Below are 288,358 nucleotides of genomic sequence, written 5' to 3'. Positions count from 1 at the left end.
CTCCTTCTCTTTTTTCCCCTCCAGCAATGCATATTAAATGTTAACATGTTATCCTCCACCTTTTCAATCCACAAAGATGAAAATCCAATTCCCTGGGGCAGGACTGAAGGCAATAGGGTCTTTGAAGAAAATGCCATTGGCAAAATGTTTGTCTCTTTCTCTCTCTCTCTCTCTCTCTCTCTCTCTGTGTGTGTGTGTGTGTGTGTGTGTGAGAGAGAGAGAGAGAGAGAGAGAGAGAGAGAGAGTTTCATGCACCTGTTGAACAGAGCTCACTCACTGAAGATTTCGAAGGACAATGAGACCACTGCCATTTTCCTAGCTAGACAGAACCGGGTTTGGCCAAGGATGAGAAGACTCAGTTTAAATGCTGATTGATACTTTCAAGGGGCTAGATCAATCAGAACCCACCGCTTTGATCCCACCCAGAAGGGGTGAGAATAAAAGAGAGGCCCCTGCTGCATACAAGAAGCCCTCGCCCAGGTTCACAAGTCCAACTGCTGGGATGACATCTCACATAAGGGGCTTTGCTCACCAAAATGGATGGTTCAGATTTTAAAGTGATGGGCTGTTTCAAATCACAGGCCCTGATTTCTCGCACCATGCCAAAACACAAGATATAGCCAACTCATTTTGACATATATTACCTTGGTGGACTTCATTCCAGCTTCTTAAAACATAGAATCATAGGGTTGGAAGGGACCTTGGAGGTCTTCTAGTCCAGCCCCCTGCTCAAGCAGGAGACCCTATACCATTTCAGACAAGTGGCTGCCCAACCTCTTCTTAAAAACCTGCAATTCTTAAAATAGGATGCACAATCTCTCAACTTGGCGTCAAAGCTTGTTGGGACAGAATTGTGTTGAAGTGCTTCTGAGATATCACCCATGCTGGACCACATGCGTTTATAGAATACAATACAGAACAACAGAGTTAGAACCAAGCTCAAAGAACACCAAGCACCTCGCAGTCATCCTCCTCCTCCACTCCATAAACCCCACTCCCTTCTAACACTGATGACGTTACATGGTTGCGTCATGAAATGTCTGCAAGAAAACAACCAAATTTAGAGAGCACCAAGGACTCCATAGTCGCCCTCCTCCTCCTCCTCCTCCTCCTCCTCCTCCTCCTCCTCCTCCTCTTCTTCTTCTTCTTCTTCTTCTTCTTCTTCTTCTTCTTCTTCTTCTTCTTCTTCTTCTTCTTCTTCTTCCTTCTTCTTCCTCCTCCCTCCTCCTCCTCCTCCTCCTCCTCCTCATCTGAAGCTCTGATGATGTTACCTAGTTGCATCATGAAACGTCTGCAAGTAAACAACCAAACTCAGAGAGCATTATGGACTCCATAGTCATCCTCCTCCTCCTTTTCCTCTTCTCCTCCTCTTTCTTTGTAAACTCCCCTCACTTGTAGCCCTGATGATGTTACCTAGTTGGGTCATGAAACATCTGCAAGAAAACAACCCACTCAGACAGCACCAAAGGACCCCACAGAAGAACATTTCTTAAAGAACACCATTCAACTCATTACAATGTCATGCAGACCTTAATGAAGAAGGACCAACAAGGAGCCTTTGGGGTCAATAGATATATTGTAATTTATTCCCTAAGACCTGATGAAAAGAAGGCAAGAAAGGAACATGTGAATCCTGATTTCTCCACTGGCCCATTTCATGCTGTTGGAAGAAATATCCTTCTGGATTCAGTTCCAAGTGGGGAGCAAAAAAAAAACACTGGAAACATGGAAAGATGGTTTAATGGTGGACAGGACCACATGCCTTGGAGCTCTTGGGCAAAGAAAAAGGGGAGAGATGCTGAGAGTCCCCGGGTTTTATACCCTCACTGGGCTTTGAACTTCCTGGGTCACAGGAAGAGTATCCTGATTGGTTGCTGTCAGAGGTCACAACTAGCTTTGTAGGTTGTCCATGTGCTAAGTTTGGTTGAAACTTGGTGGGTGGAGCAATGAAGGGCAATTCAATGGCTCTGCCTGAAGGAGGTAAACCTTTGTTATGTAGAATAGGCCTTAATGGCCCTTTAGCAGGGAGGAAGGGCTGAGTTTCTGCCTCTCTACTTCTCTTTTAGGGGAAATATTCTGCCTTTTTAGTATATCCTAAACATATTTCATTTTTCTAGGGAGGGGGGTGGGTTTTAACTTCCAACAGTACCATCCACAACAAAGTCATCAAGCAGGTCACATCCAAGCGGAGAAAGCAGGTGGCCAGGTGTATTGTTGGGGTTAAAGTTCTTTTTTTCTTTTTTTTAAGAGCAGTCCTCTCATTCGTCTCGTGGGAGACAGCGATGAGCAGGGAAGAGAGTTCTAAGCTTCAGAAAAACTCAATCATCTCCTTTAAGTCCAGCCTCTCTTGAAGAGACTTGGCAGCAAAAACATTAATAGCATCAAAATCTTATATCCTCTTTGTTAGCCTCCTATATCACATCCAGGAGTTATTATTCTCTCCTTCCCTTAACTCACTGCCAGCATAAACTGCATATTGTCTCAATAACTCCAGGTGATTCTCCTAATCCAGCCCGATCGTATTTATTTCCCTTTCTAGCCTCTTGAGGTTACCCACTTCCCTACCTCCCTGATTAATTATCACGCATCTCTCACGAAGCCGCTCACCAGAAAATTGCGCAGCTTTTTAAAATAAAAAATAAAAAAATACAGGGCTTCTGCTGTGGCCGTCATATTAATTGAGAACTTGTGTCTCTTTGGATTATAGAGTCATATAATCAGTATATCTAGGATGGGAGAGATCTGGGTGAGGGATGAATGCAGTGGGTGGGGGAAGAATCTTGGAATCGTAATTGGCTACAGCACATTATAGGAGGAAAGCAACCATTTCATTATATTCTGCACTGGTCAGACCCCACTTTGTAACTGGGATCACTTCTGGGCACGTAATGCTTTTGGATGGATGGATGGATGGATGGATGGATGGATGGATAAAGAGATGGAAGAGAAGGAGGGGAAAGGAGATATAGAGAAAGGAAGGGAGGAAAAAGGAAGGAAGGAGAAAATAAAGGAGAAAGGATTAAAGGAAGGAAGGAAGGAAGGAAGGAAGGAAGGAAGGAAGGAAGGAAGGAAGGAAGGAAGGAAGGAAGGAAAGAGGGAGTTAAAGGAGAAATAGTGAGAAGCAAGGAGAGTGGTGTAGGAGAAGGAAGGAAGGAAGGAAGGAAGGAAGGAAGGAAGGAAGGAAGGAAGGAAGGGAAGGAAGGAAGGAAGGAAGGAAGGAAGGAAGGAAGGAAGGAAAGAGGGAGTTAAAGGAGAAATAGTGAGAAGGAAGGAGAGTGGTGTAGGAAAAGGAAAGGAAGGAACGAAGGAAAAGGAAAAGAGAGGGAATTAAAGGAGAAATAGTGAGAAGGAAGGAGAGTGGTGTAGGAAAAGGAAGGAAGGAAGGAAGGAAGGAAGATATAAAAGAAATAGGTAAAAGGAGAAGTAAGGGGAATGGGAGGGGAAAGGAAGGAAGGAGAGGAGAGGAATGTAGAAAAAGGAAGGAAGGAAGGAAGGAAGGAAGGAAGGAAGGAAGGAAGGAGAAGAAGAAGAAGAAGAAGAAGAAGAAGAAGAAGAAGAAGAAGAAGAAGAAGAAGAAGAAGAAGAAGAAGAAGAAGAAGAAGAAGAAGAAGAAGAAGAAAGAAAGAAAGAAAGAAAGAAAGAAAGAAAGAAAGAAAGAAAGAAAGAAAGAAAGAAAGAAAGAAAGAAAGAAAGAAAGATGATAGAGAGGCAGACAAATGGACAGATAGATTTGACATTGAAATCCTTCCAATTGAAACATATAAAGAACGGTTGCTAGAATTGGGTATGTCTGGTTTAATGAAGAGAAGGACTAAGGGTGACATGATAGCAGTCTTCCAAGATCTCAGGGGCTGCCCCAAAGAAGAAGGGGTCAAGCTATTCTCCAAAGCACCTGAAGGCAAGATGAGAAATAAAGAATGGAAACTCATCAAGGACACAACCAATAGTAGTCCTCAGTAGTCCTACTCCTGTTAATGCTCTCTGTTATTTATTTGCTGTTGTTTATTTGCAGACATTTCATGGCCTAACTAGGTAACATCATCAGTGCTAGAAGGGAGTAGAGTTTGTGGAGAGGAGGAGGAGGAGGAGGAGGAGGAGGAGGAGGAGGACAACTGTGGGGTCAGTGGTCTCTGAGCTTAGTTGTTTTTTGGCAGCTATTTTCTGACCCAATTGGGTAACATCATCAATACTAGAAGCCTCATGTTAGAAGGCTAACTTCCGTAAGCACGGATGTTATTCCCTAGTTGGGAATAACAGAGTTAATTAAGTTAAACTCTGCAAGAAAGCAACCAAGCTTGGAGAGTACCAAAGGCCTCACATGCCAAACAGAGCAAGCTTTGAGTTGGGCACGTTTGTGCCTGGGGCCATTGTGCAAACTCGGTTTGGTGACTTCATGTATTCTGTGACTCTAGAAAGCAACCAGATCCCCTAATTTGAGGAAATATCTTAACTGTATGGGGATTGTCTCTAGGCACACACAGACAGAGCTGATCTCTGCAAACAAGTGAAAGGAGTATTGAATATGTGGGGTTCTGCTGCCTTCTAGAGTCCAAACTAAGCAAATATCCACCCACCTGAATGTGTTGAAAAATTTGGGGAGTGGGAGGGAGAGAGAGAGACAGAGAGACAAAACTGCTCCATTAATTATGTGCTGTAGATTAAATCAGGTCCCCCCCCCGATTCAAACTGGAACAGCAGCCCAGGACAAGTGGAGAGGTTTAGCTTTACGGAGTAGCTGAGAGGGGGCCAGAGATCTTCAGAATCCCCCTTCAGGCAGCATCTATTAAGGGAAATGGGAGGGGGACGGTGAATTGGTCTGATCGAGCCTGCCGGGGCTGGTCTTCTGATGCAACATCGCCATCCTGAGTTCAGAACTTGGAAGTGGTCAAGAGGAAGAATTGCTTCCTACCAGAATAAAACTGGATTTTTGCACTTGAGAATGAAGGCGTTGTAAGGAGTAAAGCAGCAGACAGAATTATTGGATAACAGCATTGGAAAGGAGCTTGGAGGTCTTCTAGTCTAACCCCCTGCTCAAGCAGGAGCCCCTACACCATTCCAGACAAATGGTTGTCCAATCTCCTCTTAGAGACAGATAATCACAGATTAACAGAGTGGGAAGGGACTTTATAGGTCATCCAGTCCAACCCCCTGCCCAAGCAGGAGACCCTACACCATTTCTGACAGAGGGCAGTCCAGTCTCTTCTTGAAAGCTTCCAGGGATGAAGCTCCCACAACTTCTGAAGGCAACTTCTATTCCATGGGTTGTTTGTTCTCACTGTCAGAAAATTTCTTCTTATTTCCACATTGAATCTCTCCTTCTTCAGTTTTTGTCCATTATTCCTTGTCTGGCCTTCAGGTGCTTTGAGAAATAGCTTGACCCCCTCCTCTTTGTGGCAGTTCCCCAAATACCGTGTTTCCCTGAAAATAAAACCTTGTTCTATTTATTTATTTTTTGCCACCAAAAAATAGGCACTAGGTCTTATTTTCGGGGGTGTCATCCACTGACTAGCCTCACCTGCATGCGTTGCCCATGGCATCCATTTCACTGTCAGAGGCCTTCGGGGGCTTCTTCTGTGGCCGGCAAGGCTTTCCTGAAGGCCTCTGCAGCCAATAACAGAACTCCAGATTGATCCAGAGCTTTGTAATCAACTACAGCAGTGGCCCCCAACCTTTTTTGTACCACGGGCTGGTACAAAATGTAAAAAATGATCCACGGACCGGTACCACACACATGACCAAGGCAAGGCGAGCCGAGCGACCGCCAGCCAGCCGTCCCCCGCTTCTCCCGCCACCTTCAACTCCTCCTTTGTACCTTCTCGGTCAATGGGCTTTTCGGCTCTTTCTTAATCTCCTCCTGAGTAACGCGAGACTCCACCGCCATCGGGACGGTTCTTCGCTTTAAGCCTCCCCTCTTCGACAAAACGAAGGATTTCGAGGATTCCTTCAGCACCCAAACGCCGTTTTCCAACCGACGACCGACAAGCTCACCCGGAAGCACTTTCAAGTGCCATCGAAACAAGATGGCGGCGCCCAAGCAAAATAGGTGGCCCGGTACAAAATGATCCATGGACCGGTACTGGTCCGGGCCCGGTGGTTGGGGACCCCTGAACTACAGAGGCCTTCAGGAGAGTCTTGCCAGCCTTGCCAGCTGCAGAAGAAATGGGCCGGCAAGGCAGGTGTCGGGATGTGCGAGGCCTGGCTACACCTGTCCAAAGGTAAGTAGTAGGGCAGCACCACCCCGTCATCCTCACCCTAGCTTAATTTTTACCCGTCTACTCTGGAGCGGGTAGGATCTTAAGTAGGGCTTATTTTGGGGTTAGGGCTTATATTGGGTGCACAGGTAAAAAAAATCAAGCTAGGGCTTACTTTTAGGGTAGGATGTATTTTTGGGGAAACAGCATATTGGAAGACTGCGCTCATTTCTCCCCTGATCCTTCTCTTCACTAGACTAGCCAGGCCCAGTTCCTGCAACCATCCATCGTATCTTTAAGTCTCCAGTCCCCTCATCATCCTAATTGCTCTTCTCTGCACTCTTTCTAGAGTCTCAACATCTTTTTTATAGTATGGTGACCAAAACTGAATGCAGTATTCTAGGTGTGGTCTTACTAAGGCTTTTTAGACTGTCAAGGCCTCCAGACAACCCACAGAAACCATGTTTACAGAATATATTGAGCTTTATGGTTGACTTCTCCTATTTTCAGGGCTCACAGCCTACATGTAACATGCCAAACAGACTGAGTTTTGCAGAGGACATGAAAAAATAAGCCAGGTTCAGAGTCAGCTGTTTTCTTCGCAGTTTGCACAAAGGCAGCTGCTGTAATACCAGAAGTGACAAAACAGGCCTGCAAAGCCTGCAGAGGCTTTTTTTTTTTCAAGCCTATGGGAGGCCGAAAAAGGCCTCAAACCAGCTGAAAAATCAGCTGTGAGGTGCAGTGCATGTAAGGGGGTAGCAGAGGGGGACTGCGCACGCATGCGCAGGGGGCAGGGGGCATGCGCCTTGCCTTCTGGGTGCGCACAATTTTTGGCACAGGAGCCCGATAAAGGTTAGCCACCACTGGTATATACCATCTCTCCTTCAAAACGTCCAGTGATGGACATGGAGATTCTTCAGCCCTCCAGGTCATGGTTGTCCCGAAGGCAACTGGACTTTCTGGGTTTTTCTTTGAAGACGTTTCGCTTCTCATCCAAGAAGCTCCTTCAGCTCTGAGTGGATGATGGGGAATGGAAGCTGAAGAAGCTTCTTGGATGAGAAGCGAAACGTCTTCAAAGAAAAACCAGAAAGCCCAGTTGCCTCTTGAAAAAAAAGCACCTTTGGGACCTCCTGTGTTGGAGCACTCACAACTTCTGCAGGCAAATCATTCCACTGATTAATTGTTCTCATTGTCAGGAAAGTTCTGGGTTGCTTCTCTCCTTGATGAGTTTCCACCCATTGCTTCTTGTCCTGTCTTCAGGTGCTTTGGAGAATAGCTTGACTCCCTCTTCTTTGGGGCAGCCCCTGAGATATTGGAAGACTGCTATCATGTCACCCCAAGTCCTTCTTTTCACTAAACCAGACATATCCAATTCCTGCAACATTCTTCATATGATTTAGCCTTCAGCCCCTTAATCATCTTTTTTGGTCTTCTCTGCTTTCTTTCTAGAGCCTCAGTATCTTTTTATTTTTTCCAATATCGTGGCAAACCAAGTACTATTTCAAGTACAACCTTACCAAAGGAGTATAAAGCATACTAAGACTTGTTTTCTTCAAAGTATTCCTCTGTTGTTGCAGCCTAGGAGTGCCTTGGCTTTTTTTTTTGGCATCAGTGTCTGCTAAGACAGATGTTTAAACATCAGCATCTCCTTCTGAAAGTTGCATACCAAGAGGGAGCATTTCAAGAAAAAGAACCAGGGCTATGAATATTTAAAAAGTCATCACGGAGAAAATTTCTGCCATGAAACCAGTCACCGGGGAGGTTTGCACGCTAAAAATTCTTCAGGGAGAATTTAAGTTGACAAGTTCAGTACTTTGAGGACAGAAGCGCATAAAAGCACCATATGTTAGGGAAAGTTGCACAGATGAGAGCAGGTGGGTGCAAGTGAAAAAAATCTGTAAGGAAAACCATGAGTTTATCTCCTGTTCTACCCTGTTTCCCCAAACAATACGACCTACCCTGAAAGTAAGTCCTAGCTTGATTTTTACATGTGCACCCAATATAAGCCCTACCCCCCTAAAATAAGCCCTAATTAAGATCCCGCCCACTCCAGAGTGGACAGGTAAAAATTAAGCTAGGGTGGGGATGAGGAGGTGGAGCTGCCCTATTACTTACCTTTGGACAGGTGTAGCCAGGCCTCGCACACCCCAACACCTGCCTTGCCGGCCCATTTCTTCTGCAGCCAGCAAGGCTTTCCTGAAGGCTTCTGGAGCTGAGAAGAAAGCTCTGGATCGATCCTGAAGGCTGCAGAGGCCTTCAGGAAAGCCTTGCCGGCTGCAGAAGAAGAAGTTCCTGAAGGCCTCGGACAGTGAAAAGGAGGCTGGGGGTGACACATGCAAGTGAGGTTAGTCAGTGGATGACATCCCCCGAAAATAAGACCTGGTGCCTTTTTTTGGTGGCCAAATATATATATATATAAGACAGGGTCTTATTTTCGGGAAAACACAGTAGCACCGTTTCTTCACTTGCGGCTTCCTGAAAGTTTCAGCATGTCCTCAAGTTATGACCGTAGTCGAGCCTGCCAATTACGGTTGAAAGTTGTGATGGTCAGGTGATGGAGTTTAGCAGAGATGGCTAAATGGACTGCTTTTATCAAAGAGAAAAAAACACAATTATATTTTTTTCCTGCTTGGAAAGTCCATTTCTGGACTTTGTGCTTGCGGTCGGGGGGTGGGGGGGGCGGAACTGATGAAATTACTAGGTGCTATTTTTGAGTCCGGAACAGTCCTCGACTTACGATGCTAACAAAGCTCCAAATTTCCACTGCTAAGCAAGATAGTTGTTAAGTGAGTTTTGCCCCATGTTCTTTGCCACAGCTATTACATGAATCCCAGCAGTTGTTAAATTAGTCACCCGGTTGTTAAGTGCATCTGGCTTTCCCCACTGGCTTTGCTCCTCAGAAGGTTGTGACCATCATAAATACGAGCCAGTTGCCAAGCGTCTGGATTTTGATCACGTGACCGTGGGAATGCCGCAATGGTTGTGTGAAAAAGAGTCATCATTCTTCTTTCTTTTTTTTTAGCGCTGTTGAATGATCACTGAACAAATGGTTGTAAGTCAAGGACTACCTGTAGTGTAAATATACAATCATCATCTTCATTTAATGATCCCATAATCCCTTCAGGGGTGGAGTCTGGGCAACTGAATGGAGTTGAGTGTTTACTGGCCGGATGCCTTTCCTGTCGCCAATGCGGAGTTTTGTTCAGCAGATACAGTATATTCTCATTGTGCCCAGAGAGAAAAATATCTGCCTCTACCTAGGATTGAACTCACAGCCTCCCGATTGTGAGGTGAGAGCTCCTCCTCTAGGCCACAGGCACTACGCCGTGTAAATATACAATGAAATAATAATCATAATCATAATACATCACATTTTGTGGTTGCATGCAGGAAACAAAAGCTTTACTTCTTTATATCTTTTTCTTGCTATCCAATATGGGACACACACTGACATTTGATTCTAGGCAATAATTAACTTCTGACAGAAAAAAGATTGAGGAAACAGCACAGATAATTTGCTCGCCAGAGATCCCCATTTAATCTTTGCCAAGGTACATGAATAAGTTATTCAGCTTGGGCCAAACAGGAGGGATGTTTAACCCTCAGAAGGTATTGATTAGCAATATCCTATCCTTTGACAAGCCAAAGGCAGCCCCCATCCCTCCATATTAAGGTAAGAAAATAATTAACAGATTAACAGAGTTGGAAGGGACCATGGAGGTCATCTAGTCCAACCCCCCCCCCCACCCAAGCAAGAGACCCTACACCATTTCTGACAGAGGGCAGTCCAGTCTCTTTTTGAAAGCCTCCAGTGATGAAGGTCCCACAAGTTCTGAAGGCAACTTTCCAGTAAAAAGAAATAAGAAAAGAGGGGAAAATCAGGAGGGGCTATGTTCACACAACAGGCTAACTCCAAAATTTGGGTTAACAAAAATCGCTATCGTCTTAAGAATATTAGTGCTGCCTGCCTCTCTCCTAAGAGAGGTCAAGTAACCAGAGATTTTGGCTGGTTATTTATTCCATTTCTGTGCCGTCGAATCAATTGCAAATTCAGGAGCGCAAATTCCTCAGCTAATTTGAAGGCGAATAGACTTCAACTCCCAGAATTCCTCAGCCAACATGCTTGAATTTCTCAGGCCCTTTTGAAGTTTCATGCTGGTTGGGGGCATTCTGGGAGTTGAAGTCCACACATCTTCAAATGCCCAAGGTTGAGAAAATGGAAGTGGATGACCATTTAATTCTAAGGGAAGATCCTTCCACAGAGCTATGGAACAATCGCCCTGAGCAAAGGAGTCTGCAAGGTATGGTCAAAATTGTTCTGACCTAGGCTTCCGAAGTTCATGAAGCAGTGTAACCCTAACCCTAATCCTTTTATTTAGGTTAAAGTGAATTCCTCGCTAGCAAAGTCTCGCCCAGCCAGCTTTCATGCCTAATCTGGAACTAGAACACATTTCTCCTGGCCCAAAGTCACCCAGCTCCCTTGCATGCCTCCGGCGAAACTAGAACTCTCAGTTTCTATCCTTGTTCCATCACCACTAGATCAAAGTAGTTTTAATGTCTTTTTGGAAAAAAAAAACGATGACTGTCTTTTTTTGGAGAGCAATTGGAAAGCAAGGTCAGCCCATTAGTAGCACCGGTTTTATTGCAGTTTTTATTAGTAGCTTTTTGCATCGTGTCTAATGGTCTTTAACTGCTTAGAATGTTTGTAAAAAAATTTATGGCTGCGCCGACTGTGTTCCTTGTAAGCGGCCTAGAATTGCAAAAAGGGCAGCCAAGAAATAATTAAAAAGTAATCAAAGCATAAACTTCCTCCTGATCCTACGAAGAATAAAGGAAAGAGGTGGAGAAGGAGGTGAAGCAGAAGAAGCGAATTAAAACAGCTGTCATAAGGACCTTCGGTTTCTCCAGAAATGCATGACAAGGGAGAAAAACGAGGCATCCGGTTTGGAGTGAGTGCCAGAAGAGGGCGTAGTTAGCCTGCTATTTCCTTCACACAACTTTGCAAATAGCTGCAGAAAATCCAACCAAAATGAGAACATAGAATCATAGGAATTTGGAAAGGACCTCGGAGGTCTTCTAGTCCAACCCACCCACCCACCCACTCAAGAAGGAGACCCTATACTATTCCAGACAAATGGCTGTCCAATCTTTTCTTGAGAATTTCCAGTGATGGACCACCCACAACTTCTGAAGGCAAGTTGTTCCAATGATTAGGTTGGATCTCTCCTCAATTATTTATTTTATTTTATTTTGTCAAGCATGCATTTGATTATATATATATATATATACAGACGGACACAATACAGAAGCCTGATGATGGCAGATGAGATTCTGCTGAAACGTTGCTACAACCTTAAAAGAACAACTACAATGACGTGGGAAAATACCCGAACCAAGCCGAACACCATACATGTAAGTACCCGCGAAAACTTAAGAAAAATATATATATATATATATATATATATATATATATATATATATATATATATATATATATATATATACACACACACACACACACACACATATATATATATATATATATATATATATATATATATATATATATATATATATATATATATACATATATATACATATAACATACATACATACATACATACATACATACATACATACACATATATATATTTTCTTAAGTTTTCACGGGTACTTACATGTATGGTATTCAGCTTTGTTCGGGTATTTTCCCACGTCATTGTAGTTGTGCTTTTAAAGTTGTAGCAACGTTTGGCAGAATCTCATCTGCCATCATCAGGCTTCTGTATTGTGACTCACAGACGGACACAATACAGAAGCCTGATGATGGCAGATGAGATTCTGCCGAAATGTTGCTACAACTTTAAAAGCACAACTACAATGACATGGGAAAATACCCGAACAAAGCTGAATACCATATATATATATATGTGTGTGTGTGTGTGTGTGTGTGTGTGTTTGTGTAAACATGATTATTAATATATGAAATAGGTGCAAATAAATGGGGACAATTGGACAGGGACGGTAGGCACGTGGGTGCGCTTATGCATGCCCCCTACAGACCTCTTAGGAAAGGGGTGAGGTCAACAGTAGACAATCTAAGGTTAAAGTGTTTGGGGTTAGTGGAAGAAACCACAGAGTCAGGTAGAGTATTCCAGGCATTGACCACTCTGTTGCTGAAGTCGTATTTCCTGCCATAGAGTTTTGTGAGGTTAACACTGAGTTTGTATCTATTGTGTGCTCGTGTGTTGTTGAGGCTGAAGCTGAATTAGTCATTGACGGGTAGGACACTGCGATGGATCGTTTTATGTACGACGCTTAGGTTGGACTGAAGGCAGCGTAGTTCTAAGTTATCTAAGCCTACAATTTCAAGCCGGGTGGCATAGGGTATTCTGTTGCAAGGAGTGAAGGAGTGGAGGTCTCTTCTCGTGAAATATTTCTGGACTCTCTTGATTGTGTTAATGTCCGATATGCAGTGAGGATTCCAGACACACGAGCTGTATTCAAGAATTGGTCTAAAGAATTGGATGAAAATTAGTTTTCATCCATTGTTTCTCTTCTTGCCTTTTGGTACTTTGGAGAATAAGTTAAGACCCTCTTCTTTGGGGCAGTACCTCAAGTATTGGAAGACGGCTATCATGTCACTCCTGGTTCTTCTCTGCATCAGACTAAGCATAGCTAGTTCTTTTAGTAGTTGATAATGATGGTATTAACAGAATGACAGAGTTGGACGGGATCTTGGAGGTCTTCTAGGCCAACCCCCTATAACATTCCAGACAAATGGCTCTCCAATCTCCTCTTAAAAATTTCCAGGGATGGAGCATTTACAACTTCTGAAGTCAAGCCATTCCATTGACTGATTATTGTCACTGTCAGGAAATTGTACCTTAGTTCTAGGTTGCTTCTCTCCTTGATTAGTTTCCATGCATGGCTTCTCGTCCTGCCTTCATGTGCTTTGGAAAATAGGTTGATCCCTTCTTCTTTGTGGCAATCCCTGAGATATGGAAAGAAAAAGAGAGGAAGGAAGGAAGGAAGGAAGGAAGGAAGGAAGGAAGGAAGGAAGGAAGGAAGGAAGGAAGGAAGGAAGGAAGGGAAAGAAGGAAGAAAGGAAGGAAAGAAGAGGAAGGAAGGAAGGAAGGAAGGAAGGAAGGAAGGAAGGAAGGAAGAAGGAAGGAAGGAAGGAAGGAAGGAAGGAAGGAAGGAAGGAAAGGGAAGGAGGAATAAAGAAAAGAAAGAAAGAAAATAAGAGAGAGAGAGAGAGGAAGAAAGGAAGAAAGAAAGAGAGAGGTGGTAGGAAAGGAAGAAGAAAGAAAGGAAGGAAGGAAGGAAGGAGACAAACGAATTAAAACCAAAGAACAAAATACACAAAACAAACCTCTAAATTGCAAAATGCTGTAGCGCACCCTGTGCAAAAATCCGTGCGCTCACCAAACCAGGTGGTCGGCTGCCCAGAATCACACATTTAAACCATCTTTCCAAACAGCCTCCATGTTTCCAGTGCCTTTCTCCAGAGGTGGGCTGCTACTGGTTCTCCCCAGTTTGGGTAAACCCATAGCTAATGTTATGGCTGATTCAGTGAACTGGCAAATCCCATCCTTGACTGGCCCCTCCCACCCTGCCTTGCCTCTCCTAGGAGTCTCCACACGGCCCGGTTTGGATGCAAGGTTCAGGAAGGGCAAAAAATGGGCCTCCCGGAGGCTCCAGAAGGCCAGAAACAGCCCCGCTTCTGGCCTCCAGAGGGCCTCTGGAGCCTGGAGAAGGCCGTTTTTGCCCCCCTGAGCGCTTGAGGCAAGCCTCCGGAGCCTGGGGAGGGCAAAAGCAGGCCTCTCAGAAGTTCCAAAGATTAGAAACAGGCCCATTTCCAGCCTCCAGAGGGCCTCTGGAGCCCGGAGAAGACCATTTTGCCCTCCTGAGCGCTTGAGGAAAGCCTCCGGAGCCTGGGGAGGGCAAAAAGCAGGCCTCACAGAAGTTCTGGAAGGTTAGAAACAGGCCCATTTCCCACCTCCAGAGGGCCTCTGGAGCCCGGAGAAGACCATTTTTGCCCTCCTGAGCGCTTGAGGAAAGCCTCCGGAGCCTGGGGAGGGCAAAAAGCAGGCCTCACAGAAGTTCTGGAAGGTTAGAAACAGGCCCATTTCCCACCTCCAGAGGGCCTCTGGAGCCCGGAGAAGACCATTTTTGCCCTCCTGAGCGTTTGAGGCAAGCCTCCGGAGCCTGAGGAGGGCAAAAAGCAGGCCTCCCAGAAGTTCCAGAAGATTAGAAACAGGCCCATTTCCCGCCTCCAGACGGCCTCTGGAGCCCGGTGAAGGCTGTTTTGCCCTCCTGAATGCTTGAGGCAAGCCTCCGGAGCCTGGGGAGGGCAAAAAACAGGCCTCACAGAAGTTCTGGAAGGTTAGAAACAGGCCCATTTCCCACCTCCAGAGGGCCTCTGGAGCCCGGGGAAGGCCGTTTTTGCCCTCCTGAATGCTTGAGGCAAGCCTCCGGAGCCTGGGGAGGGCAAAAAACAGGCCTCACAGAAGTTCTGGAAGGTTAGAAACAGGCCCATTTCCCACCTCCAGAGGGCCTCTGGAGCCCGGAGAAGGCCGTTTTTTGCCCTCCTGAGCGCTTGAGGCAAGCCTCCGGAGCCTGGGGAGGGCAAAAGCAGGCCTCACAGAAGTTCTGGAAGGTTAGAAACAGGCCCATTTCCCACCTCCAGAGGGCCTCTGGAGCCCGGAGAAGGCCATTTTTGCCCTCCTGAACGCTTGAGGCAAGCCTCCGAGCCTGGGGAGGGCAAAAGCAGGCCTCCCAGAAGTTCTGGAAGGTTGGAAACAGGCCCATTTCCCACCTCCAGAGGGCCTCTGGAGCCTGGGGAAGGCCGTTTTGCCCTCCTGAATGCTTGAGGCAAGCCTCCGGAGCCTGGGGAGGGCAAAAACAGGCCTCACAGAAGTTCTGGAAGGTTAGAAACAGGCCCATTTCCCACCTCCAGAGGGCCTCTGGAGCCCGGAGAAGGCCGTTTTGCCCTCCTGAGCGCTTGAGGCAAGCCTCCGGAGCCTGGGAGGGCAAAAACAGGCCTCACAGAAGTTCTGGAAGGTTAGAAACAGGCCCATTTCCCACCTCCAGAGGGCCTCTGGAGCCCGGAGAAGGCCATTTTTGCCCTCCTGAGCGCTTGAGGAAAGCCTCCGGAGCCTGGGGAGGGCAAAAAGCAGGCCTCACAGAAGTTCTGGAAGGTTAGAAACAGGCCCATTTCCCACCTCCAGAGGGCCTCTGGAGCCCGGAGAAGGCCGTTTTTGCCCTCCTGAACGCTTGAGGCAAGCCTCCGGAGCCTGGGGAGGGCAAAAAGCAGGCCTCCCAGAAGTTCTGGAAGGTTGGAAACAGGCCCATTTCCCACCTCCAGAGGGCCTCTGGAGCCCGGGAAGGCCATTTTTGCCCTCCTGAACGCTTGAGGCAAGCCTCCGGAGCCTGGGGAGGGCAAAAACAGGCCTCACAGAAGTTCTGGAAGGTTGGAAACAGGCCCATTTCCCACCTCCAGAGGGCCTCTGGAGCCGGGGGAAGGCCGTTTTTGCCCTCCTGAGCGCTTGAGGAAAGCCTCCGGAGCCTGAGGAGGGCGAAAACACCCACACCCACACACCGTGGTGCAGGAGGCCACCATAGCCACACCCACCCAGCAACCAGGCAGAGAACCGGTTTGAAGCCCGTCCCTGTCTTTCTCCCCGCTTGGAACTGAACCCAGATGGACATTTCTCCCAACCCCAGGAAGGCTCTCTTCTTCTAACTCTCCTTTTTCCATCCATGGAATCAGCCAGCATCCATTCGCTTTCCCCACCCGGTCTCATGAATCACAGGACCAAAATGGCTTTTTCTTTCTTTTTTTTTAGGGGAGGGGGTTTCTAGATAAGCAGCGGTATTGACAGGAAAGAGATTAGGGGGTTTTCCAGCCCACCCTCCTAATCTCAGCAGCAACTGCAGGTCGCTTAGCTATAAACAGAAGCAAACCGCATTCCATTCTCACCAATTTTTATTTTTTTTAAGGGAAACGCAATGTTTTTGGAAGGGTGGAAATGGAACCGTGGACGCTAAGTCGTTTCTGGTTTCTCATGGATATTAGAGGGTTCCCACCCACCCACCCTTTTTTTTTCCCACCGTGGAAAGAGAATTTTGGCAAACAGGATTGTGCCTCGCTGACTTACATCCCAGAGTAAAATCTTATCGGTCGTGCTGATTTGTCAACCGGGAACATTGGCTTATTTCTCTCCACTTGAGTGCTTCGGTGTCCATCCAGCTATGTTGAGGTGAACGAAATAGAAGATTTAAGAGGGTCTTTGCTGTTGATCAGCTGATTGGGAGCCATCAAGTTGGTGTTGATTCTTAGGGATCGGATAAATAGATCTTCCCCAGAATGATCTGTTCCCAACCTATTTTTCCAGAACCCCAGAAGGCAGGACAAGAAGCAATGGATGGAAACTAATCGAGAGAAGCAACTTAGAAGCAACTTAGATTGACCAAAGATAGATTTTACACTATAAGGCAAAAGAGGATAGGATAAACCTATAGCAGTGATATATAGATATATGTAAAGATTAGGTGTATGTATATGGCATAAATTAAGGGTTATGGGGGGAAAAAAAGAGATCTTACAAACTGTGGAAGATGAGAATGTTTTTAATTGCTTTCTATTCTTTCTGTCTATTTTCTTTTCTTTCTTTTACTTTTTTTTCTTTCTTTTCTTTCATTTGTTTATGTGTTGTTGATTTGTCTTAATTGTAAAATTAATAAAATTTATTTATAAAAAAAAAAAGAAGAAGTAAGGAGAAATTTCCTGACAGTGAGAAAAATGAATCCGTGGAACAGCTTGCCTCCAAAAGTGGAAAATAGAATAACAGAGTTGGAAGGGACCCTTGAGGTCTTCTAGTCCAACCCCCTGCTTAGACAGAAAACCCTATGCCACTTCAGACAAATGGTTATCCAGACAAACTTGTGGGTGCTCCAATACTGGAAGTTTTCAACAAAGGACTGGACAGCCACTTGTCTCAAATTGTATAGGGTTTCCTGCCTAGGCAGGGGGTTGGGCTAGAAGACCTCCAGGGTCCCTTCCAACTCTGTTATTCTATGTTCAACCTCCAGGTCTCCCAAAGGTGCCCTGATCACCTCCGTAGCTGAGCCCACCCTTCTTTCTACTGGTTGTCTTCTTCTCTTTCTTTCCCCCTTATTGACTTCTCAACAATTACTTAAATAGGAGCCAGCCTTGTGCTACTACTGCCAAAAAAAGCCAACACAGTTCTAGGCTACCTTAAGGAGTCAAGATCATGTAAAGTGTTAATACCACTTTATAATGCTTGGTAAGGCCACGCTTGGAATACGGTATCCAGTTTTGGCTGCCATGATATAAGAAAGATGTGGAGACTCTAGGAAGAGTGCTGAGAAGAGCAATGAAGAGGATTAGGGGACTGGAGGCCAAAAACATGTTAAGAACAGTTGCTGGAATTGGGTATGTCTAGTCTAATGAAAAGAAGGACCAGGGGAGACATGATAGCAGTCTTCCAACATCTCAGGGGCTGCCCCAAAGAAGAGGGGGTGAATCTATTCTCCAAAGGACCTGAAGGCAGGAGAAGAAGCAATGGGTGGAAACTAATGCAGGAAAGAAGCAACCTAGAATTAAGGAGAAAATTCCTGATTGTGAGAAAAAAATTAATCAGTGGAACAACTTGCCACTGTTGTAAATGTTCCAACACTGGAAGATTTTAAGAAGAGATTGGACAACCATTTTGTCTGAAATGGGATAGAATAGGGTTTCCTGCCTGGGTTGGGCTAGAAGACCTCCAAGGTCCCTTCCAATTCTGTTATTCTGTTAAGTTCTCTTTTTGTTCTATTCCTCTACGCTTCACTGCTTGCTTCTCCTGGCTCAAGCCCTCAAATTAAGTTTCTGTTCCCTGCAGTAAATGGAGTCCCTTCCACGCCCAGGGTATAATTTCCCACCCAAGGGGAAATAACTTTCTGATTTAGAAATGTTGGAAGCAAGAAGCGAGACAAAGCAAGGAAGGAAGGAACATGACTTTGAAAACCCTCAGATCAACAGACCTAAAATAGTCCTGAATTGAGACCGTGACAATTGAGAGAAACCAGATTGTTTGCATGGTGGTGTTTTCTTGGGGGGCCCCGTTGACCAAATTTTGGAACTTCTTTTCATAGATGAAGAAAAGGAAATACTGCACAGGGCAGTCCTCGGCTTACAGCCACAGTTGAACTCAAAATTTCTGTCGCTAAGCGAGACCGTTGTGTTAAGCAAGTTTTGCCCCATTTTACGACCATTCTGGCCACCGTTGTTAAGAGAATCACTGCAGCTGTTCAGTTAGTAACCCGGTTGTGAAGTGAATCTGGCTTCCCCCTGGACTTCGCTTGTCAGAAGGTCGCAAAAGGGGATCGTGGGACTCCAGGATACGGCAACCGTCATAAATATGGATCGATTGTCAAGCATCACTGTTTTTTAAGAAGAGAATGGACAGTCACTTGTATGAAATGATATAGAGTCTCCTGCTTTAGCAGGGGGTTGGACTAAAAGACCTCCAAGGTCACTTCCAATATGTTATTCATTGTTGCTCAACCTTTGACATTTTAAGATATCTGGACTTCATTTCCCAGAATTCCCCAGTCAAAACTGGGAATTGAAGTCCAGATGTCTTAAAGGGGCCAACGTTGGGAAACACTGCCCTAACTGGACAAAGGGGTAAAGTTATATTCAGGCTATTAAAAATATCTAACCTAGCATTGTCTTCTTCAAACTTGGATGCCTTCCAAATGCAAATTCCAAATTCAACTCTCACCCGTGTCAACAATGGCTGTGTTGCCTAGACAATAGTAGGAGGTGATCCACTCTTGATGTACACATGAAATGGAAAATATGCTTTATTTTTAGCTTGGGAGAAAATAGTCTCACTCAAAACATTCCATCCGCAGGTCTCGTGGGAGATACGTTCTAGTGGGACAAACCAAAAACAGGTATACAGCCTTAGGAAGGGGGAAAAAAGGAATATGTGCATTGAGGTAATTTTGCCTGCAGCTCGCGTACCTGCACAAAAGACTCTGCATGCCACCTGTGGCACGTGTGCCATAGGTTCGCCATCACAGGTGTAGGGTCTCCTGCTCAGGCAGGGGGTTGGACTAGATGACCTACAAGGTCCCTTCCAACTCTGATTCTCTGTTCTGTTTAACCAGCAAAGTCAAAGCCAGATTCACTTCACAACCCTGTGACTAACTTAACCACTGCGGTTGTAAAATTAATTAATTAATTAACTAACTAATCAAGGAGAGAACCAATCTGGAACTACGGCAAAACTTCCTAACAGTGAGGACAATTTAACCAGTGGAAAAGCTTGCCACCAGAAATTGTAGGTGCTCCAACGCTGGAAGTTTTTTAAGAAAAGACTGAGCAGTCTAAAATGGCATAGGGCCGTGATGGCGAACCTATGGCATGCATGCCACAGGTGGCACACGGAGCCATTTTATTTATTTATTTATTTATTTTATTTGTCAAGCAAGTATTAGATAACAGGTAGAAGTATAAGGATGGTTATGAATACATGAAATGGATACGAGTAAAAAAGAAACCATCGGACAGGGACTCACAGCTGATTTTCGGCTGGTTTGAGGCCTCCTGTTTTTTTCAAAAATACCGGAAATGACTAAACAGGCCTAGTTTTCGGCCTGCAAAGCCTGCAGAAGCCTTCCTCAAGCCTCTGGGAGGCCGAAAAAGGCCTCAAACCGGCCGAAAATCAGCTGTGAGGTGCAGTGTAGGTAAGGGGGCGGCGGGGGGTGGTTGGGGATTGCATGTGCATACGTAGGGGATGTGGTGGGGCACGCATTGCCTTCTGGGTGCTGGCACGCAAGCGTGAGCATCCAAGCGTGCACACAGTTTTTGGCACAGGAGCCCAAAAAGGTTAGCCACCACTGGTATAGAGTCTCCTGTTTGAGCAGGGGGCTGGACTAGAAGACCTCCAAGGTCCCTTCAACCTCTATTCTGATTGATTGATTGATTCACTTAACGGATGCAGCAAGGAAAGTCATAAAATGGGGCAAAACTTACTCAACCAATTTCTCACTTAGCAACATAAATTTCTGGGCTCAACTGTGGTTGTAAGACGAGGACTACCTGCATTAAAAAAAAATTTTTTTTTAAAGCAAAGCAGAGGATAACGTGAAGGAGGCTCCTGGCTGTTTTTAAAAACTGCTCCTATTTATAGGAATTTCTTAGAGGTGTTGAGGATGTGTGACCCGGGAAAGTAGTAATCTCCTAATCCAAGAAGCCATTAAAATTCCGGATAAGCAAAGTCACTGTTTCAAAAAAGATATTCTGGGTGATGACGTATCTGTGCCTAAAAATATGAGAATTAGGATCCACATGTGGTTGGAAAAAATGACAAAAAAAACATATAGATTTGAAACCAGAGATATTTTTATTGGGAATTTTACCTGATACATATAGCGAAGATTTGAAATACCTGATTGTAAATGTATTAACAGCGGCTAGGATTGTATTTGCTAAAAACTGGAAAAATGAGAAAATACCATCGCAGGAGGAAATCATTAAGAAAATATTGGAATGTGCTGAAATGAGTAGATTGACATTTGAAATTAGAGAACAAGAGGATAAACAATTTTATAAAATTTGGGACCTTTTCTATCAATGGTTAGATAATAAAATATAATAATGAAATACGTAGATTGTTAGAAAATAATAAATATATAAAGATATACTTCTTTTTTTATTATATCTACAAAATGTTTTTTGGATAGATTTGGGAGGATTATATGAATTGTTATAAAATAAACTAAGTAAATTATGGTTATCTCATAAAATATGAACGAATAAAACTATAGTCAAATGATTGATTAATAATGATACTAGGGTATTCAATTTTTGATTGATAATATGAGCTATTATGCAATGTAACTGTAACTGAAGACTACGAAATGGATGCACAAAAAAAGTTTGTAAACCAACCGGCACACTGCTTGTATATCTATGGAAGAAAGTTTGATGTTTTTATGTTTTGTTTGTTTATGTTTGTTTTTAAAAACCAATAAAATTTACAAAAAAAAAAGATGAGAATTAGGCAAGCCGTGTTAAAAGTTTGAGAAAAACGATAGTTGGATTTTGAACACGTGTCTACAGAGATTCTCCAGTCATCCAGGTCCTGGTTGTCCCAAAGGTGTGTTTTTTTTTCAAAAGGCAACTGGACTTTCTTTGTTTTTCCTTGAAGTCATTTCACTTCTCCTCCAAGAAGTTTCTTCCAGGGGTTGGTATTCTACCGGTTTGGACTGGTTCCATAGAAGCGGTTGTTATGATTCTGCACACTTTTGGAGAACTGGCAAATCGTGCCCCTGGCTGGCCCCGCCCTTCTCCGCCCACCCCTCTCCTCCCCACCCAGTCAGTCCTTACCGTGCATGCACGACATCGCTGACTGCATTCTTCCCCCACCCAGTCATTCCTTAAGGTATTTCTTTTCTTTTTCCCTCCTGATGATCAGCTGTTCTGATGATCAGCGGTGCCAGGATCCCCCTCAATGTCTTACTGCTTCACCCAAGGAAAAAAAAATGGGGGGGTTGCTGCAAAAAAAAGAAGAAGAAGAAGCCACGCCCACCCAGTCACATGGACACACCCATCTAGCTACGCCCACCTTGCCACACCCACAAAACCAGCTGTTCCCAGAGAAGCAGATATAAACACTCTCGATGACTATAGGCCCATAGCGTTAATCAGCTCCATTAGGAAGGTTTTTTTTATTGATTTTTAAAAACAAACATAAACAAACAACACATAAAACATAAAAACATAAAACATCTTTTTTGAAAGCAGCTTGATCCCGGGTTACATCTCTTCGTACAGACACAAATTCAAATTCATGTTCATTTTATATACCATTCCATAACTTGTTACCATTCTATATTTTCCATATAGCTTCTCCCCTCTTTTAAATTTCTTAATTTTATTTTATTTATTTCATCTCAGTTCAGATCATTATACTTATATTCTTTGTCTGTCCTGTTTCCAGCTGTCTATTATCTTTTCTCATTAAACAAAATTTCTCCTGTAATCACTGATTGGAGTATGATGCCTTTATATCTTTCCCCTAAATTTATAACATTTAATATGATACATAACTTCCACTCGGATTCTGCTTAGTACTTTCTAAAATTACACACTATATTTTAAAAAGAGTAAAACTTGTAAATATATAATATAATTAAAACCACAAATCCATGTCAATTCAACTCTATTGTTAATATTAGTATTCATTTAAATCTTAAACATTTTACACATTACTTTTCATATAAGTATCATACTTCTATGGGAACACTTATAAACTTTCCATAGTTGCTTATTTTAAAACATTATATCATTGAGGTGTTCCCATTCCTCATTAGGAAGGTTTTTGAGTGACTAGTTTCACAGCACATCAGAGACTGCCTCCCGCCCTCCTTTGATCAACATCAGTGTGCTTATAGAGCAAATCAATCTACAGAGGATGCTGTGGCCATCACACTTCCTAGAGCACTGAGTCATCTGGAGAACAAACAGAGCTAGGTGAGGATGCTCTTTGTGGACTACAGCTCTGCGTTTAACACTATCATCCCAGATATACTAGTAACCAAACTGTATAATCTGCAGGTCCCCACCCCCACGTGCTCCTGGATTAAGAACTTTTTGACAAACAGACCACAGTCTGTTAGACTTGGCCCCCACCTTTCTTCCACTATTACACTCAGTACTGGTTCCCCCCAGGGTTGTGTCTTGAGCCCCCTGCTATATGCCTTGTACACCTTTGACTGCTCACCAAGCCACACAACAAACACCATCATAAAGTTTGCGGACGACACAACCGTGATTGGTCTCATCTCCGGAGAGGTTGAGACAGCATATAGGGCAGAAGTAGAGAACCTGTCTATCTGGTGTTCACAGAACAATCTGTCACTGAATGTCCATAAAACCAAAGAACTGATTATGGACTTCAGGAAACATGGACAGGACCACGCCCCACTCATCATCGACGGAGAACGAGTGGAAACTGTCCCTACGATCAGATTCCTTGGCATCCATATTTCAGCTGATATCTCCTGGTCTCCTAACACCAAGGCCATAGTGAAGAAGGCTCAGCAGCGGATGCACTTCCTGCGGGTTCTCAGGAAGAACAATCTGGATAAGAAGCTGTTGCTGGCTTTCTATAAAGCCTCTGTGGAGAGCACTCTGACATATTGTCTGCGTGTGTGGTGTGCAGGCTCCACAGTTGAGGACAGGAAAACTGTACACAGGGTGATAAACACAGCTCAAAAGATCATTGGTTGCCCTCTGCCCTCCCTGGAAGACTAAGCCAGGTCCCGCTGCCAAAGCAGAATCAAGGCCATTATAGAAGACCCCTGTTAGGAATATGAGTCACCTAACAGCTATTTGGGTTAGAAATATATAAACCAGGATAAACATTTTAAAACTGTATCTTTAAGAAAATGCAAAACTGTAGTTGGGTGTGGTTTCTCAAACGGCCATAAGATGGAGCCAGAAACCTGGTTTATCTTAGGCCTTAGTCTCAGAAGAGAGTGTGAGTGTATCTCTGTTTCCTTCTGTTGGAAAGTATTGCCCTTGCTCCATTTCTTCTAATTGACTGATATTACTGGATTTAATGTAAGTCTGATACTGAACTGTTTTTGACACTGGACTTTGATATTTGGATTATCCCTGGATTGAAAACTGACTGGTTTTACCTGTGAATGACTTTGGACTGCCTATTTTGGACTTTGCTTAACGTTTCTGGAAGTAAAAACCTACATTTACTGTACAGTGTATCTGTGTGCTGTATGTGTATTATTCAAACACTCCTCTCAAATACGTCTCCCTGTATGCGCTCATTCTCCTAACGGGGAATTACCTCAACAACCCCTCACACCCTGGCAATCATCTTTTTGACCTGCTGCCGTCTGGATGGCGTTTTAGGTCAATAAAATCCCACACCACTAGACTAACAAATAGTTTCTTTCCCTGGGCCATCTGAACCGCAAATAAACACAAAGTCACTACCTTATTAAGATGTGAAAAGATGTGAAATCGCAATACCTCATTCAGATGTATAATAACATATTACAGTACAATCCATCTCTTGTGTATTATACTCGGCTAAGCGTCACAGTCAGTGTTGGATGTATATTTTGTGTATATTCGTAGATATTGAACTCTCAAATGGCAAATGGAAACGTGGGTACTCTATTTTTCTTATCTTCAGTTGGTTTTATTGTATTGCGAACAGTTGCTGGGGTGCATCCCCAGTTCCGTTGTACTTGTACAATGACAATAAAGTTCTTCTAATTCTAATTCTAATTCTAATAATTCTAATTAATTCTAATTCTAATTCTAATTCTAATTCTAAAAGAAATCGCTTCCAAGGCTGATATCAGGATTGCAGTGATTGCCCTAATTAATTATTTTCTAGGGCAGTGGTCACCAACTGGTGATCTGTGGACCACTGGTGGTTCACCGATAAAATTTTGGTGGTCCGCAGAAAAATTATTTGCATTTTTTATATTGCACTAAATCAGGGATCCTCAAACAATGGGCCCTGGGATGGATTACATGCAACGAACATTTGTGTTGCTTCAGAGAGTTTCCCCCCTTGGAGTCTTTTTGTGCAGGTCTGAAGGGGGGCAGAAATTCCGACTTGGGGTCTGGTTCAGCCCCTGGTGCTCTGGGCGAAGGCTGGAGGGAAGGGACGCTGGTGGCGAAGAGCCCGAGGGCCTCGTTCCGGTAGGACTGCATCATGGCCTGGAACTGGCTGACCATCTTAGCCTGTTAAGCCTGCAGGCACTGGGACCTGGCCTTGCACTCCTGCAGGTCCTCCCTCTGCTTGGAAAGCCTATGCTCCTAGTCCTCAGTGAGGTGCTTCTGCTGAGACTCCTTCTTACAGAACCAATTTGAACGGAGCCAGCTGTTTTGCCAACTCTTTCTTGTGGGGGCTGCTTCGGTCCAACAACTGTTTCCTGTTGGGGCCCTAAGAAGCCCAGGCGGGCAGATGAGGAGTGGCTAGGAGGGGAGGGGTGAGTAGAAGCTGGCGAGGCGCCCCTCGATGTGAGTGACATTGAGTCGGCCACGCCCGCCCAGTCACATGACCACCTAGCCACACCCACCCAGTCGCTCATTAGGCAGATCATATTAGTGGTCTGCAGGATTTAAAATTATGAATTTAGCGGTCCCTGAGGTCTGAAAGATTGGTGGCCCCTGCTCTAGGGACTAGAGCAGTGGTTGCCAACCTGTGGGCCAGAGGCTACTGGTGGTCCACGAGGAAATTTGGATGGTCCGCAGAGAAATACCATCTCCAAAGCACCCCCCAAAAGCAATTAATCCAGGCTGCACAGGAACACAAGGCTGTGCCGCCCACATGGCCCGCGGAAACACAAGGCTTATGTCACTTACATTGCAAATAACATGAGGTAGTGAGGGGAGGGGGGAAAGGGTGGAGGGGGGGGGGAAACTTGCCCCACTCGCCCTAGGTGCCTCGCCTGGCCACCGGGCTGCTTCTTTCCGCTTCTTTCTTCTGCTTCTGGCTGCACGCAAGGAAAGCAGCAAAAGTCTTTCTTTCTCTCCCTCAAACTCCACCAGAAATGAGTCTTTGGTACCCCGCAAGGCCTCCTGCTCCAAGAGGCTGCAAAGACTCATTTCTGGCGGAGTTTGGGGGGAGAGAAAGAAAGACTTCTGCTGCTTCTGCTGCTTTCCTTGCATGAAGCCAAAAGTCTCTCTCTCTCTCTCCCCCCCACCCCTGAGAACGGAGCTGGAGATGGTATCCTGCGCTCCCAAATAAAAAATGATCAATCGGTAGGAAAACGGGGTGGGGAATTTACCTGCAGACTTTTGGGGGGATTTTCCCATGGTCTCTGGTCCACGGGATTTAAAATGATGAGTTTGGTGGTCCCTGAGGTCCAAATGGTTGGTGACCCCTGGACTAGAGGATAAAACATATGAAGAACAGTTGCAACACATTCGGCCTCCCAATTATCCTCCAAGCAAACCTCTCCCTTAGGCAGAGCTAAAGGGAAGCTGCGCAGAGGGATGACTGGATTGGAAAAACGGAAGAGCAGCAGGAACGGCACTCGGCTCCGGCTGCAGTATTTTTAAATCACCCACTTGCTTTCTTCCTGCGGCCCATTCATCACCGAAATGGCAGCTGTGTGTCAGGAGGACCTGCCACTGGGTGGCGGACAATATGATTGCGGCGCATAAATTCTCCGGCTGTGTCCCAGATCTGAGAAGCCAGCTTGTGCAAGTTGTCAGCAGCACAAAATAGGCTGCCAAGGTATTGATTTATTATGATTCAAACCATCCTGGCCTCCACAGAACCAGAGCGGGACACAAAGACGGGTTCATCTTCATAACAGTGCAGGTCATCCTCCACTTACGACCAGAGATGGGCTGCTGTTGGTTAGCACCAATTTGAGTGAACTGGTAGTTAAGATTATGCACAATTCGGTGAACCAGCAAATCCCACCACTGGCTGACCCTTCCCCCACTTGTTTTACAGCCTGCTTTCTGGGCCATTTTCCAGACCATTTTGGGGGCATTTTCAGGGTGGTTTTTTGGGCCATTTTCAGGCTGTTTAGGGGCTGAAAAATGGACTGAAAATGGGCCTAAAATGTCCTGAAAACGCCCCCAAAACATCCTGAAAATGGGCCAAAAATTGGCCCCAAAATAGGCCAAAAATGGGTGGGGGCAGGGCCAGCTAGTGGTGGGATTAGCCCCAATTACTGAATCTTTGAGCCGAGTAGCCGGGAGGCAGGGATGGGTGTGATGAGTGACATCACCCACCCAGTCACATGACCAACCGGCCACGCCTACCTAGACAGAATTAAGTTATTCCAATCCCACCACTCCTTACGACCATAATCAAGATTTCAGTTGCTAAGCAAGGCGGTAAGTTAAGTGAATTTTGACCCCTTTTACGATCCATCTTGCCAGGTCAGTGAAGGGAATCGCCACGGTCGTTCCATTGGTCACACAGTTGTTAAGTGAATCCGGCTCCCTCGTGGACTTTGCCTGTCGGAAGGTCGCAAAAGTCGATTTTGGAAAAGGAACAAAGGCGGGCTGTAAATAAGTAAAATAAATATATAAAATATAAAATAAACGAGACAGAGCCATCCAGACCCTGGACCAAATGCTTAACTTTGCAACATGCATGGGGTAGGAATATGCACCACTCTGAGGGATCACTAGCAGAGGTGGTTTTTCAGCCGGTTCAGACCGGTTCTTGAGAACCGGTAGCGGAAATTTTGACTAGCTCTGAGAACCAGCAAATACCACTTCTGACTGCCCCCGCCCACCTACCTCTGCTGTTACTTCTCCTATATTCCCTTGTTTTTTTTTTTAGCTCAGCTGATGCGTGTAGCAGCTGAGCTAAAAAACAGCACCGCTCACAAGCGTTGATAGAAAGGCCAGTCTTTGAGTCCTGCCCAAAGCACGCTCTCAGAACCAGTTGGAAAAAATGTGGAAACCCATGACTGATCACTAGAGGGCGGTAAAGCAAGACAGAATGCCTTGTCGGTGCCCTCTAATGGCCAGTCGGATTGCTGCAAGGCAACCATTGTCCTTTCGCCAAGGATCCAGGCATGAAACTCTCTGGTTGGGGGTTTTGGTCTCAGCTAGGGGAAGAAGGCCCCACTCCGTCGATGGCAGCTGTACGCCAGCTTGTTTTCCCTCCCAACAATTTTTGCAGGAATGAAATCTAATCAGCTGCAGATAAAGAGGCTAGCGCAGCAGCCTGGGAGAAAGGATGCCTCCCCCAGTTTGCTGAGTTAAGAGGAAATATTTTTCTAAGAGAAACAGGCTTATGGGATTTCTCAATCAGGCAGCTCTGAGAGGGCGTGGGAACCAATCGGTTCTTGTTGGCATCCCAGTGGGAGAATGTCTGTTAAGGGTCACCCAATCGTCGACTCCAGGGTCGGGGGTGGCAACAACTTGATTCCAGCCCCATTTTCTTTCTGGGAACTGGGGAATAATCCGTTTAACACAGTGTTTTTTAACCCTGATGACTTAAAAACCCGTGGACTTCGATTCCCAGAATCCTCCAAATTCGTGCCAGCTGCCCAGCAGCTGAATTTTGATCACATGCTCATGGCAGATGCTGTAATGGTCATAAGGGTGAGGACTGGTGCTAATGTTAGCCTTGGAAGCAATATTTGACTTGGAAACTTCGAGGCTGTCACATTTAGTGCCTGGGAATTTTGGAGGGGGATTTCATAGAGAGGTGGAAGATTAGACTCAACAACATTCTTTCTCAGAGAGTCAAGGACGTGTTGCCCTGAACCTAGAGGGGAGTGACTAGAGGGATGTATCCAGTTGGGGCAAAGATTTGATTGGGACATGTGATGGGATGTGGGTGTAGGGCAGTGGTGGGATTCAATTTTTTTTACTACTGGTTCTGTGGACGTGGTTTGGTGCACGTGGCAGGGGAAGGATACTGTAAAATCTCCAGTCAGAAGTGGTATTTTCCGGTTCTCCAAACTACTCAAAATTTCCCCTACCGGTTCTCAAGAACTGGTCAGAACCTGCTGAATACCACCTCTGGTGTAGGGGATGGGTCTTTTATTTCTCTTTTGGGAAGGGAAAACCAGGAACTCAAATTTGGGTTTTCCCAGATGTGCCAACATGACAACTCTAATAAAATGGAACTTTACGGAATTATAACGGCTGCTAGAATTTCTTTCACCCAAAACTGGAAACAGGCGATGATCCCCTCAGAAACCACAATAATCAATAAGATATTTGAATGTGCTGAAACGGACAGATTGACGATGTTATAGAAAAACAAGGAAGAAGGAGAGTATTACAAAGTATGGGATGTTTGGTACAAATGGCTAAGGAAAAGACGCAAAGGCATCCAATGATAGTGTAAGAGAAAATATAGAGTAATTTTGAGGTGGCAGCCAGGATCAACGCAGCATGGGGCAAATGGAAGTCCGTCACGGGCGTCCTCTGTGACAAGAAGATGCCGATGCGCCTGAAGGCGAAAATCTATAACTCTATGGTGCGTCCCATGGCCATATACGGCGCAGAGTGCTGGCCGACGACCAAAGAAGTTGAAAGCAGACTCCAGACAATGGAGATGCGAATGCTCCGATGGTCGGTAGGCCTCACCCTACTTGATCGCGTCAGGAACGAAGAAGTGCGTAGACGGTTCAACGTCGTGCCCATCCCAACGGTCATGAGGCAGTCCCGGCTACGATGGTTCGGCCATGTGAGTCGCACTAAGGAAGAATCCATCATCAAATCTGCGATGAAGGTGACTGTCGGAGGAGCGAGACCGCGTGGTAGACCTAAGCAACGCTGGATGGACACGATCAAGGCCGATCTAGAGATCGCGAAGGCAGACCCGACATACGTGGCAGACAGAGAGGCGTGGAAGCAATACTCAAGGACGTTAGCGGACCTCGCCAGAGCGCGAGACAAACGCTGAAGAAAAAGAAGAAGAAGAAGATATGTACAAGAATGCTTAAAGAGAGAAAGAATCTAATACAGCTAGGGATAATACAGTTATAGATATTATTAACCAATGCAAACTGTTACAGTATCGTTGAAAAATGTGGAAGCCTGTTTTTAATGGTTGAAGCGATGAATAAATAATGTTATTTAAATTAAAAATTAAAAAATGGAACTTCGAGGAAATGCTTGTCTCAGAGTTTATTGGGTTGGAGTTGGTGAGTTGGAAGGCTGACAGCTAAGTCCTTACAAATCCTGGGCATTTGGCACTAGACATGATCACATCATATCATATGCAGGTAGTCCTCCAGATGCAACAGCTCATTTTGTGACCTTTTGAAGTGATAATGACGCTGGAAAAAAAGTGACTTATGACCATTTTTCATTTTTACATTCCCAGGATCAAAATTCAGCCACTTGGCAACAGACTTGTGTTTATAACGGACGCAGTGTCCCAGGGTCACACGATCAGCTTTTGCAAGCTTCTGGCCAGCAAAGTCGACGGGGAAGCCGGATCCGCTTAATGACCGTGTGACTACAGGGATTCACTTAACAACGGTGGCAAGAAAGGTCATCACGTGGGGTAAAAGCCACTGAACCAGGGTCCCGCTTAGCAGCAAAAAATGTTGGAGTCAATTGTGGTCGTAGGTAGAGAACTTACCTGTATGACACACCATCATTGGGCAAGGGACACGTCGTATGTGACATCGTGATGCAAGTGGGGTCATTTCCTCCTCTCCCTTCCAGAAGAACCATGTAGCAGGCTGGAAAAGGTGAATTTAGCAGGCATAGGACAGCATATTTGCTTGTAACAGACTTATCTGGCTTTTACGGAAGAGATTGGACAACCATTTGTCTGAAATCATTAGAATAGAATAGAATAGAATAGAATAGAATAGAATAGAATAGAATAGAATAGAATAGAATAGAATAGAATAGAATAGTTGGGAGGGACCTTGGAGGTCTTCTAGTCCAGCCCCCTGCCTAGGCAGGAAACCCTCTACCATTTCAGACAAATAGTTGTCCAGTCTCTTCTTAAAAACTTCCAGTGTTGGAGAATTCACAATGTCTAGAGGCAAGTTGTTCCACTGGTTAATTCTTCTCACTGTGAGGAAAGTATTCCTTGGTTCTAAGTTGCTTCTCCCCTTGATTAGCTTCCACCCATTGCTTCGTGTCCTGCCTTCAGGTGCTTTGGAGTATAGCTTGACTCCCTCTCTGGGGCAGCCCCTCAAATATTGGAAGACTGCTATCATGCCTCACCTGGTCCTTCTTTTCATTAAAGTAGACATACCCAGTCCCTGCAATCGTTCCTTCATATGTTTTAGCCTCCAGTCCCCTAATCCTCTTTGTTGCTCTTGTCTGCACACTTTCTAGAGTTCTCAACATCTTTTTTACATCGTGGCAACCAAAACTGGATGCCGTATTCCAAACCAAGGCGTTATAAAGCGGTACTGACACTTCATGTGATCTTGATTCTATCCCTCTGTATATGCTTGAGCAGGGGGGGGGGTTGGACTAGAAGACCTCCAGGGTCCCTTCCAACTCTGTGATTCTGCTGCCTGCTATCTGCTTCTAATCACACAAGGTTTCGGTCTCAGGAGGAATTTTATTTGGGAACAGCAAGGCCCGTGTGGTTTGCGATGTCTCAACTCACTTGCACCCCCAGTGCTCTGAATAATAATTCAAATATGTCTCGATGTGGATTGTTTATTTATTTATCATGGTTTGAAATTTACATGCTGCTCCCCGCAGGCTGATTCTGAGAAGCTCACACATTCCCAAAGAGAGTGATTTGATTAAGACCAGCAAGATAGTACGAATCGATAAATAAAAACCTTCGGCACGTCTATTGGTGCGGAAATACAAATTCCGTATGCCAAGCCTCCTTCGGGAATTGAAAGGATAACAAGGTGAAAAGTAAAATGAATTTGCAAACACGCCTCTTTCCACACCGCGCCTTTAACTGAGCTTCACCTGGATGTCTGTTGGAAAATCAAATATTTATATTAAACAATTGGTACGAAATGCCCAGGAAAAACAAAAGATGTTTTTAAGGAATCCTACATGACTTTGCTTCCGGTCAGCTTAAGTGTAAATTTAGGACACTGGAGACAAAAGGATTGATTGCAGAATTGTCCTTCAAAATTTCAACAAAAAAACACCCCTTTTTAAAATAGGTAGTCCTCACCTTATAACCACAAATGGGACCAGAATTGTAACTTTGAATGTTCACTAAATGAATGGTTATCAGTGGAAAATTACTGTAGAGAATAGAATAGAATAGAATAGAATAGAATAGAATAGAATAGAATAGAATAGAATAGAATAGAATAGAATATTCCTCAATACAAAATGTTCTCTCCATACCCCACATACGCGAACTGCAGCTAAAGGGAAGCATCAGGGCAGTGTTTTTCTATGCCTGAGCCTGATTGTGCATAATGGAAGTGAGGACAACAATGTGTCTGTTTTGTGAGATGCACTCACAACGTGACAATCTGTGCCAGGCGTAAGCCAAAAGGCCCAAGAGGGTGACTAACTCAGCGCCTGGCCAACGAGAGCTCAACTGGAGAGGGAGAATGACAGGTGATTCTGATTTCTGTTTTTTATTTGTTTACGTACATTATTTCTCATGTTAAAACAGTGGCGGGCTGCAAATTTTTTAACAACCGGTTCTCTGGCTGGGTAAAGCGTGGCCGGTTGGTCATGTGACTGGGTGGGTGACGTCACTCATCACACCCATACTCACCTCTCGGCCACTTGCCTCAAAGGCAGAGGTAGGATTCAGCCGGTTGGGGCTAATCCCACCACTGGCTGCCCTGCCCAGACCGTTTTTTGGCCTGTTTTGGGCTGTTTCTTAGGACGTTTTCAGGCTGGTTTGGGGGCATTTTAGGCCATTTTCAAGCAGTTTTCAGGAAGTTTTCATGCTGTTTTTCAGGCTGTTTTTCCAGTCATTTCCCAACCATTTTTTTTCAGGCTGTTTTTCACCCAGAAAATGTCCAAAAATGGCCCCAAAACAGTCCAAAAATGGGCAGTGGCAGGATTTGCCAGTTCACCGAACTGCACCTAATCTTAATTACCAGTTCATCAGAACCGGTGCCAACCGGCAGCAGTTCACTTCTGCTTATGTAACCAGCTCTACTACTTGGTCACACTGGCTGGGTGTGGGAGATGAACAAATCCTCCTTAAATATCTAAAACGGTGTTTCTCAACCTTGGTGATTTTAAGACATGTGGATTTCAACTCCCAGAATTCCCCAGCCACCTCTTAAACAGAGAAAGGAAAGACTGACGGGGACATGATATTAATCTTTCAGTATTTGTGGGGCTGCCACAAAGAGGAGGAGGTCAATTTATTTTCCAAAGCACCAAAAGGCAGGACAAGAAGCAATGGGTGGAAACTAATCAAGGAGAGAAGCAACTTAGAACTAAGGAGAAATTTCCTAACACTTAATCAGTGTTTTTTTAAGAAGAGACTGGATAACAATTTGTCTGAAATGGCACAGGGTTTCATGCTTGAGCAGGGAGGGAGGGTTGGACTAGATGACCTCCAAGGTCCCTTCCAACTCTGTTATTCTGTTAAAGCTAGAAAAGCTAAAAACAAAAACAAAACCCTGGACATTTTTAAGGAGCTCTTCAAATCTGATCCTGAAGTTGTTCTCCTGGTTAGACAGCCGTGACTGTGTTTTGACACAACCGAATAAACACAACGGCATTTTTAAACAGAATCTCTTGGGAGAGAATTCTAGCATATGTCAAGGAGACACTTTTTTTTTTTCAGACTGAGTTGTTTTCATCCAAAAAAATAGAATAAAAAGAAAAGCCAAATAGGATCAGGGCAGAGAAATAGGGTACATTGCAAAAGAAATCAATGTACTTGAATTTAATTTAAACCAATCCATCCATCCATCATATCTATCTATCTATCTATCTATCTATCTATCTATCTATCTATCTATCTATCTATCTACCGGTATCTATCTATCTATCTATCTATTGTAACTATCTATCTACCGGTATCTATCTATCTATCTATCTATCTATCTATCTATCTATCTATCTATCTATCTATCTATCTATCTATCTATCTATCTATCTATCTATCTATCTATCTATCTATCTATCTATCTATCTATCTATCTATCTATCTATCTATCTATATCTATCTCTATCTATCTATCTATTGTAACTATCATTCTATCTATCTCTATCTATCTATCTATCTATCTATCTATCTATCTATCTATCTATCTATTGTAACTATCATTCTATCTATCTATCTCTATCTATCTATCTATCTATCTATCTATCTATCTATCTATCTATTTTAACTATCATTCTATCTATCTATCTATCATGTGACCACCAGAATGCTGCAGCAGTCGTAAGATCGTAAGTCCCTTTTTCCAGTGCTGTTGTAACTTGGAACGGTCACTGAATGAACGGTCGTAAGTCGAAGATTAATTGTACTGGAGGTAAGACTTCCCACAGCTTGACGAATTAAAGACCGAAGCTACTTCTCCACAGTTCGGGCCCTCTTTCCCAATCTCCCTGACCTCCGTTGCCGCTCCAGGGTGTGAGGGTGCCGAGCCTTGCTGGGATAAGAAGCTATCTGGGCTGGTGGATATCATGCTCAACTTATGAGGTTCCCAGGATCAGTGAGCAGGCGGAAGTGCAACGATTTATGGAGTGCCATGAGAGATTTTCAGAGTGGCTCCATTAAGGAGATGCTCTCACATTCATGAGGAACAAAGTTATCAGCCAAGGCTGGTTATTTTATTTTATTTATTTATTCTATTTATTTATTTTTGTCAATCGCTTACAAGATAAAAGGTATAAGTAAAAACATAGTTATGAATACATGGATACATAAAAGAAAAAGAAAAATATATAAAAGAAACAATAGGACAGGGACGGTAGGCACGTTGGTGCGCTTATGCACGCCCCCTACAGGCCTCTTAGGAAAGGGGTGAGGTCAATAGTAGACAGTCTAAGGTTAAAGAGTTATCAGGAGCTGTTTCTTCCCTGTCGGTCACAGAGGAGCATTGAAATGCCCACATTCAAATACCACGTTTCCCCGAAAATAAGACCCTGGTGGCACACAGAGCCATTTGTGCCGGCACACGAGCCACAGGCAAACTTACACTGCACATGCGTGTGCCTCACACCTGATTTTTGGATGGTTTGGGGCCTTTTTCGGCCTCCCAGAGGCTTGAAAAAAAGCCTCTGCAGGCTTTGCAGGACGAATAATAGGCCCGTTTCATCACTTCCTGTATTTCCGGAAATACTGGAAGTGATGAAACGGGCCTATTATTCGTCCTGCAAAGCCTGCAGAGGCTTTTTTTCAAGCCTCTGGGAGGCCGAAAATCAGCTGTGAGGCACAGTGCAGGTAAGGGGGTGGCGAGGGGACATGGGAGGGTGTGTGCATTGCCTTCTGGGTGCTTGGCACAGGAGCCCCAAAAAGATTAGCCACCACTGGACTAGACAAACCCAAAGCCTGCAACCATTCTTCATAAGTTTTAGTCTCCAAGCAGTTGATCATCCTAGTTGTTCTTCACTGGACTTTTTCCAAAGCCTCAACATCTTTTTTTTTTTTTTTGTAAAATGGTGGGGGGTGGGGAACCAAAAACTGCATGCCGTATTCCAGGTGTGGTGGCCTTACTAAGGTTTTATTTTTATTTTATACTGGACTTGATTTTGATTTTTGGACTGGGTTTCGTTTTTCTCCAGCCCGCCTCTTCTTCTTCTGCCGCCCTTTGGAACGGAATGTTTTCTCTTCTTCTCTCATCCTAAGAGCAGAGAAAATCCACTTCAGAGAGCAATTTGATATGCCAGCAATGCAAAGAATTTCACCTTTTAGGACTCGGTTCCTGGTACCTGAGCCGTTCTTCTTTGCGGATCTGGCTTGCCTCCTCCTCCTGTGCCAGGCCCAAGTGGGATTCCTGACAGTTGTTTTGATCTCTAAAGTTATATTCTGCAGGGCCCTTGCAAATCCAAAGCTGTTTTTTGGACCTCCCAACTCTCCAAAAGGCGAGGATTATTTTCAACGGGGGCCTGGATCCCACGAGAAAAATCACTGCATACAGACGATGAATCCACATACAGACAGGAGGTTGAACAACTTGCCTCGTGGTGCAACCGGAACAATCTGGAACTGAACACTCTCAAAGCTGTAGAAATGGTGGTAGACTTTAGAAGAAACCCTCCCATACTACCACCTCTTACAATACTAGACAGCACAGTATCAACAGTAGAGACCTTCAAATTTCTGGGTTCTATCATATCTCAAGACCTCAAAAACATCATCAAAAAAGCACAACAAAGAATGTTCTTTCTGAGCCAACTCAGAAAGCTCAAAGTGCCCAAGGATCTGCTGATCTAGTTCTACAGAGGAATGATTGAGTCTGTCATCTGCATCTCTTTAACTGTCTGGTTTGGCTCTGCAACCCAACAAGACAGGCACAGATTTCAGAGGATTATTAGGACTGCAGAAAAAAACAATGGCTACCAACCTGCCTTCCTTGGAGGACCTGTATACTGCACAAGTCAAAAAGAGGGCTGTGAAAATATCTACAGACCCCTCACATCCCAGACATAAACTGTTTCAACTTCTACCCTCAAAAATGACGCTATAGAGCACTGCACACCAGAACAACAAGACACAAGGACAGTTTTTTTCCAAATGCCATCCATCTGCTAAACAACTAAGTCCTACAACACCGTCAAATTAACTACTAAGACTGTATTACTATTATTCTTCTCATCCTTCCTATTACCTATCTCTTCCCACTTATGGCTATATTCATGTTTCTTGTATCTTTAAATCTTTTTCTTCCCCAAACCCCAAAAACTTTAACCTTAGACTTTCTACTATTGACCTCACCCCTTTCCTAAGTGGTCTGTACATAAGTGCACCAACGTGCCTACCGTCCCTGTCCTATTGTTTGTTTTATTTTTCTTATATGTATCCATGTATTTGTAACTATGTTTTTACTTATACCTATTATCTTGTAAGCAATTGACAAAACAAATAAAATAAATAAAAATAAACTTATATTGTTTTGATTATTCCCTAGTATGATTTGATTGCTTATTACTATCCTATGACGATCACTAAGTATCACAAAACAAATTAAATAAATAAAAATAAACTTATATTGTTTTGATTATTCCCTAGTATGATTTGATTGCTTATTAGTATCCTATGACGATCACTAAGTGTTGTATCTTATGATTCTTGATGAATATATTTTATTTTTTCTTTATGTACATTGAGATCTTATGCACAAAGACAAATTCCTCATGTGTCCAACACACTTGGCCAATAAAGAATTCTATTCTATTCTATTCTACTCTACTCTACTCTACTCTACTCTACTCTACTCTACTCTACTCTACTCTACTCTACTCTACTCTACTCTACTCTATTCTGTTCTATATTAGCTTGCACTAATTTTCCTTTGCTGATTTTCCAGGTTCCTTGTTTTTCTTCTTTTTTCCCCTTACAGGTACTCCTTGACTTACGACTAAAATTGTGCCCCAAAATTCTGTTCTTAAGTGAGACACCTGTTAAGTGAATTTTTCCCCCATGTTACAACCTTGGTTGCCACCATTGTTCAATGAGTGACCACAGTCGATAAGTTAGTCTCCAGCATAGCTGGCTGGAGAATTCTGGGAGTTGAAGTCCACAAATCTTAAAGCTGCTAAGTTTGGAAACCTCTGAGTTAGTAACATGTTTGTTAAGTGAATCTGGCTTCCCCATTGACTTGAATTGTCAGAAGGCCGCAAATATTAATATTAGCAGATTAACAGAGTGGGAAAGGACCTTGTGGGTCATCTAGTCCAACCCCGCCCCACACCCAAGCTGGAGACCAGACACCGTTTCTGACAGATCACATGATCCCCGTCGTACATAGGAACCAGAGTCTGAGTTTTTGATCATAGGATCCCGGGAAATGCTGCAATGGTCATAAGTGTGAAAAAGCAGTGGTGGGATTCAGCCAGTTCGAACCAGTTCGGTTGTTAATTTTCTGAGCAGTTTGGTGAACTGGTTGTTGGAAGAAATCATTAGGGCAGAGAAATTTGGTTGTTAAATTATTTGAATCCCACCACTCGTCCTAAGTCACTTTTTTTCAGGGCTGTCATAACTTCAGTTGCTAGATGAACTTTGTAAGTTGAGGACTCCCTTTGTGATAATAAAACCTGTTTTATTGACTTTGCTTGTGGGAAGGTCACAATAGGGGATCGCGTGACCTTGGGGCACAGCAACGGTCATAAGTATGAACCGAGCATCCGTATTTTGTTCACATGAGCATGGGAATGCTATAAAAGGTCGTAAGTGTGAAAAATGCTCATATTTTATTTATTTATTTATTTTATTTATTTGATTTGCCAATTGTTTACAAGATAATAAGTATAAGTGTATACATAGTTGTGAATACATGAAATGGGTACATATAAGAAAAATAAAAGAAGAATAAGAGAAACAATAGGACAGGGACGGTAGGCACATTGGTGCGCTTATGCACGCCCCCTACAGACCTCTTAGGAAAGGGGTGAGGTCAATAGTAGACAGTCTAAGGTTAAAGTTTTTGGGGTTTGGGGAAGAAACCACAGAGTCGGGTAGAGTATTCCAGACATTGACCACTCTATTGCTGAAGTCGTATTTCTTGCAATCAAGTTTGGTGCAGTTTACCTTGAGTTTGTATCTATTGTGTGCTCTTGTGTTGTTATGGTTGAAGCTGAAGTATTCATTGACAGGTAGGACATTGCAATGTATGATTTTATATACCATGCTTAAATCAGACCGAAGACGGCGTAATTCAAGGTTTTCTAGGTTCTAGAATTTCAAGTCTGGTGGCATAAAGTATTCTACAACAGGTAGAGGATGGAGAACTCTTCTTGTGAAATATTTCTGGACTTTCTCAATTGTGGTAATATCAGATATGTAATGTGGGTTCCAGACTGATGAACTGTATTCGAGTATTGGTCTAGCAAATGTTTTGTATGCTCTGGTTAGTAGTGTGATATTACCAGAGAAAAAGCTACGTAGGATTAGGTTAACAACTCTTAATGCCTTTTTGGCTATGTAGTTGCAGTGGGCTCTAGCACTTAGATCATTAGAGGTGAGTATTCCAAGGTCCTTTACAGAGCTTGGGTCATCAACAAGATCTTGACTATTCAGCTTGTATTTTATTTTCTGATTTTTTTTGCCAATATGTAAGACAGAGCATTTATTTGTTGAGATTTGAAGTTGCCATTTGTTTGACCATTCTGATACATAGTCAAGATCTTTTTGTAGGGTAGCAGTATTGTCTGTGGTATTGAACAGCTTTACATCATCAGCCACTTTTTTCAGTGCCGTTGTAACTTTCAACGGTCACTAAATGAATTGTTATGTCAAAAACTACCCAGGTTTTAAAAAGCAAAGAACACTTTTAAGTTTACAAACTAAGTAGAATTCTTTATAGAATAGAATTCTTTATTGGCCAAGGGTGATTGGACACACAAGAATTTGTCTTGGTGCAAATACTCTCAGTATACATAAAAGAAAAGATACATTCGTCAAGCGTCAAGAGGTACAACACTTAGTGATAGTCATAGGGTACAATAAGAATAGAATAGAATAGAATAGAATAGAATAGAATAGAGTAGAGTAGAGTAGAGTAGAGTAGAGTAGAGTAGAGTAGAGTAGAAGAGAAGAGAAGAGAAGAGAAGAGAAGAGAAGAGAAGAGAAGAATAGAATAGAATAGAATAGAATAGAATAGAATAGAATAGAATAGAATAGAATAGAATAGAATAGAATAGAATAGAATAGAATAGAATAGAATAGAATAGAATAGAATAGAATTCTTTATTGGCCAAGTGTGATTGGACACTCCGTTTGTCAACTCATAAAACTTTGCAACCCTAAATTCTATATCTGCATTCAATTTGTTTTGCTTTATATAGGTCACCTTCAAGAAGTGAGAGGAGCCGAATGTCAACTCATAAAACATTCCTATGCCTGTTTTAGTAGTTGCCAAAAAAGTGTGTGTGTGTGTGTGTGTGTGTGTAAGGAAATCTGGAAAGCAGTTGAAAGAGCAGTTGAAAGTACATTCCAAGTCTTATCTTTAAAAGATTATAACTAAAATACCAGAGTTTTTGCCCACGAATATATTTTATTGGAGAACGTGATTGATGACACCCAGCCTATGAAGGTGCTCAATTGGAGAATCTGGTTTATGAGACACCCAGGGGGGAGGGGGGAACCAGGGTCACAGGTGACTGTAAATTACATATGCCACAGTTGGCTTCATACAGGGCAGTGCCAGTATGTCGCCTCTAATGAGTCCTTTGATGTTTTGTGAAGTTTGGCTCAAGAATCATGATTTAATTACGGCGATGGCTGTAATCCTGACACCATTCTCCTGTGCAGGGCAACCAAAGAAGACCCAGCCGATCAGCTGGGACTCTGGAGGCAGACAATAGTTGGGAGCGGGGCCAGTCACAGGTGGGATTGCCCAGTTCTCCCAACTACTCAAAATTTCCACTTCCGGTTCTCCAGAACTGGTCCGAACCTACTGAATACCACCTCTGTGTTTGCTTAACCTTAGAAGCACCAAGATTTTTTGTTTTCTTTTAATTTACTCCTGTCTTCAATATAGGTAGTCCTCAATTTACAACAGCTCCTTTAGTGACCATTTGAAGTTACAACAGCACAGAAAAAGTGCCTTATGACCGTCTTTCACACTGACGACCGTTACAGCATCCTATTGATCACATGATCCAAATTAGGATGCTTGGCAACTGGCATGTACTTATGACTGTTGCAGTGTCCCAGTGTTATGTGATTTATTTATTTATTTATTTATTTGATTTGATTTGCCAATTGTTTACAAGATAATAAGTATAAGTGTATACATAGTTGTGAATACATGAAATGGGTACATATAAGAAAAATAAAAGAATAAGAGAAACAATAGGACAGGGACGGTAGGCACGTTGGTGCGCTTTATGCACGCCCCTACAGACCTCTTAGGAAAGGGGTGAGGTCAATAGTAGACAGTCTAAGGTTAAAGTTTTTGGGGTTTGGGGAAGAGACTACAGAGTCGGGTAGAGTATTCCAGACATTGACCACTCTATTGCTGAAGTCGTATTTCCTGCAATCAAGTTTGGTGCGGTTTACTTTGAGTTTGTATCTATTGTGTGCTCTTGTGTTGTTATGGTTGAAGCTGAAGTATTCATTGACAGGTAGGACATTGCAATGTATGATTTTATAGACCATGCTTAAGTCAGACCGAAGACGGCGTAATTCAAGGTTTTCTAGTTCTAGAATTTCAAGTCTGGTGGCATAAGGTATTCTACAACGAGTAGAAGAGTGGAGAACTCTTCTTGTGAAATATTTCTGGACTTTCTCAATTGTGCTACCTATATTGAAATCAGATACGTGTGACTACCTATATTGAAATCAGATACGTAATGAGGGTTCCAGACTGATGAACTGTATTCGAGTATTGGTCTAGCAAATGTTTTGTATGCTCTGGTTAGTAGTGTGATATTACCAGAGAAAAAACTACGTAGGATTAGGTTAACAACTCTTAATGCCTTTTGGCTATGTAGTTGCAGTGGGCTCTAGCACTTAGATCATTAGAGGTGAGTATTCCAAGGTCCTTTACAGAGCTTGGGTCATCAACAAGATCTTGACTATTCAGCTTGTATTTTATTTTCTGATTTTTTTGCCAATATGTAAGACAGAGCATTTATTTGTTGAGATTTGAAGTTGCCATTTGTTTGACCATTCAGATACATAGTCAAGATCTTTTTGTAGGGTAGCAGTATTGTCTGTGGTATTGAACAGCTTTACATCATCAGCGAAGAGAACGCAATTGCTCTTAATATGATCACAGAGGTCGTTTATGTAGAGTATGAAGAGAGTTGGTCCTAGAACACTGCCCTGGGGGACACCACTATTGACAGGTACTGGATTTGATAGGGCGCTCCCAATTTTGACCATTTGTTGTCTGTTTGACAGGAATGCTTCTATCCAGTTATTCAGTTGTCCAGAGATACCATAGGATCCCTTCTGTAACCTTCTGACAAGCAAAGCCAATGGGGAAAGCCGGGTTCCACTTAACAACCAGGTTACTAACTTAGCCAGTGTTGGGATTCACTTAGCAATGGTGGCAGCAAAGGTCATAAAATGGGATCAAACTCACTTCACAACAGTCTCATTTAGCAACCGAAATGTTGTGCTTAATTGTGGTCATTAAGTCAAAAACTACCTGTATATCTTTACGTTTCGCTTAATGTTAGAAGCACAAAGTTGGTTGCCTTCAATATTCAAAAGAGTTTATCATTTGCAAAGATCACAAAAAGAACAGCCGTGCTAATCAAGCTCTTCTGTTTAATTACACACTAATTAAGCATTCCAGCCTGCAACATTTCTGAAAGGTTATCAATATCATTTTGACACATAAAGGAAATTAAGAGAGCCTCATAGAAACTGCTAAAGCTGGCTTGCGAAATTGGCAACGATGCCATGAAAATGTAGCTGGGGATTATTATTATTTTTGAGCTGAATTTATTTTCCAGTTCAAAGAAACATTTCATTTTGTTTATCTCAACAACGTAACGTTTCCACATATGCTTAATTCCTGTTGAGAAAAACGGCAATGGCACATACTTATCAAACACCCCATTTAAGTTATTTTGCTATTCTTTACATTTATAACAGACACTGCAATCTGCCAGGAATTTATGAATTTGGCCAGCCTTGCAATGTGTTTGTTGTTATTATTTGCCAGAACAGAAATATGCCAAGTCAGTCAATGAAATATTTTCTCACGTGTCTGCGATATTATTTCTTTTTCTCCTTTTGTGAAGTGATAGGACCTCTGCCCATGCTCAGGGGGCAAGTGGACATATCATTTAAAAGACCGCTTGCTTCATAGCGGATAATTGATCACCATATTATTAAAAAAAAGATGTTGAGACTCTGGAAAGAGTGCAGAAAACAGCAACCAAGGTGATTAGAGAGCTGGAGGCTGAAACATATGAAGAACAGTTTCAGGAACTGGATATGTCTAGTCTAATGAAAAGAAGGACTAGGGGAGACATGATAGCAGTGCTCCAATATCTCAGGGGCTGCCCCAAAGAAGAGGGAGTCAAGCTATTCTCCAAAGCCCCTGAAGGCAGGACAAGAAGCAATGGGTGGAAACTAATCAAGGAGAGAAGCAACCTAGAACTAAGGAGAAAATTTCCTTAAAAGTGAGAAGATTAACCAGTGGAACAGCTTGCCTTCAGAAACTGTGGGTGCTCCATCACTGGGGTTTTTTTAAAGACAAGATTGGATAGCCATTTGTCTGAAATGGTGTAGGGTCTCCTGCTTGAGCAGGGGGTTGGACTAGAAGACCTCCAAGGTCCCTTCCAGCTTGAACATAGAAGAATGTAATGTAATTGTTGTTGTTATGGTAAGGAAATTGTATTAACCACAAATATTATGCACAAGATATATGTACCCAGATGACACACGTGCAAAGAAAAGATGGAATGTTTGTTAAATTAAATAAAAAGTTTATTTTAAAAAAGGTCCCTTCCAACTTCTATTCTATTCTATTCTATTCTATTCTATTCTATTCTATTCTATTCTATTCTATTCTATTCTATTCTATTCTATTCTATTCTATTCTATTCTATTCTATTCTCAATATTCTCTTCTCTTCTATTCCATTGGTAGTTCTCCATTTACAACCATTCATCTAGTGAACATTCAAAGTTTCAATTCTGGTCCCATTTGTGGTTATAAGGTGAGGACTACCTATTTTTAAAAGTTTTGGTTATAAGGTGAGGACTACCTATTTTAAAAAGTTTTTTTTAAAAAGTTTTTCCCTCTCAGACTCTGTTCTAGTCTGTGGTCTGGGTAACATCCACGGACTAAAAATGCACGAACCTCATCTCCAAGCCCATTTTGGAAAACGATTATCCGGCATTTCGCTTTGCTCGGGTTTTCCTCCTAAGCATCTCTTCCTCCTCGGCGCAGGTGGCCCTTCTGCTCTTCCAGGATGACCCCAGGGCTCTCCTCACCCATTCGGATATTTTCTTTTAATTATCCAGAGAGCCCAAAGCGCTTCTCCAAATGTTATGCTGGCTGGGTGGCTGGCAGGCTGGCAGGCCGGCCTTCGCCTTTCACCAAGCAGCCAGGCTGGATGTGATTCATCGGTTCACTTAATTAGTCCCCAGGCACAGAAACAACAAGGGACGTTCTGCGTCCAGCTTGTGTCCAGCTGTAGCCGGAGAGACCCCTTTCTGCCGACTTCAGCAAGACTTTGAGTGCACTGTGGACTTGCGCTCAGCAAAATTAAGTGCTTGTTGAAGCAAAGGAGAGGGGAAGCTAGCTAGGTGTGGAACCGAAGAGGAGGCCCCAACATTGTCGGTCAGGGAGATGCATTAGCATATGGACGTCGGTTTATTGTATGATTTGATTTGATATTATTCCTTTGTCCAACATGTACAAGATAACAAGTGTAGGTATGAATATAATCAGGAACAAAAAGGAAGGAAATGCAGATAAATCGGGACAGTTAAGACAGGGACGGTGGGCACGCTCAGTGATGGGATTGAAAAATAAATGTACGACCGGTTCCGTGGGTGCGGCTTGGTGGGTGTGGCAGGGGAAGGATAGTGTAAAATCCCCATTCCCTCCCCACCCCAGGGGGAAGGTTACTGCAAAATCTCCATTCCTTCCTCACCCCACTAAACTGCTTTCCAGTTACGTTCTCCTGTGCGGGGCAACAAAAGAAGACCTAGCCGATCAGCTGGAATTTGGGCAGTGGTGGGATTCAAAAATGTTTTACTTCCGGTTCTATGGGCGTGGCTTGGTGGGCGTGGCTGGGGAAGGCTACTGTAAACTCTCCATTCTCTCCCCACCTCCACTAACCTGCTTTCCAGCTCTGTTCTCCTGTGCAGGGCAACCAAAGGAGACCCAGCCAATCAGCTGGGACTCAGGAGGCGGAGAAGAGATGGGGGTGGGGCCAGTCAGAGGTGGAGTTTGCCGCTTCTCCGAACTACTCAAAATTTCCACTACTGGTTCTCTAGAACGGTTCAGAACCTGCTGAAGACCCCCTCTGAAATAGAAAATATTCTCAATAAAGATCCCACAATAAAATTGGAGAATTCCGGAGAGAGAGAGAAGTTCCCTGCGGAGGGGCTCCAGCACGAGTCCAAATATTTGGAAGAGTACATCTTTGGTCCCGGTGACCGTCCCAGATTGGATCCTGCAACAGTTTTTTTTCTTTCCCTTGTGCCATCACTCTGCAGAGCACCTTATTTTTACAGTACTGTCTTATGTCTAAATATATTTACCCATGTTGTATGGCTGTAGTATTGTAATTATCCTTCCTATCTTCTTTATTACTCCCTTTTATTGGTGTCATTATTGTGATTATTATTACTCTGTTGCTTCGAATGTAGACTGAGAGTTTCTGCACCGGAGACAAATTCCTTGTGTGTCTAATCACACAAGTAAAATATTCTATTCTATTCTATTCTATTCTATTCTATTCTATTCTATTCTATTCTATTCTATTCTATTCTACTCTACTCTACTCTATTCCTTATTCTATTCTATTCTCAAAAAAGATTCTATTCTCCTCTGCTCTGCTCTGCTCTACTCTACTCTACTCTACTCTACTCTACTCTACTCTACTCTACTCTACTCTACTCTCTATTTATTCTATTCTATTCTATTCTATTCTATTCTATTCTATTCTATTCTACTCTACTCTACCTCTATTCCTTATTCTATTCTATTCTCAATAAAAATTATATTCTACTCTACTCTACTCTACTCTACTCTACTCTATTCCTTATTCTATTCTTTCAATAAAGATTCTATTCTACTCTACTCTACTCTATTCCTTATTCTATTCTATTCTCAATAAAGATTCTATTCTACTCTACTCTACTTTACTCTACTCTACTCTATTCCTTATTCTATTCTATTCTCAATAAAGATTCTATTCTATTCTACTCTACTGTACTCTACTGTACTCTACCCTATCCTATCCTATCCTATCCTATCCTATTCTATTCTATTATTCTATTAAATATGAAAATGATCTTCATTTTAGGAGATGAGGAACATTTAAAAACCAAAACGTGCACACTTGAAATGCAATAACAGAATAGCTAAATTCCCACAGTGTACTAGACTGAAAAACTGGGGAATTCTGGGAGAAAGAATTCTCTTTCTCTCTCTCTCTCTCCCTCCCTCCCTCCCTCTCTCTGTCTCTGTCTCTGTCTCTCTCTCCTCCCTCTCTCCTCTAAAGTATTAGTCATTCCTACCAGCTGTGTGTCCTCCGAAAACTTGATAAGCATTGCCTAGACTCCCTGCTGAAGATTTAGCCCCATCAGCTATTTTCTTAATAACTGTTCCTTGTTTATTATTCGTTGCAAAGGGCTTTGTCTGGGACGCTGTCAATTTTCCAAAACCTGGGCCTGTGGCAGGGGTGGGGAGGAGAAATACCCTTATCAAACTACTTCAAGAAAGCAAATACCACCCAGCCTCATAGCACCTGCCAAAGGGGTGTCAGTTTTTTCAACAACCCCTCTTTTCCCAGGGCAGCCAATATATCTCAAAGGAAACCTTTAAAAAAAAAAAAAACCAACCCTCTCCACAATCGTGAGAGCGCAGAACCAGGCGGCTTCTGTTGTTGAGGCCGCATTTATATTCTCTCCAAGTAAGAGTTGAGGCTTCGTTCATCTGGAATCTAATTTGCTCGCGTCCAGTTCAAATCACCCATACTTGCAGGAAGGGAGAAACGAATGTCACAGGAAATAAATAACATGGCAAACTGACATTTTGGGCAATCATGAATAGAGCCAGCTGAGCGTAAATGTCGTGTCTTTTTTAATTGTCCCAAAGGTGTTTTTTTCAGGAGGCAACTAGACTTCCTTGGTGTTTTTTTTTTTAACTTTTGAAGACATTTTGCTTCTCATCCAAGAGGCTTCTTCAGCTCTGACAGGACGGTGGGGAGTGGAAGAGCTGAAGAAGCTTCTTGGATGAGAAGCAAAATGTCTTCAAAAGAAAAAAACACAGAAAGTCCAGTTGCTTCCTGAAAAAAGCACCTTTGGGACAACCATAATCTGGATGGCTGAAAATCTCTACAGACTTTTACAGTTTAGGATGGACACCCTTCGAATGGTGTGGGACTAGGAATGGAGGGGAAAAAATGCAGACTACAGGAACCATTCGCAGTACTCAGGTGACCCTGAGGACACAGATAAACCTCCAAGTGGCCTCAATGACCCTCTAAAAGGATGCAAACGACCAGCTGTCTGCAAGGAATATAAATCCTTCCATTCCCCACTGTTCAGTCAGAGCTGAAGAAGCTTCTTGGATGAGAAGTGAAACGTCTTCAAAAGAAAAACCAGAAAGTCCAGTTGCCTCATTTATAAAAGCACCTTTGGGCCAACCATGGCCTGGATGACTGAGAATCTCTACATACTTTTTTACTGATTCACAACAAGATAGTGGAATCAAGAATAGGCTGTTTCGTTGATTATGGGTATTCATCGACTTACAATTTATTCATTTAGCGACCGTTTGGAGTTACCATGGCGCTGAAAAAAGTGACTGATGACTCTCACAGAATCTGCACGGTCCCATGATCAAAATTTGGGTGCTTGGCAACAGGCGTGTATTCATGACAGTTGCCGCATCGCGAGGTCTTTTGTGGCCTTCCAAGTCAGCCTTGACCAGCAATGGGCAAAGGTAGATTCACTTAATGACTGCATGAATCGCTTAACAGCTTCACGGTTCATTTGGACAACCATGACAAAAACGAGGTCATGAAATTGGATGCGACTCACTTCAACAGCTGCCTTGCTTAACAACAGAAATTCTGGTCCTAATTGTGGTCGTAAGTTGAGCACTGCCTGCTGAAATGTCTAAAAAAAAATCTAATTCCAGAGATAATATAATTGTCAGGGCTCCAAAAAATCCCCCTTATTCAAAGCGAAAGTCTCTAGCCGTATCTCAGAAAAAGTAAATTGGTTTATTAGAAAATTGATGCTAAATCACAGACATGCTTAATCGCTCAACAATAACAATGACCAGATGGACAAGGAAAGAAGCTTTTTTCCCCCCCATGATTCTGAAATCAGTCTGAAAATGCAATTCATAAGGTCATCAACAGATTTGGTGAAGCATGTTGGGGAAGCAAGCCGACATTTCATGAAGCAATGGGAGAAACATGGCGGAAGGATTCTCTATTCGAAGAGAAACAGATGCACAAAATGGCTTCCTTCTTTTTCACAAGGTGCCCAGAAAGTCACAGCAGGCAAGGAATGCCAAGAACAAATTGTAAGGAGGTACAAAACGAAATGTCCCATGCATGGAATGTTCAAGATTTCTCCGGAATGTTCCTCTGTTCTCCAAAACATTCTAGGGCTCTTCAGAATGTTCCAGTGTTTTCCAGAACATTCCTTTCCCTTTTTTCACATTCCTCTTATTTTAATATTCCCTGATTTAAAAAGCTAGAGAAAGGATGGACCTACATCACCAATCCTAGTTGCCAAAGGTTGTTGCAATACCAGAAGTGAGTCAAAGTTCCCAGTTAAAGTTCTCATACATATCTGTTCCAATCACTAACAATATAAATCCCATCAAAAATGGAGAGAGAGAGAGAAAAAAAAAACACTTGCTTGCAAAGGATGGCAAAAGCAGGAGGAAGAAGAAAAATAACTCACTTTTGCAAAGCTTCTGAGAGAAATATTTCAAATATGCTAGGGAGTAAAGGGAGATGTTCGTTGTTTTTTTTAATAGGCAATTCAGGACTATTTGTCCTTGTCTGGAATCCAAATTTCTGCACTTGTTGAACAATTTAAAAATATCATGGACCCAATTAGTTCATGGCTCGGTGTTCCCACATCCCAATTTCCATTCAGTTTCATTTTGAAGGTTCACCCAGAGTTGCTCCATTTTAGATGAAATTTAAGGGTTTTAGAAGTAGTAAAAAAAAACCTTCAGGTTGAGTAGTTATCCGTAGCCCATTCATTCATGCATAGAATAGAATATAGAATAACAGAGTTGGAAAGGATTTTGGCGGACTTCTAGTCCAACCCACTCAGTGGTGGTATTCAAATTTTTTTATTATCGGTTCTGTAGGTGTGACTTGCTGGGCGTGGTATGGTTTGGTGGGTGTGGCGTGGCGTGGCTTGGTGGGCTTGGCTTGGTGGCAGGAGAAGGTTACGGCAAAATCCCCATTTCCACCCCACTAACCTGCTTTTCAGATCCATTCTCCTGTGCAGGGCAACCAAAGAAGAGCCAGCCGATCAGCTGGGACTTGGGAGGCAGAGAAGAGATGGGGTTGGCAGGAGTCAGAGGTGGGATTGACCGGTTCTTGGAACTACTCAACATTTCCGCTACCAGTTCTGCAGAACTGGTCAGAACCCACTGTTCAAGCACGACACCCTATAGCTTTTCAGGCAAAGTGAACCAGTCCCATGAACCAGACTGAACTGGCTGAATCTCTTTTTGAAAGCTTCCAATGATGGAGAACCCATAACTTCCGAAGCTTAGTCGTTCCCTGATTAATTGTTCTCACAAATAATTTAATTAATTAATTAAAGCCAAAAACCCATTTCATGTATTCACAACTATGTATACACTTATACTTATTATCTTGTAAACAATTGGCAAATCAAATAAATAAATAAATAAATTTCTCTACTTAATTCTAGGTTGGATCTCTAATAAGTTTCCATCTGTAACTTCTTGTCCTGTCCCCAGGTATTTTGGAGAATAAACTGATACCTGCAATAAATGAGGTCCCCATTATCTCTGACCGCGTTGAGAGGCCATCAAGATTTCTGATAGCTGTGAATTTTACAGCTTCCTGATGTATGAGCCCCAAATATCCCCAATCATTTAATTAATGCATTTAATTAACATAAGTTTAGGAGGAGGAAAAATCTCCCTGCATTTCTGATCCTGTGCATACTTTTAATATAGCTCTTTAAGGTTTTCACACATCCTGCCTCCTTTCTAAGATATCTAATATTATAGTTGTTTCTATACCACCAGTTAGAGAGAGAAGAAATGCATTTCTGTAGACTTTAGAAGGAAGACTACATAGTATGATTTAGAAAAGGACAGATGTATGATGGATCACCTACAGCTTCTGGAAGCAAACCATAAACCAGGGGTGTCCAACCTTGGCAACTTTAAGACTTCTGGACTTCAACTCCCAGAATTCCTCAGCCAGCAAAGTCCACAAGTCTTAAAGTTGCCAAGGTTGGACACCCCTGCCATAAACCATTCCACTGATTAATTGTTCTGACTCTCAAGAACATTCTCATGTCTAGATTGCTTCTCTCCTTAATTAATTCCCATCCATTGCTTCTTATCCAGCCTTCAGATCCTTTGGAAAATAGCTTGACCCCTTCATCCTCTCTGTGGACACCCCTCAAATATTGGAACACTGCTATCATGTCACCCCTAGTCCTTCACCTCATTAGACTAGACCTGTGATGGTGAACCCATGGCGCACATGCCACAGGTGGCATGCAGAGCCAGTTGTGAGGGCATGCAAGCCCCAGACAAACTTACCTCACTGCGCACGTGCGTGCCTCTCAGCTGATTTTCAGGGCATTTGAGGCCTTTTGGGGCCTCCCAGGAGCTCAAGGGAAGCCTCTGCAGCCTTTGGAGGCCGAAATCCAGGCCCGTTTCGTCACTTCCAGTATTTCCAGAAATACAGGAAGTGACGAAATGGGCCTGGTTTTCGGCCTCCAAAGGCTGTAGAGGCTTCCCTTGAGCCTCTAGGAGGCACCAAAAGGCCTCAAATGGGCCGAAAATCACCTGAGAGGTGCAGTGTGGGTAAGGGGGAGGGTGGAATCGTGTGTTCATGTGCAGGGGGTGTAGTGGGGGCGCGTGCATTGCCTTCTGGGTGCTGATATGTAAGCGCGCGACCGTGCACAATTTTTGGCACAGGGGCTCAAAAAGTTTAGCCACCACTGGACTAGACATAGAATTGATTTAACGGTTTGCAGGGAGCCCCCATAACCAATGGTGGGATTCAACCGGTGTAACGACCAGTTTGGTGAGCGTGCGCTTTGCAACTACCACTTCCCATAAACCAGTCTGAACCGGCTGAATCCCACTCCTTTCCATAACCGTTTACAACAATGTACAACAGTGCATAACTGGCTTTTTCTCTCTGTGCAAATAAAATAAAATTTCAGTTTTGCTCAGCTAAAACCTCACAGCCCACGATCAAGGAGTGGCAAAAAAAAAAAAAAAAGGAAAACATTTAAAAAATGAATGGAGCACCTCTGAATCATGCATACCAAATAAACAGAGACAAATCTCACTCACTCAGCCACCTACCCGAGCTTTCAAAAGCTTGCCTATTATGGTCAAGTCAACCCCAAACCTTAACCAAGAATGACATGGGAACGAAGAGATCCTTTGAAACTTCAGGCCAAGAGAATTTTAGTACCTGGAATTTTAGTACTCATCAACATCTCAAAAGCTTTTCCTTCCCGTTCTGTAAGGTTTCAATAAAGGAGAATATTTGTAGCTCAGGACTGAAATGAGGGGTCTTTGGTGCTGTCTGGTTGTTTTCTTTCAGACGTTTCATGGCCCAAACTGTGCAATAACATTGGTCCTCGTAAGCAAATTACACTCCTTACTCTTTGCTCCTAGTAAGCAAATTCCATAGAAGATTTTACAGAGCCATCTCTGCGGACACACAAGCCATCGCCCCTGCTCAGCTCCACCACGGATGCATGCACACTTCCTGCTGGCCAACTGGTCTTTAGGTCTCTGCTGCACATGCACGAGGGGGCGGAGCACAGACAGGGGACGTACGTGCATGCGGTGAGGCGGGCTACATTCAGGGGGCCATATGCGCATGCATGGGGGTAGGGCGCATGCACAGGGGGTTGTGTGCGCACACATGTATGCGTGAATGCACATGCTTTGGGCACTCGGTGCCCGAAAGGTTAGCCATCACTGATCTAGGGTCTGCTGCTAGAGCAGGGGGTTAGGCTAGAAGACCTCCAAGGTCCCTTCCAATTCTGTTATTTGAGCTGCCAAGGTTAGGGAAAAGCTAGTCCATCGGCAAGGCAGAGAATCTAATTGTCCTTTTCTTCACCTCCCTTGCCTTCTGCATTTCCTTCTTCTTCTTTTAATTATTTTTTTATATATATACAATAAATCCATTCCATTTCAACCGTGTGTCGATTAGGTACATATTTCATGTGCTTACAGATTGTGATTAATACCCTTCTTAGCAATATACCAATATAACAATAATCACATTTTTGTATAAGTAATGTCCAATGTATCTATTTTACAATCTTCTCTTTTTTTTTTCAAAAAAAGTTTTTTTTAATTTATTTTAACAAGAAATATTAACAAATACAAACATGAAACATCATCTAAAACCATCTTTCCATTGCACATTGTCGGTTGGTACATATCTTTTATGCACAATATCAACAGTCTTTCCTTTCTACATTTAAATTACAATTAATATTACATATATCAGCTATACATATCATATATTATATATATTATATTATATTATATATATTATATTATATATATATTATATTATATTATATTATATTATATTATATTATATTATATTATATTATATTATATTATATTATATTATATTATATTATATTATATTATATTATATTATATTATATTATATTATATTATATTATATTATATTATATTATATTATATTATTATATTATATTATTATATTATATTATTATATTATATTATTATTGTTAACTCCTTATTAGACTTTAATTGTAACTTCACATCATCCTTTTACAGTCTTCTCTTATAGCTTTACATATACATCTGTATATGTACCTGTACATTGACTACCATGCTGACTGTATCAAAAGTAAGCCACGCAACCCAATACTCAGCTTTTACCCTCAACCACAACCCTACCTCAACCGATCCACCATCACCCAAGACTAGGCACGCACGCCCCAACTACCTCAATTCCAACTACTGCCGGCCTTAAATGCAAACTACTCAATGCAAGAAGCCTCGTGAATAAAATACCTGAATTTCTCATCCTCCTAAATATGGCTAACTTCGACATTATATTTGTCTGTGAAACATGGCTCAATGCATCTCTCCCGACTCCATTACCACAGTAAGAGTCTATCATGTTTACCGATCAGATCGTGAAAATCGTCGAGGAGGTGGTGTTGCTATCTTCTATAAAAATCCTTACATCTAAAAAATATCCAAGTTACCCAGGAGCTTGCACTTCCTGAGACCATCATCTGTGAACTATCCTTAAATATCACAATTCGATTCTTACTATGTTACAGAGCACCTGATTATGACATCGAACATGTAAACAAGCTAAATACATTACTAACATGGGCTGCATCCTGCCCATACCCTTTTATCTTTCTTGGTGATTTCAATCTACCTCATATTGACTGGACCCTAAATGATTGTACAACTGAAATCATACACACAACCTTCTACAATGCTATTACAAATCTGGGACTGGAACAACTAGTAACCAACAACACTAGACTAAACAACTGCCTCGATCTCATCTTCTGCAATAGTTTGAATTTAATTTACGGAATACAAACTAAAGAACCCTTTTCCAGTAGTGACCACAATATGATTGACTTTTGTCTCAACATACGTCCACACAAAAATCACCACAATGATGTAATCCCCAATTGTAACTTCAAAAAGGCAACTATGATCTTATACACAACGATCTCTCATTCCTTGATTGGCAATCTCTATTCACTGGATGCAATACTGTTGAAGACCATTATAACATATTTTACTTGAAGTCAAAAGAGTCATCAAACTATATGTACCAACAACAACTCCCAAAACAAAACAAAAAAGCAGATTACCCATATCAATAAGGAAACTTCAATCCAAAAAGAGATCACTCTGGTGGAAAAACAAATCTGGTCACGTTGCCAATTTCAAAACCGATACAAAAATTTATGCCACCAGATAAAGACCGAATGCACCAATTATCACATTAAACAAGAGGAAAACCTTCTAAGCACCAATTCCACCCGTGCTTTTTACAATTTTGTAAACAACAAACTAAAAGACTCAAGGTCCATCCCTCCCTTGGTAGGACCTGATGGTAAAGACTGCAACGACGACACCATTAAAGCCAACATCTTTAACACATTCTTCGCTCAGTATTTGTAAACAGCAATGGATCATGCCCAGTATTTCCTAGCCGTACCACAGATAACAACAATGATCTAATACATATCGATTTCACAGAAGACAATGTTGAAAAAGCACTACGCAATCTAAAACCATCTCTATCTATTGGACCGGATGGAATATGTGCCTACTTCTTAAAAAGCTATCCACTGCCATAGCCAAACCTCTAATCATAATCTTTGAAAAATCTTTCAGAACCAGCTCCTTGCCTAACCTATGGTCACAAGCCACAGTCATCCCCATCTTCAAAAAGGGAGACCCAAGCCTAGTTGAAAATTACAGGCCAATCTCCTTATGCTGCGTCACCTGTAAAGTCATGGAATCAATTATTAACCAATCCATCATCCTCCACTTAGAGACAAATAACCTACTCTCCAATAAACAATTTGGTTTCAGAAAAAACTATCCTGTAATCTGCAACTCTTACACTGCAAAAACATATGGACGACACAACTCGACCAGGGCAAAGCAATAGACGCAATCTATATAGACTTCTGTAAAGCCTTTGATTCAGTGGTACACGACAAACTACTCCTAAAAATAAAATCCTATGGTATCTCTGGACAACTGAATAACTGGGTAGAAGCATTCCTGTCAAACAGACAACAAATGGTCAAAATCGGGAGCGTCCTATCAAATCCAGTACCTGCCAATAGTGGTGTTCCCCAAGGCAGTGTTCTAGGACCAACTCTCTTCATACTCTACATAAACGACCTCTGTGATCATATTAAGAGCAATTGCGTTCTCTTCGCTGATGATGTAAAGCTGTTCAATACCACAGACAATACTGCTACCCTACAAAAGATCTTGACTATGTATCAGAATGGTCAAACAAATGGCAACTTCAAATCTCAACAAATAAATGCTCTGTCTTACATATTGTCAAAAAAATCAGAAAATAAAATACAAGCTGAATAGTCAAGATCTTGTTGATGACCCAAGCTCTGTAAAGGACCTTGGAATACTCACCTCTAATGATCTAAGTGCTAGAGCCCACTGCAACTACATAGCCAAAAAGGCATTAAGAGTTGTTAACCTAATCCTACGTAGCTTTTTCTCTGGTAATATCACACTACTAACCAGAGCATACAAAACATTTGCTAGACCAATACTCGAATACAGTTCATCAGTCTGGAACCCACATTACGTATCTGATATTAGCACAATTGAGAAAGTCCAGAAATATTTCACAAGAAGAGTTCTCCACTCCTCTACTCGTTGTAGAATACCTTATGTCACCAGACTTGAAATTCTAGAACTAGAAAACCTTGAATTACGCTGTCTTCAGTCTGACTTAAGCATGGTATATAAAATCATACATTGCAATGTCCTACCTGTCAATGAATACTTCAGCTTCAACCATAACAACACAAGAGCACACAATAGATACAAACTCAATGTTAACCGCACCAAACTTGATTGCAGGAAATATGACTTCAGCAATAGAGTGGTCAATGTCTGGAATACTCTACCCGACTCTGTAGTTTCTTCCCCAAACCCCAAAAACTTTAACCTTAGACTGTCTACTATTGACCTCACCCCTTTCCTAAGAGGTCTGTAGGGGGCGTGCATAAGCGCACCAACGTGCCTACTGTCCCTGTCCTATTGTTTCTCTTATTCTTTTATTTTTCTTATATGTACCCATTTCATGTATTCACAACTATGTATACACTTATACTTATTATCTTGTAAACAATTGGCAAATCAAATAAATAAATAATAAATCTAATCTATTTTAATTTGTTTTATTTTCTAACCATTGATCAAATAAATCCCATGCCCTGTAATATTCAGATTCTTCTTTTCCTTTAATTTCCAATGTTAATCTATTCATTTCTGCACATTCAAATATATTTTTTTCAATTACTTTTCCCTCTATTGGTATCTTACCACTTTTCTAATTCTGAGCAAATACAATTCTAGCTGCTGTTAATACATGTATAATTAAATCTGTTTTTTCTTTTTCTTTACTGTAACCTTCAGGTACCATTCCTAATAAAAATATTTCAGGTTTCAAATCTATAAGTTGTTTAACCATTTTTCCCAGCCATGTGTGAATTTTTGTCCAATATCTTTTAGCTTCTATGCAAGGCCACCACATATGGTGATATGTTCCTGGTGTTTGATGACACCTTCTGCTTCTCTGATATTCAGCTCAAAGGCAGTTCAGGGGCATCCAAAGTACCACACAACACTTCACACAATGAACAGCATTTCTCACTCTGCAGGGAGTACCAACTTCCCAGTCACTATAATTTATGCACGCCTGGTTCTCTTAAACAGGGCTCCGCTTGGTTCCAGTTCCCATGTGATAAGGATTTGGGGAGAGGGCAACTCCGCTCCTTGAAAGGCGGGTAATTGCTCTCCATCCTCCCATTCACATTCTTTCCGGGTGCTTCAGCTAGAAGCAAGAAAGACCTCGTAGCCTTCAGATGCAGAAGTGACTTTCTGGATTGCAAGCCGCCTTGTTCCTAAGGGCAGGGGCCAGGTTCTCCCATGTAGCTCCCACTGCAAAAAGTGTTTTAACCGTTTTTATGAAATCTCCCATTTTCTGCCTTTTTGGGGGGTGTTTTTTTTTCTTTGCTGCTACTTCAAGTAGTTGTTAGAATTATGTCAGCAGGGGTACCTTATTTCCTTCCTTCCTTCCCTCCCTCCTTCCTTCTTTCCTTTCTCTGCCTCTCCCTTCTTCTCCCTCTCCCTTCCTCACCCTTCCTTCCTTCCTTCCTTCCTTCCTTCCTTCCTTCTTTCTTTCCCTTTCTCCCTCTCCCTTCCTCCCCTTCCATCCTTCCTTCCTCTCCCTTCTTCCTTCCTTCTTTCCTTTCTCTGCCTCTCCCTTCTTCTCCCTTCCTCACCCTTCCTTCCTTCCTTCCTTCCTTCCTTCCTTCCTTCCTTCCTTCCTTCCTTCCTTCCTTCCTCCTTCCTTCTTTCTTTCCCTTTCTCCCTCTCCCTTCCTCCCCTTCCATCCTTCCTTCCTCTCCCTTCTTCCTTCCTTCTTTCCTTTCTCTGCCTCTCCCTTCTTCTCCCTCTCCCTTCCTCACCCTTCCTTCCTTCCTTCCTTCCTTCCTTCCTTCCTTCCTTCCTTCCTTCCTTCCTTCCTTCCTTCCTTCCTTCCTTCCTTCCTCCTTCCTTCTTTCCTTTCTCTGCCTCTCCCTTCCTCCCCCTTCCTTCCTTCCTTCTTTCCTCTCCTTTCTTTCTTCCTTCTTTCCTTTCTCTGCCTCTCCCTCTTCTCCCTTTCTCTTCCTCCCCTTCCTTCCTCCCTCCCTCTGACTCTTGGTTCCTTCCTTCCTTCTCCTACTTCTCCTCTTCTCCCTCCTTCCTTCCTCTTCCTTCCTTCCTCTTCCTTCCTTCCTCCCTCTGCCTCTGCCTCTGCCTCTCTCTTTCCCTTCCTCCCCCTCCCTCCCTCCCTTGCTAAGTTACCTTCTAAGTTACCTTCTTATCTGTATTGTGGCACCTTTTTTCCGGCTATTCTTACAGATTTTTCTCTTATTATTATACAACTCAGCTTGAAGGCCATTCTGTGATTGTTTATTTTAGACCCATGTTGTGTACTGTGGCCACCTGATTGGAATTTGATCATTACAGGTAATCCTCGACTTACAATCACAAATGAGCCCAAAGTGGCTAAGTTAGATATTTGTTAAGTGAGTTTTGTCCCATTCGATGGCATTTCTTGCCATCGGCGTTAAGTGAATCACTGCAGTTGTAAAGTTAGTAACACAGTTGTTAAATGAATCCGGCTTTCCCCATTGACTTTGCTCATCCAAAGGTTGCAAAAGGGGATCACAACCGCCATAAGTACGAGTCACGGTCGCCAAGCGTTTAAGTTCTGTTCACGTGACTAAGACGATGCTGCAAGGGGCGTATGTGTGAAACATGGTCCTAAGTCACTTTTTCCCCTGCTGGTGTTATTTCAAATGGTCACGAAATGAACCGTTGTAATCCGAGGATGACTTGCGCAAGCCAATGAGGGCCATTCTCGGCTGTGAAAGGTAGGAATCAAAATCCGCAGAATAAATGGATGGACTCCTCTTTGAAAGCCTTGTTTTTGTCCCATCTCCTGGAACCTTCCCAGCAGATGCATCCAATCTTCTCTTGCCGCCCATTTTTCATTTGTTGCCTGCAAATTTTGGTTCTGATCCTTCTGTGCCAAGCTGGCATGGAGAGTCCAGGGGCAAAAAGGAAGGTGGCTGGACTTCTCCACTCTCTTTTTATATATATATTCATATTCCAGGGAAATATTCTCATATTGGCCTGGTTACGGGAGGGATCACCATTTTCCTGTACAAAGTCAATGGGGGAGGCTGGATTTGCTTAACAACCAGGGATGGATTCCATTAAACAACTACAGGGAATGGTTTAACAACTCTGGCAAAAAAAAAAAAAAAAAGGTCATAAAACCAGGTGTGAATCCCAATCTTCTTCTAGGTGCTGGATTTCCACAATATGTATATGAATCTTTCTCCTCCTCCTCCTCCTCCTCCTCCTCCTCCTCCTCCTCCTCCTCCTCCTCCTCCTTCTCCTTCTCCTTCTCCTTCCTGCTCCTCCCCTTCTTCTTCTCCTCTTCCTCTTTCTCCACCTCCTCCTCCTTCCTCCTCCTCCCCCTTCTACTCCTCCTCTTTCTCCTCCTCCTCCTTCCTCCTCCTCCTCCCACTTCTCCTCCTCCTCCTCCTCTTCCTCCTCCTTCTTCTTATCCTTCTCTTACTTCTTCTTTCTTCCTTCTCCCCCTTCTTCTTATCCGCCTTCTCCTCCTCCTTCTTTTTATCCTTCTATTTCTTCTTCCTTCTTCCTTCTCCTCCTCTTTCTCCTCCTCCTTCCTCCTCCTCCCCCTTCTCCTCCTCCTTTTCTCCTCCTCCTCCTTCCTCCTCCTCCCTCTTCTTCTCCTCCTCCTCCTCTTCCTCCTCTTCCTCCTCCTTCTTCTTATCCTTCTTTTCTTCCTTCTCCTCCTCCTCCTTCTCCTCCTCTTCCTCCTCCTCCTTCTTATCCTCTTTCTTCTTTCTTCTTCCTTCTCCTCCTCTTTCTCCTCCTCCTCCTCTTCTTCTCCTTTTCCATCTTTTCTTCCTTCTCCTCTTCTTTCTTCTTCTCCTTCTTCTCCTTCTCTGCCTCCTTTCTTCCTCCTCTTTCTCCCCTCCTTCTTCTTCCTTCCTTCCTTCTCCTTTTCCTCCTTCTCCTCTTCCTCCTCCACCTCTTTCTCCTCCTCCTCTTCTTCTTCTTTTCTCCTTCTCCTTCTCCTCCTCTTCCTCCCCTTCCTCTTCTTCTTCCTCCAATATTTTTCTTTTATTTATAAATAAATAAATATCTAAAAGACTGCCTGTAACTCATTGCATTGGACCACTGGGAGGGGGGGGGAAACACACCCATTGGCGGAAGGAACGTTTCAGGAGGCACGCCTTAATTTCTTCATGGCTTTTGACACTTGTTTTCCCAAACTTACAATGCTCTAAAAGGCTCAACATTCAGGTTCCTTGTGTGCATGTGAAAAAAAAAAAACACCACTTCCTTTGAAGTCAGGATTATTTGATATCTCTCCTGACCATCAGATCGTTTCAATTCCCAGAACGGTACGGAGGAAATCCAACGTTTCCTGGGAATACGGGACTATGAGAGATTCACGAAATAATGGCGTCGCTTAAGTTTGTGTTAATTGCATTCTAACTGTCAGGAAATGTCTCCTTAGTTCTAGGCTGCTTCTTTCCATGATAAGAGGTAGAGTAGAGATCCTTCTTCGGAGCTCTCATTGAGCTGGCCCTTTCTTATGAAGCCGGTTGAAAATAGAAGAGAAACAGAATAGCATTCTTCCAAGTTGAATAGTCAAGATCTTGTTGATGACCCAAGCTCTGTAAAGGACCTTGGAATACTCACCTCTAATGATCTAAGTGCTAGAGCCCACTGCAACTACATAGCCAAAAAGGCATTAAGAGTTGTTAACCTAATCCTACGTAGCTTTTTCTCTGGTAATATCACACTACTAACCAGAGCATACAAAACATTTGCTAGACCAATACTTGAATACAGTTCATCAGTCTGGAACCCACATTACGTATCTGATATTAGCACAATTGAGAAAGTCCAGAAATATTTCACAAGAAGAGTTCTCCACTCCTCTACTCGTTGTAGAATACCTTATGCCACCAGACTTGAAATTCTAGAACTAGAAAACCTTGAATTACGCCGTCTTCGGTCTGATTTAAGCATGGTATATAAAATCATACATTGCAATGTCCTACCTGTCAATGAATACTTCAGCTTCAACCATAACAACACAAGAGCACACAATAGATGCAAACTCAAAGTTAACCGCACCAAACTTGATTGCAGGAAATACGACTTCAGCAATAGAGTGGTCAATGTCTGGAATACTCTACCCGACTCTGTGGTTTCTTCCCCAAACCCCAAAAACTTTAACCTTAGACTGTCTACTATTGACCTCACCCCTTTCCTAAGAGGTCTGTAGGGGGCGTGCATAAGCGCACCAACGTGCCTACCGTCCCTGTCCTATTGTTTCTCTTATTCTTCTTTTATTTTTCTTATATGTACCCATTTCATGTATTCACAACTATGTATACACTTATACTTATTATCTTGTAAACAATTGACAAATCAAATAAATAAAATAAATAAAAATAAACATCTTAGCGGGGGCTGCCACAAAGAAGAGGGGGTCTGTTCTATATTAACATTCCCCAAACCTCAAAATCCGATTGGTCCACATGGGCCACAATCTGATTGGTCAACTAAGCGGCCATGATTGGTGCGCTGAGAACCTTCCGCAATTGGCCGAGCCGATTGCGGGAGATTCAAAGCCCTGTCATTGGCCGCCGAGCCGCCGGCCGGCTCTATAAGAAAAGCCGCGCTGAGCGCAGGTCCTGGACTGAACTGTATATTCAATCAAGAGCTGAATGTGCACTTTGAGTCTCGTGTCTCTATGCAACCCGATCTACCCGGGACCGATCTCCCAGACTTAACAGGGTCAACATATGAAGACCTACAAAGAACAGTTGCAGGAATCAGGTATGTCTAGTCTAGTCTAATGACAAGAAAGAATAGGGATGACATGATAGCAGTCTTCCAATATCTCAGGGGCTGCCCCAAAGAAGAGGAAGGGGTCAAGCTGTTCTCCAAAGCACCTGAAGGCAGGACAGGAAGCAATAAGGATGGAAACTCATCCAGGAGAGAAGCAACCTAGGAGGAGAAACTTCCCTAACAGTGAGGACAATTCACCCATGGAACAGCTTGCCACCAGAAGTTGTGAGTGCTTCATCACTGGAGACTGGACAGTCACTTGTCTGGAATGGTATAGGATCTATTGCTTGAGAAAGGGGCTTGGACTAGAAGGCCTCCAATATCCTTTCCAATTTGGTTATTCTGTTCTGTTATTCCATATTTGCTTTGGGAATAGCTCATATATAAGGTAAAGGTTCCCCTCGCACCTATGTGCTAGTCGTTTCCGGCTCTAGGGGGCACGGTGCTCATCTCCGTTAGAAAGCGGAAGAGCCAACGCTGTCCGAAGACACGTCTCCGTGGTCATGTGGCCGGCATGACTAAACGCCAGAAGCCGCACGGAGTGTTGTTACCTTCCCACCAAAGGTGGTCCCTATTTTTCTACCCTGTTTCTCCAACAATACGGCCTCCCCCAATAGGAAGTCCCAGCATGTTTTATAGGCATGAAATGAAATTAAGCCCCTCCCCCCAAAATTAAGGCCTATATTAAAACATGTGAAATGGGGGGGGGAATGGTGGGGGGGCTTGCCGTTAGGAAGTACTTTTGTTGCACACCTGGATATGGTGCTGCCTGCGTTGACCCCGATACGAAGTGCCCCACCAATGCCGAAGTCAACATCCAAGCCGTCGCTGCCCGCCCGCCTGATGATACAAGGGGGGGGGGAATTAAGTCACCCCCGAAAAGATGGCCTAGCCATTTTTTCAGGGCTAAAAAAAAAATAAGACCTGGCCTTATTATATGAGAAACATGGTACTTGCATTTTTTTTACATGCTTTCCAACTGCTAGGTTGGCAGAAGCTGGGAGAAGTATTTTTATTGATTGATTTATTGATTTGATTTGATTGATTTGATTTGTCAATCACTTACAAGATAATAGGTATAAGTATAAACATGAGTAAGAATACAGGAAATAGGTACGAATAAATGGGGACAGTAGGACAGGGACAGTAGGCATGATTGTGCACTTATGCACACCCCTTACAGACCTCTTAAGAATGGGTATTCTCTCCCTTCCTTTCTCTCCTCACTCCATTCTTTTCTATCCTTCTTTCCCTCCTTCCTCCTTCCCTTCCTGTTCTGCTTCTTCCTTCTTCCCTTCCTTGTTCTGCTTCCTTCCCCTTCCTTCCTTCCTTCCTTCCTTCCTTCCTTCCTTCCTTCCTTCCTTCCTTCCTTCCTTCCTTGTTCTGCTTCCTTCCCCCTTCCTTCCTTCCTTCCTTCCTTCCTTCTTTTATTTTATATTTGATTTATTTGATTTGTCAATGACTTACAAGATAATAGGTATAAGTATAAACATGAGTAAGAATACAGGAAATAGGTACGAATAAATGGGGACAATAGGACAGGGACAGTAGGCACGATGGTGCACTCATGCACGCCCCCTTACAGTCCTCTTAGGAATGGGGTGAGATCAATAGTGGACAGTTTGATGTTAAAGGAGTGGGGGTTAGAGGATGTAACAACAGAGTCAGCGAGTGCATTCCAGGCATTGACCACCCTGTTGCTGAAGTCATACTTTCTGCAATCAAGTTTGGAGCAGTTTACCTTGAGTTTGTATCTGTCGTGTGCTCTCGTATTGTTGTGGTTGAAGCTGAAGTAGTCATTGACTGCTGGGACATTGTAGCAGATAATTTTGTGTGCTAACGGGAGCTCACTCCCTTACGCAGAGCTAGGGATTTGAACCGCCGACCTGCTGACCCTTCTGATCGACAAGTCTTAGCCCCTGAGCCACCGTGTCCATAGCTCATGTATACAGTAGCACAAAAAAACGCTCCATTCTGAACAGGCGTTAAAAGGACTTCACTTCAAAACACCTCCCTGAACCCTATTTCGCTTTTGAATCTCACCCAGGTTTAGAAATTTCAGTCCTCTTCACTCTATGATGACTGTGAACTTATTTATGTTTGTTGATTTTTTTTCCCCCAGCACATATCAAGCTGAGCCAACAAACCTGGAACTTAAAATAACTCAACTTTCATTTATCAATAGTAGTAGAGGAAACACCTTGTGGGAGTTTTCAGGCCAAAAAAAAAAAAAAATATATGATGTGGCTAAAGAGACGTTGGGTGGGTGAGGCAGATCCTGAACCCGTGGCTCTTATCCAAAAAAATATATATATGAAAAATAAGAAAATAAATAAAATAAACCAAAGGTCTGGCTAGAATTCTTCTGTGCAACTTCTGGGCCAAGAAACCTCACAGAATGAAACAGAAGTCCAATGACTGCAGGGCGTCTATACAAATTTAAAACCACACAGCTAACAACAGTTTCGTTGTGTCACCGTTCAAAGTTACAACGGCATGGGAAAAATGTGACTTACGACCATTTTTCACACATATGACCGTTGCGGTGTTCCTATGGCCACTGTCAGGGCTCCAGTAGTTACCCCCATTTAAATCATGGGACACATTCATAGCCAAGAGTCATCAATCATACTTTCCAGTTATAATTTAGTGCAGAAGAAACTTCAGTGGCCTAGAAATTATCTATGAAAACATTTATGGAATGCACTGCTTCCCACCACCAACACTCGCTTTCTGCTGGCAACTCTAAAAAGACCAGAAAATTATTTTATGAGTTGACAGCCACGTGATCAAAATTCAAATGCTTGGCAACGGGTTTGTATTTATGACGGTTGATCCACTTTTGCGACCTTCTGACAAGCACAGGCAGTAGGGAAGGCCGATTTACTGAACAACCAGGTTACTAACTTAACCATGGCAGTGATTCACTGCAGTGAGAAAGTTCGTAAACTGAGGCAAATCTCAGTTATCCACCGTCTCGCTTAGCAACAGAAATTTGGGACTCGGTTGTGGTTGTAAGTCGAGGACAAGTAAGACCACACCTAGAGTACTGCATCCAGTTTTGGTCACCACACTATAAAAACGATGTTGAGACTCTAGAAAAAGTGCAGAGAAGAGCAACCAGGATGATGAGGGGACTGGAGGCTAAAACATATTAAGAACGGTTGCAGGAACTGGGCCTGGCTGGTCTAGGGAAGAGAAGGACCAGGGGAGACAGGATAGCAGTCTTCCAATATTTGAGGGGCTGCCCCAGAGAGGAGAAAGGGGTCAAGCTATTCTCCAAAGTACCTGAAGGCCAGACAAGAAACAATGGATGGAAACTGAACAAGGAGAGATTCAACCTGGAAATAAGGAGAAACTTTGTGACAGTGAGAACAATCAACCCATGGAACAGAAGTTGCCCTCGGAAGTTGTGGGAACTTCATCCCTGGAGGCTTTCAAGAAGAGATTGGACTCCCATCTGTCAGAAATGGTGTAGGGTCTCCCGCTTGGGCAGTGGGTTGGACTAGATGACCTATAAGGTCCCTTCCAACTCTGATTATGTGTTGTACAACCTGGGAATTGGTTCACCATAGAGATTTATTCTCAGGTAACTGGAATGTGTGAGTAAGTCATCAAATACCAAACATTTTGCGTATCGGTTCCTAGTTTACCACAAACTCAGTGCTTTCCAAGCGGGAGTCAAATCAAACAATAGTGGTTTAAGAGAACCTCACCCACTGACCACAAACCACTTAGATTGTCTAGCGACAGTGCTATTGAAGCTTTAACTCAATCAGAATAGAGCTGGCATGAATAAAATGAATAAAAATAATAGAGAGAGTAGAGGTTCATACCTGTTTTTTTCTCTTTTTTTATGCAAGTTCAAATAATGCAATGTGGTTCACTTAAACTGGATAAATGTGATAGACATTATTAACATCATTAGCTGCAACGGATAAATATGAATGAGACTCAGAACTAACTTTGTGTATACACAATAAAGTGTATTATTAACAATGTTAGTGTGAATTGGACCAATATGAATGATACCCAGTTAAATTTCTCCATATATAATAGAGAAATGTTTAAATTGAACAAGAAAGATATAGATGAAGATAGAGACTAAGATGGGGAGTTGGAGGCATTTTTGTTTGCTTATGTCTGAATAGTATAATGAGGATTACTTAAATTGGATGGTTGTGATGGAGATCACTAATACTGTTGTTGTGAATTGAGTTAATGTGAATGTTGCTCGGAACCAGTTAGTTCACACACAATATGGATGTATATCTATCTATCTATCTATCTATCTATCTATCTATCTATCTATCTATCTATCTATCTATATGTATATATATATATATGTATATATGTATATATGTATATATGTATATATGTATATATGTATATATGTATATATGTATATGTGTGTGTGTGTGTGTGTGTGTGTGTATGTGTATATGTATATGTATATGTATATGTATATGTATATGTATATATATAAATAACTCAATCAGAATAGAGCTGGAAGGGACCTTGGAGGTCTTCTAGTCCAGCCCCCTGCTCAAGCAGTAGACCCTATACTGCATGCGATCTTGGAGGTCTGAGATCGCTGCCGATATCTTTGCTCCTGGACGGTCCAAACGGATCTAAACCGTCCCGAAGAGACGGTGAATGTAAAGACCGCATCCTGTCGATCCCAGGGACACCGCAAAGTCCCTGGTAGATCCAGGAGAAGCTCTTCTTGCCAGCGGCAAAAAGGCAGCCATTAAAGCTGCTGAAGTTGGGACAGCTCCGAAATGGAAGAGAACGGAAAGAGAAAGTGTGCCGGTTTGGTGAGAATTTTGTCTTTGCTTTAAGATTTGAAAGGACACCCTGAGGAAAAGAAAGAATCTGTAAAATCTTAGACAGAAGTGATTAAGCGGTGATTTTAAACAGGAAGTCAAATTAAAAATTTTTTTTTCTTTGCTGGACTTTTTATATATGATCTTATCTTTTGAAACTGGACTGGTTTTTCTTTTTCTACCTATTTTTTCTCTTTTGTCTTCTCTCCTTTCTGACTCTATGCTATTTTAGGCTGGAGACTCCCTTTTAGTCACCTTTTTTAATATATGTTTCCCTTTTTAATTAATTTTTATGGTATCTTGTTTGGAAAAGGAGGGGGGAAGTGAAATTAGAGGAAGCTTTGTAACTCTGCCTACTAGAGGCTTGGAAATATTGTATCTCTGTTTTTGGTTTTTCTTCTGGTGCTTTGGAGAATAAATTGACCCCTTCTCCTTTGTGGCAGCCTCTCAAATACTAGAAGACTGCAATCATGTTCCCCTCTAATCCTTCTTTTCTCTAAAGCCAAATCCTGCACTTTTTCCAAAGTCTCAACATCTTTTTTTGTAAGGCGATGACCCAAACTGGATGCCGGATTCCAGGTGTGGCCTTACTAAAGCTTTATAAAGCAGTACTAATACTTCACGTTCTTTTTTTTTGCTTTTTTTTAACTGTTGCATTCAAACTACTAATACTTTGGTTCTTTCAAGTAATGAACAGAAGAACTCAAGAAGTCCAAACAGAAGTGGGGGGAAAGGAAGTCTACACTCATTTTTTTGTCTTTACACCCAAAGATACCCCATTCCCCCTTATTGCTTACAATTGTTGTTTCTGGCTTCAGTTAATGATTCCAGATTAACAGAGTTGGAAGGGACCTTGTAAGTCATCTACTCCAACCCCCTGCCCAAGCAGGAGACCCTACACCATTTCTGACAAATGGCAGTCCAATTTCTTTTTGAAAGCTTCCAGGGATGAAGCTCCCACAACTTTTGAAGACAACTTCTGTTCCATGGGTTGCTTGTTCTCACTGTCAGAAAATTTCTCCTTATTTCCAGGTTGAATCTCTCCTTGTTCAGTTTCCAGCCATGATTCCTTCGGGTGCCTTGGAAAACAGCTTGACCCCTTCCTTCTCTCTGTGGCAGCCCCTCAAATATTGGAAGACTGCTATCCTGTCTCCCCTGGTCCTTCTCTTCCCTAGACTAGCCAGGCCCAGTTCCTGTAACCGTTCTTCATATGTTTTAGCCTCCAGTCCTCTCATCATCCTGGTTGCTCTTCTCTGTACTTTTGCTAGAGTCTCAACCTCTTTTTTTATAGTGTGGTGACCAAAACTGGATGCAGTATTTTTCTAGGTGTGGTTTGTGTCCAAAGCCACGAGATCTCCACCGTAAAACACCTGGCTGTCTTGAAGTGATCAACTCCAGGCTGTCCTTTTGCACAATTCCCACGGAAATGGTGAAAAATAAAACACAGGCTCTTGTGTTAGGTTGCCAACTGCACGTCACAAAAAAAAAAAAACCCCACAACCGATGCCTTTGCGGATTAATCCGGGTCAGTCAACTGTTACATTTTTGACAGCAAGGATGGCACTTTCTGCTTTGCTCATCCTTCAGCCTTGAAAGTGGTGGTTAAAAGGTTGGCCTGTCAACTCACCCCTATTGGGTTGCCTTCTTTTATGCCCTCTGCCATGTGAATGCTAGAATTGTTGGCATAATTGTTGGCTAAGGGATGATGTAATTAGGCAAAAATTTAAACTGGATGTGAGAAAGGAATGGCATGTAACCACTTTGAGGAGGGTTATAGAAAATGATGATCCAGGAGAGAAAAGAGGGTGTCGTGTGAAAATTTGGCAACAGGGTTTCTGATTATTGTTGGTTTTGGGTTAAATGCACACAAACAAAGGTGGAGGGTGGGGGGAATCTCCTCCTCCCCTTCTCAAAACCCCCATGGCTCTTTCCTGGCTTCATTCCCAATTAAATGCTGACTCAACCTTCCCTTTTTCCAAAAGCGAGCTACTGTACGTTGGTTGCATTCGCACAACTGACTTAACCTCTCCACAGAATTAACCTACTTTCTGGATTTGCCCACCATGATAAATCATAAACTTGACTGAGGGGTTGACTTTAGGCCACGCACGATGCTGGAGGAAAGGAAAACTGAGTTCAGAATGAGCCAAGCTTAGCGGGTTGTGGGAATGCAAACACTAGTCTTTCTCGGGTCTGGTTTAGTGCACTGTGTGAATGCAATCCATTCCGAAGAAGGTCCTGCCTCTCTAACCTCTTGCATGCCTGGAGATCTTCTGCCTTCCTAATCTTGTCAGCCCAGCCCTTGTGTCTTGATCTGTGTCACTCACCATCCCACTAGGATTAAAATGCCAATGGCTCAATGAAGCAACATTTGGAGTTGGCGGTGTGTGGGTGTGCGCGGGTGGCGGTGTCTGAATGTGGATGGCTTTATCTGCTCCGCTGTCACTTTCCTGCTGGTGGAAACCTCTAGGGGAGATGCAATGGTGCATTGCCCCCAAAGTGGCTTCATTTCTTTCAATAGGCAATTGGACTTGGTTTTTTTTTCCCTTTGAAAATGTTTCACTTCTCCAGGGTCATTTCCAACTCTGTTATTCTAGGCTATAATATTCTATATTAATATACTAAATTTGCAGATGATACTAAACTGGCAGGAATAGCCAACGCCCAAGAATATAGGCTCAAGATCCTGATGGATCTCGACAGACTTGAACACTGGGCCATATCTAACAAAATGAAATTCAAGGTAGAGAAAAGGAAAGTCCTACACTGAGGCAGCTCTGTTATTCTGTTATTATTAAAGAACATTTCCAAAGGAAAAAAAAAAAAACCTAAGAAAATCCAAAGATGGAAAAGCACCTTTGGGATAGCCATGCTCTGAATAATTGAGGCTTTCTATCGGCAACGGCTTGCCTGGAGAGGAGACAATGTGTTGGGATGCTGGAATAACAACGTGGGAAGAAAAAAGACACTCATGTTTTATGCCTGTCGCTGTATCAGTGCAGTGCAGTGCAGTGCAGTCAGTCGCTGTATCTCTTTCTTTCTCTCTCTCTCTCCCTCTCCTTCTCTTTCCCTCTCTCTTTCTCTCTTTTCTTTTACTCTCTCTCTCTCTCTTTCTCTCCCTCTCTTTCTCCTCTCTCTTCTCTCTCTCTCTTTCTTTCTCTCTCTCTCTCTCTCTTCTTTCTTTCTCTCTCTTCTCTCTTTCTCTTCTCTCCTTCTCTTTCTTTCTCTCTCTCTCCCCTCTCTCTCCTTCCCTCTCTTTTCTTTCTCTCTTTCTCTCTCTCTTGCTCCCCTCTCTCTTTCTCTCTCTTTTCTTTCTTTCTTTCTCTCTCCTCTCTCTCCCTCCCCCTCTCTTTCTCTCTCCCTTTCTTTCTCTCTCTTTCTCTCTCTCTCTCTCTTTTCTTTCTTTTCTCTTTCTCTCTCTCTTTCTCCTCTCTCTTTCTCTTTCTTTCTTTCTTTCTTTCTTTCTTTCTTTCTTTCTTTCTTTCTTTCTTTCTTTCTTTCTTTCTTTCTTTCTTTCTTTCTTTCTTTCTTTCTTTCTCTCTTTCTTTCTCTCTCTCTCTCTCTCTCTCTCTCTCTCTCTCTCTCTCTCTCCCCCCCTCCAGGGCAGGCAAGCTGAAGAAGAAACAAGGCCTCCTTTGATGCCTAAGTGGAGAATGTATAGTTGCCATGGAGGCAAATAATGGGATGGGATGGGGGTGAAGGCAAACACAAAGATCTGGACAGCATCATTGTAAACACAGCCCTTATTTCCACCAACAGCATCCCCGGGCGCGAAGGACATGGCCACAGGCACACACAAAACCAGCCACACCTTCCATAAATCACACCAAGCAACTGCAGGAGAAACCTGCTAATGGGCGACCACCCTGCTCTCTTTTGGGGGGGTGGCAGCCATCTCGGTTTAAACCAGGGTGGATTCCAACGGCGGATGAGAGATCCCAATTTTGCAGGTTGCTTCGAATGAAATGTTTGTATTTATCTGTTCATTTATTTCGTCCTGTTTACGTCGTGCATGCTGGAGGCGACGACCCTTTGGGAGGGGTACACAGCGAAATTTCATGATTAGTGTACAATAAAGTTTAGTTGTGACTCTAAGTTGCTAACTTGATCACTGTGGCAATTCGCTTAACAACAATGGCAAGACAGTTGTAGGGATGGAGGGGGGGCAAGATCCACTTGACAGTTGTCTCGCTTAGCAATCGAAAGGTTGATCTCGTAAGTCGAGGACTACACCTACAATATGGGTCACCACGCTATAGAAAAGGTGTTGAGGCTCTGGAAAGAGTGCAGAGAAGAGCAACCAGGATGATTAAGGGACTGGAGGCTAAAACATGAAGAACAGTTGCAGGAACTGGACCTGGCTAGTCTAGTAAAGAGAAGGACCAGGGGAGACATGATAGCGGTCTTCCAATATTTGAGGGGCTGCCACAGGGAGGAGAAAGGGGGTCAAGCTATTTTCCAAGGCACCTGAAGACCAGACAAGGAATAATGGATGGAAACTGAACAAGGAGAGATTCAACCTAGAAATAAGGAAGAATTCTCTGACAGTAAGAACAATCAACCCATGGAACAGAAGTTGCCTTCAGAAGTTGTGGGAGCTTCATCCCTGGAGGCTTTCAAGAAGAGATTGGACTGCCATCTGTCAGAAATGGTGTAAGGTCTCCTGCTTGGGCGGGGGGTTGGATTGGATGACCTACAAGATCCCTTCCAACTCTGTTAAACTGACTTTAATTTGACTTTAATGAACAAAAGGACCAGGGGAGACAGGATAGCAGTCTTCCAATATTTGAGGGGCTGCCCCAGAGAGGAGAAAGGGGGTCAAGCTATTCTCCAAAGCACCTGAAGGCCAGACAAGGAATAATGGATGGAAACTGAACAAGGAGAGATTCAACCTGGAAATAAGGAGAAACTTTCTGACAGTGAGAAGAATCAACCAATGGAACAGAAGTTGCCCTCAGAAGTTGTGGGAGCTTCATCCCTGGAGGCTTTCAAGAAGAGATTGGACTGCCATCTGTCAGAAATGGTGTAGGGTCTCCTGCTTAGGGGGTTGGACTAGATGACCACACAAGGTCCATTCCAACTCTGTTCATCTGTACCTCCTAGATTTTCCCACAGAAGAGCTGAAAGGATCAATTGATCAGCTTCAGCAGATCCTAACCCTGCCGCCTTTTCAGTAACTGCTTTTTTAATCCGCCCAAGAATTTTGAATTGTTCTGATAGTTTGAATGTATTACAGGCAGTCCTCAAATTACAGCAGTTCATGTAGTGACCATTCAAAGTTACAGCGGCACTGGAAAAAAATGACTTAGGACCGTTTTTCACACTTACGACCGTTGCAGCATCCTCGTGGTCACATGATCAAAATTCAGACCCTTGGCAACTGACTCATAGTTATGACGGTGGTAGCATTCCGGAGCCAAACGATCCCTTCTTGTGGCCATCTGACAAGCAGAGTCAGTGGGGAAGCCAGATTCACTTAACAACCGTGTCATTAAATTAACAACTGCAGGGATTCACTTAACGACTGTGGCAAGCAAGGTCATAAAACAAGGCACAATTCACTTAACAAACATCTTGCTTAGCCACAGAAATGTGTGGTTATAAGTCGAGGACAACCTGTACTTCAGTTCTCACAGAATTCAGAAGGGAGGTCACAAAATGTAACGGTTTGACTGGCCTGGATTAACCTGCCATGGAGCATTTAGCTGCTCGCGATTGGTTTCAGATTTGGGTAGAATAGAATCATGGGGTCGGAAGGGACCTTGGAGGTCTTCTAGTCCAACCCCTGGCTCAAGCAGAAGACCCTATGCTACTCCAGACGAATGGCTGTCCAATCTCTTCTTAAAAGCCCCCCGGTGATGGAGAACCCACAACTACGGTTTCACTGGTTAATTATGCTTAGGGGTGGGCTTCAAAATTTTTAACATGGTGAGCGTGGCCTAGTCGACCTCCTGCACCACGGGGGGGGGGGTTTCCCTCCCCAGACTCCGGAGGCTTCCCTCAAGCCATTGGGAGGACAAAAATGGCCTCCCCGGGCTCTGGAGGCTGTCCAGAAGCCAGAAACGGGCCCATTTCCGGCCTTCCCGAACTTCTGGGAGGCCCGTTTTTCACCCTTCGCAAGCCTCCCCATGCGCCTGCACTTACCTGCATCCAAAATGGGCCGCGTGGGGACCACTGGGAGGGGCGAGGTGGGGTGGGTGGGGCCAGCCAGGAGTGGGATTTGGGGGTTCCCCAAACTGCACAGAATCTGAGCTTAGGGGCTCTCCCGAACCCCTGCGAACCCCCCAGCAGCCCAGCCCTGATTATTCTCCATGTCAGGAAATTTCTAAGTTCTAGGTTGGATTCCTCTCCGACAGGACAATAAGTCAACTCCTCCTCTCTGTGGCAGCCCCTCACGTACCGAAAGACAGCTACTACATCCCCCCTAATCCTTTTCTTCGTTTTATCCTCCAGGCCAGAGGTTGCCAACCAGGGGTCTGCGGACCCCTGGTGGTCCGCGAGAAACCTTTGGTGGTCCGCAGCACACCCGTGTCTGCAACAGGGATGATTCTGGCGACGGATGGACTGATGCGCGTGGGAGATCGCGGCTTCGAGGCCCTTCCCGGGTGTCCCCTGTCCTGCGAGGCGATGGGGGGAAAGGAACCTCTGAACTGGTGTGGCGTCCTCCCTCCACGCATCGCCTCGAGGAGGCCAAGCAGCTGCCAGCAATGCCCTCAGGTAAAGATGTTATGAGGGGGAGGGTCTCTTCCTCCTCGCCAGAAGCACTCACACACCCAGTGGGAAAGAGGTGGCTTGGCGGCTGCCAGAGGGGTGGTGAGCGCTTTGGGGCTCCTGAGGGGAGGGGTCGAGCCACCCCCTCACAACATCTTCACCTGAGGGCATTGCTGGCTCCAATGCTGCGATCTCCCACGCGCATCAGTCCATCGGTCGCCGGTATCACCCCGGTTGCCTAACTCTCCCCGCCAGCCAGCAGGTCTTCAGCCTATGGCTCGTCGGCCTCCAGACATCAGATTCCCACCCCCAGGGACAGAGGGTGAGGGGAAGAGAAAGAAAGAGAGGGAGAAAGGGAGAAAGAGAGAGGGTGGAAAAGAAAGTGAGAAAGAAAAGGGAGAAAGGGAGAAAAGAATGGGGTAAAGAAAGAGAGAGAAGAGAAAGGAGAAAGAGGAGAAGAGAGGGAGAAAAAAGAGGGGAAAGGAAAAGAGGGGAGAAAGAGAGAGAGAAAGGGAGAAAGAGAGGGGAGAAGAAAGGGAGAAAGAGGGGAGAAAGAGAGAAAGAGAGGGGTAAAGAGAGAGAAAAGAGAAAGGGAGAAAGAAAAAGGGGGAAGAAAAAGAGAAAAGGAGAAAGGAGAAAGAAAGGGGAAGAAAGAGAGAGAGAAGAGGGAGAAAGAGAAAGAGAGGGGAAAGAGAAGAGGGAGAAAGAGGGAAGAAAGAGGAGAAAGAAAGAAAGAGAGGAGAAAGAAAGAGAGAGAAAGAGGAGAAAGAAAGAAAGAGAGGGGAAAGAAAGAGAAGAGGGAGAAAGGGAAAGAGAGAGAGAGGGGAAAGGGAGAAGAGAGGGGGAAGAAAGAAAGAGAGAGAGGGAGAAGGAGAAAGAGAAAGAAAGAGAGAGAGAGAGGGAGAAAGGAGAGGGGAAAGAAGAGAGAAGAGAGAAAGAGAAAGAGAGAAGAAGAGAGAAAGAGAAAGAGGGAGAAAGGGAGAGAAAGAGAGGGGGAAGAAAGAGGAGAAAAGAGAGGAGAAAAGAGGGAAAAGAAAGGGAGAAAGGGAGAAAGAGAGAAAGAAGGAGAAAGGAGAGAAAGAGAAAGGGAGAAAGGGAGAAAGAGAGGGGGAAGAGAAGAGAGAGAAAAGGGAGAAAGGAGAAAGAGAGAGGAGAAAGAGAGAGAAAGAGGGAGAAAGGGAGAAAGAGAGGGGGAAAGAAGAGAGAGAAAGAGGGAGAAAGGGAGAGGGGAAGAAAGAGAGAAAGAGGGAGAAAGGGAGAAAGAGAGGGAGAAAGGGAGAAAGAGGAGAAGGGAGAGAGGGGGGAAAGAAAGAGAAAGAGGAGAAAGGGATAAAGGGGGAAAGAAAGAGAGAAGAGAGAAAGAAAGAGAGGAGAAAGAGAGAGAAAGAGGAGAAAGGGAGGGAGAAAAGAAAAGAAGAGAAAGAAAGAGAAAGAGGGAGAAAGGGAGAAAGAGGGGGAAAGAAAAGAGAGAAAGAGGGAGAAAGGGAGAAAGAGAGGGGGAAGGAGAAAGAGAGAAGAGGGAGAAAGGGAGAAAGAGAGAGGGAAGAAAGAGAGGGAAGAAAGAGAGAGAGAAGAGAGAGGAGAAGAGGAGAGAGAAGGGTGGGAGGGAGGAGAGAGAGAGGGAAGGGGGGAAGAAAGAGAGAGAAAGAGAAAGAGGGAGAAAGGGAGAAAGAGAGAGGGGAAAGAAAGAGAAAGAGAAAGAGGGAGAAAGAGAGAAGGGGTGGGGAGGGAGGGAGGGAAGGAGGGAGAGAGGGAGGGAGAGAGAAGGAGAGAGAGATGAGAGATCCCAGTCTTTTGTTTTCTGTGGGAAACGGGTCCAAATGACTCTTTGAGTATTTAAGGTTGCAGAAACAGGCAGCCAAGCTAAGTGCCTGAAGGACCCTATCTCTTCCATGGGAGTCCAGGTGCTTCAGCGAGCGACATGCTGGATTCGTATTGGTAGTGCACAGGGTTTAAAATTATGAGTTTGGTGGTCCCTGAGGTCCAAAAGGTTGGCGACTCCCGTTCCAGACTGTTCTGTACGATCCATTAACATACTTGTAAATACCGCGCTGTGATTGGTCAGAGCGCACGCGGCGACCTGATTGGCGGCGAGCTGCACTGATTGGCCCGCCGCGAATCCCGCGATTGGTGGAAACTAATTGCGGGAGATTCAAAGTGGTGCCATTAGCGCGCGCCGCCGCGGCCAGGAATAAAAGCCGCCCGCCCGATCTCCTAGAGCCGAGCCGATCTCGGGACTTAATCAAGAGCTGAACTAAGTCACTGGCTCCCGAGTCTCCTTTCCCAGCGACGGACTTAACACAGACCACCTTATCCTTTTCGTTGCTCTTCTCTGCATTCTTGGCTGAGGATATCTGGAGAGGGTCTCCATCATCCAGGTCTTGGTTGTCCCAAAGGTGCTTTTTTTTTTCAGGAGGAAACTGGACTTTCTTTCTTGTTCTTTTCTTTGAAGATGTTTCACTTCTCATCCAAGAAGCTTCTTCAACTCTGACTGAATGAGGAGAAGGGAAGGACTGCAAAAGATATCAATCCTTCCATTTCCCCACCAACCAAGTCAGAGCTGAAGAAGCTTCTAGGATGAGAAGTGAAATGTCTTCAAAGAAAAAACTCAATGAAGTCTAGTTGCCTTGTGAAAAAGAAAAGAAAAAAAAGCACCCTTGGGACCGTCTTGGCTGGGGAATGCTGGGAGATGTAGTCCGTTCACCTGCAAGCTGCCAAGGCTGAAAAACACTGAGGTTGTGTCCATACAACATGCTAACCTTGACTTGGATGTTCGCTTTACTTTGTTATTTAGTCATGTGGCTTCTTAAAACCTTGTGGCTCATTGTCAGCCTTCCAACTAACTAACCAACTCCAAACCAATAAACTCCAAGACAAACAATTCCTCAAAGTTCCATTTTATTAGGGTTGTCCTATTGGCACATCTGGGAAAACCCCAATCTAAGAGTTCCAGGTTTTTCCCTTCCCAAAAGAGAAGTCAAAGATCCATCCTCTGCGCCCATCAGTCCATCACATGGTGTTGTGGTTCGCCGGGAGCAGGTGCGGATGGCTGAGGTCTCGGAGAGCGAGGACTCAGATGAGGGGCCTGCGTGTGATGCAGGGATGGGGCCAGGACCATCAGGGAGTGGAGATTGTGGAGCCTGGCAGCAGTGAGGAAGAGGTCCCCGAGGAGCCTGTGCACAGTGCGTGTGCACACAGGGCTGCTCGAAGGAAAGAGCAGATGCAGCAGCACGGGCGACTCGGGAGTAAGGCTGCAAAGTGATGGCCCCTCCCTTAAGGGATAAAAGCCAGCTGAGAAACTGGAGTTCTTTGCAGGAAGCAAAGAAATGTTTGTACTCAAACCTTATTCGGAATATCTTGGTTGGTGTTTGGAGATTCTTTGTGTTTGAAATCTTTCTTACTAACTTTATCTAGTGTTCTAGGCAGCCTTGAACAACCTTGGCAAGGCTCATTCTTATCAGAGACAGTTAGTTTGAAACAGCCTTTTAACCGGGAAGGAACAGAATTCGTAAAGAATCATTAAAAGGTTTTGCTGTTACCTCTGTTTCGTGTTTGTTTCCTTGGAACAAGGTTTGGGTCAGAACACATGGCCCATTCAAATCTTTGTCCCTACTGGAGACATCCCTCCAGTCACTCCCCTCCAGGTGCAGGGCAACATGTCCTTGACTCTCTGAGAAAGGATGTTGTTGTGTCTAGTCCTCTACCCGGGGGTGGGATTCAGCCAGTTTGGGCCAGTTTGCATGAACCGGAGGTTAAATTTACATCTCGTTCGCCGAACTGGTAGTTGAACCAACTCGCCCACTCCACCCCACCCCGCCCCTCCTAGGAGTCTCCACATGGGCCATTTTAGATGCAGGTAAGTGCAAGGTCTGTGCAGAGCTCTGGGAGGGCAAAAAACGCCCCCCTGCCTGGAAGTTCCGGAAGTCCAGAAACGGGCCTATTTCTGGCTTCCAGAGGGCCTCCAGAGCCCAGGATAGGCCATTTTCACCCTCCCAGAGTCCTGAGGGAAGCCTCCAGACTGTGGGGAAGGCAAAAAAACAACAGCCTTCCCAGAAGTTCCGGTAGGCCACGCCCACCCCACACTTCTACCCCACTATGAAATCCCCCCTCCCAAATTCCCAGGCAGCCTCAAAGCTTCCGAGAAAAGAAACGGCTTCCAAGGCTGACACTCGTTTGGTGAATAATGTAATAACTTCCATAAGCGGGTTAAAAGGATTGTGTGAATGTGCCAGGGCCAAGAAGGAGCATGGTGGAGCCTCTGCCCATAACAAGGGCTCACATTCATCGTTCTTTCTTGAAGAGCAAAAGTAGCCATCCAGAGAGACCATTGAGGAAATGCAATATGACAAACCTATTTATTAAAAAAAAAAAATAGGGGGGAGGAGAATCAACGGAAATTGCAGGAAATCAAAGATGACTTTGGAATAGTTGTTAAGCATTGCGTTTAATACACTCACAATGCCATCTGCTAAAGACTCGGCGGTTCAAAGGAAACACGTCTTATGTAGCTACATTGTGCAACTCAACAATGTAAAGGCTGCTTTGAACACCCTACTTGAAATGGACTCGGGAAAGGTATCTTTGGCTTGGTCCCTTAATTGAGCTTTTCCCTAACTTTGAGGCACCTAAAAAAAAAATTCCAATAATTTTTATGGTTATTTTCCAGCTTTAAAACATGTTAATCTTAATTTTAACAGTACCGTGTCATCATTATTATGCACACTGTTATACAGACTAATCTCATTATTATACAAATCGTTATTCGAACCAATCTCATGTAAATATCTCCATTTATATATCTTTATATACATTTATATATTTTTATCTGTAACTTCCTTGTTTCCTTTTATCTTTGTTTCTTTTACTCAACCAATTGTGCCAATTATCCCAAATTTCATAATATGCTGACTCCTCTTTCTCTTTTGGTTTTAAGGTCAATTTATCCATTTTAGCACAATCTAGAATTGTTCGAATTATGAATTCCACCTAAATTTTGAGAGGACAATAATTACCATATCTTGCTCCCTGAAGCTTCAAATCATGCCTTGCTCTCTGAAATGACCACAGACCTATTCTTACCTTCTTCTGTCTGGCGGATCTAAAATGAATGCTGTCAGTCATCTTTTCTTATTTACCTATGCACCGATTAAAATACTCTTTATTCTTAATATTAAAAGAGGCAGGGGAGACTATTTCCCCAAAGGAAGAAATAGAGAAAACGTGTTCTTAAAGGCAGGAAGCAGCCCCAGTCTTCCTTAATAGCCTGCAGCAGATGCCTGAAGTCTTCAGAGATGGATATCAGAGATGGATATTTTGTGCCCTTTAAGAAAGGCTGGGCCAATCTATTCACACGCAAAACACCTTCAGCTCCAGCTGATGGGATTAAGAAGGACAGGACAGGACCTTTAGGACATTACAGTTTAACAGAGTTGGAAGGGACCTTGTAGGTCATCTAGTCCAACTTCCCACCCAAGCAGAAGACCCTACACTATTTCTAACAAATGGCGGTCCAATCTCCCCTTGAAAGCCTCCTGTGATGAAGCTCCCACAACTTACAAAGGCAACTTCTATTCCATGGGTTGATTGTTCTCACTGTCAGAAAATTTCTCCATAATAGGATTAACCCACCACCATTGAAATAGCAAAAGACACAAGGCTCACTACATTGCACAACCCTCTGGAGCATCTCAAACACAAAATCCCAGAAACTTATCAAATTTCCATCCCACTCATTCAGCCATTTGGTCAGCTGTCCCAGAACTGCATGCTCTTGTTAGTTCTGCTCATCAATAAATTTTATTTCTTAAACAACCTTCATTTTATTCCTGGCTTGGAACTGGGCCTGATTTTTCTTCCTATACCTACTTCCTCCCATTTTTCCTCATGAGATTCAAAGCATATCCATGTTCTTCTTTCCTTGAACTTGTTCCAGTTAGTCTGGAACCTGGAACTGCAGCTCCTAATACATAAAAACACACACAGGAATTACATAGAAACTAATCAAGGAGAGAAGCCACCTGGAACTAAGGAGAAACTTCCTAATGGTGAGGAAAATTAACCCATGGAACAGCTTGCCACCAGAAGTTGTGGGTGCTTCATCAGAGGTCTCCAAACTTGGCAACTTGAAGACTTGTGGACTTCAACTCCCAGAATTCCTCCTCCAGTCATGTTAGCTCAGGAATTCTGGGAGTTGAAGTCCACAAGTCTTAAAGTTGCCAAGTTTGAAGACCCTTGATCTATTCTATCTATCTATCTATCTATCTATCTATCTATCTATCTATCTATCTACCTACCTACCTACCTATCTATCCTATCTCTATCTATTCTACCTCTCTTTCTCCTCTCTCCCTCTATCCTGTCTTTCTCTCTCTCTCCCTCTCTCTATTCTATCTCTCTTTCTCTCTATCTATCTATTCTACCTCTCTTTATCTATTCCAGGGTCTTCAAACTTGAAGACTTGTGGACTTCAACTCCCAGAATTCCTCCTCCAGTCATGTTAGCTCAGGAATTCTGGGAGTTGAAGATCCAAAGTCTTAAACTGCCAAGTTTGAAGACCCTTGATCTATTCTGTCTGTCTGTCTGTCTGTCTGTCTATCTATCTATCTATCTATCTATCTATCTATCTATCTATCTATCTATCTATCTATCTATCCTATCTCTATCTATTCTACCTCTCTTTCTCCTCTCTCTCTCTATCCTGTCTTTCTCTCTCCCTCCCTCTCTCTATTCTATCTCTCTTTCTCTCTATCTATCTATTCTACCTCTCTTTATCTATTCCAGGGGTCTTCAAACTTGAAGACTTGTGGACTTCAACTCCCAGAATTCCTCCTCCAGTCATGTTAGCTCAGGAATTCTGGGAGTTGAAGTCCACAAGTCTTCAAGTTGCCAAGTTTGGGGACCTCTGGTATAGGGTCTCCTGCTTGAACAGAGGGTTGGACTAGAAGACCTCCAAGCTCCCTTCCAGCTCTATACTGAATTTAATCTTTTCTTCCAGAGACCTTCCAGTTTTGCAAATCAGTTTTTTTCCATGGCAGCTAGGCTCTGTTTCATTTGCAAGCCGTGCCCTTCCCTTCTACCAAGATGCGTTCTTGCCAACCGAGCTAATGGAGAGTGAAATTGGGGCGGAATGTCAGGGAAGTCTGCAGCTTTTTTATCTTTAAAACAACCAGCTGCATTCCTCTGGGCCTCTGGCAAGATTAAAGAATGAGCTAACTAAAGCCTAGAATTTGGAGGGTTACCGGGACAACCTCCTGGCATTTCTCAAACCAGCCCACCAGGAAGGAATTGAATGAATTGGGCTGCAAACTTTCCTTCAATGGGTTGGGTAGCTTTGGAAGAAACCTTGGAGGTTGGTGAAGGCAGATTTCTTCACCTGTCAAGGCTTGGCTTCTCCCTCCCACCTCCTAGCATTGTTGGAAAGCTCATAGATCCTTCTTAAAATGCAGTGGATTTAATGAAATTCAATGGTGAAAAAAGTAAGATTCTAAAAATCAAATGAACAGGGATAGTATAGGCGGTGCCTAGCTGAATAGTAGTAACTGTGAGATGGATCTTGGAGTCCTACTGGACAACCATTTAAATGTGAGCCAGTAGTGTGCAGCAGCTGCCAAAAAAGCCAACACAGTTCTAGGCTGCATCAACAGAGGGATAGAATCAAGATCATGTGAAGTGTTCGTAATACCACTTGGTAAGGCCTTTGTAAGGCCACACTTGGAATCCTGCATTCAGTTTTGGTCGCCATGATGTAAAAAAGATGTTGAGACTCTAGAAAGAGTGCAGAGAAGAGCAACAAAGAGGATTAGGAGACTGGAACATATGAAGAACGGTTGCAGGAACTGGATATGTCTAGTCTAATGAAAAGAAGGACTAGGGGAGATATGATAGCAGTCTTCCAATATCTCAGGGGCTGCCCCAAAGAAGAGGAAGTCAAGCTATTCTCCAAAGCACCTGAAGGCCGGACAAGAAGCAATGGATGGAAACTCATCAAGGAGAGAAGCAACCTAGAACTTTCCTGACAATGAGAACAATTAATCAGTGGAACAACTTGCCTCCAGAAGTTGTGAATGCTCCAACACTGGAAGATTTTTAAAAGATGTTCGACAGCCATTTGTCTGAAGTGGTGTAGATATCCTGCCTAGGCAGGGGGTTGGACTAGAAGACCTCCAAGGTCCCTTCCAACTCTTCTATCCTATCCTATCCTATCCTATTCTATTCTAAAAGTTTTTAACAAGGAGAATAGATGAGAATGATACTACAGCATCCGGATTTCTCCAGGGTTTAGTGCCACGGAGGGAACAAAACACAGGAAGTCCTCGACTTACAATCACAACGGAGCCTAGCATTTCTACTGCTAAGCTAGACAGTGGTTAAATGAGCTTAGAATAGAATGGAATGGAATGGAATGGAATGGAATGGAATAGAATAGAATAGAATAGAATAGAATAGAATAGAATAGAATAGAATAGAATAGAATAGAATAGAATAGAATAGAATAAAATAGAATATGGAATGGAGAATAGAATAAGAATAAAATGGAATGGAATGAAATAGAATAGAACAGAATAGAATAGATTATGGAATGGAATGGAATAGAATAGAACAGAACAGAACGGAACAGAACAGAACAGAACAGAACAGAACAGAACAGAATAGAATAGAATAGAATAGAATATGAAATGGAGAATAGAATAAGAATAAAATGGAATGGAATGGAACAGAACAGAATGGAACAGAACAGAACATAATAGAATAGAATAGAATATGGAATGGAGAATAGAATAAGTATAAAATGGAATGGAATGGAATGGAATAGAATAGAACAGAATAGAATAGATTATGGAATGGAATGGGATAGAATAGAACAGAACAGAATGGAACAGAACAGAACAGAACAGAACAGAACAGAATAGAATAGAATAGAATAGAATAGAATAGAATAGAATAGAATAGAATAGAATAGAATATGGAATGGAGAATAGAATAAGAATAAAATGGAATGGAACGGAACAGAACAGAATGGAACGGAACAGAATAGAACAGAACAGAATAGAATATGGAATGGAGAATAGAATAAGAATAAAATGGAATAGAATAGAATGGAATAGAATAGAATAGAATAGAATAGAATAGAATAGAATAGAATAGAACAGAACAGAACAGAACAGAACAGAATAGGGTAGAATAGAATAGAATAGAATAGAATAGAATACAATACAATACAATACAATACAATACAATACAATACAATACAATACAATACAATAGAATTCTTTATTGGCCAAGTGTGATTGGACGCACAAAAATTTGTCTTGGTGCAAATGCTCTCAGTGTACATAAAAGAAAAGATACATTCGTCAAGAATCATAAGGTACATCACTTAATAATAGTCATAGGGTACAATAAGCAATCAAATCATACTAGGAAACAGTCAATGAAAATCGTTAGGATACAAGCAACAAGGTTACAGTCATACAGTTATAAACGGGAGGAGATGGATGAAAGGAAGGATGAGAGAATTAATAGTAATAGTAATTGTAATGCAGACTTAGGAAATAGTTGGAAAGTGTAGAGGAAATTATTTGTTTAGCAGAGTGATTTGGTATTTGGGGAAAAACTGTCCTTGTGTCTAATTGTTCTGATGTGCAGTGCTCTATAGGGTCATTTTGAGGGAAGGAGTTGAAACAGTTTATGTCCGGGATGTGAGGGGTCTGTAGATATTTTCACAGCCCTCTTTTGGACTCGTGCAGGATACAGGTCCTCCATGGAAGGCAGGTTGGTAGTAATTGCTTTTTCTGCGGTCCTAATTATCCTCTGAAGTCTGTGTCTGTTTTGTGGGGTTGCAGAACCAACCCAGACAGTTATAGAGGTGCAGATGACAGACTCCATCATTCCTCTGTAGAACTGGATCAGCAGCTCCTTGGGAAGTTTGAGCTTTCTGAGTTGGCGTAGAAAGAGCATTCTTTGTTGTGCTTTTTGATAACTTTTTGATGTTAAGTGTCCATTTTACGACCTTTCTTTGGCTTTATTGGAACATTCTTTCCTTCCAGACAGCCTGTTCAAGTGAGGATTTTACTCTAACAAGGGACTGTAGAAACTTAAGGTAACTTAACCCAATATAGTATCAAATGGATCTACCTTCAGGTATTTCCACAACCAGAATATTTTTCAGACGAGGTGGTATTCAGCCAGTTCTGACCAGTTCTAGAGAACCGGTAGCGGAAATTTTGAGTAGTTCAGAGAACCAGAAAATCCCACCTCTGACTGGCCCCGCCCCATCTATTCTCCGCCTCCCATTGAGTCCCAGCTGATTGGCTGGGTCTTCTTTGGTTGCCCTGAAAGAGGAGAATGGAGCTGCAAAGCAGGTTAGTGGGGTGGGGAGGAAATGGGATTTTGCAGTATCCTTCCCCTGCCATGCCCATCAAGCCACACCTAGCAAGCCATGCCCACCAAACCGGTAGTAAAAAATTTTTGAATCCCACCACTTATGGTGGTTTGACATTGAAATGAGACACAGGGAACTGTCTCTGAGAAAATGCCAACCCTGAGAGAACTCAGGTAGCAGTATTTATTGAGAAAAAACACAAGCAAAATATACAGTATGCATATTCAGAAAACAATGACCTCAACAGGAGATTACTTCACCAGCATGAGAACACACAATCTTGGAAAATCCCAGATGTTACCTTGCTAGGATGAGATCATACAGCCACGGAAAGTCTCATGGGAAAGTTTGGAAAGTCCCATGAGAAAGCACAACTGTGTATCTTGTACCTTGAACTTTCACCCATTTTCCTATTCCTTCTAAACTGGCAGAATCAAAACAGAATGAGGCACTCTGAGCAAAGATACTCCTACCCCCACCAAGAATGCCCACATCTTCCTAGACTTACTGCTAGTTATACAAAGGCCTTACAGAAAATGATAAAATGATCAATAGGTTATATTACCACATTCCCTCCTTTTTTATTTATTCAAAGATAGGGGGTGTTTTAGTGGCATAGTACACAGTTCCCTCATGACCTGATCCCTCACGCCGGAAGACTGAGGTACACATTTGTAATAGATTAGGAATACATTGAATAAAACAACATAATAAAATACATATAGCAATAATAATAACAACCCCTTGCAATAAGGAGCGAAACCATGATCCATCAGGAAGCCAGGACCATAGACTGTCCCAGAATGATGCATTAAACCCATCAGCTCCAGATTGATGCTGAGCAATACGATCTTCCATGTCCTGAACAGTCTTTGTAATGTTTGGCTCATAATTATGTATAAAAACACAACAATGTGAATGAATTAAAGCACAAACTCCTCCTTGAGCAGCTAACATAATATCTAAAGCATATCGATTTTGCAAAGTAACTGTACGAATTTCAGACATTTCTACATTAATCATCTTAATATTCTTTATAGTATCATTAAACATAGCAACAGTAAAATTATTTAAAATATGAATATCCCTATAGTTCATAGCAATTCCCAAAGGCGGGATAAGACCTCGAGAAATTTGTGTCCATAGATTACCTCCCATGGTTAGGATCTGGAATTGCTCTGTTGTAGCACAAGACAACTGTTTTCTCCAGGTTGCATTCTTTATTAAATCTTTTTCCTCAAAAGGCACTCCATGCAATGTTAGTCCTTCTCCCACTCTCCCAGGAAGGTGCATACACAACCAACAATTGGTGATGTTCAAGTTTTTGGCAGTTGTGCGCAAATCTTTAATGTAATTATTATCTGTCCACAAATCATCGCCCAAATCTCCGGCACGCTGAACATGTTGTCGCTGCTCTCTCCGCACCCGAGCAGCCCAGGACAGATTAGGCAGAATCAACAGGATCAGGAACCACAGATGCGCCATCCTGCTCCTCCGAAACTTCCTTCACAGGTGCCTGCGAATGATCAGGCCGAACACACCGACCAGGAACCCAACGAATTTGACCAAGATGTTCAACTGCTGCATAACCACGTCCCCACGTTATCAGCTCAGCAGGAACCCATGCTGGATCTGGAAGGAACCGCACCAACACCCGAGGTCTCACTGCATCTGTAGAAGGAGAACCGCGCCGCAGGGGGTTACCAGACAAATTTAAAAAATTTAAAGTATATATATAAAGCTAGATTTAATTGATCTTGAATCGCCGGAAGCCCCAGGAGCTTCCCTCCTTTTTTATTTAATTTAGTTAACATGGTCTTGAGCGTGGAGTTCCACAGACCATTGTTTGCAAAACTGATCAAAACCGGTGCTCCGATAAGCCGCACCATTATCAGTTTTTAAAGTTTTAGGTGTACCAGCAACTGAAAAAGTCTTAATGCAATGATTGATGACATGTTTAACCATCTCACCTCTTTGAGGGGTAGCCATTAAAAATCCTGAGTAAGTATCCACAGTCACATGTATATATTTCCAGGGCGCAAATGGCGGATATTGAGTAACATCCATTTGCCAAATCATTGAAGGTTTCAACCCTCTGGGGTTAACTCCCATAGGTATAGTCGTGCCCTGCTTTGAACAAGTTGGACATTGTTGAATTATGGCAGCAGCTTCTGCAGTAGTAAGTTTGAATTGCTGTGCCAATGCTTTAGCGTTTTGATGAAAATAACTATGACTATCCCATGGCTGGACAGTGAGGACTGAAGTTACAGCACTGTCAGCTTTGGCATTACCTTGTGATAAAATTCCAGGCAAATTACTATGACTACGAATATGAGCAACAAAACACACATTCACACGCTGCTCCAAACATCCTTGTAAAAGCAAAAGCAATCTTAAAATATCAGGTGATATTCCAGGAGACAAATAAGAACCTGCTACAAAGGGTAACAAATTATACACATACAATGAATCCACTATTAAATTAAAATCCTGATTGTGAAAATTTTGAAAAGCCAAAACTACAGCAGCAAGTTCTGCCTGCTGGGCAGACTTCTGCTCTGAAGTCACTTTTGTATGCCAAATTCCAGATTTATCTTTCCAAACACAAGCACCAAAAACTTTCCCTCCATCAGTAAAAACTGTAGGAGCATCTGATATGCCCAATGGTATCCTTTCTTACATTTCGGGCACACTGATTTAGGACGAACACCCTGTCCCATTGATCTCTTATTCTGCTGACTTTGACCTCCTCCAGGAGCCCGACATTGCGCTTTAAAATGTCCAGGCTTCCCACAATTGAAACAATTCCCCTTTTGAGCATGTCCTGTTTGTAAAGCCAGAGCTAAAGTTTCCATGTTAAAAGACTGACTCCCAACCTTCCTACATGCATTAATCAAATCTGCGATTTCTCTCTCCCCACTTGCTATAAGTGGATTTAAAATCTTTTTGCAATCTGTGTTAGCTTGTTCTACTGCTAACTTAAAAGCAACTCTTTCTGGGCGAATTGATTATCAATTTGTCTTTCAATAGCCAATTTCAGTCTGCTAATGAAATTTTCATAGGGTTCATTGTTCCCTTGTTTGATGTTAGTAAAGGTCTTCTCACCACCTTCGCCGTCAGGGAGAGACCCTATGGCTTGAAAAATTATTTGTGGGAGAAAAGCGAACCCTTCCTCAGGCATACCATCTCTCTGTTGTTCCACTGTTGTAAAATTACCAGCTCCGTAAAAGCTGATCTGGGGTAACATTTGCTGTTCCCCTCTGGACTGCCAGCTGTCTCCATTTCTGATCTAACACCAAATATTGAGCTGGAGTTAAAATCATATTCAACAGAGCTTTCCAGTCAGCCGGAATCATTTTATTTCCATAACCAACTGCTTCTAACAATGCCTGAGTATATGGCGTTCTAACACCATATTCTTTTGCTGCTTGCTTAATTTCCCTCAAAATTCTGAGCTGTAAAGGCTTCCACTCCCGCTGCGGATTTAATGCAGCATCCATGACAATTTCTACTGGATTAAGTTGAACTTCTACTCCAAACTCCACCAAATCATCTCCTGATAGTTCCCCTCTATTCTTTGCTTCTTGAATAGCTGCAGTAACAGCATCCACCTGAACCCTTAAAGGTAAACTCTTATCCTCTGACAAAGTATTTCTAGCGCCAGACAGTCCCCCAGCTTTATCTGGAGGGTGCCGTCGGCGGCAACAAACGTACCGCATGGTAAAGCGGCAAACCTTCTTCGGGGGTGATAGGAGCGGTTGTTCATAAGTAGCTAATGCATCCATAATCACTCTCCAGGTTAACAAAATTGAAGAAGGGGCACGAGGTTCCTCGTGCAAAAATTTCCTATCTTTTTCCAGGACTCTACTTTAATACTACCTCCCTCCGGATATGACTTAATATTTTTCCAAACATACTGTAGTAAGTCCTCAATTTCTTTCTTTCCTACAGCACAACCCCTACTGCCAATTCCAAACCCAAAACTATTCCCAATGATCCCTCTCAATTCCCTGATGTGCTCTTTCTGAGCCTTCGAGAGATCTCCCCATACTCACGAAAGAATCTATCTTCGTCCAGCGAAGAAGATGAGGGCCCAGTCGACGTCCGCGACGATGAGTATAGGATGCGGGAAACGATAGCTTTCCAAGCTATCACGTCGGGGTCACCATTTATGGTGGTTTGACATTGAAATGAGACACAGGGAACTGTCTCTGAGAAAATGCCAACCCTGAGAGAACTCAGGTAGCAGTATTTATTGAGAAAAACACAAGCAAAATATACAGTATGCATATTCAGAAAACAATGACCTCAACAGGAGATTACTTCACCAGCATGAGAACACACAATCTTGGAAAATCCCAGATGTTACCTTGCTAGGATGAGATCATACAGCCACGGAAAGTCTCATGGGAAAGTTTGGAAAGTCCCATGAGAAAGCACAACTGTGTATCTTGTACCTTGAACTTTCACCCATTTTCCTATTCCTTCTAAACTGGCAGAATCAAAACAGAATGAGGCACTCTGAGCAAAGATACTCCTACCCCCACCAAGAATGCCCACATCTTCCTAGACTTACTGCTAGTTATACAAAGGCCTTACAGAAAATGATAAAATGATCAATAGGTTATATTACCACACCACTGATCCAGCCGGTGGTCATGGGCCATTTTTCCCCCAATCCAATTTACTTCACAGGGATCTTTTGAGGGGATAAAACAGAAGAATGATGTTCTCATTGCCAAGAAATTCCTCCTTCATTCTAGGTTGCTTCTCTCCTTGATTTAGTTTCCATCTGTTGCTTCTCCTCTTGCCTTCAGGGCTTCAAAATATTTAGCGACCGCTTCTCTGCCCGGTTGCTAGGTGGGCGTGGCCATGATGGGCGTGGCCTAGTCGGCCTCCTGTACCATGGCAGGGGGGGCATTCTCATCCTTCCCGGGCTCCAGAGGCTTTCCTCAAGCCTCCGGGAGGTGAAAATGGCCTCCCCGGAATCCGGAGGCACTCTAGAAGTTCTGGAACTTTCTTTTTTGCCCTCCCTGAGCCTCCACACGGGCACTACACTTACTTGGGATCCAAAACGGGCCATGTGGTGACTCCTGGGAAGGGAGGGGTGGGGTAGGACTCTTCTTTGTGGCAGCCCACTAGATATTGTAAGACTTCTATCATGTCTCCCCTGGTCCTTCTCTTCCCTAGACTAGCCAGGCCCAGTTCCTGCAACCGTTCTTCATGTGTTTGAGCCTTCAGTCCCCTAACCATCTTCGTTGCTCTTCTCTGTCTCAACATCTGTTTTATATAACGGCGACTAAAACTGGATGCAATATTTCTAGGGCGGCCTTCCCAAGGCATTATAAAGTGGTACAACAATGTTTTACCATTGGCATTTACCCCTCAGCAAGATTGGCTAAGATGTTCCCTAATAGCCCAGCAAGTTGTTGGAAATGTAATTATAAACAGGGAACTTATTTCCACACGTGGTGGACATGCCCTCAAGCTAAAGATTATTGGTTTAAAATTAGGTAATGGCTGGAGGAAATTACAAAACAGAAAACTGAATTGAGACCAGAGACATTCCTATTGGGTATATTAAGAGATAAAATAAGTAAGAAACTCCAATATATTATATTACATGGAATAACTGCAGCAAGAATAGCCTTTGCCCAGAATTGGAAAAGTGACAGCAGTCCCTCTGATATCATGATAATAAAAAAGGTTTTAAAATGTGCAGAAATGGATAGGCTTTCAATGGAAATGAAGGAGAGAGAAGAGACAGAGTACCATGAAATTTGGAATTTATGGTATAATCGGTTGCAAGGTCAACACAAATAGAGAGGTGAATGAAAGGTTTTGGTGAGATGAAATAATATGGTATGAATAAGCATAACTAAGTATAAATATGTAAATATGTAAATATATGAAAATATGACATAAATCAAATGTAAAATAATTATAATATTTAGTAATATTCTATATACTTAAGAATATATCAAAGTGAGCAAACATTACTACAAATATGCTTCAATGAATGGAATATGTTTTTTTAATTGTTTTTTAATTGTAGAATTTGTTTAATAAAGTTTTTTTAATAAAAAAAATGCCTTCATTAATGCAAAAAAATAAAAATAAAGTGGTACAACATGTGATCTTGATTCAATCCCTCTATTAATGCAGCCTAGGATTGCATTGGCTCTTTTAGTTACACTGCTGGCTGAAGCAAGATGAAAATTTCATTAATTTTTAATTAACAATATTAAAATTCATTAAAATTAAATTTTCCTGGCGGAAATTTCCTGGCTGAAATTCATTAAAATCAGGTAAAATTTCCTGGCTGAAATATAGAAGCTGTATTGCTGAAAGATAACTGCCATAATTTCACGGTTCTTATGCATCACCTATTCTACATGTAGCGGAGTGTCTGGTGGACAGCCTGGGGCCCCTGCAGAGATGGTCGATCCATACAAATTGCTTCTGGCTGTCAAAGTAAAAAATTTACTCCCTTGGGGTCAAGAGACAGGCCCTGGAGAAGCCGAGGGAGAGAGGAATATCTGTGAGCTGTCTTCCACCCAGGGGACCAGGCTGTGCCAGGCTCAGAACAACAGCTTTATAATGCAATGGAGAAGGAGCATGTCTGGGAAGAAGGCGTAATTCCGAGAACAGAGTGGTTTGGTTCAGGGAGGTTAAAAAAAAACAACACTCTACATTTTGGAGCAACCTCACCTGAACTTATGGAAATCCCCTCTCCTCTCTTGTTCTCTGACAGTGAGAATAATCAACCAGTGGAACAGAGGTTGCCTTCAGAAGTTGCGGTTGCTTCGTCACTGGAGGCTTTCGAGAAGAGACTGGAGAGCAGCCACTTGTTAGAAATGGTGCCGCGTCTCTTGCCTGAGCAGGGGGTTGGATTAGATGACCTACAAGGTCCCTTCCAATTCTGTATTCTTTCCTTCTCTTCCCTTTCCTTCCCTTCCCTTCCGTACTCTTCCCTTCTTCCTTCTTCCTTCTTTCCTTTTTCCTTTTCTTTTTCTTTCTTTCTTTCCTTTCTTTCTTTCCTCCCTCCCTCCCTCCCTTCCTTCCCCTCCCTCCCTCCCTCCCTCCTTCCTTCCTTCCTTCCTTCCTTCCTTCCTTCCTTCCTTCCTTCCTTCCTTCCTTCCTTCCTTCCTTCCTTCCTTCCTTCCTTCCTTCCTTCCTTCCTTCCCCACATTCTCTTACATTTTTATTTTGGCAACCTGAGAAAATTAAACATTCCAGGAATTGAAATTTAGGTTTAAAGGAGAAAAGTGTGCTCAGAGAGCACATTGGAGAGAGAAGAGATGGAGGGAGTGGGGAGGGGAAGGGACTGGAGAGGAAGAAAGGAGGGGAGAAAGGAGAGGAGGGGAAGGCAAGAGGAGAGGAGAGAAGAGATAGAAGGGAAGGGAAGGGGAGAGGAGAGGAGAGAGTGGGGAGAGGGGAGGGGAGGGGAGGAAAGAGGAGAGGAGAGAAGAGAAGAGAAGAGAAGAGAAGAGAAGAGAAGAGAAGAGAAGAGAAGAGAAGAGAAGAGAAGGGGAGAGAAGAGAAGGGAAGGAAGAGAAGAGAGAGTGGAGAGTGAAGGGAAGAAGAGAGGAGAGGAGAGGGAGAGGAGAGAAGGGAGGAAGAAGAAAGAGAAGAGAAGAGAAGAGAAGAGAAGAGAAGAGAAGAGAAGAGAAGAGAAGAGAAGAGAAGAGATGGAAGAGGAGAGGAGAGGAGAGGAGAGGAGAGAGAGAAGAGAAGAGAGAGAGAGAGAGAGAGAAGAGAAGGGGAAAGAAGAGAAGGGAAGGAAGAGAAGAGAAGAGAAGAGAGAGTGGAGAGTGAAGGGAAGAAGAGAGGAGAGGAGAGGAGAGGAGAGAAGGGAAGAGAAGAGAAGAGAAGAGAAGAGAAGAGAAGAGAAGAGAAGAGAAGGGAGGGGAGAGAAGAGAAGAGAAGAGAAGAGAAGAGAAGAGAAGAGAAGAGAAGAGAAGAGAAGAGATGGAAGGGAAGGGAAGAGGAGAGGAAAGAAGAGATAGAAGGGAAGGGAAGGGAAGGGAAGAGGAGAGGAAAGGAGAGGAGAGAGCGGGGAGAGAAGAGAAGAGAGGAGGGAAGGGAAGGGAAGAGAAGATTAGAGATGAAAGAGAAGGGAAGGGAAGAGGAGAGGAAAGAAGGAGGAAATCGCTTTATTGGTCTGTGTTTTGTTTCTACTTTGTTCATGGAGCTGATCCAAAATCAGCCTGGGGGGTGGATACGCCTACATTTCTCTCATCCTCGCCCGCCCTTCCTTTGCACCTCTCCTGGACTAGAAACGGCCATAAGTTGGGTTTTTTCAGTGCCATTGTCATGCTGAACAGTCATGAAACAAACTGTCATAAGTTGAGGACGACCTGCATATCAATCTAAAAGCCCAAATAAATAACCAGCAGGCCTGTTGTTTACTCTCACAATTTTCTCCATCAATGCACAATTAGCTGCAGGGGTTTTGAAGAGCAACCTCAATGACTCAAACACTCCCTGGCCACTCCCTGCTTTTTCCAAAAACCCGCTCTTTTGTGCCAAAAGAAACAAGACCTATTTTATTTGATCCCTGGCTCAGCTCAAGGTCAGGGCCGACAGGTGACAACGGCGCAGGTAGCTTTAATTAAAAGGCAGGACTGGATTTCTGCTTGCAAAATCGGCGAGCCGTTCAGTGACTCGATGACAGAATGACCGAGTTGGAAGGGACCTTGGAGGCCAACTAGTCCAACCCCCTGCTTAATCAGGAAACCAGTGGGGGCAAACCTTTTTGTTGTGGTGTGCCGAAAGCACGTGCGTGCCGGCACCCACAATGCAATCCGCGCCCCCCCGCCCCCTGCACACGCACGTGCAACACCCTCACTCCACCCCTTACCTGCACTGCACATGCACACGCCTCCCAGCTGATTTTCGGCCCGTTTGAGACAGTTTTCGCCCTTCCGGAGGCTCGAGGGAAGCTTCTGCAGCCTCAGGAGGCCGAAAAATGGGCCTTCCGGAAATACAGGAAGTGCCCATTTTCAGCCTCTTGGGGGCCTCTGGAGCCTGGGGGAGGCCTTTTTCACCCTCTCGGAGGCTTGAAGGAAGCCTCTGCAGCCTCGGGAGGTCGCGGGCCTTCCGGAAATACCAGAAGTGCCGAAACAGGCTTGTTTTTCGGCCTCCCGAGGCTGCAGAGGCTTCCTTCAAGCCTCCGAGAGGGCGAAAAAGGCCTCCCCCAGGCTCCAGAGGCCCCCCAAGAGGCTGAAAATGGGCACTTCCTGTATTTCCGGAAGGCCCATTTTTCGGCCTCCAAGAGGGCGAAAAGAGCCTCACACAGGCCAAAAATCATTTGGGCGGCACGCACACATAGCTCTGCATGCCACCTGTGGCACGCAGACCATAGGTTTGCCATCACTGCCCTAGACCAGTGGTCTCCAACCGGTGGGCCGCGGCCCACTGGTGATCTGTGAGAACATTTTGGTGGTCCGCAGAGAAATGTCACCCTCAGAGCAACCCCCAAAGCAATTAATCCAGGCTGCGCAGGAACACAAGGTTGCGTATGTATACACACACACACACGGGTGGTGCAGTGACCAAGAGGTGGAGCTCTGGCCTCACAATCAGGAGGCTGTGAGTTCAATCCTAGGTAGAGGCAGATATTTCTCTCTCTTTATTCATGATGAGAATATATCTGCCGAACAAAACTCCTCATTGGCAACAGGAAGAGTATCTGGCCATTAAAACACTTTGCTAGCTCCATCCAGTTGCCCAGACTCCACCCCGCAAGGGATTGTGTGGTTGTTAAAAGATGATGGTATGTTGGTATGTATATACATGTATGGGTGTATGTATGTATATACGTGTGTGTGCGTGTTTTTTGTGTGTACAGGTAGTCCTCAATTTACAACAGTTTGTTTAGTGAGCATTCGAAGTTACAACAGCACTGAAAATTGTGACTCATGAGTTTTTCCACAGTTGTGAACTTTTCAACATCCCCACGACCACGTGGTCAAAATTCAGATCTATCTATCTTTCCTATAGTCTAGCTCTCAATTAATATGCTGACTCTTTCCTTGGTCTCTGCAAATGCTTATTGCTATCCAGTCCTTTTAATTTATTAACTCTACCAAATTATTTATGAAGTGCTTTTCATCTGGATGACATTTGAAAGGATGTCTTCTTCTCTATATAAAAGGGGACTTCCGAGCCATCTAATCACAGATTCACAGAAACCAATCAGAAATAAAAAATAAAATAAGAACGGCTTCTAAAACTGTAGGAGAAATAGGATTTTTACTTGGTGGCAACATAATTTATGGCTTTGTTCAGCGGAGTTGAACCAAAGCCTTACAGCCTAGTCATCTGAGCCATAAAAATCTGGAATATTTTGATTGCATTTGACACAGTAAAGCTGCTTCCTATCCCAAGTTTTCCATCAACTATTTATTTCTATTTCATCCTCGTGTTTTTTTTTACGATCATTACAATCATGTCATGATAAGGATAATGACAGGTCCATTGATTATTGGATATTTATGATACCCCAAATAATCACACTCTTGTAAACAAGATCTCTCTTTCCCTTCCAAGTTGCACCCCAAACAAGGCAAATTATCCTGGTTAAGTTTCCGGAATGATCATAGCTTCCGACATAATCTTTCTGTTTTATTATTAATCTACCTTGCGTTTTGCAATACAGGTAGTCCTCGACTTATGGCCACTGCTGAGTCCAAAATGTCTGTTGCTAAGGGAGACAGATATTGTGAGTTTTGCCCCCAATTTTACAATGTTTCTTGCCACAGTTGCTAGGTGAATCAATCACCCCAGAAGAGGATCACACAGTGGTAGGATTCAGCCAGTTCGTTTGGAAGAACCGGTTGTTAACTTTCTGAGCAGTTTGGACAACTGATTGTTGGAAGAAATCATTAGGGCAGAGAACTGGTTGTTAAATTATTTGAATCCCACCACTGAGATCTCATCACCCCGGGACACTGCAACCGTCATAAATACGAGCCAATTGCCAAGCATCCAAATGATCGGCCAAGAGACTTCAATCCCTTAAGTTTTGTCGTTGTTATCAATACTGTCCTTAGGCATGTCAGCTCACGTGGGGGGCGGTGGCAGGGAGGGGAACCACACCCTCCCTGAATTCAGCAGGGAGTTTCCGTTTTTGTTTTGTTTTTTAAATTTTTTATTGGTTTTTAAGACAAACATAGACAAACAAAACATAAAAACATCAAGTCATCTTCCATATATATACATACAGTGTGTCGGTTGGTTTACGAATTGTTTTGTGCTTCCATTTCATAGTCTTCAATTACAATTACATTGTATGTATTCTCATATTTTCAATCAAATATTAAATACATTAATATCACTGTTCATCAATCATTTGACTATACTTTTATTCATTCATGTTTTACAAAATAATCCATATTTTACTTAATTTGTTTTATGACAGTTCATATTATCATCTCAAATCTATCCTACAATCATTTTGTAGATATAATAAGAAAAGAATACATCTTTATATATTTATTATTTTCTAAGAATCTACATATTTCATTACCATGTTTTATTGTCTAACCATTGATAGAATAGATCCCAAATTTTATAAAATTGTTTATCATCTTGTTCTCTGATATCAAATGTCAATCTACTCATTTCAGCACATTCCAATATTTTCTTAATGATTTCCTCCTGTAATGGTAATGGTAATATTCTCATTTTTCCAGTTTTTGGCAAATACAATCCTAGCCGCTGTTAATACATTTACGATCAGGTATTTCAATTCTTTACTATATATTTCCGGTAAAATTCCCAATAAAAATATCTCTGGTTTCAAGTCTATATGCTTTTTTGTCATTTTTTCCAACCACGTGTGGATTTTAGTCCAATATTTTTTAGCATCCGCACATGTCCACCACATATGGTAATATGAGCCAGCAGGATTTATTTTGATTGTAGCCTAGATTGATAACAGCAATAAAAACACCATATTTTGCATCCGCAATAAACCACGTTTAAGCTAATATTTATTATGTTGATGTCCTTGTGTTTTTTTAATCTTGTTTTTTAATTGGTTGTAAATCAGTTGCAGTTGTCAGATAGATAGATAGATAGATAGATAGATAGATAGATGATAGATAGATAGATAGATAGATACAGATGAGAGCGAGAATGAGAAGATAGATGATAGATAGCTAGACAGAAGATAGATAGCTAGATAGATGATAGACATGATAGCTAGATAGATAGCTAGATAGATGATAGCTAGATAGATAGCTAGATAGATGATAGACATGATAGCTAGATAGATAGCTAGATAGATGATAGACATGATAGCTAGATAGATGATAGACATGATAGCTAGATAGATAGATAGATGATAGACATGATAGCTAGGTAGCTAGATAGCTAGATGATAGACTACCGTAGATAGCTAGACAGCTAGATAGATAGATAGCTAGAGATGAGAGAGAGTAGATGATAGCTAGACAGAAAATAGCTAGATAGTTAGATAGATGATAGACATAGACATGATAAATATAGATTAGGTAGGTAGGTAGGTAGGTAGATAGATAGATAGGTAGATAGATGAGAGGGAGAGAGAAGATAGAAGATAGATAGACCGACAGACCGACAGACAGAAAGATAGAAGAGAGAGAGAGAGAGATGATAGAGATTGATAGACGATACAGATAGAGATACAGGGAGAGAGAGAAAGAGAGAGTCCGATAGACAGAAAGACAAGCAAGCAGATAGCGGGGGGCGGGGGGGATGTTTGTCTCCGGAGATGCCAAGAAAGATAAATAACAGGGGCTGACTGAAGACCCACATTGTCCCCTTCCCACGATACTTCTACTCGGCTTGGGGTGGCATCCCCTGGCAGCATCCCCTCATCCAAAGTCCACCTGGCTTCTTGGCTGGAGGGCTGAGCCAAACCTGCCCCTTTGGATCCCTCCTAGCCAGGGGGGAAAAAACACACACCACGCATCGATCCTACCAGGCGGGTTAAGCGGGTCGTGAGAACGCAGCTTCCCTCCCCCCAACTCCACTTGGCCCCGCCCACCGGGGTGGGGGGGTGGGCGGGGACCCCCATCCAGGCGACAGCCGCGCCGCCCAATCGGGGCACGGTCAAACCCTCCAGCCACTCCGAGAACCGGCCGGACCTTTGAAAAGCCAATCGGCTCGCCGGCTGGCCCCGGCGGCCCCGCCCCCTGAATTCGCCGAGCCGCAGCGTACCTGGCCAGCCGCGCGGCGAAGTTCTGTCGGGCTCCAGGCAGCCGCGAGGACGGACGTGGGGCTGCGCGGCGGGGCGAAGCGAGGGGAGCGCCGACGAGGAGGAGCGGGCTCAGGGAGGCGGAGGAGCCGGTCGCGCCGCTTTTGCAGACTTTCTCCCAGCCGGGAGCGAAGAGCAGGCAAGCAAACTCCGGACGCCCATCTCTCCGGCTGGCCGCTACCTCGCCCGGCGTCCGGTCCGGACCGGGAGACGCTCTTGCTATGCTCAGAGGGGATCCTGCCGCCGCCATGCGCCGGCCGCTGCGGTGGCTGCTGCTGCTGGCGGGGCTGCTGGGCTCGCCGCCCTGCGGAGGTAAGGACCGCAACGGGCGGGGGGCGCCTCCGGGAGCCTCCGCTGCGGCGAAAGGGAGGAAAGAAGCAAGGATGGAACCGCGAGACCCATCGTTCGGTTGCAGCAGAGGATGATGGGCTTGACGGGGGTGTCCCTTGTTCGGAGGAAATCAAGAGTAGGGGGCTCCGGGGGGAGGGGTCGTTTCGTTTCCCTCTCTTCCAGACCGGCAGGTGAGGAAAGAATCCGGGTTGGGGAAATCTGTTGGCTGGGTTCACACGAACGCTTTAATAACCCCGATGGGATTGAATGCGGGTTGAATCTCTTCCGTGGGTTTGACACGCCGTGCGGACTAGCCTGGGTTGTTTTTACGGGCTCTGGGTCTGGTGGGAACCCAGAGAAAAGTGGGGTGGGGTGGAATTAAGGCAAGGGAGTTAAGGGTATTGTGTGAATGCAGAATCCCTGGGACTTTTGGGGAGTCCCTTGAAAATCCAGAGGTTTGCAAAGTGCTTCCAAGCCGGGTTGGAAGAGGCACCCTTGGGGTTGGGGATGCCCTGGTTGATCAGAGCCGAAGCAAAATATGATATTAAAAGTGTAAGTTTTAGACAAGGTATTGGAAGTCGTGGTAAGCAAAACCTTGTCTAGTGAGTTTCTGGTTGAGTATTGATTTTGCCAAAAGTGACACATCTGCGAACAAGGATTAAATTCCCACTCGGGTAGAAGCTTTCCTGGGCTTTTTTTTTTGCTCCACTCTTCTTTTCTAGAAAAATAATCCAGTGACTAGCTTCTTTCTAGAACGGGTGCTCAACGGGGGCTGGGAAACGATATTCCAGGGGAAGGCGAAAGCTTGAGTTTTAGAAGTTTCAAAATTATAGTGCATATGTATAATTATATGCATATAATTATTATTTTTAAAGGGGTATGAGAATATATTATTCTAGGGGTGTGGGGCATAGAAAAGGTTGGGGGCTGCTGTTCTAAAACATCTCAATTCCTACCTGGACACTTTAACCTGGCTATTCTCCAGATCATTCATATAGTAGAATAGAATAGAATAGAATAGAATAGAATTCTTTATTGGCCAAGTGTGATTGGACACACAAGGAATTTGTCTTTGGTACATAAAGTGTACATAAAGAAAAAATAAAATACATTCCTCAAGAATCGTAAGATATATCACTTAGTGATAGTCGTAGGTTACTAATAAGCAATCAAATCATACCAGGGAATAATAAAACAATATAATTTATAAAGATACAAGTAACACGGTTATTATAGTCATAAGTTGGAAGAGATAGGTAATAGGAAGGATAAGAAGAATAGCAATACAGTCCCACTAAATAGTTTGACAGTGTTATGGGAATCAGTTGTTTAGCAGAGTGATCGCATTTGGGGGGAAAAACTGTTCTATCTCTATCCATCTACTCAAAATGCATATTTTCCCCCTTCTCTCTCCAATGTTAACCGATTCTGTTGTTAACCGATCGAGAGTATCCAACGTTGGCAACTTTCAGGCTTGTGGACTTCAATTCCCACCATTCATGCTGGCTAGGGAATTCTGGGACTTGCAGTCCATAAATCTTTAAAAGTTGCCAACGTTGCATACAGCTGACTTAGTGGATTGGGAAAAAAAGCACCACCTCGACAGTTAACCTATGTTAAAAGAGCAGTTTGTTTCGTGTCAAATTTTGATTGTGTCATCATCGGTGGCCTGTTAGGGTTTAACATTTGTGGCAATATTGTGGGAGGCTGGCATCCAGCAGATTGTTGGTTTGGATAGGATGTTAGGTGAATGACGGCTGTTTTTATTATTTGTTGACCCGGGTTTTGTGTGTTGTGTGAAACCCGCTTATTCTTAGGTTGGAAGATCTGGGTTGAAAGGGAATGGAGGTAGGGTAACAGCCCCCAAAATCTGCAAAACTGACTGAAATGGTTCAAGCAAATAAGAAGGACGAACACATGGTTTAATTCTTGGCAGGATGTAATCCTCATCTGATTTAATGTCAAATGCTAATGGTGCTGGGCGATAAGTCTATGCCGTTTTCTTGGTGGCGCTCAAAAGTGACCTTAGATGGTGCCACGATGTAAAAAAAGATGTTGAGATTCTAGAAAGAGTGCAGAGAAGAGCAACAAAGATGATTAGGGGACTGGAGGCTAAAACATAGGAAGAACGGTTGCAGGAACTGGGTATCTTTAGTCTGATGAAAAGGAGGACCAGGAGAGACATGATAGCAGCCTTCCAATATCTCAGGGGCTGCCCCAAAGAAGAGGGAGTCAAGCTATTCTCCAAAGCACCTGAGGGCAGGACAAGAAGCAATGGATGGAAACTAATCAAAGAGAGAAGCAACTTAGAACTAAGGAGAAATTTCCTGACATTGGGAACAATTAATCAGTGGAACAACTTGCCACCAGATGTTGTGAATGCTCCAACGTTGGAAGTTTTTAAAAAGATGTTGGACAGCCATTTGTCTGAAGTGGTTTAGGTATCCTGCCTAGGCAGGGGGTTGAACTAGAAGACCTCCAAGGTCCCTTCCAACTCTGCTATTCTATTCTATTCTAGATTCCTGGCTTCCAAAATCACCCAAAGTCTGCTTTGTGCTGAAGTCAGTCCCCCAAACATAATGTCCTTGCGAAGCTTGTGTATTGTAATAATGCTAGTTTAGTGATACGCCTGTTGAAAGTTTGATGGAAATTGGTCAAATAGGGAGGGGCACAGAAAGGACACCGCTAGCAGCTTTGAACCTGAAGACAACCAGAGTTGATATTGTGGAGAAAATAGCCAGGACAAATTGAATTATTGCTTGTCTAAATTTATAAGGTTGGATGTTATCATTTTGTTTGCTTATTTGTATCCCACCTTTATTTTTATTTTTTTACAAATAACTCAGTGTGGTGAATATATCTTACACACTTTCCTCTTCCTATTTTCCATACAACAACACCCCTGTGAGGTAGTTTGGGCTGAGAGTGACTAGCCCAAAGTCAGCCTGATGGCTTTTGTGCCTAAAGTGGGACTAGAATTCACCGTCTCCTGGTGATTGGCCCAAAGTCACCCAGCTGGCTTTCATGGCTAAGCTGGGACTAGAACTCACCATCTCCTGCTTTCTAGCCTGGTGCCTTAACCACTAGACCAAACTCCTCTTTCTGTTTATGACTGCAGACACTTTCTGTGCTTAGAATATGGGGTGCCTTGCCCCCAATAAATCTTCCAATTGAAAAGCCAGCCCGTCTAGATTTTTACTACTATGACTAACAACATCCCTTGCCCTCGTGTGCCAACCCTAGATGAAAAGTCACACCATGCAAAAGTTGTTCCTTGTGTAAGTGTGGTTGTGTGTGCTATTTATTTGACTAGCAGTCCGTGTCATTTGACTTTGTGAATTGGATCACAACTAGGAATCCTGGCTGTGGTTGGAAGCCTTTGAGAGAGATTGAACATAGAATAACAGAGTTGGAAGGGACCTTAGAGGTCTTCTAGTCCAACCCCCTGCCCAGGCAGGAAACTCTACTGTTTCAGACAAATGGTTGCCCAATCTCTTCTTTAAAACCTCCAGTGTTGGAGCACCCACAACTTCTGGTGGCAAGCAGTTCCATTGATTAATTGTCCTCACTGTGAGGAAGTTTCTCCTGAATTCCAGGTTGCTTCTCTTCTTGATTAGTTTCCATCCATTGCTTCCTGTCCTGCCTTTGGGTGCTTTGGTGAATAAGTTGACCCCCTCTTCTCTGTGGCAGCCCCTCAAGTAATTGAGCCCAGAATTGCAATTGAAAATCATTGCAATTGTAAGTTGAGGACTTATATGATCGGACACAATTTTTCAACATTTTTTTTGTGTGTGTGGTGAAATGGTCTGAACAGAATCCATTTTGACCCATGGAATATTTTGGGGCACAAAATGGTGGCCTTGGAAGATGAGGTGAACCTTGTGATCTTCCGTGTGTGGGGGGGTTTGCTGGATGGCGGCATTCAGTTGGTCTGCTTTAACCATGTTTGGAAGAATCTGTGGACTTTGGCTGGGCGTGGCAAGTCTGAAACCAGGCTACTATATTTGGTCAATTTAGGTTTCCACAAACTGACAAAACCCTGAAACCAATTTTCCACCTATTCCATTCAGAAGCAGACATAAATCCAGTTTAACTTTCATGGAGCTCAAACAGAATGATCATCCTTCAGCAATTTGGAGGGTCATTTTAGAAGATTTTGGGTTCACTAAATCTGTACATTTATTCATCAAATCCATATGCCACTTGTCTCGTGGTATGAGGTGATACTAAATGTGTGCCTAAAATTGTATTTATTATATTAAATGATCGGGGTTAGGAATATGGGGAGCTCCAGAAATTTTTAGGCTCCGGTACCCATTACCTAGCCAAATAGCCAGTGGTGGGGGGTGATGGGAGTTGTAGTCCACCGACATCTGCCCAATCCAGCCATAGACGAGAATCTATTTATTTCCTTAGAAAATACAGCAGACGCTTTTTGTGAATGGCTTCTCCTTTCTCCCTCCTGGCTTTCCGTAAATTTGAAGGCCGTTCAAGGTTCATAGAGTAGATGATTATTAAGCCCGTGTGCCTAAATTTTATTATTTATTTTTTTTACTCATTGTTTAGTTGGCTTCCTATACCGCTTCAAATTAGCCCAAAAGAAAGGGGGCATAAAAATGAGGGCAATGTATTAAAGAAAGGGAACTTTCAGAGAACCGCACCTTGCTGATTCTATCCTGTTTCCCTGAAAAATACAACCTACCTTGAAAGTAAGTCCTAGCTTGATTTTTACACGTGTCCAATATAAGCCCTGCCCCCCAAAATAAGCCCTAGTTAAGATCCCACCCACTCCAGAGTGGACGGGTAAAAATTAGGGTAGGGTTGGGGAGTGGAGCTGCCCTACTGCTTACCTTTGGACAGGTGTAGCCAGGCCTTGCACACCCCGACACCTGCCCTGTTGGCCCATTTCTTCTGCAGCTGACAAGGCTGGCAAGGCTTTTTCCTGAAGGCCTCTGGAGCTGATAAACAAAGCTTTGGATTGATCCAGAGCTCCATTATCGGCTGCAGAAGCCTTCAGGAAAGCCTTGCCGGCTGCAGAAGAAGATGTTCCTGAAGGCCTCTGACAGCAAAAAGGAGGCCGGGGGAAACACGGTAGCCATAAGAAAGATTCTTCTGGTTGTAAATTTCTTCCTTTAAAAACAAAGCAGCACCTATTCACCCATCCATCCACTAACCCATTTCAACCCAGCATAGCTTTTCCCAATCAGCCAGAGTTGGCTAGCTGCTGCCCTTCCTTAAAGCAGATTTTTGTCTCAAGAAGAGGCTTTGGAAGCGGTGGGAAAAAAAATATCTGTGAAAAGCAAGAAAGCTTGGAAGATTTGCCTTCGCTCCGTTGCTGTTTATGGCTTCTGGGGGGGGAGGCCAAGCAGCAAGGAAGAGTTTGGAATTACAACTTGATCCTTGACTTACGACCATAATGGAGCTCAGCAATTCCGTCGCTAAGTGAGACAGCGGTTGAGTGGGTTTTGCCCCGTTTTATGACCTTCCTTGCCACAGTCGTTAAGTCAGGGCAATTAAGTTAGTAACCTTGGTTGTTAAGTGAATCTGGCTTCTCCATTGATTTTGCATGTCAGAAAGTCGCAAAAGGAGATCGCCTGACCCCGAGGCACTGCAACCGTCATAAATACAGGTAGTCCTCAACTTACAACCACAAGTGAGCCCAGAATTTATGCTGATAAGTGAAAAACTTCTTAAGTGAGTTATGCCCCATTTTACGACTTTTCCTGCCACATTTTGTTAAGTGAGTTGCTGTGGTTGTTAAATTAGTAACCTGGCTGTTAAGTGAAACTGGCTTCTCCATTGACTTCTGACAAGCCAAGTCAACAGGGTAAGTCAGATATACTTAACCATGTTAATAACCAAAGAACTGTAGGGATTCACTTTATGACTGCGGCAAGAAAGACTGTGTCATGCCCCTGTTGGAGTCTGAATCCGAGGAGGAAGCTGAATAGCTGACAGGGAGTGGGAGTGTGGCTCCGTTGGCTGTGGAGGAGCCTGGGGAAGGGCAAAGTCCGGCTGGGCAGAGCAGGGAAGAGGTAGAACAAAGGAGAGGGAATTCGGAGGAAGATCCAGGCCCACCCTCTCTTCATCCTAGGACATGCAGGGAGGAACTGAGAAGAGAGCAAAGTGGGTTGCATGGCTTATGGGGGAGGAAAGGGCCCTGATTCCCTTCATTAGCTACAGCTGGGAATGAGAGTTTAAAACAGTTGCAAGCTGAGTGTGGCGTCTGCTGGGAGCAAACATGACTTTATCCTGTGTTGTGGTTGCTTATCTGTGTCCCTGGAGTCTTCCCAACTGTGTGGAGTTATTGCTGTGCCTTCACGTTTGGAATTCTTGCTCCTGGCCTGACGGACTAATTAGCTCATTTTGCCTTGATTGGACTTATAATTACAGTTTTTGTTGACCACATTTTGGACTTGATTCTCTGCAGCCAAAGGCTGTGCCTGGGAGCGTTTTTCTCCAGCCAGGACATTGGGGGAAAAGTTGGAGATAATAAAGGGACTTCTACTGATTATCTGACTGTGTTACAGGCTGTAAAATGGGGCAAACTTCACTTCACAGCTATCTCACCTAGCAACAGAAAATTTGGGCTCAATTGTGGTCGTAAATCGAGCATCACCTGTATTTCAGACATACTTTGACCACATGCTGGTGTTCAATCGGCCTTCCATCCTTCCGAGATTGATAAAGTGAGAACCTTGATTTTTAGGGGGCAGATGCTGTCTGTGTAAAGCACTGTGAAGCGGTATATAAGTCTATTGCTTTTTTGCTATTCTCCAGAAACTTTCCAGTGGCAGCGGGTTGATCTAGATGACCTTTGAGTTCCTTGTCTTTGAAATTCTGGGAGTGGCACCTGAAACCTTAGCCACTCACCTGAACAGGTGCTCCCAACACTCAAAGATAATTTGGGGGCGATGCGAGTGGTAACAATAGTGCTTTTCATCTCCCTCTGAACAATCTGGGTTGCGATATGAGAATGTGAGGAAGGATAGCTTGAGATCTTACACAAGTGGATTTTTTTTTAAATTTTCTGATTTCCAGCCCCCTCTCTGAGCTGCAGTTGTGACCTTGACAAGTCATTTCATTCCTGCTGCTGCTGCAGGGGCTGTGTGTTTGTATACGGTGGTGTGCTGTGCAGGCATTTGGACTACAGTATCCAGACACCACATCCAGCCTTAGCCAGGAAACGGGGATTATGGAAGCTGCAGTCCGATATATCTGCAGGCAGGGTGGATTTGATTGAAATCAAGTTAAAAGCCAATGCAATCCTAAATTGCATTAACAGAGGGATACAATCCAGATCAAGGGAGGCACTAATACTGTAAAGCCTTAGTAAGGCCACGCCTAGAGTACTGCATCCAGTTTTGGTCACCACATTATAAAAAAAGAGGTTGAGACTCTAGAAAAAGTACAGAAAAGAGCAACCAGGATGATGAGGGGACTGGAGGCTCAAACATACAATGAACGGTTGCAGGAACTGGGCCTGGCTAGTCTAGTGAAGAGAAGGACCAGGGGAGACGGGATAGTTGTCTTCCAATATTTGAGGGGCTGCCACAGAGAGGAGGAGGGGGGTCAAGCTATTTTCTAAAACACCTGAAGGCCAGAGAAGGAATAATGGATGGAAACTGAACAATGAGAGATTCAACCTGGAAATGAGGAATTTTCTGACAGTGAGAACAATCAACCCATGGAACAGAAGTTGCCTTCAGAAGTTGCCGGAGCGTCATCACTGGAGGCTTTCAAGAAGAGATTGGACTGCCATTTGTCAGAAATGGTGTAGGACAAGGGCCTTCAAACTTCCCAAGTTCAAGACTTGTGGACTTCAACTCCCAGAATTCCTGAGCCAACAACATGACTGGAGGAGGAATTCTGGGAGTTGAAGTTCACAAGTCTTAAAGCTGTCAAGTTTGAAGACCCCCTAGTGTAGGGTATCCTGCTTGGCTGGCGGGTTGGACTAGATGACCTACAAGGCCCCTTCCAACTCTGATTATCTGTAAGTCGATTTAAATCACTAGTAAAAAGGTTTGATTTAAATCAACTTGATTTTTAAAGGGCCATTGTCAACTCTGTCCTGCAGCGGCTCCTCCTCTGACCCACTGTTGACTCACCGACAGTCCCATTCAATTTAATGGGACGTCTTTTGATGCGGCAGGGACACAACCAGGTGAGGGATGTGGCAGGCAGCAGGTGAGTGGATGCCTGTGAACAGGCACTGCCATGATGGGTCTGAAATGACAGGTGCCCTTTATATTGATAAGCTGCTTTGAAGGTTTCGCTTTCATTTTTAACTGCTTGCCTTTCCTCCTTACCCTTAATGCCTGGTGGCACAGATGCTTTTCTCTCCAAATGATCGTACAGTTTGTAGTGTGTATAGATTTGCAAAACAATGGGATGAAGGGATATTCCTGAACTTCGTTTTATGATTTATTCTCTCATGGTGACTGTGAAATGCATCAATGTGTGAATGCATCCCTGCAGGGCACATTATCTCAGCTTGCAGAGCTTGGATTCATGGAATGAACTTACCCAAAATGTACATATTCCAGAATATTACAGCCTCCTCATGCTACATAACTAAGCTCCCTTTCAGGCTGAATAAACTAAATTATTAATGGATCTTAAATAGAAAACTATCTTTAGATAGATTTTTCACTCCAAAAGCATTTTATTAAAATAAATTTGATAACAATAAAAAAAATCTGATTTAAATAAAATAAAATAAAAATAGTACCCATCGATTTTTATCCACCCTGTCTGCAGGGCTCATTGCAGGTGATTTACTAGAGAAATAATTAATGGCCAATCTTTAATTTAAAAAAATCCATATTTTCTATTAGATCCTAATAGGCTTGGTTTGCAAAGGGTGCTGGCCTTTTCTACATTTCCATATTACATCAAACCTAAATTAACCAAACAGGCTGAGTCATGCTCAGGCATCCAAACTCTCATCGGATTTCATAGGTTTTGTGTGAATGAAGCAGTGGTGGGATTCACAGGTTTTTTTTACTACCGGTTCTGTGGGCATGGCTTGGTGGGCATGGCAGGGGAAGGATACTGCAAACTCCCATTCACTCCCCACTCCAGGGGAAGGATGCTGCAAAATGCTGTAACTTCGTTGCTTGCATCCTTATGATTTATATTGACTGTTTCCTAGTATGATTTGATTGCTTATTGCATCCTATGACTATTATTAAGTGTTGTATCTTATGATTCTTGGATGGATGTATTTTATTTTTCTTTATGTGCACTGAGAGCTTATGCACCAAGACAAATTCCTTGTGTGTCTAATCACACTTGGTCAATAAAAGAATTCTATTCTATTCTATTCTGTTCTATTCTATTCATCCCCCTCCCCACTCCACTAACCTGCTTTCCAGCTCCATTCTCCTGTGTAGGACAACCAAAGAAGACCCAGTTGATCAGCTGGGACTTGGAAGGCAGGGAATAGATGGGGGTGGGGCTAGTCAGAGGTGGGATTGGCTGGTTCTCTGAACTACTCAAAATTTCCCCTACCGGTTCTCCAGAACCAGTCAGAACCTGCTGCATACCACCTCTGGAATGAAGGCCGTGGAAACGGGTTGTAAAAATGTTAGGTGTCATTTTTCTCTTGGATGGCTTAACTCATTGAGTAAACAGAGACCCTGTTTCAATAGTCTGGGGAAAATGTCAATAAATGAGAGCGTTCTTGTATCTAAAGGTAAGTCCTCAACTTACAACAGTTCATTTAGTGACCGTTCAAAGTTGTGAAAATGTGACTTACAACAGTTTTTCATAGTTACGACCTTTGCAGCATTCCCATGATTACGTGATCGAAATTCAGAAGCTTGGCAACTGGCATGTACTTATGACGGTTGCAGTGTCCCAAGGTCATGTGATTCCCTTTTGCAGCCTTCAGGCAAGGAAAGTCGATGGGGAACTCCAGATTCATTGAACAACCGGCTTACTCATTTAACAGCTGCAGCTCATTTAACAAATGAGTCCGTAAAAATTCATAAAAAAATATTAAGACTGTGCAGAAATGGACAGATTGACATTAAAAAGAAAAGAAAAAGAAGACGCAGAATATTTTCAAACATGGGATTTGTTTTACAATAGAGGTAGAAATCGGGAACTGCAAAAGGATTATTATGTAAGCAAATTGATCCAGGTAAAAAGCTGTTCCACAAAGCAATTATGTATGTAAAGAGAAAATCTATGTATATAAAAGCGAAATACCACTCACGCATCATCACAAAAACTCCGGAACTGTAAAGCCTACAAACTTGAAATTTAACACGTATTTTCCTCTTGGCTTCTAGGGGCTCACTAAGAAAGGATTTTTTGAAATGATGATCAGAGCATTAATATTTCCTATATTATTATCATTAACATGCTCTGATGCTAAGGAACTCTACTCCCCCTCTCCACCTGAAAAGAAATCTCTTCCAAATGCAAAACAAAAGCAGAGGAGAGGAGTTGCAGTTTTAGTTTCATAGCACCAAGCAGCTTTAGTACAGAACAGTTGAGCTAAGTCCTGCCCAGGCTCCTTGCTGTCTCCTTGCTCACACAGCAAATACTGTTTCAATTTCCAAACAGCCCTCCACTCTCTCACACACTGACAAGATGCTAGCCAGATAAATACCGATGGATGCTGGTAGGCAGAGGCAGAATTTTTTTTCTCTTTATTTTCCTCCCCAAAAACTAAGCCCAACCACATAGTTTCATAGCAAAGCACGGGTATAGAGCTAGTTATATAGTCCCTTTGTCATAACCCACTGTCAATATACCCAACAAAAAATATTTCTGGTTTTAGATCTATAAGTTGCTTCATCGTCTTTTCCCAACCAAGTATGTACTGTATTTTCATCCAATATTTCCTTGCTATATTGGGAAAATTGAATCTGTATGCACCAAGTTATCCTTGCCATTAGCTAAGCTGGTATTTTCCCGGGGAAGGAACATTGGGCTGGGCAAAATCTTGTTCTCCAAAGGTTAAAAGCCTTTGAGATCAAAGGATGTTTGGTGCCGAGCAATTCTTTTTAAGATCGCTCAGCTGTTTATTCATTTCTATTGGGCAAATCAGATAAGTTTCTCTTGGAGGCCGGGATCGGAAGGGTGTTTCCCCGTCCAGTCTAAAACGCAGGAAGATCACAAAACGCCTCTCCCCTTGGAGACACGAAACGGGGAAGTTGATAAATTGAAATAAAATGACCCTCAGATCGTGCTGTTTATTGTGATTGGGTTTCTTCTCCCCCCACCCCCTCAAAGGCTCCAGAAAATATTTTCAGCCGCCTCCGAAAAATAAATAATGAGGGTGTGCAAGTGTCAAACGGGTGATGAATATGAATTGGTCATTTAGGGGTAGAGAGGGGTCTTCTGTTTAACTAAACCTTTACACGGAGGAGTAAATGCAGGGTTTGCCATCCTTGCAGCACCTGTCTATCCAGGAGAATCAGACAATTCATGGACAGCTTTGAGGAAACGCTGAGTTACGGTTGCATCACCTATAACAAGGATTTTCCAAGGGTGATACAAACGTGAACTCTGATTAATTAATTAAATTTGCATGCTACCCAGTTGACGGTGGGCGGCTGACACCACTCCAAACAAAAATATCACAACATTAATAATGAGAGAGATGACAAAATGACTGATGTTATGCATCTCATCATCATCACCTTTTAACGGCTCCATATAATCCCTTGCGGGGTGGAGTCTAGGCCCCTGAACGGAGCTGAGTGTTTCCTGGCCGGATGCCCTTCCTGTCACCGATGTGGAGTTATATTCAGCAGATATATTCTCAACGTGCTCAGAGAGAGAAATATCTGCCGCTACCTAGGATCAAACTCACAGCCTCCTGATTGTGAGGTGAGAGCTCCGCCTCTAGGCCACCGCACCGTGTTATGCATCTCATCCTGTGTAAATTTTCATTTTGGGGGTATTTGTGCTTTATGATGTACATAATTCATTTGTGCACTAATAGATACAAGTAGTCCTCGGCTTACAATTGTTTGTTTAGTGACCGTTTGAAGTTACAACAGCATTGAAAAAAAAGTTACTTATAACTAGTCCTCACGCTTACGACTGTTATAGCAATCCCTATGGCCATAATGATTAAAACTACCCTTCGGTAGTCGGCATGCATGCATGATGGGATTCTGAAAAATGGTTTGCCCTTGAAGCAAGAGGCATACCCAAAATATGATAAGGGTGATTGGCCCAAACCCAACCAGTCGGCTTCATGCCTAAGGCAGGACTAGAACTCACTGTCTCCTGGTGATTGGTCCAAACGCACCCTGATGACTTCATGCCTAAGGTGGAACTAGAATTCACCATCTCCTGGTGGTTGGCCCAATATCACCCAGCCAGCTTTCATACCAAAGGCGGTACTAGAACTCACAGTGCCTGATAATGGGCTCAAATCACTGAGCCAGCTTTCATTCTTAGGCAGGACTAGAACTCACTATCACCTGGTTTTTAGGTCAGCATCTTTACACTACACCAAACTGCCCCTCATAAATGATTACAATCACTGAGCCAACAGTCAAAAAAGCCAATGCAATCCTAAGTTTGCACTAACAGGGGGATACAATCAAGATCAAGTGAAATAGTAATTCCACTCTATAAAGCTTTAGTAAGAACACACCTAGAGTACTGCATCCAGTTTTGGTCACCACACTATAAAAAAGGTGTTGAGACTCTAGAAAGAGTGCTGAGAAGAGCAACCAGGAGGATGAGGGGACTGGAGGCTAAAACATTCGATGAACGGTTGCAGGAACTGGGCCTGGATAGTTTAGGGAAGAGAAGGACCAGGGGAGACAGGATAGCAGTCTTCCAGTATTTGAGGGGCTGCCACAGAGAAGAAGGGGTCAAGCTATTTTTCAAAGCACCTTTGAAGGCCAGACAAGGAATAATGGATGGAAACTGAACAAGGAGAGATTTAACCTGGAAATAAGGAGAAACTTTCTGACAGTGAGAACAATGAACCCATGGAACAGAAGTTGCCTTCAGAAGTTGTGGGGGCTTCATCCCTGGAGGCTTTCAAGAAGGGACTGGACTGCCCTCTGTCAAAAATGGTGTAGGGTCTCCTACTTGGGCGGGGGGTTGGACTGGATGACCTACAAGGTCCCTTCCAACTCTGTTATTCTGCCATCTGTCAGTTGGGAAGTGCCCCAGTCAGACTGAGTGTCCTCCAGGTATCTAACTATCAATTCCCAGAATTCCCCAGCTGGCAGGGCCATAGCTGAGAATCCTGGGAGAGGAAGTCCTGAAGATGTTCTGATTGGCCTGTTTTTAGATCTGTTTATTTTTCTGGCCCTTATTAGCTTTTGGAACCATCCTAGTCCAAAGCCACATCCTCTCTGCTAAGTTTCTGCATCTGATTGAGCCCCAAAATATTTAATTTGCACGCTTGATTCAAATGAATATCCTGCCAGATAGCTCACCAAAACGCTAAACCGGGAGCATAGTTAAGACAGAGACGTAGTGATAATGTGACGGAGTAAATTACCTCCATCCACTCTTTTAAATTTTGAATTTCTTTTAAATCTGAGATGTTTCCGTAACTGTCTACAGTTACTCCTTGACTTACAACCATTCATTGGGCTGCCACAAATTTACCACCGTTCATTGGGCTGCCACAAAGAAGACTGGGGGGTTGTAAAATTATTCTACAAAGCACCAGAGGGCAGGACAAGAAATAACGGATGGAAACTAGTCAAAGAGAGAAGCAACTTGGAATTAAGGAGAAACTTCCTCGCAGTGAGGACAATTAACCAGTGGAACAGCTTGCCACAAGAAGTTGTGGCTGCTTCATCACTGGAGGTTTTTAAGAAGAGACTGGCTAGTCACTTGTCTGAAATGATATAGGGTCTCCTGTTTGAGAAGGGGGTTGGACTAGAAGACCTTCAAAGTCCCTTCCAGATTCTATTCTATTCTTATTATTTTATTCCTATTTATTTTATTCCTATTCTATTTTATTCCTTATTCTATTCTATTCTATTCTATTCCATTCTATTCTATACTATTCTATTCTATTCTATTCTATTCTCAATATTCTATTCTATTCTACTCAATAAAGATTCTATTCTATTATTATTGTTTTATTCCTATTCTGTTTTATTCCTCATTCTATTCTATTCTATTCTATTCTATTCTATTCTCAATAAAGATTCTATTCTTATTATTGTTTATTCCTATTCTATTTTATTCCTTATTCTATTCTGTTCTATTCTATTCTATTCTATTCTATTCTATTCTATTCTATTCTATTCCTTATTCTATTCTCAATAAAGATTCTATTCTATTCTATTTTATTCTCAATATTCTATTCTATTCAATAAAGATTCTATTCTATTATTATTGTTTTATTCCTATTCTATTCTGTGACCACTTGAAGTTACAGAAGCCCTGAAAAAAAAGTGACCTATGACCATTTTTCACACTTGACGACCCTTGGACATTGGAAAAGACAGTCCACGCAGACTGGGCACCAGCCTGCTCGGTATCTTCTAGGATGCTGTCCTAAGAGGGCTCGCTCGGATGACCTTCCGAGCCCCTCATCTTTGTCCTCTTCTGCTGACAGCCCTGGGAACGGGCTCCACGATGGAGGAAGAGGGCGATAGGCAGAGAAGGAAGGCGAGTGTTTGGAGAAGATCCAGCTTGGCCCCGTGGGGTTCCTCTGGACCTGGGGCATGGCCTCGAACTCCAGGCCAGGCTGCCAGGAAATGGGCATGGCGGCCGAATCCAACACAGGAGGCGGCAGTCCGAGAGGAAGGCGAGGTCCCCAGGGTGTTCCAGGGAGCCAGGAATCTCGGTAGAGAGACAATCGTGCCAAGGTCAGAGGACCGGGGGGCAGGGGGGTCCTCGCTTGACAATGCAGATGGCCTTGGGAGGGCAACGGCGCATTGGATTGTTTGCAAGAAATAATAAATTAGGACTGCAGAAAAAACAATGGCTACCAACCTGCCTTCTATTGAGGGACCTGTATCCTTCATGAGTCCAAAAGAGGGCTGCGAAAATATCTACAGACCCCTCACATCCCAGACATAAATTGTTTCAACTCCTACCCTCAAAATGACTATAGGGCAGTGATGGCTAACCTTTGGGGCTCCTGTTGTGCGCTCCCCTGCGCATGCATGTGCAACCCTCCCTCCCACCACCGCCTTGTCTGCACTGCACCTCACAGTTGATTTTTCGGCTGGTTTGAGGCCTTTTTCAGTCTATCAGAGGCTTGGAAAAAGCCTCTGCAAGGCTTTTCAGGATGAATTATAGGCCCGTTTCATCACTTCCGGTATTACAGGAAGTGACGAAATGGGCCTATCGTCCTGAAAAGCCTTGCAGAGGCTTCTTCCAAGCCTCTGGGAGGCCGAAAAAGGCCTCAAACCAACTGGAAAAAAATCAGCTGTGAGGCGCGCGCATGCGCAGTGAGGTAAGTTTGCGGCTCGCGTGCCAGAACAAATGGCTCTGCGTGCCACTTGTGGCACGTGTGCCATAGGTTCGCCATCACGGCTGTAGGGCACTGCACACCAGAACAACTAAGACACAAGGACAGTTTTTTCCTGAACGCCATCACTCTGCTAAACAAATAATTCCCTCAACACTGTCCAACTATTTAGTAAGACTGTATTACTATTACTCTTCTAACCCTTCCTATTACCTGTCTCACTGATGGCTAACCTTTTTGGGCTCTGGTGCCGAAAATTTCTTGCACGCTTGTGCATGCGCTCGCGTGCCAGCACCCAGAAGGCAATGCGCACGAGCCCCCCCCCACCTGCGCATGCACACGCGATCCCCCGCCTGTCCCTTATCTGCACTGCACATGCGCATGCCTCCCAGCTGACTTTCAGCCCATTGGAAGCCTCTGCAGCCTTTGGAGGTCGAAAAATGGGCCCATTTAGTCACTTCTGGTATTTCCGGAAAGGCCTCAAACGTGCCAAAAATCAGCTGGGAGGGTACCTACATGCGCAGTGCAAGTAAGTTTGGCTGGGGCTCGCGTGCCCACACAAATGGCTCTGCATGCCCCCTGTGGCAGGCATGCCATAGGTTCGCCCTCACGGACCTGTCTCTTCCCACTTATAACTATAACCATGTTGCTTGTATCTTTACAAATTATATTGTTTTATTTGTTTCCTAGTATGATTTGATTGCTTATTAGTAACCACTGACTATCACTAAGTGTTATATCTTATGATTCTTGATGAGTATATTTCATTTTTTTTCTTTTATGTACACTGAGAGTTTATGCACCAAAGACAAATTCCTTGTCTATCCAATCACACTTGGCCAATAAAATTATTCTATTCTATTCTTGGCCCATGAGCAAGAATTATTGGGAGCACAAAAGAGACAAAAGTCATAGAAAAGGAAGAAGTTAAATTGCTCTGGGACTTTAGAATTCAAACAGTTTCTTAACTTTAACATTGTAAGGTGGGTGGACTTCATCTTCTGGATTCTGGGAGTTGAAGCCCGCCCCATCTTAAAATTTGCAGAGTTTGGGAACCGCTCCTCTAGATCAAGCCATCATCTCAAGCCATCGTAGGCTGCCGTTGCTTGGTGTGCACCGTGCCATAAGAAGACAATGGCTGTGTTTTGCCCACTTGAGGTTGAAAAGTTTTGTCTACCCTTGAGTGGAAAGGGAACTGCGGGGCCAAAGGTCCAGCTGTCCAGCTCTGGGTTGGTAGCCAAAGCAACAACAACAAAAAAGGAAATGCCACAGGAAGTCAGGAGAGTCATTAGCAATTTGATTCCAGGTCAGTGAGCCAGAATAGGCTTGGAAGAAGGGCAAGTGCTTTACGACATCATTGTTGTACAAAGGGCCTCATTGACCCCAATCGGACAATGACATGACTCATAGGAGGTAGCCATGTGTTCTTTGAGATCCTATGAAAGGAAAGGCCTCAGGATTTTCAATTACAGTTATATTCCCCGAAAATAAGCCTGGTTCTTCTATTAATTTTTGCTCCAAAAATTAGGCATTAGGGCTTATTTTCTGGTTAGGTCTTACTTTGGGGAAATATGATATTAAATGTGCGTGGCTAATTATCTTAACTGGGTCTTATTTTGGGGGTAGGGGTTATATTAGGAGCATCCTGGAAAAATCATGCTAGGGCTTATTTTCTGGTTGAGTCTTATTTTGGAAAAATACGGTATTAAATGCATCTGGCGGATGACCTTTACTGGGGCTTATTTTGGGGGTAGGGCTTATATTATGAACATCCTGGGAAATCATGCTAGGGCTTATTTTCTGGTTGGGTCTTATTTTGGAAAAATACGGTATTAAATGCATCTGGCTGATGACCTTTACCGGGGCTTATTTTGGGGGTAGGGCTTATATTATGAACATCCTGGAAAAATCATGCTAGGGCTTATTTTCCAGGTGGGTCTTATTTTGGGGGAGGGGGAATACGGTATTGTGGTTGATATGCCGTTATTTGATTTGGATCAACATCTCCACCAGCTTTCTCATTGTTGGAGTCCTCAGCTTATGACCGCCCTTGAGCACAGAATTTCTCTTGCTCAGTGAGACCGTTGTTAAGTGGGTTTTGTCCCATTTTAATGACCTTTCTTGCCGCCGTTAAGCGAATCCCTGCAGTTGTTAAGTGAGTAACAATGGTTGTTCAATGAATCTCATTTTCCCATTGACTTTGCTCGTCAGAAGGACGCAAAAGGGGGGGGGGTGTCGTGTGACCCCGGCACACTGCAACTGTCATAAATATGAATCGGTTGCCAAGCATCTGAATTTTGATCACATGATTGTGAGGATGCTATTCTTCCAAAGCACCAAAGGCAAGACAAGAAACAATGGATGGAAACTAACTGAGGAAAGAGAAGCAACCTAGAACTGAGAAATCTTAACGGTGAGAGCAATTAACTTGCCTTCAGAAGCTGTGGGTGCTCCAACTCTGAAGGCTTTCAAAAAGAGACTGGAGAATGGTATAGGCCAGTCTCGAGCAGTGGGGCAGACTAGAAGACCTTCAAGGTCCTTTCTATGTTCTTTCTAGAGGTGAAATCCATGGGAAGGAACTGATCGCCGTGAGTTCATCCTCCTTTCCCAGTCTGAGTCTACCCCACGGAGAGAGGAGGTGAAAAGTCAAGAGGCTGCCTTGATCCCACAGTCAAAGCCCCTTCCTATTGTTCATGGGAGGCCCATAAAGGCAGCTGATGTGTTAAGGAAACAGACCTGCATTCGAGCTAAGTCAGAGCTTAGGCCCCACAGCGCCCGCTCACTGGACTTTCTCAATGCCTCTTTCATTCAGAGGCAGCTGGCTTGTTGCAAAGTCTGAGGAACCATTTGGGGCACCCACAAAAGTCCAACTGGCCATTTGGGGGCGACTACGGTTTATTTTTACATTTTATTTTATTATTAGTTCATTTCATTTTAATATTTCATTGTATTGTATTGTTATGTTATTGTAATTTTATTTCCTTTTTATTGTATTGTATTGTGCTGTTATTTTGTTTTATCCTGGGTTTATTATTTTTATAACGAACTGATGGCGGCAAACATACATAATACTCCTTCCTCCTCCTGTTTTCCTCAGAACAACAACCCTGTGAGGTGGGTTGAGCTGTGAGGGAAGGAGGGGCCCAAAATTACTTAGCCAATTATCACGCCTAAGGTGGGACTAGAACTGACCGTCTCCTGGTGATTGGCCCAAAGTTACCCAACCAGCTTTCATGCCTATGGCAGGACTAGAACTCCCCGCCTCCTGGTGATTGGTCCAAAGTCACCCAACAGCTTTCATGCCTAAGGCAGGACTAGAACTCCCAGTCTCTGATGATTGGCCCAAAGTCACCCAACCAGCTTTCATGCCTATGACGGGACTAGAATTCCCGCCTCCTGGTGATTGGCCCAAAGTCACCCAACCAGCTTTCATGCCTACGGCGGGACTAGAACTCCCCGCCTCCTGGTGATTGGTCCAAAGTCACCCAACCAGCTTTCATGCCTACGGCGGGACTAGAACTCCCAGTCTCCTGATGATTGGCCCAAAGTCACCCAACCAGCTTTCATGCCTATGACGGGACTAGAATTCCCCGCCTCCTGGTGATTGGCCCAAAGTCACCCAACCAGCTTTCATGCCTATGACGGGACTAGAATTCCCCGCCTCCTGGTGATTGGTCCAAAGTCACCCAACCAGCTTTCATGCCTACGGCGGGACTAGAACTCCTGTCTCCTGATGATTGGCCCAAAGTCACCCAACCAGCTTTCATGCCTACGACGGGACTAGAACTCCCGCCTCCTGGTGATTGGCCCAAAGTCACCCAACCAGCTTTCATGCCTACGGCAGGACTAGAACTCACCATCTCCTGGTTTCCAAACTAGTGCTGTAACCCCTGGACCATACCAGCTCTTCCTGCCAACATCCCAGCTCGTTCTTCCCTTTTGACCCACCTGTAGGCCCTTCCTCTAAGTTCAGATCCCGTATTATTCTCTGAGAAGAATTAATCCTGAAGCCAAATCCATGTTGTCCTCACAAACAGCGTTTATTTCTTTCACCGTTAGCCCATCCATATGTGGAGGCGACTGGTGCTCTGCAGCCCAGGGAACAACGTAAATAAAATAAGTTTCTCATCCTGCACCACGAATGATAAAAACCGTGTTTTCTTTGTAGGATTTGCTCCTCTTCTCTGAGAAGAACACACATAAAGCCCAAACGCACATAAAGTTGGCCAAATTTACAGGGAAAACAGTGTCTTTTCGAGCGGGACGATTGTGTCCCATTGTTTTTTTTTTGTTTTCCCTCCAAGCAAACACACCTGAAACGTGAAATAATCTGAGGATACAAAGAGCTCATTAGTACACAAAAGCTTCACCAGCTCCTGTTCTCTGGGCAGGAGCTGATAAGTGGGGAATATAAACGGCTGAGTCACCAGAAGCCCTTGTTAATTTGGGTGCCTGGTTCTCTGTGCATAGAAGGAGATAAGGCCCTTCAAAGGGCCTTTGCCCTAATCTTCTGCCAAGCCACCAGGGCAGGGTGTTTCTTTCTTTTTTTCTCTTTTTTCTTTAAAAAAAACTTTTGTTTGAATAGCCAGATGGTCATCTGTCTCGCCTCTCAGCCAGCCCAAGGACCAGACGGGAAATTGGCTTTGGGGTGACTGAGCCACAAGTTCTGTGTTTTTCTGAGAGAAGGGAATATCCGTAGCTCAGGGTTGAACTGTGGGGTTCTTGGTGCTCTCCGAGGTTGGTGGTTTTCTTGCAGACATTTCATGTCCCAACTAGGTAACGTCATCAGTGCTGGAAGGGAATAGGGTTTGTGAGCGGAGGAGGAGAAGGAGGAGGAGGAAGGGAAGGAGGATTGTGGGGCCTTGGTGCTCTCAGAGCAGACGTCTCATGACCCAACTAGGTAACATCAGTGCTGGGAAATAGGGTTTGTGGGTGGAGGAGGAGGAGGAGGAAGAAGGAGGAGGACTGTGGGGTCCTTGGTGCTCTCCGAGCTTGGTGGTTTTCTTGCAGACGTCTCATGACCCAACTAGGTAACGTCATCAGTGCTGGAAGGGAATAGGGTTTGTGAAGCGGAGGAGGAGGAGGAGGAGGAGGAGGAGGAAGGAGGAGGACTGTGGGGTCCTTGGTGCTCTCTGAGCTTGGTGGTTTTCTTGCAGACGTTTCATGACCCAACTAGGTAACGTCATCAGTGCTGGAAGGAAATAGGGTTTGTGGAGTGGAGGAGGAGGAGGAGGAGAGAAGGAGAAGGAGGACTGTGGGGTCCTTGGTGCTCTCAGAGCTTGGTGGTTTTCTTGCAGACGTCTCATGACCCAACTAGGTAACGTCATCAGTGCTGGAAGGGAATAGGGTTTGTGGAGTGGAGGAGGAGGAGGAGGAAGAAGGAGGAGGACTGTGGGGTCCTTGGTGCTCTCCGAGCTTGGTGGTTTTCTTGCAGACGTTTCATGACCCAACTAGGTAACGTCATCAGTGCTGGAAGGGAATAGGGTTTGTGAAGCGGAGGAGGAGAAGGAGGAGGAAGAGAAGGAGAAGGAGGATTGTGGGGGCCTTGGTGCTCTCAGAACTTGGTGGTTTTCTTGCAGACATCTCATGACCCAACTAGGTAACGTCATCAGTGCTGGAAGGGAATAGGGTTTGTGGAGTGGAGGAGGAGGAGGAAGAGAAGGAGAAGGAGGACTGTGGGGTCCTTGGTGCTCTCAGAACTTGGTGGTTTTCTTGCAGATGTCTCATGACCCAATTAGGCAACGTCATCAGTGCTAGAACAAGTGGGGTTTGGGGATGAGGAGGAGGAAGAGAGGAGGACTAATCTACAGTCCTTGGTGCTACCTGTGTCCTGTCTGAGGGAAAGTGTGTGCCATTTCTCCCATTGTCAGTTGTCGTTCCTCAATTTCTAGCGTTGATCCTCTTTCTAGACGAGAGGAAATGGAGCGTGGTGTCCACACACCGACCTGCTCTTCCTCCTCGTTGATTGTGGAAAAATCTCGGGTGACCTTCGGAGAGGCTTTTTGGCCGATCCCCGCTCGTGCCCCACAGATATTTATGATAGACATTTCCTGGCATCTTTAGGTCAACTCGAAGTTTGGCAGGAGATTGTCTCTCCCATTCTTTGAAGGGTTGCAAGCTTCCGAAAAGGCCATTCACCCCCACTTTCATTCAAAGCTATTTCAAGGCCCTCTGTGTGACTTATGTGACAATGGATGCAGTGGGGTTGCATAAGACGTCGCCGGTTGTATTGTTCCTTCGCCGGCCAATTTCCACAATTCAGGGTTGTTGTTGTTTTTTGAAGACAACACAATGGACGCCATGTTAAAGGGTAACAAGGGTGAGGGCTTATGGGTGGAGGTGATCCAAAGTCAGATTCTTCCCAGAGGCCAGAAAAAGTCCCAAAGTCCTTTAGCACAGGGGTTTCCAACCTTGACAACGTTAAGACTTGCTGCGGACTTCAACTCCCAGAATTCCTCAGCCAGCTGGAGAAAGATTGTGGGTTCGCTTCCCAGGCGCCCCACAGGTTCTCAAAATGTCCTCTCTTTTTTTGTTGTTGGGTGTGTGCGAGAGAAACCATCTGCTTTGGACCTTTAAGGCTCCATCCATGCAGAAGATGGGAGCATCAGGGACCTGCTGAAAATTTGGATTATGACCCATGTTCTTTTTTCTTTTTCTCTTTTATTCGTTAACAAATAATTCCCTCAACACTGTCCAACTATTTCAAAGTCTGCACTACTATTACTATTCATCTTCTCATCACTCCTGATCACCCCTCCCCTCCCACTTGTGACTGTATGACTGTAACTTTGTCACTTATATCCTTACAATTTATACTGACTACTTCCTAGTATGATTTGATTGCTTATTGTACCCTATGACTATCATTAAGTGTTGTACTTTATGATTCTTGATGAATGTATCTTTCCTTTTATGTACACTGAGAGCATTTGCACCAAAGACAAATTCCTGTGTGTCCAATCACATTTGGCCACTAAAGAATTCTATTCTACTCTACTCTACTCTACTCCTACTCTACTCTACTCTACTCTACTCTACTCTATTCTATTCATGTACCCTATGTCTATTATTAAGTGTTGTACTTTATGATTCTTGATTCTTGACGAATGTCTCTCCTTTTATGTACACTGACAGCATTTGCACCAAGACAAATTCCTTGTGTGTCCAATCACACTTGTCCAATAAAAGAATTCTATAACAAGTGTAGGTATGAACAAAGGATGTAAATACAAATAAATGGGGACAGTAAGACAGGGACGGTAGGCACATTGGTGTGCTTATGCGCGCCCCCTTTAAGGACCTCTTAGGAATGGGGTGAGGTCCGCGGTAGACAATTTGAGGTTGAAGCTGTGAGGGGTTGAGGCTGTAACCACGGAGTCGGGTAGGGCGTTCCAGGCATTGACCACTCTGTGGCTGAAGTCGTATTTTCTGCCATCGACTTTGGAGCAGTTTACCTTGAGTTTGTATCGGTTGTTTGCCCGTACGTTATTGTGGTTGAGGCTGAAGGAGTTGTTGACGGGGAAGATGTTACAGCAGACAATTTTGTGTACTATGCTTAGATCGGACCGCAGGCGGCACAGTTCCAGATTGTCCAGGCCCAAAATTTCAAGCCTGCAGGCTGAGGGAATTCTATTATGAATGGAGGAATGGAGGATTCTTCTCAAGAAATAACTCTGAACCTGCTCAATCGTGTTAATGTCCGATATACGGTGTGGGTTCTAAACAGATGAGCTGTATTCCAGAATTGGTCTGGCAAAGGTTTTGTATGCCCCAGGCCAGTGGTGGCTAACCTTTTTTTTTTGGCTCCTGTGCCAAAAATTGTGCACACGCACTCACACGCACATGCCAGCACCCAGAAGGCAATGCGTGCGCACCCCCCATGCCCCCTGCGTACACACGTACAATTCCCCCACCCCACCCCCTTACCTGCACTGTGCCTCCCAGCTCATTTTCAGTCCATTTGAGGTCTTTTTGGGCCTCCCAGAGGCTTGAGGACAGCTTCTGCAGCCTTTGCAGGCCGAAAAATAGGCCTGTTTTGTCACTTCCAGTATTACAGGAGGTGATGAAACAGGCCTATTTTTCGGCCTGCAAAGGCTGCAGAAGCTGTCCTCAAGCCTCTGGGAGGCCGAAAATCAGCCGTGAGGCGCGCGCATGCGCAGTGAGATAAGTTTGCCCGCAGCTCGCGTGCTGGCACTAATGGCTTTGTGTGCCACCCGTGGCCATAGGTTCGTCATCACGGCCCTAGGCCTAGTCAACAATTCAATGTTGCTGGAGAAGAAGCTTCGCAAAATAAGGTTAATGTGAGCTCTTAAGTGAGCTCTGGGGCTTAGATCGTTTGAAATTGAGTACTTCTAGGTCCTACAACACAGACTAAGGATTGTCTACAACAGGGGTCTTCAACCTTGGCAACTTTTAAGACTTGTGGACTTCAACTCCCAGAATTCCTGGCTGAGGAATTCCTGGGAGTTGAAGTCCGCAACTCTTAAAAGTTGCCAAGGTTGGAGACCCCTGGTCTTACGAGATCGTTTCTGCCCAACTTGTATTTGGTGTTCTGATTTTTATGGCCAATGTGTAGGACAGAGCATTTGTTCGTTTCCTGTCCGGCAGTTTCTGCGCCAAGCTGCATCCCTCTCTCACCCTCGAAACGCTTGTGCGTATTTTCCAGGCCTGGCCGGAAATCTGTTTCTTTTTCTTTTCTTTTCTTTTTTTTTTTAAGCCGGAGCGGAGCAGAAAACTTTGGTGTGTTTTGTTGGCCTTCTCCTATCTTGCAAATGGGTTGAGAAGTTGGCCAGCTTTGACTTTTTCCTTGTTGCATCAGCTCCATTCTCCATGGGAGGGTCCACTTGGACTCAGCTCAAGGAGCAGGAGAAGGGTGGGTCCTTCCTTTCCTTCCCACCCACCCCCCCAGCTCCCCACCCCACCCAGTTCACACAGGATGGAACACAGCAGTGTGTGTGTGTGTGTGTGTGTGTGTGTGAGCAATGCAACACCTGCCCCAGTGATTTTTCTCACCAAGGTGCAAGGGAATGGCAGGCCTCGCCACATCTCCAAACTTCAAAGCTTTGGAAAAAGAGGCTGTTGGATGGGCAGGGGGGCTTCTCTGAGACCCCCTAGCCCTTTTTAGGGGGGGTGGACCTGTTTGAAATGAGGGAGGGGTTAACTCTTCCCCAAACCCCAAAAACTTTAACCTTAGACTGTCTACTATTGACCTTACCCCTTTCCTAAGAGGTCTGTAGGGGGCGTGCATAAGCGCACCAACGTGCCTACCGTCCCTGTCCTATTGTTTCTCTTATTCTTTTATTTTTTTTATTTTTCTTATATGTACCCATTTCATGTATTCACAACTATGTATATGCTTATACTTATTATCTTGTAAACAATTGGCAAATCAAATAAATAAAATAAAAATAAATAAAATAAATAAATAAATAAATAAAATAAACTGAGGAGGAGGAGGAGGAGGAGGAGGAGGAGGAGGAGGAGGAGGAGAAACTGGATTCGCTTAATGTCCACTGAACAAACTGCAGTGGACAACTCGTGACATTGGGTACAATCCACTTACCAAACGTCGTACTTAACGACGGTAATTCTGATCCTCGTTCTGGTTATAAGTTGAAACTACCTTTTGCTCTCTTGGTCCACCGTAATTTTTTTTTTCTTTTACTTGTGCGGATGGAAACTCGGGAAAGGGTCGTCCGTCTGCGTCTTAAGCTGCCAAACTTTTGTATCCCACCTTTTCCTATGTATCCGACACAGCTTCCTCTTCCTCCTCCTCCTTCTTTTCGCCACAACAACCACCCTGTGAGGTGGGCTGGGCAGAGAGAGAATGACTAGCCCAAGGTCACCCAGCCTCTTTTCATTGCCTAAACCGGGACTAGAACTCGTAATCTCCTGGTGATTGGCTCAGAGTCACACAGTTGGCTTTCGTGCCTAAAACAGGACTAGAATTCACCATCCCCTAGTGATTGGCCCAAGGTCACCCAGTGGCATTTCATACCTAAGGCAGAACTAGAACTCACTGTCTCTTGGGGATTGGCCCAAAGTCATCCAGCCGGCTTTCATGCGTAAGGCGGGATTAGAACTCAACGTCTCCTGGTGATTGGTTCAAAGTCACCCAACCAGCTGTCATGCCTAAGGCGGGGCTAGGACTCACTGTCTCCTGGTGATTGGTTCAAAGTCATCCAGCCAGCTTTCATGCGTAAGGCGGGATTAGAACTCACCGTCTCGTGGTGATTGGTTCAAAGTCACCCAACCAGCTGTCATGCCTAAGGCGGGGCTAGGACTCACTGTCTCCTGGTGATTGGTTCAAAGTCACCCAGCCGGCTTTGATGCCTAAGGCAGAGCTAGAACTCACCATCTCCTGGTGATTGGGCCAAAGTCACCCAGCCGGCTTTGATGCCTAAGGCAGAGCTAGAACTCACCATCTCCTGGTGATTGGTTCAAAGTCACCCAGCCGGCTTTGATGCCTAAGGCAGAGCTAGAACTCACCATCTCCTGGTGATTGGGCCAAAGTCACCCAGCCGGCTTTGATGCCTAAGGCAGAACTAGAACTCAGCGTCTCCTGGTGATTGGTTCAAAGTCACCCAGCCGGCTTTGATGCCTAAGGCAGAACTAGAACTCAACGTCTCCTGGTGATTGGTTCAAAGTCACCCAACCAGCTGTCATGCCTAAGGCGGGGCTAGGACTCACTGTCTCCTGGTGATTGGCCCAAAGTCATCCAGCCGGCTTTCATGCGTAAGGCGGATTAGAACTCAACGCCTCCTGGTGATTGGTTCAAAGTCACCCAACCAGCTGTCATGCCTAAGGCGGGGCTAGGACTCACCGCCTCCTGGTGATTGGCCCAAAGTCACCCAGCCGGCTTTGATGCCTAAGGCAGAACTAGAACTCAACGTCTCCTGGTGATTGGTTCAAAGTCACCCAACCAGCTGTCATGCCTAAGGCGGGCTAGGACTCACTGTCTCCTGGTGATTGGTTCAAAGTCACCCAGCCGGCTTTGATGCCTAAGGCAGAGCTAGAACTCACCATCTCCTGGTGATTGGGCCAAAGTCACCCAGCCGGCTTTGATGCCTAAGGCAGAGCTAGAACTCACCATCTCCTGGTGATTGGTTCAAAGTCACCCAGCCGGCTTTGATGCCTAAGGCAGAGCTAGAACTCACCATCTCCTGGTGATTGGGCCAAAGTCACCCAGCCGGCTTTGATGCCTAAGGCAGAACTAGAACTCAGCGTCTCCTGGTGATTGGTTCAAAGTCACCCAGCCGGCTTTGATGCCTAAGGCAGAACTAGAACTCAACGTCTCCTGGTGATTGGTTCAAAGTCACCCAACCAGCTGTCATGCCTAAGGCGGGGCTAGGACTCACTGTCTCCTGGTGATTGGTTCAAAGTCACCCAGCCGGCTTTGATGCCTAAGGCAGAGCTAGAACTCACCATCTCCTGGTGATTGGGCCAAAGTCACCCAGCCGGCTTTGATGCCTAAGGCAGAGCTAGAACTCACCATCTCCTGGTGATTGGTTCAAAGTCACCCAGCCGGCTTTGATGCCTAAGGCAGAGCTAGAACTCACCATCTCCTGGTGATTGGGCCAAAGTCACCCAGCCGGCTTTGATGCCTAAGGCAGAACTAGAACTCAGCGTCTCCTGGTGATTGGTTCAAAGTCACCCAGCCGGCTTTGATGCCTAAGGCAGAACTAGAACTCAGCGTCTCCTGGTGATTGGCCAACAGTCACCCAGCCGGCTTCGATGCCTAAGGCAGAGCTAGAACTCAGCTTCTCCGGCTTTCTAGGCTGGTGCCTTAACCACTAGGCCAAACTACCTTTCTCAGCCTCCCCCTTTCGGGACCAGCCCTTCTCTTGCTATTTCTGCCCTTCGGCTTTGCCATTCTCTCCCCTGCTATTAATAGAGCCTTGTCACCGATGGAGGAAGGGTCCGGGTGGGAAATACTTGGGGACGGGCGGAGGCCGCGACCACAGGAAGACTGGCGGCTGGGCAGGAAGTGTGTCCCCCTCCCCCTCTTGGTGTTTCCATCCCGCTCATCCTGAAATAGCCAAAAGTGGGTCTTGAACCCTCCACACACACACACACACACACCCATTACTCGCAGGGTTTTCTTTGCATTCTGCACATACTTCCCGGTTCTCCTCTTCTTCGACCAGCGACATTCCCAGCTTCTTGGGTCCAGGAACACGGTGCCAGCCGTGTTAGATGGGGGATTCACCTTTCCTGTCACTGGATTTTGGCAAACCAGGAGGGAAACAATGGATGGTTGTTCCGATTGGGAGCTTGTGAGGCACTAAAAAAAAAAAAAAAATGAAGAACCTGCAAGGGGGGAAAAAAATTGGAGGGGGAGGAGCTTGGCCTGAATTTCGGACCAAGGGGAGAATTGTAGGTAGTCCTCGACTTAATTTGGCAATTGAGGCCAAAATTCTCCTTGCTAAGCCAGATATTTGTAAAAAGTGAGTTTTGGCCTCATTTTATGACCTTCCTTGCCACCGTTGTTAAGCGAACTGTTGCAGTTTTCAGTGACACGGTTGATAAGGGATTCACCGCAGTCGTTAGGTTAGTCCAGTGGTCACCAGCCAATGGGCCGGGGATCACTGGTGGTCCGTGAGAAAATTTTGGTGGTCCGCAGAGAAATGTCACCCCCCAAGCAATTAATGTGGAGTGTGAAGGAAGTGTGTTTGTGTTTATTTTCATGGTCATGTTGTCCACTGAAGATGGTGTTTGATTTCGTTGTACGAGGTGCAAGGACAATAAAGTAAATTAACTAATTAATCCAGGCTGCGCGGGAACACAAGGCTGCGCCGCCCCCATGGCCCACGGGAACACAAGGCTTGCGTCGCTTGCATTGTGAACAACACGAGGTAGTGAGGGGAGGGGGGGGAAGGGTGGAGGGGGGGAACTTGCCCCACGCGCCCCACGCACCTGGCCTGGCCACTGGGCTGCTTCTTTCCGCTTCTTTCTTCTTCTGCTGCTTTTGGCTGCGCGCAAGGAAAGCAGCAAAAGTCTTTCTTTCTCTCCCCCAAACTCCACCAGAAATGAGTCTTTGGGACCCTGCAAGGCCTCCTGCTCCAAGAGGCTGCGCCATTCTGGTGGAGTTTGGAGGAGAGAAAGAAAGACTTCTGCAGCATGTTTTCCATGCATGAAGCCAAAAGTCAGTCAGTCAGTCTCTCTCTCTCTCTCTCTCTCTCCCTCTTTCTCTCTCTCCCTCTTTTTCTCTCTCTCTCTCTCTCTCTCTCTCTCCCTCTCTCTCTCTCTCCCCTCTCTCTCTCCCTCTTTCTCTCTCCCTCTTTCTTTCTCTCTCACCCCTATCTCTCTCTCTCTCTCTCTCTCCTCTTTCTCTCCTCTCCCTCTCTCTCTCCCTCTTTCTCTCTCTCTCCCTCTTTCTTTCTCTCTCACCCTATTTCTCTCTCTCTCTCTCTTTCTCTTTCTCTTCTTTCTTTCTCTCTCTCCTCTCTTCTCTCTCTCTCCCTCTCTCTCTCTTCTCTCTCTCTCTCTCTCCCCCTTTCTCTCTCTCTCTCTCTCTCTCTCTCTCCTCTTTCTCTCTCTCTCCCCTATTTCTCTTTTCTCTCTCTCTCTCTCTCTCCCTCTTTCTCTCTCTCTCTCTTTCTCTCCTCTTTTCTCTCTCTCTCTCTTTCTCTCTCTCCCTCTTTCTCTTTCTCTCTCTCCCTCTTTCTCTCTCCCCCCTATTTCTCTCTCTCCCCTGAGAACGGAACTGGAGATGGTAACCTGCCATCCCAAATAAAGAATGATCGATTGGTAGGAAAACGGGGTGGGGGATTTTCCTACGGACTGTTTTTGGGATTTTCCCAGCGTCTCTGGTCCACGGGATTTAAAATGATGAGTTTGGTGGTCCCTGAGCTCCAAAAGGTTGGTGACCCCCTGGGTTAGCCGCGTGGCTGTTAAGTGAATCTGGCTCTGACTTGGCTTGTGAGATGGTCGCAAAAGGGGATCATGTGACCCCCCGGGACACTGCAAACCATCATAAATACGAGTCGGTTGTCCAGAACCCTGAATTTTGATCGTGTGACCACATGGGGATGCTGCAACAGTCAAAAGTGTGAAAATGGTCATCAGTCTTTTTTTTTTTTTTCCAATGCCATTGTAACTCCCAATGTTCACTAAACGAACTGTTGTAAGTCAAGGACTATTGGTATACGCTGCTCTGGGTGGGTTTTCTATAGCGGGCCCCAAAGTTTGTAAAGAAACAAAAATAAATGATGACTTGCCACCGTAGCTTCTTCCTGCTTTGGCATGGTACAGGTAATCCTCACTTAGCGGCCATTTGCTTAACGACGGTTCAAGTTACGTTGTAGGGAAAGCTGCTTGGGCCGTGAGCCTCCACTTCAAACTCTAGTAGCTGCTAAGAAAGGAGAATATTTGTAGCTCAGGGTTGACATGATGGGTCCATCGTGCCCTCTGAGCTTGGTTGTTTTCTTGTAGATGTTTCATGACCCAACTAGGTTACATCATCAGTGCTAGGACGGAGTGGGAGGAGGAGGAGGAGGAGGAGGAGGGCGGCAGTTGTGGGCTGATTGGTGCTCTCTGAGCTATTGTTTTCTTCAAGACATTTCATTACCTAAGTAGGTAACATCATCAGTGCTAGGAGGGAGTGGGTTTATGGAGAGGAGGGGGGAGGACTGTGGGGTCTTTGGTGCTCTCTGAGCATGCTTGTTTTCTTGTAGATGTCTCATGACCCAACTAGGTAACATCATCAGTCCTAGAAGGGAGTAGTGGGGTTTTAAAGAAGAGGTTGGACAGCCATTTCCTGTTTGGGCAGGGGGCTGGACTAGAAGACCTCCGAGATCCCTCCCTGTTATTCTATTCTCTTGTTCATGGGTCTGGGGACCGGGGGTTGGGCTGGGCTGCATGTGGGAAAGCCGTGGCCTCTTTCTAACTCGGGACTCTCTCCTGTCTGGGGCCTTCTTAGGAGTTGCCGCTGATCCTTCACCGACTCCTCCAGCCAACCTGACTGTCGCCATCATTTCCCCTCCCAACGTAACATCGCACCCCGTGACCACTTCGAATCTCACCTCAGCACTGGGGGGGCCAACTAGCACACCTGCAGCCTTGCCAACCTCCCCCACTTCTCCAGTTGCGGTGGTACCATCCAAGGCACCCACAACGGGGGCTACAGTCAAAACCACCGCCCCTTCTTTGCCCACGAAGCCTGGAGACACTACCACCCCCGTCGCTGTCATCGCTGCAAACACAACGGCCTCACGGACGCCAACGTTGCCTCCGGCATTGCCTACCACCCATCCCACTTCTTCGGGGGGGATTGCTAAGAAAGACTTCACCTCCACCAGCGGGCTGACAACGGTGACCCTTTCTCCCTCCCCACCTTCCTCCACAAGGCCGGTTGGATCCGGATCCACAGGTACGTTGCCAGTCTCTGGATTATAATTCCCCTAATCCAAGGGTCTTGAAATTCGGGAACTTAAAAGTCTTGTAGACTTCAACTCCCAGAATTCCCCAGCCAGCCATGGCAGCAACTTTAAGATTTCAGGACTTCAACTCCCAGAATTCCCCAGGCAGCCATGGCAGCAACTTTAAGACTTGTAAACTTCAACTCCCAGAATTCCCCAGCCAGCCATGGCAGCAGCTTTAAGATTTCTGGACTTCAACTCCCAAAGTTCCCCAGCCAGCCATGGCAGCAACTTTAAGACTTGTGGACTTCAACTCCCAGAATTCCCCAGCCAGCCATGGCAGCAACTTTAAGACTTGTGGACTTCAACTCCCAAAGTTCCCCCAGCCAGAATGGGGAATTCTGGGAGTTGAAGTCCGCAAGTCTTAAAGTTGCTGCCATGGCTGGCTGAGAAATTTAAATAAAATGCCCAGATGTGCTTTTAAGACTCTGTTTTACAACATGGTCAAAAGAATCACAATGGCTTCTCCGCCGCCTTAGATCCTTCCCAAGACAAACCCCTGATGGGCAGCTCCATCAGGGAGCCAGAAAGAATTCCACAAGCTGAGTTACGCAGGTTGGGTTTAGGACAACACGCAGTGGCCAACTCACCACGGGAAAACTCACCGTGGACAATTCCCCCTGTGGGCTAACTCAAGAAGATAAATTTTATCCGCCGCTGTTTTTGGGGACATTATTTTCATTGGACAAAAATGGAAATAATATTGAGGAAAACAGGAGCAGGTAACATTTGTCGCATCGAGTTATTCTGCATGGGATTGTCCGTGGCCAGGTGACCAATGGCGGTTTGGCCACGGCGAAAGGCCCATGATGATTTTGGCTGTGGCAAACTGCCCCATTCTGACATAAAATTATTGCCATAAGGTAAAGGCGCATCCATGCTAGCCGTTTGTGGCTCTAGGGGGCGGTGCTCCTCTCCGTTACAAAGCCGAAGAGCCAGCGCTGTCCGAAGATGTCTCTGTGGTGATGCGGCCGGCATGACTAAACGCCGAAGGCGCATGGAGCGCTGTTACCTTCCCACCAAAGTGGCCCCTATTTTTCTACTTGCATTTTTTACATGCTTTTGAACTGCTAGGTTGGCAGAAGCTGGGACAAGGAACGGGAGCTCACTCCGTGACGTGGCGCTAGGGATTCGAACTGCTGAACTGCCGACCTTTCTGATCGACAAGCTCTTAGCCACTGAGCCACCGCGTCCCTGTGTTGTTGTTATTGCCATGTTTAAATAGAAGCATGTCTTTGTCCACACACACAGGGGCAACAAATCATTTCGTGACTGTTCAAAGTTACATCACAAAAAGTGGCCCATTTTCACACTTAGGACCATTGTAGCATCCCCCTAGTCACCTGATCAAAATTCTGACCCTGGTCAATTGTCTCGTACTTATGACCTTTGCAGTGTCCCAAGGTCACGTGATCCCCGTTTTGTGGCCTTCCAACTAGCAAAGTCAAAAGGGAAAATCCCGATTCACTTAACATAACCGTGCTACTAACTTAACATCTGTGGCGATTAACTTAACAACGGTGGCAAGAAAGATCGTAAAATGGGACAACATTCACTTAATAAATGTCCCACTCAGCAACATTTGACTGCACGACTCAAAAAGAGGACTGGGAAAATATTTACAGACCCCTCACAACCTGGACATAAACTGTTTCAAACCCCACCCTCAAAACGACACTACAGAGCACTGCACACCAGAACAACTAGACACAAGGACAGTTTTTTCCCTAACGCCATCCCTCTGCTAAACAAATAATTCCCTCAACACTGTCCAACTATTTCTAAAGTCTGCACTACTATTACTGTTAATCTTCTCATCACTCCTTATCGCCCTCCCCTCCCACTTGTGATTGTAATTTTGTTGCTTGTATCCTTACAATTTATATGGACTGTTTCTGAGAATGATTAGATTGCTTATTGTACCCTATGACTGTCATTAAGTGTTGTACCTGATGATTCTTGACTCTTGACGAATGTCTCTTTTCTTTTATGTACACTGAGAGCATTTGCACCAAAGACAAATTCCTTGTGTGTCCAATCACTTGGCCAATAAAAGAATTCTATTCTATTCTCGTTAAGATTCTATTCTATTCTATTCTATTCTATTCTATTCTATTCTATTCTATTCTATTCTATTCTATTCTATTCTATTCTATTCTATTCCTGTTGTAATTCTGTTCTGTTCTATTCTGTTTCATTTCTAGTCTATCCTATTCCTATTCCATTCTAATTCTAATTCTAATTCTAATTTATATTCTATTCTATAACTTTGGGGCACAATTGTGGTTGTAAGTCGAAGTCTACCTCTCCTTGTTTTCTTTTCTCTCAACAGCGAAAAGCCTGGGGCCTCCCCTGATTCCAGCAAAAACTTCGGCCGTGCCTCGGATTGTCAGTGGCCCTATAATCTTAGCAACTGTCACAACTGCAAAAAATGGGACGAGCAAAGATACATTTTGGTTGTCGCTCACCTCGCCCAAAACATTGATGACAACCACGATGCCCAAACCGGCAGGCTCTCCCAGAAACTCCACGGTTCATTCCTCAAGTAGCGGCTTTTCGACTCACCCCGCATTGAAGACGACGTCTTTGTCCCCGGGGACCACAGCTCCTCAGGAGCCTGACGTCCCCTCTTCTTCCAGCCAGACGAACCTGAGTTTGGTGCAGGGCCAGACTAAGGTAGGCAGATGGTCCGGGTACCACTTGGTGAGACTTCAAAAAGTCTCCCAAAATGGCACCTGAATGTCGGTCGGTTGCTAAACGAGAGCCAGTTTGGTCTAGTGGTGAAGGCTCCCAAGCTTGAAACAAAAAAATAATAATAATCTTCCCATTTTCCAAGGAGATATTGGTGAGCCAATGGTGTACTGCAGCTGCCAAAAAAAGCCAATACAGTCCTAAGCTGCATGAACAGGATAGATAGAATCATGATCACGTTTTCTGATTTCTGGACATTTTGGTTCCATGAATAACATTTCTCCTTTTTTTCCTATCCTAAAATTAAAAAAAAAAAATAGCAATACCTGGTGTTCTTTACTAATCTTGTTATTTTGTCACCATAGGAATATAATGCAGTTCATGTATGATTGCTCATAAAATCATTTTAATATAACATTAATATTGATTAACCAATTTGAAAGTGTGCTTGGGTATTTTGGAAACAAACTATGAGATTAGAAATCAGTTATAGTTTATCTAGAAAATGCATCGATGTGGTCAATGAAAGGGTTAATATTCTGACTTCAAAACCCTTGTATTTCTATTAAAAATAGTGGGTTTTTTTTTTTTTAAAAAAAAAGAATCAAGATCACATGAAATGTTAATACCACTTTTTAATGCCTCGGTAAGGCCACATTTGGAACCCTGCATTCCGTTTTGGTCGCCACGATGTAAAAAAGATGTTGAGACTCTAGAAAGAGTGCAGAAGAGGATTAGGGGATTGGAAGATAAAACATATGAAGAACAGTTGCAGGAACTGGGTATCTTTAGTCTGATGAAAAGAAGGACCAGGGGAGACATGATAGCAGCCTTCCAATATCTGAGGGGCTGCCCCAAAGAAGAGGGAGTCAAGCTATTCTCCAAAGCACCAGAGGGCAGGACAAGATGCAATGGATGGAAACTAATCAAAGAGAGAAGCAACTTAGAACTAAGGAGAAATTTCCTGACATTGGGAACAATTAATCAGTGGAACAACTTGCCACCAGATGTTGTGAATGCTCCAACGCTGGAAGTTTTTAAAAAGATGTTGGACAGCCATTTGTTTGAAGTGGTTTAGGTATCCTGCCTAGGCAGGGGGTTGGAGTAGAAGACCTCCAAATTCCCTTCCCACTTTGTTATTCTATTCTATTCTAAACCAGAGTTTTGCTTTGCTTTTGTTGTGGCCCAGCCGAATACGTACTCACACCCCTCTGCCTTATTTTTTTCTCCCTAGATTGTTTGCCAGAATAAAATGCCCCCGAAGGAGAAGGCGATAATACTATCCTTAAATGAATCACGGCCTTGTGTAAGTATCTCCTCAAAGCACTTGGATTATAGCTAATCTTCTATGAAAGCTCCTGGGCCATCTGCACTTATTTTCACCAGCACAACTAAGTGTGCAGCTTACACCATTTCTCCTAGGTCAGCATTATTTTATAAATCGGGGCATGCATGATCCTGAATGTGGTGTAGTTTGTGCAATGGGCATACTATAGGGAGCAAACCCAGAGTACCTTCTTATGCACCAGGGTTCTTCCTACCCCCATCTGACTTTTTTTTAAAATGGAAAATATTAAAGTTGGCAGCCTACACCGCGTGTTAGTTTGGGATAATGGTTTGGAGTTTCTTTACAATAGTTTTGTCGAGATTACACTATATAGAAGGAAGATGGTTAAATTGGTTGTTTGATTCAAAGGGGAGGATATATTTTATTATGTTTTTGATTTGGATATCACTTCCAGATTTTGGTCTTGTGATGAAAACAAATGAAACTTCGACTTTGGATTTGCCGGTTAGATAGATTTGTTGTTATAAGAAATAAGTAGTTATATACTTAATGTGTAAAAGTAAAAAGCTTAGGTTGTAATATTGTTATCTTGCACTGGCGCTAAAAAGAGTCAGAAGTCAATGTTTTTTTCTTTTCTTTCTTCCCTTGTACATATTTTCTTGCCCCCTCTCTTTCTCCTTCCCTTCCCTTCCTCTCCTATTTTTAATTTTTCTTTGTATTTGATATGTTGACAAAACAATAAAAGTCATATTTGCAAAAGAGGTTACACTATGTAGATCAAACCAATACAAGTATACCACCAGATTTGAGATTCTAGGCTTAGACAACCTTGAACTACACCGGCTAAGATTGGACTTAAGCATAGTACATAAAATCATGTTACAATGTCTTACCACTTAATGAATATTTCAGCTTCAATCTCAACAACACAACAGCACACAACAGATATAAACTTAATGTAAACCACTCCAAACTTGACTGCAGGAACTACGATTTCAGCAACAGAGTGGTCAATGTCTGGAACTCACTACCTGATTCTTGTTATCACCTGCTCAAACCCCGACTCCTTTACCCTCAAACTAACCTCTATCGACCTCACCCCATTTCTAAGAGGTCTGTAAGGAGGAGTGCATAAGGGCACCATCATGCCTACTGTCCCTGTCCTATTGTCCCCAATTGTTCGTTCCTATTTCATGTATTTAAACTTATGTTTATTCTTATTTCTATTATATTGTGAGCATTTGACAAAATAAAATAAATAAAGCAAATAAAGTACATATGATAGGAATACATTAAGGAAAAGAAGAGGAGACCAGAACATGTTAAAAGTGCATGCAAAAAAATAATAATGGAAAAAATACACTTTTATTTTAAGAAAATGTCAATTCTTCGGTGCTCAGCCTTCCTTATGGTCCAATTCTCACAGCCATACATTCCTGTTAGGAATTTGACTTTATGGGTTTTTACCGGCAAGGTGATATCTCTGCTTTTTAATATGCCGTCTTGGTTTGCCATCGGTTTCCTCCTGAGAAGCCGGTTGTTCTGACCCAAGCTTCGTTCAAATTAGGAAAACGTACACTGTGTGTAAAAGCAAACCTTTTTTAACGCGATGCTGGGAATTATCTGCATTCCCAGCCAAAACTCATTAAACACAATTGTCTGAGATAAGAGCATGCCTTTCAGGGTTGCACAAGGCTGCCAACAAACAGACAACAAACATCCACTTAATTAGCAGATAAACCGACAGAAATTCCAGCAAAGACAAACCAGAGTCCGAATTAGAATCTAATGAATTTCTTTGCGTCCTGCAAAGAGCGCATCACCGAGGGCTGGCTTTTATCCCTTATGGGAGGGGCAATCACCTCCCAGCCTTACTCCCGAGTCGCCCTTGCTGATTCAGCTGCTCTCTCTCCTTCTAGCAGCTCTGCGCACACGCGCACTGGGAACAGGCTCCCCGGGGTCTTCTGCCTCGCTGCTTCCAGACTCCAAAGGCCCCAAAGGCAGCACCCCACTCCCAGATGGTCTTGGCCCCATCCCTGCATCGGATGCAAGACCCTCGTCCAAGTCCTCGCCAGACTCCCTGACCGGTTCCCTTTTGTCCTCACCCGTCCGATATCTCTACCGGCTGCTGGCGAACCACAACACTGGTGTCTTTCCATTTCGTGGCTGCATTTGCCGATCTTGGAGCCCCGTCACTGCTTCCATATCTTCTCCTTCTATTTGCCAGGAAGTTAACGGGACCAGATGTCATGATCTTACTGTTTTTTTAATGTTGAGTTTCAAGCCAACTTTTGCCCGCGTCTCTTTCAACTATCATCAAGAAGGTCTTTAGTTAGCTATGTCTTATTTGGGTATTTTAAACTAGACATTGGGTATGTCTAGTTTAATGAAAAGAAGTACTAGGGGGGACGTGATAGCAGTGCTCCAATAATTGAGGGGCTGCCCCAAAGAAGAGGGAGTCAGGCTATTCTCCAAAACACCTGAGGGCAGGACAAGAAGCAACGGATGGAAACTAACCAAAGAGAGAAGCAACTTAGAACTAAGGAGAAATTTCCTGACATTGGGAACAATTAACCAGTGGAACAACTTGCCTCCAGAAGTTGCTCCATCACTGGTGGTTTTTAAGAAGAGATTGGATAACTATTTGTCTGAAATGATATAGTCTCTTGTTTGAGCAGGGGGTTGGACTAGAAAGCCTTCAAGGGTCCCTTCCAATGTTGTTATTCTGTTAGTTCCTTTTCATTTTCTGTCATTTCTTCCTATTAACCAGCAACAGTCCAATAAGAAGTAATAACGTAACTTTTGCAAACTGCATTTGAATCCTTCCTATTATATTTATACCGTCATTTCTATTTAAGCATATTCCCTCTTTTCCTTCTCTTCATATAAGCAATTCTTAAGACATCATTGTTGAGTCAGTCCAAAAAACAACAACAACCCCACTGCATTTTATAAAAAAATAGCAACCCATTATTTTAACCATTCTTCTTTCTCCTTATGATCCATAAATTCCTTTTTAAAAATTCTGTCTCTTTTCTCACGCTCTCTGTGTCTCTTCTTCTCAAAATTCCCGGTATCTTTGTCAAGACTCTTTTCTTATCCCATTGTGGCTTATTTCAGGAAATCTCTTTTGTACTTCCAGTGTTAAAAATAAACTGGCCACATCAGTTTTCTGGTTTATTATTTGCACGTCTTTTTTAATTATTAAATCCTCATCCAGTGCCATTTGTAAAGTCCTTATTTCCATCCCTTTTCTTGGAACTCATTTTTGAAACCACACCCTCCAGTCAATTTCAATTTTTTTTCAGTCGAGCTTGTTTCTGTTCTGTATAGCTGTCTGACTCTTCTTCAAATAGCATTTAATACTTCCTCTCCTTTTAAGGTAGCTCTCTGGTGCCCCCTAGTGTCAACCTTCAAAGTCGTCTTATCAGTTGATTCACAGTACAAACAAATATTTTCCCACGAGAAAGGATCTTTTCAATTAACTTCAAAGTCTTACATCAAATCCATCTGAGCCCTTAATCCGTTTAAAACCAATGTTAATCTTCCTTTTGCTGTATATGCCATTGTTGTTACAAATCTTTAAACTTGCATTTAAACTTCTTTTTTTTAAAAAAAAAAGGATTAAAAAAAGACTCATCGGATGATTTGAATAGAACTTCCCCATTTCAAGATTGTCATTTAAAAAATAAAAAAAAACAGGGGGAAATATTAAACCTAAAATGATTAGGAGGTGAAGCTCAGTTGAAATGTAGAGACTCAACCTAAAGTGACATTAGCAGCTACCATGTTTCCCCCAAAATATGACCCGAAATGGCCAAGCAAGGCAGGTGTCGGGGTGTGCGAGGCCTGGCTACACCTGTCCAAAAGGTAAGTAGTAGGGCAGCTCCACACCTCCCCCCCCCAAATCCCCACCCTAGCTTAATTTTTACCTATGCACTCTGGAGTGGGTGGGGTCTTAATTAGAGCTTATTTTGGGGGGGTAGGGCTTATATTGGGTTCACGTGTAAAAATCAAGCTAGGACTTAATTTTGGGGAAGGTCGTATTTTCAGGGAAATGGGGTATAAGCACAATAAAATCCTGCAGGACAATTGCAAGCCAACCACAAAAATACAATCCCTGCCATTTGTTCCCCAAAAACAACACTGTCCGGAGTATGTACGGGTGATTTTGCGATCTCTCTTTACTCCGGAGATATTTGCGCAACCCAAATCCCACATTTGAATGCTGTTTCAGCCACAGTGTGTCCCTCTATCCTTGTCAGATGTGAACAATCGGGAGCATATTGTTTGTGCCCAAAGAGATAGTCCTTGACTTATGACCACAATTGAGCCTCACATCTCTATCGCTAAGTGAGACAGTTAAGTGAACCTGGTCCCGTTTTACGAGCTTCCCTGCAGTTAAGAGTTGTTAGGTTTAATCCCAGGAGTTGATAAGTTAGAAACATAGTTGGTGTCAGTGAATCGGGCTTCCCTGTTGACTTTGCTTGTTAGAAGGGTCACAAAAGAGGATCACATGACCCCAGGACACTGCAACCGTCATAAATATGAGCCGGTTTCCAAGTATCTGAATTTTGATCACGTGACCACGGGGAAGCTGCAACGGTCGTAAGTGTGAAGAACAGTCATAAGTCCCTTTTTTCAGTGCCCTTGTAAATTCAAATGGTCTTAAACAAATGGTTGACAGCCAGCCAGCCAGTCAGCCTTCCCTCCCTCCTTCCCCCTTCCTTCCTTCCTTCCTTCCTTCCTTCCTTCCTTCCTTCCTTCCTTCCTGCCTGCCTGCCTGCCTGCCTGCCTGCCTGCCTGCCTGCCTGCCTGCCTGCCTTCCTTTCTTCTTTCCTGCCTGTTTTTTCCCACCCTCCTTCTTTCCTGCCTTCCTTCCTTTCTTCTTTCCTTCCTGCCTGCCTTTCTCCCTCCTTCCTTCCTTCCTTTTACACTCTCACTCACTCACTCATTCACTCCATTCTTCCTTCCCTCCCTCCTTCCTTCCTTCCTTCTTTCCTGCCTGTTTTCTCCCACCCTCCTTCTTTCCTGCCTTCCTTCCTTTCTTCTTTCCTTCCTGCCTGCCTTTCTCCCTCCTTCCTTCCTTCTACACTCACTCACACACTCATTCACTCCATTCTTCCTCCCTCTCCTCCCTCCATTCTTTCTCCTTCTCCTCCCTCCATTCTTCTCTTCCTCCCTCCATTCTTCCTTCCTATTCCCTCCTTCTCTTTCTTCCTCTCTCCCTTCTCTCACTCCCTCTCTCCCTTCCCTCCCTCCTGGACCGAATGGATATTTTACTTCCAAATCTACCCCAAAACAAGAACTTACACCAAGCTGGTTTGACTTGAAACCCACCAAGGTGGAAAGGGGCAGGGAATCTCTCGTCTGTTTCTCTTTCCACCTCTCCCTCTCTCTCCCTCTTTCTCTCTCTCTCCCTGGGTTCAGTCCCTGGTTTGTTGATTCAAAGGCCATTACCTCATTCCGCAGAGGGATGTTAGTCTTGGATTTCCATCAGGATTTTAAATTGTTGAGCTTATTCAGCCTGGACAAATAAATGGGAAATACTTCAAAGGATCCAGAGCAGTGTTCCTCAACCTTGGCAGCTTGAAGTGGACTTCAACTCCCAGGGTTCCCCATCCAGCCTGTCTGCCTGTATCAATGGAGGTCATGGTGACTCTTCCGGTTGGGCTATCCCCTCCCAGGTCCTTCAACCCCTGTTCTTCTTCCTACAGAACAGTTTGGAGGGAAGCCCGTTGAAAGAGGTGCTTATGGAGGTGCTTTGCAAAACGTTGAAGCCCAACTACAACCAGAAGCGAGATGACTGTACAATTTTGCTAGCTTCGGACACGGAGGATCTGAAGAGAGTAGCTGTGATCAAAGCATCCGTGCAAAGTAGGTGTGATCGTTACTCCTGAGTGAGACTTAAAGGCACAAAAGCTGAGCGTCTGGGCCTCCTTGTAGGAAGCGCTCACGCTTGGGAATACCTAAGAGCACCTCTTTCTCCTCCTGTCCTGGCCACTTTTTACCGAGGCACGATTGAAAGCGTTTTTAACAAACCGCATCCCTGTTTGGTTTGGTGGCGGCAGTACCTCCGATAGAAAGTCCCTACAGAGAGTGGTGAGAACAACCAAGAAAGCTCACTTCCTGTTATTCAGGATACTGCTTATAAGCGCTATGTGCTTAGAGCGTGAAGCCTTTTGAGAGACCCCACACACCCACTTCAGGGTCTGTTTCTGTTGCTCCCCCTCTGGGGGGAGGTTTTGAAGTATTTCTAGCAAGATTACCAAATTCTGTAACCTGTAACAGGTTCTGTTCCCTATATGCCATCCATCCGGTAAACTCTCAAGATTAGTTTTTCTCACCATGTACGTGGATACATCTGAATTAGAGTGTGCTGTTTCTCTTTGTCGTATAATAGATGTGCATAGTTTTGTATTTATTTGCATAATTTTGTATTCATTCATTCATTCTGTCATGGTTATGTGGTGTATATTGGAGGGGGTGACCCTTGGAAAGCTGCATGCAAACAAAATTTCATTTTAATGTATGCCCATTAGTGTGACTATAAAAAGTTATTTGTTCTATTATTCTATTCTATTAATCTGCATCAAAAAAAATTTCCCCCAGCGGTCATCTTCACCAGTCTGGACTATCTGGGAATTTCATCTTGGGACTTTTGAAGCCAATGCTTGGTTACCCTGCTCGAGACTTAGAGTCTTAAGAGCGTAAACTATAGAAGCATAGGGCTGGAGGGGACCTCAGAGGTCTTCTAGTCCAACCCCCCTCCCCCCATGCTTACAGCATCCTGGTCAAATGGCTGTTCAGTCTATTTTGAAAGGCTCCAGTGATGGAGCATTCATAACTTTGGGAGGCAAGCCATCCCACTGACTCACTGTTCTCACAGTCAGGAAGTTTCTGCTATTTCTAGGATTTATCATTTATTTATTCATTTGTATCCCGTCTTTATTATTATTATTTTTTTACAAATAACTCCATGTGGTGAACATTTCCACCACACCTTCTGTCAGGGCTCTGGCAGTTACCCCCATTTAAAACATGAGTCTCGAGCCAAGCTTCCAAAACTTAAAAAGGATTTATTGGGAGTGAACATGCCAGCACTGACTGAGTGTAGCCGACTCTTGAGACATATAATTCATTGTCTCCCTTGACCCTGGTTTCCCCCACCCACCCACCCCCTGGGTGTATCATAATTCATATTCTCCAATGGGACTCATCCATAGCCCAGTCATCAATCCTGCTCTCCAGTTAGAATTTTGCGAAACTTCAGTCACCTAGTTACTATCTTTGAAAACTATTTATGGAATGCACTTTTGGTTTCCAAGCTGCCCCACTGCTCTTTCAAACCCCTTTCCCACCTCCCTTTCTGTTGGCAACTCTAAAAGGACCGTAGAAATATTTGATGAGTTGACACCTTCTACCTCCTGTTTTCCCCATAACAACATCAACCCCGTGAGATGGGTTTCATTTAACAATGGCAGTGAGTCACTTAAGGAGTGTGGCAAAAAAAAAAGGTTAAAAAAAAAGGACCAAATTCACTTGCCAACTTGTCTTGCTTAGCCATGGAAATTTGGGGCTCAATTGTCATTGTAAAAAGTTGGACAACTTTCTGAACTCTCATTCTTTTGATTACCTATCTAGCCTTTTTTTTCCTCCCTCCAATTCCTTTTTCCCCCCAATTCTCCCCCACCCTTCGGTGGAGTCTCCCAGGTAGATGGTGCTGAAGGTGGAGGATCTACACGTTGGCCAACATTCTGCTGCATTAGAATTAGAAATAAAGGAGAGTCTTTGCAGGTCAGGGTTAAAATGAAGGTTTCCTGGTGCTCTCTGAGCTTGGTGGTTTTCTTGCAGAAGTGTCATCTTGGGTCGGTCACCGGGAGCCAGAAGTTTTCTCTTGCTTCCTTTCGGACTCCGAAATCCTCAGGGAAGTGACATAAAAGCAGTCTCAGGGGCTGCCGTAAAGAAGAGGGAGTCAAGCTATTCTCCAAACCCCATGAAGGCAGGACAAGAAGCAATGGGTGGAAACTCATCAAGGAGAGAAGCAGCCTAGAACCAAGGAAGAATTTCCTGACATTGGGAGCAATTAATCAGTGGAACAACTTGCCACCAGAAATTGTAGATGCTCCAACACTGAAATGGTTTAGCACTTCCTGGCTGAGCAGGGGGTTGGACTAGAACCGCGGTTGCCAACCAGTAGGCCAGGGACCACTGTTGGTCCGCGAGAAGATTTTGGTGGTCCAAAGAGAAATGTCACTCCCAAAGCATCCCCCAAAGCAATTAATCCAGGCTGCACGGGAAAACAGGGCTTGCATCGCTTGCATTGCGAATAACACGAGGTAGTGAGGGGAGGGGGGAAAAGGGTGGAGGGGGGGAACTTGCCCCACGCGTCCCACGCACCTGTCCTGGCCACCGGGCTGCTTCTTTCCGCTTCTTTCTTCTTCTGCTGCTTTTGGCTGCACGCAAGGAAAGCAGCAAAAGTCTTTCTTTCTCTCCCTCAAATTCCAGCAGAAATGAGTCTTTGGGACCCTGCAAGGCCTCCTGCTCCAAGAGGCTGCGCCGGCAAAGACTCATTTCTGGCAGAGTTTGGAAAAGAGAAAGAAAGACTTCTGCTGCTTTCCTTTCATGGAGCCAAAAGTCTCCCTCTCTCCCCCCTGAGAACGGAGCTGGAGATGGGATCCTGCGATCCCAAATAAAGACTGATTGATCGGTAGGAAAACGGGGTGGGGAATTTTCCTGCAGACTTTTTGGGGGGATTTTCCCAGGGTCTCTGGTCCGTGGGATTTAAAATTATGAGTTTGGTGGTCCCTGAGGTCCAAAAGGTTGGCGACCCCTGGACTAGAAGACTTCCAAGGTCCCTTCCAACTCTGTTATTCTATTCTATTCTATTCTATTCTATTCTATTCTATTCTATTCTATTCTATTCTATTCTATTCTATTCTATTCTATTGCATTCTACTTTACTCCACTCCACTCCACTCCACTCCACTCCTACCCTGTTCTGTTCTGTTCTATTCTATTCTATTCTATTCTATTCTATTCTATTCTCAATAAAGATTCTACCTATTCTATTTCTATTATTTCTATTCTGTTCCTATTCTGTTCTTCCTTCCTTCCTTATTCTATTCTTTTCTATTTTTATTATATTCTTTTCTATTTTTATTCTATTCTATTCTATTCTATTCTATTCTATTCTATTGCATTCTACTCTACTCTACTCCACTCTACTCCACTTCTATTCTATTCTATTTTATTCTATTCTCAATAAAGATTCTACCTATTCTATTTCTATTATTTCTATTCTGTTCCTATTCTGTTCTTCCTTCCTTCCTTATTCTATTCTTTTCTATTTTTATTCTATTCTATTCTATTAAGTTCTCTCTTTAGCAGACATTTCATTTCACAAACTAGGTAACATCTAGCCACTAGCACTGATGATGTTACCTAGTTGAGTTAATGAAACGTCTGCAAGAAAATAACCAAACTCAGAGAGCACCAATATCTTTTCTGGAGCCCAGGAGTCAACTAGGATTTGAGTCAACTTGAATTTGGGGTCAAAGCGTAAAGAGAGGATAGAAAAGGACCAAAAAAAAAAATAGCGGGCAGACTCCAGTCTAAGTATCTGTTAGGTTTTTCAAATTGAATCCAAATTAAAATAAATGTCCTTTGAATCCATTTCTTTCCACCTGGTTATGATTCAGCGTCAGCTTTTTCACACTCAAGATTCAAGAGACAGGAACGCTGAAGGGTTTCCGTTAGAATAAAAAGGGGGTGAACTTACTCGGTTTCCTGTGTGTGTGTGTGTGTGTGTGTGTGATCTTAATGTGTGTGGAGATTCTCAGTCAACCATCATTGTCCCAAAGGCAATATTCAAAAGGCAACTGTTTCTTCTTCTTGTTTTTCCTGAAAACGTTTCGCTTCCCCTCCAAGAAGCTTGTCCAGTTCATCAAGGGAAGAACTGAAGAAGCTTCTTGGATGGGAAGGGAAACATCTTCAAAGGAAGAATCCAAGAAAGCCCAGTTGCCTTTGAGATGTGCATCACCTTAAGGTAACCATGACAAACTTTTGATAGGAACTGTTTCCCCCTCCAAGTCTATCTTCATAAATGACTTAGATGAGGGAATAGAAGGAGAACTTACCAAATTTGCAGATGATATTAAGCTGGCAGGAATAGCTAACACCCAAGAAGATAAGCTCAAGATCCAGATGGATCTAGAACACTGGGCCATATCTAATAAAATGAAATTCAACGTAGAGAAAAGGAAAGTCCTACATTTAGGCAAGAAAAACCAGAAGTGCACATATAGACTGGGTGAAACCAGGCTCAATAGCAGGAACTGTGAAGGGATCTTGGAGTCTTAGTGGACAACCAGCTAAATGGGAGCCAGCCGTGTGCAGCAGCAGCCAAAAAAGCCAATGCAATCCTAAATTGCATTAAAAGAGGGATACAATCCAGATCAAGTGGGGTACTAATACCACTGTATAAAGCCTTAGTAAGACCACACCTAGAGTACTGCATCCAGTTTTCGTCACCACACTATAAAAAAGAGGTTGAGACTCTAGAAAGAGTGCAGAGAAGAGCAACCAGGATGATGAGGGGGCTGGAGGCTCAAACATACGAAGAACGGTTGCAGGGACTGGGCTTGGCTAGTCTAGTGATGAGAAGGACCAGGGGAGACAGGAGAGCAGGGTTCCAATATTTGAGGCACTGCACCAGAGAGGAGAAAGGGGTCAAGCGATTTTCCAAAGCACCTGAAGGCCAGAGAAGGAATAATGGATGAAAACTGAACAAGGAGATTTAACCTGGAAATAAGAAGAAACTTTCTGACAGTGAGAAGAATCAACCAGTGGAACAGAAGTTGCCCTAGGAAGTTGTGGGAGCACCATCACTTGAGACTTTCAAGAAGAGATTGGACTGCCATTTGTCAGAAATGGTGTAGGGTCTCCTGCTTGGACAGGGGGTTGGACTAGATGACCTACAAGGTCCCTTCCAACACTGTTAATCTAATCTAACCAAAGTCTACTTTTCCCTTTGATCCCTTTTATTTATTTTTCTTAGCACACTTTGTGGGTGAGGAATTATCCGAAGCTCTGGCTGCGAAGAAGGCAGAACTGGAGAAGGTAAGCAGGAAGTCATTCTGGAGAAGATCCAATCTCCTGTGTTTTCTAACCAGGACCTATTGTCCTACAGACATGGCTGAAACACAAATTCTGGTGGGTTTTGTTGGCCAGACTTGCTTGGCATAGGAGTTGAGGAACCATCTGAGGGTCATGAATGGTTCACACAAATTTAAACCACATCTGGAATGTAGGAAAAACCCCAACCGCAGTGACACTTTATGCAGAGACATTTCTGCCCGGTTGGAAGAGAATGTCTCAAAAATTAAATCTCAGGTTAGACATCATGACATGTGTTGACGTTTTGACATCGTCGTGACTTGTTATGGACACCGCTGCTGAGGAACAGTTTGAGGGATTCTCTTAAGTAAGTATAGTTATCTTCCAAATCTTGTGGGGTTTTTTTTTTTCACCATTTGTAAAATCAGGATGAAATTCTGTGTATTAAATATGGGGGAACATGCCATTCTTCTAGTTATTTCATCTAAATGCATGGGTGTCCAATCTTGGTAACTTTAGGATCAGACAACTTTAGGATCTTTAAGTAACCAAGGTTCGACACTCTTGATGATCTAATTACAAGGGTCTTCAAACTTGGCAAGTTTAAGACTTGTGGACTTCAAGTCCCAGAATTCCTGAGCTAACATGACTGGAGGAGGAATTCTGGGAGTTGAAGTCCACAAGTCTTAAAACTGTCAAGTTGGAGGACCCCTGATCTAGTATAATATCCATCTTCTCAAAGTTGATGTCCTTCAGATGTGCTGTGTGGTAATGACGAGGCAGTCGAGTTGTTTGATCATGAACAACTGAATCATGATGATCTTTATTGGAGTCTAGTCTTGCATTTATACACATTTTTAGTTGTCCTCCATCATTGGTTAACTTTGGTTACTGCTTAACTTTCGTTACTGTTTAGCATAGTAATTAACACAATTATCTCTAGTTAAAGTCTAACATAGGTTTACTTCCTCTCTCTAATCCTCCTTTAGATTAGTGACTTTGTTTGCCTGAGTTGTATTTGCTTGGAAACATTCTTTATCTGAGGTTTGCCCTCCGAGATTGGAACATTCCTGCAATTACAACTCTACAGTGCTGGACTACAATTCTGGTCATTTTCCACTCAGTTCTTAGACGTGGGAATTGGGATCCTGTCCTTTGGTGAGTTCGAGTTTGGGAAGCTTACCAATGGATGCTTTCCGTGGGAAACCAGACAAATGTTTAGTGCGATCACCAGGTGTCCATTCCACATTCTCACCAGTCAAAAAAAAGGAGACTCCCGATGACTGTTTGAATGTCCACCACAACTGCTACTGGAACCATGGCAGAAGGGAAGCTTTTTACCCCCATTCTGAATTAGCATATCGTGTGGGAACATGTATGCCAAACCAAAGGGACGTGGTGGCTCAGTGGCTAAGACGCTGAGTTTGTCGATCAGAAAGGTCGGCAGTTCGGCGGTTCGAATCCCTAGCGCCGCGTCACGGAGTGAGCTCCCGTGACTTGTCCCAGCTTCTGCCAACCTAGCAGTTCGAAAGCACGTTTAAAAAAAAAAGGCAAGTAGGAAAATAGGAACCCCTTTGGTGGGAAGGGAACAGCGTTCCGTGCGCCTTCGAAGGCATTTAGTCATGCCGGCCACATGACCACGGAGCTGGGACAAGTAACGGGAACTCTGTTACGCAGTGCTAGGGATTTGAACTGCCGAACTGCCGACCTTTCTGATCGATGAGCTCAGTGTCTTAGGCACTGTGCCACCACGACCCCATTTATTGGTACTACTTGTAAAAAAAAAAACCTTTGAAATTCATAGAGAATCCAAAAGAGAGGTCTCTTATTTTTTGCCTGAAGCCAACAGTTCACCGGATATTCTTTCAACAGTTTGGCGTTAACAACATCACCTATGGTGGGCGAACCCTGGACGCTGAGCCCAAAGATCATCTTAGTCTTCCTCTGATTATCACCATCATCTGCATGGCGGCCTCTCTGCTCCTGGTCGCTGCCATATACGGCTGCTGTCACCAACGTATATCTCAGAGGAAGGACCAGGTAAGATCAAACAAACAACACAAAGTCCAGAAGCGGTTTCCAAGTAGAAACGAAAATAATGGCATTTTTTCCCCCCCTGTAATCTTAAATAAATAGAATAAATAACAGAGTTGGAAGGGACCTCGGAGGTCTTCTAGTCCAACCCCCTGCCTAGGCAGGAAACCCTACACCAGTGATCCCCAACCTTTTTGACGCCGCGGCCAGGTACCGGCATCAGCTGGGTGCCGCGGCCCGGTACCGGCATCAACTGGGCGCCGCCATCTTTTTGACAAAAAGTGCTTCCGGTGACCTCACCGGAAGCACTTTTTCGTCAAAAAGATGGCGCGTAGCGCTTCCGGTGAGCTTTTTGGGTAGAAATGGCTTTCTACCCGGAAAAGCTCACGAGCGCTAGCGCGCCATCTTTTTGATGAAAAAGTGCTTCGGTGAGCTTTCTACCGGAAAAGCTCACCGGAAGCACTTATTTACCAAAAAGATGGCGGCGTTTCAGCAACCAGCGGCCCGGTAAGACTTGTTCCAGCGGACGGTGCCGGTCCGGACCGGCGGTTGGGGACCCCTGCCCTACACCACTTCAGACAAAGGGTTGTCCAATCTCTTCTTAAAAACTTCCAGGGTTGGAGCATTTACAACAGGGGTGTCAACCTTGGCAACTTTAAGCCTGGAGGACTTCAACTCCCAGAATTCCCAGCCAGCAAAGCTGGCTGGGGAATTCTGGGAGTTGAAGTCCTCCAGGCTTAAAGTTGCCAAGGTTGGACACCCCTGATTTACAACTTCTAGAGGCAAGTTGTTCCACTGATTCTTTTCACTGTGAGGACATTTCTCCTTAGTTTTAGGTTGCTTCTCTCCTTGACAGGTTAGCCGTCTTTTCTACCTCCGTCAACTTTGGCAACCGGCTCATATTTATGACGGTCGCGGTGTTTCGGGGTCACGTGATTTCCCCCTTTTGCGACCATCAGAAGAGCAAAGCCAATGGGGAAGCCACATTTGCTTAACAACCTGGTTACTCACTTTAACTGCGGTGATTTGCTTAAACAACCGTGGCCAGGAAGGTTGTAAAACGAGGCAAAAAACCCTGTTGAAATGTTGGGTTCCATTGTGGTCGTGAGTTGGAGGACTACCCGAACATACCCAGGGGGAGCATAGGAGCTCTTTTAGGCAATTACATCGGGGTGACCACCCCACCCCCCCAATCACAGGTGGGATTCAGCCGGTTCTGACCAGTTCTGGAGAACCAGAAGCGGAAATTTTGAGTAGTTTGGAGAACCGGCAAATAGCACCTCTGACTGGCCGCGCCAACCCCGTCTCCTCTCCGCCTCCCATTGAGTCCCAGCTAATCGGCTGGGTCTCCTTTGGTTGCCCTGCCCAGGAGAATGGAGCTGGAAAGCAGGTTAGTGGGGTGGGGAGGGAATGGAGATTATATAATAGAATGAGAATAGAATGGGAATGGAATATGGAATGAATAGAATAGAATAGAATAGAATAGAATAATAGAATAATAGAATAATAGAATAGAATAGAATAGAATAGAATAGAACAGAACAGAACAGAACAGAACAGAATATGGAATGAAGAATAGGATAGAATAGAATAGAATAGAATAGAATAGAATAGAATAGAATAGAATAGAATAGAATAGAATATGGAATGAAGAATAGAATAGAATAGAATAGAATAGAATAGAATAGAATAGAATAGAATAGAATAGAATAGAATAGAATAGAATAGAATATGGAATGTAGAATAGAATAGAATAGAATAGAATAGGAATGGAATGAGAATGGAATGGAATGGAATAGAATGGAATGGAATGGAATAGAATGGAATAGAAATAGAAATAGAAATAGAATAGAATTCTTTATTGGCCAAGTGTGATTAGACACACAAGTAATTTGTCTTTGGTGCAAATGCTCTCAGTGTACATAAAAGAAAAGAGACATTCGTCAAGAGTCAAGAATCATCAGGTGCAACACTTAGTCATAAGGTACAATAAGCAATCAAATCATGCTAGGAAACAGTCCATATAAATCCTAAGGATGCAAGCAACAAAGTTACAGCATTTTGCAGTATCCTTCCACTGGAGTTGGGGGGAGGGAATGGGGATTTTGCAGTATCCTTCCCCTGCCCTACCCACCAAGCCACGCCCACCAAGCCACGCCCACCAAGCCACGCCCATAGAACTGGTAGTAAAAAAAAAAATCAACCCGCCCACACTGCTCTCAACCCTCGCCTGTGACTTGTCCACCTTTCCCTCCCGTCCAGCAGCGCCTGACGGAAGAGCTGCACACCATCGAGAACGGTTACCACGACAACCCCACGCTGGAAGTGATGGAGACGTTGTCCGAAATGCAGGAGAAGAAGGTGAATCTGAACGGGGAGGTGGGAGACAGCTGGATCGTGCCCATGGACAGCCTCATCAAGGACGAACTGGACGAGGAAGAAGACACCCATTTATAAGTGGGTGGGGTTTGTGTGTTTGTGTGTGTGTTGCTCTGGGTGTTTTGTTTTTTTTAACAAAAAAAAAACAGAAGAGGGTAGAGGAGGAGACGACGGGAGCATAGAAAAAGGTGGAACTTCAGGCTGGCTGAACTCTGCCCCCCTCCCCCTTCAAATTTCTACAAAGATGGAAAACTCCAATCTTCAGCCACAAGTGCCGACGCAGGAAGGATGAGTTGCGATGGCACCAGACGGAACGGCAGGCGCCTGCCAAATTTTTGTGATTTTTGTTGTTGTTGTTATTATCGACATGTTTTTTTTTTTTAAACCCATTGACTTTCTGGGCAAAGTTATATCTATGCATACTGATTTTTAAGGACAGCTCTTTAAGCATTGGCCAAGGGTCAGAGAGAGAGAGAGAGAGAGAGAGATGACGGTATGGAGAAATATCAGAATTTGTCCTGGACAACGGAGACCTGAACAGGAAACCTATGGGAAAGAGAAGCTTTCCTGATGCCACCCAATGTTTTGTTTTGTTTTTTTCCCTTGACGGTGTTTTAGCAAGAATTGCAAGTCTCTAGTCCTCATGGCGCCTGAACAAGCTGAGTGCAGTCAGCTTTAAATCTGAAAAGATGGAATTAGAATAGGATTTTTCAGGTAGAGAGAGAGGGTGGGAAAATAATATTTTGCTCCAGTACGGCCAGGAGGCCAAAATAAGGGTTTTAGGACCGACGTTCGTGAAAGCTCCTTTCTCTCTTTTCAAAACTGGATTTATATATATATATATATATTTCCCCTTTGGGGGCACCTTCGAAAACCTGGAAAGACAATCTCCATTCTTGATCATTGCGTGTGGCCCACGATGCTTATGCGAGCTTGTGCGTGCTTGGCTTCCAAATATGGGCTGCAAAAAAGCAAAGGTTTGTAGAAGGTATGTGTACTTCTGTGTGTTTCGGGGTGTGTATATGTGTGTGTGTGTGTGTCAAAATTGCAGCTCTCAGCCGGGAAGAGCAAAGCACTGGGACATCAGGAAAGCGAGAAGCACAGCCAGTTTTTAGAAACCAGCCTCTACATACAGAATTAAATGGGTTTGGAGATTCTCGGTCATTGCAGGTCATGGTCTTCCTTGAAGACATTTCACTTCTCATTCCAGGAAGCTTCTTCTGTTCTGGCTGAATGGTGGAGGATGGAAGGATTTACCACCCTTGCAGTCATCTGCTCATTAGTGCTCTCTGTGAGGATCATTGAGGCCACTTGGAGGTTTATCTGTGCCTTCAGGGTCACCTGAATAATGCAAATGGGTGTGGGGTCTTTTCGGAACTTCTGAAATGTCTGTGTTGTAAAAACAGGAGATGGTGGGTGTCGTATCCCTCCCCCTCTTTTGAGGGACAGCTTGTCACCCCCCTGTCAGGGTCTGAATCTGAGGAGGAAGCCAAACAGCTGACAGGGAGTGGGATTGTGGCTCCGTTGACTTGGAGGAGATTGGGGAAGGGCAAAGTCTGGTTGGGCAGAGCAGGGGAGAGGTAGAGTAAGGGAGAGGGAGTTCAGAGGAAGATCCAGGCCCATCCCTTCCTCATCCAAGGGAGGGAGCAATTGAGAAGGGAGCAATGTGAGTTGCATGGCTTACGGGGGAGGAAAGGGGCCTGATTCCCTTCATTAGCCACACCTGGGAAGACAGTTGATAAGAAAGGCAGACTGCGTGGAGCAGGCTGCTGGGAATAAATGTGACTTTATCCTGTGTTGTCGTGGCTTATCTGTGTTCCTGGCATCTTCCCAACTGTGTGAGTTTTGCCGTGCCTTCAAGCCTGAAAAGCTTGCTCCTGCCCTGCCAAACTAATTACTTCAGTTTGGCTTGTTTGGACTTTAAGTTACAGTTTGTGTTGCTCATGTTTTGGATTTGATTCTCTGCAGCCAACGGCTGTTCCTGGGAGTTTGTTTTCTCCAGCCAGAAGGCTACCTGGACATTGAGGACAAAGTTGGAGATAAAAAGGGGACTCTTCTTGCTTATCTGACTGTGTTGCCTTTGTACCATGCCCCAAGTCATCACCCAGCTGTTCAGTCTTAATGTAGATGGCCTATTTAACTCGATTTGTCCAAGATAAACCTCCAAGTGGCCTCAATGACTCTCACGGCCAGATGACTGCGAGGAATATATATAAGTCCTTCCATCCTCCGCCATTCAGAAGTGAAGAAATCTCTTGGCTGAGAAGCAAAACGTCTTCAAGGAAAAACAATGCCCAATTGCCTTATGAAGGAAAAAAAAAAGCACCTTTGGGAGATCCACAGTCAAATAAAAGGAGAAGCAGAATGTATGGGCTGGGGAGAGGGAATATTAATCGATGTGCACGGCTGGGTGGGGTTGGGTTGGGTTTAATTTGCCATAAAAATTATAGCAATACTAAGTCCGTCCAGACTAAGAGAATCATCTTGAAAAAGGGTGTTAGTTGTGCCTTGATGTGGATCCCTAATTGATCCCCTAATTGATCCTTCCCCTACTTCCAGCGCTCTCCCCAAGCTGTGGGGATTACAAATTGTACAGGTCTCCAATGTGTATGTGCGTGATGTACACCTGTTCATCCTCCTTGCCTTATCCAGAGAGACACAGATATATTTCACTTAAGGGATTGATGAAGGAATGGATGAGCTGTTCACCTTCGATTAAGGTTATCTCCACATCTTTTTCCATATAGGATCCCCCTCCCCAAAATGGCTACGTAGAACCATAAGGGGCCGTGGGAGAGCCTCCAATATAGAGTTTTCCAAGTTTGGCAATTTTAAAATGTGTGGACTACAACTCCCAGAATTCCCCAGTCAGCTCCCTGCAGTCAAAACACAAGATTCTCACCATCTTCTTTAACTAGATTTATTGAAAAGGGGAAAGGGTTAAGTTGTAGAAATCTTGGCCACTGGATACCTTTGCTATAGCATCTCATTTATCTTTCTGGTGGTGTTTTCTTGATCCTCTCACTAACCATCCATGGTGCCCTGGGGAAATGGCTATTCATGGTCAAGGAAGAATTATGGGGACGTTTTCTACTTGTCATATTCAGTGTCTCTCAACCTTGGCACTTTTAAGGTATGTGGACTTCCAACTGCCAGAATTCCCCAGACACCAGGGAATTCTGGAAAATGAAGTCCACAAACCTTGCCAAGGTTGAAAAAAAACACTGTCATGAAGTATTTGGCAACCTCTAAGATATCTTCAAAGGCTTGGAGAAACCCATAAAATATGCCAAGGTAACTGAGGCCAGCCAACTCAGGGCTTACATTTTTTTGTAACCATCAGCTTTTGCTGGTGTCCTCAAGTAACCTGGTAGTAGTTGCCTTTTGGTTGGGTTTGGTTGGGTTTTTTGCAAGCTTCCAGAAGCAGTTTGCATAACTGTCTTGAACATCTGAGTGATCCATGGCTGTCCTCCGAGGAATCGGTTGGGAACCTGGCCAGAATAGAAAGCACTACACACACACAAAAACTGAATGCTGCAAAGGAAAATTGCTGAATTCTGACTGAAAAAGCGCAGCCTCCTGAAAATGAACCCTGAATGAACACCACCCTTTAGTTACAATTAAGAATCCTGATTTTATGGGAGTAAAATTATGCCAGTAATGGAGCTATACTCCGTGGTGAGCTGCAACCAGTTTAACAAACCGGCTCTGTGAGCGCACGCAGCGTTCAATAAACACCAATTTGAATCTCTCCAGTGATCCACCCCCATTCAAATCATAAGTCTCTAGCCACATCTCTCAAGAGTTAAAAAAAATGATTTATTAGGAGTGACCATGTCGGTGTTAGGTGGGTGCAGCTGACACTAAAATACATCACTTCCCCCTGACCCTGGTCTTATCTCCACTCTCTGGATGTATATTCTCCAATGGGACACATCCATAGCCAAGAGTCATCAATCATGCTCTCCAGTAATATTCTTGCGCACTGACAGCTTTGAGGCATTTAAGGAATGCGCTGCTTTCCCCCACTCCTTTTCTGCTGGCAATTAAAAAGACCAAAGGAGTATTTCTTTAGTTGACATCCAGCTCACTTTCTAACTTTCCCCAGCTGATTGTCGTTCGTACTGGTTCGCTAGAACCAGTCCGAACCAGCAGCAGCTCACCATTGGCTATACTACGCGAGAGGTCATGTGTTTCTCGCTTCCAAGCAAACAAAATGGGTGGGAAAAATCAGTTCTGTCGATTTATTAGCAGGATTTATTGCTAGCACGGAACAATTTCAGGATACTGGCAGGAGGATTGGGCCATTTTTCCAGCCACTTTTAGACGATTTTTGCAATGTTTGCCATGACCGGTTCCCACAGGAAACCTATAACATGGCATCTTTCCGATGTTGCAAACGGTACTTGCCAAACGACAAATTAAGCCAAAGCTCAGCCTTGAATACAACTGTTCATGTAGTGGCCACTTGAAGTTACAATGGCACTGGAAAAAAGCCTCCCCGTGGTCACGTGATCAAAATTCGGACATATATCTGGTTTATGTTTACTACGGTTGCAACATCCCGGGGTCACGCGATCCCCTTTTGCAAACGTCTGACCAGCAAAGTCCATGGGGAGGCCAGATTCATTTAACAACCGTGTTACTAATTTAACAACTGCAACTGTTCGCTTAACAACGGTGGTGAGGAAGGTCGTAGAATGGGGCAAAACTCGCTTAGCAATAGCACTTAGACTTATATACCACTTCACATTGTTTTACAGCCCACTCTAAGTGGTTTGCAGGGTCAGCATGTCGCCCCCAACAATTTGGGTCAGCAACAGAAATCTGGGGTTCAATTAACTACCCTGTTTGTCTGAAAATAGGACCCAACTGGAAAATAAGCTCTAGCATTTTTAAGGATGCTCATAAGATTAAGCCCTACCCCAAAAATAAGCCCCAGTTAAGATTGTCAGCCAGACGGGTGCATTTAGAGCAGTATTTTCCCCAAAATAAGACCTAACCAGAAAATAAGCCCTAATGCATCTTTTGGAGCAAAAATTAATATAAGATCCTGGGTCTTATTTTTGGAGAAACGCGGTGCCTCTGATTGGGGGGGGGAATGATGTTTGCATCCCCCACATGTCTTTGAGACGCTCCGGGTTGCAGTCCCTACTCTGAAGTCCATCAACACCGGCCTTTCTACTCCTGTTTGTAGAGAAGACAGGGAAGTGGGAAGACATTCGGTCTGCCAAGGAAAATAATTTGAAGGAAACTGCTGAAAGGGACGATAAAACCGGCCAAAGTCTTGTTATTAGTATAAAAACCCCAGTATCACCCCAGCCGCTGGTAAGATCTCTGAGGAGAGAGATAACAGGATGGGTGGGATCGCCGATGCTTCCTTAAAAGATGGTTTTACGGTGCCTGGAGGATGCTTTTTTTAAAAAAGACAAAGGGTTCTTTGGCACATCCTGTTAGAAGTAGGATGTATTCGAGTATTTGTACAAGCAGGGAGTCAAAATTCTGAATGATGGCGAGAACAGTCTGTAGAGATTCTCATCCATCCAGGTCAGGATTGTCCCAAAGGTGCTTCTTTTCTTTTCAGGACACTGGCCTGCCTTGTTTTTCCTTCTTTTGAAGACATTTCGCTTCTCATCCAAGAAGCTTCTTCAGCTCTTCCATTCCCCACCATCCTGCCAGAGCTGAAGAAGCTTCTTGGATAAGAAGTGAAACGTCTTCAAAAGAAAAGAAAAAAAAGTCCAGTTGCCTCCTTAAAAAAGCAACTTTGGGACAAACCTTAACAGTTTCAACCCATCCTCAGATCTCGACCTCACCTACTTGAAGACATGTGGACTTCAACTCCCAGAATCCCCCAGCCAGACAGCATGATTGGCTGGGGGATTCTGGGAGTTGAAACCCACCTATTCTGAAGTTGCCAAGATGGTGAAACACTGGAGGTTCATATTACTAGAACTTCATTGCCTGTCTGGTTTGCCCTCTGAGGTAGAGGAAGAAAAAAACCTAGTTTATCCAACAGACAAGCCCAAATGTTGGTTTGATGTGCGGGGGCATTTTTGCTTGCAGTCTTGAGATTTAGAACGTGACGCGCGGCCCTCCCATTCGATGGTGGTTTACTCAACAAAGCGGGCCTAAGCCAACAGTGGTTTAATGTGGCATGTGACCCGAGGCGTAGGACATGGACTTTCATGACCATATCCTTCCACAGGTAGTCCTCGACTTACGGCTGGCATTGAGGCCAAAATTTCCATCGCTAAGCAAGAGAGTTCAGTGGTTTCATTCCGTGTTACGACCTTCCTTGCCACTATTGTTAAGTCAGTCACCCAGTGGTTAGATTGAATCTGGCTTCTTCCCTGTCGATTTGGCTTGTCGGAAGGTTGCAAAAAAGGGGATCAGGACACCGTGACCGTCATAAATAGGGACGCCTGTCAGCAGTCCCTTTTTTTCAGTGCCATAATGTTGAACGGTCACTGAACGAACCGTTGTAAGTCAGGGACTACCTGTACAAATTCCAGCTCAGATTAGAACCCTTCCAAGATTTTATGGAGGTGCTTCTAACGCTTCATGGGCTTCTAAAAATGTGCAGTTGGGCCGCTGGACGTTTCATTAAGCCTTAAGGAGAGATGGGAATCTCCTATGCCCAGGAGGACTGTGCCTGTTTGTGTGGGTGTGTGTGTGTTGTGTATGTTGCAGTTTACTGGGCCTCTATTTTTGTAATCCGAATGGACTGTGGCATACATTTTAGTCCCTTTTGATTGTAATAATAAAAAAATTGGGCCGTTGCACCCAACGCTGTAGTTTTTCCCCCCCCCGGCACATTTTGTGCTGAAACAGGAGTCAGGTATACACTGGAATTTAAAAAAAATATATGATTGGGTTGTAAAAAGTATGGTTACATTTTCCTACAAAGTATATTTTGATGACATTGCTTATTACTGTCAAATAAAAAAAAAGAATTCTTTTGTGGAGTGTTGGCTTCTTCTCTCGACGATATATTGCCTTACCTGTGGGGGATGAAGGTCCACATTTTCGAACTGAGCCCCGTTTTTTCTTTGCTCCAAAATTTAGTGTCCAATTCAACCTGGGGCCGGACTTACCATCCGCAGACTCAGTCCAGATGTAATTTTAGTATTAACATTGATGATGGGACATGTGTTCTAGAGGTGCTTCTGAGTTTTAAAAGGAGAACAACAGACTTTTAAAAAAATGGGAAAAAAAGAGAAAGATCTTGTCCTCTTAACAGAGTTCAGGTCCTCTCATGAAATTGACAAAAATCCGCTGCTTCTGAAAATTCAAAAAGCTCCAAGGCCTGGCTTGAGCATAGATGGATTTTAATTTTTAATTTTGATCGCAGGCAACTGCAGTGTCTTGTTTTTTCTTTTGAAGACGTTTTTGCTTCTCATCCAAGAAGCTTCTTCAGCTCTGGATGGTGGGGGAATGGAAGGATTTACATTCCTTGCAGACCATGCTGGTCATTTGCATCTTTTTAAAGAGAGCCGTTGAGGCCGCTTGGGAGACTTTCAAGAAACACCTACCGCAAAAAATCCCAAGATCGGCATAATTTCTTTTTATTAAGAAAAAAAATGAACAAAATACATTCTTTCTCCGTATATACATTACATACAGCAAAAATTCTACATTGGGAATTGCTCTTCTTGTCCCCAGAGTCATTCTTAACATACATCTTCAACCTGGCAGAACAATCGTACGACCAAACGATGCGGGAGCCGTGAGGCGGAAAGGACATCCGAGGAAAAAGGCCTTGCGCGCGGCGATCGCTTGGCGTGCACCGGGTGGGTGGCAAATCAAAAGGACTGGAAGGAGCTTTATGGACGAAAGAGGAGATGAAAACCCATGCCTGGGCCTAGTGGTTATCCCACAAGCACGCTTGTGTCAAATGGCCGTGCACAATTCGGTATGATTTACACCAGAGGATCTCTAAACGTGGCCTCTTGAAGACTTGTGGACTTCCAACTCCCTGGCTGGGGAATTCTAGGAGTTGGAAGTCCACAAATCTTAAAATGGGTCACATTTGGAAACTCCTGATTTTACACAATCTAGCTAAACTACATTTTAGCTCATCCTAGACGGGACCAAATGGCCTTGATTCCTTTGGTATTAAAATGCCTTTGGCTCGCCCTGCCTCTAATCTTTAGTTTTCTGCTTTGTTTTTTTTAAAAAATACAATGGTTAACATTCCCACAGCTGCTTCTACCACAAGTGATCCTTCAAATTGCTTTTCCAACCTAGCCAGAAAAAAGCACCTGGCCAGAAGAAAAAAAATGTGCTGCAGGACTAAGAATCTAGGCTTATGTCAAACATAAACCAATCAAAACCCGCTTCTAAGAGCACAGGTCAAATTTCTCTCTCTCTCTCTCACACACACACACACACACTCACACCACTTTGAAGGGCACACCTCACTCTTAAGAGAAGGCCATCAAGTTGACCAAGTCAATCTACTGAATTCCAACCCTTGCCATTTTTCCCAAAGCAACGTCCCTATCGGCAGCTTCGGACAGACTTATATTGCTTTCCTCACATCTTTTACCACATTTTCAATTTGGGGAAAAGCAAATTTGAGAAATCAGAGGGTGGATTTCCTCACTCATCCCTGGAACTTCAGGTGCCTTTCCGATTATTCTTGAGCTTCTCTAATCAAGCCCAAGGGGCTACGAGGTTTCGTTTTGACTTGAAGACCATTTCTTCGTTGAGCCAATGGAGCAAGTCAACAACGATCAATTCTGTGGGTCTTTCCCACCCCAGAACTACGCCATAAAAAGGAGCTACAAACCTGTAGCGTTTTTAAAGAGGGAGCGCTTCAGTTTTCAACATGACACCTGTCAGTCTTCTAAGACTTATCAAAATTCTGAGCCAATCTGTGAATGGCATACCTGGATGTACCGAATGGGAACTGATCAAACAGATATGACAAGAAGCTACCACCTCTGTCAAACTGTTAGATCTGCATCAAAATTTCAAGATGGAGTGGGAAATAAACTGGGTTTCTTCATTGTCGTCTACTGTGATGTCAATGGTTGTGATGATCTTCGGATCAGGTTTCACATGTCATCTTCAGAGAGTTTCTGCCAGTGGCCATACAGCATTTCTAAAGCCAGAACTTTTTTTATTATCTGCTTTCTCTTTTCTACAGAATTATATCCGAGAAGTTAGATTAAAACCCAGAAGTTGAAACACATCCTCACTCGAGGACGCCTTCCCTCCTCCTGCTCTTTTCTCAAACAAGACTTCCCAATCCGTCCTTCCTGAGATATTCCTCCTCTTTTGAAATTTGAGGGCTCCTCCTGAAGTGTGTGGTGGGTGTGGCAAGAGGAGTTGTGATAAAAAGGGGCAATGACCCCAAAAGTAAGCAAAAAGGATCCTTTTGGAGAAGGTTTGAGGTCTATTCTTTCAACCCCCTGAAGTCCGCAACCTCTCACATCTCGATATTTCTGACCATCCCAAGACTTTTAAGCTATCTAGAGAAATCTAACTGACCAGAAATGTCCAGCTGTTTGAACGGCCAAATCTCTACACTGGACCAAATTATTAAAAGAAATATCAACCGATTTCACCTTTTTCTGCTGAATGGGTGATAGGAAAGTTCCAATTATGAAGAATCTTTTGGTGCCTACAAGGCTACTTATCTGCCTTAAATTATCAGTTCATAAGTAGAAAGCACTGCCGCCATTGTGGTCTACTCAAAAAGATTTCCATAACAAATTGACCTGCTGTTATTAAACAACGGGATGTTGGGAGCTTATAGACACATCACATTTGAAAGGGTCTAGTCCAGGAGTTGGCAACCCGTGGCTCTGGAGCCACATGTGACTCTTTCACTCCTCTGCTGCATCTCCCTGTCGCCTCCACAATTGATAGGGCTTTTGGTGAGGAGAGGTAGAGGAAAAAGGATGCTGTGCTAGGAGACTCTATGGTGGGGGAACTGGACTTCCAGTTGGCAGAGGAAAAAAGACGCACTCTCTATGGTGGGGGAACCGGACTTCCGGTTGGCTCTAGAATTGAATGGGGGGGCTTCCGGTTAGGGCCTTTGTGGCTCTTTTGAGCTTTTAAGGTTACCGACTCCTGGTTTAGTCTAAAGAAAGCAGAAGTCAAGCCTTGGGCTGTTGGTGGATCCATGGTATGGGAGCCTGAGTGATACCTTCTGCATCTGAACGGCATAGGTGGAAGCAACTAATGCTTAAGGGCAAGTTATGAACTGCTGTTGCTATCTCAACGTAAAGAACGCTTAGAAGAAAATCTCAATTAAATCGTTCATTCAATTAGCATGCCCCACCACACAAGAACGCACGCTCCATGGGAAGACAGGGGTTCTCAGGTAAGGCATGCAAATTACTGGAAGAGGGGTCCATGCAATGCATTCTAAACAGCCCCCCTCAAAAAAATACCATCAGGTTGAGAGGGAAGAATGTCACACTGACTACCACAGTCTTATCTATACGCGGAAAATCTAGAGAATTTTTTCTGGTTCATATGAAAAGGACGGTAAAACTCTACTTGAAATTCAGGTGTGAATCTGGTACCTGTACCTGACAATTAAAAGTTCATTTAAAATAGGGAGGGGGGGGAAAACATCTTTAAAAAAAATTCTAGGTGCCTCAAAAAGGAAAAAAAAAAAAAAAAGAATTGTGATTTTCAAATGATGACACTTGGCTGTTGTACTAATACAGATCCTTTTAAGTCTACACTGGCCACAATTATATGGCATCATAAACCATGGGTTGATCACACAAATTCAAGAGTTGGCCGCAATGCAAATTTTGCACTGGGTTGACTCCAACCTGTGTCTCCTGTGAATGAGGGAGTCCTGCGTTTTAAAAGCAAAGCGATGTCAAACCATGGCGTCCGACACTGGCTTAGGTAAACCACAAAGTCGGGTTTGAACAAAATTACAACATGAGGTTAATCAAAACCCTCTAACTGAGCTGGTGTAAGGGGAAAAGAAGGCACAGCACTAAAGCTTGAAGTTTCTTGTTATACTGCACCGACCACCAAAATCTTGGCTTACAGTGATATCGGCATCAGTTAAGATCAATTTCTGCTGGCTCACCTAATCTTGTTTTCCACAGCAAATCTGGCTTGGCTTTTGTTCTTTTGTCCCTTGGGTTCTTTTAATTTCTTAGAAGTCCTAAGAAATTATTTTGGAAGGGTTAAATCAGTTAACCTTTTTAAGCAAAGGTGGACAATGTAAGTGTCCACCAGATGATGGTGGTGGAACGATGTCTCCAACCAGTACAGCCGATGGGAAGACATGCCAGTAGATGTCCTTCAGAAACACCTGCTAGTTCCTGATTGCTCAACAATTTTATGAGTGTCAGATGCCTTCCTTTTCTTGAAGCAACCAAGAGCAATCCCAGTGTGGTTTGCTTTCCAGCTTCCATCCAAAACCCAAACTCACAAACCACTCAACAAAATGACAAAAAATAGACATGCTTTGGTTGGCTCCACCCTACAGTGCTGAAAAGGGGGGCGGGGGCAAAGCTCATTGAATCCATGAACCCTGACTAGGCTAAATATATATTTCTTCCCTGAGTCTTTAAATGCTAAAGACGTTTCCTATTAACCGTGGGAACAGAAGAAATTTAATACTTTTTCCAAGGTGTGAAAACATGCAAGATGGAAGGGCCGAGGCCACGATCAAAACCGCATTTTGTATGTGCGTGGAAAACACCAACAGGAGTGGGTTTTCTAGTATAAACTTGCAGGTTGTTAGATACACACAAACACACCAGAAAGACCTCTCACTTTCTCTCTGTGATGTAACTACCGCTAAATTTATGAAACCAAAGCCAAAATATCTCCATATCCTGATTAATTTCCTTACTTTACAAAGCAAAACTGTAATGGGAAGAGTTCTAAATGGGAAAGAAATGGGAGTTTTTGGGGGGAGGACACCGGTGTGTGTATATTCAAGAAAGCAAGTTCAGTTGAAAAAGGAAGATTGGATAAAACGTCTTTGAGGACTTCTTGAATCTTCAATATTCTGCTTCTAGTGCTCGGGGACAAGATCTTTGGAAAATGGGGCTGTTGGTATTCCAAAGATGATGGACATCACAATTTACTTTTTCCAAGGTTTGTGAAGATAAAGTTCACCACAAGACCTTTTTGATGGCCAGAAGAAGCAGGACCATCAGGGCTGGGACCTCACGTCCGCTTCAAGATGACAAATCTCTTTCATCATCTTGAGCAGAGGTCTCCAAACTTGGCAACTTTTAAGACTTGTGGACTTCAACTTCTGGAAGTTGAAGTCCAGAAGTCTTAAAGTTGCCAAGTTTGGGGGCCCCTGATCTTGAAGAAGAACAGGTCAATGCGAGTAACATCTGTTGGATAGTTTCCCCCGTTAGTTTTGCAGGGTAATACCCAGCATCTCCCCCGTTGTACATCTTGGCCTCAACATCTAAGAACATGGAAACTCAAGCACAGAAGGCAGAAGAAAGAAGGAACGGCCATCAGAGGGAGGGGGAGGGCTTACAATCCCATCCTAATCGGGACATCCATTGCCATGATACTTTAGAAGAACATCACTAACTCCATCGCACTGCAACGCCTGTCCACAGTCACAACTCAAATCTACCGTAGTCTACTAGAGTGTCCAAGGGAAGCTTTTGACCTTCTGTGGGACAATCAACTTGGGTTGTCCAACCCGGTGCTACTGTGCCAGTTCTAACTGTGAGAGTTTCCCCAGGAAAATAAGTCGTCTGGGAAGTAAAAGAGATGGGGTACAAAGCAACGAACTAACACACACACACACACTTGTGCAGCTGCTCACACCCAGCCCCAGAGCTATGACTAGAACTCCATGCATTGTAATCTGAATTTTAAAAAAAATCTTGGTGCTGCTAAACTTTTTCTCGGTGTAAATGGGGGAGGTATGTGTAGGATTCATTTTCTAACACGGGAAACTTTAGGCGAAGCCAACGGCTCTAAAGATTGCATCTTCTCCGCATGGATTTATAAGGATGTCACCATTTAGGCCAGGGGTGCTAACCGTGGCCACTTGTGGACTTCAACTCCCAGAATTCCCCAGCCAGCCATGTTGAAGTCCACAAGTCTTAAAGTGGCCACGGTTGGGACATCCCTGATTTAGGCAGATGTCAACATCAACGTGTGTCTTAATCTCAGCCCAAGAGCCTTCTGTTTTTCACCCCACGGCCACTAGATGGCAAAAGATCCCCAAAGTACATGCATCGCTCTTCTTTTCCAAGGCGGATCCAAAAAAAAAAAAGAGGTCAAATCTACACTTCCCATCCCAACCACCCTCCATTCTAAGGATGCCTGCATCGGCTGCTGAGGGGTTAGCAGGCTGAAAAACAAGCTCCAATCGGCAAAATCAGGCTGGAGAACAAAACTGCTGTGCACCAATCAAATTAAAAATTAAAAAAGAAAAGAAAAGAAAGCACCACCTATCCTCACGGCCCTGAGTTTGCACCCAGGGTAGAATCCCGTCACCTCAGGAAACCCCTCCCCAATTTCCCCACCTCCCTGGTTGTCAATATTCATTGATCTTCCAAAAGCGTCAACGTGAATGAGAATGAATGAATGAATGAACAGGGCAAACGAACGAACATCCATCCCTCCATCCACCCATCATCCGTCCATCCCCAAAGCCCGTCAAGAAACTTTTATCGATTCCTTTTTATTTATCCATGTGCATAAAGCCCCTCCCCACACAACTCGCTTCTCTTTCTGAAGTTCCCCAGTCGCTCGCTGCGCGAAAGCGCATACACCCACGCAAACACACCCAGGCCTGCACACCCACCCACACACACACGCACAAAATTAAAAATACTGAAAAAATCCTCTTCCTTCCGTGGAGCCAGCAACCGGGATCGTCACAGGGTGATGAGCTCCACCAGGTTGCCCTTGGGAGGGGTCATGTTGTCCGGAAAGAAATTCACCAAGGTGTCGAAGAGCTGAGTTCGTTGGGCGTAGACGTGATCGACGTCCGAAAAGCCTGGAGATGGGAAGAGAAGGAAAAATGACGGGGGAGATGAAAAGATTTGTGGGGCATCAGAAAATATACCGTATTTTTTTGGGGGGGGGAGTATAGCACGCATTTTGTTCCATCTCCAAAATTGGGCGGAAATGTCTGTGCGTCTTATACAGCGGATGTTGCTGAAGCCCCGCCCACCCTTCAGCCTCTGCCTCCCAGCCATTTGCTTCCTTGCAGAAAACAGCAAACAGCCTGTTTCCGCTTCAGCACAGCCTGATTAGCACAAGCAGCTGATTGTCGGTTGGATCGACCTCCCGACGATCAGCTGTTTTCAGGCTGCAGGGACTGCCGTCGCTTACTGCCGCCTCCACGCACTCCATTTTCGGCCTCCCTATCCTACACACAGCCCTCCTAAGCTCCATTTTTGTTGGCGGAGGGCTGCAGGAGGCCATCGCAGCTGAAAATGGAGCTCGGGAGGACCAAGCGTGGCCCACCCGAGCTCCATTTTTCACTGGCAGAGGCACCACCAGGCATGATATTCCCCTCTGAAAAAAAAAAAAATTGGAGCCGGCCAAAAGAGACCCCCCGCCGCGCGCCAAGAAATCGCACACACAACACCAACATTACACACCCTTCCTTTCCAGCCGGTCTGGTGTGGATCAGCTCCGGAGCTGGGCAGCCGTTTCCCTGGTGGTGGGGCCAAGGCCGCCGCCCGGGGAGCGCCCGCTGCTTTCCCTCGCCAGGGCCGGGCGGTGGCGTGTTGCACGGAGGCTGGTCTGTGGCTGCCCAGCTCCCTTTTCCTGCCGCTCAGCGGCTTCCGCTCACACCGCCCGGGCTCCGCTCAGGTATCCGGCTGGGGCTCTCAGGAGTTGCTACCGCCGGCGCAGCTCCACGTGGTTCCAGTCCTGCGTTGCCTCGGGAAGGGAAAGGCAAAATCGGGAGCTGCTGCTGCCGTTGCAAAGCGCTGCCGCGGCTCTTCCTTTTTGCCTTTCCTTCCCGAGGCAACGTGGGACTGGAGCCGCGCGGAGTCGCGCCGGCGGTAGCAACTCCTGACTCGGGGCCTCCGAGGGGAGGGGAAGGAGGAGAAGAAGGGGTGTGGGGAAAGGGGGGGGCTGATTCCCAAAAAATCGGAATTCCAATTTTAATCGGAAGAATATCATGTCTGGGCACCATGGACCGGTCCTTTGCTGTTTACAGGGTGGCCCCCACGGGCCAGATCTAAACACCCCCATGGGCCGCATCTGGCCCGCCAGCCTTGACTTGGACACCCCCTGGTATAGGGTTTTCCTCCTTGAGCCCAGGGGGTTGGACTAGAAGGCCTCCATAGCCCCTTCCAACTCTGGTTATGAGGTTTTGTTGTGTCCAGTAGCAGAAGCGCTACCAGGGAGGAAGGGGAGGGGAATTATTACGATCTGTAAACTTGAACTTGGGATTTTTAGTTCTGGGAAGTGGAAAGGGTGTTATTCTTGGTTGGCAGCCCAAGGAGGGAGATTGCCTACAACAGGCTGAACTCACCTCCATTGTAACGGTGCACTCCATCCGCGCAAGCCAAGTTGAAGCTCGTCCCCGCCCCCACTTCCCAAACCCCAGCTGGCCAAGGGCTGCTGGCTCCCAGGATGATGGATGGTCTGTTAATTTGTTTTGACCTAACCTTCCGATGGCTGTATGGATTCACACCGCGGTGAAACGGAGCCCGTGGACTTTTACTGGCCCTTGACCCAAAACTAGATTCAGAGGCTGTTGCAACGCAGACAAGTCTGAAGTCTACTCACCCAGCGTACTCAGATCAGAGCCTGACTTGAAAAGGGCTGAAGCGAGCAGCTGGAACTAGACAGGGAGAAAACAAAACAACGACACAAGAAGGACAATTTTAACAAGGAAGAGGTCAACATGTCTACGGAGATCCTCAAATCATCCAAGGTCATAGTTGTCCCAAAGGGTTTATTCCAAAAGCAACTGGACTTTTTTTTGTTAATTTGAAAATGTTTTGCATCTCGTCCAAGAAGCTTCTTCGGTTCTAACTGACTGGTGGGGAAGGGAAGGATGTTCTGAGCCAGCTCCCCAAACACACCAAACCCTCTGTATTTAACTCAAAGATTCCTTTATTAGGACTGCCAGCAGACCTGGCAAAAATAAATTCTCTCTCACTGCAGGCTAACAACTCCATCCGCAGGAAGATGAATAGTTGTCTGCCACACCTATTCATCTCTGCCCCTGACTTTTATCCCCAGAGCTCAGGCGGGCTTTGCTAAGCGGTGGTTCTTTCTTCCCAAGGACCAGCCCCTAGATTTCCACTGCTCTCCTCTCCTCTGCCTTATCCGTGCATCAGGTTGCATTAAAAAAGCAGTGTGTGTGTGTGTCTGAGGGAGGAGGGAGGAAGGAAGAAAGAGAGAGAGAGAGAGAAGGAAAGAAAGAAAGAAAGAAAGAAGGAAGGAAGGAAGGAAGGAAGGAAGGAAGGAAGGAAGGAAGGAAGGAAGGAAGGAAGGAAGGAAGGAATAAGAAAGAAAGAAAGAAAGAAAGAAAGAAAGAAAGAGAAAGAAAGAAAGAAAGAAAGAAAGAAAGAAAGAAAGAAAGAAAGAAAGAAAGTTGTAGGTGCTTTCGTCATTCAAGTTTTTAAGTTTCTGGACAGTCACTTGTCTGAAATAGTAGAGGGTTTCCTGCCTAAGCAGAGGGTTGGACTAGAAGACCTCAAAGGTCTCTTCCAGCTGTATTCTGATGGATGGGATGGATGGGAGGGAGGGAGGGAGGAAGAATGGAAGGAAGGAAGGAAGGAAGGAAGGAAGGAAGGAAGGAAGGAAGGAAGGAAGGAAGGAAGGAAGGAAGGAAGGAAGGAAGGAAGGAAGGAAGGAAGGAAGGAAGGAAGGAAGGAAAGATAGGTAAAAAGGAAGAGTACAGATGATAAGGTTGACAAAAGAATCTGGAAAGGAATGAAAAGAAATAAACCCCCCAAATGACAGGAATCCTACTGCTATCCAACCAGTTTTTAAACTGTCTTGACCTCCCCTGCATACACCTGTGTATGCATGCACAAACACATGCGTGCACACATACACATCTACCTAGGCCTGACCATCTACACCTTTGTCATCCGGGTGTTCTAGATTTAGAAGCACCAATTCCACCTGGATTTGCACAATTCTTTCCACGTCAACAGGAAAATCAGATACGTCACCGCTTACCTCCTTGGTTTCCTCAGGATCTGAGTGATCCACTGTGGCAAACAAGTCGTTCTGCAAATATTTCAGGGCACTTAGAGGATCCGTCTGGGCTTTCTCTTCAAACCTGTGGAGACACCCAAGGTCAGGAAGTAGCTCGGGAGAACTTAAAGACTCATGGGACTATTTTTAAAAGGCCCTCCTCATCCAAATATAAAAGATACAGGGGCCTGACACTGTTCCTGCTGGGCTGTCCAAGACCAGAACCTCATGTGGACTAGTGCAGCGGTCGCCAATCGGTGGGCTGTCTGAGGATGTGATTATCAGAATAATAGAATTGGTTGTCTTTCTATCCTTTGCTATTGCAATTTTGCATTCTGGGAATAAGATTTCAAATCGACAAAAGTCTTTAGAAAAACAACAAAAATGATTAGAGGGCTGGAGGCTAAAACATACGAAGAACAGTTGCAGGAATTGGGTATGTCTAGTTTAATGAAGAGAAGGACTAGGGCAGTGATCAACAACTGGTGGGCTGTGAGAAAATTTTGGTGGGCTGCAGAGAAATCTCACCCCCAGAGCACCCCACCCTCAAACAATTAATCCAGGCTGCGCAGAAACACAAGGCTGCTCAGCCCACATGGCGCGAGGGAACCCTCCCCCTCGCCCACTCACTCCTTACCCGGTAAACTTGCCTGCTAAGTTGCTATTTTTTCCTTTTTCCGACCATCATCTGTTCTGCTGTGCCGGGAGATTTAGATTAGCTAGGAAGCAGGAAATGGTTGGATTTCTTGTTTTCTAGCTAGTCTTTACATCTTCGGCTCAGCACAGCCGAAACTCCTTTAGGACTGAAGGTTTGCTTGCAAGCAAATTCAGTGCAAGCAAATTTGAGAGACAGAGCTAACTGATGGCAGATAGATAGATCACTGAATGATTCAGTGAGCATCTCAATCTGCCTGCTTTGCCTGATTTTGGATAAAAGTTGCTTTTTTATATAAAAAATTCAATATTTACATACATGGTGCGATGTGAGTTAATTTTGTGAGTTTGCTCGCAAGCAAATTTTATGTGACAGACTGAGCTACACAATGGCAGATAGACAGATCTCTAAGTGATTCTGTGAGTAACTCAATCTGCCTACCTGCTTGGCCTGATTTTGGGTAAAAGTTGCTCTTTTTTATAAAAAAATTCAATGTTTATATAAATATTTATAATATTTACATACAAGCCAAGCCCAGCCAGTCACATGACCACCAAGCCACACCCACAAATTAGGCCATGCCCACAGAACCAGTTAGTGGCCCCTGGGATCTAAACTTATGAGTTTGGTGGTCCCTGAGGTCCAAAAGGTTGGCGACCCCTGGACTAGAGCTTCCTCTTTAAATGGGAGAAGACCAGACCTGACTTAGATGGCATTTGGTTGATCTCCTAAGTCAGGACTGTCCAACCTTGCCCTGCACTTCAAGTCCTACAATTCCTCAGCCAGCCACATTGGCATTCAAGGGGAATCGGAATCTGTCCTCTTGAGCCTATTTAACGTTTGCAGACTAACATATTTTTCGGAATATGAGATGCTCTGAAGTATAAGACGCACCTAGCTTTGGGGGAGGAAAACAAGGGAGGGGGAATCTGCCTCTGCCTCCCAGCCATTTGCCTCCTTGCAGCAAACAGCAATATTCAGTTTCAGTACAGCCTGATGAGCGCAAGCAGTTGATTGTCGGTTGTATTGGCCTCCCGATGATCAGCTGTTTCAGGCTGCAGGGATTGCCATTGCCTATTGCCACCTCCGCAAGCCCCATTTTCTGCCACCGTGCGCCCCGTTTTCGGCCTCCACGTGCCCCATTTTTGGCCCATTCCGGGCAGCGGGGATCAGAACAGGCCGAAAACAGGGTGCGTAGCGGCGAAAAATGAGATATCAAGGCCGAAAATGGGGTGCGCGGAGGCAGAAATAGGCAACGGCAATCCCTGCAGCCTGAAACAGCTGATCGTCGGGAAGCCGATCCAACCAACCATCGGCTGCTTGTGCTCATCTGGCTGGGCTGAATCTGAAACAGGCTGTTGGATGTTTGCTGCAAGGAGGCAGATTGTTGAGAGGCAGAAGCTGAAGGGTAGGGTCAGGTGGGTGGGCGGGGCTTCGGCCATATTCGCTGTATAAGACACACAGACATTTCCACCCACTTTTGGAGGTGGAAAAAGTGCGTCTTATACTCTGAAAAATATGGTAATTCCCTGCTTGACTCCTCCCCTGGTCTCACTCCGACAATATCTGACTTCTTTTGATGTTAACTGAATATAGCCAGGAGTTCTCTTGAAATAAATCAAACTGGGGGGGAAAACAGCCCAATGCTTTTAATGGTTGCCCCATTATCCCAGGAGTGGGAGGGAATTCTATTTAAAAATGGAAAGATTCCCTGTTCCTCCCAACAAGCCCACCTCCCTTATTGCCTTTGTTAAAGCTCCCCCGGCAGGTCTGTACCTGTGTTTCCTTATCAAGTACTTGCAATGCCGAAGCAAGTATTCCTTGGACGGTCGGCAGAGTTTCAAGGACCAGAAGTCGTCCAGCCTCATCTTTGGAGAACAGGGTTTGCCTGGATTTCCTCCAAACAAATAATGGACCTTGAAGGGAGAAGCAGGGAAGAGATCTAATCATAAATAAACAACGGTCAAGGACACCATGGATAGGTTTTCCACGAAGCACGACTGGACTTATTGACCAGGGGTGGGATTCTCCAGTTTTAACAACTGGTTCGGCGATTGCGCACAGCACTCAAGGAACACAGCCGCGAAGTGGCAATCTGCTGTGCCACGCTAATCGGCTGAGACGATATAGGTAGGTGAAGCACAGGGGCAGGGGGGGGCGGGCCCACGATAGTCGCGGCAAACTGGGTTCGCTGCCAGCTGATTTTTTGGAGCAAGGGGTTTGGCCGAACCAGTGCGAACCGGTTGAATACCACCCCTGCTTATGTCTAAATGCTTGGGACTGTTGCTCATGCAGCTCATGCAAATGCTGCGTGCACAGCTGTTTATGGTGCCGAGCTTTTGCACTCTCTAAAAAGGCAGAGGAGGAAAGAAAGCCACAGGTCTGCCTCTCCTTACTCTGATGAAAGGGTAAGAATACACCCCCAACATATAAACCTTCATCTCTGTCCAGGAGGACTGAAGTAACTACATTTGGTCTAGTGCAGAGGTCTCATTCTCGCGGCCCACGGACCAATTGCGGCCCGCAGGACGATATCCTGTGGCCCCCACCATGATATGAAAGTATAATATTAGTGTATAATATAAATATAAAGTATAATATAAAGTATAATATTATGCGGCCCAGCCTCACCCAGACTCTGCCTCCAGCGGCCCCCAGGTAAATTGTGTTTGAGACCCCTGGTCTAGTGGTTAAAGCAGAAGCAAGGACAGGCTGCTCACCGGTTCACACCGGTTCGAGCGAACCGGTTTTTAATTTGATGGCCAGTTGGATGAACCGGAAAATCCCACCCCTGGCTGGCCCCACCCATCCTGCCTCTCCCTCCCCTCCCCGGAGTCCCCGCGTGGCCCGTTTTGGATCGCATGTAAGTGCAGGGACCCTGCAAAGGCTCGGGGAAGGTGAAAAACGGGCTCCCTGGAAGAGAGCCTCTGGAGCCTGGGGAAGCCGGTTTTACTCTCCTGGAGGCTCAAAGAAAGCCTTCGGAGCCCGGGAAGGGCAAAAACAGCCCCCCGTGGCCCATTTTCACTCCCAGGGTGGTGCAGGAGGCAGATTAGACCATGCCCACCATGGCCACGTCCATCCCAGCAACCAGGCAGAGAACCGGTTGCTAATTTTTTTTGAAGCCCACCCCTGAACAGGAGTCCCCAACCTGTTGGCAATTGCCCACTACTGGGCCGCAGGCTAATGGCCAGTGGGTGTTGTGGTTCACTGGCAGCAATTAGGAGGACGTTCCCGAGAAGCCTGTGCTGGGTGTGAGTGAGAGCAGGAAGATTCATGGAAGAGCAGCATAGGTGACTTGGGAGTAAGAATGCTAATTAATGGCCCTTCCCTCTAGGGCAGGGGTCTCTGGTTTCGAGGCTAAGCCACCCCGTAGAAGTGGTGAAGAGGGGGGAGACTGCCTGCAGGGTTGAGGAGAGCTGCATCTCTCCTCCCCAGCTGGCCATTACTCCCTTTCCCAAAGGCGGTTGTAGCAGTGGTCAGAAATGGCCACCACAAAGAAGAACTCGACCGGAAAAGAATGTGCAGGAGGAAGATAAGAAGAGAAAGTTTTGGTTGACCGGGTCAAACAGCAAAAGCAACAAATAAGGTACCCTGGAATTTAAACTTAACAACATTGTTTCCAAAGAAGATTTTGAAGCTGCGAAGGAGAGAGAGAAGGGAAAGGATTAGGTTTTTTTTTCTTCCCTTCCTTATACTGACAGCTAAGAGACTTAAGCAAGAAACTGAAAAAAAATCCACTTTGACATTAATAGGCATCTAAGCTGAAAATAAAAGTCAAGGGGATAATAAAGATTTTTATACATTTAAAAGTTTTTAAAAGCTGGAAAGGAGGGGGAAAAAAAGAATAGAAGGGCAGGATCTGGAAAAATAGAGGAGACTGCCTGGAATTAAGGAATGGAACTGTAATTAAAAGGAACTTACAGTGAAATTTTAACAAGATTCCTCAAAGATACATTTTAATGGAAACTTGGTAACAAAATAATAGAACCCCAGGAAGAGAAAGTGGAAAAAAGAAGCAAGTAGAAACAGCCTTGGGTTATTTGGATTACTTGGTGATTTTTGGTTTTTGCATCTAGATGACTAAAATTAACTGGGTGGTTGTTTAAAAGTTTTTAAAATGGTATCACTCTTAGAAGAACTGAAAACGGAACTTAAAAAATGGAAAGAAGATGCACAAGAAGGGAGAAGTTCTTTTGGCTTCGTGTTTCAATTCTTAGAAATGGAGATCTGGAACTATGAGAAGCAACAAGAAATGCTTGCAGAACAAGAAGATTGGGACAAAGAAGAAACCATCTTTAATGATCAAATAATTTTAAGTGGGGGGGGGAAAGAAAAGGGGGAAAAGAGAGTGAAAGGTTTAAGATTAGAAAAAACAACCAAAAAGAAGAAGAACAATTTGAAAGATAAGTATAATATTAGAAAGCAACAGAAGAGGGGATTACAGATGGGAGAGTTAGAAGTAGAGAGACGAGGGGGTAAAAAGGGGAGGGAGAAGGGGAAGAAGGCAAGGAAAAAAAGTTGTAAAAGACAGAAACAAGAAATGGAGAAACAAGGAAAAGATATAAGGATTGTAACCATAAGTTTGTTTAGAGATAATGGGTGAAAATTTAATTGTAAAAGGGATTCTGCAAAGGTACATAAGGTAGCTTTGTTATATTACAAATAGAAATAACTTTAGAAAATATGATGATGGATAAAATATTTATTGTAATGCAGTGGGATGTTTGTTAATAAATAAATGAATTAAAATGATTGAGAGAATTAAAAGGGAACATTTTTAATTATTAGTAGTGATTTATAAAAATATAAGTGAGAAATATGGAAAAAAAGAATTAACTATGGAAAGTTTATAAGTGTTCCCAAGGAAGTATAATATTTAATTGAAAAGAAATGTTAAAGAAGTTAAGATTTTAATGCATATTAATGATAGAATTGAATTGGAATGGAATGTGTTTTATTTACATATATATAATTTTTTCTTTTTAAGAATATAGTGTCTATTTTAAGAATGTACTAAGCAGAATTTGATTGGAAGTTATGTATTATATTGAATGCTATAATCTTAAAGCTATACATTGAAGCTTAAATAAGAGCTTGAATGGATAAAATTAAAGGATATAAAGGTGTCATACTCTAATTGGTAACTACAGGGAAAAATTTGCTTAATGAGAAAAGATAATGTGAAATTGTAACAGGACAGACAAAAGTATAAATATAATGATTTGAATTGAGATAATTAAAACAAAGTTGAGAAAACTAAAAGAGGGGGAAAACTACGTAGAAAATATAAAATGGTAATAAGATATGGAATAGAATATAAAAATGAGCATGAAATTGAGTTTTGTGTCTGTATGAAGAAGTGATCACCTGGGACCATGCTATTTTCAAAAAAGATGTTTTATTTGTATTTTGTTTTTGTGAAAACCCAAATAAAATTTTCAAAAAAAAAAGTGTGCATCTCCATTGAACTAGGGTGCTGGAGAAGATTCCTGCGAGTCCCTTGGACTGCAAAAGCAATCAAATCGGTCAGTCCTAGAGGAAGTCAAACCTGACTGCTCTTTAGAAGGCCAGATCCTGAAGATGAAACCCCAAGACTTTGGCCACCTAATGAGAAGGAAGGATTCACTGGAGAAGAGCCTAACGCTGGGAACGGTTGAGGACAAAAGAAGACAGGGACGGCAGAGAATGAGGTGGCTGGATGGAGTCACTGAAGCAGTCGGCGTGAGCTTCAATGGATTCCGGGGAATGGTAGAGGACAGGAAGGCCTGGAGGAACGTTGTCCATGGGATCGCGATGGGCCGGACACAACTTCGCAACTCATGACAACAACAACAAAGCATGCATTCTCATGGGTGTCTCCAAGTCTTAGATGATAACCATGACACACTACCATATTCTCAAGCTAAAGCTTACTGTCAACTCATAAAACATTTCTATGCCTGTTTTAGTAGTTGCCATAAAAAGGGGGGTTAGGAAGGAAATCTGGAAGAGCAATGCAGTGTTTGAAAGCGAAAGTACATTCCAACTCCTTATCTTTAAAAGATTGTAACTAAAATACCAGAGCTTCTGCCTGGGAAAATCCTTAATTGGAGAGTATGATTGATGACACCCAGCTGCTGAACATGCTCAATTGGAGAATCTGGTTTATGACATATCCAGGGGGCAGGGGGGGAAACAGGGTCACAGGTGATTGTAAATGACATAGGCCAGAGTTGGCTTCATACAGGGCAGTGCCAGTATGTCGCCTCTAATAAATCCTTTGAGGTTTTTTGAAGTTTGGCTCGAGAATCATGAATTAATTAGGGCGATTGCTGGAATCCTGACACTTACCTTATGCAATTCATCATACACAAGCTGGTGTGCAAAACGGGGGCAGGGTTCTTCTTCCTGAAGGCTCTTGTTCGAGTTCTCTTTGGCTGCTTGATCGTTCTTGTAGACGCAGGACCTGAAATACAGGGTGTTGGCCACCCAGAGGTTATCCGGCGGGTCTCACTTATCTCCTGGTTAAGCTGAAATTCTACCACAGGGTATAGTTCTGATTGCTAACCCATTGATGACGATGATGCTACCCATTCAATCCTCAGGGTCAGGATTGGGTCAGGTCTCTGCGTGTCTTCAGATCTGGCAGTTAAAACCTAAGCACAGGCAGTTGTTGTAAGTTGAAACTGAAGTTACAACGGCACGGAAAGGGTTTGTGACCAGCAGTTTACACACTTAAGGCTGTTGCACCATCCCTGTAGTCATGTAGCTCAAAATTCAATATAAACTTGGCCACTGGGTCATACTTATGACTAGGGCTGGGATTCAAATCGGTTCTCTGGGCGTAGCTTGGTGGGCGTGGCAGGGAAAGGATATACTGCAAAATCCCCATTCCCTCCCCCACCCCACTAACCTGCTTTCCAGCTCTGTTCTCTTGTGCAGGGCAACCAAAGAAGACCCAGCCAATCAGCTGGGACTCAATGGGAGGCAGAGAAGAGATGGGGTTGGTGGGGCCAGTCAGAGGTGGGATTGGCCGGTTCTCCGAACTACTCAAAATTTCCGCTACCGGTTCTCCAGAACTGGTCAGAACCCGCTAAAGACCACCTCTGCTTATGACGGTTGTGGTATCCCGGGGTCACGGGGGTCACCTTTTGCGACCCAGGGTCGCTTAACAGAAATGTCACTAACCTAACAAACTGCAACGATTCACGTAACAATTGTGGCCAGAAAGGACGTGAAATGGGGGGAAAAAACTCACTTAACGAACATTTCACTCAGCAACGTAAATTTTGGGCTCAATTGTGTGGTCTAAAGTCGAGGACTATCTATATCGTGCTTTAGTGAATGGAAAATGAAAAACAGGAAGTTCGAAAGGTTCTTGTTTTCAAGTTCTACCTTGCAAAGTCGGACTGATTCATCTATCGGCATTTCCAGTTACGAAATGCATGGAAGCTCCTGACTCCTGCGAGACATTCTGGCTTTCTCGGTGCAAACCTGCAAACTCCAAGCATGGTCAATCTGCCCTCTTGTCTATTAATCGAGATCTTCTTCTTTTAACGACCCCATAATCCCGTGATGGCGAACCTAGGGCACGCATGCCGGAAGTTTGCACACAGAGCCATCTCTGCCGGGACGCGAGCCGTCGGCCCAGCTCAGTTCCACTGCATATTTGCGTGGGCCTCCCCCGCCAGCCAGCTGATTTTCAGGTATCTGCTGAGCATGCACAGGGGGCAGGGCGCATGTGGGAGATGCGTGCACATGTGCAGGGGGTGGGGAGAGCACAGGGGGTGGGGGTGGCACATGCATTGTATTATGGGTGCAGGCATGTGTGCGCACGTATGCAACGACAAAAAGCTTAGCCATCCCTGCCCTAATCCCTTGCGGGGATGGAGTCTGAGCAACTGAATGGAGCGGAGTGTTTACTGGCCAGATGCCTTTCCTGTCGCCAATGCGGTGTGTTTCTTTTCCAGCAAATATATTCTCAGTGTGCCCAGAGAGAGAGATATCTGCCTCTACCTAGGATCAAACTCACAGCCTCCTGATTGTGAGGCAAGAGCTCCACCTCTAGGCCACCACACCTATGATGACCCAGGGTGGGATACAAAAGCAACAAAGTCAACAAAAATAGGTGAAGTCCCTTTAATTCCTTCAACTTGGCTTCAAAGCTCCAATTATCATTGACTGGAGAAAAAAAACTCCCCCACAAACAGTTGCGTCAAAATACATATAAATAATAAATAGAAAAGAAACAGCACAAACCAGATTGAAGCTATTAATGAGACAAGGCAGGATAAGGGCTTGAAGACGTCCACAGATATCGAAAAACACACACTGGGAAGGACGCCAGAACTCAGAATAAGAACTGAAAGGCTAGAATTGTTTCTCGCTTTGCTTCCAGCACTGGGCCATGTGCAGTTTGTCCTTTTAAACAGTCCTCCCAGCTGCAGCCCATGAAGGGGATCAAGGCCCTTTCCTCGCCCGTAGACCACACATTCACGTTTCTCCCTTATCTGCTCCTCCCTGCATGCCCTAGGATGAAGAGGGGATGGGCCTGGGTCTTCCTCTGAATGTCCAGCCAGCCTGTGCCCTCCCCCAGTTTCTTCCACAACCTCCGGAGCCACATTCCCACTCCTCCTCTCACTTGGAGTCAGATTCTAACAGAGGCATGACAGCACCTCTCTTGTCTATTAATCAAGATGATCTCTGCAAAAGGCAAAAAGAGACTTAAAGAGAGGAGGGGAAAGCGATCTCCCGCTTACCAGCTGTTTCGGACGATGTCGTAAATCCAGAAGGAATTCCGAACGTTCTCTTCCCGTTTTTCCTTGTCTTTACTCAGTCCGGACAGCACATGGATTTCGTTCAGTTCCGGATCAATGGTAGCTCTTTGGGTGAAGCCGGTCATTGGAACTACGGATTAAGGAGAGCAAAGGATGGTTACATTTCTCCAAAAATTAAAATGGGCCACTAGATGGCGGATCTATCACAGAATCCGGAGATGCTGAGTCAAGTTTCTCTTCTTGCAGCTTCATGGATGCTAGCTCCCACATGGTCGTGACAAGCAAATTGGTGGAAAGGTGGATATTAATGCTGGTTTAAATCCTGTCCATTGGATACCCTCCCTCTGGAAATGAAACGAAAGGACAGGGGCACGCCAAGCCAGCAGCCAGCTGTTTAAAAAGCTGGCTCCAGGGAGGAGGGATCACAGTGCAGATCTAAAGGGATCCATAGTGATAGAGGCTGACTTTAAGACACCACCGTAGCAGGATGTGGATACGTTTCACAGAAAAAGTTAACGTCGGATAGGCACAAATGTGCATTTTGTTGTTGTTGTTGTTGTTTTGCATAGAGGCCATTGACAATCAGAGATGTCCAATTTGAGCCACAGAGATTTGTACCTTCTCAACCCGGCCACATTTCAACCTATCCTAGATCTGCTATCCCTGGAATGAGAAGATGGAGACTGAAGTGATTCACAGTACCGTTCCCTGGAGGTCATGTGGAGCATCAAAAGTTCACCTAAATAGGCCACAGCTCCATAATCAAACAATGAATCTCTCTCCCTTTTCTCCCTCCCTCACTTTCTCTTCCTGTCTCTCTCCATGCACTCTCCTTCTCCTTTCTCCCTCTCCTTCTCTCCCTCCCCCTCTCCTTCTTCTTCCCTCCCTCACTTCTCCTCTCCCTCTCTCTCCCTTCCTGTCTTTCCCCCCTCCCTTCTCTCCCTTCCTTTCTCTCTTCCTGTCTCTCTCTTTTTCCCTCCCCACACTCTCCTTTCTCCCTCTCTCCTTCTCGTCCTTCTCCTTCCCCCTCCTTCCTCTCCCTTTCTATCCTCTCTCTCCCTTCTTCCTTCCTTTCTCTCTTCCTGTTTCTTTTCCCCCCATCTTTCTCCCTCTCTCCTTCTCCTTCCCCTCACTCCTTTCTATCTCTCTCCTTCTCTCCCTTCCTTTCTCTCTTCGTTTCTTTTCTCTCCCCGTGCTCTTCTTTCTCCCTCTCTCCTTCTCCCCCTCCCTCACTTCCTCTCCCTCTCTCCTTTCTTGTCTCTCCCCTCCCCTTCCTTTCTCTTCCTCTCTCTCCTTTTCTCTCCCCATGCTCTCCTTCTCCTCTCTCCTTCTCCTCCCTCCCTCCTTCCTCCCTCTCCCCCTTCCTCTCTCTCTCCCCTTCCCTCTCTCCTCTCCTTTCCTTTCTCTTTTCCTGTCTCTCCCTTCCTCCCTCTCCCCCTCTTCTCTCCCTATCTCTCTCTCCCTTCCTGTCTCTCTTCCCTCTCCTTCTCTCTCTCCCTCTCTCTCACCCTCCCTTTCTCTCATCTCATCCCTCTCTCTCTCCCTTCCTTTCTCTCTTCCTGTCTTTCCCTCTCTCTCTCTCATTTGGAGGACCAGATGTTCACCTAGATAGGCCACAGCTCCATAATCAAGTAAACAAACAAGGAATCTCTTTCTCCCTCCCCTCCCCTCCCCTTCCCTCCCCTCCCCTCCCTCTCTCATTGATTATTCCATTTCACATGCAGGTATTCCTCGACTTACTTCTGGGAGTTGAATGACTGGAGACCCCTGGACTAGAAGATCCCCAAGCCCCCCTACCAGCCGTACAATTCTAGGCGTCTTAAGATTGCGGGGCAGCCACTCATTCTAACTCTCCCACTGTGGGAATTTGAAGCGACGGTGAGAATTCCTTCGGGAGGAACGGCTCAGGGGGTGGCCATCGAAGGGATCTGCCGAAAGCCCCCACCCCATCCACCCACTGACCCCCAGGAGCCCATTTCTCCTCAAGCAGCCGCCCGGGACGGCCACGAGAGGAAGGCCCAAAGACCTCACATTAATCCCCATCAAAGCCTAATCAAATAATTGGCTGTTCTGATGTTTACAGGGCAGGTCCTGCTCCTCCCGTTTCCCACAGCAACCGGCCTTTCGGCTGGCATGTGTAACCGGCATGTGATCTGGCCGCCACCGTGGTTCTGTTTTTCCTCTCTTCTCCTCCTGGATCACTTTACAGTTTGGGGAGGGGGGGGAATGAGAGGAATGGCAATCTGTGCCTCCTATCCGGTCAAGTTGTTCGAGGGTTCAGAGGCGGGAGGATGCAAATCCCACTGGGACCCACCCATGCCGGCTCCTCCAGCCTTAATTTTCTTTCTTTCTTTCTTTCTTTCTTTCTTTCTTTCTTTCTTTCTTTCTTTCTTATTTATTTATTATTTCTTTCTTTCTTTTTCTTTCTTTCTTTCTTTTCCTTCCTTCCTTCCTTCTTTCTTTCTTTTCCTTCCTTCCTCACTCACTCACTCTCTTTTCCATCCAACCATCCATCTATCTCCCTCCTTTCCAAAGCATGCATCTCTCTTTCCTTCCTTCCTTCCTTCCTTCCTTCCTTCCTTCCTTCCTTCCTTCCTTCCTTCCTCAATCACTCTTTTCCATCTATCCATCCATCTCCCACCATTCCAGAGCATGCATCTTTTTCTTTCTTTCTTTCTTTCTTTCTTTCTTTCTTTCTTTTCTTTCTTTCTTTCTTTCTTTCTTTCTTTCTTTCTTTCTTTTCTTTCTTTCCTTCCTTCCTCACTCACTCACTTTTCCATCCAACCATCCATCTACCTCCCTCCTTTCCAAAGCATGCATCTCTCTCTCCTTCCTTCCTTCCTTCCTTCCTTCCTTCCTCACTCACTCTTTTCCATCCATCCATCTCCCTCCTTTCCAGAGTATGTTCCTTCTTTCTTTCTTTCTTTCTTTCTTTCTTTCTTTCTTTCTTTCTTTCTTTCTTTCTTTCTTTCTTTCTTCTTCTTCTTCTTCTTCTTCTTCTTCTTCTTCTTCTTCTTCTTCTTCTTCTTCTTCTTCTTCTTCTTCCTTCTTCCTCCTCCTCCTCCTCCTCCTCCTCCTCCTCCTCCTCCTCCTCCTCCTTTCTTCTTCTCTCTCTCTCTCTGTCTCTCTCTGTCTCTGTCTCTGTCTCTGTCTCTCTCTCTCTCTCTCTCTCACACACACACACACACACACACACACACACCCTGGACATCCCCTTCCAAATTCATATGCCAAGGACATCCTAGCTGCATCTTGATCTTCCCAATCCGGGGGGCATTTCCCCCTCCAAGCCTGATCCAAACTCTAAAAGGGGGAGATGAGGAAGTGGGGAGGGATGCACACCATGGTGTGACTAAGCAGTTCTCAGACAGCACAAACACCAGAGGCAGCATGAGCCAGGGAAAAAAGCCGCATGTGTGACTCAGATGTTCAGGGAGAAAAACAAAAACACCAATGTTTTTGCCTTGTGTTTCGTTTGGTTGGAAGTTGTGATTCCCCTGCCTTCTAGGAAAACATTAGAAGAAAGGAAGAGGTGAAAACACAAGCAGGGTCAGCTCCATCAGCCCCACACCCTTTGGCAAGGAGGGCTATGAAAAGAGCTGGAGCCAGCTTACTTTTCACAACAGAGGAAGGAAAAAATTACAGGCATGAGATACAGAGGGGGGAAAAAACCCTACAAACTAGCTAGGATCCTTTCCCGTAGAAATCAAATAGATGGCAAGCTATAAAACTTGTGAAAAGCAAATCAAGCGTCATAACAGGAAACTCAGGATATTGCAACCTAATGCAACGAACAGCTACTTATAAAACAATTACCAAGATCCCAGGAAGAGATCCCAATATCAAAAGACAGGAACTCACCTCACACACACACCAATCAAAGACTTTCAAAGTTTCACGCTTACAAAATCAAAGGATCTGAAGGCTATAAAAAAAAGAGTTTCTCTACTCACAAGATTAGATTAATCCTAGGAACATGGTGAGATTTCTTACCTGCCTTCCTATTAAATAAACTGATTCTGACTTTCAACGCAGCTGACCAAATCATTTTGCATTTCTCCCAGCCTGGAAATTTGAATGCACAAAAGGAAAGAACTTTGCCTATTCCTTAAAGGGCAAGGCTTCTTTTTTCCTTTCCTCAGTTTAGATTTGCTGCCTGATGAACACAAGAGGTGGACAAGACACACACACACACACACACACACACACCATGGTTTTTTATTTTGTAAAAGAGAGGCAGAGGGGAAGACTACGGGCAGTCCTGGACTTACAATCTGAAGTTACAACGGCGCTGATAAAAAGCGACCCGTGACCATTTTTTCATGTGTATAACCGTGGCAGCATTCCCGCAGTCACATGATCAAAAAACTCCAGAGGCTTGGCAACTGGCATGTACTTCTGACGGTTGCGGTGAGAGAGGAGCCCTCATCTTTGAACCCTGAGCTTGCAAATATTCTCCTTTATATTGGTAAATGCCACAACTCTCTCGGCCAGACAGACACACAGAGACAGCTGAGATCCACAAAAGAAAGGAATCCTATCCAACGGGATCCTCAAACAATCAAACAACAAACCGCATTCTCCCAATCTCTCAACTTTGTGGCCCTGAAGTTATAGCTATCCTCTCTCCTCCCCATGATAATGAGCAAGCGGTGCGCGGTGGCAGACAAAAATGCCAATGGAATCCTATGTTGCATTACCAGAGGGATACAATCAAAATCAAGGGAAGGACTAATACCACTCTATAAAGCCTTAGTAAGACCACACCTAGAGTCCTGCATCCAGTTTTGGTCACCACACTATAAAAAAGAGGTTGAGACTCTAGAAAAAATGCAGAGAAGAGCAACCAGGATGATTAGGGGACTGGAGGCCAAAACATATGAAGAACGGTTGCAGGAACTGGGCCTGGCTAGTCTGATGAAGAGAAGGACCAGGGCAGACAGAATAGCAGTCGTCCATTATTTGAGGGGCTGCCCCAGAGAGGAGGGGGGGTGTCAAACTATTTTCCAAGGCACCTGAAGGCCAGACAAGGAATAATGGATGGAAACTGAACAAAGAGAGATTCAACCTGGAAACAAGGAGAAACTTTCTGACAGTGAGAACAATCAACCAATGGAACAGAAGTTGCCCTCAGAAGTTATGGGAACTCCATCACTGGAGGCTTTCAAGAAGAGACTGGACTGCCATCTGTCAGAAATGGTGTCGGTAGGATCTCCTCCCTGGGCTGAGGGTTGGACGAGATCAGGGGTCACCAACCTTTTGGACCTGAGAGACCACCAAACTCATAATTTTAAATTCTGCGGACCAGAGACCCTGGGAAAATCCCCCCAAAAAGTCTGCAGGAAAATCCCCCACCCCGTTTTCCTACCGATCGATCATTCTTTATTTGGGATCGCAGGATACCATCTCCAGCTCCATTCTCGGGGGGAGGGAGAGAGAGAGAGAGAGAGACTTTTGGCTTCATGCAAGGAAAGCAGCAGAAGCAGCAGAAGTCTTTCTTTCTCTCCCCCAAACTCTGCCAGAAATGAGTCTTTGGGAGTCTCGGTTCTGGCGGCTGCTTTCCTTGCGTGCAGCCAAAAGCAGAAGAAGAAAGAAGTGGAAAGAAGCAGCCCGGTGACCAAGGTGAGGCGTGTGAGGCAAATGGGGCAAGTTCCTCCCCTCCTCCCTTTCCCCCCTCCCTTCACTACTTCATGTTGTTCTCAGTGCAAGTGATGCAAGCCTTGTGTTCCCGTGGGCCATGTGGGTGGTGCAGCCTTGTGTTCCCGCGCAGCCTGGATTGCTTGGGGGGGGGGTACTTTGGGAGTGACATTTATCTGCGGACCACCAAAATTTTCTCGCGGACCACCAGTGGTCTCTGGCCCATTGGTTGGGGACCATTGGACTAGATGACCTACAAGGTCCCTTCCAGCTCTGTTAATCTGTTGTAAGAATTCAAATATAGGTACAGTTAGAACCTCTGCTCACGACCACAATTTGTTCCGTAACTTTGGTCACAACCCAATTCGATTGTGACTCGGATCTAATTTTGGAAATTTGGCGCTTACAAAAAAAAAATGGCGTAGAAGGGGAAATCGGCCACGAAAAAAAAATAAATGGTGCATTTTTTGGTCGGAACCTGATTTGGTCATGGTCAGAAGCGTTCGTGATCAGAGGTTCTACTGTACTCCTATATTCGTTACAACCATTTGTTTAAGCTCCAGTGGCACGGATAAAAAAGTGACATTTGCACCCGTGGTAGCGTCCTCACTGTCACATGATCAACATTTAGAGGCTTGGCAAACCATCTAATGTCCCGGGGTCATGTGATCACCATTTGCAAGCTTCCCAGGCCTGGGAGGGGGAGCCGGATTTGCTTAAGAATCATATGGTTCACTTAACACAGAGGTCTCCAACCTTGGCCACTTTAAGACTTGTGGACTTCAACTCCCAGAATTCTCCAGCCAGCACAGCTGGCTGGAGAATTCTGGGAGTTGAAGTCCACAAGTCTTAAAGTGGCCAAGGTTGAGACCTCTGACTTAACAAACACAGTTATTCACTTAACACCCACGGCAAAAAAAAAAAAAAAGACCCCAAACCTGTCACAGTGATTTGGGCCAATCACCAGGAGACAAGGAGTTCTAATCCCGCCTTAGCCCTCAAAACCAGCTGGTTGGTTTTTGAGACAATCGATCAGAGATACTGAGTTCTAGTCCCGCCTTAGCCCTCAAAGTCGATTTTAGTCCCGCCTTAGCCCTCAAATCATTTTGGGCCAATCACCAGGAGGCGGTGAGTTCTAGTCCTGCCTTAGCCCTCAAAACCAGCTGGTTGGTTTTTGAGACAATCGCTCAAGACACTGAGTTCTAGTCCCGCCTTAGCCCTCAAAGTCGATTTTGGGCCAATCACCAGGAGGCGGTGAGTTCTAGTCCTGCCTTAGCCAGCTGGGTGAGACTTTGCTCGGTTCTCTCTCTCTCTCTCTCTCACTCTCTAGTCCGCCTAGCCAGCTGGGTGACTCTCTCTCTCTCTCTCTCTCTCCCTCTCTCCCCCTCCCTCTCTCAGCCCATCCCACCTCATAGGGTTGTTGTTATGGGGAAAATAGGAGGGGGAAAGGATGGAGATTTAGGTTATGTTCATCAAATTATTTATACAAAATAATAAAGGTGAGATTAAAAAAAAAATCTAAAATAAAGCATTTTCTGCAGAACGGAGCTCCAAGCAAACGCCTGAGCGATGTTTTTAGACACAGTCTCGTAAAAAACGTGTATAGGGATTATTATTTTTTTAAACTATTTGGCAAGGTGCTTTAGACAAAACACCCACCAGCCCTAGCTAGCAACGCCGAATGCGAAGGACCGGGGAATGCTACAATCCAAAACCAATATTATAAGTCTCTTTTTTTTTTCATTATTGTCTTCAAGGAATAAATGTATTGGCGGAGGCAGGAGACGCTGTTCTGCTTCCCCCAGAGGGCCATGGGGTCAGAAATGGAAGCTGAATATGGACGCCACTCTTTTTAAACTGCATGACATAATCCTGCAAAATTGGCCTTCAAACCGAAGCGATTTTGCATCACTATGTGGCTCTGCCAAGGCAACTGAAAACAGGAAAACACCAGAGTCCAATGTTTACATATCAAACAGAAAGGGTTGTCAGGAAAAGGGAGGGAGGGAGAGGGGAAGGACAGAAGAGAAGGGAGAGAGAAGGGGAGAGGGAGGGGGAGAGAGGAAGTGAGGGAGAGGGAAAAGGGGACAGAGGAGGAAGGGGAGAGGAGAGGGAGAGAGGAAAAGGGGAGGGGCAGAGGGGGAGAAAGGGAGAGGGAGAGGGGGAAGGAGAAAGGAGAAAGGGGAGAGGAAGTGAGGGAGGGGAGGGGAAAATGAGAGAGGGGGACAAGTGGGGGAGAGGGGGAGGAGAAAAAGGAGAGAGGGGAGAGAAAGGGAGAAGGAAATGGGGAGGGGGAGAGAAGAGGGAGAGAGGGGGAGAAAGGGAGAGAGAGAAGGGAGAGTGAGGGGGAGGGAGAGAGGAGGGAGATGAAGAGGAAGTGGGGGGAAAGGAGAGGGAGAAAGGGGAGGGGCCGGGGAGAATGAGAGGAGAGGGGAGGGGAAGTGAGGAGAGGGGAGGAGGAAAGGGGAGAGAAGGAGGGAGAGGAAGAGGGGGAGGGAGAGAAAGGGGAGAAGGAAGGGGAGAAAAAGGAGAGAGGGAGAGGGAGAAGAGAAGGAAGGGGGGGGGAGGGAAGAGGGAGGGAGGAGGAAAAGGAGAGAGGGGAGGGAGAGAGAGGGAGAGTGAGGGGAGGAGAGGAGGGAGAGGAAGAGGAAGTGGGGGGAAAGGAGAGGGAGAAAGGGGAGGGGCCGGGGAGAATGAGAGGGAGAGGGGGAGGGGAAGTGAGGGAGAGGGGAGGAGGAAAGGGAGAGAGAAGGAGGGGGAGAGGAAGAGGGGGAAGGGAGGAGAAAAGGGGAGAAGGAGAGGGGAGGAGAAAAAGAGAGAGGGAGAGGGGAGAGAAAGGGAGAAGGAATGGGGGAGGGGAGGGAAGAGGGAGGGAGGAGGAAAAGGAGAGAGGGGAGGAAGGGAGAGAGAGAAGGAGAGGGAGGGAGGGAGAGGAAGAGGAAGTGGGGGAGAGGAAGAGGAAGTGGGGGAAAGGAGAGGGAGAAAGGAAGAGGGGGGAAGGGAGGAGAAAAGGGGAGAAGGAGAGGAAAAGGAGAAGAGGGAGGGAGGAGAGCGGAAGTGGGGGAGGAGGGGGGAGAGGGAAAGGCAGGGAGAAGGGGGAAGAAGAGGGAGAAGGAGAGAGGTGGAGTGGAATTGGGAGAGGGAGGGAGGGAGAGAGACAGTGCACACACCTCATTTTCCAACAAATTCCGTTCACAGCTGCTTTTATACAAAGATGCTGTCACGCGCCTGCTATTTTTACTAACTCACTCATAAAAATTGATAGGTACCTTCCCACCCACAGACTTGCTGCCAACATAGGAAAAGGGGAAAAAAAGAAAACAAAACTTTAAATATCTTAAATGTTTTGCCTTTTGGCAACAGGTGGGGAAAGCACATTAGCCCGACAACACAACAGCGGTTAAACTGAGGCACAAAGCTATGAAATTCTCCCAAAAGGATCATTTTCCCTTCTCAAGAGGTGTCCATCTGGCCAAGAGCTTGAGAGGAGAACACTGGGAATTTTGCTATGAATAAGTGCCAACCGTGGCGAGAATTTTAATACCCAGGTAGTCCCGACTTACAGCAGCTCATTTAGTGACTGTTTGGAGTTAGAACGGCATGCATTTACAGCGGTGGCTGCATCCTCAAGTCATGCGCTCCTTATTTGTGACATTCCCAGCCGGCTTCCCACACAAGGAGAGTCAAATGGGGGGGAGGGGGGAGCTGGATTCGCTTAATGACCACCTGATTTACATAACGACCCTAACACCCCCCCGCAAAAAAAGGCCGTAAACTTGTGTGCGACTCACTTAACAAATTGCCTTGCTTAGCGACCGAGAAGTCGGTCCCAGTTCTGGTCAATGAGGGACTCTAGCTGTACAGGGAGACCAAGCCTACCAAACAGTCAAATTCACCAAATTGAAAGATTTGGGTGGGTCCTGAGCCCACTGGCAAAAAAAAAAAAAAAAAAAGGCCTTGCGCTCCGAATACAGCTGTGCGTTGAGAAAGGAAGGAAGCCGGCGCTGCTCTGAAAGAGAAACCGCTCTTGATGCAATCGAGTCAGGGGTGAGATGCCGCCACTGAGCTCAAAAAAACATGGGAATATAGGACAGGAAAGGGCGGGGCCAGCCAGAGGTGGGATTGGCCGGTCCTCTGAACTATTCGAAATTTCCGCTCCCGGTTCGCGAGAACCGATCCGAACCGGCTGAATACCGCCTCTGAATCAAGAGCTGAGTCCAGAGCCCAACAGGCTGTTCCTAAGTTTCCAGGAAGCTTCCCAAGCAGGAGACAAAAGGAAAGACACCGAGTTGGGCTTGCTGTCCTGCAGCTGTCAGTCAAAAGTCTTCTCTACCTCTGCACATGGACAGAACAACAGGAGGTAGAACTTGCCTTCCTTCCTTCCTTTTCTCACATCCTTTTCCTTCCTTCCTTCCTTCCCTTCCTCACATCCTTTTCCTTCCTTCCTTCTCTCCCTTCCTCACACCCTCTTTTCCTTCCTTCCTTCCCTTCCTCACATCCTTTTCCTTCCTTCCTTCTCTCCCTTCCTCACACCCTCTTTTCCTTCCTTCCTTCCCCTTCCTCACATCCTTTTCCTTCCTTCCTTCTCTCCCTTCCTCACACCCTCTTTTCCTTCCTTCCTTCCCTTCCTCACATCCTTTTCCTTCCTTCCTTCTCTCCCTTCCTCACACCCGCTTTTCCTTCCTTCCTTCCTTCCCTTCCTCACACCCTCTTTTCCTTCCTTCCTTCCCTTCCTCACATCCTTTTCCTTCCTTCCTTCTCTCCCCTTCCTCATACCCTTTTCCTTCCTTTCTTCCTTCCCTTCCTCACACCCCTTTTCCTTCCTTCCTTCCTTCTCTCATACCCTCTTTTCCTTCCTTCCTTCTCTCCCTTCCTCATACCCTCTTTTCCTTCCTTCCTTCCTTCCCTTCCTCACACCCTTTTCCTTCCTTCCTTCTCTCCCTTCCTCACACCCTCTTTTCCTTCCTTCCTTCCCTTCCTCACACCCTTTTCCTTCCTTCCTTCTCTCTTCTTTACCCTTTTCCTTCCTTCCTTCTCTCCCTTCCTCACACCTCTTTTCCTTCCTTCCTTCCCTTCCTCACACCCTTTTCCTTCCTTCCTTCTCTCCCTTCCTCACCTCCTCTTTTCCTTCCTTCCTTCCCTTCCTCACACCCTTTTCCTTCCTTCCTTCTCTTCCTTCCTCATACCCTTTTCCTTCCTTCCTTCTCTCCCTTCCTCACACCCTCTTTTCCTTCCTTCCTTCCCTTCCTCACACCCTTTTCCTTCCTTCCTTCCCCTTCCTCATACCCTTTTCCTTCCTTCCTTCCTTCCTCATACCCTCTTTTCCTTCCTTCCCTTCCTCACACCCTCTTTTCCTTCCTTCCTTCTCTCCCTCCCTCACCTCCTCTCTTTTCCCTCCTTCCTTCCTTCCTTGCTCCCTCCCTTCCTCCCTCCCTTCCCATCTCCCAGAATCTCCAACTGGCTGGGACAACTGGGAAATGGATGAATTCTGGACGGTGCCAAGTTGGGGAAGGCCGTCTCCTCCTGCTCTTTCACCAATCCATCTCTTTTTCTGGACCCAACTCTGAAGACATTCCTTCATCCAATGGGTGGGGTTGAGGAGAGGAAGGGGAGAGAAAACCTGCTGCCTTCTGTCAAACTTCCAGACCAAAGGGGGCTACTGCAACTGAAGCCTCCTCAGGGGGCTTGGGGCTTTCAAAATAAATGAGTTTTTGTTCTTCCTGGTTGTAAGAAAGACTCATTCTAACATCTCCCTGCACAAAACAAGGGAAATAAATGTTCAGAGCTGTTTATTTACTTGCTCCGACACCCAAGGACGGTCGAGAATTCTATTCATTCATGATTTCTAAATGAGTCATTTGCCTACAAAGGACGCTATTCAGCCTAACAGCTTTTTTTTCCCCCTTCTTCTTCTTTTCTTTCTTCCTCTTCTTTTTTTAAAGGTAGCTAATTATGTCTTTTCTTCTTTGTCCAAATCCAAGGCGCAACTAGTATGTTTGGCCAGAGGATCCTGGCTGGGCTGCTCAGTCACAAGGATGGATCTGTTTTCCTCGAGAAATGAACTCATCGCAGGTGGCCAAGATGGAAGCCAACCAGCATCGGTTCTCCCTGCAGACGGAGGTTACGTCGCTGTGGTCTCTTCATTCAGAAAACCAAGTTTCCCCTCTCCACCCCAAAATAGGAGATTTCGGATGACTTACGGCCAGAATTCTCATCGTTCTTGACTTCTGGCCACCAGAGATGGACTTTCTAATGGGGCAAAAAGCTTGGGTAGGACGTCACCACCGCAAAACCCTTCCATCAAGCTTTAGCAAATACAGGCCAGTCCTTGACTTACAACCCCTTGTATAGGGACCGTTCGAAGTTTACAATGGCGCTGAAAAAAAAAGTTGTGACCGTTTTTCACACTGACGACCGTTGTGGCATCCCTGCGGTCAAAGTTTGGAGGCTTGGCGACCGACTCAGATTTACGACAGTTTGCAGCATACACACAACCTTTTGCGAACTTCTGACCCAGCAAAAAGTCCTTGGAAAAGCCAGATTCACTTAACAACCTGTGTTGCTAACTGAAACGCAGCAGCGATTTGCTTAACGATGGCGGGCTAAGGAATGATGTCAAGTGAGGCGAAGCCGACTTTAGCGACGGTCTCGCTCAGCGAGAGGAATCTGGGGCCCCGATGGTGGCCGTGGGCTGAGGAATCGTCAGGACCAGCGAAAAGAAAGGCGATGATTTCACTTCGTTATGAGAAAATGCTCGTCTCTGTCGGTAGCCAGGTCTGCATGCATAGAGGGAATAAATGTCTGATTTTATTTAAGCGATGTAAGGAAAACCTGGAAGGTTTGCCAACGTTTCAAACGACGAACAACAACATTCCCAGTGGCTCTTCTCACTTAAAGGGAGCAGATGTTTCTGCGCTGTCAAAATTTATCGTTGTAAGATTTGGGAGGCTTCGCTTTCCAAAACAAGACGGCCAGTTCCAAAGCACAGCTGGAACTGCTGGAACAACACAAACAAAGCGGCTCCAACGTTTCTTTTTTAATGGACCCGAGAGTGAAGATTCTCTTTATCAAAAACAAGCCTTTTTCCTTCCTAATCCTGTCCTACCAGCTCAGAATTCAGAATAAGTTGGAAGGGACCCTTGGAGGTCTTCTAGTCCAACCCCCTGCTCAGATTATTGTCTTCTCAGGAAACCTGCTATCTCACTGCTCAGGAAACCTTAAACATTTCAGACAAATGGTTGTCCGATCTCTTCTTTAAAAACTTCCAGTGTTGGAGGATTCACAATTTCTGGTGGCAAGCAGTTCCACTGGTTAATTGTCCTCACTGTCAGAAAGTTTCTCCTTAATTCCAGGTTGCTTCTCTCCTTGATGAGTTTCCATCCGTTGCTTCTTGTCCTGCCTTCAGGTGCTTTAGAAAAGAGGTTGACCGCCCCACTCTTCTCTGTGACAATCCCTTAAATATTGGAATACTGGTAGTCCTTGACTTACAACCTCAATTGGGCCCAGAATATATGTTGTTAAGCAAAACATTTAAGTGAGTTTTACTCCATTTTACAACATTTCTTGCCACATTTTTTTTAACTAAATGCAGTCCTTAAGTGAATAACACAGTTAAGTGAACAGAGTCTTTGCTTGTCTGAAGGTCGTGAAAGGTGATCGCATGAACCCAGGGCCCTACAAATGTCATAAATGTGAGTCAGTTGCCAAGTGTTCTGACCCAAGCTTCCTAAATCGTAATTACACACACAGCTATTTTAAAAGCAAGGCTTCGTTTATTGCAACGCTGGGAATTGTTGTCATTCCCAGCTGGAATTAATTTAAATAATCCCCCAAGATAAGCACCCACCTTTCAGTTCTGTGAAGTGCTGCCAAAAACGGAAGTATCAAATGAACTAGAGAAGAAACCAACTGAAGTACAAGAAAAACCAACCGAAATACCAAAGAGCTTCAAGGATGACTCGGAACTGATCGAACTACTTTGCTTCCTGCAAAGGTTTCGTCATCTTGGCCTGACTTTGATCCCGTATGGGAGGGGCAATCACCTCCCAGCCTTACTCCCAAGTCGCCCCTTTTGTCTCAGCTGCCCTTGCCTTCTAGCAGCTCTGCGCGCACGCGCACTGGGAACAGGCTCCCCGGGGTCCTCTGCTTTGCTGCTGCCAGACTCCAAAGGCTCCGAAGGCAGCACCCCACTCCCAGAAGGTCCTGGCCCCATCTCTGCACCAGACGCAGGACCCTCGTCCGCCTGCACCGGCTGCCGGCGAACCACAACACCAAGTGGCTGAATTTTGATCATGTGACCATAAGGACGCTGCAACAGTCATAAGAAGGGAGTGGGCTCTACTGGTTCATACCGGTTCATGCGAATCAGTTGTTAATGTTATGGCGAATCCCACCTCTAGCTGGCCCCGCCCACCCCACCCCGCCCCTGTCAGGAGTCCCCGTGGGACCCATTTTGGATCGCAGATAAGTGCAGGGACCAGGTGGAGGCTTGAGGACGGCAAAAAAACCCGGGTCTCCTGGAAGTTCCGGATGTAGACTTGTTTCCGGCCTCCAGAGAGCCTCTGGAGCCCGGGAAGGCTGTTTTCGCACTCCCGGAGTCTCAAGGATAGCCTCCGGAGCCTGGGGAGGATGAAAAACGAGCCTCCCGGAAGGCCGGAAACGGGCCCGTTTCCAGCCTCCTGAGATCGTCTAGAGCCAGGGGATGGTGAAAAGGCTTCCCCTCCCTCCAGCACATATTTGCTCCCAGGTCCAGGGTGGTGCAGGAGGCCGACTTACATGGCCACGCCCACCCAGCAACTGAGCAGAGAACAGGTTGTTAAATTTTTTGAAGCCCACCCCTGCTCGTAAGCGTAAAAAAAAATTTATTTTCCAGTGCTGTTGTAACTTTGTGTCAGGGTGATGATTTAGCAATAGCAACAGCACTTAAGACTTATATACTGCTTTATAGTGCTTTTACAGCCCTCTCTAAGCGGTTTATAGAGTCAGCCTATTGCCCCCCAACAATTTGGGTCCTCATTTTACCCACCTCGGAAGGATGGAAGGCTGAGTCAACCTTGAGCCTGATGGGATTTGAACTGCCAAATTGTAGGCAGCTGGCTGCAGAAGTAGCTTGCAGTACTGCACTCTAACCACTGTGCCACAGAGGCTCCTTAAGAGCTGACCGGCTGCTACGATGATGTAATACTGGGAATGAGTCAGCAAAGTTTTTGGGACTGATATCACTTTAAGAGCCTGTAAGAATAAGAGGCCCTGTTGGGCCATATCTCTCTCTCTCTCCCCCGTGTGTGCTTCCGTGCTGCAATTGCTGATTGCTGTTTGTTTGAGGTCTGACTAAACTACGTGTATGTATTCCTGTATTCCTTGTAGATAAAGCCAATACTTAAATACAAACCTCTGTTTATAGTATTTGCTCCTTGGTTGTCTCACATAGTCACCCTGTGCGCACTCTGACACTTTGAATGGTCACTAAATGAACTGTTAAGTCGAGGACTGCTACAGTCCTCCTTTTCATTAAATGCCCAATTCCTGCAACCATTCTTCATGTGTTTTAGCCTCCAGTCCCCTAATCATCTTTGTTGCTCTTCTCTGAACATCTCTGGACTTCTCTGAACATCTGTGGACTTCAACTCCCAGAATTCCTGACCCAGCCACTAAAACCAAGTGCTGTCTTACCCATCCCTGAATCCTTTTTGGTACCATCCGAGATGATATCCACGTGGTCGCTGTCTACGTCGCAACTGAAAAAATCGTTCAAGTACGTTTTCGACCTTTGTCCGCCAAACATATACAGGCAACGGTTTTTCTAGAAGGGAGAGGAAAAAGGAAGATACACCGTGTTGTTCATCGCACCAAGTTTTTAGGTGTGATCTAGAATACAGGTACCGTATTTTTCGGAGTATATGACACACTTTTTCCATTCCCAAAGTGGGTGGAAATGTCTTATACAGTGAATGTTGCTGAAGCCCCGCCCACCCACCGCCCACCCAGGTTCTGCCACTGGCTCCTACAGTTCCCTACAATTAACACAGGGGGCTAAGATTATAGAAGAAACTTAAGCAGTCCCCACAGAGGGCTGGTCCTTACCGAATGGAATAACATGCAGTGTCCTATTCTGGATTGGACGTCTTCAGGGCCAGCATTACACGAATCTTCTCGCAAGAGTTTCCATATCCGGCACTGACAGTCAAAAGCAAAGAGGCCGCTGAATTGCGGTTCACTGGCTCGGCTGTCGTCCACGCTGCCGTTGCATGTCAAAATCCTTCCCCCGAAGGTGTAGATCATGTGTTTCTCTGAATCCATGCACATCTGCAACAAATGGGAGGCATTCTTATTCAATACGGTTTGATAGCATGGAAAAACAAAACAAATGTTGTTGTTTAAAAAAAAAATACTTTAAATCAGCAGTATTCAACTTTGGCAACTTTTAAGACTTGTGGACTTCAACTCCCAGAATTCCCCAGTCACCATGGTTGACCTGCATCACAACCACCCTGGATGTTGCAAACCCATCCTTACCGGTACAAATACAATTAGCCAAGGTTCCAAGTGCTCTTAAATCCTAGGGTGTGATTGATACTGACCTGATGGTCGAAGACGAGCTTGGGGCCTCCATCGGTGGCTGTGTCTTCGCTCAGCAACATCCAGGTGTTCGTGTCGATGTCGTAGCGATAAAAGTCGCTCTTCAGAGATTTGCTGTTCCTCACGGAGGAATCCAGGTAACGTCCCAAGGTGTAGATCTGCCTTCGCTGGATGTCGATGCACATCTTGTGGCAGGACCGAGCGGTCGGGCCGTTCTGGAGAGAACGAACGAACGGAAAATGGGTTAGGCCAGGTCACAAGCCAGGATCGGGACTCTGCAGAACCTGGGAGTCAACGGTCTTTCATCCGTGAAACTCACGCAGACAGAATGTGGGGTTTTGTTATGTGTGATAGGAACAGAAAAATGATTATTTCCCTCTGGCATTTTTTTTTTTTAAAAGGAAAGCTGCAGATCGCTCCTGTCAGAAATCTTTTCAGATCTTCGGTTCACCTAAAACTCTCTTTGGGAAAACTGGCAGAAGATCGCGATACTGTTAAACGTGAAGGCGATGATCTCATTCGCCTTCTGCTCTTCCCTGTGCAAAGGGAGGAGATTAGAAACCACAATCATCATCCTCTTTTAATGACCCCATAATCCCTTATGGGGTGGAGTCTGGGCAACTGGGATGGAACAGAGTGTTTACTTGCCGGATGCTCTTCCTGTCGGCAATACGGAGGTTGTTTTTTTTTCCCCCAGCAGATATATTATCAGTGTGCCCAGAGAGAGAAATATCTGCCTCTACCTAGGATTGAACTCACAACCTCCCTATTGTGAGGCGAGAGTTCCACCTCTAGGCCACCGCACCACTCATTAGAAAACCACAATACTGTTGTCAATTCATAAAATATTCCTATGGTCTTTTTAGAGCTGCCAACAGAAAGGGAGGAGGGAGCAGTGCAGCGGCTTGCAAACCGAAACTGCACTCCATAAATGTTTTCAAAGATAGTAACTAGGTGACTGAAGTTTCTGCCGGGCGAAATTCTAACTGGAGAGCATGACTGATGACTCTGGGGTATGGGGGTATGGATGTGTCCCATGGGAGAATATGAATTATGATAACACCCAGGCGGTGGGGGGGAAAACCAGGGTCAAGGGTGACAATGAATGATGTGTCTCAGAGTCGGCTACACCCAGGCAGTGCCGGACATGTTCACTCCCAATAAATCCTTTTGAAGTTTTGGAAGTTTGGCTCGAGACTCATGATTTAAATAGGAGTAACTGCCGGAGCCCTGTGACAACTGTGCTAAAATTTGCAAGGGGCAGAGCCACTTTGAGGCGCAGAGGTTTCGGCAGAACAAAAACTCTATGATTCACTGAAACCTGATGTTTTCCATCACTGGAAGATTCACCAAGTGCAGGAAGACACTTTAGGATGTTTCTAGGCCTGGCCTACTCTCAGATGCCACCGGATGCTTCTTGGCTTTGCTAATATGCGGTAACACATGGCCATGAACTGTGGGGGAATTGGAATAAAGGGGAGGGAAATACTTGGGGAAACGAAAGTATACGCTGTATCTCCTCAAGATGCTGCCTCAAGGTCACCCAGCTGGAAGAAGTACATTGCTGCATACTAAATTATGCTTGGGCTGACCGCTATGAAAACCTCTTGCCTGAACCTGATTGGTTGCACTGGGGTGGACAATGAGAGACAGCGAAGGGAGGGAAGGTTGAACTTCGGGATTTGGGCACACGGTTCTCAGTTCTGGCTTTGCATTTCTGCCATGCACGTAACTTCTAATAAAGTTATATCTGTTGTGTCCTGCCAGCGGCCAGCAGAGCTGGCGGCAGACTCAAGACAGTGAGGAGGTTGGGCCAGTCCTGGAGTTTGGGGAAGACTCTGATGAGTGCTCTGCGTCGGAGGCAGAGATGGGGCCAAGGCTGTCTGACAGTTATCAGCTGCCTTCGGAGTCAGAGATCAGTGGGGAAGAAGAACAGCTGGAGCCTGTTCCCAATGTGTGCATGCGCAGAGCTGCCAGACAAAGGGAACAGTTAAGGAACAAGGGTCAATGCAGGAGTAAAGGCACAGGTGGAGTATGAATGGCCCCTCCCTTAGGGAATAAAAGAGGAGTGAAAGGGGAGTGGGATTTGCAGGAGACAATTAATTCATTTAATTAGGATGAAGATGCGTTCATGACTCCTTGCCAAGTATTTTCTTGTACAGCGTTGTGTTTAGAAGCTATCGGCCTGGCAACTCTCCAAGCCTGGTCAGGTCTGCAGTTGTAAATCTATCTTGAAAGACTGTTTGCCGGGACTTTGCTGGATGTGAATGAGAGGAATTCACATTAGCCTAAATAAAAAGGGGTTTTGTCGGGACGAGGAGTCTGCTTCGTGATTTCGTGAAGCCTAAGTCAGAACAGTCTCTTTCTCAACCGAGGATAGTTTCCATGTAGAGGTTTACACTGTGGCAGGTCTGACAACTACCTACCTTTAAAGGAGGTGATGCTGATATCTTTGTGGGCTGTCGGACTCTGGATGGAATAGGCTGAAAGTGAGCCCCAAAAGAACAGGATTCCATAAAGGGTTCAAGCCAGAGTTCTCCCTTGCGGCACAAATGACCAGGCTCAAATGATCTCTATTTTGGACACGTTATGCAAAGGCCCAGCTCTTTGGAAAAGGCCTGATACTGGGAAAGATGGAAGAGAAGAAGGGCAACTTTCCCATGTATGATCTCAGGGGATCTTGGTGCCTCTCTTGAGTTTGCTTGTTTTCTTGCAGATGTTTCCTTACCCAAACTAAATCACATCAGTTCTAGCCCAGAACAACCAATACTTGGGGAAAATGAAAGTAAATGCTGCATCTCCTCAAGATGCTGCCTCAAGGTCACTGCTGGAAGAAGAAAGTGGCTGCATACTAAACTATGCTTGGACTGACCGCTATGAAAACCTCTTTGCCTGAACCGGATTGATTACACTGGGTTGGACAATGAGACAGCTAAGGGAGGAATACAGATATTCTCCATTATGGCTAAGGAGAAATTTCCTGACAGCGAATACCATCTGTCAACCTGCCCTCCTTTTATTCTATAAGCTCAAATATTTCCCAGTAAGTTAGGGGTCCTTGGTGCTTGGTTATTTTCTTGCAGACGTTTCATTATCCAAACTAGGTAACTTCATGATGTTAACTAGTTTCGGTAATGAAACGTCTGAAAGAAAACAACCAAGTTTAGAGAGCATCAAGGACCCCCTCATTTCAACCCTGAGCTATGGATATTCCCCTCATATATGGTCTCTCTGCTAATTAATAGTTTCGCCTAAGCTATTCTAATAAAATGCATCCCAAAGTAACCAACTAAGCTGAGGAAGGTAGCTTATGAACGGACCTAAAGTATTTTCTATGTATAGAAGGTGAGAATTAACACGTCTTTACCTAAAATTTATTTAGCCAGATGTAGCTATTTGAGTAAACGGCAGTCAATCTGAATTTTTGTAGGCAATCACACCTGGGACAATAACTCCTGTCCTAATTTGGGAAGCAAGCTTTTAATCATTCATTTGTGCTACAAAACTAACGGAAGAGACGATTCAAAGCCATGCATTCTTAATGTGTTCTGGGATGCTACAGGCCCAGGCTTTGGAGAAATCTAACTAGGGATCTTTAGAGAGGAAATGTCCATGGAGATTCTCAGTCCTGTAGGTCGTAGTTGTCCCAAAGGTGCTTTTTTCAAGAGGTATCTGGGCTTCCGTGTTTTTCTCTGAAGACGTTTCACCTCTCATTCAAGAAGCTGCTTCAGCTCTGACTGAATGGTGAGGAATGGAAGGATTTATATTCCTTGCAGGCAGCTGGTCATTTGCATTCTTTTAGAGAGCAATTGAGGCGACTTGGAGGTTTGTCTGTGTCCTCAGGGTCACCTGAGTGGGGCAAATGGGTATGGAGCTTCCTTGGAACTGCTGAAAGGACTGTGTTATGGAGCTGTGCTTTCTGTGCTTTAGAGCAGTGGTCACCAAGCAGTGGTCACCAACCATGGGAAAATTGTGGTGGTCCGCAAAGAAATGTCACCCCCAAAGCAATTAATCCAGGCTGCGCGGGAACACAAGGCTGCACCGCCCACATGGCCCGTGGGAACACAAGGCTTGCGTCACTTGCATTGCGAACAACACGAGGTAGTGAGGGGAGGGGGGAAAGGGCAGAGGGGGGGAACTTGCCCCACACATCTGGCCTGGCCACCGGGCTGCTTCTTTCTGCTTCTTTCGTCTTCTGCTTTTGGCTGCACGCAGGGAAAACAGCAATAGTCTTTCTTTCTCTCCCCCAAACTCTGCCAGAAATGAGTCTTTGGGATCCAAGAGGCAGCTGGCAAAGACTCGTTTCTGGTGGAATTTGGGGGAGAGAAAGAAAGACTTCTGCTGCTTTCCTTGCATGAAGCCAAAAGTCTCTCTCTGTCTCTCCCCGAGAACGGAGCTGGCGATCCCAAATAAAGAATGATCAATCAATAGGAAAATGGGGTGGGGAATTTTCCTGTAGACTTTTTCGGGGATTTTCCCAGGGTCTCTGGTCCACGTGATTTAAAATTATGAGTTTGGTGGTCCCTGAGGTCCAAAAGGTTGGCGACCCCTGCTTTAGAGGGGAAAGGGAAGCACAAACAAATATAGCACTCAATTACACATTTTTTTTGGCTTTGCTCAGGACATTAAAAGTTATATAACAGATAACAGATAATCAGAGTTGGAAGGGACCTTGTAGATCATCTAGTCCAACCCCCCGCCCAAGCGGGAGACCCTACACCATTTCAGACAAATGGCAGTCCAATCTCTTCTGGAAAGTCTCAACTGATGGCGCTCCCACAACTTCCGAGGGCAAGCTGTTCCATGGGTTGATTGTTCTCACTGTCAGAAAGCTTCTCCTTGTTTCCAGGTTAAATCTGTCCTTGTTCAGTTTCCATTCATTATTCCTTGTCTGGCCTACAGGCGCTTTAGAAAATAGTTTGACCCCTTCCTCCCTGTGGCAGCCCCTCAAATATTGGAAGACCGCTATCATGTCTCCCCTGGTCCTTCTCTTTACTAGACTAGCTAAGCCCAGTTCCTGCAACCGTTCATTGTATGTTTTAGCCTCCAGTCCCCTAATCATCCTGGTTGCTCTTCTCTGTACTTTTTCTAGAGTCTCAACATCTTTTTTATAATGTGGTGACCAAAACTGGATGCAGTACTCTAGGTGTGGTCTTACTAAGGCTTTATAGAGTGGGTATTAGTACTTCCCTTGATCTTGACTGTGTCCCTCTGTTAATACAACTTAGGATTGCATTAGCTTTTTTGGCTGCTGCTGCACACTGCTGGCTCATATTTAGCTGGTTGTCCACTAAGACTCCAAGATCCCTCTCACAGTTACTGCTATTGAGCCTGGTTTCACCCAGTCTATATGTGTACTTTTGGTTTTTCTTGCCTAAGTGTAGGACTTTACTTTTCTCTATATTGAATTTCATTTTATTAGATATGGCCCAGTGTTCCAGTCTGTCAAGATCCATCTGGATCTTGAGCCTATCTTCTTGGGTGTTAGCTATTCCTGCCAGCTTAGTATCATCTGCAAATTTGGTAAATTCCCCGTCTATTCCCTCATCTAAGTCGTTAATGAAGATATTGAAGAGTTCTGGGCCTAAGACGGAACCCTGTGGCACCCCACTGCCTACTTCCCTCCATGTAGACTTAGGCCCATTAAGGACTACTCGTTGAGTACGGTTTGCCAGCCAGTTGTGAATCCATCGTGGTGGTGCTATCTATTCCACTTTTTTCTAGCTTACTAAGAAGTAGGTTGTGGTCTACTTCGTCGAATGCCTTGCTGAAAGCTAAATATATTATGTCCACAGTATTTTGCTGGTCTACTAATTTAGTCACTGTGTTGAAGAATGAAATAAGATTAGTTTGGCATGATCTGTTTTTAACAAACCCGTGCTGACTGCTAGTTATTACTTTACTTGTTTCTAGATGTTGGCAGATCTGTTTTTTTATTATCTTTTCCAGTATCTTCCCAGGTATTGATGTTAGGTTGATTGGTCTATAGTTTCCTGGGTTTGTTTGTTTTTCCTTTTTTGAAGATGGGAACCACATCAGCTCTTTTCCAATCCTCTGGTAGTTCCCCGGTGCTCCAGGATTTTTGAAAGATATGGTGCAGTGGTTCTGAGATGACCTCTGCCAGCTCCTTTAAAACTCTGGGATGTAATCTATCAGGCCCCGGTGATTTGTTTTCATCAAGATCAGACAGGTGTTCTCTTACTATTTTTTTGCTTATTTTAACTTTTATTTCTGGTCTGTCTTTTACAGTTACGTTTTTGGTGGGTTGAGCTATAGTTCCTTTATGCGTGAAGACAGAGGCAAAGAATGAGTTAAGCAGTTCTGTTTTGTCTCTGTTGCCTGTTACTTCCTTGCCATCTTCTCTCTTTAGTGGACCGACTGTTTCCTTGATTTTTTTTCTTGTTATTTATATGTTGGAAGAAACTTTTTTTATTATCTTTGACTTTTGTTGCAAGTCTTTGTTCGTTCTGAGCCTTTGCTCTCCTGACTTCGTCTTTGCAGATTCTGGCTATCTGCTGATATTCTGCCTTAGTTAAATGCCCTTCTTTCCATTTTTTGTACTTGTCCTTTTTTTCTTTCAATTTGCCAGAGAGATCTTTGTGCAGCCATGCTGGTTTCTTCTTGGATTTCTTGTTTTTCTTTCTCAGTTGTATTGTGCTGGTCTGGGCATCTATGATCATACTTTTTAGAGTTTCCCAAGATTCTTGAGTTGTTTTCCCCTTTAGGATTTTCATCCATGGTATCTTTCCCAAGTTCTCTCTGAGTTTATCGAAATCAGCTCTTTTATAATCCAGGACTCTGATGTCATTATGTTATGTTGCTTGTGTTTGTGTTATGTTGAATTCTAGTATGATATGGTCACTCTCACCCAAGGTTCCTGCAGTTTCAACTCCCTCTATCACTTCTTCTCTGTTTGTAAGAATTAAGTCCAGTATGGCTGTCCCTCTAATTTCACCCTCTACCTTTTGGACAACAAAGTTGTCAGCTAGGTTGGTTAGGAACTTATTTTATTTCTCACTTGGTGTAGAATTAGTTTTCCAATTGATATCAGGATAATTGAAGTCTCCCATTACTATTGTTGTGTGTTTCCTGCATATGTTTGTTAGTTGGCTGGCAAAATGGACATCTATTTTTTCTGCTTGATTGGGTGGCCTATAATATATGCCTATGGCCATGTCATTCTTTTTTTCTTTTTTATTGACCCATATGCATTCTAGGAGGTTTTCATCTTTGGCTTCATGCATTTCTGTAGCAATATAGTGGTCCTTTACATACAGTGCAACTCCACCTCCTCTTTTATGGGGTCTTTTTTTTTTTTTTTTGAATAGTTTGTATCCTTCTTCCAGTATGTTCCAGTCATGGGTTTCATCCCACCAAATTTCTGTTATTCAAACTATATCATATTTACCTTCATGTATTCATAGTTCGAGTTTACCCTGTTTGTTCCCCAGACTCTGTGCATTTGTATATAGGCACTTGAGATCTTTATGTCTGACACTGTGTTTACTGTCTACATAACCTGCGTTGTGCCTGCCTGTCCCTACTTTCTTGCCACCTGTTTGATTAGTGCACATGGTATGGCACTCACTATTAAATGCTTGGTTTTGCTTGGCATCAAGGTTGATAACCTTATCTGCACAAACATCTATTTTGCATGCACTGGTATCCTTATTAGTTTTAGGTTGCTGGGGACAGAGATGTTCTGAAACCATTAATTCTCTGTCCCCGCTGTTCAGTTTAAATGTTTATCCAGGAAATCTGTGAGTTTAATGCCAAGTAACTCAGTCCCTTTCTTTGATGGATGCAAACCATCTCTTTTGTACAGTTTTTCATTGGACCAGCTACAGACATCATGACTAATAAAACCAAAGCCTTCCCTTTGACACCACTCCTTTAGCCACACATTAAACTCTGCTACACGCTGCCCTTTCCTTTTTTGCTCCTATATAAATCATACGAGTATAAAGAAGCAAAGACCTCCAAATCAGGAGTAACTGTGGAGTCCAGTTACAAGTCATGGAACTACCTCTTCAAGTTCCTTCCGGTCAGAACCCCAATAACAGCAGCTAACAGCACTTAGCACTTAAAACTTATATACAGCTTCACAGTGCTTTACAGCCCTCCCCTAAGTGGTTTACAGAGTCAGCCTCTGGCTCCCAAACAATCTGGTCCTCGTTTTACCAACCTCGGAAGGATGGAAAGCTGAATCAACCTTGAACCAGTCAGGATCGAACTGCTGGCAGTGGGCAGAGTTAGCCTGCAATGCTGCATTCTAACCGCTGCTCTATTCTTGTGTTTTGCCTTGGACCCTTTACCTTTGATCCGCTTAATTGCTTTGTTAATTACTGCAGGTAGTCCTCAACTTACAATAGTTCATTTAGTGACCGTTCAAAGTGACAACGGCAATGGAAAAAAGTGACCTATGACCGTTTATCACACAACCGTTGCAGCAGCTCCATGATCAAAATTCAGACGGTTGGCAAGTGACTCATATTTATGACGATTGAAATGTCCCAGGGTCGTGTGATCCCCTTCTGCGACCTTCTGACAAGCAAAGTCAGTGGGGAAGCCAGATTCACTTAACAACCATTTGATTAACTTAACCATTGCAGTGATTCGCTTAACAAGAAAGGTCGCTTAGCAACAGAAATTTTGGGCTCAATTGTGATCGTAGGTCAAGGATGATCTGTACTTCCAGTCAAAGCCCCAACAGCAGCAGCTAACTACTTATGAATCTGCCTTGAAATATCTTGGCCATGTTATGTTTCTCTAGATGAGCGTTTCTCCATTTTTAACGTTTTCCACCTAAAGCACGGGCTACAATTAACCATGCTGGTTTCTTGATGGTAAATGACTTTATGGATGAAGGTAAAGCCTTTTGCAGGTATCCTTCTCAGCATCAGGCAGCTAAAGAGCTGCAAACTGTAAGGTTTTAGATGCTGTATGGATTGTTTTCTCGTTGATAGAACTGTAACTGGTTGATTTGGTGTAGGGTCTCTCGCTTGGGCGGGGGGGTTGGACTAGATGACCTACAAGGCCCCTTCCAACTCTGATTATCTGTATCTGTATTATCTGTAAAGTTTCATTTATTCATTTCGCTTTTAGGCAACTAGGAAGTAGCTTTACGCTTGCAAATTTGATTATTTTCTTTTCTGTCTTCCGGTGATAAGGAGTTAAACTTTGGGGTCTCATGCAAGATAATTTGGGTAACTGATAAATAAATGAAAATAAAATAAAAGTAGGCGTTCCTGCATATTATTATATTATAAATATTATTTATAATATTAAATATTATAAATATTATATTATAAATAATTCCCTCAACACTGTCCAACTGTTTACAAAGTCTGCACTACTATTGCTATTAAACTTCTCCTCACTCCTTATCACCCCTCCCCTCCCACTTGTTGACTGTATGACTGTAACTTTGTCACTTGAATCCTTACGATCTATAGTTTCCTAGTATGATTTCATTGCTTATTGTACCCGATTTAGTTTAATTTACTTTACTTTATTGTAATTGCACATACAACGAAATCAAACACCATCTTCAGTGCACATAATGACCATGAAAATAAACACAAACACCCATCCTTCACACTCCACACATTGAACTGAAATCCCCTGACACCACACCAACACTGCACCTGTACAGTAGAATTCAAAAGAGCTACTGCTCTGGGATAGAAGCTGTTTTGCAGCCTATTTGTCCTTGTTTTTATTCTCCTGTACCATCTGCCAGATGGTATTAGTTCAAAAAAAAGGGTTCCCGGGATGAGATGGATCTTGGAGAATGCTTTGAACTTTCTTAAGGCAGCGGGAGCTATGAAGCTCTTCCAAAGAGGGGAGAGGGCAACCCGTGATCCTCTGGGCAATGACATTAACCCTCTGGAGCTCTGTCCTATCTGCCACTGTGCAATTGGCAAACCATACCCAGGTGCAGAAAGTTAAGATACTCTCTATGGTGCAGTGGTAGAAGGTCACCAGCAGCTTTTCATTCCGTTGTTGTTTTCTGAGAAGTCTCAGGTAGCATAATCTCTGCTGGGCCCTTTTGACCAGGGCTGCAATGTGAGCCCCGCAGGTCAGGTCCTCTTTTAGGGTAACACCCAGAAACTTGGCCACTTGCTCCACTCGGTCTCCACTGACAAGCAAGGGCTGGATGTCTGATCTGTTCCTTCTATATAGTCCACTATCAGCTCCTTGGTCTTATTGGTGTTGAGGACCAAGTTATTGTCTCCACACCACGAAAGCAACCATTGGTCCACCTTATCTCGGTAGGCAGACTCATCTCCCCCCTGGAGATGAGTGCCACCACCGATGTATCATCATGACTATTATTAAGTGTTGTCCCTGATGATTCTTGACTCTTGACGAATGTCTCTTTTCTTTTTACGTATACTGAGGGCATTTGCACCAGAGACAAATTCCTTGTGTGTCCAATCACACTTGGCCAATAAAAGAATTCTAGTCTATATTAGACGAGAGCAGCAAAATGATTCAAGAAGCCACTCAACTTTTCCTTCCCTATCACAAGTAACCCGTATCCATGGCCCTTAAAGAGAGAGAATACGGATAGACTTTGACTCACTCCCATGCATTTGTTTAGCGACCGTTTGAACTTACAACGGCATAGAAAAAAAGTGAATTATGACCGTTTTTCACACTTACGACCGTTGCAGCATTCCCGTGGTCACAGGGTCAAAATGCGGATGCTTGGAAACTGGCATGTGCTTATGACCGTTGCACTGTCCCAGGGTCATGTAAACACCATTTGTAACTTTTCCAACTGGCTACTGGACAAGCAAAGCTAATGGGGGAGGGGCAGCTGGACTCATTTAATGACCCCATGATTCCATGAAGGGATTCGCTTAACCACTGTAGCAAAAGCGGGTCATAAAATGAGGAAAAAGCTCACTTTAACAACTGACTTGCCAAGCAATGGAAATCTGGGCCCTATTGTGATTATCAGTGGGGACTACCTGCTTTAAGCATTGGACTTTTTCCCTTCAACCGAAAAGAATGAACTTCTGAAAACCAGGTGTTTCCAAAGGAATCCTTTATTGAAAGGGATTTAAACCCAACACTAGGCAAGGTAGAGTCTAAGATATCCCCAGGCATACAGTCATAGATAAAGGAAGTTAAAATCCTTCCCCTTATTTAGATGTGGATTTAGTCAAACAAAGAACCAGCATGTTAATTCCCCCCTCCCCCTTTTCTGGGAGAACTCTTAGCAGAGTTCCCAGAAGTGTCTTCCAGAGTTGGAAATTTTATGGTCCCTTCTAATCTTGTTATCTCTTCAAGAGGTGACACGTTTCTAGACATCTGGCTCCACTCCTCCAGTTGTATATCATATGCAAGTTATACAGAATCAATATATTCAGGTGACATCAAAAAGGATTACTTGTACCAACTTCCCTCCCCGCTTCTTCCATTGAAGAATGGCAGATACACGGGTCTGACAAGCTGCAGTGTCAACATTTCCTGGTTTGTTCAGAAGCCATTCCTGTACTGTTTGCTAGCTAGCCTTTCTCCCAGATAACTGTACACATTTTTGGCCCCCTGGCATGGCACGAAAATACTTTGCATTTCAACAAACCCGTTAGCGTAGAGAAGCAAATGTTCTCCAAGAATTCACAGATCGTTCTTCTTAATAGCTTTGTTCGTGAACAGCTTGTTCGCCTTTCCCTTTGCAGCAATATTGGGAAACATCTCAATTCAGGAAATTATTTATCTGGCTTTGACTGGGATCAGTTTGTCTCAGATTTTAATGAAAGGGTCACAAAAGCAATGACCTTGGCATCGGCCTGCTCAATGCAAGATGTTCAAGCAGGACTCCAACGCACTTGTGTTTGTGAGCGACAGGTACAATTTCTGCTTTGGGGGGGGAAAGAATCATCTCCGATATACAGGTGAAACTCGAAAAATTAGAATATCGTGCAAAAGTTCATTTATTTCAGTAATGCAACTTAAAAGGTGAACCTAATATATGAGATAGACTCGTTCCATGCAAAGCAAGATAGTTCAAGCCGTGATTTGTCATAATTGTGGTGATGATGATGGCTTACAGAGTTTGCTGGCCAATCAAGCACAGTAATCCCACGGTCATTGAACCAGGTTTTGGTGCTTTTGGCAGTGTGGGCAGGTGCCAAGTCCTGCTGGAAAATGAAGTCAGCATCCCCATAAAGCTCGTCTGTGGAAGGAAGCATGAAGTGCTCCAAAATCTCCTGGTAGACGGCTGTGTTGACCCTGGACTTAATGAAGCACAGTGGACCAACACCAGCAGATGACATGGCTCCCCAAATCAACACAGACTCTGGAAACTTCAAGCCTCTTGCAGTGTGTGCCTCTCCATTCTTCCCCCAGACTCTGGGTCCTTGGTTTCCAAATGAGATGCAAAAGTTGCTCTCATCAGAAAAGAGGACTTTGGACCACTGAGCAACAGACCAGGTCTGTTTTTCTTTAGTCCAGGTAAGACGCTTCTGACGTTGTTTGTTGTTCAGGAGCGGCTTGACAAGAGGAATACGACATTTGAAGCCCATGTCCAGGATCCATCGGTGTGTGGTGGCTCTTGATGCGCTGACTCCAGCCTCAGTCCACTCCTTGTGAAAGTCCCCAACACTTTTGAATGGCCTTTTCCTGACAATCCTCTCCAGGCTGCGATCATCCCTGCTGCTTGTGCACCTTTTCCCTTCCACGTAACTTTCTATTAATGTGCTTTGATAACAGCATTTTGGGAACATCCAACTTCTTTTGCAATTGCCTTTTGAGGCTTTCCCTCCTTATGGAGGGTGTCAATGATGGTTTTCTGCACAACTGTCAGGTCAGCAGTCTTTCCCATGATTGTGATTCCTACTGAACCAGACTGAGAGACCATTTAAAGGCTCAGGAACCCTTTGCAGGTGTTATGGCTTAATTAGCTGATTAGAGAGGGACACTTTGAGCCCAGAAAATTGAACCTTTTCACAATATTCTAATTTTCTGAGATTGTGGATTTGGGGTTTTCATGAGCTGTAAGCCATAATCATCACAATTATGACACATCACGGCTTGAACTATCTTGCTTTGCATGTAACGAGTCTTATCTCATATATTAGGTTCACCTTTTAAGTTGCATTACTGAAATAAATGAACTTTTGCACGATATTCTAATTTTTCGAGTTTCACCTGTATACTTCCCACATTTAAACTAATGGGTCCTTACTGGGGCTTTTTGTGTTGTTAGTAACTGCTAGGGGCCTTGTTAAATCCAGAGGTGTATAAACGTAACAAATACAGAAAAATGAAGCAAATATGTAACTACAGTGTTCTGACCAAGGCTTCCAAGACCCTAATTACACACATGCTTATTTTAAAAACAAGTCTTATTTTATTGCAACGCTGGGAATTATTTTCATTCCCAGCCGGTAATGAATCTCAAACAGTCCCTCGAGATAAGCATCCACCTTTCTTTCCTGCAAAGTGCTGCCTATAACAGAAGTGTCAAATGAACTAGAAAAAAACCCAAAGAGCTTCAAGAATGAATTTGAACCGAATGAACGACTTTGCTTCCTGCAAAGGTTTCGTCATCTTTGCCTGTCCTTTATCCCTTGTGGGAGGGGCAATCACCTCCCAGCCTTACTCCCGAGTCACCCCTTTTGTTTCAGCTGCTCTCACCTTCTAGCAGCTCTGTGCACATGCGCACTGGGAACAGGCTCCCCTGGTTCCTCTGCCTCGCTGCTGCCAGACTCTGGAGCCTCCAAAGGCAGCACCCCACTCCCAGATGGTCCTGGCCCCATCTCTGCATCGGATGCAGGACCTTTGTCTGAGTCCTCTCCAGACTCCCGGACTGATCCCCTTTCTTCCCCAGTGTCTGATTCCGCTGCCATCTGCACAGGCTGCCGGCGAACCACAACATACAGGTGGCCCTTAGAACCATTCGTTTAATGCAGGGGTCTGCGACCTTTGGCTCTGGAGCCACATGTGGCTCTTTTGGCCCTCTGCTGCAGCTCCGTCAACTGATCCCACTACTGGTTGGCCCCTCCCCTGCCCATCACTCCTCACCTGGCTTGAGAAGGTAAGGGTGATGGTGGGGGATGGAGACTTGCTCCATATTCCAGAGCAGGAAGTGACTGGGTGGGAGTAAGTGACATCAAGTTGGCCACGCCCAGTCACATCGGTTGTTAAATTATTGGCTCCCGGGGTTTTCTTCTCTGCGGGGAAACGGGGCCAAATGGCTCTTTGAGTGTTTAAGGTTGCAGACCCTTGGTTTAGTGACTGTTTTTGAAGTTACAACGGCACTGAAAAAAATTACTTTTCAAAAAATTGTCTTTCACACTTACAACCACTGTTATCACCAGACCAACATTTGGATGCTTGGCAAGTGGCACATATTTGTGATGGTTGAAGTGTGCCGGGTTCGCGTGAACCCTTTTTTTGCGACCTCCTGACCTGCAAAGTCAGTGAGGAAAGCCAGTTTGACTTAACCATCTTTTTACTAACTCAACAACTGCAGTAATTCACTTCGCAACGATGGCAAGAAGGATTGTTAAAATGGGGGGCCAAACTCACTTAACAGGTGTTTTGCTTAGCAATGGAAATTGTGGGCTCAATTGCAGTCGTAAGTCGAGGACTACCTATAATACACAGCAGTGATGCGGCATTTTTAAGCCTTTAAAAGCCTTAATGGCACCATTTGGTTCTACAGCCAACACAGTGAGGCAAGCAAACCTTCCTGTTGCAAATGTTATGGGGTGTGAAGTTAGGAGAATTTACTACTCAAGGAAAGTCCATTTAAATCTTTCTCAAATCCTAGACCTTCAGATCCTTGCCGGCTACCGAAAGGATTTAGTTTAATGTTTTTCTCTGCATAGATATTTGATGAAGCCCAGCAGAGTTTGCTGGACCCAACTCTCCCATCGGTTCCAAAACTTCCATTAAACGTGGATTTGTTTGTTTTTTAATTTCTTCGCTTCGCTCTGTTCTGCCAAAGCATCTTTTGTTTATTTTCAGCAATGGAATGGCCAACTTTTCCATCAACTCTTATGAAAGACGAGGAAGGCGGACGGGTGGGGGGTGTGAGGAAGAGGCAAAAAGGGACGTGACTTTGAATTCTGTCTCTCAATGCACGAGAAGGAGAAGGCGAGAGGGTGAGCTCCATTCTTGCACACAAAACCTGAAGGATCTGGGCCGACACCCCGCTTGGATTACACTGCACCAGTGGTGGGATTCAAAAAAATTTTTTTACTACCAGTTCTGTGGGCATGGCTTGGTGGGCGTGGCAGGAGAAGGAAACTGTAAAATCTCCATTCTCACCTCACTCCTGGGGGGAAGGTTACTACAAAATCCCCATTCCCTCCCCCGCCCCACTAACCTGCTTTCCAGCTCCGTTCTCCTGTGCAGGGCAACCAAAGAAGACCCAGCCGATCAGCTGGGACTCAATGGGAGGCAGAGAAGAGATGGGATTGGCGGGGCCAGTCAGAAGTGGCGTTTGCCGGTTCTCCGAACTACCCAAAATTTCCGCTACCGGTTCTCCAGAACCGGTCAGAACCTGCTGAATATACCACCTCTGCACTGCACGCTCCTAAGGAAACCAAAACAGACTTGCCTCTTTTTCAGTGTCTCTGGATATACACGTCCACTGGTTTTCCTTCACGCTGTACGCCCAGAAGTCCGCCAGATCTTGCGTCCCGTCCCAGCCGCCGAACAAGTAAACGGTTTCTGATCAAAACGTTAGGAAAAGAAAAAAAAGACATCAGTCTGCGGAGCGTGAAGCCATCAAAAGCTCGGCTGCTAAGACAAAATATTTCCCCACCACCCCCACCCAGAAATTTAAAACTGTTTATTTTAAACCGTTTAGATTTGTTTGATATTTCTGGTCATTCTTAAATGGGCTTTTTGGTGAATGACATCTGCAGATTGTGTGAGGCTGGATACAGGCCGGCTGCCACCGGATTTTGATCTCGTGACCACGGGGGGATGCCGCAATAGCCGTAAGTGTGAAAAACTGTCGTAAGTCACTTCTTTCTGCTGTAATTTCAGTCACTAAATGGATGGTTGTATGTCGAGGAGTACCTACACAAGCCACAGAGCTCTGTGAGATGGGCATAATTTCTTTAAGGCCATCCCTAAAGAATGTCTGAACATTGCGGTGCTAAAAGTTTTCGTTTTGTTTATTTTTAAGGAGACCCCCACACACACCAAAGGATTTGATTCCAGGATTTCTGTCATGCTTTGGTAAGGCCGCACATGGTCGCTATGATGTAAAAAAGATGTTGAGACTCTAGAAAGGGCAGCGAAGAGCAACAGAGATGATCAGGGAGCTGGGGGACTAAACCATACAACGAACGGGTGCAGGAATTGGGTATGTCTAGTCTAATGAAAAGAAGAACTAGGGGTGAGATGATAGCAGAACTCCAATATTTGAGGGGCTGCCACACAGAAGAGGGAGTCAAGCTATTCTCCAAAACACCCGAAGGCAGGAGAAGCAATGGGTGGAAACTCATCAAGGAGAGAAGCAACTTAGAACTAAGGAGAACCTTCCTGACAGTTAGAACAATTAACCAGTGGAACAACTTGCCTCCAGAAGTTGTAAACGCTCCAACACTGGAGGTTTTTAATAAGAGATTGGACAGCCATTTGTTTGAAATGGTATACAGCTTCCTGGCTGAGCAGGGGGTTGGACTAGAAGACCTCCAAGGTCCCTTCCAACTCTGTTATTCTGTTTCTTTTAGCAAAGAATGAAGCAACGTCCTTCCAAAATTACTGCTGGATTAAGTTTCAGAGGGAGGAATGATAAAAAGAGAGAGAGGGAGGGAGGAAGAGGGAGAAAGAGAGAGAGAACACCGCAAGACGAAGAGATAATTAAGAAGATATTAGATTGTGCAGACTGACATTGAAAATCGAACAGAGAGAAGACACAGAATATTCTCAAACATGGAACTTATTTTACCAGTGGTTGGGGGGGGAAAAGGGGTGGAGATTAAGAATAGAATCTGTATTGTTCAGCAAATTAAATACCCAGACAACACGATGTTTATTAAGCACTAAGAAATGTAATTCATAGAAAATGAATAAAATTTAATCAAGAGAGAGAGGGAGAGGGACGGAGGGAGAGGGATGGAGGGAGAGGGAGAGAGTGAGGAGGAAAGAGGGAGAGGGAGAGAGATCTGAGACTCTGCTTGCAACAGCTGTAATGGCCACTGTCAGCATCAGCACCAAAAGGTTACCTTAGGTCATTAACTGTAATTACACTGTTTATTCTGGGCACCGAGTAGCCAGTGTTCTTTGCAAAGAGTACATCTCTTTGTGTGCCTAAATTTTCACAGCTTACAAAAAACTCACATTCACTACAATGGGCCGATTGATAACCCAGGGAAGGAGAAAACGGGTTTGGCACATGCCGCATATCCAATGGGGCCTGAGATAAAACATCTTGCAAAAGTCTACGATGGTCACACCATTCACAAATAGGAATTTGATCCGATGGGGAGCTGGGAGAAGGAATATCGTCCAGAATAAAAAGACAGAAATGTATTCCTTCCTAATATAAACGGAGTTTTTCGACGGCATAGGTAGAAGAAAGACAGGCAAGTCTGTTATTCACCTTACTGTGAAATTATACTCCTAAAAGACTCGGCCACCCTTCACCTTCCTAAATGCAGAATTTGTAAAACTCCCAATTTTTTCAATCTCCGGATTTGATGGAGAGGCTGTTCTCTGGAAGTGACAGTGCTATAAATATCCAAAAGTTATTTTTGGTGCCTAGTCAAACTTAAAAATCGCGGAACAAAAGCCCTCTGTTAAGAAAAGTATTATTTTAAATGCTTGTTTAAATGCCTCTTCCCTTGCCATATGCATTCATATTCTCGAAATCTACATTTTAAAGGTCAGGACATGAATCTCAAAAGATCCACCCCTATGTACACTCAGGAAAATTTGGTTTTTAATGTTCCAGTTTCTAAGGTTTGCTACCCAACTGTTTTTATGAGAAAGAACTTCTTGTTCTTTGAACGCGAAAGCCTTGGTTTTGCTTTCACGTTGCTTCTCTCTATTTTCTGAGCCAATGAACAGGCAGTCCTCAACTTATGACTGCAATTGAGCCCAAATTCTCTCATTAAGCAAGACAATTGTTAAGTGAAACAATTGTTAAGTCAGTTTTTACGGCTTTTTTGCCACGTTTGTTAAGTGAATCACTACAGTTGTTATATTATTAACACAGTTGTCGAGTGAACCTGGTTTCCCCATTGACATGATATGGAATGGAATGGAATGGAATGGAATAGAATAGAATAGAATAGAATAGAATAGAATAGAATAGAATAGAATAGAATAGAATAGAATAGAATAGAATAGAATAGAATATAGAATAGAATATAGAATATAGAATATAGAATATAGAATATAGAGTAGAGTAGCGTAGTGTAGCATAGCACAGAATAAAGAATAGAAATAGAAATAGAAATTGAAAAGCATAGAATAGAATAGAATGGAGAATAGAATGGAGAATAGAGAATAGAATATTTAGGACAGAACAGAACAGAACAGAAACAAAACAGAGTTGGAAGGGACCTTGGAGATCTTCTTGTCAAAGTGAAACAAATGACCAGATGGGCCAACTTTAAAAGTGTGCATTTAAAGTCCATCCAGAGAAATGGACTATGACTACTATCTGACAAAAAAAATATTAGAATTTCACTGACAACCAGGTGTAATGTCATCTTTAACACAGGGAATCCTCAGCTTACGACCATAATTGAGCCCCAAATTCCCATTGCCAAACAAGGTATTTGTGAAGTGAGTTTTGCCCCATTTCACGGCTTTTTCTTGCCACATTTGTTAAGTGAATCACTGCAGTTGCTAAGTTAGTAACATGGTCATTAAGTGAATCCAGCTTCCCCACTGACTTTTGCTTGTTAGGAGGGTCACAAAAGAGGATCACATGACCCCGGGACACAGCAACTGTCATAAATATGAACCAGTTGCCAAGCATCACGTGACCATGGGGATGCCACAACGGTCGTAAGTGTGAAAAATGACCGTAAGTCACTGTTTTTCACTGTAACTTTGTACGGTCACTAAATGAACTGTTGTATGTCGAGAGCTACCTATATTTCCTATCACATTCCTCCATGTTGGAATTGTATTATTTCAGGATTCAAGTAAAATCTCAGATCCTGTCGCACTTTCCATCCACTAGGAGGTGCTTTCGATCTGCATCAGGGCTTACTGAAACGACACTGATGGGGTGGAATAATTTAATCCCTCTTATGCCATCATCATTGGAACACGTAAAGTTAATTGGAGGTAGAAAGGAGAAAAAAATATTTGGGGGCAATTTTTTAGCCAAACAGAAATGGGTCTTGCTTTAATTAAAGCCAAGTGACATTTTTTGTTTTAAATGTAAATGCTTGAGCATTATGGATACATTGAAAATGATACGACAGAGGTCAGAAGTAACAGTTTAGGAAGTTTTTTTAAAAAAATATGACTTGTTTACATTTTCAAGGTGGCTCACAAGAAGTGGTGATCCGAATGAACATAATAAACTGGAGAAAAAAATAAAAAAATTCAAGATAAAATATGTGGGACATTTTAACAAATACCAAAATTCAAAGGAAGAAAGAAAGGGAAAAGAGATTAGAACTGGACAAATGGTTCTAAGATATCAAAAGTGCCAGAATTCAATTCTAATAGCAATCTGCTTACAAAAGGACCGGTTAAATACACTTTTATGGTTTTAAAAAAGTTACTATGGCTAAAGGCCAATGAAAACAACCATAACGAAAATCGAACCCGAGCCTTTACAGGGTTGTAATTTCGAATTGTCACTAATTGAACGGTTGTAAGTCAAGGAATAGTTGTAGCTCTTGATTTATAACATTCATTGAATTAAGAGCACTGAGAAAAGTGACTTACAACCAATCCTTTCACGTATGGCCGCTGCAGCATCTTCATCATTATGTGATTGGATTTTGGGTGCTACGCAACCAGCATGAATTAATGATGGTTGCAGCGTGCTGGGATCATGTGATCATCATTTGTGTTCTTCCTAGCCAACTTCCCATAAGCAAAGTCAAGGGAGAAAGCCGGATTGGTTAAACAACAGCATGATTGGCTTAACAACGGCCGTCATTCATGTAAAATTGGGCACAGCTTACTTACCAACTGCCTTGGTTAGCAATGGAAATCCATGTCCCATTTGTGATCAGAAGTCAAGAACAATGCTCATCTGTTTCTTAGCCGTGGGAGCCACCAGTCCAAAGACTCTTTCCATGGTCATGTGGCCAGCATGACAAGACGCCAAGGTACATAGAACACTGTTTCTTCCCTATTGTAGTGGTACCTATTTATCTATTCACATTTGCTTGCTTTTGAACTGCTAGGTGGGCAGGAGCTGAGGCAAGGATGGGAACTCACCCCCTTGTGTAGCACTCGGGACTCAAAACCTGGGCAGTCAGAGCTTTCCAGCTGCCAAACTCAGCATCTTTTTAAGTGCTGAGCCATCACACCCCCTTAAGTGAAGAACTGCCTGTAGTTAGATCTGCTTTTGACTCATGATTATGCAATATTTCTTTAAAACAAAACCCCAGCTATTTGGAGCCGTGGCGGTGCAGGCTAATTCTGCTGACTGTCGGCTGCCTGCACTTTGGCAGTTCGAATCCCGCCAGGCTCCAGGTTGACTCAGCCTTCCATCCGAGGTGGGTCAAATGAGGACCCAGATTGTCGGGGGCAATAGGCTGATTCTGTAAACCGCTTAGAGAGGGCTGTAAAAGTACTGTGAAGCGGTATATAAATCTAAGGGCTATTGCTACTGTTGTACTGGGGAAAGGGAGCAGCCAAAATCCGAGATTCCCACTCTTTACAAAGTCTGCACTACTATCACTATTAATCTTCTCATCACTCATCACCCATCATTACCTCCCACTTGTGACTGTATGACCGTAACTTTGTCGCTTGTACCCTTATGATTTATATGGACTGTTTCCTAGTATGATTTGATTGCTTATTGTACCCTATGACTCTTATTAATTGTATCTTATGATTCTTGATGAATGTATCTTTCCTTTTAGGTACACTGAGAGCATTTGCACCAAGACAAATTCCTTGTGTGTCCAATCACACTTGGCCAATAAAGAATTCTTTCTTTCTTTCTCTTTCTCTTTCTCTTTCTCTTTTTCTTCTTCTTTCTTTTCTTTCTTTCTTTCTTTCTCTTTCTCTTTCTTTCTTTTTTTCTTTCTTCTTTCTTTCTTTCTTTCTTTCTTTCTTTCTTTCTTTCTTTCTTTCTTTCTTTTTCTTTCTCTCCCTCCCTCCCTCTCTCTCTCTCTTTCCTTCCTTCCTTCCTTTTTCTTTCTTTCTATCTATCCCTCTCTCTCTCTATCTATATCATCTCTCTCTCTCTCTATCTATCGTCAACAATTAAAGTCTCAGTTTATCCATTTATATATTTTGTGCAAAATTGCTGTAAGATAGTTACGGCTGAGAGCTGGTAACTGACCCAAAACCCAACCGATCAGTTCTTTTGTGGCTGAGAGAAGACTTGAACCCAAGTCTCCTGTTAAAAAAAAAATCCCCCAAGATAAATAGTAAAGCTCACCTGTTTGAACATCAATGACCATTTGATGCCCTCCTCTCATTCCTGGCCTGCTGTCCTCACCATCACCTTGTTTGGATCGAAGGAAACAAAAACATCAATTGACCATTAGTGAGTTTCCTGGCCCGTCTTCCTTTTCCCCCAACAAATTCAGCTGCATTCAAGAAACAAACTTCGGAATACAGGTTGTCCTCAGCTTACAACAGTTCGTTTAGTGACTGTTCCAAGTTACAATTGCCCTGAAAAAAAGGTGTTATCAGGGCTCCGACAATTCACTCCCCCCCATTCGAATCATGCGCATCTCTCAGACTTAAAAAAAAAATTATTTATTAGGAGTGATCATGTCGGCATTACCTGAGTGCAGCCGACACTGAGACATAACATTTATTTCCCCCTTGACCCCCACCCACTGAACGTATATTCTCCAATGGGACACATTCATAGCCAAGAGTCATCAATCATGCTCTCCAGTAATAATCTTGAGTGCCAGAAGCTTCGGCCGCCTAGAAATTATCTATGAAAGCATTTAAGGTATGCATTACTCCCCCTACTCCCTTTCTGCTGACAACACTAAAAGACCTGGCAAATATTTTTGAGTTGACAGGTATCTTAAGTTATGACCATTTTTCACACTTATGACCGTTGCAGCCTCCCCATGGTCCCGTGATCAAAATTCACATGCTTGGCAACTGGCTCATATTTACGACGGTTGCAGTGTCCCAGGGGGGTTTCATGTGATCCCCTTTTGCGACTTTCTGATGAGCCAAATCAAGAGGGAAGCCAGATTCACTTAACAACCATGTGGCTAACTTTAATGGCCGCAGTGATTTGCTTAACAATGGTGGCCAGGAAGGTGATAAAACAGGGCAAAAACTCACTGAAGGACCGCCTCGCTGAACGAGGGAAATTCAGGGGTCAATCGTAGTTGTTGTCAACCCCAAAGCTGACCTGAGCGAGGCCATTTTTTGAGCTTCGGTGTTGTCACACCGGAGCTGAGGGATGTTTGTGGGGAGGGGGTAGGAATAGAGATAGATGGAGGTTTTGTAGCCAAAACAAAATACTTTCTCCTGGGAACCAAGGACATTCTCACAGGTGGTCGGAGAGAGGAGGAGCCAAGTTACTAGGCAACTGGGTGACACGATGATTGGACCACATGACTGGGTGTTTGAAGAATGGGGAAGAACGTTTAATTAGGTGAAAACTGCAGGAGTATTCAGAGTCGGTTTTCACCGGCCTGTGCCAATATGATATATCCAACACATGTCAACTCATAAAATATTTCTATGGTCTTTTTAGAGTTGCCAAAAGAAAGGAGGGGGAAGCAGTGGGCAGCTTGCATTCTATAAATGTTTTCAAAGATAGTTTCTAGGTGACCAAAATTTCTGCCGCACAAAATTCTAACTGGAGAGAATGATTGATGACTCTGGGCTATGGATGTGTCCCATTGGAGAATATGAATTACGATACACCCAGGGGGTGGGGGAATACCAGGGTCAAGGATGACAATGAAAGATGTGCCTCAGAGTCGGCTACACCCAGACAGTGCTGGCATGTTTACTCCTAATAAATCTTTTTTTAAGTTTTGGAAGTTTGGCTCGAGACTCATGATTTAAATGGGGGTAACTGCCAGAGCCCTGACAAACTAGTTCTTTGAAGAATCTACCCAGGCATGGTATTCTACAGGTTTGGCCTGGTTCGGCCGAATCGATAGCTCCAAGAATCATCTGTGAGAGGACCAGTTCGCTCTGACGATCGGCTGCTTGCCCTCCTGCCCACTCCAGCTCTATACTGATCTTATTTCCTGGTTTTGAAGTTCAGCTGTTTTGCGCAGCACACCGAATTGCCGCGCGTCAGCTGTTGAACCCACAGGGAGAGTGCAGGATTGCAGGTCAGTAGGAAACCCTCTGCGCATGCGCAAAGGGCAAGTTTGCCACGGGGGACTTGCATGGGCGTGCTCAAAGTGCCTCCACCAAGCCAGGCCCACAGAACCGGTGGTAAAAAAAAAAAAAAATTTGAATCCCACCGCTGAATCTACCTGCCTTGGAGTGCTGTTTATTAGGGGTGTATTACTTGGAAGTCGCGGACTGTCTGTAAATCATTCCTGGAAAAAGATATGATATTGATGGTCTTCAGAGAGAGAAAAAAATGCACAAGCCAAAGAGAACTGGGCATGGTTAGCTAAAGTAGAAAGGCCTCTGGGCACAGATCTCCAGAGAGCTGTTGCCTGTCAACTCTAACAAGGTTGAGCTAAAACAACCAATGATTCATTCAGTCAATTCCAATAACACAAAGAAGTTATCGAGGCCAGTGGTCGCCAACCAGTGAGCTGGGGACCACTGGTGGTCCGCGAGAAAATTTTGGTGGTCCGCAGAGAAATGTCACCCCCCAAAGCAATTAATCCAGACTGAGAAGGAACACAAGGCTGCGCCGCCCATATAGCCCGCGGGAACACAAGGCTTGTGTCGCTTGCATTGCAAACAGCATGAGATAGTGAGGGGAGGGGGGGAAGGGCTGGGGGGTGGGGAACTTGCCTCACTCACCTGGTCTGGCCACCGGGCTGCTTCTTTCCGCTTCTTTCTTCTTCTGCTTTTGGCTGCACACAAGGAAAGCAGCAAAAGTCTTTCTTTCTCTCCCCCAAACTCCACCAGAAATGAGTCTTTGGGACCCTGCAAGGCCTCCTGCTCCAAGAGGCTGCACCGGCAAAGACTCATTTCTGGTGGAGTTTGGGGGAGAGAAAGAAAGACTTCTGCTGCTTCTGCTGCTTTCCTTGCATGAAGCCAAAAGTCTCTCTTTCTCTCTCTCTCTCTCTCCCCCTGAGAACGGAGATGGGGTCATGGGATGCCCCTTTTATGATCTTATAACAGATAATCAGAGTTGGAAGGGACCTTGTAGGTCATCTAGTCCAATCCACTGCCCAAGCAGGAAACCCTACACCATTTCTGACAGATGGCACTGCAATCTCTACTTGAAAGTCTCAAGTGATGGCGCTCCCACAACTTCTGAGGGCAACTTCTGTTCCATGGGTTGATTCTTCTCACTGTCAGAAAGTTTCTCCTTATTTCCAGGTTGAATCTCTCCTTGTCCAGTTTCCATCCATTGTTCCTTCGCTGGAGTGAAGATGACGAGGAAGCCACATTCACTCTACAACTTTGTAAATGACGCCTGCAGCGATTCGCTTAACAACCCGGGCAAGAAAGGTGGCCAAATGGGGCAAAACTCACTTAACAACTGCCCTGCTTAGTCACGGAAATCTCAGGCCCGATTGTTGTTTTAAGTCGAGGACTACCTGTTAATATCCCTGGCAGCTGAATCTGGAAGTAGTATCTACTTTTCGCGTCAACCAGATCCTCGGAAAGAGCTCACAGCAAACCCAGTTTCAATACGGTACCTTTGGTGCTTTTGGGGATGATCTGGCCCCACCGCGGTTTGTATTCCTGCTGACTGATGTACTGGTTGAACAAACCATCTGTTTGGAAGGAAAAAAGAAAAGAAAAGAGTGAGCTGCCATAGTTCTTCCCACCGCAGCAGCCTTGCAAGATTGGTTTTTTTTAACCTTTTGCCAAACGGCAGTAGAAAACAAGCGGTTAACCAGCACGGTAATTTCATACAAAATTAGACGGAGAACCAGAGGAAAAAGCGAGGGAGGGAGGCTGTTATAATTTTTTTTAAAAAAACGTGAATATAATTGTGTCAACTTTTAAGATGCGGAGCGCATCCGGTAAGTAGGGAAAAATCCTTGTCACCCTGCTATGTGGGGAAAAGATAAGGTGATTGAAGAAAGGGGTCACCAGGGATTGACTCACATAAAGGCAGATGTCCTGGGAAGTAAGACTCCGATAGGAGACAATATTTCTAGCTCAGGGTCAAACGGTGGGGTCTTTGGTGTTCTCTGATCTTGGTGGTTTTCTTGCAGACGTTTCATGACCCAACTAGGCAACATCATCAGTGCTAGAAGGGAGTGGAGTTTATTGTGGGGGTGAGGGGGAGGAGGAGGAAGAGGAGGAGGAGGACGACTGTGGGGTCCTTGGTGCCCACATGGCAAACTTGTCTGCTAAGTTGCTATTTTTCCTTTTTACGACCATCATCTGTTCTGCTGTGCTGGGAGATTTAGATTAGCTAGGAAGCAGGAAATGGTTGGATTTCTTGCTTTTTAGCTAGTCTTTAGATCTTCTGCTCAGCACAGCCCAACCTCCCTTTGGACTGAAGGTTTGCTTGCAAGCAAATTCAGTGGAGATTCACAGCAAGCAAATTTGAGAGACTGAGCTAGCCGATGGCAGATAGATAGATCACTGAATGATTCTGTGAGCAACTCAATCTGCCTGCTTTGCCTGATTTTGGGTAAAAGTTGCTCTTTTTTTATAAAAAAATTCAATATTTACATGCATGGTGTGTTGTGAGTTAATTTTGTGAGATTGCTTGCTAGCAAATTTTATGAGTTTGCTTGCAAGAAAATTTTAGGTGATAGACTGAGCTAGCCAGTGGCAGATAGATAGATCTCTGAATGAATCTGTGATTCTGTGTGCAACTCAATCTGCCTGCCTGCTTGGCCTGATTTTGGGTAAAAGTTGCTCTTTTTTAAAATAAAAAATTCAATATTTATATGCATATTTATAACATTTACATACAAGCCAAGCCCAGCCAGTCACATGACCACCAAGCCACACCCACAAATTAGGCCACGCCCACAGAACCGGTTAGTGGTCCCTGGGATCTAAAATTATGAGTTTGGTGGTTCCTGAGGCCCAAAACGTTGGCGATCCATGAACTAGAAGACCTCCAAGGTCCCTCCCATCTCAACTCTGATTGAATTGAGGCCAACATTTCTGCTGTTAAAATGAGACATTTGTGACGTGAATTTTTAACCCCATTTTGTGACCTTTCTTGCCACAGTTGTTAAGTGAATCACGGACACTGTTAAATTAGTAACATGGTTGTTAAGTGAATCTGGCTTCCTCACTGACTCTGTTTGTTGGAAGGTGGGCCAAAGGGGGGTCATGTGACCTAGGGTTGCGCTGTAACCGTCATAAATGTGAATCAGTTACCAAGCAGCTGGATTTTGATCACGTGACTGTGGCGGAATGCTGCAACGGTCGTAAATGTGAAAAATGGCCAAGAATCTTTTTTCCCCCCAGTGTCGCTGTTAATTTCGAACAGTCACTAAATGAACTGGTTGTAAGTCGCACACTTATTCTGCCCAGTGATTTTAATTCATCGTGCTGTCTAGACACCGTTGTCATAGCAAATCATAACAGAGTTTAAAGATTTTTTTAAAAAAGCCAGACATGCCTATCCACAATGTTAAGGAAAGTGTTCTCACCTAGGCTTCCCCAATAGCACGAAATCGACTCCTCGTCCTGATAAAACCCCCATTTATTTAGGTTAAAGGGAATTCCTCTCTAGCAAAGTCACGGCAAACAGTCTTTTATGAGATTTCACAGCTACAGACTTTTATCAGGCTTGGAGAGTTGCCAGGATGATACCTTCCATACGCCACGCCGTAGCAGCAATTATTTTGCAAGAAATCAGGAACAGATCTTCACCCTAATGAATTGAACTAACTGTCTCCTGCAAACCCCACTCCCCTTTCGCTCCTCTTTATTCCCTATGGGAGGGGCCATTCACCGTCCACCTGAGCCTTTACTCCCGAGTCAACCCTTGTTTCTTAACTGTTCCCTTCTCCTGGCAGCTCTGCGCATATGCACACTGGGAACAGGCTCCTGCTGTTCTTCTTCCCCACTGATCTCCAACTCTGAAGGCAGCTGATAACTGTCAGATGACCCTGGGCCCCATCTCTGCAGACAGAGCCATCGTCAGAGCCTTCCCCAGACTCCAGGACTGGCCCATGTTCCTCCCCAACCTCCTCACTCTCTGAGTCTGTCATCAGTTCCACTGGCCGTCAGCGGGCAACAACAGAAAGATAGACAGAAATGAAGTCCACCTCGAACAGTAGATTAGCATGAAAAATATTATTTTAAGCAAATAAATTCAAACACGGGCATTTTCTCCCCTGTAGAGAAATAGCCCTGTAAAAAAAATCTCTGCAAAGGAATGAAAACCCATTTGGGTTTTCTGGAAAGCATCAGCACTTAGGATGTGACTTTTCTGCACAGTCATGCTGACAGATCTCTTTTGCAAAAGCCAAGAGATCCATCACTCGGGTCTTTCTATTTTCCACATGAGTTGCTTGACATGTTCTGACCCAGGATTCATCAAACTTAATAAAACACAAACTGAATTTAAAAGTAAAACCTTTTTTAATGCGACGCTGGGAATTACTTGCATTCCCAACCAAAAACTCATTATATACAGTTCCTCCAGATAACAGCACGCTTTTCAGTGCTGTCGAATGCTGCCAAGAAACAGAAGTCCAATTCAGGCTAACATCAACCAACTCAAAAACCTAGAAAAAAAACGACCAGAGTACAGAGCTTCACAGAGGACTCGGAGATTACTGAACTGCTTTGCTTCCTGCAAAGAGCACATCACCGAGGGCTGGCTTTTATCCCTTATGGGAGGGGCATCAACCTCCCAGCCTTACTCCTGAGTTGCCCCCTCTGCTTCAGCTGCTCTCGCCTACTAGCAGCTCTGCGCACACGTGCACTGGAAACAGGTCCCCCCCTGGGGTCCTCTACTTCGCTGCTGCCAGACTCCAAAGGCTCTGAAGGCCGCACCCCACTCTCAGATGGTCCTGGCCCCATCCCTGCATTGAATGCAGGACCCTCGTCCGAGTCCTCTCCAGACTCCCTGACTGGTTCCCTTTCGTCCTCACTGTCCGATACCTCTGCCATCTGCACCGGCGAATCACCACATGAAGAGAGAGAAAAATAAGCATCACGTCGAAATTAGCCCCTCACTGCTTACTATCATGGGTGGGATTCAGCTGATTTGGGACGGTTCGAGCGAACCGGATGTTAAATTTACATCTGGTTCGCTGAAACGGTAATTGAATCGGCCAGCTGGCCCCGCCCACCCCTCCTCCCAGGAGTCTCCACACGGGCCGTTTTGGATGCAGGTAAGTGCAGGGTCTGCATGGAGGCTCTGGGGGGCGAAGAATGCCCCCGGAAGTTTAGGAAGTCCGGAAATGGGCCTGTTTTCGGCTTCCTGGGGGCCTCCATAGCCCAGGGGAGGCCATTTTCACCCTCCCAGAGGCCTGAGGGAACAACGATACAAAATGCACACCTACAGAATTTGTACAGTACATTTATGTGGAGCTGAAGAGGAATACTTTTATGTTTCATCACTGTGAATTCCAGGAAGTGGGATCCAGGTTTTGGAGAATGAAGTGGCCTCAACCTTCTCCCAGTCATCCATCCTGGAGGAAAATGGCTAAATAGCTTCTTTAACTGAGTGGGTCATCTCCGCAGCCAGTTGTTTTTTTAAAAAAATCACTTAGAACCCTATGAAACACAGTTTCAGAAGCTACCTTATTGAAGCCACGATATCAAAAATCACTAGATTACAGGTAGTCCCTGATTTACAACCATTCATTTAGTGACCGTTCAAAATGACAACGGCACTGGGACAAGTGAGCTAGGACCATTTTCTTCACCCTTACGACGGTCGCAACATCGCCATGGTCACGTGATCAAAATTCAGCCGCTTGGCAAGCGGTTCATATTTATGACGGTTGCAGTGCCTTGGGGTCACGCAATCCCCTTTTGCAACCTTCTGACAAGGATTCACTTAACAACCGTATTGCCAAATGTCTACGGAGATTCTCAGTCCTCCAGGTTGTCCCTAGTGGTCCCAAAGGTGCTTTTTTTCAAGAAGCAAAAAAAAAAAAAAATCCTGTTTTTTTTCTTTGAAGACGTTTCGTTTCTCATCTAAGAAGCTTCTTCGGCTCTGAAGTCCAGTTTCCTCTTGGAAAAAAAAAAAAGCACCTTTGGGACACCGTGTTGCTCACAATCCAAGTGCTTCACTTAGCAAATGTGGCAAGAAAGACATAAGACATAAGAATTTATTTGTCATTACACTCGCTAGCGGGTGCAATGAAATGAGGTGCTCTTCCACAAAGTAAAACTGGACAAACACCACTAAAAGAAAAAAAATTGAACTAAACACAACCAACCATACAATAATCTCTATGCAATTTAAAAATGTAAATACCCCATTACTCTCAGCCATTTAAATTCCACAAAAATCTTATGAACCTGCATTCAAACTCAAAACTGCACTTGGATAAAAACTGTTCTTAAATCTGGTCGTCCTTGTTCTTAATACCCTAAATCTCCTTCTCGATGGTAATAGTTCAAAGAGCTGGTGATATAATGGGTTGAATAGGTGATATAATAGGTGATATAATGGGTTGAAACTCACTTCACATCTTGCTTAGCAACAGGAATTTTGGGCTCAATCATGGTCGTATGTCGAGGACTTACCTGTAAACTGTAAGGTAAAGGTTCCCCTCACACATACATGCTAGTTGTTTCCGGCTCTAGGGGGGCAGTGCTCGTGCTTTCGAACTGCTAGGTTGGCAGAAGCTGGGACAAGGAACGGGAGCTCACTCTGTTACGCGGCGCTAGGGATTCGAACCGCCAAACCGCTGACCTTTCTGATCGACAAGCTCAGCGTCTTAGCCACTGAGCCATCATGTCCCTGTACACTGCTATTTTTCACGCGATGAAAACGATAACCCAGCCGGCCCAAAGGATCATACGGAACGGCCCTCTAACAATGTGACAAGCTAATGCAACATAAACAGGAAGCTTTCCACTCTGTTTGGACTTGTCAGCCACCCACGGTGCAGAAAACAATCCCAACGCCAAGAGTTAGAACGAAGCCAGCAGTTATGACACAACACAAATCACAGGCTAAAAGTCCTCGGGCGGCAGCCTTCCCCAACAGATCACACACCAGATGCCCTGAGGTTGCAATTCCCAGAATTATCTCCACAGGATAATACATTCCCAACATATTTGGAGCTTTAAAAAATAAACAACAAAAAAAAAAAAAACGCCACAAATTCATCAGTTCCCTAACTAGACTGTCAGAAATGCCTCTGGCCTTCCTGAACGGGGAACATTTTAATCAGTCAATGTTTTGTAAAATATAAGTGAAGAGGGGGGGAATTAACTATGGGAAGTTTATAATTGTTCCCATAGAAGTATGATATTTAATTGAAAAGTAACGTGAAAAATGTTAAGACTTTAATGAATATTAATATTAATGATAGAATTGAATTGGAATGGAATGTTGTTTTAATTATATACATTTATAATTTTTTTTTCTTCAAGAATACTGTGCGTAGTTTAAAAATGTACCAAGCAGAATCCGAATGGAAGTTATGTATTATATTGAGTGTTATAATTTTAGGGGAAAGATATAAAGGCATCATCCTCCAATCAGTAACTACAGGAGAAATTTTGTTTAATGAGAAAAGATAATAGACAATTGAAACAGGACAGACAAAAAAATATAAATATAATGGTTTGAATTGAGATGAAATAAATAAAATAAAATGGAGAAAATTAAAAGAGGGGAGAAGCCATGTAGAAAATGTAAAATAGTAATAAGATATGGAATAGAATATAAAAATGAGCATGAACCTGAATTTTGCGTCTGTACGAAGAAATGTAACCCGGGATTATGCTGCTTTCAAAAAAAGATGTTTTATTTCTATTTCTTTTCTCTTTGTGAAAACTCAAATAAAATTTACCAAAAAAAAGAAAAGAAAAGAAATGCCTCTGGCCTTCCTCCCAACCTGTCAGCCCTGTTCCAGCTTGGTCTTCTGGGCAAGGAAAACCTCTCCACTCCAAAAGATGGCTTTTATTAAAAGCCAAGTGGTTACAATGAAGCAAAGCTGGAACTGAGGTTTCGCACACAAAGATTTGCCCTGTTCATCTTCCTCTTTTTCGTTCCACGCCTCCCCCCCGTTACCTCCCGACTGTCCAGTCACATTCCAAGAAGTTGTTTTTGGTTACCATCCCTGCAAAGGCAGGTGTCATGCCCCTATCGGAATCTGATTCGGAGGGGTAGGCCGAACAGTTGACAGGGAGCAGGAATGTGGCTCCGTTGGTTGTGGAAGAAACTTGGGGAAGGTCAAAGTGCAGCTGAGCAGAGCAGGAGAGAGGTAGAGCAAGGGAGAGGGAATTCAGAGGAAGACCCAGGCCCACCCCCTCTTCATCCTAGGGCACATAGGGAGGAACAGAGAAGGGAGCAACTTGAGTTGCGTGGCTTACAGAGGAGGAAAGGGCCCTGATTCCCTTCATTAAGTGCAGCTGGGAACACAGTGTTTAAAAAGGGAAGCTGCGCGCAGCAAGTTGTTGGGAGCAAATTGTGAATTATCTGGTATCGTAGAGGCTTATCTGGGTCCCTGGCGTCTTCCTAACTGTGTGAGTTTTGCTGTGCTTTCAAGCCTGCAATTCCTTCTCCTGCCCTGTCAAGTTAATTATTACTGCAGCATGGGTTTGTTTGAATTTTTAGTTTCAGTTTGTATATACTTTTGTTTTCGGACTGAATTTTCTCCACTTAAAAAAGGCTGTTTTCTGGGAGAGTTTTTCTCCAGCCAAAGATAACCTGGACATTGGGGGAAAAGTTGGAGATAATTAAAGGGACTCTTCTTGCTTATTTAACCGTGTTGCCTTTGGACCACGCCCCAGGTCATCTGACACCTACATCTCAGGGACAACACGATGTGTAGTTTCTGTTTCCTCCGTACCCAGCTCCCTCACCACACCCACACACTTAACCCCATAGCTTATGGCAGTCTGGCATTTAGCGAAGCAAGGCCGGAGCAGGATGACAGTTGTGACACAACCCTTTGGGAGAGTCCGTAGAGATTCTCAGGCATCCAGGACATGGTTGTCCCAAAGGTGCTTCTTTCAGGGGGCAACTGGACTTTCCTTGTTTTCTTTCGTTTGCAGACGTTTCGCTTCTCATCCAAGAAGCTTCTTCGGCTCTCCCCTTCCCCACTATCCTCTCAGAGCTGAAGAAGCTTCTTGGATGAGAAGCGAAACGCCTCCAAAAGAAAAACAAACGAGGAAGTCCAGTTGCCCCCCTGAGAAACCGTTGGGACAACCCTTTTGGGAACTCACCGTTGACAGCTTTTTCTATCAACTCTTCGCACGCGTTGAAGTCTCCCTTCAAGACCAGTTTCTCGTGGAGGTCGGTCAGCATGGGGTGCTCCAGGGCGATCTTGGTTTTCTTCTGCAGGGACTCGAACGCCTCCGTGTAGTTGTGTTGGCGAAAGTGCTTCAAGCAGAGGCGAATGGCTTCCTGTTCACGGTACTACTGGAACACAAGAAAACCTATGAGAACAGCACCGAGGAGCGTACCGCTGGTAACTTTGCAGAGCTAAGCTTAGGTCACAGGCAAATCCAAATCCTCGGAAGGACAGGCTTAGGAGAACGATAGGTAGGTAGTTCTCGACGTACGACTGCAATCGAGCCCAAAATTTATGCCGCCAAGCAAGACAGTCGTCAAGTGAGCTCTGCGCCATTTTACAACCTTTCTTGCCGCAGGTCCAGTTGTCTTTTGGAAAAATCACCTTTGGGATTTTTTTAATGCTGTTGTAGCTTCAAACAGCTGCTTAAAAAATGGTTGTAAATCAAAAACTACCTACATAACGTTGATAGACAAACCAAGTTTTGTAATTCACACAAGCAAGCAAGCAATCTCTCTCTCTCTTTTTCTTTCTCCCACTCTCCCTACCTCCTTTCTTCTCTCCCTCCCTCCCTTCCCTCCCTTCTCTTTCCCAACCTCCCTTCCTCTCCCTCCAGCTTCCTTTCCTCTCGCTCTCCCTCCTTCTCTCCCTCCCTCCCACTTCTTCCTTCCCTCCTTTTCCCCTCCCTCTCTCTCTCCCCAACCTCCTTTCCTCTCTGCCTTCCCTCCCTCCCTTCCCCCTCCCTACTTCCCTCCTTTCCCAACCTCCCTTCTTCTCCCTCCTCTCTCTCTCTCCCAACTTCCTTTCTTCCTCCTCTCCCTTCCCTCCCTCCCTCTCATACACAACACCTCCCTATCTGAGGCTGTTTCGTACATAGGTTACAATCCTACCTTGCTGTACCAATTGAGACAGGGCTGTACCACATCTGGATCATCAATACCATTGAGTTCAACATACCAGATGCTAAAATTGAAGCTGGGACCCCAGGACAGGAGCGGAACTGAAAAAAGGAGGAGAAAGAAATTACATCACTCTGAAATATGAATTCCTGCTGACTACAGATATTCTTGCCCTGCTATTCTCTGGCACAACCCCCCTCTTAGGCAACTTCACAGCTCCCAGTTCGTTCAAGAGCATGAGACAAAGTCTGAGGATGTGATGATTATCAGAATAATAGAATTGGTTGTCTTTCTATCCTTTGCTATTGCAATTTTGCATTCTGGGAATAAGATTTCAAATCGACAAAAGTCTCTAGAAGAACAACAAAAATTATTAGAGGGCTGGAGGCTAAAACATATGAAGAACAGTTGCAGGAATTGGGTATGTCTAGTTTAATGAAGAGAAGGACTAGGGCAGCGATCGCCGACCGGTGGGCCGTGAGAAAATTTTGGTGGGCCGCAGAGAAATCTCACCCCCAGAGCACCCCCCCAAAGCAATTAATCCAGGCTGCGCAGAAACACAAGGCTGCTCAGCCCACATGGCCCGAGGGAACCCTCCCCACTCACTCACTCCTTACCCGGCAAACTTGCCTGCTAAGTTGCTATTTTTCCTTTTTCTGACCATCATCTGTTCTGCTGTGCCGGGAGATTTAGATTAGCTAGGAAGCAGGAAATGGTTGGATTTTTCTTGCTTTCTAGCTAGTCTTTAGATCTTCGGCTCAGCACAGCCGAACCTCCCTTAGGACTGAAGGTTTGCTTGCAAACAAATTCAATGGAGACTCACAGCAAGCAAATTTGAGAGACTCAGCTAGCCGATGGCAGGTAGATAGATCACTGAACGATTCTGTGATTCTGTGAGCAACTCAATCTGCCTGCTTTGCCTGATTTTGGGTAAAAATTGCTCTTTTTTTAAAATAAAAAATTCAATATTTACATGCATGGTGTGTTGTGAGTTAATTTTGTGAGTTTTCTTGCTAACAAATTTTATGAGTTTGCTTGCAAGCAAATTTTATGTGACAGACTGAGCAGATAGATAGATCTCTGAATGAATCTGTGATTCTGTGAGCAACTCAATCTGCCTGCCTGCTTTGCCTGATTTTGGGTAAAAGTTGCTTTTTTAAAATAAAAAATTCAATATTTATATGCATATTTATAATATTTACATACAAGCCATGCCCAGCCAGTCACATGACCACCAAGCCACGCCCACAAACTAGGCCACGCCCACAGAACCGGTTAGTGGTCCCTGCGATCTAAAATTATGAGTTTGGTGGTCCCTGAGGCCCAAAAGGTTGGCGACCCCTGGACTAGGGGGTGACATGATAGCAGTCTTCCAATATCTAAGTGGCTGCCTCAAAAAAGGGGGAATCAAACTATTTTCCAAAGCACCAAAAGGCAAGACAAGAAACAATACTTTGAAATTAATCAAGGAAAGAAGCAACCTAGAACTAAGGAGAAATTTCCTAACGATGAGAGCAATTAACCAGTGGAACTGCTTGCCATCAGAAGATGTGGGTGCTCCAACACTGGACAGCCTTTTGTCTGAAATGTGATTGCTCAAGCAGGGGTTGGACTAGAAGACCTCTGAGGTCCCTTCCAACCCTATCATTCTATGCCCTATGTTCTTTACTTAACAGAATCTCAAAGGCCTGCAGCCAAATTTTGCTTGTGGTCCACCTGTCTCAACAGGGGGCAGTTTACTGCCAAAACTTTTCTGTTAAAGACAGCGTTCCAATCTTTTGTAAGAGCTATTCTGTCCCTTCCCTGAAGACTGGGAGACAAAGAAAAATATGTCAGAAAGGGGTGGGTGGGAAGAAGGCAATGGACAAACGTGTGTATCTGCTAACATCTGGCTCTGTTCTGGTCCATTATTTACTCTAACCTCATCCATAACCTCAATAAATTATCTGAATCTACATGTCCCTCAACAGCCTACATCAGTGGTGGATTTCCACTGTGGGAGGTTTTCAAATGTGGCCAGGAAGGCTTAATGGACTTCTACTAAGGAGAGTTTACACCCAGGGTTCGAGACCCCGTTGCGAGATGGGGTGAGTTCCCATTCCTCCTGGCCACCTAACAGTTCGAAAGCATGTAAATACAAGTAGATAAGTAGGTAGCACTTTGGTAGGAAAGTAAGAGCGTTTCATGTGCCTTTGGCATGCAGCCATGCTGGCCGCAGGACCACGGATATTGTCTTTGGACAATGTTGGCTCCCTCGGCCATGAGCACCTGCGCTAAAGTCAGTCGGACATGAGTGACAGGGAAACCTTTACCTTTTTACGATGAAAAAGAGGTTGGACTGGCTGATGTGAACCATCCCTCTGAACTCATATCTTCTATATTTCCTTTTGGTTTTTTGTTAACGCATATAACTAGTATATAAAAATACGAGGGCTATCCACAAAATAGATTACGTTTTGCAATAGAAAAAAAACAAAGTGTAGGGAAAAAAAATTTATTATATACACTTGAAAGTGACACTTAAATACTACTTTTCAACATATTCACCGAACAAATTGAGGCACTTATCATAGCGGTGAACAAGCTTTGTAATTCCATTGTCATAAAATTCAGCCGCCTGAGATTTGAGCCAGTCAGTCACGCCCGCCCGCAGTTCCGTGTCGTGCGTCAAAGTGCTGTGTTCCAAGCCAGGTCTTCATCCTTGAAACAAGTGGTAGTCGCTTGGTGCAAGATCGGCGTCACAATGCTCGGACGTCCACTCCGCTGTTCATCATGAGCGTTAGTTCGTCCATTTTTAAACTTAATGCACCATTGGCGCACTCCACCTTTAGTGATGATGTTGTCCCCGTACACTTCACACAGTTGCCGAAAAATTTCAATCGGTTAATGGTTTTTTGCCAACAAAAACCTTATCACTGATCGCACACCTCACAACTCGCAGGATTTTCAATTGCAGCACACATTTCAAACGTTTGCTGTGAAATAACGGGCAACGATACGAACCTCCCACTAGCACGACTAGATGCAGACTGAGCGGCGGACGCACAGACCAAAGATGGCCCCGTAGCTCCGCCCCTTCTTGCTACAGACAAAAATTAAATCTATTTTGTGGATAGCCCTCGTAAGTGCAAACCCCACTCCCTTTTAGCAATGAGGATGTTAACTCGTTTGCTAATGAAACATCTGTAAGAAAACCACCAAGCTCAGAGAGCACGAAGGACCTCTTCCTCCTCCTCTTCCCCCTCTTCTCCGCAAACCCCAACTCCCTTCTAGCATTGATATTAACTAGTTTGGTCATGACACGTCTGCAAGAAAACCACCAAGCTCAGGGTGCAGCAAGAACCCCACAGTTTTTCTACTCGTCTTCCTTCTTCCTCTAGCCCTTCTCTTCCAACTTGTCCTCCTCCATCACTCCACAAACCCCACACCCTTCTAGCACTGATGTGGTTACCTAGTTTGGTCATGAAACGTCTGCAAGAAAACCACCAAGCTCAGAGAGCGCCAAGGATATGACAGCTGTGGAGGATTCATTAAAATCACCTTTTTTGAAATATAGTAAAAATCACCAATCAACATCAATCCACATCAGAAGTTGATATTCAACACACACTATTCCCCCCCATCCAAAACATGGATATTTACTGTATGAACCCAATCCTGGAAAGATTCCTATAGAGATTCTCAGTCACGGTTGTCCCAAAGGTGCTTTTTCAGGAGGCAATTGGACTTCATTTTTCTTTGAAGATGTTTCGCTTCTCATCCAAGAAGCTTCTTCAGTTCAGCTGCTTTTGGGGGGGGAAAGGAACTTTGGGCCAATCCCGGAAAATAAAACCCAGATCCTTCACCCTCTTGCAGTTAAATCTCCTTTCCATAAGTATTGCAAGATGTGGTGGCACAGTGGTCAGAATGCAGTACTGCAGGCTAGTTCCGGTTGCCTGTAATTTGGCAGTTCGAATCTCACCAGGCTCAAGGTTGATTTAAGCCTTCCATCCTTCCGAGGTCAGTAAAATGGGGCCCTGGATTGTTTGGGGGGGTAATAGGCCAACTTTGTAAACTGCTTAGATAGGCCTGTAAAGCATCGTGAAGCAGTATATAACTCTGAGTGCTATTGCAATGATGGTAGGTAGGTAGGTAGATCGAGTAAGATATAGATAGGTAGATAGGTAGGTAGATAGAGTAAGATAGATAGATAGATAGATAGATAGATAGATAGATAGATAGATAGATAGATAGACAGACAGACAGACAGACAGACAGACAGACAGACAGACAGACAGAGTGAGCAAGCGAACCATGGTGGCACATTGGTTAGAATGCAGTATTGCAAGGCCAACTCTGCCCATTGCCAGCAGTTCGATCCTAACCTGCTCAAGGTTGACTCAAGCCTGCCATCCTTCTGAGGTCAGTAAAATGGGGGCCCAGATAGTTGGAGGCGGGGGGCAATAGGCCAGCTTTGTATACTGCTTAGAGAGGGGCTATAAAGCATTGTGAAGCAGTATATAACTCTAAGTGCAATTGCAATGATGATAGGTAGGTAAGGTGGGTAGGTAGGTAGATAGATAAGAGCGAGTAAGATAGATAGGAGGGAGGGAGGGAGGGAGAGAGAGAGAGAGAGAGAGAGAGAGAGAGAGAGAGAGAGAGAGAGAGCCGTGGTGGCACATTGGTTAGAATGCAGTATTGCAAGGCCAACTCTGCCCACTGCCAGCAGTTCGATCCAAACCTGCTCAAGATTGACTCAAGCCTTACATCCTTCCGAGGTCAGCAAAATGGGGCCATGGATTGTTTTGGGGGGTGGGGGGCAATAGGCCGACTCTGTAAACCGCTTATAGAGGACTGGAAAGCACTATAAAGCGGAATATAAGTTTAAGTGCTATTGCTATTGCTGCTAAGATCAAGGAAAGAGGAGAACAATCTGCAACTCCCTGACTAATTAAAAACTGAGCACTTCCTAACAACAAGCTCCAGCCTTGCCAGAAGATTAAAGTGCCTTCCATCAGAGCGAGGCTTGTTATTTCGAAAGCTTCTGAGGGGGGCTTGCCCTTTAGCCACAAAACACAAAGTTCCTCACTGCGGAGGCACGAGCCCTTCAAACAAGAAATGAAACCTAATGAATGCCAAGAACCTTTTCAAATCATGCCACCCGCTTATACAGCTGTGCTTCTCAGGCAGGAGATAGATAGATAGATAGATAGATAGATAGATAGATAGATAGATAGATAGATAGATAGATAGATAGATAGATTATCTGAAATAATGGGAGTCCTCACACACAGGGAGAGTCCCAACACCATTTGTTACGCAAATTGGTGTGAAGGCAAGACAATGAACTGGGCAATGATAACCACCAGAAAACTGAAACTTATGATCTACTCGAAGGGACGTCTAAGGTTAGCAATAAACAGCTGAGTTCAAGTACTTCCCTGTTGGGGAAATTTACCTTTGGGGCAGAGTGTCATCTGGCTTTAGGAGTGGACTTGCTAGCATACACAAGGCTTTCCGTTTCTTTCCCCAAAAAGGGTGGTCTCCCAGTCTGGTACATTCTTGTTATTGCGGTTGTTGTTGTTGCTGTGAGCTGTGGAGATTTGCTTAAGATGGGCAGCCTTTGGATGCGTGGGCGGACAGACGAGATGGAAGAGTAGATAGGTAATGGATGAATAGATAAGACTGGATAAGATTGGATGGATGGACAGACAAGAGAGTAGATAGTAATGGATGGATAAATAAGAGTAGATGGATGGATGAGTAGATAGTGGATGAATAGATAAGATGAATAGACAAACGGATAGTTAAGATAATAGGATAGATGGATGGATGGATGAATAGATAGTGGATGAATAGATAAGATGAATAGACAAACGGATAGTTAAGATAATAGGATAGATGGATGGATGGATGAATAGATAGTGGATGAATAGATAAGATGAATAGACAAACGGATAGTTAAGATGATGGATGGATGGATGGATGGATGGATGGATGAATAGTTAGGAGTAGATAATGGATGAATAGATAGGATGGATAGACAGACGGACAGATTAGATGGATGGATGGATGGACGGACGGACGGACGGACGGATGGATGAGATGGCAGAGTATATAGGTAATGGATTGATAGATGATTGATAGATGATAGATGATAAACAATGAGCTATGGTGGCACAGTGGTTAGAGTGCAGTACTGCAGGCTACTTCTGCTGACTGCTGGCTGCCTGAAATTTGGCAGTTTGAATCCCACCAGGCTCAAGGTTGACTCAGCCTTCCATCCTTCTGAGGTGGGTAAAATGAGGACTTAGATTGTTGGGGGTAAGAGGCTGACTCTGTAAAACCACTTAGAGAATGCTCAGAGTGCACATGGAGCACCTTGGAGGACAAATGCCAGCACAACATGGAGATTTTACTGATCTTTAGGGCAGCTTCTGCATTTTCTAAAAGGTGCCCCTGCAATATTTGTGGCAGAGAAGAACTAAAAGTCAATAAATACGTCTGAAGCCTGATGCAGTTTGATTGCCCAAAAAAATCAGCGTGCAAGAAAAAGGAAGCAAAGCGTTCCCCTGCAACACCTTAAAACCAGCCGTGCAATTGATTGGAAGCCCTTGGCTAAAAAACAAAACAGAAAGAAATTTAGCTGGCCAGAGCATTCTGGCCAGCAGTTAAATTATTACCACATTATGGCAAAAAGTAAAAACAAAAAATATCTCAGCTTATATGATCAGCTTCGCCCACAGCAAAATAAATAAATAAATCTATCCACAGCTGGTCACCCTTTGCAGCCCCATCAATTTCACAGAGCAAAGAACAGAAAGCAGATTTTAAAAAAATATGCCTCCCATCGGACCAACCAGCTTCGAAATGCAAAACAAGCTTTTGCACTGTGATGGTTTCTTCCCTCCTGGTAACAAAGAACAGCTTCTCTTATGACTCAAGAGGGAATCAACCCCTGGGAAACAGCTAAGAAAAGAGGACCAAGGAGGGACTACAACTCATCGTCCTCTGGTGATTGGGCCAAAGTCACCTAGTTGGCTTTCATGGAACTCACTGTCTCCTGGTGATTGGCCCAAAGTCACCTAGCTGGCTTTCATGCCTAAGGCGGGACTAGAACTCACAGTCTCCTGGTGATTGGCCCAAAGTCACTCAACTGGCTTTCATGCCTAAGGCGGGACTAGAACTCACAGTCTCCTGGTGATTGGCCCAAAGTCACTCAACTGGCTTTCATGCCCAAGGCGGGACTAGAACTCACAGTCTCCTGGTGATTGGCCCAAAGTCACTCAACTGGCTTTCATGCCTAAGGCGGGACTAGAACTCACAGTCTCCTGGTGATTGGCCCAAAGTCACTCAATTGGCTTTCATGCCCAAGGCGGGACTAGAACTCACAGTCTCCTGGTGATTGTCCAAAGTCACTCAACTGGCTTTCATGCCCAAGGTGGGACTAGAACTCACAGTCTCCTGGTTTCTAGTCTGGTTATTTACCATGACAAAACTTACCCCCAACAAATAGATAAAAGTCTTTCTATGAAACATTTTCTACTAACTTTTAAAGGAAGACTTTTCTCTCATAAGTATCTTTCTTCTGCATGTCAGAGCACCAGAATTCCAACACACCGAGGACAAAGAGTCCAACACAGTTCTCTAATGCATGAGCAAAAAGCATTTCGGTCTCATCGACTTCTCTATTCCTTATTTTTTTTAATCTAGCAGCAGGACTCTCTGCTCTTGAAAAGGACTTAAAAGAAACCCAAAGGGCGCTGAAAGGAAGATTTAAAAACATTTCAGATTCTTCGGTTAGTACACATGATTATCTGACTGATCCTGTATAAACATTCATATTTTAATGTACGCGTCAAAGTTTATTTATTTTACTTACAAAGTAAATAAAACCAAGTAACAGGTGGTCTTCTAAGTTCCCAAACAGTTATGGCAGCCTTTCTCAATTTGGGAATGTCCAGCTTGACTTCAGCTCTCACCAACCCATGATCTAGTGGCCTATTTTACTGCCCATGGATGGGATGGGATGGGATGAGGGAGGGAGGGAGGGAGGGAGGAAGGGAGGAAAAGAGAGAGGAAGAGAGGGAGGAAAAGAGGAAGGAAAAGGGAGGGGGAAGGGAGGGAGGAAGAGGGAGGGAGGAAAAGAGGAAGGGAGGAAGGAAGGAAAGAGAGGAAGAGAGGGAGGAAAAGAGGAAGGAAAAAGGGAGGGAGGGAGGGAGGGAGGGAGGAAAGGAGGAAGGGAGGGGAAGAGGGAGGGAGGAAAAGAGGAAGGGAGGAAGGAAGGAAAAGAGAGGAAGAGAGGGAGGAAAAGAGGAAGGAAAAAGGGAGGGAGGGAGGGAGGGAGGGAGGGGAAGAGGGAGGGAGGAAAGAGGGAGGAAGGAAGGAAAAGAGAGAGGAAGAGAGGGAGGAAAAGAGGAAGGAAAAAGGGAGGGAGGGAGGAAGAGGAAGGAAGAGAGGGAGGGAGGAATGAAGGAAAAGAGGAAGGAAAAAGGAAGGGAAGGAGGGAGGAAAAGAGGGAGGGAGGAAAGAAGGAAAGGAGGGAGGGAGGGAAGGGGGAGGAAGAGGAGGAGGAGGAGGAGGAGGAGGAGGAGGAGGGCTATTCATGGCAACACTCCCATCATTTCAATAAGCTCCTGTTCCTGCTGGATGTGTGGCATTCTGTTTTCAACAGAATCTTTCAAATCTATTCTTCAGCCGGAGTCAGACAGGAAAGCATCGGGAGGAGGAGGAAGACATAAACATTCTAAAATAAAACCAGAAGCAGCAGGCAAAGAGCCCGATAGCCGCGATACAACACAAGACGATGAGCGGGATTCCAAACCTGTCACGCCAACGGCCTTAACCCCAAACAGATGCAACCCAAGATATATTAGCCGACGATGAAGGAAAACTCCCCGTCCGCTAGCTCAACGGACAAGATGGACCACCCAACCATCAGGGTGCAAAACAAAATCAGACGCCTGCGCTTTATTCACACAAATCCAAATCCCCTCAACCCAACGAGACAACTGCCTCGCTTGCGTCACAACCTTTCCAACATAGAGATTCACTGGCCCTTTCCCTTTAAGACGCCCCCCAGGGGGTGGGGTTCAAGAAACTGCGGCTTCCTTGAGATGGTTGGGCAACTGGAGTTGTCTATCCGATGTTTTGTCTTTAACACGTTTACCGTGTCACTCTGAACCAGGGGGTCCTCAACCTTTTGCCAACAGGGACCGGTTTTGTGGAAGACAATTTTTCCACGGATTGGGGGTGGGTGGGTGGGGGTTTGTTATTAGAGGAAGTGTGTGCAAACTGGATCGCGCACCTATGCAGTTTTGTACACCCGTCGTCGCTCATCTCCAGGTGTGAGACCATGTTTCTTACCATGTTTCCCCGAAAGTAAGACCGGGTCTTATGTTAATTTTTGCTCCATAAGACGCATTAGGGCTTATTTTCCAGTTAGGGCTTATTTTCAGGGAAATACGGTTCCAAATGCGTCCGTTGGGTTGATAATCTTAACGGGCTTATTTTCAGGGTAGGGCTTATATTACGAGCATCCTGAAAAATCATGCCAGAACTTATTTTCCAAGTTGGGTCTTATTTTCAGGGAAACAGGGTAACAGCCCGCAGATGGCTAATGGTCCACAGCCCAGGGGGGGATTGGGGACCCCTCCTCTAAAGATCTTGCACATCTATTGCAAGTTAGAAGCATTATTTGGAATCGAAGGGAACAGTTCTTCAGGTGTCACATTTAATTAAAAGGATATTCCGTTTCTGCTAAGGTAGACATTCAAGGTGGCACGCCACCATCGTTGCCCCAAACAAAATGCTGAAGATGACAATAAAATCAACACAATTAAAATCAACGAACTGTTCAAACCTTGGTGGAAGAGATGAGATTTTAGCATTTTCCTAAAAGCCGAGAACGTGGCTCCAAAGAACCTCTGCCCTGTATTAAACACCCGGGTTTCTGCTGATCTTAAGGGTCCACGCAGTTTCTTAAATACTTAAAATATTTATCTCACCCTTTTTCAATGTTCGGTGACTGTTTAAATAATAATAATAATAATAATAATAATAATAATAATAATAATAATAATAATAATAATAATAATAATAATAATAATAATAATAATAATAGATAATAGAATTCTTTATTGGCCAAGTGGGATTGGACACACAAGGAATTTGTCTTCGATGCATAAGCTCTCAGTGTACATAAAAATACATTCATCATGAATTGTAAGATACAACAATTAGTGTTAGTCATAGGATACTAAATGAGCAATCAAAATCATACTAGGAAACTAAATAAAACAATATAAATTGTAAAGATACAAGCAACAAGGTTATAGTGTTTTCTTTTTATTTTCTAACTTTGTGTGTAAAAATAGTTAGAAAATTTAAAAAAAAATACTTTGTAAACAAGCCACCGAAAGTAAAAAACGGGGGAATAAATATTTTAAGTTTTTACATACAAATGATAGAAGAACTCCAGTAGGGAAGCAGAGGTTTCACAGTTGAAAGGACAGAATAGCATTCTCCTATAATGGGATCCAATTAATCTTTTTTGGTAATAGCATAGTTCTTGTGTGTGAAAGCAGCCTTATGCAACCAAGGATCATATTGGATAGAATTAGAAATTCCTGCCAACGTGACAGTTTTATTACATTCCGTCTAGAAGATAAAGACTGGGAAAGAGTATCCCAGAGGCTTAAATTTACATTATTTATTTATTTGTGGGTTTTTTTTATCCCGCCTTTATTACTTTATAAATAACTCAAGGCAGCAAACATATCTAATACTTCCTTCCTCTTCCTTTTTTCCCAAAACAATAAACAATAAGAGGTGGGTGAGTGAGAGAGACTGGCTCAAAGTCACACACCCGGCTTTGATGCCAAAGGCAGAACTCAGTTTCCTAGTGAATGGCCTAAAGTCACCCAAGTGGCTTTCATATCTAAGATAGGACTAGAACTCACCATCTCCTGGTGGTTGGCCCAAAGATGCCCAGAAGACATTTGTGCTTAAGGTGGGACTTCAACTCATGGTCCCCAGGTGATTGGCCCAAAGTCATTCATCCAGCTTTCATGTCTAAGATGGGACTAAAACTCAACGTCTTCTGGTGATTGGCCCAAAGTCACCTAGCTGGTTTTCATGCCTAAAATGGGACTAGAACTCATCACCTCCTGGTTTTTAGAACAATACTTTAACCATTACACCTAATTGGCTCTCCACACGGTACTAGTTTTTTTAGGGGCAGTGCAAACTTTACTCCTAATGCTCCTTTTTATGCTGAAGGCCACTAACAATCAGAATAATCAAGAAATCTCTCTGCTGAAATGACCAGCTAGACGCTGTCAAGAGAGAAAGGGACTGAGTCCTAAAAACTGCAGGATGAACAATATAACAAGAACGGTGTTTCTCAACCGCCATGGCTTCAAGATGGGTAGACTTCAACTCCCAGCATTCCCCAACTAGCTTTTAAAGAAGCCCACCCATCTTAAAGCTGCAAAGTGTTGGAGAAGGATGTGGCAGAACCTGAGTGGTGGAGTTAAGAGAGGAATCAGCCAAGAATCTGTATGTAGCCACAAACAGAATACTGTAAATCCAACCACCCTTGAATTCCATTAATCCTTATCTATCACCAAAATAGTGCTAAGATTGAGAAAAATCCCTGTGCATAGGCACAAATAGCAAATCAATCAGTTTAACTGCATCATCATGTGTAGATCTGATCTTTCACTATTGATACCAAGGTTGAGAAACAGAAAGAATCAGAGATGGAAACACTAAAAAAAAAAGCAAGAAAACAATGACAGATTTACCTATTTTAATAAACCGGCAAGGGAACATCTGCTCATCAATTTTGTGCTTCAAAGTAAATGTTTCTTTGTTATAGTCATTCTTTAAGCCACTGTAAAGAAAAAAAACAAAACATGAAGGGTTATTCAAGGTGACCTAGAATTTGAAGTGAATTAGTAGATAGGCTTTATATATACGATAAGCTGGCAGCTATGAAAGGCCATTAAGGGTTAGAAAGCCGTCACCAATAATCCTGACTAGGCAAATGTCTTTTCTGTTCATCATTTTTCCTACATTTAAGTTAGAATGTCAGGTCTGAACATTTTGGAGAGTCAATATATCAACATTCAATCTGGATACTTAAAAGATTTAATTTGGAAATTGATTGATCAATTTGGAAACATTTTTCAATCTCTATCTAAAATAATTCTACGGTACTTTGAAAATGCACAACAGTACCTATAGATAGAAAGGTAATAGAGCAACAAAGATGATTAGGGGACTGGAGGCTAAAACATATAGAGAACAGTTACTGGAACTGGGTATGCTGAGTGTAATGAAAAAAAAGGACCAGGGGAGACATGATAGCAGTCTTCCAATATCTGAGGGGCTGCCCCAAAGAAGAGGGAGTCAAGCTATTCTCCAAAGCACCTGAAGGCAAGACAAGAAGCAACGGATGGAAACTAATCCAGGAGAGAAACAACTTAAAACTAAGGAGAAATTTCCTGAAAGTTAGAACAATTAATCAGTGGAACAACTTGCCACCAGAAATTGCAAATGCTCTAACACTGGAAGTTTTAAAGAAGAGATTGGATATCCATTTGTCTGAAATGCAGGTTTCCTGCTTGAGCAAGGGGTTGGACTATTAGAAGAACTCTAAGGTCCCTTCCAAATCTGTTATTCTATTCCTCTTCCTGTTCTAGAAATATTTCGGTTTTCTTACGCAAAAGCCCATCATCAACCTTGGGATGTTCACGAATTATCTAAAAGCCAAACAGCAAAAAAAAATAATAATCTTGGTTTACGGTCCCTATTGATAATGGTACAGGTATTCCTTTGACTTACAACCACAATAGAACTCAAACTTTCCACTGCTAAACGAGACAGTTGTTAAGTGAGGTTCGCCTCATTTTACAAATCCATCTTGCCACAGAGAAGTGAATCCCTGCAGTTTCTTAAGTCAGCGACATGGTTGTTAAGTGAATCTGGCTTCCCTGTTAACTTTGCTTGTCAGTGCCGTTGTTACTCCAAATGGCCACTAAACGAACAACTACCTGTATTAGGTCCACCAAGGCCATGTTAAAAAAAGGAAAACATAAACCATACCAAAAGAGGCAAAAGAGATCCCCCCCCCCCAAAAAAAATGTTAAAACCAGGCTTTCAGCTTTCTTAGTCTTATTATGATAGGCACCAAAAGACATGGAAACAACAATCCTACCTTGATAAAAGATCAGTCATATTTTCTTCATTCATTCCACCAAAGACTTTAAATTTTTTTAAATTACAGACGTGAGTCTTTTCGTATTTTCCAAATGTGATGCTCTGAACTACAGACGGTCTTTCAAGTTTCAAAATCAAATACTAGAAGGGGGAAGAGAAGAAAACAGGTATGTGTATGTATATATATACATATACATATGGGTCTTGATCTTACTTTTGTCAGTTATCAATCCCAAAACATTCGTAACATTATAATGTATGTGTTTTAAATTTTGTGTATGCTGTATTGTGGATGAAGATTGATCTCTATATTATATAGACTTTCACAAACAGAAAAACACACGATATAGACAGATAGTGGATCGATAGAGATAGATATAGAGATAAAAATAGATAGATAGATAGATAGATAGATAGATAGATAGATAGATAGATAGATGATAGATAGATAGATAGATAGATAGATAGATAGAGATAGAGATAGAGAGATAGATGGATGGACGGACAGACAGACAGACAGACAGATAGAATAAAAAATAAGAAACAAGCCCAACGTACAGTACTTTGACAGGGCCAGGTGCTTGAATATAATAAGCCTATGGCAACTTAAAAATCTGTCAGGTGAAATTTTCTTCCACTTAAAACATTCAGCTTCCTTACACAAAACTTACTCACATTGTAAGGCGCTGATTTCTTGTGGTTTTATTGTTATTTATTGCATGGGTTTGATGCTGTGTTTCATTAACTGAACATGTAATTGTTTAATGTTGGGTTGCAAATTACTGTGGGTTGGCTTGACAGGACTATGGGGGCAGAAATATGATAATACAGTAAAGACTCGAAGTACTTTTTTTTTTTTTAAAGGCTGCATAAGGACTCAACATAAATTGCAAGATGAAATATTGGGGCCAGATTAATATTTTAATATAGAAGACTCTTAAAATCCCCCATTAACTTTGCTTGGTGGAAGGTCACAAAAGGGGATCACGTGACCCCCCCACCCAGGACACTGCAACCGTATAAACTGGGACCAATTGCCAAACACCTGAATTTTGACCGTGGGGATGCTGCAATGGTCATAAGTGTGAAAAACGTAGAACTTAGACTAACTTTAGTGTCACTTCAAATGTACGCTAATCAGCATACATTAAAACGAAATCTCGGCGCATACAGGTCTCAAAAGGTCACCACCTCTAATATACAATACATGAACACACGACAAAATAAATAAATGCTGTGTTTCCCCAAAAATAAGACCCTGTCTTATATATATATTTTGGCCACCAAAAAAGGCACCAGATCTCATTTTGGGCAGATGTCATCCACTGACTAACCTCAATTGAGTGCGTTGCCCTTGGCCTCCTTTTCGCTGTCAGAGGCCTTCAGGAACATCTTCTGCAGCCGGCAAGGCTTTCCTGAAGGCCTCTGCAGCCGATAAGAGATGCTCTGGATCGACCCAGAACTTTGTTATCAGCTCCAGAAGCCTTCAGGAAAGCCTTGCCGGCTGCAGAAGAAATGGGCCAGCAAGGCAGGTGTCGAGGTGTGCAAGGCCTGGCTACACCTGTCCAAAGGTAAGTAGTAGGGCAACTCCACCACCACTCCATCCCTACCCTAGTTTAATTTTTATCTGTGCACTCTGGAGTGGGCGGGATCTTAATTAGGGCTTATTTTTGGGCGTAGGGATTATATCGGGCGCACATGGAAAAATCAAGTGAGGACTTACTTTCAAGGTAGGTCGTATTTTTGGGAAAACAGGGTAAATATGCCCACATATGTATGACACAGAGAGAGTCTAGTTTTTTTTTTTTTAAAAAAAAAAACAATAAGTAACATTGTTCAGTTCTGTTGTAACTTCGGTCACTAAATGAATAGTTATAAGTTGAAGACCACCTGTAGGTTGACAACCTGTAGATAAAATATTTTGTCTTCAGCCACCTGTGCTCCTATTACAGGGGTGTCAAACTCAAGGCCCACAGACCGGATCCGGTCCGTGAGACCTTATTATCTTTCTACTGTTTTGCTTATTAATATTTGGATGGCATAAAGCAGACAGATCGACTCCCCAAAACATCCATACAAAGCCTTTTTTATTGGTTCATCAGGCATCCTGTCAACTCCCATTGATGACGAGGTTCTTCTTAATGTCCAATCCTTTGCATATCTGAATTGTGATGTAGAAAGATAATAAGGTCTCAACCCCATGATGATGGAAGCGTCTGCACGGTAATAGATTCAGGCAAGAGTGAGGGAGCCTCCCCCCAACCCAACAAGGGTCAATTTAATGACCAATCAGGATTACAGATGTGGCCACATGACATGGACTACATTTCCCAGGATACCTTAACTACATTTACCATGATGCATTCCCTTAAGGGGACAGCTCACAATTCCTAACTAACTATCCCAAATCCCATTAACTCTAAACTGTCTGGACAGCACAGTCCGATCTGGCCCACGGGGGCCGTCCTTGAAAACGCAAGGGGCCGGCCCGCATCACTTCGTCCCAGTCTACCCAGTGCAAAAAGGAAACATGTCAGCAGTTTGGGGAGTGGCATCAAGATGGCCACGCCTGCCACCAGCTGGCCACGCCCACCCAGTCAGCCACACCCGGTGAGTGGCGTCAAGCTGGCCATGCCCACCCAATCAGCCATGCCCACCCGACACCCCGAGGTCAACCACAGCCCTGGTACAGCCCTCAAATGAAACCCCTCTGCCCTATTAGTATGCAGCCCGACAATGATGCCCCAACTGTCCCAAAAAAAAGAAAACACGAAATTCCTCGCTCTGGAGATTGACAGTTGCAAACTACCTGAAAATGTCTACATGATCTACATTTCTCGGGCTCTGGGCTGATAGGAGGAAAAAAAAATGCTTAATGCTTGTATTCTCAAGACAATGCCAATACCTCATTATCACACTTCTAACTATTGCACGGAGCCCTTCCTGCCAAGAGGAACTATTAAAAGGCCATCTGGTAAACGCATGGAGGAAGCGCGGAACATGATGGTTATTTTCAGCTCAAATTTCAAGTTAGCAGAGGCATTTTTTTTTCCCTCCATCCTCCACCTCTGCCAATAGGCTAGAATTTTGTGCATGCTGGAGTGTGAGATTCCAGATGGCAAAACAAGAAGCGAAGAAGGCAATAGACTTTTCCCTCTAAGGAATCCATCAGTTTAACACTGCTATACAACTAAAGAAATGCTATTATTTCCTGCTTTTATTCATTTGTTATTGCTTCATTTATCATTTCATCACCTTTGTTTAACGACCCCAAAATCCTTTGCGGGGTGGAGTCTCGGCAACTCAATGGAGCTAGCAAAGTGTTTACTGGCCGGATGCCCTTCCTGACGCCAATGCGGAGTTTAGTTCAGCTGATAACATTCTCGTTGTGCCCAGAGAGAGAAATATCTGGCTCTACCTAGGATCGAACTCACAGCCTCGTGATTGTGAGGCGAAAGTTCCACCACTAGCCCAAAGCACCACTCTGCTTCATTTATCATTTATTATTCATTTATTATTGTACATTGATAGTCCTCGACTTACAACCACAGCCAAGCCCAAAACTCCCATTGCTAAGCGAGACGCCGAAGTGAGTTTTGGGCCATTTCACCATCTTTCTTGCCACGGTTGTTAAGTGAATCTGGACTTTTTTTGCCCGTCAGAAAATCACAGAAGGGGATCACTGATCCTGAAACGCAGCAACAGTCATAAATACGTGTCCAAATGTTTATCATGTGACTGTGGGGGGGAGGAATGCTGTGACCATCGTTAAGTGTGAAAAACACTGTACGTCCCTTTTTCAGGCATGATATTCCCTCTGAAAAAAAATCGGGCTGGGCAGCCGCTTCCTGGAGGTGGGGCTGAGGCCGCCGCCCGGGAGCGCCCGCTGCTTTCCTCGCCAGGGCCGGGCGGTGGCATGTTGCACGAGAGACGGATGGTCCGTGGCTGCCCAGCTCCCTTTTCCTGCTGCTCAGCGGCCTCAGCTCACACCGCCCAGGCTCCGCACAGGTGTCCGGCTGGGGCGCCAGGAGTTGCTACCGCCCGGCGGCTCCGCCACGACTCCAGTCCCACGTTGCCTTGGGAAGGGAAAGGCAAAACCGGGAGCTGCTGCGCCTGAGCCTCCGGTGCTGCTGCTGCTGTTGCAAAGCGCCGCCGCGGCTCTTCCTTTTGCCTTTCCCTTCCGAGGCAACGCGGACTGGAGCCGCGCCGGCGGTAGCAACTCCTGACTCAGGGGCCTCCGAGGGGGGGAAGGAGGAGAAGAAGGGGAAAGGGGGGCGATTTCCAAAAATCGGAATTCCAATTTTAATTGGAAGAATATCATGTCTGCTTTTTCTACTACAGTTGTCACTTCAAACGGTCACTAAACGAGCTGAGAACTACCTGGACTGGGCCAGCTGTGGTCTTCTTTCATGCTGGGTGCAGCTGGAGAGGAGGGGGCTTCTCTTGAGTGCCGGATGGGGGTCTTCTTTCAGCCTTTATTTCAAAGGGCAAATTTTACCACGAATCACGAAAGGGCTGCTTTTCAATAATAAAAGAGAGTAAATCAGGGGTGTCCAACCTTGGCAACTTTAAGACTTGTGGACTTCAACTCCCAGAGTTCCTCAGCCAGCAAAGCTGGCTGAGGAACTCTGGGAGTTGAAGTCCACAAGTCTTAAAGTTGCCAAGGTTGGACACCCTGGACTAAATGAAGCATAAATGAATTCAAACGCCACCTATTTCCTACCTGTTCAAATCACTCCATTTTAAAAGGGATGTAGGAAGCATTTGGGTTAAACAGGTGGAAGAACCACTAAAAGCCACACTGGTTTGTTTGTTGTTCCTGCTGTTGTTGTTGAGTTTGCCACTAACCATCCAACCAAAGGGGGGGGGAAACGGGGGCGCGTATGTGAAAAAGCACACTGCAGGTATTTTTAAGGAGGTATGAAGAGGCACTGAGAGGGAACTTCAATTATTCCAATTATTATTCTCAAGAAAGCAGCCGGCTGAGCAAGTCCTTCCAGGAAATTCCTGACCTGCCTTATTTTCTTTCTTCTTTGCTTAGAATAAGAACTCATAAGAGAAACAGAAAACTTCTGTGATTTCACGCTAACCAATAGGGAAGTCTTAATTAAAGGAATGGAAGTGGCAGGAAGAATGGGAGGTGGGATAAAAGGTGAGTTCTAGTCTTGCCTTAGGCATGAAGGCCGGTTGGGTGACTTTGGGCCAATCCGCAAGAGACTGTGAGTTCCACTTCCTCCTTAGGCATGAAGGCCAACTGGGTGACTTTGAGCCAATTCCCAGGAGACGGTGAGTTCTAGTTCCTCCTTAGGCATGAAAGCTGGCTGGATGTCCTTGGGCCAATCACCAGAAGGCAGTGAGTTCTAGTTCTGCCTTAGGCATGAAAGCTGGCTGGATGTCCTTGGGCCAATCACCAGGAGACAGTGAGTTCTAGTTCTGCCTTAGGCATGAAGGCCGGCTGGGTGACTTTGGGCCAATCCTCAGGAGACAGTGAGTTCTGTTTCTTCCCTAGGCACGAAGACCAGCTGGGTGACTTTGGGATAATCCCCAGGAGAAATGAGTTCTAGTTCTGCCTAAGGCATGAAGGCTGTCTGATTGACTTTGGGCCAATCACCAGGAGATGGTTGAGTTCCAGTCCTATCTTAGGCATGAAAAAAGGCTGGGTGACCTTGGGTTAGTCATGCTCTCTCAGCCCAACCGACTTCAGAGGGTTGTTGTGGCAAAAATAGGAGGAGGAAATGTGTCAGATATATAGGTGAAGGTGAGATACAAAAATGCAAAACCTTTAAGATACTGGACTACAGTAAGGACTACAGTTTTCAGAGTTATCATCGGCACAAGTGAAGTAAAGTTCTAGCTCTACTTCTGCCTTAGGCACGAAAGTCCACTTTGTGTGATGACCCGGGGTGTGGCACAAAGGCAACACAGTCAAATAAGCAAGAAGAGTCCCTTTATTATCTCCAACTTTGCCCCCAATGTCCAGGTTACCTTCGATTGGAGAAAAACTCTCCCAGGAACAGCCTTTAATTGGAGAAAATTCAGTCCAAAACAAGATACATACAGACTGTAACTAAAAATCCAAACAAACCAAACTGCAGTAATTAACTTGACAGGGAGGAGAAGGAATTGGAGACTTGAAAGCACAGCAAAACTCACAGTTGGGAAGACACCAGGAACACAGAGAAGCCATGATGATACCAGATAAATTCATGATTTAGTCCCAACAGCTTCCTGCATGCAGCTTCTCTTTTTAAACAGTGTTCCTAGCTGCACCTAATGAAGGGAATCAGGGCCCTTTCCTCCTCCGTAAGCCACGCAACTCAAGTTGCTCCCTTCTCCGTTCCTCCCTATGTGCCCTAGGATGAAGAGGGTGTGGGCCTGGGCCTTTCTCTGAATTCCCTCTCCCTTGCTCTACCTCTCCCCTGCTCTGCCCAGCAGGACTTTGCCCTTCCCCAGTTTCTTCCACAACCAACAGAGTCACACTCCCACTCCCCGTCAGCTGTTCGGCCTCCCCCTCTGAATCAGATACCGACAGGGACATGACACTTTGACTTTGGGCCAGTCGCTCTCTCTCAGCCCAATGCACCTTGCAGAATTGTGAAACTAGGGGGGGGAGATGTCTTTGATACGTTTGCAGCCTTGAGTTACTTGTAAAAATAATACTGGCACGATAATAATATAAAAACACAAAACAAAACAAAACACAAAACCAAAAACAAACTTTTGGCTCACTGTTCTCAGAGAGAAAGATATCTATCCCATCAGGAAATTGTAAAGACCAGAATAAGCATGCAGAACTGAACAGACTGATAGCAGCACACTCCAAGGAATAATTGAATCATGTGGCAAATAGACATATATATGTATGTATATATATATGTATATGTATATGTATATGTATATATATATATATGTATATGTATATGTATATGTATATGTATATATGTATATATGTATATATGTATATATGTACCGTATATACTCGAGTATAAGTCGACCCGAATATAAGCCGAGGCACCTAATTTTACACAAAAAAACTGGGAAAACTTATTGACTCGAGTATAAGCCGAGGGTGGGAAATGCAGCAGCTACTGGTAAATTTCAAAAATAAAAATAATTAATTTGGGAAACGATCTCACTATCATGAAAGGTTTAATTGATTCACTAACCCAAAAGAAGATGATGATGATGACAGCGGGAGGCAGGAGTCACTCTCTTCCCCTCCCTCGGAGGCCCCCTGAGTCAGGAGTCACTACCGCCGGCACGGCCCCAGTCCCGCCGCCTCGGGAAGGGAAAGGCAAAGCGCTTTTGCCTTTCCCTTCCCGGCTGGGCTGCTGGGAGTCGCTGCCGCCGGAGGCCGCGACTCCACACCATTTTTTTTTTCAGAGGGAATCTGACTCGAGTATAAGCCGAGGGGATTTTTCAGCACAAAAATGGGCTGAAAAACTAGGCTTATACTCGAGTATATACAGTATATATGTATATATGTATATATATATATATATATATATATATATATATATATATATATATATATATATATATATATATATATATATGTATGTATATATATATATATATATATATGTATCTATGTTTTCTTAAGTTTTCGTGGGTACTTACATGTATGGTATTCAGCTTTGTTCGGTATTTCCCACGTCATTAGAGTTGTGCTACAACTTTAAAAGCACAACTATAATGACGTGGGAAAATACCCGAACAAAGCTGAATACCATATATGTATCTATATCTATATGTCTGTCTGTCTGTCTATCTATTACCAGCTATTCCTCCTTTCAGAATCATGCGGAATGGGAGACTTGGACTAGGGTCTAGCAAACTTTAGACCATTCAATCACACATTAAAACCTGGAAATATTCTACTATAGATGATAAAAGGTTAAATCGGTGAAGACCATGAAAAAGATGAATTACTGCAAGTTATGTTATGAATACCACCTGACAGATTAGTTGTGACTAGAAGGCCACCAAGTTCACTTCCAACTATGTTTATTCTGTTGCTTACTCTCCTCTATTTTTTAAACGTTTCTGCTAAGAAAGATCCCAGCTATCCACATTCTCTCATGCTATCAAGACGATCTTTCAAAGTAATTTTGACTATTTTCAACTATCTAAAGTAAGTTTTTGGACATCCATACCACTAGGGGCAGGCTACTGGGGGTTCTCAGGGGTTCGAGAGAGCCGCTAGCTAAGATTCAGTGCAGTTCGGAGAAACCCCCCCCAAATCCCACTCCTGGCTGGCCCCGCCCACCCAGCCCCTCCCAGAAGTCCCCATGTGGCCCATTTTCAATGCAGGTAAATGCAGGGCGCGCGCGGAAGCTTGGGGAGGGCGAGAAACGGGCCTCCCGGAAGTTCGGGAAAGCTGGAAATGGGCCCGTTTCTGGCTTCCAGAGAGCCTCCGGAGCCCAGGGCAGCCATTTTCGCCCTCCTGGAGGCTTGAGGAAAGCCTCCGGAGCCTGGGAGGGCGAAAACACTACCCTCCCTGCAGGTGCAGGAGTCCAACTAGGCCACGCCCACCACGGCCACACCCACCCAGCAACTGGGTAGAGAACCCGTTGCTAAAATTTTTGAAGCCGTATGTATGATAAGCCTCAAGAGTTCTCCATGGGGAAAAAAAAAAAAGAGTTATCCACGATACAGTTAAATGGTATTTACAAGTTGAATACCAAACTTAACGTACCGATTTCTAATTTATATCAACAGACAGGACATACAATATACTGTAAGATTGATTCGGATTAATCAGAATGACTTTCTGTTGGCTCTGATTAGAATCTGACATCGAGGTGCCTTTAAAACTTACCTGTGGGGGGTAGTTGCTTTCTGAAGACCACCGTGAAGATTGATCGTTGGGCTTGTCCACTAAAATATTCCTAGAAATATAGAAAGAGACAGGTGTATAAAGAGGAAAAGTTGACCATATGTAATCGTTTTCTAAAATCCCATTTCAAGAAAGCATAGCGGACTGCCTGTCCAGACCTGTCTGGTGCTTTCTTTCACAAGGAATAATGAAACAAGCTGGAAAATCTTCAGTGCAGTGCTCGGTCCAAATCAGGATTCAAATCCTCAACTTACAACCATTGGTTTAGTGGCCATTCAAAGTGACAACTGCACTCAAAAAAGGGACTGGTGGCCATTTTTCACTCTTACGACTGAACATGTTTCCAACAAGCACTGATGATTTGCAAAGGTTTTTCTTTCCAGTTACAATACCTGTTACAAGGCGATTTCTGGATGGTTTCCGATCAGAGTAGATGTTAGTGCAAATGTTACCCACAATCCGCAGATCTAGTGGATTCCCCGAAAATAGGACCTACCCTGAAAGTAAGTCCTAGCTTGATTTTTACACGTGTGCCCAATATAAGTCCTACCCCCCCCCAAAATAAGCCCTAATTAAGATCCTGCCCACCCCAGAGTGGACAGGTAAAAATTAAGCTAGGGTGGGGATGGGAATGGTGGAGCTGCCCTACTACTTACCTTTGGACAGGTGTAGCTAGGCTTTGCTCACCCCGACACCTGCCTTGCCGGCCCATTTCTTCTACAGCCGGCAAGGCTTTCCTGAAGGCCTCTGTAGTTGAGAACAAAACTCTGGATCGATCCAAAGCTCTGTTACTAGCTGCAGAGGCCTTCAGGCTGCAGAAGAAGAAGTTCCTGAAGGCCTCTGACAGCGAAAAGGAGACTGAAGGGGTGGGCGACGCGTGCAAGTGGTTAGTCAGTGGATCTGGGTCCCAAGTACTTTTTTTGGCAGGTCTGTTGTAACTTTGAACAGTCCATAAAGGATCTGTTATAAGTAGAGGACCACTTGTGTTAAGTCCCTGGATATTACAATTGGTAAGAAACCTCTGAAACAGCAAGAAGGAAACTTCCTTTTCTCTTCCAATCCATAGATTGCTCTGGGAAACTTACATCTCCCAGCTTAATCTTTCTTAAAATGTTTTAACAAGCGTACAATACACCGTGCCCACAAAAATATACAAAAAATGATTCAACCAGAACACTGCAATTCCCGCTCTTGAATAAGGGCTTAGAAATGGCAAAAGAAATGTGCTTCCCCCCCCCGCCCCCCTCTATTTCGGCAAACACAGCTGAGGAAAAAGAAAAAAGAAGAAGGAAACAACCAGGGCTGCAATTTTTTCTTACAACAAAAATGCTTGGAAAGGAGACAAGAAACTGAATGGGCCGAATAGAAAGGAGCAAATCTCGTCCTTTGAAAACCCTGAATGGCAGTGATCAGACGTAATCAATCAGAATAATTCTGCCCTTAGAATCCTTCCCCAACACAAAAGAAATAAAAAAGCTTTCCAGCAACAGGGAATCTGATAGCGGCATATATTCAGAGCGTCCTATTTTTTGCAAAGCATTCATCCCGGTGGCTGGTTTCTCTTTATTTCACGTTGATGAGGTTTTGTGGGAATCAGCATTAATATTAGAAGGGTCTCTGCCCCTCCAGATGGGGCTGAACCCCACAAGGGACAGCAGATCCAGCTAGCCTGGCCAAGGGTCAATGTAGCTCAGCAACCTGTGAGGAACCAGCCAGGAATAATCCAGGTCACCTGGGACATCTGCATCAGCTTTGAGGACGAGAAAAAGAACCAGTTTGGGGTAGCAGGGAAGGTGCTGGCCTAGAAACCAGGAGTCTGAGCATTCTAGTGCCACTTTAGGAATAGAAAGCAGGCTGGGTGATTTTGGCCAATCACCAGGAATCTCTGAGTTCTAGTCCCGCCTAAGGCGTGAAAGGCAGCTACGTGACTTTGGACTGATCACCAGGAGATGGTGAGTTCTAGTCAGGGGTGGGATTCAAATTTTTAACAACCGGTTCTGTTGGCATGGCTTGGGTGGTGGGCGTGGCTTGGTGATCATGTGACTGGGTGGACATGGCTTGGTGGTCATGTTATTGGCTGGGTGTGGCCAACTCAATATCACTCACATCGAGGCACGCATCTCCTCGCCTGGCCTCTCATGACTGTGGGGATGCTGCAACAGTCGTAAGTGTGAAAAAGGGTCATAAGTCCCTTTTTTCAGTGCCATTGTGACTTTGTATGGTCACTCCACACAAGCAAAGTACCAGCAAAGGAGGGGGAAAAAACTCCAGAGATGTTCCTGAGACAGGAAGTCTAGTCCTGCCAAGAATGTAATAAGGGTTAACGGAGAGGCAGTTTGTGTAAGCAACACCAGAATGTTTCCTTCCTGCCTTCCTTACAGGATTAGGCCAGTAAAAATTTCTTCTAACAACCGGTTCTCCGAACTGCTTAGAATGTTAACAACCGGTTCTAGCAAATAGGTGCGAACTGGTAGAATCACATCCCTGGTTCTAGTCCTCCTTAGGCCTGAAAGGTGACTAAGTGACTTTGGGCCCATCACTAGGAAACAGGGAGTTCTAGTCCTGCCTTAAGCCTGAAAGGTGACTTTGGGCCAATCACTAGGAGATGTTGAGTTCCAGTCCTCCTTAGGCCTGAAAGTTGACTAAGTGACTTTAGGTCAATCATCAGGTGACAGTGAGTTCTTTAGGCCTGAAAGGTGACTAGCTGACTTTGGGCCAATCATCATTTAGATAAGGGTTAACGAAATTCAAAAGGTTGGACTTAGTTCGCTTGTGGCTACATAGCGATTCTATGCTGATCCCTTTTTTAACTCCACACATAGTTTCTGCCAATCCTTCTCCTACACATTATAAATTCAGGTAGTACTTAACTTACAATATTCATTTAGTGACCATTCAAAGTTACAATACTGAAAAAAATGTGACTTTTGACCATTTTTCACACTTACAACCGTTGTAGCATTCCCCATGGTCATGTGATCAAAATTCAGATCCTAGGCTACTGACTCATATTTATGACAGTTGCAGCGTATCGAGGTCGTGTGATCCCGTTGCGACCTTCGGACCAAGTCAACGAGGAAGCCAGACTCACTTAACAACCCCATTACTAACTGAACAGGTACAGCTCAACAACTAAGCTGTTAACAGCTTAACAACTCTGGCAAGGTAGTTCGCAAAAGTGGGGCAAAATTCACTTAACAATTGTCATGCTTAGCAACAGAAATTTTGAGCTCAGTTGTGGTCGTAAGTCGAGGGACTACCTGTACTTAAAATGGAGCAGATGCAGAGAGAGAGAGAGAGACAGAGACAGAAACAGAGAGAGAGAGACACAGAGACAGAGACACAGAGACAGAGAGACAGAGACAGACAGAGAGAGACGGAGAGAGATAGACCCAGAGAGAGACCCAGAGAGAGAGAGACAGAGAGAGACAGAGACAGAGAGACGGACTTTCAGAGTCCTTGCAAAAAACATCAGCAAAGACAATATTGAATGCAAATCCTGTGCAATTTGTTCGTTGTTGTAACTTTCACTTGTTCATCCCATTCTAGCCTCTGAGATGATTAAATAGACCCATCGCAACATCTCAGTTATGCCGGCTGCACCACTCGGCCTACAAGCATTGGGAGTGTCTGCTCCCCGCCCCCCATTTATTTGGTTACAGGTACTCCTTATTACCCTCTTTCAGATAGTACGAAGAACCTTTCTAACGAGCAAGGGCTCAGGCACATCCTGAAGATGGCTGGGATATTCTCTTTTCTCTTTAAACAGTCTTCTTTCCTCTTTGGTTTGTCCTTTCTGCTGGAAAGATGCTGCCTTTCTCCAGCATCTCCACCCTGGCTCAGTGTTCTATTGATAAGGGTTTAGTAGAACATTATTGATTACTCAATGCTTTGGTTACAAGGGGCATCGCAAAGGACAGTGAAATGATGGTTTTGGAAAAAGTGCCGAGGAAAACTGCTCCAAATACGGAGAATTTATAGGGCTCTTGCAAAACTCCAACAAAGGAAAGTCCATATTGTAGCAAAAAAAAAAAAAAGTCTCATTAGATGGACTTGTTTAGACAAGAATACAACTCAAATCCCCAACCGGAGAATTAACAGATTAACAGAGTTGGAAGGGATCTTGTAGGTCATCTAGTCCAACCCACTGCCCAAGCAGGAGACCCTATACCATTTCTGACAGATGGCAGTCCAGCCTCTTCTTGAAAGCCTCCAGTGATGAAGCTCCCACAACTTCTGAAGGGCAACTTCTATTCCATGGGTTTATTGTTCTGTCAGAGAGTTTCTCCTTATTTCCAGGTTGAATCTCTCCTTGTTCAGTTTCCATCCATCATTCCTTGTCTGGCCTTCAGGTGCTTTGAGAAATAGCTTGATCCCTTTCTCCTCTCTGTGGCAGCCCCTCAAATATTGGAAGACTGCTATCCTGTTTCCCTTGGTCCTTCTCTTCACTAGACTAGCCAGGTCCAGTTCCTGCAACTGTTCTTCATGTTTTAGCCTCCAGTCCCCTAATGATCCCGGTTGCTCTTCTCTACACTTTTTCTAGAGTCTCAACATCTTTTTATCCCCTTTTATACCCAACTAGGTAACATCATCAGTGCTAAAAAATCCCACCCCCTTCTAGCACTAATGATGTTACCTAGTTGGGTCATGAAACATCTGCAAGAAAACAACCCAGCTGAGAGAGCACCAAGGACCCCTCATTTCAACCCTGAGCTACAAATATTCTCCTTTACCAATTATACATTTTTCATTTCCTGCTGCAAATAGTCCTTGTGTGACGACCAGTTGCTCAGTGGCCGTTCAAAGTTATGACAACCCCCTCAAAAGACACTTATGACCTGATTTCAAAGTTCCACAGGCCACAACCCACAATGGTCACATGATCACATTTTGAATGCTTTTGGCAACTGATGCCCTTTTACAGCTGTTTCCGGTGTCTTACAATCACACGATCACAATTTTCGTTTTTGGTTTTAGAAACTAGCTTTTGCTAGTCTCTTGAGTTTACTTTTGATTTCCAGGAAAAATGCCCACTGGATGAAATGGGTTTACAGCCTTTCCAGAGGTGGTATTCAGCAAGTCCTGATCCGTTCTGGAGAGCCGGTAGCGGAAATTTTGAGTAGTTCAGAGAGCCGGCAAATCCCACCTCTAACTGGCCCCGCCCCCATCTATTCTCCGCCTCCCATTGAGTCCCAGCTGATCAGCTGGGTTTTTTTGGGTTGCCCTGAAACAGGAGAACGGAGCTGGAAAGCAGGTTAGTGGGATGGGGAGGGAATGAGGATTTTACAATATCCTTCCCCTGCCACCGCCACCAGGTCACATCACACCCACCAAGCCATGCCCACAGAACTGGTAGTAAAACAATCTGAATCCCACCACTGAGCCTTTAAAAACTGCTTCAAAACAAGTTGTAAAACGAAGCAGAGTCATGTGATGGCCTGCTGAGCAGCAACAACTTACGACCGTCATCCTGGGCTCAATTACGGTTGTAAGTTGAGGACGAAAGAACAGAACAAAAGATTTCTTCCAAGCTTCAGAACCAAACCATTAAAAAGAAACGGCCCCTAAATCTGGATATTCCAGATAATAAATGCAATTGCTATTTTCTGATATTCTACACCAAGGGTCTTCAAACTTGGCAAGTTTAAGACTTGTGGACTTCAACTCCCAGAATTCCTGAGCTAACAAGACGGGAGGAGGAATTCTGGGAGTTGAAGTCCACAAGTCTTCAAGTTTGAAGACCCCTGGAATAGATAAAGAGGTAGAATAGATAGAGAGAAAGAGAGATAGAATATAGAGAGAGAGGGGGAGAGAAAGATTGGATGGATGGATGGAGAGAGAGAGAGAGAGAGAAAGAGAGATAGGATGGATAGATAGATAGATAGATAGATAGATAGATAGATAGAAAGAAAGAGAGAGAGAGAGAGAGAGAGAGAGAGAGAGAGAGAGAGAGAGAGAGAAAGAAAGAAAGAAAGAAAGAAAGAAAGAAAGAAAGAAAGAAAGAAAGAAAGAAAGAAAGAAAGAAAGAAAGAAAGAAAGAATAGATCAAGGGTCTTCAAACTTGGCAAGTTTAAAACTTGTGGACTTCAACTCCCAGATTCCTGAGCTAACATGACTGGAGGAGGAATTCTGGGAGTTGAAGTCCACAAGTCTTCAAGTTTGAAGACCCCTGGAATAGATAAAGAGAGGTAGAATAGATAGATAGAGAGAAAGAGAGATAGAATAGAGAGAGGGAGAGAGAGAGAAAGACAGGATAGAGGGAGAGAGGAGAAAGAGAGGTAGAATAGATAGAGATAGGATAGATAGATAGATAGATAGATAGATAGATAGATAGATAGATAGTAGATAGATAGATAGATAGATAGATAGATAGATAGACAGATAGACAGACAGATAGACAGATAGATAGATAGATAGATAGATAGAATAGATCAAGGGTCTTCAAACTTGGCAACTTTAAGACTTGAGGACTTCAACTCCCAGAAATCCTGAGCTAACATGACTGGAGGAGGAGTTCTGGGAGTTGAAGTCCACAAGTCTTAAAAGCTGTCAAGTTTGCTGTCTATTCTACACCAACACCTAGCAGAAGGTAGCGACATGAACCTCCCAGCTGACCAAATGAGGGCACAGGTAGTCCTCGACATACAACCATTCGATTAGCGACTGTTTGAAGCTACAATACCATGGGGGGGGGGAAGGAAGTGACTTGTGACCATTTTTCACACAACCGTTGCAAGCATTCCCACTGGTGACGTGATCAAAATTCAGCCACTCGGCAACTGGTTCATATGTATGACAGTGGCCGTGTCCAGGGGGCATGTGATCCCCTTTTGCGACCTTCCAACAAGCAAAGCCAGAGTTCCTTAACCACTGAGTTGCTAACTTTAACAACGGATGTGATTCGCTTAGCAACTGCGGCAAGGTCATAAAAACAGGGGCAAAACTCAGCAACTGTCTCGTTTCGCAGCGGAAATTTGGAGCTGCGTTGTAGCTGCAGGCCGAGGGTTTGTGCAATATTTCTCTCCCGACATGTTATATAAAGGAAAAAATAGGATAAAGTTCAACACTTCTTTTGAATCCCAGACTGAATCTCTCGCATCCCATTTTCCCAAAGGTAAACACCAAGTGAGCAAACAGTTGCAAAAGCTTGGAGTTCAAGTTCAAGTTCATTTCTGAGTCCACCGCCCAAAGGGAAATTAATGACACAAGAGCCTCGTCCTGCCAATGTTTGTTCTTCCCGTCTCTCTTTCATGCACGTAGACATGCACTGTGCTCAAAGCTGAATGAGGTGCGTCGCCTCTAATCCCAAATTAAAAATATCACAGGGGTCGCCAACCTTTTTTGGACCTCAGGGACCACCAAACTCATAATTTTAAATCCTGTGGACCAGAGACCCTGGGAAAATTCCCCCCAAAAGTCTGCAGGAAAATTCCCCCACCCCATTTTCCTACTGATCAATCATTCTTTATTTGGGATCAGGATACCATCTCCAGCTCCGTTCTCAGGGAGCGAAAGAGAGACTTTTGGCTTCATGCAAGGAAAGCAGCAGAAGTCTTTCTTTCTCTCCCCCAAACTCCGCCAGAAATGAGTCTTTGGGAGACCTGTCGCCCTAATACAGCCTCTTGGAGCAGGAGGCCTTGCAGGATCCCAAAGACCCATTTCTGGCGGAGTTTGGGGGAGAGAAAGACTTTTGCTGCTTTCCTTGCGTGCAGCCAAAAGCAGGAGAAACAAGCGGAAAGAAGCAGCCCGGTGGCCAGGTCAGGCGTGTGGGGAAAGTTCCCCCCCTCTACCCTTTCCCCTCTACCCTTACTACCTCGTGTTGTTCGCAATGCAAGCGATGCAAGCCTTGTGTTCTCACGGGCCATGTGGGCAGCGCAGCCTTGTGTTCCCGCGCAGCCTGGATTGCTTTCGGGGTGACATTTCTCTGCGGACCACCAAAATTTTCTCACAGACCACCAGTGGTCCCCGGCCTACTGGTGACGACCACTGGATTAGAACACCCAATTTTTTCCCCCATTGCATAACTTGTTTGAAGTCCTTTCCTATTAACCGAGGCTGAGAATAGATTCAGGTTAGCTAAAATGTTTAAAAAATATGTCTAGAAAATGCTGGAAATGTAATTTTAAAAAACGGGCTTATTTTGGCAAAAATGTTGGGCAAAAATACACAGGTGGCTAGAAAAGATAGTAGGGGAACATGTAGATTTTTTTAAACCTGAACTGTTTTTATTAGGGATGATATCAGAAACAAATTGATAAATATGTATTTAATATTACATGGCTTAAGAGCAGCGAGGATTATCTTCACACCATATTGGAAAAATGAAGCAACACCGCAAGATGAAGAGATAATAAAGAAGATATTAGATTGTGCAGAAATGGACAGACTTACATTGAAAATGAAACAGAAAGAAGGCACAGAATATTATCAAACGTGGAACCTATTTTACCAATGGTTGGAAAAAAAGGGGTGGAGAGTAAGAATGGAATATGTATTGCTAAGCAAATTAAATACCCACACGTTTATTAAGCACTAAGAAATGTAATTAATAGAAAATATGTGTGAGGGCTCCAGTATTCACCCCCCTTTAAATCATGAGCCTCTAGCCAGATCTTTCAAAGCTTAAAGATTTATTAGGAGTGAACACGCCGGCACTGCCTGGATGCAGCCGACTCTGAGACACATAATTCATTGTCACCCTTGACCCTGGTTTTCCCCCACCCCCTGGGTGTATCGTAATGCATATTCTCCAACAGGACACGTCCATAGCCCAGAGTCATCAATCATGTTCTCCAGTTAGAATTTTGTGTGGCAGAAACTTCAGTCGCCTAGAAATTATCTATGAAAACATTTAATGCAATACTTCCCCACTTCCCTTTCTGCTGGCAACTCTTAAAAGACCAGAGAAATGTTTTATGAGTTGACAATATATATTTAAAAAAATAGATTCAGAAATACAGACAGGATTTCAGGATTTCGAGGTACAGCGACAATCGAGCCTGACATTTGTGTTGCTAAGTGAGACATTTCTTAAGTGAGTTTTAGCCCGTTTTACGACCTTTCTTGCCACAGCTGTTAAGTAGATCAGTTAAGTTAGCAACATGGTTGTTAAGTGAATCTGGCTTCCCTGTTGACTTTGCTTGTCAGAAGCAAAGTCTTTGCTTGACCCCAGGATGCTGCAACGGTCATATGAGTCAGTTGCCAAGCGGCTGAATTTTAATCACATGACCATGGAGATGCTGCAACCGTCATAAGTGTGAAAAATGGGCATAAGTCCCTTTTTTACAGTGCTGTTGTAACTTGGAAATGAACTGTTGCATGTCAAAGACTACCTATACTTGCTCGAAGTCCTTTCTTATTAACCGAGACGGAGAACAGATTCAGAAATATTCGTGAGGGAAACTAATTTAGATCCTTCAGCTCATGCACTCAAATAACCTCATGGCTTGCACACATTTACTACTGCCATAATGTGATTCACTTGTTTTCCACTTAATGAACCTCCTTGTCGTTGTAATTTATGTGAACCGAGCCCAGCTCTTAAATGACTCACTTCCCCAAATGCTCAAACAGGTACTAGACAGTCAAAGTCTTGGGTTTCTTGATAGTAATTCAATTACCACTTGGAAGGTAAAGTTTCCGACTTCTGTCTTAAAAGCTGTGCACCACATAATCTGTTCTAAATCTCTCCAGTTAAATACCACGTTTCCCTGAAAACAAGACCCTGTCTCACTATTTTTTTTTTGCCACCAAAAAAAGGTACCAGGTCTTACTTTCGGGGGATGTCATCCACTGACTAACCTCACTTGTACTCGTCGCCCCTGGCCTCCTTTTCGCTGTCAGAGGCCTTCAGGAATTTCTTCTTCTGTGGCCAGCAAGGCTTTCCTGAAGGCCTCTGCAACTGATAATGGAGCTCTGGATCGATCCAGAGCTTTGTTCTCAACGACACAGGGCTTCAAGGAAAGCCTTGCCGGGTGCAGAAGAAATGGCCAAGCAAGGCAGGTGGTCGGGTGAGCGAGGCCTAGCAGGCATGATATTCCCTCTGGAAAAAAAATCGGGGCCGCCAAAAGAGACCCCCACCCGCCAAGAAATCGCTGCCCAGCTCCCTTTTCTGCCGATCAGCGGCCTCCGCCGCCCGCTCACCCGCCCGGGCTCCGCCGCACCGCCCGCCGCCGCACCGCCCACCCGCCGGGCTCGCCGCACCGCCCGCCACTCGCACCGCCCACCCGCCCGCCCGGGCTCCGCTCGCACCACCCGCCGCTCGCACCGACCGCCGCTGCGCACCGCCCGCCCGCCCAGGCTCCGCTCGCACCGCCCGCCGCTTGCACCGCCCGTCGCACCGCCCGGCTCCGCGCGGCGATTCCAAAAAATCGAATTCGATTTTAATCGGAAGAATATCATGTCTGGCCTAGCTAGAGCTGTCCAAAGGTAAGTAGTAGGGCAGCTCCACCATTCCCATCCCCACCCTAGCTTAATTTTTACCCGTGCATTCTGGAGTGGGTGGGATCTTAATTAGGGCTTATTTTGAGGGGTAGGGCTTATATTGGGCACACAGGTAAAAATCAAGCTAGGATTTACTTTCAAGGTAGGTTGTATTTTTGGGGAAAGGAACAGCCCACCCACAACATTGTTGTGGGTCCTTGGTATTCCAGCAGTTTAAGACCTCCCTACTTATCAACTTAATTTCAAAACTTTTATAATTTTACAACCTGTTTGCAAGAAAGAACCCAAACGAGCTGTCAGACGAGGAGACCCGAACTCATGGGTAGCATCACTTTGCGATGGACGAGGCCATACATTCAGTTTTTCAGCTATTAAGATTGTTGGCCAAGAAGAGACAAAAACAGCCAGGGAAAAATCATTGCCGCCTGGGAAACAGACTCCTTGTCATTGAACAGGAGTGCTGATTTACCACCAGCTTATCAAGTAAGGAAACAACAGCCAATCGCCAGCCATCAACATACCAATCCATCAATAGGAAGGCACCACATAAATACGGCACATAGAATAGCCCAAAGCACATGTTCTGGTAGAGGGAAGTTCCCCGAGGATAGGTTCCAGGCGTGAAAATGCCACTCTATAATGCCTTGGCAAGACCACACTTGGAATAGCGCATCCAGTTGTGGTTGCCACATTGTAAAAAAAGATGTTGAGGCTCTAGAAAGAGTGCAGAGAAGAGCAACAAAGATGATTAGGGGAATAATGATGATTAGAGGAATAATGATAAGGACTGGGAGGACAACATGATATGATAGTAGTCTTCCATGGTGGCACAGTGGTTAGAATGCAGTATTGCAGGCTAAATCTGCTGACTGCAGGCTGCCAACAGTTTGGCAGTTCAATTCTCACTGACTCAAGGTTGACTCAGCTGTCCATCCTTCCGAGGTCGGTAAAATGGGGGCCCGGATTGTTGGGGGCAAGAGGCTGACTCTGTAAACAGCTTAGAGAGGACATAGTGCAAAGCACTATGAAGCGGTATACAAGTCTAAGGGCTATTGCTATTTGAGGAGCTTGCACAAAGAAGAGGGGGTCAAGCTATTCTCCAAAGCATCTGAAGGCAGGACAAGAAGCAACGGGTGGAAACTCATCCAGGAGAGAAGCAATCTGGAATTAAGGAGGAATGTCCTGAGAGTGAGAACAATTAATCAGGGGAACGACTTGCCTCCAGAAGTTGTGGATGCTTCAAGACTAGAGGTTTTTAAGAAGAGACTGGACAGCCATTTGTCTGAAAAGGTAGAGAGTTCCCTGCCTGAGCAGGGGGATGGACTAGAACAGCGGTCACCAACCAGTGGGCTGTGAGAAAATTTTGGTGGGCCGCAGAGAAATCTCACCCGCAGAGCACCCCCCCACCAAAGCAATTAATCCAGGCTGCGCAGAAACACAAGGCTGCTCAGCCCACATGGCCCGAGGGAACCCTCCCCCTCGCCCACTCACTCCTTACCTGGTAAACTTGTCTGCTAAGTTGCTATTTTTCCTTTTTCCGACCATCATCTGTTCTGCTGTGCCGGGAGATTTAGATTAGCTAGGAAGCAGGAAATGGTTGGATTTCTTGCTTCCTAGCTAGTCTTTAGATCTTCAGCTCAGCACAGCCCAACCTCCCTTTGGACTGAAGGTTTGCTTGCAAGCAAATTCAGTGGAGACTCACAGCAAGCAAATTTGAGAGACTCAGCTAGCGGATGGCAGGTAGATAGATCACTGAATGATTCTGTGAGCAACTCAATCTGCCTGCTTTGCCTGATTTTGGGTAAAAGTTGCTTTTTTTAACAAAAAGATTCAATATTTACATACATGGTGTGTTGTGAGTTAATTTTGCGAGTTTGCTTGCAAGCCAAATTTTATGTGACAGACTGAGCTAGCCGATGGCAGATAGATAGATCTCTGAATGAATCTGTGATTCTGTGAGCAACTCAATCTGCCTGCCTGCTTTGCCTGATTTTGGGTAAAAGTTGCTCTTTTTATATAAAACATTCAATATTTATATAAATATTTATAATATTTACATACAAGCCATGCCCAGCCACTCACATGACCACCAAGCCATATCCATAAATTAGGCCACGCCCACATATCTGGTTAGTGGTTCCCTGGGATTTAAAATTATGAGTTTGGTGGTCCCTGAAGTCCAAAAGGTTGGCGACTGAGCTTGCTGTAAGAACCTTCAATTGGCCATACCTGTATTTTTATTTAAGCTGAGTTTAGGGTTCAGAGTGTTATAATTCAGTAATAAACATCTCTTGCTTTTTTTCCCCTTCATTGTGTGAGCCTTAATTTTCACCTCCAACACAACAGTTTTTCTGGAGGAGGAGGAGGAGGCTAGAAAGCAAAAGATATGGCGTTCTAGTCCCTCCTTGGGTATGAAAGCCGGCTGGGTGACTTTGGGCCAATCACCAGGAGACTGTGAGTTCTAGTCCCGCCTTGGGCATGAAAGCCAGTTGAGTGACTTTGGGCCAATCACCAGGAGACTGTGAGTTCTAGTCCCGCCTTGGGCATGAAAGCCAGTTGAGTGACTTTGGGCCAATCACCAGACTGTGAGTTCTAGTCAAACCTTAGGCATGAAAGACCGCTGGGTGACTTTGGGCCAATCACCAGGAGACTGTGAGTTCTAGTCCCGCTTTGGGTATGAAAGCCAACTGGGTGACATTGGGCCAGTTCCTCTCTCTCAGTTCAACCCACCTCACAGGGCTGTTGTTAAATAAGAGAAGAAAGAGGTATTTAATATCTTGGCCACCTTGAGTCCTTTGTAAAAATAATAAAGGTTGGATACAAATAAACAATAAAATAAAATAAAACTGGAGGGTGAAATGGTATCAAACCTTCTAGGAAACCATTTACAGAAGGAATTATCTACAGAAAGATTTAAGTCTCTAATCATGAAAGGACTCTCCCCTTGCTTATCTCTCCGTGGTTAGAAACCCGATGTTTCCCTCACAGTATCTTGCAGGAAAATGTAAAAGCAAAAACAAGCAACCTCAAGTTTTACAAATTACTGGCTATCAGCAAAGTATAAAGCAACTTCTTTACAAACCAAAAAATAATAACGAATGTTAATACTAAAAATAAAAAAAAACAGGTTTGCAACTATTTCAACTGTCATACACAGAAGCTGAGAAGGCAACGATGCATGGTGGATATCATAGGGAAAAGATGGACATAAATGGAATAATTAGGCAATTTTTGATACTCATAGCTTTCTCATACTCCATCTGATTCTTACATCCCCCCATTAATTTCCAGATCATCTTTGACTTACATCGATTCATTTACCGACCAAAGATACGACAGCACTGAAAATAGTGACTTAGGAGCAAAGCGTTCCTGCATCCCCATAGTCACGCGATCCAAAATATTGCACGCTTAGCAACCAGCATGGATTTACAATACACAGGCAGTCCTCAACCTACGATCCACAACTGAGCCCGGCGTTTGCGTGGTGAAGTGAGATACTTGTTAAGCGCCTTTGCTCTGTTTTACGACTTTCGTCGCTTAATGTTGCTTAAGTGAATCGATGCAGTTCTTATATTAGTAACACGGTCGTTAAGCGAGTCGGGCTTCCCCGTTGATTTTCCCTTTTCAGAAGGTCCCAAAAGGGGATGTGACTCTGGGACACTGCAAATCGTCGTAAAGGCGAGTCGGTTGTCAAGCATCCGAATGTAAATCACGTGATCATGGAGAAGCTGCAACGGTCGTAAGTGTGAAAAGGGGTTGTAAGTCCCTTTTTTTCAGTGCCTTTGTAACTTTGAGTAGTCTCTAAATGAACTGTTATAAGTCGAGGACTATCTGTATTTGCAGCATCCTGTGTCCCATGATTGGCATTCGAGGCCTTCTATGCCAGCTTTCAACATGTCAAGCCAAAGGGAGCAGCTGGATTCACTTAATGACTGTGATTCACTTAACGGCTGCAGTGATTCACTTAACGGTGGCAAAAAAAATGATAAAATTGAGCATGACTTCTAATAACCTCCTTGCATAGCAACGGAAATTCTAGTCCCCTGTTGTGGTCGTAAGTCAAGGACTACTTTCATTTAGCAGCAGCAACTTTCCCCTCCCAAAAGTTCTTTGCAAGGTCCTGTTTTCCTCCTATTCCAGGCAGACACCTTCAAAACATTCGTGCCTCCTTGCAATTTTCATTAAAATCTTATTTCAATGTATGCTGACTAGCGTACATTCAAAGTGACACTAAAGTTATTCTAAGTCTAATTTTTCATACTCTCAGTTCTCAATATGTACCTTGTTGTCCTCAGTTTACATCACACCATTGTGCCTTTTCCTCTTGTCTGAACTTAAAAGAGATCTTTATGAGAGAAAAGCTAGGAAGAAAGTAGATGGCCTTTACACAAAGAAAGATCTTTGGTTGGGGAAACTGGGAGACAGTGGAGGATGGGGCGGGGGGGGATTGGACTACCATGGAAGACCTCCAAGATCCCTTCCTACTCTATTCTGTAAAACAAAACAAAACAAAGATCTGAAGAACCAGGTTGGAGACCGATGGTCTAAGGCAGTGATCCCCAACCTTTTTGGACGCTGCCCGGTACCGACATCAGCTGGGCGCGCGCCGGTACCGACATCAGCTGGGCGCCGACCGGCCCGGCATCAGCTGGCGCCGCCATCTTTTGATGAAAAAGTGCTTCCGGTGAGCTCACTGGAAGCACGTTTTCATCAAAAAAGATGGCGGCATCAGCGCTTCGTGAGCTTTTCCAGGTAGAAATGGCTTTCTACCCGGAAAGCTCACCGAAGCGATGCCGCTTATCTTTTGATGATGAAAACGTGCTTCCGTGAGCTTTCTACCCGGAAAAGCTCACCGGAAGCACTTTTTCATCAAAAAGATGGCGGCGCCCAGCAAGCCAGCGGCCCGGTAGGAGTTGTTCCGCGGACCGGGACCGGTCCGCGGACCGGTGGTTGGGGACCCCTGGTCTAAGGTGGCCTCTTGGAATCAAGCAATAATGGGGTGCCACATCTATCAGTGCCTAGCTCTGCTCAAAGGCTCTAATTGCTGGGAAAGGTAGAAGGAGGAAGGAGGAGGAGGAGGAGAGAGATAGATGAAGAAGTGGAAGAAGAAGATGTAGAAAAGGAAGAGGACAGAGGAAAAAGAGGAAGAAGAGGACAAAGAAGGATAAAGAAGAGGAAGAGGAGGAAAAAGATGAGGACGAAGCGGAAGAAAAGGAGGAAGAAGAGAAAGAGGAAGAAGAGGAGGAAAAGGAAGAAAAAGAGGAAAAAGAGGATGAAGACGAAGAGGAAGAGAAAGAGGGAAAAAAGAAGAGAAAAATGAAGAAGAGGAGGAAAAAGATGAGGCCGAAGAAGACAAAGAGGAGGAGGAAGAGAAAGAGGAAGAAGAGGAGGAAAAACGAAGAGGATGAAGAAGAGGAAGAAAAAAGAGGAAGAAGAGGAAAATGAAGATGAAAAAGATGAGGGGAAGAAGAGAAAGAAGATGAAGAGTAGGAGGAGGAAGAGGAAGCAGAGGAAAAAAGATGAAGAAGAGAAAGAGAAGAAGAAGAGGAAAAAGTGGAAGAAAGAAGAGGAAGAAAAGAAAGGAGGAAGAGGAAGAAGAGGAAGAGGAGGAAAAAGAAGAGGAAAATGAAGAAGAGGAGGAAAAGATGAGGGGGAAGAAGAGGAGGAAGAGGAGGAAAAAAGAAGGAAGAAGAGGATGAAGAAGGATAAAGAGGAAGAGGAGGAAAAAGATGAAGAGGAAAAGGAAGAAAAAGAGGAAAAAGAGGATGAAGACGAAGAGGAAGAGAAAGAGGGAAAAAGAAGAGAAAAATGAAGAAGAGGAGGAAAAAGATGAGGAAGAAGAAGAAAAAAAGATGAGGCCAAAGAAGACAAAGAGGAGGAGGAAGAGAAAGAGGAAGAAGAGAAAGAAGAGGAAAATGAAGATGAAAAGATGAGGGGAAGAAGAGGAAGAAGATGAAGAGTAGGAGGAAGAAGAGGAAGCGGAGGAAAAAGATGAAGAAGAGAAAGAGGAAGAAAAGGAAGAGAAAGAAGAGGAAGGAAGAAGAGGAAGAGGAAGAAGAAGAAGAAAAGATGAGGGGAAGAAGAGGAAGAGGAAAAAGAAGGAAGAAGAGGAAGAAGAGGAGGAAGAAGAGGAGGAAAAAAGAGGAGGAAGAGGAAATGAAAAAGATGAGGGGAAGAAGAGGAAGAAGATGAAGAGTAGGAGGAGGAAGAGGAAGCAGAGGAAAAAAGAGGAAGATGAAGTAGAGAAAGAGGAAGAAGAGGAAGGAAGAAGAGGAAGAAGAGGAAGAGGAGGAAAAAAGAAGAGGAAAATGAAGAAGAGGAGGAAAAAGATGAGGGGGAAGAAGAGGAAGAGGAAAAAGAAGGAAGAAGAGGAAGAAGAGGAGGAAGAAGAGGAGGAAAAAAGAGGAGGAAGAGGAAATGAAAAAGATGAGGGGAAGAAGAGGAAGAAGATGAAGAGTAGGAAGAGGAAGAGGAAGCAGATGAAAAAGATGAAGATGAAGTAGAGAAAGAGGAAGAAGAGGAAGGAAGAAGAGGAAGAAGAGGAAGAGGAAAATGAAGAAGAGGAGGAAAAAGATGAGGGGGAAGAAGAAGAGGAAGAGGAGGAAAAAGAAGAAGAGGAAGAGGAAGAAGAGGATGAAGAAGAGGGAGAAGAGGAGAAAGAAAAGAGGAAGGGAAAAAGGAGAAAGAAGAGGAGGAAGATCAACAAGGAGAAGGAAGACCCTGAGTCCAGTGGCAACGAAGACCCCATTGCCAGCCCTGCCACAAGCTCATACAGATACCCCCCCCCGCCCGCCCCCCACAAGATGCATCCGATACCCCTAAGAATCCAGGCTGCTCGGGCGGCCCCTGATCAACCCACCAAGCCTCCCTAGAAGACCCCCGTCCTTCTCCCTCCCTTCCAGGCCGCCCCCCTCTTAGGCAAACCAACCCACCACCCCTTGAGAGGCGGCCTCCTTACCTGGCCATGGGGGGAGGGGACTCCCCACAGGTGGGTAGGACCCCACAAACCGAGAAGCCCCTCCCTCCTCCTCCCCCCCAGCCTTCATTCGCCTTTGCAACGGCTGTTTGGGGAGGGGGGTTAATGGGACCCCCCCCTCCCCACCTGGGAGAGCAGGAATCGGGATTGGCAAAGAAAAAAGTCTCCCCCTCCCGGATCCTTGACCTCCTTCAGAAGAGAAACTCGACCTCCCCACGTACCCGGTTGTGGACCCGCAAGCCCATCCTCCGCGCTCTCCTTCAGCCGGGGAAGATGGGGCGGTGGTCCCAGAGCCCGCGGAGAGGGGCTGCCTTGAGGGCTTCCCTCCGCCCCCCGCCCACCCCACCCCACCCCACCCCACGGCCGACTCACTCGGGCAGGTAGGTGGAGGAGAAGCTGCTCCAGCGGTGGAGGGTGTAGGCCAGGACCCGGCTGCCGAGGAGCCCCGACGACCCTGGGCCGAAGCCTAGGCCCGACGCCGCCATCTTGTCAGCCGCCGCCGCCGGGGAGGAGGAACCATAGAGTGGGCGGAGGGGAAGGAAGGGAAAGAAAAGGGAGAGGAAATAGAGGCGCGCACTTCCGCCTGCCGCTGGGACGCTCGCCTTTCTTTGGTGGCCTCGACTACGCACGCCCTCAAAGTCTCAGAATATAGGTTCGCAGTAGAGCCGGAAGTATGGAGGTCGCGCGGTGGGAAGGATTCAACCGGGTCTCTTGGGGAAAGAGGAGGAGGGGACAGGAGGAGGAGGAGAGAGGGCGGGGCGTCTTAAAGGGGCTGACGCGCGATTTTCGACTTTGGAGAGCCTCTATGGCTGGTTTTGCTACTAACAGTATAACAGATTGACAGAGTTGGAAGGGACCTTGTAGGTCATCTAGTCCAACCCTACTAGCAGGTAGTCCTCGACTTATGGCCACAATTGAGCCCCCCCCTCGAATTTATGCCGGTAAGTGAGAAATTCGTTAAATGAGTTTCGCCCCGCTTTACGACCTTTCTTGCCGCCGTTGTTAAGCAAATCGCCGGAGTTATTCAGTTAGTGACCCTGTTGTTAAGTGAATCCGGCTTCCCCATGGGCGTTGCTTGTCAGAAAGTCACAAAAGGGGATCGCATGACAGGGCAACCGTCATAAATGCGAGTCAATTGTCATGCATGCAAAGGTAGGTCATGTGATCCTGGGGATGCTGTGACAGTCGTAAGTCTGGAAAATGGTCATAAGTCACTTTAATCGGGACCCTTGTAACTTTGGTCACTAAACAAACTGTTGTAAATTGACGATTACCTTCATGCTAAGCCGGAGTTTCTCAAACTTGGCAACTTTAAGATGGATGGACTTCAAGTCCCAGAATTTCCCAGCAAGCTTGCTGGCTGGCTGGGGAATTCTGGGAGTTAAAGTCCACTCATCTTAAATTTGCCAAGTTTGAGAGCCACTGAGTTAGACAGTGATCTGTCCTTGGCTCCCCACCCAGTGAGTTTTGCAACCCAGATCTGCTTTCCTTGGCTTAGTTCAGGGGTTCCCAAACTTGGCAACTTTAAGACTTGTGGACTTCAATTCCCAGAATTCTGGGGATTGTGGGAGTTGAAGTCCACAAGTCTTAAAGTTGCCAAGTTTGGAGACCTCTGGCTGAGTTTAACATGTTCAAAACAATTGGATGGACAGACAAATATGAAAGGACTGAGACAGATGAGAGAGTGGATGGATGGATGGAAGGATGGATGGATGGGTGGGTGGACAGATGGACAGACAAATATGAAAGGACTGAGACAGATGAGAGAGTGGGTGGATGGATGGATGGATGGATGGATGGATGGATGGATGGATGGATGGATGGATGATGCATGGATGGACAGACAAATATGAAAGGACTGAGACAGATGAGAGAGTGGGTGGATGGATGGAAGGATGGATGAGTGGGTGGACAGATGGACAGACAAATATGAAAGGACTGAGACAGATGAGAAAGTGGATGGATGGTTGGATGGATGCATGGATGGACAGACAAATATGAAAGGACTGGTGACAGATGAGAGAATACTGGTAGATAGATAATGGATGGATCGGATGGTAGAGACAGACAGATATGTATAGACTGACAAAGAGACCGATGAAAGAGTAGATAGATAATGGATGGATAGATGTGATAGATGTATGGATGGAAGGATGGATGATTGAAAGTGATGATAGATTATAAGACAGATAAATAATAGATAGATAATCGATTGATAGAGAGAGAGAGAGATCAGAGAGGGAGAGAGATCCTTGCTTTATCGCCTGGTTAACCCATATCTGCATTTTGAAATAAACAATATTTCAATTGCCTCTAAATCTATCGACATGAGCTGTCATTTGCAATAACACCAAATTGTGATTTGATGACCATAAATGGAGCTACGAGCTGGCAACTGAGAGGTAATCCAGAGCAGTTCATGCTCTTTAATGCCTGGAGAACTTTTCCCAGACTTGGGAATGGCTCAGCTCCCTAAGCAGAGGTGCTCGGAAGCGGTTCTTCCCTCTTCCGTTGGGCAAAGCGTGGAAGAATTGAATGGTTGCACCAATCAGGTCTGAATCCGGTCCTCGGTTTGGAAAAGGTGGAGAGCCGCGGAGGGAAAGGGAGGACATGCGCGAGGACATCGCCACCACTTGAGTCATGTGCAGCGGTGGGAATTCAAATGTTTTTACTACCAGTTCTGTGGGTGTGGCTTGGTGGGCGTGGCAGGGGAAAGGTTGCTGCAAAATCTCCATTCCCTCCCCACCCCACGAACCTGCTTTCCAGCTCTGTTCTCCTGGGCAGGGCAACCAAAGAAGACCCAGCCAATCAGCTGGGACTCAGGAGGCGGAGAATAGATTCAGGGGCGGGGCCAGTCAGAGGAGGCGTTTGCAGGTTCTCCGAACTACTCCAAATTTCCCCTACCGGTTCTCCAGCCACGCCCACCAAGCCACGCCCACGGAACTGGTATTTAAACATTTTGAATCCCACCACGGCTCTTCCTTTCCTGTAGAGCAGTGATCCCCAACCTTTTTTATGCCGCGGCCCGGTACCGCATCAGCTACCAAGCGCCATGACGCAGTATCAGCATCAGCTGGGCCGCCATCTTTTTGATGAAAAAGTGCTTCCGGTGAGCTTTCTACCTGGAAAAGCTCACCAGAAGCACTTTTTCATCAAAAAGATGGCGGCGCCAGCAAGCCAGCGGCCGGTAGGACTTGTTCCGCAGACCGGTACGTCCACGGACCGGTGGTTGGGGAACCCTGCTGTAGAGAGTAAGGAAGATGACATTAACGGAACTGTGTTGTAAGCAAAGGGGACTGAAAACGTTTTAAAGTCCAGAACAACAAAATAATTGTTCAGCTCAGACAGGCACCCTCTGGTGTATAAGGAGGAAGAAGATGTGCACCACAATCAGTTTCTGTTCTTATAGCTAATCTCAATAAAAGTAGTTTTAATCTTCCTGTGGAGTTGATTTCTTGGTCTCATCAACTAGTGGCTTAGCCTGTCCAGGAGCAAGAAAACATCTCATTCTTTTCCCCCATAAAAGAGAAAAAAAAATTATCTATCAATCAATCTTTATATTGAGTCATCATAGACGAGCAGAACAAAAAACTATTATCATTTATATTCCTGGGCTCTGGAGGAAAGCTGGCCCAATCCAAGATAGAATTCAGGGATTTTGAAAGAGTTATTTTAAAAATAGCTCTGCTTGTGTACATTTCGACAAAAGATACAACGGTGTGTGGGTTGGGTTGGTTGGAAATATGCCAGTCCCTTGTGTTCCAAACTTAGAGGATATGTAATTTAAAACCTCACACTAGGAAATGAGAATTATAATAACCTGCCATCAATCATTGGAGAAGGTCTTTTTCCAAAGAAGAGAGAGAAGGAGAGAAAGGAATACTACAGGTTGTCTTCAAGTTACGACCACAATTGAGCACAATTGTATGCCGTTAAGTGAGAAATTTGTTCAGGAGTTTTGCCCCAGAGTGACTCCAGGGCACTGCGACCGTCATAAGTGTGAGTCCATTGCCAAAGCATCCGCGTGTCAATCACGTGACCACGGGGAGGCTACAACGGTCGTAAGTGTGAAAAATGGTGAGAAGTCACTTTTTTCAGTACCGTTGTGACTTCGAATGGTCATTAAACAAACTGCTGTGTGTCAAGGATAGCTGTATTCTGTTTTCCCTTACCAGTGGCAGGGTTCCAATGGATGCCCTAATTAATTCATGAGCCTCGAGCCAAGTTTCAAAAGAAATCCAATTATTTATTAGGAGCAACATGTCGGCATTTTTTCCCAAGTGCAGTCGGCTCTGCCCTACATAATTTACTGCCCACCTATGACCGTTTCCCCCTTCCTCCCAGGGTGTGTCATAAATCATATTCTCCAACAAAGCACTTTTGCAGGCTGTAGAAAACACACCTCTCTGACCGGCTCCAGTAACCTGGGATACAATCTGGAGAAAGGTATGCATGGAATACCTGGTCATAGCAACCAAGCTTCTCCATCAGTTCTCCCCACTTCCTGCCTATGGCAACTTAAGAGCAGGCCGGGAAGGCTTTACGAGTTGACAACCAGCTCTCAAGTTAGTAGTGGCACAATTTTGGTTTACAGTTTTCGTTGGTTCTTTGAACCTTGGCTGCGGGAAAGCAGGAGGACTTCAACTCCCAGAATTCCCCAGCCAGCCATGGGGAATTCATTCTGCCTACACCACCATCTCTCTCTTTCCCCCAAATAAATTGCATTACCAGAGGGATACAGTCGAGATCAAGGGAGGTACTAATACCACTCTATAAAGCCTTAGTAAGACCACACCTAGAGTCCTGCATCCAGTTTTGGTCACCACATTATAAAAAAGGATGTTGAGACTCTAGAAAGAGTGCAGAGAAGAGCAACCAGGATGATTAGGGGACTGGAGGCTAAAACATACAATGAACGGTTGCAGGAACTGGACCTGGCTAGTCTAGGGAAGAGAAGGACCAGGGGAGACAGGAGAGCAGTCTTCCAGTATTTGAGGGGCTGCCACAGAGAGGAGGAAGGGGTCAAGCTATTTTGCAAAGCCCCCAAAGGCCAGACAAGGAATAAGGGATGGAAACTGAACAAGGAGAGATTTTTCAACCTGGAAATAAGGAGAAACTTTCTGACAGTAAGAAGAATCAACCCATGGAACAGAAGTTGCCCTCGGAAGTTGTGGGAGCGCCATCACTTGAGTCTTTCAAGAAGAGATTGAACTGCCATTTGTCAGAAATGGTGTAGGGTCTCCCGCTTGGGTGAGGGGTTGGGCTAGATGTCCTACAAGGTCCCTTCCAACTCTGATTATCTGTTATCAGAATCTGCAGAGAGGATTCATTTTTTAACCCTGCTGTCCTGAAATATCTCCATCCTGTTTCTTTCTTCCGTTGTTCCTCCTCTCTCCCCCACCCTCCCCAAAAAAACTCAAAACAAAAGAAGTGGGAAGTGGAAGAGCCTCGGCCTCACAATTATACCTCTTTTAATGGACACCACCAGGAACTGTTCTGTCGCATGTCAAGCCGAGCCCCGTCGGCTAAACGTCCGATGGGAGCAGAACTGTGGGAGCAAGGGTGGGATTCTACCAGTTCGCACCTATTCGCTAGAACCCAACATCCTTAGGATGTTGTTAACATCCTAAGCAGTTCAGAGAACCAGTTGTTAGAAGAAATTACTGGGCTAATCCTGTAAGGAAGGCAGGAAGGAAACATTCTGGTGTTGCTTACAGAAATTGCCTCTCCGTTAACCCTTATTACATTCTTGGCAGGACTAGACTTCCTGTCTCAGGAACTTCTCTGGAGTTTTTTCCCTTCCTTTGCTGGTACTTTGCTTGTGTGGAGTGACCATTCAAAGTTACAATGGCACTGAAAAAAGTGACTTATGACCCTTTTTCACACTTACGACTGTTGTAGCATCCCCACAGTCACGAGAGGCCAGGTGAGGAGATGCGTGCCTCGATGTGAGTGATGTTGAGTTGGCCACTCCCAGCCAATAACATGATCACCAAGCTACCCAGTCACATGACCACCAAGCCACGCCCACCACCTAAACCACGCCCACAGAACCGGTTGCTAAAAGTTTGAATCCCACCCCTGTGGGGGAGGTCTGTTCGGTGTGGAAGACTTTCAAGAGCTACTGTTGGGTTTCGATGGCCACTTCGGTTCTAATTCCCCAGCGACATCCTGGAAGGAATAAAAGCAGAAAGAAGGCGATTTTTTTAAAAAAATATAAATGCATTTTATTTCCCCTTTCAGAGAATAGAATCGAGCGGGAAGGGAACTTGGAGGTCTTGTAGTCCAGCCTCCTGCTCAAGCAGGAGAACCTATAACCATTTCAGTTGACTGGACTCTCGACTCTTCTTAAAAACCTCCAGTGAAGAAGTTCCCACAACTTCTGGTGGCAGGGTGTTCCACGGGTTAATTGTCCTCCCTGTTAGGAAGTCTCTCCTTAATTCCAGGTTGCTTCTCTCCTTGATGAGTTTCCATCCGTTGCTTCTTGTCCTGATTTCAGGTGCTTTGGAGAATAGCTTGACCCCCCACTTCTTCGTGGCAGCCCCTGAAATATTGGAAGACTCCTTCCTCCCTCCCTCCCTTACTTCCTTCTTCCCTCCCTCTCTCTGTAGTCTCTATTTCCTTCCTTCCTGCCTGCCTTCTTCCTTCTTGCCTCCCTCCCTTCTACCTTCCTTTCTTCCTTCTTCCCTTCCTCCCTCTCTCTCCCTGTGTTCTCTATTTCCTTCCTTCCTCTATTTCCTTCCTTCCTTCTTCCTCCCTCCCTCCTCCCTTCTACCTTCCTTTCTTCCTTCTTCCCTTCCTCCTCCCTCCCTCTCCCTGTGTTCTCTATTTCCTTCCTTCCTCTATTTCCTTCCTTCCTTCTTTCCTCCCTCCCTCCTCCCTTCTACCTTCCTTTCTTCCTTCTTCCCTCCCTCCCTCCCTCTCTCTCCCTGTGTTCTCTATTTCCATCCTTCCTTCTTTCCTCCCTCCCTCCTCCCTTCTACCTTCCTTTCTTCCTTCTTCCTCCCTCCCTCCCTCCCTCTCTCCGTGTTCTCTATTTCCTTCCTTCCTCTATTTCCTTCCTTCCTTCTTTCCTCCCTCCCTCCTCCCTTCTACCTTCCTTTCTTCCTTCTTCCCTCCCTCCCTCCCTCTCTCTCCGTGTTCTCTATTTCCTTCCTTCCTCTATTTCCTTCCTTCCTTCTTTCCTCCCTCCCTCCTCCCTTCTACCTTCCTTTCTTCCTTCTTCCCTCCCTCCCTCTCTCTCCGTGTCTCTCTATTTCCTTCCTTCCTCTATTTTCTTCCTTTCTTCTTTCCTCCCTCCCTGCTTCCACCTTCCTTCCACCCTCCCTCCCTCTCTCCCTGTGTATTTCCTCCTCCCTCCATCCTCTATTTTCTACTTTCTTTCCTCCCTCCCTTCCTTCCACTTTTCTGCCTGCCTTCCTTCTTCCCTCCCTCCCTCCCTCTCTCCCTGTGTTCTTTATTTCCTTCTTTCCTCCCTCCCTCCATGTCCTCTGTTTCCTCCCTCACTCCATTTTCTTCCTTCCTTCTTCCCTCCCTCCCTCTTTCCCTGTGTATTTCCTCCCTCCCTCCGTCCTCTATTTTCTACTTTCTTTCCTCCCTCCCTCCCTCTCTCCGTGTTCTCTATTTTCCCTCCCTCCCTCCTCTCTCCCTGTGTTCTCTATTTCCTTCCTCTATTTCCTTCCTTCCTTCTTTCCTCCCTCACTCCATTTTCTTCCTTCCTTCCTTCCTTCTTCCCTCCCTCCCTCCCTCTCTCCCTGTGTTCTCTATTTCCTTCCACTATTTCCTTCCTTCCTTCTTTCCTCCCTCACTCCATTTTCTTCCTTCCTTCCTTCTCTCCCTCCCTCTCTCCGTGTTCTCTATTTCCTCCCTCCTCTCTCCCTGTGTTCTCTATTTCCTTCCTCTATTTCCTTCCTTCCTTCTTCCCTCCCTCCCTCCCTCCCTCTCTCCCTGCGTTCTCTATTTCCTTCCTTCCTTCTTTCCTCCCTCCCTCCCTCCTTCCTCGTTTCTTTTTATCTCCCCCCGCCCCCAAAGTAGGAACTGTCATACTAGGCACCATCCAGGCGCTGTCGGGGTGGTTCCTTAGCAGCCGATCCACACCATGCCACGGCTGGCTCCCAAGCTGTTTTCGCAGCCCTTCGAGCGGAGGCTCCCCTCCTTGTCTCTGTGCCTGGGTTTTACCGCGCTCCAGGAGGGGGAGAGGGAGGCCGAGGGTGTCGTTTCGACGGTAGTTGCCTCTGACTTTCTAGAAACGACGCAGTGTTTTGCACAGCCATTCCAAAGCAGAGAGGAAACAGTGGGAGGTAAAGCGCTGGCCCTTTAATTCTCCTGTCGTGTAGTAGAGGTATGATTCCCAAAGGCAGCAGATCCAACCTGCACGCCTCCTTTGGGGCCACTAGGTGGTAGCAGAGAGACGCCGAAATCTCCTCACCCTCTCCTGCCCCTTGGAGGCCAATCCGGATTTGCTCCCATTGTAGTGGGAGAAGCAAAGGCCAGGGCTGACTCACCGAAATGGACGAGGCAGGAGGTCAGAAGAAGGAAATAAACATGTAAAAACTGTGTGGGCGGCGTGTACATAACAGAGAGATGCACGCAAGCCTGGCCCGGGTGCGAAGTGTGATGGCGACAACGTGTCCAAAAAAGAGAGGAAGTCTCGCGGGGCAGCAACCGCTTGTAATTTGGACTGCTGGTTGTTGTTGTTTTTTTTAAACAAAAACCAAAACTGAGGATAAACATGTTGAGTTTATTCTCCTCCTCCTCCTCCTCCCTCTCTCTTCTTTTATAGGCATGCTTTTCGTTAACATTCTTGTGTTCTTTTTTTCAGCCAGCTTTCCAAATCAGAGGTTTCTCGCCGAGTTTTGGGCCTCGATTCTTCGTTCCTATCTGTTTTAGCCCAACGGCTGGGAATTGTAGGCGCTGGAGTCCAGGAGCTTTGGACAGCCTTCCTGGAGAAGGTGTAGGAAGTTTAGCACCCACCCCTCTCCTAGAAAAATGAAACATCCTAGGAAATATTTTAAAAGGCAGAATATTTCCCCTAAAAAAAAGAGAAATAGAAACTCAGAAGTTCACCCCTCCACCTTTGTTAATGGGCGGGCTGTTAAGGCCTGGGCCAGAGTATTCTACATAACAAAGGCCTCTGCCCATCTCACCACCTGGCCTGGGAAGATTGCCTCAGCCAGCAGTCAGGTGAAGCCATGTGGTCCAGTCAAAGCCTACAAAGTGAGCTCCCGCCCCTGGGAGTCTGACAGCCAATGGGATACATTTCTTACACAGGAACAGGAAACACTAAGGTGGGGCCTAACAGAGGGTATATAACTCAGGGTCTCTCAGCATCTTGCCCCTCTTCTTCTTTTCCTTCACCCAACATCCTGAAGCATGTGATCGTCCTTTTCACTTTGGAGCTCCAAACCAGGTGGTCCTGTCCCCCATTAAACCATCTTTCCAAACAGCCTCCATGTTTCCAGTGTCTTTCTTCCCCGCCTGGAACTGAACTCAGAAGGATATTTTCTTCCAACAAAGGGTTGCTTTGAGCTTCGCTCCATGCCTTTGAGTCTGGCTCCCGTAACAGCAGAGGTCTCCGACCTTGGTCCCTTTACGACTTGTGGACTTCAATTCCCAGAATTCCCCAGCTGGTTCGCAAGTCATAAAGCAGCCCATCATTCCCCACCTCTGAACTAGACCCTGGTTTCTCCACTTGGACCATCTTGAAAGTTTTGTGGACTTCAGCTACCACGATATCCCAGCCAGCAAGTTCAGCAACTTATGGAACTTAAAATATAAAATTTGGAGCTTAAAATAAAAAGCACTAAGAAATCACGGTTCAGAAAATTTAAAATCTGGAATAAAATGCCAGGTGTTCTATATAGTTTGTTTCAGATTTTAGAAAAAACTGAGATATTTGACTTTTCCACTCTGGGAAAGTAGAAGAAAATCAGAAATATGGCAATGGTTGTTTCATGTGTGTTTGTTGTGATTCCAGAACTACAAAAGTGGATGAGATAAGGGGGTATTTCATTGTTGTCTACCATCCCATCTATACTTGGCGGCCGTGACTTAGAGGACTATCTGTGCAGGTGGTTCTCGATTTACGACCACAATTGAGCCCAAAATGTCTGTTGCTAAGCGAGACAATGGTTGAGTGAGTTTCGCCCCATTTTACGACCTTCCTTGCCACCCGTGTTATCACAGTGTTGGTCAGTGGAGGTTTTCACGTTCTGTTTTCAATCTTTCCAATCCAGGGAATGTTGGAAAGAAATGTATTTAATTATTTTATTGAATATATTTGCTGCCTATCTTGCTGTAAATGATAAGGGAGGGAGGGAAGGAGGAAGGGAAGAGAGGGAGGGAGGGAGGACAGGAAAGAAGGGAGGAGGGAGGGAGGGAGGGAGGGAGGGAGAGAAGGAGGGGAAAAGAAAGAGAGGGAGGGAGAGAGAAGGAAGAGAAAGGAAGGAGGGAGGGAGAAGGAAAGGGAAGGAGAGAGGAAGTGAGGAAGGGGAAGGATGAAGGAAAAGGAAGGAAGGAGGGGGAGAAGGAGGAAGAGGAAGGAGGGGAGAAAGGGAGGAAGGGGAAAAGAAAGGAGAGAGGGAGGGAGGGAGAAGGAAGGAAGGGAAGGAGGAGGAAGGGAGGGAAAGGGAAGGATAGAGGGAGGGAGGGAGGGAAAAGGGAAGAAGGGAGGGAGGGGAGAAGAAAGGGAGGGAGGAAAGAAGGAAGGGAAGAGGGAAGGAGAGAGAGGGAGGGAGGGAAAAGGAAAGAAGGGAGGTAGAGAAGAAGGGAGGGAGGAAAGAAGGAAGGGAAAAGGGAAGGAGGGAGAGAGGAGGGAGGGAAAAGGAGAAGAAGGGAGGTAGAGAAGAAGGGAGGGAGGGGAGGAAGAAAGGGAGGGAGGAAAGAAGGGAGGGAAAGAGAGAAGGAGAGAGGGAGGGGGGAAAAGGAAAGGGGGAGGGGAGGAAGAGGAGAAGGGAGGGAGGGAGAAAGGGGAAGGAGGAGGGAGGAGGAAAAGGAAAGAAAGAGAGGAGAAGGGAGGGAGGAGGGAAAAAGAAAGGAGAGAGGGAGGGGAGAAGAAAGGGAGGGAAGAAGGAAAGGAAAGAGGGAGGGGGAAAAGGAAAGGCGGAGGGAGGGAGGGAGGGGAGAAGAAAGGGAAGGAGGGAGGGAGCGAGCCATCAAAGGAAGTGAAGGAAGGAGCTTGGGACTCCCCCACTATCCATTGGTCTATCTGTCCATCAGCAAGAAAGATTTTTTAAAAAGAAAAGGTGGCCCCTCTGTGAAAGAGAAGGCACGTGGTTTGTGTGCTGCTCCCGCGGGCCACGGGGGTCCCTGCCAGCCCCTCAGCTGGGGTGTCGCACACCGCGTGGGGTCACGGAGGCCAGGAGCATTGGGCAAAACGGCTATTTCTTTTCTAGCTGGAGAACAACAGCAATGAGTCTGTCAGAAAAAAACAAAACAAAAACACGGCACTTTCCAGGAAAACATGAGCCATTCCAGATGATAAAAAGATGGGGAAATGGGGTGGTGTCACTTCTCAAACTTTACCTCATCTTCTCCCTCCCCGACTAAGAGTTGGCTGAGCTCACCCGTTTTTTACTCCATTTGTTGCACAGCCTGCACCACAAACGCCCGAGCAGTAAACATAGGGACACAACTGTTCGCACTTTCTATAATAAACTCTACCTTCCTCCCTAACTCCTCCATCTCTCCTTTCTTCCTTCCTGCCTTCCTGCCTTTTCCATATCCTTCCCTCCTTTCTTCCCTCCCTCCCTTTCTTCCTTCTCCTTTCCCCCTCTCTTCCTTCCTTCTTCACATCCTTCCTTCCTTTCTCCTTTCTTCCATCCTTTTCTTCTTCCTCAATCCTTCCTTTCTTCCCTCCCTCCCTTCCTGACTTCCTTTCTTCCGCTCTCCCTTCTTCCTCCATCTCTCCTTTCTTCCTCCCGTCCCTCCCTCCCTCCTCCCAGCTCTCCTTCCTTCCTGCTTGCCTTTTCCATATCCTTCCGTCCTTCTTCCCTCCCTCCCTTTCTTCTTCTCCTTTTCCCCTCTCTTCCTTCCTTCTTCACATCCTTCCTTCCTTACTCCTCCTCCTTCCATCTTCTTTCCTTCCTCAATCCTTCCATTCTTCCCACCCTTCCTGACTTCCTTCCTTTCTCTCTCCCTTCCCCCTCCATCTCTCCTTTCTTCCTCCCATCCCTCTCTCCCTCCTCCCAGCTCTCCTTCCTTCCTGCTTGCCTTTTCCATATCCTTTCCTCCTCCCTCCCTCCCTCCCTTTCTTCTTCTCCTTTTCCCCCCTTCCTTCCTTCTTCACATCCTTCCTTCCTTACTCCCTCCTTTCCTTCCATCCCTCTTTCCTTCTTCCTCAATCCTTCCTTTCTTCCCTCCCTTCCCTTCCTCCCTCCTCCTTTCTCCTCCATCTCTCCTTTCTTCCTTTCTGCCTGCCTTTTCTATACTCTTCCCTCCTTCCCTTTCTTCCTTTTCCATATCCTTCCTTCCTACCTACTTCCTTTTCTTCCTTCCTTCCTTCATACCTTTCTTTCTCCTTTCCTTCCATCCCCCTTTCTCTCTTCCTTAATCCTTCCATTTTTCCTCCCTTCCTGCCTTCCTTCTCCATATCCTTTCTTCCTTCTTCCTCCCTTCCCTCCCTCTCTTACTGACCAACCCAAAATAAGAACCAAACAGATGTAACCTGATTGCATATTTATAAGTACTTTAACAACAGGATTTCCCCCACAATTCACAGCTTTATTGGTTAATAATTAAGCACAGTTTAAAATACACAATGGAGGTCAGAAGTCTAACATAGCTGCATTAAAGCAGAAAGAAGTAAGCTATCTTTTGGACATAAGAACCCATTGGCATGCTCAATTTAAAAGAATAGCGGAAATGAGGTGGCAATAAAATTTGGCCGCTAAAACAACCGTGTTCTTATTTTAAAAACAATCAAGTAGTATTTGACTGCTTGTTCGGGTTATACTTTTGTTTGACGCTGAGAGCAAATATAGAATTATGTATATAATTCTCCCTGGGACTGGGAGAAGCGATGGGGCTCAAAAGAAATTCTGATTATTTCAATAATAATTGCATTCAAGCAAAAGACGCTCGCTTATTAAAGTTTGACCTTACTCGTGGCACAAAATCTCAATTCCAGTCAATTTAATACCACAAAGAATCTGCAATATCTGAATAATTTTTGAATCGACCCTTAACTCCTTATTTTCCTTTTGCATTTTAGAAATTCCTTTGGATTCCGCATTATTGAACTCTCTTGATTTTTCTCCGGGTTTACAGGTTTTTTTTAAAATTAGCTTATAATATAAAATACACAGATACAAAAGCAAATAGTAGAAAAGGGAGGGAAAGGGGAAGAGAGAAGTGTAGAAAAGAAGGGGAAAAAAGAAAGCTGTTGATTTCCAACTCCCTTTGATGCAGTAGAATAAGAAATAACATCAAATTTTTTACTGTTCCATAATAGTACCAGTTTAAACTAGACATTTCTATAATGTAGACTTAAGACTTTATTGTCACTTTGAATGTACACTAATCGGCATACACTGAAATGAAATCTTGTTGCACTTAGGACAAATAACAAATCTATCTAATCAGTAAGATCCAAAATCAGAGTTTCATTTTTTTCTCCATCTCAAGCACGAAGTCCAGAAGTGGTTTCCAAGTAGAACTTGGTTGGTTTTTTCTCAACCATGATAGGACGATCTTGGATATTTTAGAGTTGGTGTTTTTTATGAAGAAAAATTATTGTAATTTTTTAATTCTGCTTTTTTTTAAAAAGGGAGGAAGAGGAGGACAACAATCTGCTCTCTCTCTCCCCCACCCAAAACGTTTCAAAGAAATAAGGTAGTGAAAAGTAAACTTGTGGTTGTTAGGTTATTTCTGGGCCCTTTTGGAGAAGTGTGTGATCAGGGTTCAAGGAACATCTGTGAAGTGGCTTCTATAAATGGACTTTTTAAAGGAAGAATGCTGCACATTTCTTTTTTCTTTTCTTTTAAACGCAGCGTTTATTAGGGCTATTCAGTGTCTTGGCTTCGATTCCAAAAAGATACTTCAAATAAGAGAATCTTTATAGCTCAGAGTTGAGCTGTGAGCTTCCTGATGCTCTCTGAGGTTAATGGTTTTCTTGCAGACGTTTCATGACCCAGCGAGGTAGCCTCATCAGTGCTAGAAGGGGGTGTGTGGAGAGGAGGAGGAGGGAGAGGAGGAGGAGGACTGTGGGACTCTTGGTGTTTTCTGAGCTTCGTGGTTTTCCCTCAGACGTTTCATTACCAAACTAGGTAACATCATCAGTGCTAGAAGATAGTGAAGTTTGGGAGGAGGAGAAGGAGGAGGAAGAGGTAGAGATGACGGTGGGCTCCTTGGTGCTCTCTGAGTTCGATTGTTTTCTTGGAGACGTTTCATTACCCAACTAGGTAACATCATCAGTGCTTTGAACAAGGGGCCTTATATATGCATCCAGGCCTTATATTTGCATGCCCGAATAGTATGAAGCCCTTTTTTTCTGAATGATTTCCGAACAGCTGCACATACCTAATATTTATTATGACTTTTCAGTTCCAAGATTTTCAACATCATTGAAATACAGCCATTAAAAACGATATCCACTGAAACTACAGCTACAGGTAGCCCTCAACTTACAAATACACAATTTCTGGAGGCAAGTTGTTCCACTGATTAATTGTTCTCACTGTCAGGAAATTCCTCCTTAGTTCTAAGTTGCTTCTCTCCTTGATGAGTTTCCACCCATTGCTTCTTGTCCTGCCCTTAAGTGTTTTAGAGAATAGCTTGACTCCCTCTTCTTTGGGGCAGCCCCTGAGATATTGGAGCACTGCTATCATGTGTGATGACCCAGAGTGTATCAAAAATATAACAAAAACCAAAATGTAAATAAAGGTCCTTTAATGCCTTCAACTTGGCTTCACTGTTTAATTGTTCACAGTTGAAGATTAAATTATTTTCAAAATAACATTCCAAACGAAAGAAATGCAGTTCAAATCCAAAGAGCAGATAACGAAGCAAAAAACAAAAAACAAACCGTACTGAACAAAGTTCCACGACAGGAACCAGGATAAATAATTACAAACTTCAGGAAAATAACCAGGTATAGTCCGTTGGAAGAACGCCAACCAAGATAAACCTCATCCGGGAATAAAACACTAATTTGTCTCCAGCGTTTGTTAGCACGCAGGTCCAAACTCTTACGCAGATCTCACACCTGCAACCCATGAAGAGGATCATGGTAATCTCCTCTGGAGTAGACCTCGCTTTCCCCTGATCCTCTCCTCCCTGCGTGACCTAGGATGGATAGGGGATGGACCTGGGTCCTCCTCTGACTTCCCAGCCGCCCTCTGCCCTTCCCCAGCCTCCTCCACAACCTCTGGAGCCACACTTCCACTCCCTGTTGGCTGTTCCTCCTCTCTCTCCCCCCGAGTCAGTCTCCAACGGGGGCATGACATCATATTTCCCCTAGTCCTTCTTTTCATTAAACTAGACATACCCAGTTCCTACAACTGTTCTTCGTACATTTTGGCCTCCCGTCTCCTCATCGTCAAACTCCCATTGCCTCTTGGAAAAAAAAACCCCACCTTTGGGACAACCATGACCGGGATTTCCGAGGATCTCAATCGACATGGCAAGATGGCGTCCTCAACGCAACGAAGTTGAAGTCGGGCGAACTCCGGGAGAGCCCAGGAGGGCCTGGCCTGCTCTGGTTCGTAGGGTCTCGAACGGTCAGGCGTGACTCCATGACAAGACAAACGAGTTGAACTGGAAGGACAGAATGCAGGGTCGAGGATGGGACAGAAACCGCATTGTTTGCCTTGATGGATGACTGTCAGGGCATCAAGGGAGGAAAAATTGACCTTCTGATCTTAACAGGTTTGCTGTCCAGGACCAAGGGAACCTCCTTCTTGCACGAGTTAAGAGCGGAAAGCATTTTTTTTTAAGGTAGTTCCAGTGGTGGGATTCAAATGTTTTTTTTTTTACTATCGGTTCTGTGGGCGTGGCTTGGTGGGTGTGGCAGGGAAGGTTACTGCAAAATCTCCATTCCCTCTCCACCCCGCTAACCTGCTTTCCAGCTCCGTTCTCCTGGGCAGGGCAACCAAAGAAGACCCAGCCGAACAGCTGGGACTCAGGAGGCGGAGAATAGATGGAGGCTGGGCCAATCGGAGGTGGTATTGGCTGGTTCTCCGAACTGCTCCAAATTTCCGCTACCGTTTCTGCAGAACGGGCCAGAACCAGCTGAATACCACCTCTGCTTCAGATGGTTTGGAGAATAGCTTGACCCCAATTGTGGGATTCAATTTTTTTTTTACTATCGGTTCTGTGGGCATGGCTTGGTGGGTGTGGCAGGGGAAGGATACTGTAAAATCCCCCTTCCCTCCCCACCCCACTAACCTGCTTTCCAGGTCCATTCTCCTGTGTTGGGCAACAAAAGAAGACCCAGCTGGGACTTGGGAGGCAGAAAAGAGATGGGGGCGGGGCCAGTCAGAGGTGGGATTTGCTGGTTCTCCGAACTACTCAAAATTTCCACTACTGGTTCTCCAGAACCTGTCAGAACCGGCTGAATACCACCTCTGCTCGCCACCCCACTAACCTGCTTTCCAGCTCCGTTCTCCTGTGCAGGGCAACCAAAGAAGACCCAGCTGATTAGCTGGGACTCAATGGGAGGCAGAGAAGAGATGGGGGCGGGGCCAGTCAGAGGTGGGATTTGCTGGTTCTCCAAATTACTCAAAATTTCTGCTACCTGTTCTCCAGAACTGGTCAGAACCTGCTGAATACCACCTCTGGATAATTCCACACCTTTCTAAGCACACAGGTAGTCCTTAACTTACAACACTTTGTTTAGTGGCCGTTCCAAGTCACGACAGCAATAAAAAAAAGAGTGACTTGCAACTGTTCTTCACACTTATGACCGTTGCTGTATCGCGAGGACATGCGATCCCCTTTCTTTGCGACCTTCCGACAACCAACATCAATGGGGGAAGCCAGATTCACTTCAACAACGACGTGACTAATTTAACAACTGTGGTGGTTCGCTTAACAACTTGCGGTGGGAAAAGTCATAAAACAGGGCAAGGCTTACTTAACCACAGAAGTGTGGGGGCTCCATTGTGGCCGTAAGTTTGAGGACTACCTGTATCAAGCTCCTGGGAGAGATCATCCATCAGTTTGGGGGGGGGGGATGTCTCCAAATTTGGTAACTTTTCAGACCTGTATTTTCCTACAATCCCAAACCCTGTCATGCCCGTGTTGGAGTCTGATTCTGAGGGTGATATGGATCAGCTGACAGGGAGTGTGGCTCCGGTGGCTGTGGAGGAAATGGGGGAAGGGCACAGTCCGGCTGGGCATTCAGAGAAAGACTCAGGGCCACCCCCTCTTCATCCTAGGGCACGCAGGGAGGAATGGAGAAGGGAGCAACATGGCTTACGGGAGAGAAAAAGGCCCTGATCCCTTTCATTAGTTGCAGCTGGGAGAACAGGATATAAGTGGGACATTTGGACACAGCACCTTGCCGGAAGCAAAGCTTGCATTATCTTTATCGAGGCTTATCTGGGTTTTGGCGTCCTCCCAACTGCGTATGCTGCATTATCTTTTGGAAGTCTGCAACTTATTATCCTTGGCCTGTCATGTTAATTACTTCAGTGTGCTTTGCGTTGGTTTTTTTTTATTTCTAATTTATCTGTTCTTTGGGTTCGGACTGCATTTCTTCCCTTTGTAGACTGTTTTTTGGAAGAATTTGATGTCCGAGGATAATTGGACATTGGGGGCCAAGTTGGAGGTATTAAAGGGACTTTTATCTATTCTTGTGACTTTGTTGCTTTTGTGCCACGCCCCTTTGGGTCATCACAAACCTAGAGAAATAATCCACCTTCTGTGGATTTGCCAACAGGAGGATTTCTTTCTTTCTTTCTTTCTTTCTTTCTTTCTTTCTTTCTTTCTTTTCTCTTTCTTTCTTTCTTTCTTTCTTTCTTTCTTTCTTTCTTCTTCTTTCTCTCTCTCTCTCTCTCTCTCTCTCTCTCTCTCTCTCTCTCTTTTTTTTTTTGTAAGAGATAACCAGGTTTTCCAGGATGGAAATTCCCTAGGAAAGAGATTTTCATTTACACTTTTTTTTTTTTTTTGCATTCTCTTTTGCTTTTCTTTCTTCCTTTTTAAAATGCTTAGTCTCTCTCTCTCTCTCTCTCTCTCCTCTCCTAAGCGAGGCTTCTCGGCAGAAGAATGGAAAATTCCAATGACTGCATCAAAGGCGATTGCTTCTTTCCGTGATGTGCATAGCGGGGGAGGGGCAAGGGGGGGGCAGGAGAGAGGGTGTCAGGCGCTGTTCCTGGATATTAAATAATTCATGATTCGGAAAGGATAGCGCTTCTGTTTGCTGACTTCAGCTCCTGCCAACAGGACGAACGGAAGACCAGGAGCAGCTGAGGTTTTTTACCCAAGCCCTGAGATGCTTATCTCCTCCTCTGTAGAGATTCTCAGCCATTCGGGTCAAGGTTGTCCCAAAGGTGCTTTTTTTTCTTTTCTTTTTTTTTCAGGAGGCAAAATGGACTTCCTGGTTCATTTGTTTGTTTGTTTTCTTTCAAGATCGTTTCGCTTCTCGCCCAAGAAGCTGTTCTGACCCCAAGCCTCGTTCAAAGCAAACAAACGCCGAAACCGAGATAAAAGCAAAATCTTTTTTTTTTTAATGCTTCTCTGTGAATTCCGTTCATTCACAGTTAAAATGCTCTTAAAAACTGATGGTCCCACATAAGAACGAGCCTTGCCAAGGTTGTGCAAGGCTGCCAAGGACACTGGATTAAATTGCGAGGGAAATATTCAAAACCAAAAGTCTTCAAACACAAACCAGGGTAGTCCCAACTTCCACAAGACTTGACGTACAAGAACTTCTTTGCTTCCTGCAAAGAATCCCACCTCTGAGGCAGAAGTGGGATTCAACCAGGGTTACTACCGGTTCAAGGACTACGTTTTTGTGCAAAAAGGTCGCAAAATGTGACCGTATGACCCGGCAGCCATCATCAATGCCGGGCATCGAAATTTTGATCACGTCATCATGGGGATGCTCCAATGGTTGTGAGAAAAACTGTCATAAGTCACTTTTTTTTCAGTGCCATTATGATTTTGAATGGTCGCTAAATAAGCTGTTGTAAGTCAAGGGATACTTATAGAGGTTCTGGAAGGGTAGCTAAGTAATTTTAAGCAAGGAAAATATTCAAAATATTTTTTTAAAAAAAAACCCACGGGAAGAAGCTAATCTGATAGCCTTATGTGACAAACAGGAAGAAAATAGCAATAGCACTTAGATTTATATAGTGCTTTACAGTCCTGTCCAAGTGGTTTATGGAGTCAGCCTCTAACTGTTCTGACCCAAGCCTTGTTCAAATTAAACAAACACAAACTGTGTATAAAAGCAAACCTATTTTAATGCAGCGCTGGGAATTATCTGCATTCCCAGCCAAGAGTCATTTAAACCTAATTGTACAAGATAAAAGCAAACCCTTTCAAGGTTGCAAAAGGCTGCCAAGAACAGAAGTCTTAATTACTGATAAATATCTACCAACAGAAGTTTCAAAAACAAACCGGAGTTTGCAGGGCTTCAATGAGGACTCAAGAGTTTAAAGAACTTCTTTGCTTCCTGCAAAGAACACATCCCCGAGGGCTGGTTTTTATCCCTTAGGGGAGGGGCAATCGCCTCCCAGCCTTACTCCCGAGTCGCCCTTGCTGATTCAGCTGCTTTGAGCAGCCCTGCGCACGCACGCACTGGGCACAGGCTCCCCGGGGGTCTTCTGCTTCACCGCTGCCAGACTCCAAAAGCTCCGAAAGCAGCACCCCACTCTCCGATAGTCCTGGCCCCATCCCTGCATCACACGCAGGACCCTCATCCAAGTCCTCGCCAGACTCCCTGACTGGTTTCCTTTCGTCCTCACTGTCAGACACCTCTGCCGTCCGCACCTGCTGCCAGCGAACCACAACAGAGTCAGCCTCTTGCCCCCCAACAATCTGGGTCCTCATTTTACCCACCTCGGAAGGACGGAAGGCTGAGTCCACCTTGAGCCTGGGAAGATTCAAACTGCCAAACTGCAGTCAGCAGAAGTAGCCTGCAGTGCTACACTCTTGACCACTGTGCCACCGCCAAGAAAACGTGGTTTCTTCCACCCAATCGGATGACTTGTTCCGACCAACCTGGCTGGCTTTTATTTGCTTGACATCATTTTTCTCCAGCCCTGTGCTTTTAAGGTGTGCCGGACTTCATTTCCCAGAATTCCTAAGCTAGCCTAGACATTGGAATTCTGGGAACTGAAGTCTTCCCATGCCTGATGGGCCCTGTTTGATGGAAATGGCCTGCAAGTGAGTGCTGGGGCTTTCGATCGGGTAGAAGAAATGGTTGCCTGAAATGGCATCTAGGCAGAGGTGTGTAAAAAAATTGGGTGGGGAGGGGGAGAAAACTATGTGCCTCCCTAGAGCAATAGAGAACAACAGGAGACAAAGTTTTTTTTAAAAAATATGTTTGGAAGGAGCTGGAGACCCTGGTTACATTCAAAAGAGTTCTCCATCTCTTTGCAATTCTGCCCAAGAAATATCTGAGCACAAGACTAAGCCAGACTGTGTATTATTTGAACTCCCACCAACCAAACTTTCCTTTTGGTTTTTTTTAAAGAGATTTTTTTCCCCTTTTCTCTGTGTTCTGTTATAAACTTTTAGGGCAGGGGGGTCTTCAAACTCTACAGCTTTAAGACTTGTGGACTTCAGCTCCCAGAATTCCTCCTCCAGTCATATTAGCTCAGGAATTCTGGGAGCTGAAGCCCACAAAGTCTTAAATTTGCCAAGTTTGGAGACCTCTGTTTTAGGGGGTTATATTATTGTCTTCTACTTATTAATTCTTTCTTTGTTTTTGACTTCTATGAATAATTCCTAAAAATATGAAATAATAGTATTTAGGGACTATAAATACAGGGCGCAAAGAAATGTTATTTATGTTTAAATGAATTAATGGGACAATGAGAAATGGATTATGAAAAGAGACTATAAGCATTTTTAAAGTTGTGGACGTTGGAAGATTAGAATTACACATACCTATTTGTGTTATTATTGTTACTGTTGCTTAAAAAAAAAGATATGACTCAGTTAATCCAATGCCCACAAAATATGTATGTTTATATTGAAAAATAAAAACTTATTTTTTTAAAAAAAAAAAAGACTAAGCCAGACTGTAGTTTAGCATTGAGACACAGCTGGTCAAATGTTCCTTTTAGGAATTGTTTTTGGATGTCAGGATGTGCTTTGGAAAGAAGATATCCGTGGGGCATATTCTGAAGACGACCTTCCTCAGCTGCAGAGTTCCCTGGGGGACTTTAGGTCACCCATCCTCTGCCTGGCCAAGCCTACCTCACAGGGTTGATGTTGTGAGAATATCATAAAGGGAGCCGGTTTTGTAAACCACCTTTGAAAAAAACGAAGGAGAGGAGAAACAGGGAAAGACAAGGGAAGAAGAAGAAAGGGAAGGAAAAGGAAGGGTAGGAGAAGAGAGGAGAGGAAAGGAGGAGAGGAGAAGGAAGGAAAGGAGACACCTTAGATCAGGGGTGTCCAACCTTGGCAACTTTAAGACTTGTGCAGCAAAGCTGGCTGAGGAATTCTGGGAGTTGAAGTCCACAAGTCTTAAAGTTGCCAAGGTTGGACACCCCTGCCTTAGATTGACAAGGTGAGAATTTACACAACTTGTGAGTAATGGCAAAAAAAAAAGGATAGCACAAAAGATTGTAACCAACTGACACCCTGTATGTATATAATTGAAAGATGGTTTTATGTTTTTTATGTTTTGTTTGTATGTTTGTTGTAAAAAATAAAAGCTTTATTAAAAAAGGAAGGTAGAAAAAGAAAAGAGAAGGAGGAAGAGGAAAAGGGAGGGAGGAAAGGAAAGGATTGCAGAAGGAACAGAAAGGAAAACTGAGAAGGAAAGAAGGGAGGGAAGGGAAAGGAACTGCAGAAGGAACAGAAAAGAGAAAAGAAAACTGGAAAAGAAAACTGGGGAAGAAAATAAGGGAGGGGGAAAGGAAGGGGGAAAAGGAAAAGAGGAATGGAAAGGGGGAAATGAAGGGGAAGGAGGAAAGGAAAGGACTGCAGAAGGAATAGAAAAGAGAACAAGGAAGGTAGGAGAAGGAAACCGAGAAAGGAAAGAAAGGGAGGGAGGGAGGGGAAGGGAAAAAGGAAAAAGGGGAACGGAAAGGGGAAGAAGGAAAGGAAAGGTCTGCAGAAGGAACAGAAAAGAGGAGGAAAAGAAAACTGGGGAAGAAAATAAGGGAGGGGGAAAGGAAAGGGGAAAAGGAAAAGAGGAATGGAAAGGGGGAAATGAAGGGGAAGGAGGAAAGGAAAGGACTGCAGAAGGAATAGAAAAGAGAACAAGGAAGGTAGGAGAAGAAAACCGAGAAAGGAAAGAAGGGAGGGAGGGAGGGGGGAAGGGAAAAAGGAAAAAGGGGAAGAAGGAAAGGAAAGGTCTGCAGAAGGAACAGAAAAGAGGGAGGGAGTGAAGAAAAGAAAAGAGAACTGAGGAAGAAAAGAAGGTAGGGAGGAAGGGACAAGGAAGAGAGAAGGAAAAAGAAACGGGAAGGGGAAGAAGGCAAGGCAAGGATGGCAGAAGGAACAGAAAAGAGAACGAGGGAGGGAGGGAGGAAAAAAAAAAGGAAAACAGGAAGGAAGGAAGGAAGGAAGGAAAGAAAAAGAAAAGCGAGGGAGGCAGGGAGGGGTCGGGGATGGCGAGAGAGCCTCAGCTACTGGGAGATTCAAGCAAGGTTTCCCTCCCTCCCTCCTCCTCCTCCTCCTCCTCCCTCGCCGGCAACCCTGCCTGGACCGGCCGTCCGAAGCCGCCGCTCCCTCCGGGGCTCTGGGCCGGGGGAGCCCCGAAAGGCCAGCCCTCCCTTCCCTCCTTCCAGGGGCCGTTGCCGCTTTCTCGCCTCGGGGCTGCCGGGGGGCGCGGGGGTCCCGGGCCGGGGCGCAGCAGCATCCCCCTTTCCTGGCTGGCTGGCTGGTTGCCCGGCCAGCCGGCCGGCTCTGGCTCCGGCTCCCCCGTCGGCCGGCCGCGCTGACTCACGCTTGCCATGACGCAGGGGGAGCAGGCAGGCCGGCCATCCGCCTCCCTCGGGGGAGGCCCGGAGAGTCCCCGGCCGGACGGAGACGCAGCGGGAGCGGGGGGTCGGAGCAGGATCCGGCTCCGAGGTCCCGAGAGTGGGGGGGGGAGAACCAGAAGCGGGACGCGCGGCCCATCGTGCCCCCGACTTGGAACAGCCGGCGGAAAGGTGGCTTTCGCTGCCCATCCGACGCCCCCGGTTCAGCCGTGGCCTTCAACGACCTGGGGGTGAGGGAGGGGAGGGACAGAGAGGGAGGGAGAGGGAGAAGGAAAGAGAAAGAGGGAGGGAGGGGAAGAGAGAGGAAGAGAGGTGGAAAGGGGGAAAGAGGGAAAGAGAGAGGGGGAAAGGGGGAGAGAAGGAGGAGGGGAGAGAGAAAGAGAGATGGAAAGGAGAGGGAAAGAGAGGGAAAGAAAGAGAGAGCGGGAAAGGGGGAGAGAAAGAGGGAGGGAGGATGAGAGGGGAAGGAGGGAGGGAGGGAAAGAGAGAAAGAGGTAGAAAGGGGGAGAGGGAAAGAGAGAGAAAGAGGAAGGGAGGAGGAGAGGGAAAGAGAGGGAAAGAGAAGGAAAGAGGGAGGGGGGAAAGAGAGAAGAAGAAGGAGGGAGGGAAAGAGTGAGAAAGAGAGGGGGAAGGGGGAGGGGGAAAGAGGGAGAGAAAGAGTGAAGGAGGAGAGAGGAAAAAGAGGGAAGGAGAAGGAAAGGGAGGGAGGGAAAAGAGAAAAAGAAGGAGGGAGGGAAAGAGAGGAAGAGAGGTGGAAAGTGGGGAGAGGGAAAGAGGGAAAGAAAGAGGGGGAAAGAGGGAGAGAAAGAGTGAGGGAGGAGGAGAGGGAAGGAGGAAGGGAGGGAAAGGAGGAGAGGGAAGGAGGAAGGGAGGGGAAGGAGGGAGGGAAAGAGTGAGAAAGAGAGGGGGAAAGGGGGAGAGAAAGAGGGAGGGAGGAGGAGTGGGAAAGAGGGAGGAAGGAGAGGGAGAGGGAAAGACGGGTGGAGACAAAGGAAAGAGAAAGGGGGGAGAAGGAGGGAACGGGAGTGGGAAAGAGAGAGAGGGAGGGAAAGACGGGAAGAGGGAAAGACGGGAAGGAGAGGGATAGGAAAAGGGAGAAAAAGGGGGGAGGGGAGAGAGGGAAAGAAAGGGGGAGAAAGAGAGAGAAGAGGGACCCTTTTCATTTCCTGCTGCAAGGTCTTCCCTTCATCTTCCACCTCTGGCTGTCGGCCCATCCATCCCTTCCCAAGCTTGGAAGGGATCTTGGAGGTCTTCTAGTCCAGCCTTCTCTCCAGACCAGGAATCCCCAGACCGTCCCCAGTTAAATCAATGGCTGCCCAACCTTTTGCCTGAAGACCTCCAGAAGTTGGAGGAGCAGCCATGAGTTCAGGTGGGAAGGAGCTCTTCCAGCCCTTCGTAACTCTCACTGTGGGGAGAGTCCCTTCTAACGTGTTCTGAGTTCGGGTCTCCTTCTGCAACGTCCATCCTTGGTTCTTCTTGTCCTACCCTTGGGAGCTCTGGAGAATAAGCCCACCTCACCTCTCTGGGACGGAAAAGGACTTCAGGTCTCCTGGCTCCCTCCAGCCTTCAGCCTTTGGGCTGAAAATGGGAAGTTCCTTCAGCCTTCATAGGATTCAGCCAAGTCCCTCCACTTCCTTGTCGTGACTCTTCTCTGGAATTGGGGGCAACCCAATTGCCTTCCTGAAAAATTGACGGACTACACCTCCCAACATCCCTCATGGTTGGTCATCATGGCTGGGGCTGCTGGGTACACAACGGGGAGGGTTGGCCCTGGGGAAGAGTGATGTATTTTATTTGGGAAGGAGCACCAAGCTGGAGTTGAGAGAGAGAGAGAGAGAGAGAGAGGAGGGAGAGAGAGAGAGAGAGGAGGGAGGATAGAGGGAGAGAGAGGAGAGGGAGAGAGAGAGAGAGGGAGGGAGAGAGAGAGAGGAGGGAGGAGAGAGGGGGAGAGAGAGAGAGAGAGAGAGAGAGAGAAATATGCTTCTAAAGGAAACCAGACAAATGGTGTTAACTCTCCATCAAATACAAGTTTAGAACATAGAATCATAGGGATGGAAGGGACCTTGGAGGTCTTCTAGTCCAACCCCCTGCTTAGGCAGGAAACCCATATCAATTCAAATAAATGGTGGTCAAATTTCTTCTTAAAAACTTCCAGTGTTGGAACGTTTACAACAGTGGCAAGTTGTTCCACTGATTAATTTTTCTCACAATCAGGAATTTTCTCCTTAATTCCAGGTTGCTTCTTTCCTGCATTAGTTTCCACCCATTGCTTCTTGTCCTGCCCTCAGGTGCTTTGGAGAATAGCTTGACTCCCTCTTCTTTGGGGCAGCCCCTGAGATATTGGAAGACTGCTATCATGTCTCCCCTGGTCCTTCTTTTCATTAGACTAGACATACCTACTTCCCTCAGTCTTACATCATGCTATCTAACCTCCAGTGCTTTTATTGTTTTGTACAAGACTGAAAATGTCTTTTAATAAAAAAAAAAATGTTAGTGCAAACATTTACTCACCTTTCCCCCACTCCTTTGGAAGAAAAATATGAAAAATATCAGCTTTGAACAGAGAGGGAGGGAAGAAGGGAAGAGAATGAGGAGAGGAAGGAAAGGGAGCAGAAGAAAAGAGAAGTGGAAAGGAAGAGGGAAGGGAAGGAAGGGAAGAGAGAGAAATGGGAAGGAAAGAA

General features: G+C 44.7%; 2 protein-coding genes across 3 annotated transcripts; one reads left to right on the top strand and one right to left on the bottom strand.

Annotated features, from left to right (window-relative positions):
- The first annotated feature begins 96,085 nt into the window (after positions 1-96,085).
- On the top strand, positions 96,086-150,302 carry PODXL (podocalyxin like). Of its 2 annotated transcripts, none has more exons than XM_087968896.1 (8): positions 96,086-96,404; positions 126,767-127,216; positions 129,598-129,941; positions 131,191-131,262; positions 136,962-137,121; positions 142,304-142,365; positions 144,235-144,402; positions 146,662-150,302. In XM_087968896.1, the coding sequence occupies exons 1-8, from the start codon at positions 96,314-96,316 to the stop codon at positions 146,851-146,853; spliced, it is 1,539 nt and encodes a 512-aa protein (XP_087825022.1). In that variant the 5' UTR covers positions 96,086-96,313; the 3' UTR covers positions 146,854-150,302. The 2 variants fall into 2 exon arrangements, with proteins under 2 accessions (XP_087825022.1, XP_087825021.1); XM_087968895.1 differs by having other exon boundaries at positions 146,659-150,302.
- A 10,108-nt stretch (positions 150,303-160,410) lies between these two features.
- MKLN1 (muskelin 1) lies at positions 160,411-263,088 on the bottom strand. Its single transcript, XM_026687528.2, has 18 exons — positions 262,951-263,088; positions 245,139-245,208; positions 236,316-236,458; positions 234,901-234,989; positions 223,106-223,215; positions 222,148-222,340; positions 214,503-214,580; positions 211,118-211,183; positions 205,130-205,242; positions 189,549-189,761; positions 189,052-189,273; positions 188,641-188,770; positions 173,314-173,461; positions 170,906-171,020; positions 166,352-166,491; positions 163,903-164,005; positions 162,496-162,550; positions 160,411-160,744 (listed from the first exon to the last, which is right to left on the bottom strand). The coding sequence occupies exons 1-18, from the start codon at positions 263,061-263,063 to the stop codon at positions 160,623-160,625; spliced, it is 2,223 nt and encodes a 740-aa protein (XP_026543313.1). The 5' UTR covers positions 263,064-263,088; the 3' UTR covers positions 160,411-160,622.
- Between the last annotated feature and the right edge of the window lie 25,270 nt (positions 263,089-288,358).

The sequence above is a fragment of the Notechis scutatus genome, chromosome 6 (genome assembly GCF_049901735.1).
Source record: "Notechis scutatus isolate UNSWTSFEM ecotype Mainland chromosome 6, rNotScu1.2, whole genome shotgun sequence".
NCBI classification, from domain to species: Eukaryota; Metazoa; Chordata; class Lepidosauria; order Squamata; family Elapidae; genus Notechis; species Notechis scutatus.
The sequence above is the reverse complement of the archived record's forward strand: the minus strand, read 5'-3'. Positions and strand labels throughout refer to the sequence as shown.

Bases quoted from the DNA above. Each gene is read 5' to 3' on its own strand.
- PODXL (XM_087968895.1), top strand. From the start codon at position 96,314: ATGCTCAGAGGGGATCCTGCCGCCGCCATGCGCCGGCCGCTGCGGTGG. The intron at 129,942-131,190 runs GTAGGCAGATGG...TTTTCTCCCTAG, and splicing joins TGGTGCAGGGCCAGACTAAG to ATTGTTTGCCAGAATAAAAT. The intron at 131,263-136,961 runs GTAAGTATCTCC...TTCTTCCTACAG, and splicing joins TAAATGAATCACGGCCTTGT to AACAGTTTGGAGGGAAGCCC.
- MKLN1 (XM_026687528.2), bottom strand. From the start codon at position 263,063: ATGGCGGCGTCGGGCCTAGGCTTCGGCCCAGGGTCGTCGGGGCTCCTC. The intron at 214,581-222,147 runs GTGAGTTCCCAA...CCTTCCAAACAG, and splicing joins GATAGAAAAAGCTGTCAACG to ATGGTTTGTTCAACCAGTAC. The intron at 162,551-163,902 runs GTAAGCGGTGAC...CTCCCTGTCTAG, and splicing joins ATCCTGAGGAAACCAAGGAG to TTCCAGCTGCTCGCTTCAGC.